This window comes from Tachyglossus aculeatus, chromosome 23, assembly GCF_015852505.1.
Source record: "Tachyglossus aculeatus isolate mTacAcu1 chromosome 23, mTacAcu1.pri, whole genome shotgun sequence".
NCBI lineage: Eukaryota > Metazoa > Chordata > Mammalia > Monotremata > Tachyglossidae > Tachyglossus > Tachyglossus aculeatus.
In genome coordinates this window covers 32893678-33182035 of record NC_052088.1, presented here as the reverse complement: position 1 = coordinate 33182035, position 288358 = coordinate 32893678, and the positions used below count along the sequence as shown (strand labels likewise).

The following is a 288358-nucleotide window of genomic DNA, read 5'->3' as shown; positions in this document are numbered from 1 at the left end:
TCTTAGATGCCCTTGCCGCCTTTGCCCTCCGGGCCCGCCGCCCCAGGATGATGTTCAAGCGCCTATTACACACGAGATTCCTCGCTTTGGTTCTGGGCGGGAGGGGAGGGGAGGAGAGGGGAGAGGACGGGACGGGGTGGGGGTGGGGATCCAGTTGTGACAGCGGCGCTCACCATTTCGCCACCACCTTCCACGGCCGCTCCGCAGCCCACCCTCCAGACCGGCAACCCCCACCCGTCCTCCTTCGGGGACACTTTCACTCATACCCAACCCTCCTCCTCCCTCCTCCTCCTCTCTCCCTCCTCCTCCTCCTCCCTCTCCCATCTTCTCCCTCCTCTTCCTCCTCCCTGTCTCACCTCCTCCCTCCTTCTCCTCCCCTTCCTTACTCCTCCCTCCTTCTCCTCCCCCTCCTTCCTCCTCCCACCTTCTCCTCTTCCTCCACCTCCACCTCCTCCACTCCCTCCTCCTCCTGCCTCGTCCTCCTCCTCCTCCCCTCCCTCCTCCTCTCACCTTCTCCTCCTCCCACCTCTTCCTCCTCTCCCCACCTCTTCCTCCTCTCCCCACCTCTTCCTCCTCTCCCCACCTCTTCCTCCTCTCATCTCCCACCTCTTCCTCCTCCTCCCCCCTTTTACTTTACTTTCTCAACTGGCCTTTTCCAGATCGCCTTTCCAAGGCCGATCGGGGGGGGGGGGGGGGCTGTAACCAGGCAGGGGGACTCGCCTTCCTGTCTGTCTGTTTTTGGTGTGTGTGTGTGTGTGTGTGTGTGTGTGTGTCTCTTTCCCTCGGCTGGAGGGAAGCGCTGGGTGGGCAGAGGGAAAGAAGGGGGAGAAGCCCTGGTCTGGAAGAGCAGTTCCATGGGAGGATAAAGGCCGGATTTTTCCCTGCCTGGGCCGGCCCTCCCTCGGACCCGGGGCTGTTAGGGGGCTGTGTTTCGTTTCTCCGGAGAGTGCTGTAGCCCTGACGATTTACGGGGAGGAGTGCTTTCAGGGAGGAATAAGAAAACAGCCAGGTAGAATCCAAAGCATAGAGAGAGCGAAAGACAGAGACAGAGAGAAAGAGGAGAGAGAGCGAGACAGGGAGAGAGAGAGCTCCACAGGTCTGTTCAACCCCTTTCCCCTTCCAGCGTGGGATGATGCTCGGATACCAGATCAGTCTAGGTTCCCCCCGTCTCTTTCGATCCCTGTAAACATTCTGTCTTATTTTATTTTCCTAGTGTTAGCGTCGGGTCAAAATATGCTTTGTGGCTGAGGGTGGGGATTGCGGGGGGGCGACAGAGAGAGAGAGATAGAAAAAGAGAAAGAGTGTGGGTCTGCGTGTGTACGTGTGTTTCCCAACACACATGCTGTACTGTCTCTTTGCATTTTCAGATGTTTCTCACACCACTGTCGGCTCCAACCCATCGAAAGTGCGAAGGGAAAACAGATGCATCGGAGATAAAAACCGATTTATGCCGCGCAGCTCCCAAATGAAGATAAGTAATAAAGGCCATATAAATGTATAATGTGCATCTGCTATTGCTGAGTACCACCAAGGCGCGTTGGGGGAGTTTTTTTTATCATTTCCATGTGTCTGGGCAACATGAAGAAATCAATGCGGAAGAGATCTATAAATCAGCCATCATGTCAAGACAAATCAAAATAATGCTTCTATTATTTCAATCAATAAACCATTTTTATACCCAACATCTGATACACTCAGGGCGTGCGTGTGTTTGTGTTTGGAGTCTGCAGCTCTGCTTTCTGAACCAAAACAAACTGTCCACCGTCGCCGGTCAATAAAATTAAATTTTTAAAGGGGAACCTGTCAGCCTGACTTGGCTGTCCTTGCATCTCCTTTCTTCCTTCTCTTTTCCGTGCCCTCCGGCTCCCGAACTCTGCAGAAACCTGTTTGTCGGTCAATCCACCGAGTTTCCCGTCTGAACTATATTCCTGAGGATTCTCCGCCAGTGGTCGTGTATCATTCCACCCTCTCCCGACTCCTAGAAAATAGCCCTCCCATCCCCCTTCCCCATCCCATCACCAACTCTGGAAAGATGTGGACCCGTTGCAGATTTAGCCAGAACCAGGCTGCAAGCAAAACTTACCTCCATGCAATGACTCTGCTCTCTTTGCCCTTCGCCCGTTTGGGGGAGGGGGACCTAACTTTACCGAAAGAGGAGAGGAACGGGGCAATTCGTGTTTCCTTGCATCAAGGGAATAGTATGACAAAGGAGGGGAAAAGTGGGGAGACCCGAGATTTGATGCTGCCTGGATCTCGATGCGTGATTTGGTGGCTTTACAACGTCCCACAACTTCCCCGACCAAAACAGCTAGACTTCGCCCTGTCCAGCTCCATCTGTGTGTGCCAAAAAAGAAATAATCCGGCTTGGTGCCATCCCTAATCCATTTTTCCAGAGGAATGGGTGGGGAGATTAATCATCTTTAGAGATGAATCCCAAACGGCCAAAGATCCGGTGGGTTGTTTTTGTTGTTGTAGTTTCCTTTTTTTTCTTAAATTAAACAGCTGTCTCTCCACTCCCAACTCCCCATCTCCTCCATCATCCCACCTCCCATCCTATCACTGAACCGAGGGGAGGAAATGACAACCCCCATGAATTTTCGTAAAGAAAAATGCATAATTTTTCAGAGTTTGGAGATTGGGGTAGTTTATCTGAGCTCAATCAATGATCAGCCCACACGACTGTCTCCCAGTGTTGTTGTTTGAAAGGGAGGGTGCATCCTGATTTCTGCTTATTCTTGTGTGGACGACAGTTAGGGGGTCTCCTTCAGCGGCTCCATCGCCCCCCACCCTGCAGTCTGTGAGCATGCTTTCTGTCATTCTCAGTGACTCCCGCTCTCCCTCTGGCTCCTGCTTTCCCTCCCTTCCACTTACCCCGTCTCCTTTTTCCCCCTCCCTCTTCTCCTTGTTTTCCCTCCCTCTTCTTGTGTCCCCTCCCTCTTCTCCTTGTTACTTTCCCACCCACTTCCCCTGTCTCCTTTTCCCCCTCCCTCTTCTCCCTCCCTCTTCTTTTTTCCCTCCCTCCCACTACCCCGTCTCCCTTTCCCCCCTCCTTCTTCTCCTTGTTTTCCCTCATTCGTCTCCTTTTTTTTCTCTCTCCCACTTCCCCTGTCTCCTTTTTCCCCCTCGTCTCCTTTTTTCCTCCCTCTCTTCTGCTGTCCCCTCGTTCCCCTCCCTCCTTCTCCTCTTCTGTCTCCTTGTCCTTCCCTCTCCATCTCGTTGTCTCCCCCCCCCCCCATGTCTCCTTAATGCCCTCCCTTCCTGTTTTTCTCCCCTCCCTCATGGCTTAGTGGCAAGAGCCCAGGCTTGGGAGTCAGAGGACATGGGTTCTAATTCCAGCTCTGCCACTTTTCTGCTTGTGTGACCTTGGGCAAGTCACTTCACTTCTCTGGGCCTCAGTTCTCTCTTCTGTAAAATGGAGATGAGGACTGTGAGCCCCACTTGGGACCACCTGATGATCTTGTATCTACCCCAGTGCTTAGAACACTGCTTGGCACATAGGAAGCACTTAGCGAGTACCATCATTATTAATCATTACTGTAATGGGCGGGTGGCAATGAGACCCAGAGAGGACACATTATTCGGGGCTCCCTGTGATCTAACTGGGTCTCAGGCACATGGGACCATTCTCAGAATTCCCATTTGGGTTGCAGAATTCCCAACCTATCCATCCGGCAGACCAGAGCCGCTTCCACCCACCCATCCCATTCGGCCTGGGGAGACTCAGAGCCTGCCTGTCCTCTTTGCTTTCCCTGGGACCCCAAATCCTCTAGGCACCATCTATAAGTGGCTCTCCCCCATTCAACAGGCAGATAGGAGGCTGGAGGTGAAGGGAGGGAAGATTCTTCCAGGTTTGGGTCCAAGGAAGGACTCCAAACCCAACCTGTCGGCAATAATAATAATAATAATAATAATAATAGTAATGGTATTTGTTAAGTGCTTACTATTTGCCAGGCACCATACTAAGTGCTGGGGTGGATACAAGCAAGTCGGGTTGGACAAGGTCCCTGTTCCACATAGGGCTCACAGTCTCAAACCCTTATTTTACAGATGAGGGAACTGAAGCCCGGAGAAGTGAAGTGACTTGCCCAAGGTCACACAGCACACAAGTGGCTGAGGCAGGATTAGAACCCATGTCCTCCTGACTCCCAGGCCCGTGCTCTATCCACTAAGCCATGCTGCTTGTGGCTATACCACAAGACACGCAGAAATAGAGCCCCCCAAAACTTTGCTTTGCCCAAGCTCAGACTGAACAGTGAATCTCGTTATTCTGAGGACCAACCATCTATGGAGAAGCAGTGTGGCTTAATGGAAAGAGTCCAACATGGAAGTCAGAAGGACCTAGGTTCTAATCCCACCTCTGCCACATGTCTGCTTTGTGACCTTGGGCAAACCTCTTCACTTCTCTGGGCTTCAGTTACCTCATCTGTCAAATGGGGAGGAAGGCTGTGAGCCCCACGTGGGACAACCTGATCACCTTGTATCTACCCCAGTGCTTAGAACAGCGCTTGGCACATAGTAAACACTCATTAAATAACATTATTATTATTATAGGATGGGAAATAATTCCACCGATGCATGTCAACCAATACCAGGGAGCTCCTGGGTATCTTGGGGACTCATACGTGTCCATCTGTCTGTCAGGATGAAGTGTGTCTCTTTACATTACAAAATTCCAAACCCAGCCCAAGTGTTGGATCATCAGTTTCCCCTCGGTCTGCCCCAGCTGTAAATAATGGCTTGGAGATTAGCTAATTAAGGTGCATTAATCACGGATAGAAAGGAAATAAATCAAAGCCCCATTCTAAATTTCCAACCCACCAGTAGAGATGTGCCTAGCAGCTATATCTGGAGCCGATAGGTGCTGTTTAAATTACGGGGCTGCAGAGTAAACCAAATCCACTTGGCTTTTAAAAAATGAATATTCTATTTATACAGACCAGTTGGGCTGTTAAAATGAAGTTTCCCCATACTCATTCGATTTCATAAACAGCCGGCAGAGACGACAGCTACTCTTCCAAAACTAGAGAAATGGTCAACTTGGCGTGGCAAGATTCTAACTGCTTTAGCCACGAAATAGAAAGATAACGTAACCCCGGTGACAGATTCATAATTTACAATAAGGACGGCTTTTTAATCAGCCATCCTCCAGTTACAGAACATTTTAAGAGGCCTGTAATATTTCAGTCATTGTTCTACGCTCCTGCATAATCCATTCAGAAACAGTCACGGTGCTGGTTCGTGCAAAGCAAATGGAAGTATTTGAGAGAGAGGAAAAAAAACAGAATAAAGCTCGACCTCAAATTGAATTTTGTGTCTCCGAGGATGCTAACTGAATCTCAGCTTATTCGGCTCCGAGCCCTGTTCTGTAGTTAGGAGTTTACATGATTCCGCCCGCTGACAAAAGCCACTGTAAATAAGCACCTTCCATCAAACAAGCCGGCCCCTTGCAAAGAAAAAATTAAAAAAAAATGCATTTTCCCCCTGCCAAGCCGGGAAAAACCGTAAACGCAGAGGAGCCAGACCCATCCTGAAAGGTTGCCCAGGGCGTGTGACAGTTCCCCTGGCTGTCGCCCACCCCTCTATTCGGTCCCCTCTGTGGGTAGGCAGAGCTGCTGCTGCCCAGGTGCCCGCCCCGCGGTGAGCTACGAGCCTTGCAGCTTCTCACCCGCCCCTAGCCCCGGGTCACTCGCCCGGAATGGCCCCAATCGGGAGCTCCTGGCACATGACTCGCCGGACTCCGTGCCGCCTCCTAGCGGCGGGGGAAGGGAGGGCGCTCCGGCTCCGGCTTCCAGCGCCAGTCGGAGGGGAGGAGTGGGGGGTCCGGGCGCGTTATGCGCACGCGCAGCCCCGGGAGGAAGGGGAGCGCGCGCCCCCTAGTGAGCCTCGGCTTCTCCCTCTCCCCTTGCCGTTCTTCGCTCGGCCGCCGTGCCAGGTGTGGGAGCGCCCCCTTGTGGGCTTGAGGCAGAAGCGACGCTGGGGGGGGGGCAGGATTTGGGGCGCAGGCGGGTTTGAGCGGTCCGTTGCTGCCCCCTAGAGGCTGCGGGGAGAAACGGACCCGAAGCTTGGCGACCTTCGCAGTTGGGCCTTGAAATCTGCATCCTGCACTGCAGCGTTTTCCTTCTTGGCGAGGTCCCAGTCGGTGGCCTGATTTTCCTTCCCGTCAGTGCCAGGTTTGCCTTTGGGCAAAGCGGAGCGAATGGTTGACGCAATCGTTTAAGTGATTAGGAAAAAAAAATACTTTAATTACCTAGGTAACGAAGGCTATTTATCCATTTATTTCCAAGACAGTGGAAAACTTCCCATTGAGGATGACTAAGGATAATGATAATGATGATGATGATGATGATAATAATGATAGCATTTGTTAAGCGCTTACTATGTGCCAAGCGCTAGGCCAGATATAATCCAATCAAATCAGACCGACCCTGTTCACAGTCTAAGGGGGGGAGTGAATTTCATTCAGTCAGTCAGTCAGTCGTATTTACTGAGCGCTTACTGTGTGCCGAGCACTGTACTAAGCGCTTGGAAAATACAATTGGGCAACAGAGACAATCCCTACCCAAAAACGGGCTCACAGGTATTTAATGCACATTTTACAGATGAGGAAATGAAGGCACGGAGAAGTTAAGTGCTCTGCCCTAGATCACACACCAGGTAAGTGGCAGAGGCAGGATTAGAACTCAGAGCTCCTGACTCCCAGTCTCTTTCCACTGGACTACACTGCTTCGTACCTCAGCACATCTGACCTCCATTTTCTTCCATTTCCCCCAGTCAGGATTACCGTACAGTTCTATAATCTATGCTTAGTCCATAATTCAATTTCCCTCTCCCCGAAACCTTCTTTCATGGCCACAGATCTGATGGCATGACACTGAGCAAATGATAATATTAATATGATACATAATAAGATTTATGATTATTCTTCCCATTTTTCCCCATTGCATTCACACTTTAGTTTTACATAAAAGCTTACGTATTTCAATTCACTTATGAAAGAGAGCATTTCTACCAACTCAGTTATATAATAATAATAATAATAATGATGGTATTTGTTAAGCACTTACTATGTGCAAAGCACTGTTCTAAGTGCTGGGCACTGTTCTAAGCGCTGGGCACTCCCAAGAGCTTAGTACAGTGCTTGGCACACAGTGTTTAATAAATGTGATTGGTGGGTTGATTGATTAATGGCACCTCTTCGGGAGAATGTATTAAAAAGAATCATCTGAAGGGATAATAGCTGCTGGTTTGCCCTCTTCCAGGAAAGACAATCATAGCAAGTCAATTTTCTAAGCAATTTAGGCAAAGGAAAGGAAACAAACCTATCCCTCCCATTGAAGAGATTCATTCAGCTGTGGAAATAGAATGATTTTGGGCTAGTGTTGGAATGTCTCTGAGAAGAGGAGGAAGGAAAGAGTCCCTTGTCTGTGGCTGAGAAGCAACCACCTTCTCAGTGTCTAGACTGAGAGCCTGTTGTTGGGCAGGGATTGCCTCTATTTGTTGCTGGATTGTATTTTCCAAGCACTTAGTACAGTGCTCTGCACACAGTAAGTGCTCAATAAATACGATTGAATGAATGAATGAACCACCTACTCAAGAAGATGGGAAGCCTCTAAGTAGAAATTAATCAGTATCCCTTCTCTCCCCATTAATAGACAAAGGGAATCATATAATAATAATAATAATAATAATAATAATAATAATAATAATAATAATAACAACATATGGTACTTCTTAAGACCTTACTATGTGCCAGGCACTGTTCTAAGTGCTGGGGTAGATACAAGTCCTTGCCCCACACAGGCTCACAGTCATAATCCTCATTTTACAGAAGAGGGGACTGAGGCCCAGAGAAGTAAAGTGACTTGCCCAAGGTCACACAGCAGACGTGGCAGAGCCAGGATTAGAACCCAGGTCCTTCTGACTCCCAAGTCCATGCTTTATCCAGTAGGCCACACTGCTTCTCATTTGTGATTATTCTTCATTTTGAAGTATTTTTTCAACTGAATCCTTTACCATTCTTTGCTGCCAGAGAACTTTGCTGCCAACTCTATTGTTTTGTACTCTCTCAAGGGCTTAGTACAGTGCTCTGCAAACAGTAAGTGATCAGTATCAATCAGTCAATTGTATTTATTGAGCCCCTACTGTGTGCAGAGCCTTGTACTAAGCACTTGGGAGAGTACAATATAAGAGTTGGTAGACAAGTTCCCTGCCCACAAAAAGTTTACATTCCCATTGATTGATTGAGACCTTCCCAAGCCTAACCATCTACCATCTTTCACTGGCCATGTTACGCTTTACTGCAATAATTTTGGAAAACTTTCCTCACAGAGTGATGTTTTTTGTTTTTTTATGGTATTTGTTAAATGCTTACTATATGTCAAGCATTGTTTTAAACTCCGGGGCAGAAACAAGTTAGTCAGGTTGGTCACAGTCCCTGCCCCTCATGGGGCTCACAGTCTAAGTAGGAGGGAGTAGAACTTAACCCCCATTTTATAGTTAAGGAAACTGAGACCCAGAGAAGTGACTTGCCCAAGGTCACACAGCTGATAAGTGCTCCTTCCACTAACATGTACTGCTTCAACTCTGGATTTGGATCGATATTTTCAGTGACCAATTTGTCTGTATTTGGGTCCTGAAAAAATACACAATCCCCTGAGCAATTTCCCTCTCCCCGAAACCTTCTTTCATGGCCACAGATCTGATGGCACAACTCTGAGTAAATGATAATATTAATATGATAAATAATAAGCTTTATGATTATTCTTCCCATTTTTCCCCACTGAATTCACACTTTAGTTTTACAAAAAAGCTTATGTATTTCAATTCACTTATGAAACAGAACATTTCTACCAACTCAGTTATATAATAATAATAATAATGATGGTTATTTGTTAAGCGCTTACTATGTGCAAAGCACTGTTCTAAGCGCTGGGTACTGTTCTAAACACTGGGCATTGTTCTAAGCGCTGGGCACTCCCAAGCTTAGTACAGTGCTCGGCACACAGTGCTCAATAAATGTGATTGGTGGATTGATTGATTAATGACACCTCTTCGGGAGAAGAGGAAAGTGGAATGGCAGTATTTGAGAATCACTGAGTATAAGAGAGGGAAAACAGCACTTGAGCAGCTGGAGATGGCGTTGGTTGGAGATGAGCTAAGTCAAGGAAAGGTAAGGCTGAGTGAAAGCCAAGCTTCTAAATAGCAACGGATTGAATGTTTTGGATGCCTACTGTGTTCAAACTCAGTCCTTGAAGTCATTATTTACAGTCATATCACTACATTCTGTGAACTCCTACTATGAAGCACTGCAACGCACGAATATCATTTTTTATCTAAAAAGATGAACATCATAAGGACTTAGGCAGTTACCGAACTCACAGTTCATACCTCATTCAGACAGGATCTTCAGAACTTGCTTATCTCTGTTTCGCTTTCTAATCTTCCACATTTTTTCCTAACACATCAGTGCCAGTTTGGCCTGTGGACTTTGAAGTCACGTTAGGATCTAGGAATTTCAGCATATCCTTGAGAACTCAAATTCAAATTTGATTTTTTTTTAATCATCTCTTAAAAACAAATTCTGAAAGCCCTTTCCAATGTAGGGCCAAATGCAACGAATGTGCCAATCTGTGGAAGGAGTGTGGCTCAGTGGAAAGAGCCCGGGCTCTGGAGTCAGGGGTCATGGGTTCAAATCCCGGCTCCACCAATTGTCTGCTGTGTGACTTTGGGCAAGTCACTTCACTTCTCTGTGCCTCAGTTCCCTCATCTGTAAAATGGGGATTAAGACTGTGAGCCCCACATGGGACAACCTGACTACCTTGTAGCCTCCCCAGCGCTTAGAACAGTGCTTTGCACATAGTAAGCACTTAATGAATGCCATTATTATTAGTATTATTAGTCCCATATGGGACAACCTGATTACCTTGTATCCCCCCACTGCGTAGAACAGTGCTTGGCACATAGTAAGCACTTAACAATTGCCATCATTATTATTTTTATTGGTAAAATTAATGCAAAGAGATAGCTGTAAGTTAGGGGAGAAGGATGGAGTTATGTTACCCATAGTGTCACTCAGTGGTATTTACAGAATGCTTACTGTCTGCACAGCACTGTATTAAATGCTCAGGAGAGAATGGTACAGTAGATTGGTAGACACTATCCCTACCTTCTAGGAGTTTCCAATCTATTATTCATCCTCTGGACCTGTGAATATTAAATTTAATTCTACTTGACTGACTGAGTTGTTTTGTTATTTATTTTGGAAAATGGCTCCCCTAAACGTATATGGTATTTGTTAAAGTGTTTTCCAAATGCTAAGCACTATACTAACTGCTGAAGTAGAAACAATCGAGTTTATATTCTAAGCAAAGCTACACCAACCAACTCGGAGTATGTTGGTCCAGTGGAAAAAGCATAGGCCTGGGACGCAGAGGACCAGGGTTCTAATCTCTTCTCCTTCACTTTCCTGCTGCATGACGTTGGGCAAATAATTTAACTTCTTTGTGCTCAGTTTCCTCATCTGTATATGGGGATTACGTTTTTTCCCTTCCTCCTTAAACTATGAGCCCCTTGTAGGACAGGGAATGTATCCAACCTAATGAAAATAATGATAACTGTGGTATTGTTAAGTGCTTATTATATGTCAAGCACTGTTCTAAGTGCTGAGGTAGATACAAGATACATGGGTTGGACACAGTCCCTGTCCCACACTGGGCTCACAGTCTAATCCTCATTTAGCAGATTAAGTCACCGAGGCGCAGAAGATAATCATTGTGGCATTTGTTTAATGCTTACTATGGGCCTGGCACTGTAATAATAATAATAATGATGGCATTTATTAAGCGCTTACTATGTGCAAAGCACTGTTCTAAGTACTGGGGGAGAGTCAAGCTAATTGGGTTGGACAAAGTTCCCATCCTACATGAGGCTCACTCTCTTCATCTCCATTTTCCAGATGAGGTACCTGAGGCCCAGAGAAGTGAAGTGGCTTGCCTCAGATCGCATACAGCAGACAAGGGGTGGAACCCAGGTCCTCCTGACGCCCTGGTCCTTGCTTTAACCAGTAGGCCACACTGCTTTTAATTCATTTAGCTACTTGGTCCAGGCCTCTCTAAAGCAGAAGATGGTGAGTTTACAGCATCTTTTGCTGCCACCTTCTGTTCAGGACACGAAAAGAGGCTCAGTAAGTTTGAGGTTCCCTGATGAACCGAATTATGCTTCCTTAAAATCAAATGTTGCTTCTCCTGAGGATCTAGAAAACAGAAATTTTCCTGCCCTCCAGCAGGCCTTTTAAAATCTGGAAGGTGGAAGATGGGAATTTTTCAAGAAAACGACACAAAATATTTTTCTATTTCTCAAATAAGGTTCTTTTATGTATTATTTTAACATTCATCTTATGCAGGATATGCAAGCTGAGTACATTCAGAGTGAGACTATAATCGTGGCATCTAAGTGCTTACTGTGTGCCAATCACTGTACTAAGTGCTGGGTGGAAAACAAGATAATCAGGGGGAGAAATAGATTGCCTAGTGGATAGAGCACAGGCCTGGGAGTCAGAAGGTAATGGGTTCAAATCCCAGCTCCACCACTTGTTTGCTGTGTGACCTTGGGCTTAGCCCCTTTTTTTCTCTCCTCCTCCCCATCCCCCCAGCCCTACCTCCTCCCCTCCCCACAGCACTTGTATATATATTTGTACAAATTTATTACTCTATTTATTTTACTTGTACATATTTACTATTCTATTTATTTTGTTAATGATGTGCATGTAGCTTTAACTCTATTTGTTCTGATGATTTTGACACCCCTCTACATGTTTTGTTTTGTTGTCTGTCTCCCGCTTCTAGACTGTGAGCCCGCTGTTGGGTAGGGACCATACTAAATGTTGTTGACTTGTAATTCCCCAGTGCTTAGTACAGTGCTCTGCACACAGTAAGCACTCAATAAATACGATTGAATGAACTTCACTTCTCTGGGCCTCAGCTACTTCATCTGGAAAATGGGGAGTGAGACTATGAGCCCCACGTTGGACAAGGACTGCACCCAATCCAATTTGTTTGTATCCCCACCCTCCAGTGCTTAATACAGTGTCTGGCACATTCAGTAAGTGCTTAACAAATACCACAATTATTATTATAATAACTCCTGCTATCATCTGCTTCTGCCCAAACTGCAGAGGGAGTCAATCAGTCCATCAATCAATGGTGTTTATTGAGCACTTACTATGTTCAAAGAACTGTTCGAAGCTCTTGAGAGAGGATGATACAAGACAATAAGCAGACATGTTTCAGTCTTACAGGTCTCTCCATCATTTATCTGTTCTGCGACTTTGGGCAAGTCACTTAACTTTTTTTATTGTTGTTTTTGTTTTGTATTTGTGGTAATAATGGTATTTGTTAAGGACTTACTCTCTGCCAGGCAGGTTAGAAGCTAATTAGGTTGGATACAGTCCCTGTCCCATGTGAGGCTCACAATCAATCCCCATTCTACAGATGAGGTAACTGGGGCACAGAAAAGTGAAGTAACTTGTCCAAGGTCACACAGCAGACCAGTGGTGGAGCTGGGATTAGAACCCAGGTCCTTCGGACTCCCAGGCCTGGGTTCTATCCACTAGGCCACATTACTTCTGTGTGCCTCAGATTCCTCATCAGAAAAATGGGGATAACATACCCATTTTTCCTCTCCCTTAGGCTGTGAGCCCCAGGGACAGGGACTCTGTCCAATCTGTATCTACCCCAATGTTTAGTGCAGTGCTTGACACGAAGTATGCCCTTAACAAATACCACCATTTTGACTATCATCAGCAAAAAATGGTATGCTCAGTCTTGGATGTCACCCAGACAAACCAAGGATTTTGAAACCATCTGAAATCCTTTAATATTCCCTGTGCCAACAACTTATTCTGTAAGACAGACATTTATCAAAAAGAAGCCAACCAAAAAGGTCAGTACTCTGAGGTTCTGAGTTGGCAGAAATCTGATGTTCTGTGATCGTTCTGTGCAACAGTTTCACATCTGATTGGTTATCACCTGGGGGAACATTTGAAAAGTAGTGGAAATGATTTTAACAACCCACAACCTTGAAGTGATTATTACAGGTGTTTGATTAACTACATATTCCTCCCTCTATTTCTCTCCAACAGATGAGTGCAGGGGAAGATTCTGGATTTCTTGTCTTTGTTTGGAACTGAATGAAGTTGTTCTTATTTTACTGCTTATCTGCTTGATGTTTTCTATCCTGATCACCAGAAAGGCTTTTTTGCTGCTTTCTCTCACAATTACAAGTTCCCTCTTTACTTCGTATATGACATCCTGTGGTTATAGCTTTAAAACAACTACCTCTTTTTCAGGCTATGGGATATTGTATTCCATTAGCTGTAGAAATTTAACTCCGCTGCTGAGCTTAAAAAGACTGAGCAATTATCAGTGACATTGGGCTCCTCTGTTTATTCTGCCAGCTCAGAGGACTTAGGCTTAGAAAATGAAGGAGCAAAGAAGTGGATCTTTTTAAGAGGAGCAGCATTGCATAGTGGATAGAGCATGGGCCTGGTAAGTCAGGTCATGGGTTCTAATCCTGCTCCTACCACTTGTCTACTATGCGACCCTGGGTAAGTCCCTTCACTTCTCTAGGCCTCAATTAGCTCATCTGTAAAATGGGGATTGAGACTGTGAGCCCCATGTGGGACAGGGACTGTGTCTAACCTGATCTGCATGTATCCACCCCAGTGCTTAGGACAGTGCTTGTCACATAGTTAAGCGCTTATCAAATACCATTGTTATTATTATTATTATTATTATTTCTCAGGACACTGGACAACTTTTCCACCAAAGATGTCAGCCTCTTGAAAGAATAAGCTCCTCTCTTAGAACAGCCCTTGGCACATAGTAAGTGCTTAACCAATAACATAATCATTATTATTACTATTATTGTGGGCAGGGAACATATCTACCTACTACATTCTATTGGACTCTTCTCCTACTCCCTTCTGCAAAGCCCTTGCACTTGGATTTGTTCCCTTTATTTCCCCCTCTTTCAGCCCCACAGCACTTACTTCTTGCCTTGACTTATGCTGTCAAGTCATCTCCGACCCATAGCGACTCCATGGACACATCTCTCCCAGAATGCCCTGCTCTCCATCTGCAGTCATTCTGGTAATGGATCCATAGAGTTTTCTTGGTAAAAATCCAGAAGTGGTTTACCATCACCTCCTTCCATGCAGTAAACTTGAGTCTCCACCCTTGACTCTCTCCCATGCTGCTGCTGCCCAGCACGGGTGAGCTGTGACTTGTAGCAGATTGCCTTCCACTCTCTATCCACTGGCCAAGCTAGGAATGGAATGGGTAGGCCTCTCCCTGACTCTCCCTCCCATAGCTTAGACTGGTAGAATACTGGAATCTGGGGCAAATAAAAGATAATCATATCAGACAGGGTCCTTGTCGCACATGAGATTGAGACAGAGGGAGAGTGGGTATTTGATCCCCTTTTTACAGGTGAGGAAATTGGGGCACAGAGCAGTTAAGCTAATTGCCTAAGGTCACACAGCAGGAAATAGTAGAGCCAGAATTAAAACTCAGGTCTCTTGACTCCCAGACCTGCGATCTTTCCACTAGGACACACTGCTTTCAATGTGGTATGACCACTACATGGGGAATCAGGATGGAGTAGATGACAGCCATATGGTTTTTACTTCTAACTGAAATAAAAGCATTGAGTCGTCAGTTGCTTTGTAGGTCTCATTCTGCCTTCTTCCCAGCCCCTTCTCCCCTCACAGACCCTAGCTTTGATGTTCTCCTCCCCCTGTTTATCGATCAATCAATGGTATCTATTGAGTGCTTACTGCATGCAGAGCACTGTACTCAGCATCTGGGAGAGTACAATATCACAGAGGTGGTAAAAACATCCCCTACCCACAAGGAACTCACAGTCTAGAAGGAGAGACTGACATTAAAATAAATTGCAGATATGTGCATAAGTGCCATGGGGCTGAGGGAGGAGTGAATGAAAGGTATAGATTTAAATGCAAAGGTAATGCAAAAGAGAGAGGGGGTAGGGGAAATGAGGGTCCCCTGTCACATATGTACCCCCAAATTCACACTATCCACTGCAGTCCTCTCTTTCAATCACCTCTTACCTCAAGTGGTCCCATTTGCCGTCTTCATTAGCTTGTTTCCCTGCTTTGGCTGACTCTTGTAGGGAAGCTGCATGACTTAGTGGCAAGAGCATGGGCTTAGGAGTCAGAGGTCATGGGTCGAATCCCGACACGGCCGCTTATCAGCTGTGTGACTTTGGGCAAACCACTTAACTTCCCTGGGCCTCAGTTCCCTCATCTGTAAAATGAGGATGAAGACTGTGAGCCCCACGTGGGGCAATCTGATTACCTTCTATCTACCCCAGCACTTAGAACAGTGCTTTGCACATAGTAAGCGCTTAACAAATACCAACATTATTATTATTATCTTGTCTAGCTTCCAGTCCCTGAATAATAATAATGATAACGGCAATAATAATAATAATGATCACAGTATTTAAGTGCTTACTATGTACCAGACACTGTACTAAGCACTGTGGTAGATACAAGATAATCAGGTTAGACAGAGTTCCTGTCCCACATCGTGCTCACAGTCTTCATCCCCATCCTGGCTCCACCACTTGTCTTCTGTGTGACCTTGGACAAGTCATTTCACTTCTCTAGGCCTCAGTTCCCTCATCTGTAAAATGGGGATTGAAATGGTGAACCCCACGTGGGACAACCTGAATATCCTATATCTACCCCAGTGCTTACAGCGGTGCTTGGCTGTATACGACTGTAAGTGCTTAACAAATACGATTATTATTATTATCATAGATGAGGGAACTGAGGTCCAGAGAAGTGAAGTGACTTGCCCATGGTCACACAGCAAGTAAGTGGCGGAGCTGGGATTAGAATCCAGGTCCTTCTGACTCCCAGGCCCGTGCTCTATCCAATAGGCCAAATGTGCTCTCTGAACCCCCAAAGCCACGGGGACCTTGGAGTAGTATGAAGGCAGGGGAGGAGGCTGGGAGTGGGCCTCTATAGCCCCCAACAATCCTCTCACAGACAGTGGGGAAGATGGAGAGAGGCAGAGTGGTGGGGAAGAGGTGGGCATTCATGTCTGGCGGCTGAGGAAATAGAGGAAAAACAGCCCCAAAAGTCAAAGTGTGGGGAGGTTCATTCATTCATTCATTCAATCGCATTTATTAAGCACTTACTGTGTGCAGAGCACTCTGCTAAGTGCTTGGGAGAGGACAATACGACAATAAACAGTCACATTCCCTTCCCGCAACAAGCTTATAGTCTAGAGGACTGTAAAGCAGAATGGCAAGTGGCAAGAAGACAATGGTAAACCACCTCCAGATTTTTACCCAGAAGACTCTATGTATACACTAACAGAATGAGTGCAGATGGAGAGTGGGGTGTTCTGGGAGAAATGTACCCATGGAGTCACTCATCAGAGACGCCTCGACAGCATAAGGCAAGAAGTTGAAGAAGACCGTACTGTCACCGAACCCTATGTTCTTCTTCTAGTTCTTAAGTATAATGATAATAGTATTACCATCACTACGACTAAGAAGCAGTGTGGCTCAGTGGAAAGAGTATGGGCTTGGGAGTCAGAGGTCATGGGTTCTAATCCTGACTCTGCCACTTGTCTACTGTGTGACTTTGGGCAAGTCACTTAACTTCTCTGGGCCTCAGTTACCTAATCTGTAAAAGGGGGATTAAGACTGTGAGCCCCACATGGGACAATCTAATTACCTTGTATCCCCCCAGCGCTTAGAACAGTGCTTCACACATAGTAAGCACTTAACAAATACCATCATTATTATTATTATTACTAAGAATAATTTGTTAGGCACTTACTATGTCCCAAGTACTGTACTAAGCATTGGGTTTCGTACAATATAAGCAGATTGGATACAGTTCCTGTCCCGTATAGGGCTCACAGTCTAAGAGGGAGAGAGAAGAGGTATTGGATCCCCATTTTACAGATGAGGATTCTGAGAAACTGAGGATTTAAATGACTCCCAAATTTATACTCCGGAGCCCCTACTGGACACTCATTAAGGCTTGTCTAAAAGATGCTTAGCAGCATCATTATTATATTAATTATAATAATAATGATAAACCTATTTGGCAAGCTTTAATGAACTTGAATAATTTAGGTTGAATAGTAATGATAATAATAATGATAATATGATGATGATGATGATGATAGTATTTTTAAAACACCTACTATGTGCCAAGGACTCTGCTAAGATCAAGAAGTGAAAGATGTGGCATTAATAATAGTTAATTATTAACATTATTATTAATTATTATTATATTATTATTGATGTTAATTATTAAGAATAATAATAATAATTGGAGTCAGAGGTCATGGGTTCAAATCCCAACTCTGCCATTTGTCAGCTGTGTGACTCTGGGCAAGTCACTTAACTTCTCTGTGCCTCAGTTACCTCATCTGTAAAATGGGGATTAAGACTGTGAGCCCCCTGTGGGAAAACCAGATCAACTTGTTACCTCCCCAGCACTTAGAGCAGTGCTTTGCACATAGTAAGTGCTTAATAAATGCCATCATCATCATCATCAATAGTGATGGTATTTGTTAAGCACTTTCAAGCACTGTTCTATGCACTGGGGTAGATACGAGGTAATCAGGCTGTCCGAGGTGAGGCTCACAGTCTTAATCCCCATTTTCTAGATGAGGTAACTGAGGCACAGAGAAGTTAAGTGGCTTGCCCAAGGTCATACAGCAGACAAGTGGCAGAGCTGGGATCAGAACCCACGTCCTCTGACTCCCAAGCCCAGTCTGTTTCCTGCTAAGCCATGCTGCTTCTCAGTATTAATGCTGAGGCTAATAGTGTTTGGAGTAATAATATCATGATTTTCCTGAGCATTAATGCCCCATCTCCCACATCTGAAATAGGTGAGATGACAGACCAATTTTTTTATTTGATCATCTGTATATTATGTGACTGGCACCATTGAAATATAGAAATGGTTTGGCCTTGCGGAAAGAGCACTGACCTGGGAGTTAGAGGACCTGAGTTCTAATATTGGCTCTGTCACTTGCCTGCTTTATGACCTTAGGCAAGTCACTTAACTCTGTGCTTCAGTTCCCTTATTTGCAAAAGGGGGATTCAGTAAATTTTCTCCCTCCTAGACTGTGAATGAATGAATGTAATAGAACATGATTATCTTAATAATGATAGTATTTGTTAAGTGCTTACTATGTGCCAAGCACTGTTCTAAGCACTGAGGTAGATACAAGGTAATCAGGTTGTTACACATGGGGCTCACAGTCTTAATCCCCATTTAACAGATAAGGTAACTGAGGCACAGAGAATTCAACTGACTTGCCCAAAGTCACACAACTGACAAGTGGCAGATCCAGGATTAGAACCCATGACCTCTGACTCCCAAGTCCGTGCTCTTTCCACTAAGCCACACTGCTTCTCCCCTGTGCTTCTTTTTTAACACATTTATATTGGATGGAGAGAAGATTGAAATAGTTGACAATTTTTCTCTTCTGGTATCGATAATAATAAAGGAACTGGTAATCAAGAAGTATGCCAAAGATTAATGTTAAGAAGATTTGCTATGAAGAGCCTGGAAAACGTCATGAAAAGTGCTGATGTAACAATTGCCATAAAAATACAAATTGTCAATTCTAGGGTGTTTTCGGTGACAGTGTGTGGATCTGAAAGCTGGACAGTGAAAAAACAGGATAGAAAGAGCATCGATTCTTTTGAAATGTGGTGTTGGAGAAGGCTTTTGTTAATACTGTAGACTGCCCAAAAAACAAGCAAATAGGTTTTGGAACAAATTAAGCCACAGTGAACTTCAGAAGGCCAAATGCCCCAGCTTAGATTATCATATTTTGGACACGTCATCAGGAGGACTGATTCTCTGGAGAAGACACTAATGCTAGGAAAAGTCCAGGGAAAAAGTGGAAGAAACAGACTGGCAGCTAGATGGATAGAGAACATCACAATGATAACAGAAGAACCATTAGAAAGGTTGCAGATTATGGCAAAAGATGGGACATTCTGGATAAAATATATCCACAGAGTTGCCATGAATCGGAAACAACTTGACCGCACTTGATAATAATAATAAAGACGAGTGCTTAGTACAGTACTCAGCACATAGTAAGCACTTAAAAATACCATAATAATAATGATAATGCTTATTATTGTTATTATTATTAGCTGTATTTTCAGCTTCAATCACACACATACCTTGGAATTTCATCAATCAATCCTATTTATTGAGCACTTACTTTGGGCAGAGCACTGTACTAAATGCTTGGGAGAGTACAATATCATAGTTGGTAGTCATGTTTCCTGCCCACAAGGAGCTTACAGTCTAGAGGGTCTAATGGTCAGTAGTGTCATTATGAAAATGAAGGATGGTTATATGCAGTTATGTGTATACACACACACATGTATGTACACATGTATCTGCCTGCACTTACATATACATATATGGGCACATATTTATAGATTAGTCTTAGAGTCATCAGACCATTTCATCAAATACAAAAACCATTAGTAAATTGAATTTTTATTTTACATTAACTTTACTTTTTTAGAGGGGGGTTACAAAAATATAACTATTACAGGAGTTCAGTATATCAGTGTGTATTACAGTATATGTAATAATTAAGAGTATGAAGAATGCATCCAATAATAAAAACACCAGGCTTCTAAAACCTACCAATTACCATATATAACTTATTAAGTGAATTAGTGAATCTCGGTTATTCCTGGGTATTTTAATATATCCGTTACTAATCTTATGTCAAATAACTCATGAGAACTTGAATGCATAAGGACAATACTTTCAAAAAATAAAGGGAAAACACACAATTTCATAGAAAATGAAAAAAATAAAATGTTGGAAAGGTTGGTAGACTCTCTCGCTCCCCTTTCCCTTCGCCGTTCTCGCACCACTAACCCACAGCCCTGGATCACTGCCACTGTCCGCCTCCTTCGCTCTTATGCTCGAGCTGCGGAACGCTGCTGGCGAAAGTCTAAACACCATGCCAACCTCGTTCACTTCAAGTTTATCCTTTCCTGCCTTAACTCAGCCCTCTCTTCTGCCAGACAAAACTATTTCTCCTCCCTTATTGACACCCATGCCCATCACCCCCGCCAGCTCTTCCGTACATTCAACTCCCTTCTCAGGCCCCCAGTTCCTCCCCCTCCTCCTTCCCTCACCCCCAACGATCTGGCCTCCTACTTCATTAACAAAATTAAATCCATCAGGTCCGACCTCCCCAAAGTCTCTTCCCCACTTTCTCCATCCCCCCGGCTCTCAACACTCTCTGCTACTCTCCCATCCTTCCCAGCGGTATCCTCAGAGGAACTCTCCTCCCTCCTCTCAAGTGCTACTCCGGCCACCTGTGCTTCTGACCCCATTCCCTCTCATCTTATGAAATCTCTCGCTCCATCCCTTCTCCCCTCCTTAACTTCCATCTTCAACTGCTCACTCTCCACTGGTTCCTTCCCCTCTGCCTTCAAACATGCCCATGTCTCTCCCATCCTAAAAAAACCCTCTCTTGACCCCACCTCACCTTCTAGTTATCGTCCCATATCCCTCCTACCATTCCTTTCCAAACTCCTTGAACGAGTTGTCTACACGCGCTGCCTAGAATTCCTCAACAACAACTCTCTCCTCGACCCCCTCCAGTCTGGCTTCCGTCCCCTTCATTCCACGGAAACTGCCCTCTCAAAGGTCACCAATGACCTCCTGCTTGCCAAATCCAACGGCTCATATTCTGTCCTAATCCTCCTCGACCTCTCAGCTGCCTTTGACACTGTGGACCACCCCCTTCTCCTCAAACACGCTATCTGACCTTGGCTTCACAGACTCCGTCCTCTCCTGGTTCTCCTCTTATCTCTCCGGTCGTTCTTTCTCAGTCTCTTTTGCAGGCTCCTCCTCCCCCTCCCATCCTCTTACTGTGGGAGTTCCCCAAGGTTCAGTGCTTGGTCCCCTTCTGTTCTCAATCTACACTCACTCCCTTGGTGACCTCATTCGCTCCCACGGCTTCAACTATCATCTCTACGCTGATGACACCCAGATCTACATCTCTGCCCCTGCTCTCTCCCCCTCCCTCCAGGCTCACATCTCCTCCTGCCTTCAGGACATCTCCATCTGGATGTCCGCCCGCCACCTAAAGCTCAACATGTCGAAGACTGAGCTCCTTGTCTTCCCTCCCAAACCTTGTCCTCTCCCTAACTTTCCCATCTCTGTTGACGGCACTACCATCCTTCCCGTCTCACAAGCCCGCAACCTTGGTGTCATCCTCAACTCCGCTCTCTCATTCACCCCTCACATCCAAGCCGTCACCAAAACCTGCCGGTCTCAGCTCCGCAACATTGCCAAGATCCACCCTTTCCTCTCCACCCAAACTGCTACCCTGCTCATTCAAGCTCTCATCCTATCCCGTCTGGACTACTGCACCAGCCTTCTCTCTGATCTCCCATCCTCGTGTCTCTCTCCACTTCAATCCATACTTCATGCTGCTGCCCGGATTATCTTTGTCCAGAAACGCTCTGGGCATATTACTCCCCTCCTCAAAAATCTCCAGTGGCTACCAATCAATCTGCGCATCAGGCAGAAACTCCTCACCCTGGGCTTCAAGGCTCTCCATCACCTCGCCCTCTCCTACCTCACCTCCCTTCTCTCCTTCTACTGCCCAGCCCGCAACCTCTGCTCCTCCACCGCTAATCTCCTCACTGTACCTTGCTCTCGCCTGTCCCGCCATTGACCCCCGGCCCACGTCATCCCCCGGGCCTGGAATGCCCCCCCTCTGCCCCTCCGCCAAGCTAGCTCTCTTCCTCCCTTCAAGGCCCTGCTGAGAGCTCACCTCCTCCAGGAGGGCTTCCCAGACTGAGCCCCTTCCTTCCTCTCCCCCTCGTCCCCCCTCGATCCCCCCATCTTACCTCCTTCCCTTCCCCACAGCACCTGTATATATGTATATATGGTTGTACATATTTATTACTCTATTTATTTATTTATTTATTTATTTTACTTGTACATTTCTATCCTACTTATTTTATTTTGTTGGTATGTTTGGTTCTGTTCTCTGTCTCCCCCTTTTAGACTGTGAGCCCACTGTTGGGTAGGGACTGTCTCTATGTGTTGCCAATTTGTACTTCCCAAGCGCTTAGTACAGTGCTCTGCACATAGTAACTGCTCAATAAATACGATTGATTGATTGATTGATTGATTGGTAGTAGCCTAGTGAGAAAAGTGTGGAATTGTGAATGAGAATACCTGGCTAATAATAATAATAATTACAATAATAATAATAATAATTGTGGCATTGTTAGGTGCCTATGTTCCATTCATTCATTCATTCAATCGTCTTTATTGAGTGCTTACTGTGTGCAGAGCACTGTACTAAGCGCTTGGGAAGTACAAGTTGGCAACATATAGAGACGGTCCCTTCTCAACAGTGGGCTCACAGCCTAGAAGGGGGAGACAGACAACAAAACAAAACATATTAACAAAGTAAAATAAATAGAATAAATATGTACAAATAAGATAAATAAATAGAGTAATAAATAGGTACAAACATATATACATATATACAGGTGCTGTGGGGAGGGGAAGGAGGTAAGGCTGTGGGGGATGAGGATAAGGAGGAAGGGGAGTTCCAGACACTGTACTAAGTGCTGATGTGGATTCAAGCAAATCTGGTAGGACACAGTCCCTGTCCCAAATGGGGCTCACAGTCTTAATCTCCATTTTACAGCTGGGGTAACTGAGGCACAGAGAAGTTAAGTGATTTGTCCAAGATCACACAACAAACAAGTGGCAAAGCAGGATTAGAACCCCAGTTCTTCTGACTCCCAGGCCCATAGTCTATCCACTAGGCCACACAGCTTTGCCGCTGAATGTTGTGTGAGACTTTGGGCAAGTCATTTACCTCTCCGTGCCTCAACTTTCCTCAACTTTAAATTGGAACAGAATCCTTGTTTTCTCTACCTTTTTAGTTGGGAGTTCTCTGGCGACAGAACTGTGTCTGATCTGAATATGTTGTATTTACCCCATGTGTGGCACAGCCAATCGGCACTCAGAGGGAGTCCCTATGTAAGTTGCATGAATAATTGTAATATTTGTTAAGCGCTTACTATGTTCCAGGCACTGTATTAAGCACTGGGGTAGATACCAGAAAATTGGGTTGGGCACAGTCCCTGCTCCAAGTGAGGCTCATGGTCTCAGTCCCCATTTTCCAGACAAGGTAACTGAGACCCACAGAAGTGAAGTAACTTCTGTTAGAGAAGCAGCATGGCTCAGTGGAAAGAGCACGGGCTTTGGAGTCAGAGGTCATGGGTTCAAATCCCATCTCTGCCAATTGTCAGCTATGTGACTTTGGGCAAGTCACTTAACTTCTCTGTGCCTCAGTTACCTCATCTGTAAAGTGGGGATTAAGACTGTGAGCCCCCCGTGGGACAACCTGATCACCTTGTAACCTCCCCAGCACTTATAACAGTGCTTTGCACATAGTAAGCACTTAATAAATGCCATAAAAAAGTAACTTGCATCATGGCCTAGTAGCAAGAGCAAGGGGTTGGGAGTCAGAGGTCATGGGTTCTAATCCCAGCTCCGGCACTTGTCTTCTGTGTGACCTTAGGCAAGTCACTTAACATTTCTCTGCCTCAGTGACTCCATCTTTAAAATGGGGATTAAGACGGTGAGCCCTGCGTAGGACAACCTGATTACCCTGTATCTACCCCAGTGCTTAGAACAGTGCTTGGCACTTAGTAAGTGCTTAACAAATACCATCGTTATTATTATTTTTATCATTGTCCAAGGTCACTCAGCAGACCAGTGGCAGAGGCAGGATTAGAACCCATGACCTCCTGACTTCCGGGCCTGTGCTCCAGCCACTATGCCGTGCTGCTTCTCTATATGATTATATGTCGGTGTATATGTGCATTTCTCTCATCTGGCTAAACTATGGCAGGCCAGAATTTCATCCAACTCTGCAAAATCTTCGCTGCGCCTTCCCCTGCCGGTCCGTGTTTCCAGCTGTGTCCCCAATCCCCACCGCCAACTCTATCTCCTTCGGCTGCTCTGTGGGTTTTTGTTTTTGGTTGGGTGTTTTTTCTTCTTCCTTTCCTATTTTCTTTCTCAGCAGGCTGGGTGTTGGCTGCCTTCCAGCTTCCACTTGGAATTCAATGGACTGACTTGGAGCTACTGAACATTTCTTTTTTTTTTTTCTTCTAAAAAGAGTAATCACCGGAGAGCGAATTTCCAGTTTGTTCATCTGAACCCCTCTGCCGCATCGTATGAGGAAGGCTTCCTCAAAGGAACCCATGCTGAACTTTACTGCAAAAGAGGAAGACTTCTTTACTCTCAAATCAGTGGGTGAAACGTGACTCCAACATTGATTTTTTTGCATTTTTAATAAACCAAGCCAAATGGATTTATTCAGACTCAAATTTTGGTCTGCATCCAAGATGTTACCGAAGAGAATCAATCAATCAATCACTCGTATTTATTGAGCACTTACTGTGTGCAGAGCACTGTACTAAGCGCTTGGGAAGAGAAGCGGCATGGCGTAGTGGATAGAATTTAGGCCTGGGAGTCAGAAAGACCTGGGTTCTAATACTGGCTCTGACACTTGTCTGTTGTGTGACCTTGACCTTGGGCAAGTCACTTCACTTCTCTGGGCCTCAGTGACATCATCTGTTAAATAGGAATTAATAATAATAATGATGGCATTTGTTAAGCACTTAGTATGTGCGAAGCACTGTGATCCCTATTTGTGACAGAGATTGTGTCCAACCTGATTAACTTGTATCAACCCCAGTGTTTAGGACAATGCTTGGCCCAAAGTAAGCACCTAAAAAGTACCATTATTATCTTTCTTAAGACAAAATCTTGTTTCTCCTTAGCAAGATAATAATAATAATAATAATTTTGGTATTTGTTAAGTGCTTACTATGTGCAAAGCACTGTTGTTGTCATCCCGCTCTCTCATTCACCCCTCACATCCAAGCCGTCACCAAAACCTGCTGGTCTCACAACCGCAACATTGCCAAGATCCGCCCTTTCCTCTCCATCCAAACCGCTACCCTGCTCATTCAAGCTCTCATCCTATCCCGTCTGGATTACTGTATCAGCCTCCTTTTGGATCTCCCATCCTCCTGTCTCTCCCCACTTCAATCCATACTTCACGACGCTCCCCAGATTGTCTTCGTCCAGAAATGCTCTGGGCATGTTACTCCCCTCCTCAAAAATCTCCAGTGGCTACCAATCAACCTATGCATCAGGCAAAAACTCCTCACCCTCGGCTTCAAGGCTCTCCATCACTGCGCCCCCTCCTACCTCACCTCCCTTCTCTCCTTCTACAGCCCAGCCCGCACCCTCCACTCCTCTGCCGCTGATCTCCTCACTATGCCTCGTTCTAGCCTATCCTGCCTTCGACCCAGCCCACAACCTCCCCTTGGCCTGGAATACCCTCCCTCCGCACATCCACCAAGCTTGCTCTCTTCCTCCCTTCAAAGCCCTACTGAGAGATCACCTCCTCCAGGAGGCCTTCCCCTCTCCTTCCTCTCCCCCTCCTCCCCCTCCCCATCCCCCTGCCTTACCTCCTTCCCCCCCCCACAGCACCTGTATATATGTATATATCTTCGTACATATTTATTACTCTTTTTATTTAGTTTATTTGTACATATTTATTCTATTTCTTTTATTTTGTTAATATGTTTTGTTTTGTTCACTGTCTCCCCCGTCTAAACTGTGAGCCCACTGTTGGGTAGGGACCATCTCTATATGTTGCAAACTTATACTTCCCAAGTGCTTAGTACAGTGCTCTGCACACGGTAAGCGCTCAATAAATATGATTGAATGAATGAATGAATACTGGAGAGGATAGAAGGTGATCAGGTGGGGCTCACAATCTTAATCCCCATTTTACAGATGAGGTAACTGAGGCACAGAGAAGTTAAGTGACTTGCCCAAAGTCACACAGCTGACAAGTGGTGGAGCTGGGATATGAACCCATGACCTCTGACTCCCAAGCCCGGGTTCTTTCCACTGAGCCACTCTGCAGCTCTTGCTCATCTAGCAAAATGTAAACCCATGGTGCCCAGAGGCATGTAGAATAAAGATCACCCTTAGAGATAAACCACTGACAGCTGAGTTGGCAACACAGCATAGTGAACATGGTCTTTGCTAAGAAATATCCATTTTTTATGGTATTTGTTAAGTGCTCACTCTGTTCCAGGCAGTATACTAAGCACTGAGATAGATAAAGCACTGAGATAGGTTGGACACAGTCCATGTCTAAATGGGGCTCACAGTCATAATCCCCATTTTACAGTTGAGGGAACTGAGGCACGGAGAAGTTAAGTGACTTGCCCGAGGTCACACAGCAGACAAGTGGCAGAGCCAGGAATAGAACCCAGTTTCTTCTAACTCCCAGGCCCTTGCTCTCTCCACTAGGCCATGCTGCCTAATTTATTTATGACCTGAATGTGCACAAGTGAACAGGTTAGCCCTGAGCCACACTAGAGATATCCATGAAGGAGCAGTAAGTCCGTTCCAGGCACACTGATATCAGCAGGTCCACCTAGTGGAGAGTTGACATTGGAGGCCTTTGACAACCCCCGCCACCACCACCAACAGATCCTGGAACACAATCCTGAAGGTCTGACGGAGAAGCAACATGTACTAGTGTAAAGAGCACGACCCTTTTAGACTGTGAGCCCACTGTTGGGTAGGGACTGTCTCTATATGTTGCCAACTTGTACTTCCCAAGCGCTTAGTACAGTGCTCTGCACACAGTAAGTGCTCAATAAATACGATTGATTGATTGATTGATTGACCCTGAAAGTCAGAGGTCCCGGGTTCTAGTCTTGGTTTTTTTACTTACCTGCTGTGTGACCTTGGGCAAATCATTAAACTTCTCTGTGCCTCAGTTTTCTCATCTGTAGAATGGGGATTTAATACCTAGTCTCCCTCTTATTAGACTGTGTCTGACCTATCTTGTATATACCCCAGAACTTGGCATATAATAAACGTTTCTTTTTCTTCCTATGGTATATGTTAAGAGCTTGCTCTGTTTTTATTGTGTGTTAAACACTGTTTTAAGCACTGGGGTAGATTCAAGTTAATTAGGTCAAACACAGTCCTTGTTCCCCTTGGGGCTCACAGTCTAAGTAGGAGGGAGAACAGTTATTTAAACCTCATCTTCCAGCTGAGGAAACTGAGGCACAGAGAAGTTAACTGACTTGCCCAAGGTCACCCAGAAAACAATTTGGCAAAGCCAAGATTAGAACCCCAATCCTCTTTCCCCTAGGCTATGCTGTTTCTCTACCAAACAACCCTTAGCAAAGATATTTATAATTTTTTTTAATCATGATTATTAGGAAGCAGTATGTGTAGTGTATAGAGCACAGGCTTGGGAGTCAGACGGTCATGGGTTCTAAACCCAGCTCCTCCACTTGTCTGCTGTGTGACATTGGGCAAGGCATTTCACTTCTCTGGGCTTCAGTTTCCTCATCTATAAAATGGGGATTGAAATTATGAGCCTCACGTGGGACAGGGACTGTGTCCAACCCCATTTGCTTGTGTCCACCCCAGAGCTTAGTACAGTGCGTGGCACACAATAAGCACTTAACAAATACCAGAATTATTATTATAAGGAAGCAGAAAACCCACTAGCACCCCTGCTAATTGGTTAGATTTGGGGGCCAATCATGAATCAGGCTTAAGTACACTTAGGTATTATTTTCTGCGTGACCTCAAACAAGAAATTTTCATTCAGCCTATGAAAGAAATCAAAGACATTAGTTGTAAATTTTCCTTTTTTTAGATTGACTATGAGGCTAAAAATACTTACATCATAAAGAAGCATATGGATTTTTTTAAAAATGGATGCTGGTTTTGCTTCATGGAGACTGCCTTTAATTCAGTTAAATATTGCACTGTTAAGCTTCCTTTTTGTGTTGTGACATTTATTTTTTTTCCTGAATCAGTATTAATAATAATAATAATAATAATGGTATTTGTTAAGTGCTCACTATGTGTCAGGCACTCTTTTATGTGCTGGGGTAAATGAAAGATAATCAGGTTGGTCACAGTCCCTGGTCCCATGTGGGGGTCACAAACTTAATCCTCATTTAACAGAAGAGAGAAATGAGGCCCAGAGAAGTGAAGTGACTTGTCCAAGGTCACACAGAAAACAAGTGGCAGAGGCAGAATTAGAACTCGTATCCTTTTGACTCCCAGACCCGTATTCTATCCATTAGATCATACATTCCCTTGTGAAGTGCAGATATGCACAGCACTGGCAACTATACTGAATTAAAATGATGCTTCTGCAATGCAACTATACCGAACCTTGAGACTGTGACTTTCATTAGAGAAGCAGTGTGACTCAGTGGAAAGAGCGCAGACTTTGGAGTCAGAGGTCATGGGTTCTAATCCCAGCTCCGCCAGTTATCAGCTGTATCACTTTGGGCAAGTCACTTCACTTCTCTGGGACTCAGTTACCTCATCAGTGCTTTGCACATAGTAAGCGCTGAATAAATGCCATTATTATTATTATTATTATTATTATTATCTGGAAAATGGGGATTAAGACTGTGAGCCCCACGTGGGACAACCTGATTAGCTTGTATATCTCCCCTAGCGCTTAGAACAGTGCTTGGCATATAGTAAGCGCTTAATAACAAAATTTTTATTATTTGAGAAGAAGCATGGCTCAGTGGAAAAGCCCGGGCTTGGGAGTCAGAGGTCATGGGTTCTTATTCTGACTCCGCCACTTGTCAGCTGTGTGACTTTGGGCAAGTCACTTAACTTCTCTGTGCCTCAGTTTCCTCATCTGTAAAATGGGGATTAAGACTGTGAGCCCCACGTGGGACAACCTGGTTTACCTTGTATCCTGCCCAGTGCTTAGAACAGTGCTTGGTATATAGTAAGCACTTAACAAATACTATTATTATTATTATTATTGCATTCATTTAATCATATTTATTGAGCACTTACTGTGTGCAGAGCACTGTACTAAGCACTTGGAAAGTACAATTCAGCAGCAAATAGAGACAATCCCTGCCCACAACGGGCTCACAGTCCAGAATTGGGGAGACAGACATCAAAACAAGTAAACAGGCATCAGTAGCATCAAAATAAATGAATAGAATTATAGATATATACACATCATAAATAAAAATAAATAGAATTATAAATACGTACATATATACACACAGGTGCTGTGGGGCGGGGAGGGGAGTAGAGAAGAGGGAGTGAGTGGGGCAATGGGGAAAAGAGGGGGAGCAGAAGAAAAGGGGGGCTTAGTCTGGGAAGGCCTCCTGGAGGAGGTGAGTTTTCAGTAGGGCTTTGAAGGGGGGTTGTGTGATAGTTTGGGTAGTTGTGCTAGTTTCAAAGATGCATCAACATCATCAGCATCTTCACCAGTTACTAAGGGTCTACTGTGTGTGTACAGCACTGAACTGGGTGCTTGGAAATAAGCAGTAAGAATAGAAAACACAGCTCCTGATCATGTTTAATAATTATGGAACTTGTTAAGTGCTTACTTTGTGCCAAGCACTGTTCTAAACTCTGGGGTAGATACAAGTTGATTGGGTTGGACAAAGTCCCTACCCGCCATGGGGCTCACACTCTGAATCACCATTTTATAGATGATGTAACTGAGGCCCAGAGAAGTGAAGTGACTTGTCTGAGTTCACGCAGCAGACTTGTGGCAGAGTCAGAATTAGAACCCAGGTCCTTCTGACTCCCAAGCCTGCACTTTATCCACTAAGCCAAGCTGGGAGGGGGCAGTCTAATGGGGGAGACCAGCAGACACAAGCTGTAGAAATGTACAATAAAAACAGGAGTAAAAAATAAAGTAGTAATAATAATAACTGTGCATTTCTTTAGCTTTACAATGTGCCAAGCATTGGAAGTAGGTACAAAATAATCAGATCAGATTTGGCCCCTATTTTCCATAGGGCTCACCATCTAAGGGAGAGGGAGAACAGGTTTTTAACACTGATTTTATAAGCGAGGAAACTGAGAATGTGAGCCACACATAGGATAGGGACAGTGCTCAACCCAATTTGCTTATATCAACCCCAACACTTAAAACAGTGCCTGGCACACAGTAAGTGCCTAACAAATACCATAATAATAATAATGTTAAGTGATTTGGATTTGCACATTTTGTTCACACGCCTCCCCCCGCCGCCAGCTCCACGGCACTTCAGTGCATATCTCTAGACTGTGAGCTCATAGTGGGCAGGGAATTTGACTGTTTGTTGTTGTATTCATTCATTCATTCACTCATTCAATCGTATTTACTGAGAGCTTACTGTATGCAGAGCACTGTACTAAGCACTTGGGAAAGTACAATACAACAGTAAACAGTGACAATCCCTTCAAGTACTCTCCCAAGCACTTAGTACAGTGTTTTGCTCACAGTAAGCCCTCAATAAATACGATTGATTGAATCAATAATTTCACTTCTTTACATTGTCTGTCCCCCTCTAGACTGTAAGTTCATTGTGGGCAGTAAGCATGTCTATCAACTGTGTCTTCCAAGCACTTAGTACGGTGGTCTGCACACAATAAGTGCTCAATAAATATGATTGAATCATCATCATCATCATCAATCGTATTTATTGAGCGCTTACTATGTGCAGAGCACTGTACTAAGTGCTTGGGAAGTACAAATTGGCAACATATAGAGACAGTCCCTACCCAACAGTGGGCTCACAGTCTAAAAGGGGGAGACAGAGAACAAAACCAAACATACTAACAAAATAAAATAAATAGAATAGATATGTACAAGTAAAATAAATAAATAAATAAATAGAGTAATAAATATGTACAAACATATATGCATGTATACAGGTGCTGTGGGGAAGGGAAGGAGGTAAGATGGGGGGGATGGAGAGGGGGATGAGGGGGGGAGGAAGGAAGGGGCTCAGTCTGGGAAGGCCTCCTGGAGGAGGTGAGCTCTCAGTAGGGCCTTGAAGAGAGGAAGAGAGCTACCTTGGCGGATGGGCAGAGGGAGGGCATTCGAGGCCCGGGGGATGACGTGGGCTGGGGGTCAATGGCGTGACAGGCGAGAACCATAATACATTAATGTCTAACCCCCTCTAGCCTGTAAGCTCACTGTGGGCAGGGACCATGTCTATCAACTCTGTTATACTTCACTCTCTCAATCACACTGCACACAGTAGGCGCTCAATAAATGATTGATTGAAAATATGATTGACTGATGGACTTACCAAAAGTCACGTACCAGAATTAAAACTTTCTTTCCTTTTTCTTTTCCCTAGGCCATGCTGCTTTTCCAGAGAAGCAACATGGCTTAGTGGAAAGACCACAGGCGTGGGAGTCAGAGGTTGTGGGTTCTAATCCCGGCTCTGCCACTTATCAGCTGCGTGGCTTTGGACCAGTCACTTAACTTCTCCATGCCTCAGTTACCTCATCCATAAAATGGGGATTAAGACTGTGAACCCCACGTGGGACAACATGTTTACCAAACATGTGACCATGACCAAAACCTGCTGGTCTCAGCTCCACAACATTGCCAAGATCCGCCCCTTCCTCTCCATCCCAACCGCTACCCTGCTCATTCAAGCTCTCATCCTATCCCGTCTGGACTACTGCATCAGCCTTCTCTCTGATCTCCCATCCTCGTGTCTCTCTCCACTTCAATCCATACTTCATGCTGTGGCCCGGATTATCTTTGTCCAGAAACACTCTGGGCATATCACTCCCCTCCTCAAAAATCTCCAGTGGCTACCAATCAATTTGCACATCAGGCAGAAACTCCTCACCCTGGGCTTCAAGGCTGTCCATCACCTCGCCCCCTCCTTCCTCACCTCCCTTCTCTCCTTAGACAGCCCAGCCCGCACCCTCCGCTCCTCCACCGCTAATCTCCTCACCGTACCTCGCTCTCGCCTGTCCCGCCATTGACCCCCGGCCCACGTCATCCCCCGGGCCTCGAATGCCCTCCCTCTGCCCATCCGCCAAGCTAGCTCTCTTCCTCCCTTCAAGGCCCTGCTGAGAGCTCACCTCCTCCAGGAGGCCTTCCCAGACTGAGCCCCTTCCTTCCTCTCCCCCTTGTCCCCCCTCCATCCCCCCCATCTTACCTCCTTCCCTTCCCCACAGCACCTGTATATATGTATATATGTTTGTACATATTTATTACTCTATTTATTTATTTATTTATTTTATTTGTACATATCTATTCTATTTATTTTACTTTGTTAGTATGTTTGGTTTTGTTCTCTGTCTCCCCCTTTTAGACTGTGAGCCCACTGTTGGGTAGGGACTGTCTCTATGTGTTGCCAATTTGTACTTCCCAAGCGCTTAGTACAGTGCTCTGCACATAGTAAGCGCTCAATAAATACGATTGATGATGATGTTTACCTTGTTTCTATTCCAGTGCTTAGAGCAGTGCTTGGCACGTAGTAAGTGCTTGACAAATACCATCATTATTATAATTATTAAACTATTAGTTGATTATATTCTACTCACTCAAGTACTTGTCACAGTGCTCTGCACACAGTAAATGCTCAATAAACATGACTGACTTATTGAAAATGTGATTAATTGAATGATTAACTTGCCCAAAGTCATATAGCTGAATGAAACCTCCCTTTCCTGTGTTCTTTTCACTAGGCCATACTACTTCTCCATAGTTGAACAAATGAATGGACTGATTAAGCTATTAGTTGGTTATAGTCTATTCTCTCATTCATTCATTCATTCATTCATTCATTCAATCGTATTTATTAAGCACTTACTGTATGCAGAGCACTAAGTGCTTGGGGAAATACAATATAATAATAGACACATTCCTTGCCCACAATGAGTTTAACAATCTCAGCACAGATAGAAATCAGTAGCCACTGGAAGCTCATTGTGGGCAGGGAACGTGTCTGTTTATTGTTCTAGCGTACACTCCCAAGTGCTTAGTACAGTGTAGACTAGTGTACACTGTACACTACAGTACAGTGTAGTAGAGAAGCAGCGTGGCTCAATAGAAAGAGCCCGGGCTTGGGAGTCAGAGGTCATGGGTTCTAATCCTGGCTCCACCACTTGTCAGCTGTGTGACTTTGGGCAAGTCACTTCACTTCTCTGGGCCTCAGTTCCCTCATCTGTAAAATGGAGATCAAGAATGTGAGCTCCCCATGGGACAACCTGATTACCTTGTATCCTCCCCAGCGCTTAGAACAGTGCTTTGCACAAAGTAAGCACTTAACAAATACCATTATTATTGTTATTATTACAGTGCTTTGGATGCAGGAAGTGCTCAATAAATACGATTGAATGAAAGGTTTCAAGGAGGGGAGTGGTGTGTTCTGAACAGCACCCAGCAAGATGATCTGAGCAGCCTTGCTTACGATAGACCGAGGAAGAGAGAGGCTGGAGGCGGGGAGACCCGTAAGAAGTTTGATCCAATAATCCAGCCCACCTGCTCACTTTTTGCCATTACCTAGTGGCGTGTGTACCGGCATGTGCCATTTACTCCATTTAATGATGGGGACTTCATGGTCGAGAGATAGGAAACATGATCAAAGCCAAACAACCAGTCGTTGGACCAGCCTAAAATAGAAGCCAGCTGCTTTGGAGCAGCTCTTAGTGGAGGAAAACACTTCCTCAAGTTTCTCTGAGAAACATATCACCAAGAAAACATCTCTCACTTCTGGAGAATTGTAATCCAGCCCAGTGACGAGGATTTGAGATGTCCCGCTGATTGCCTGGACTGAGGGGAAAAAAAAAATGAATGATGGTCATATTAGGTTCGACATTTTGGCTTTGATTTAAATATGGCAAGTATTGCTGAGTGGGGTGCACGAAGCCAGTGACCATCTGGCTTGGGAAGCAGCATGGCTCAATGGAAAGAACATGGGCTCTGGAGTCAGAGGTCATGGGTTCAAATCCTTGCTCTGCCACTTGTCAGCTGTGTGACATTGGGCAAGTCACTTAACTTCTCTGTGCCTCAGTTCCCTCATCTGTAAAGTGGGGATTGAGACTGTGAGCCCCATGTGGGACAACCTGATCACCTTGTAACCTCCCCAGTGCTTAGAACAGTGCCTTGCACATAGTAAGCACTTAATAAATGCCATCATTATCATTATTATTATTATCTGGAGCACAACAGATTATTTATACTTTCCCATTTTCTTGGAAAAGGTATTTGTATTTACTCGGGGTGTTGTGTTTTTTCACAAAGTGCTTTTAGCATTTATTAGAAACGTATCTTTTTAAAAAACAAATAACTTAAGGTATGAATAATGACAGCTAAAATAAAAATTTACAAAAATTACAAAGTTTATACTGGGCTCTTTAGACCGGCAGCTCATCCTCTAGACTTTAAGCTCATTTTGGTCAGGGAACGTCAGTTATATCATTGTGTTGTACTCTCCCAAACATTTAACACAGGGCTCAGTGCTAACTACAGAGCTCATACTGTGTGCGGAGCACTGTACTAAGCACTGGGGAGAGTTCAATACAACAATAAACAAACATACAATAGTCACGGAACACAATGTCTCTGAGACATCAACATCAGGAGAAGCCACTGGGGTCTCCCCATTAAGTAAACCATCATTCAGTGTTATTAATTAGATTGATTTACTGTGGGTTGGGGTGATCTTTTCCACATAATTGCAAAAAGAAGTGAGGAAGGCAAAACAGAAGCACAGAAAGCAGCATTGGCAACACAAAGATTAAGAGCTCAATAAATATGATTGACAAACACCCGTCCTCCCTCTCAGCTGCCCTGTGATGCATCCCCATGGGCACAGGGGATCTGGGTGAGAGAGTGTGGATGACTCAAAGAAGGCCATCACCGCTCCTGCAAAAAAATTCAAACTCCTGTTCTGTTGGTGGCAAATCATAGCCAGGTGAGCACTGCTAACTTAAAAGGCAGGAGACCAAGAAAGGTGCACAACCATTTTTGTGGACAAAGAGTGCTAGTGATTTTCTCTTAAAGACTTACACTTACTGAGGCAATTTCACCACTGTCGGATTAATCTTTGAACCGAGGGACAGCTCTATGTAGAGAAAATGTCATTTGTATTAAGACCTCTCACTTTTTATCAGTAATAAGACAATGGTTGGTACATTCAATTGATAATTTTTATTACAATCCTACTGTGCATAGGACACTGCACTAAACACTTGGGAGTTACAGTAAAGGTAGAAATCACAGCCCCCACTTGTATTTTCCCAAGAGCTTAGTACGGTGCTCTACTCTCAATTGTATTTATTGAGTGCTTACTGTGTGCAGAGCACTGTACTGAACACTTGGGAGAGTATGATATAACAATACAACAGATGCATTCCCTGCCCACAACGAGCTTACAACTTAGAGGGGGAGACAGACATTAATAATAATAATAATGATAGCATTTATTAAGCACTTACTATGTTTCAAGCACTGTTCTAAGCGTTGGAGGGGATACAAGGTAATCAGGTTGTCCCACGTGGGGCTCACAGTCTTAATCCCCATTTAACAGATGAGAGAACTGAGGCCCAGAGAAGTGAAGTGACTTGCCCAAAGTCACACAGCTGATAATTGGTGGAGCCGGGATTAGAACCCATGACCTCTGACTCTAAAACCCAGGCTCTTTCCACTGAGCCACACTGCGTCTAATAGAAATAAGGAAAAAGACAGATATGGACATAGGTGTTGTGGGGCTGGGATTGGGGGGAATGAATAAAGGGAACAAATCAGGACGACGCAGAAAGGAGTGGGAGAAGAGGAAGGGGGGCTTAGTACAGGAAAGCCTCTTGGAGGAGACGTGTCTTCGATAAGGCTTTGAAAGTGGGGAGAGTCGATGTCTGAGGGATATGAAGAGGAAGGGCATTCCAGGTCACTTCATTCATTCAATTGTATTTATTGAGTGCTTACTGTGTGTAAAGCAGTGTACTAAGCACTTGGAAAGTACAGTTCAGCTCTCCCCATTCCTCAAGAACCTCCAGTGTTTACCCATCCCGCTCCACATCAAGCAGAAACTCTTTTAAAGCCCTAGATCACCTTCCCGCTTCCTGTCTCACCTTGTCGATTTCCTACTATTCATTCATTCATTCATTCATTCATTCATTCATTCATTTATTCATTCATTCATCCAATCGTATTTATTAAGTGCTTACTATGTGCAGAGCACTGTACTAAGCGCTTGGGAAGTACAAGTCGGCAACATATAGAGACGGTCCCTACTCAACAACGGGCTCATAGTCTAGAAGGGGGAGACAGACAACAAAACAAAACATGTGGACAGGAGTCAAGCCGCCACTTGTCAGCTGTGTGACTTTGGGCAAATCACTTAACTTCTCTGTGCCTCAGTTACCTCATCTGTAAAATGGGGATTAAGACTGTGAGCCCCCCGTAGGACAACCTGATCACCTTGTAACCTCCCCAGCACTTAGAACACTGCTTTGCACATAGTAAGCGCTTAATAAATGCCATTTAAAAAACTAAAGCTAGATGCACATCATTAACAAAATAAATAGAATAGTAAATATGTACAAGTAAATATGTACTACATGCCAGCCCACTCGCTTTGCTCCTCTAATGTCAACCTACTGACTGTTCCTCCAACTCATGGATCTCTTTCCCCCTTGCCCATCCCCTCCTTCTGGCCTGGAACATCCTGTCCCTCGGTGGCTGTCAGCCCACCACTCTCCCCACCTTCAAAGCCTTATTCCTTCCTTCCTTCATTCAGTAGTATTTATTGAGCACTTACCGTGTTCAAAACACTGTACCAAGAGCTTGGGAGAGTACAATAGAACAATAAACAGACACATTACCTGCCCACTTTGAGCTCACAGTCTAGGGACAAAATCACAACTACTGAAAGAGCCCTAACCTGGCTAAGCCTCTTTTCCCCTACTCCCTCTTCCTTCTGGGTCACCTAGGCATTTGATTCTGCACTCTTTAAGCCCTTGATATTCACCCCACCCTCAGCCCCAAAGCACTTATATACATCTCTGTTCTTTGCTGTAATGTCTGTTTCCTCACTTTCCACTGTAAACTCTTTTTTTTCATAATGGCATTTGTTAAGCCCTTACTATGTGCCAGGCACTGTACTAAGCCATGGGGTAATAACAATAATAATAATAATAATAATAATAATAATAATAATAATAATAGTATTTGCAAAGCACTTACTATGTGCCAAGCACTGTTTTAAGCACTGGGGTAGATACAAGGTAATCAGGTTGTCCCACATGGGGCTCGCAGCCTTAATCCTCATTTTACAGATGAGGTAACTGAAGCCCAGAGAAGTTAAGTAATAATAATAATAATAATAATAATAATAATAATAATAATGGCATTTATTAAGCGCTTACTACATACTTATTCAATATGTCCAAGACTGAACTCCTTATCTTCCCTCCCAAACCCTGTCCCCTCCCTGACTTTCCCATCACTGTTGACAACACTACCATCCTTCCCGTCTCACAAGCCCGCAACCTTGGTATCATCCTCGATTCTGCTCTCTCGTTCACCCCTCACATCCAATCTGTCACCCAAACCTGCTGGTCTCACCTCCGCAACATCGCCAAGATCCGCCCTTTCCACTCCATCCAAACCGCTACCCTGCTTGTTCAATCTCTTATCCTATCCCGACTGGATTACTGCATCAGTCTCCTCTCTGATCTCCCATCCTCCTGTCTCTCCCCACTTTAATTTATACTTCACACTGCTGCCCGGATCATCTGTGTGCAGAAATGCTCTGGGCATGTTACTCCCCTCCTCACAAATCTCCAGTGGCTACCAGTCAACCTACGCGTCAGACAGAAACTCCTCACTCTAGGCTTTAAGGCTCTCCATCACCTCGCCCCCTCCTACCTCACCTCCCTTCTTTCCTTCTACAGCCCAGCCCACACCCTCCGCTCCTCTGCCACTAACCTCCTCAGTGTGCCTCGTTCTCCCCTGTCCCATCGACCCCCAGCCCACATAATAATAATAATAATAATAATGATGGCATTTATTAAGCACTTACTATGTGCAAAGCACTGTTTTAAGTGCTGGGGCATTTACAAGGTGATCAGGTTGTCAGATGGGGGGCTCACAGTCTTCATCCTCATTTTACAGGTGAGGTAACTGAGGCCCAGAGAAATGAAGTGACTTGCCCAAAGTTACACAGCTGACAAGTGGGGGAGCCGGGATTTAAACCAGTGACCTCTGACTCCAATGCCCATGCTCTTTACACTGAGCCACGCTGCTTCCCCCTGGCCTGGAATGCCCTCCCTCCACACATCCGCCAAGCTAGCTCTCTTCCTCCCTTCAAAGCCCTACTGAGAGCTCACCTCCTCCAGAAAGCCTTCCCAGACTGAGCCCCTCCTTCCTCTCCCCCTCCCCATCCCCCCCACACTACCTCCTTCCCCTCCCCACAGCACCTGTATATATGTTTGTACAGATTCATTACTCTATTTTACTTGTACATATTTATTATTCTATTTATTTTATTTTGTTAATACGTTTTGTTTTGTTGTCTGTCTCCCCCTTCTAGACTGTGAGCCCACTGTTGGGTAGGGACCGTCTCTATATGTTGCCAACGTGTACTTCCCAAGCGCTTAGTACAGTGCTGTGCACACAGTAAGTGCTCAATAAATACGATTGAATGAATGAATGATAGGCCCATGGTTTTCAGCAGAATCTAACCTAATCAGTATTTCTTTCTGATTAATCATGGACTTGAAAAAAGTCTTCTCCCATCCTGGAAAAATATGGGCCCTTCACTACACTGCAGTTGGTCTGCTATTTTTAGTTATGTAGGACAATGTGATTACATAATTGTCACTATTTTTCCCTGACCTTTAGAAGCATAATTAATTTAATTAACCTTGTAATCAACAATGTCTAATACAGTCATAGCAGTGTGGCTCAATGTAAAGAGCACGGGCTTGGGAGTCAGAGATCATGGGTTCAAATCCTGGCTCCTCCGCTTGTCAGCTGTGTGACTTTGGGCAAGTCACTTAATTTCTCTGGGCCTCAGTTACCTCATCTGTAAAATGGGGATTAAGACTCTGAGCCCCATGTGGGACAACCTGATCACCTTGTATCCTCCCCAGTGCTTAGAACGGTGCTTTGCACATAGTAAGAACTTAACAAATGCCATCATTATTATTATTACCACTTTCTATACACTAACTGGAAGGCATGGAAGAGAGAGAACCCAGATAAATTTCTGAATTGTCAAGTCTGAATCTGTGATCTGCACTGATGTCAGTATAAAACAATTCTATAATTAGTCTTGTATGTTGCAGTTTCCACTGGAGTTCTGGTCCTAATCTGAATGCTTAGAATTGAATCTATTTTGTTTGTTTGTTTGTTTTGTTGCTGTTGTTTTTTGGTTAAGCCCTTACTATGTGCCATGCATTGTACTAAGCACACGGGTAGATACAAGTTAATCAGGTAGGGCCCAGTCTCTGTCCCACATAGGCCTCACAGTCTCAGTTTCCTCATTTGTAAAATGGGGATTAAGACTGTGAGCCCCATGTGGGACAGGCAAGGTGTCCAAACTGACTAGCTTGCATCTACACCAGTGCGTAGAACAGTGCTCGAGACATAGTAAATGCTTAACAAATATCATCATCACCATCTTATTCACGATTTTACAGATGAGTTTACTGAGGCACAGAGAAGGTAAGTGATTTGCCGAAGGTCACGCAGCAGACAAGTGGCAGAACCACAATTGAGACATAGGTCTTTCTGACTCCCGGGCCCGTACTCTATCCACTAGGCCACACTACCTCAGTACTAATAATTGTGGAATTTGTTAAGCACTGGGGTAGATACAAGGTAATCAGGTTGGACCCAGTTCCTGACCAAACATGGGGCTCACGGTCTTAATCCCCATTTTACAGATGAGGTGATTTAGGCACAGAGAAGTGAAGTGACTTGCTCAAGGTCTCACAGCAGAGAAGAGGTGGAGCCAGCATTAGAACACAGGTCTTTCTGACTCCCAGGTATCTGCTTTAACCAATAGGCCATACAGTTTCTCTGCTTCTCTGCTTTGTTATTCCAATTTTCCCTTTCCTTCAGTAAAGCAACTTTCACTCTATGGCAAGTTCTATGAGAAGCAACATGGTCTAGTGGACAGAGCATGAGGTCTAATCCCAACTCTTCCATGTATCTGCTGTATGACCTTGGACAAGTCACTTAGCTTCTCTGGGCCTTTACTTCATCTGTAAAATAGGGATTAAGAGTGTGAACCCCATAGGGGATAGGGGCTGTGTCCAATCTGAATTACTTGTATCTACCCCAGCATATAGAACAGTGCTTGGCACATAGCAAGCGCTTAGCAAGTACTATTATTGTTATTATTAGTAAGTTCATTCTATAGTCTCACATTTTACTGGCCCCTGCCTGCCCAAGGAAATGTCATGTTGTGTGGAGTCTAAGAATAGGAAGCTTACCTCAATCACAGGGTACAGACCCTCCCCATGGTTTGCTGATTCAGATGTGTGGGTTTTAACCAGCGAGGGCATTGTTGGTAGGGACCGTCTCTATATGTTGCCGACTTGTACTTCCCAAGCATTTAGTATAGTGCTCTTTAGTATAGTGCTCTGCACACAGTAAGTGCTCAATAAATACAACTGAATGAATGAATGAATGTTCTGGTCACTCACCAAGTATCTCTATCTGGCTTCATTCTCTTCCTATTCTTAGCCGTGATTTCACTCTGGGCATCATCATGAAATAAAGCAAAGAAAAAAACCCAAAAATCTTCCAAACCATGTGTTCCAAAAGAAATATTTTTTGTGGCCTAAATTCTTCAGACAATTGAGTTGGACTAAAGGACTCTATTTTAATCAGATGAAATGCCCCTGACCGATGGAAGCAGAAGCCCTTTTTGTTTTAGCTTGCATTAGCCTTCCCCATTCTGATCCTTCTTTTTTTTATAAAACTGTGAGCCTCAACATTTCCAGGTTGTGTGCATTTTCTTTGTGAATTCGACACACTCCTCTGCAAATCATTTTGACCTCCTCTTCAGAACCAAAGACTTCTGAAATAATCAGTATTATTATACTTCCTATCACCATCTATCAGGTCACCTGGCTAGGGACCAGAAAATGAGCTAGCACTGATTCAGTAGCCTTAGAAATATTATTTATCAGCTGGAAATAGAACTGAAATTAATTGGAAATAGAACTGGAATTAATTGGAATCTCCTCAGATTTGGATACATTCACAACATTGCAAATTACTAAATTAGTAAGAAGTTGTTTACACTCCTATTGTTACCATAATTAAAATGAGCAAATCATATTTTGGGGGAATTTGCACTGCATCATGCTGGTATGATGAGCTCTGAATCTTGCTGAATTACCCTTGTTTTATTGTAGCCTTGTCATTTTATGATGTGCCATAAAATAATGCAAAAACATGGTCAAAGAGGTTACATTCTAAAAGTTTTTAAGTAATTCATATAGATGCTCCCCTTGAAAAATGTCAATTAAAGTGTATGCATGCAGGTATTTCTTACCTAATCTAGATTATTTTTATTGACTAACAATGTCTTCTTGACTTAAATCATATGATTGCCTAAAAATTTTTAAATAATGATGGGAACTTACACAGAATCATTTCTATTGGTATAAACTATGCAAATAAAGTACTTGAAATCAAAAAATAATTGAGGAGCACTGAGGCCTAGTGGAAAGAACATGGCTCTGGGGGTTGGGATAACTGGGTTCTAATCCAAGTTCTAATACATGCCTGCTATGTGATCTTGGATAAGACACTTAACTTCTTGTGCCTCCATTTCCTCCTCTGTAAAATGGGGATGCAATATCTGTTCTCCCTCCCCCTTTTGACTATGAGCTCCGTGTGGGAGAGGGATTGTGTCTGACCTGATTGTGTGGTATCTGCCTCATTGCTTAGCACAGTGTTTGGCATATAGGAAGTGTTCAACAAACACCACCATTATTATTAAATAGAAAAAAAAACTGGGTCCCCAGAAGCTGCAATTTATTCATAGCCAGTCTAATTCTCTTCCCTTCATAGGGAGATATTGAAATACAGAGATGTTAGATGACTTGTCCAAGGTCACCCAGCAGAAAGTGGCAGAGCCCAGCCAAACAGGTGGAAGGACATAGAGGTTGAAGAAAGAGCCAGCCTAAGGAGGGAAGTGTCTGTTCTCTGCTTGCTACTTGGATCTGGGTACAAATTGGGTTTCCTGTCCCCAGATAAATCAGAGGTTAGAATTCTGAATTCTTAATGAGATAAGTAGAGTGATTCATCATCATGGTACTCCTTAACTAGGGAGTTTCTTGCCAAATATGCAAAGTATACTTCTTGCGCATTCATCTCTTACTGAACTGGGCCAGTAAGAGGGCCAGAAAGACTCAGCCTTGTGGATCAAAGGTCACCACAAACGTACCCTCCTTCTAACAAGCCCTCACTACCCTGAACCACGAGGATTACTTTTAGTTCATAGCAGGAGCCTTGGCAGAGGAAAGTGAGGAGGGGGTGTGTGAGCCTGCTGGGGGCATTGATCCTCTGTGAAGATCATAATCCATCAAAGCACTGGTCTTGGATATCGATCAATAAATGGTATTTATTGAACACTGACCATGTGCAAAGCACTGTACTAAGCGCTTGGGAGAGTACAATGTAACAGAGAAGTCAGCATGCCCGAATGGATAGAGCATGGGGACTGGGAGTCAGTCAGTTAATCATATTTATTGAGTGCTTCCTGTGTGTACAGCACTGTACTAAGCTATTAGAAGAGGGTTCTAATCCCTGGCTCTGCAATTTTTCTGCTATGTGACCTTCGGCAAGTCACTGAACTTCCCTGGGCCTTCTCTGTAAAATGGGGATTAAGACTGTGAGCCCCATGTAGAACATGGACTGTGTCCAACCTGATTACTTGTGTCTGCTCCAGTGCTCAACAAAGTGCCTGGCCCGTGGTAAAGGCCTAACAAATACCATAAAAATTAGAATAAATAAATACTACTGATTGACTGACCCAAAGTAGTGAAGTTTCTCAGTCAGTGTACACTTTATAATAATAATAATAATAATAATAATGGCATTTGTTAAGTGCTTACTGTGTGCAAAGCACTGTTCTAAGCACTGGGGGGGGATACAAGGTGACAGGTTGTCCCACGTGGGGCTCACAGTCTTCATGCCCATTTTACAGATGAGGTAATTGAGGCTCAGAGAAGTTAAGTGACTTGCCCAAGGTCACAGCACAGACATGTGGCGGAGCTGGGATTAGAACCCATGACCTCTGGCTCCCAAGCCTGTGCTCTTTCCACTGAGCCATGCTGCTTTGAACAGACACCTTCAGTTATTCAGGGATGGGGTATCCATTTTGTGGATCACTTAGGGCTTAGTGATTGCCCTATTCCTTTGTCTCCTTCTGTCTTTGGGCCATTTCAAGTGAAGAATTATCAGTCCTACAAGTCTACTCAAGGACCGCTAAACTCTAGGGCAAATAGACCACCAGGGGGCATCATCTTCCAATACGAACACCCATGAACTAAAACCACAGCAGTTCCTGCAGAGCAAGGAAAGGCCCTGAGATGAAAATCCGTTCACGTTCATATGTAAAGTCCTGTTAGTAAAAGATCTTGGGGAAAGAAGACTGACATTTCTAAATATCATTTTGGCATTATTTTCAATCATTCATACTCTTCGCTTACCTTGATCTCGTCTACATCACCTCCCTGACATCTCACCCAGGTCCTGTCTTTGGCCTGAAATGCCCTCCTTCTTCACATCTGACCGACGTTACTCTACCCCCCTTCAAAGCCTCACTGAAGGCCATCTCCTTCAAGAGGCCTTCCCTGACTCTACCTTCCTTTCCTCTTCTCCCACTCCCTGCTGCAACACCCTGATTTGTTCCTTTTATTCATCTCCTCTCCCAACCCTACAGCGTTTATAATGATAATAATAATAATGGTATTTGTTAAGCGCTTACTATGTGCAAAGCACTGTTCTAAGTGCTGGGAGGCTAAAAGGTGATCAGGTTGTCCCACGTGGGGCTCATAGTCTTAATCCCTATTTTACAGATGAGGGAACTGAGGCACAGAGAAGTTAAGTGACCTGCCCAAAGTCACACAGCTGACAATTGGTGGAGTTGGGATTTGAACCTGTGACCTCTAACTCCAAAGCTCAGGCTCGTTCCACTGAGCCACGCTGCTTATTAATGTATGTCTCCACCTCTAGGCTGTAAACTCATTGTGGGCAGGGAATGTGTCTATTATATTGTACTCTCCTAAGTGCTTAGTACATTGCTCTGCACACAGTAAGCCTTCAATAAATATGATTGACTAACAGAGCACTCTACTAAACGTTAGGAAGAGTACTATAGACTAGGCTGCTGATTGTCCCCATGGGGGTGGTGATCTGTTTTAGCATGGCTCAGTGGAAAGAGCATGGGCTTGGGAGTCAGAGGTCATGGGTTCTAATCCTGGCTCCACCACTTGTCAGCTATGTGACTTTGGGCAAGTCACTTCACATCTCTGTGCTTCAGTTACCTCAACTGTAAAATGGGGATTAAGACTGTGAGCCCCATATGGGACAACCTGTTAACCTTGTATCTATCCCAGAGCTTAGAACACTGCTTGGCACATAGAAAGCCCTTAACAAATGTCCAAGACTGAACTCCTTGTCTTCCCTCCCAAACCCTGCCCTCCCCCTGACTTTCCCATCACTGTTGACGGCACTACCATCCTTCCCATCTCACAAGCCCGCAACATTGGTGTCATCCTAGATTCTGCTCTCTCATTCACCCCTCACATCCAGGCCGTCACCAAACCCTGCCAGTCTCAGGTCCGCAACATTGCCAAGATCCCCCCTTTCCTCTCCATCCAAACCGCTACCCTGCTCGCTCAAGCTCTCATCCTATCCCGTCTGGACTACTGCATCAGCCTCCTCTCTGATCTCCCATCCTCGTGTCTCTCCCCACTTCAATCCATACTTCATGCTGCTGCTGGATTGTCTTTGTCCAGAAATGCTCTGGGCATGTTACTCCCCTCCTCAAAAATCTCCAGTGGCTACCAATCAATCTGCACATCAGGCAGAAACTCCTCACCCTCGGCTTCAAGGCTCTCCATCACCTCACCCCCTCCTACCTCACCTCCCTTCTTTCCTACAGCCCAGCCCGCACCCTCCACACTGCCGCTAATCTCCTCACCGTGCCTCGTTCTCACCTGTCCCGCTGTCGACCCCCGGCCTGCGTCATCCCCCTGGCCTGGAATGCCCTCCCTCTGCCCATCCGCCAAGCTAGCTCTCTTCCTCCCTTCAAGGCCCTACTGAGAGCTCACACCTCCCCCAGGAGGCCTTCCCAGACTGAGCCCCTTCCTTCCTCTACCCCTCATTCCCCTCTCCATCCCCCCATCTTACCTCCTTCCCTTCCCCACAGCACCTGTATATATGTATATATGTTTGTACATATTTATTACTCTATTTATTTATTTATTTATTTTACTTGTACATATCTATTCTATTTATTTTATTTTGTTAATATGTTTGGTTTTGTTCTCTGTCTCCCCCTTCTAGACTGTGAGCCCACTGTTGGGTAGGGACTGTCTCTATATGTTGCCAACTTGTACTTCCCAAGCGCTTAGTACAGTGCTCTGCACACAGTAAGTGTTAAATTAATATGATTGATTGAAATACCATCATTAATTAATTAATCTACTTTTGTCTGCCTCCCCCATTTGATTATGAAACCCCAGGGAGCACTGAACATGTCACTTCCTTGCTTTATATTTTGCAAGTGCTTAATGCAGTTGGTCAGTCTATCATACTTAATAATAATAATGATGGCATTTATTAAGTGCTTACTATGTGCAAAACACTGTTCTAAGCGCTGGGGAGGTTACAAGGTGATCAGATTGTCCCACAGGGTGCTCACAATCTTAATCCCCATTTTACAGATGAGGTAACTGAGGCCCAGAGAAGTTAGGTTACTTGCCCAAAGTCACACAGCTGACAATTGGCAGAGCAGGGATTTGAACCCATGACCTCTGACTCCAAAGCCCATGCTCTTTCCACTGAGCCACGCTGTTGTGTGCAGAGCACCATACTAAGAGCTTGGGAGAGTCTTGTCTTATGCTATCGAGTCGCCCCTGACCCATAGCGGAGCCATGGACACATCTCTTCCAGAATGCCCCATCTCCATCTGCAATCCTTCTGCTAGTGGAGCCATAGAGTTTTCTTGGTAAAAATCTGGAAGTGGTTTACCATCACCTCCTTCTGTACAGTAAACTTTAGTCTCCACCCTTGACTGTCTCCCATGCCACTGCTGCTCAGCACAGGCGAGCTTTGACTTGTAGCAGATTGCCTTCCACTCCCTAACCACTGTCCAAGCTAGGACTTGAAATGCCTCCACTTGATTCTCCCTCCCTTAGTGGAGACTGGTAGAGATCTGGAAAATATCCAGGAGATACCCAGAGAGGGATGGGAGAGTACAATACAACAACAAACAGACATATTCCCTGAGTGTTCAATAAATATGACCTTCAGTGGCTGGTGTCCTACTCTCCCACTCCTGCAATCAGTGTCCAGGGTGTGTTGTCCAGGAGTGACCCCCCTCCCCATCTCTGTCCTGGCATCTAGGGGAGAGTCAACACCTTCCTTCCCTGGCCCACTGGAGCTGCTGTGCTTACTGATAATGGCAGCGGGAAGTGGGGCTGAGGATGGCTATGGAGGATACGGGAGTGGGGCTGGGGATCAACACTGAGGAGACAGAAGTGAAGCTGAGGATCACCAGCAAAGAGACAGAAGTGAGGAGAGCCCAGCTGGCTAGACGATGGTGATCCCATAGTTCCCTGGATCCAGTAGAATTCTGTCTCCCCCTCTAAATAATTAATAAAATAATTGTGGTATTGATTAAGAATTAATTAGGTGCCATTTACTGTACTAAGTAAGCTCTGGGGTGGAGAGATGCTAATCAAGTTGGACACGGTCCCTGTTCCATGTGGAGTTCAAAGTTTCAATAGACTGTAAGGTCATTGTGGGCAGGGAATATGTCTGTTATATTGTTATAACGTACTCTCTCAAGCACTTAGTACAGTTCTCTGCACACAGTAAGCACTCAATAAATACTGAGTGACTGACTGATATCCAGCCAGCTGTGGGCAAATAGAGCCACCATCTTGGCTCAACCACCTGCCCCTTTCCCTCCTCCAAAGACTGGGCCTGGCTATCCATCAATCAATCATATTTATTGAGTGCTTACTTTGTGCAGAGCACTGTACTACTTGGGAGGGAACAGTATAACAGATTTGGTAGACACATTCTCTGCCCACATAAGCTTACAGTCTAGAGGAGACAGACATTAATATATATAAATAAATTACAGATACAGTTCTGTGGGGTGGAAAGAAGGGTGAATAAAGGGATCATTCCAAGTGCAAGGGCAACAGAAGGGAGTGGGAGTAGAGGAAATAAGGGCTTATTTAGGGAAGGCTTCTGGGAGGAGTTGTGCCTTCAATAAGGCTTTGAAGGTGGGGAGAGTGATTGTTGGTTGGATAGGAAGAGGGATGGAAGAGAGAGCAGCAGCATGGCTCAGTGGAAAGAGCATGGGCTTTGGAGTCAGAGGTCATGGGTTCAAATCCCAGCTCCGCCAATTGTCAGCTGTGTGACTTTGGGCAAGTCACTTAACTTCTCTGTGCCTCAGTTACCTCATCTGTAAAGTGGGGATTAAGACTGTGAGCCCCCCATGGGACAACCTGATCACCTTGTAACCTCCCCAGCACTTAGAACAGTGCTTTGCACATAGTAAGCGCTTAATAAATGCCATTATTATTATTATTATGGCATTCCAGGCCAGAGGCAAGACATAGGTGAGAGGTCGCTGGTGAGATAGTTGAGGTCGAAGTATAAACAGTAGGTTGGACTTAGAGGAGTGATGTGTGCAGGCTGAGTTGTAGGAGAGGAGCGAGGTGAGGTACGAGGATGAGGTAGGAGCGGGTAAGGGTTTGAATGAGTGTGTTAAAGCCAGCGGAAATAAGTTCCCATTGGATGGAGAGGATAGCCATGGCTAAAGTCCTTGCCCCAGTGCCGAGTCCCTGGAATGGTCAATTATGATGGATGCACTCTGGCTTGGTCGCCCTGGGATCAGCAAGTAGGCACTGAAAAACAATACCATTTCCTCATCCATACCAAGGTTGGCATTGACATCTACTGTGCAAATCATGGTGAACTGGATGAAGGGAGGTTGTACCATCAAGAGAATAAGAAATGGGAAAGAACAACTGCAAGGTAGAGAAAGACCTGGAAATTCAGAGGTCTGCAAACACTTGCAGTTACCTTTTGTTCTCCCCTTAACATTTGCTTGTCAGGCCCACCTCGAGGGCTCCAGAGTTCATTCCTACTTACAAACCTTAGAGTGTGGAGGACATATCCTTCCAGGACTACATCCGGGAATGTTTTCTCAACTGCTCCTAGAAAAGGAACACAAGCAGCTTCCAGAAACAGCAGGGACAAGAAAAGTTGAATGGAGCAGGGGACATGGTAAGGACAAGTGTCTTGAGCTGGATTAAAAGTCCCCATTGCAGCCCCTAATGGTAAGGAAAGCAGCATGGCCTAGTTGATAGAGCACGGGTCTGGGAGTCCAAAGGACCTGAGTTCTAGTCCCAACTCTGTCACTTGTCTGCTGTGTGACACTAACTTCTCTGTTCCTCACTTACTGTATCCATAAAATGGGGATTAAGACTGCGAGCCCCATGTGGGACAGGGACTATGTCCAACCTGATTAGCTTGTATCTAACCCAGCGCTTAGAACAGTGTCTGGCACATAGTAAGTGCTTAATAAACAACATAAAAAATGCTCAGAACTATCATTTCTGAAACAGAAGTTATTTTCCCACTCAAACTCTGTCCCCCCTCTGACTTTCCCATCATTGTAGATGGCACCACCATCCTTCCTGTCTCACAAGCCCATAACCTTGATATTATCCTTGACTCCTCTCTCCCATTCAACCCACATATTTAATCCTTCGCTAAATCCTGTTGGTTCCACCTTTGCAACACCACTAAAACCCACCCTTTCCTATCCATCCAAACTACCACTATAGTACAGTCACTTATCCTCTCCCACCTGGATGACATCAGCCTCCTTGCTCCCCACTCCAGTCTATACCTCTCTGCTGCCCAAATCATTTTTTCTACAAAAACATTCAGGCCGTATTTCCCCTCTCCTCAAGAACCTCTAGTGGTTGCCCATCCACCTCTGCATCAAACAGAAACTCCTCACCACTGGCTTTAAAGGGCTCAATCATCTTCCCTTCTTCTACCTCACCTCACTTTTCCCCTAGTACAACCCAGCCTGCACACTTTGCTCCTCTAATGCTAACCTTCCCATCGTACCTCGATTGCATCTATCTCACTGCCAACCTCTCCCCCGTGTCCTGTCTCTGGTCTGGAATGGCCTCCCTCCTCAAATCCCACAGATAATGACTCTCTCCCCATTTAAAGCCTTACTGAAGGCACATCTCCTCCATGAGGCCTTCCCTGACTAAATCCTCCTTTCCTCTTCTCCCTCTCCCTTCTGTGTTGCCCTAATTAGCTCCCTTCATTTAACCCTCCTCCCAGTCCCTCAGCATGTATGTCCATATCTGTAATTTATTAATTTACATTCACGTCTGTTTCCTCCTCTAGACTGTAAGCTTATTGTGGGCAAGGAATGTGTCTGCTATGTAGTTCTACTGTACATTCCTAAAGCACTTAGTATAGTGCTCAGCTCACAGTAAGCACTCAATAAATATGATTGACTGATTGACTCACAGCTGGGGCACTTCTAGAGTTTCTGGCACCAGCCAGAGGGATCTCAGCACTAGTTCCTTGGTTAGGATTTCTAGGATTTGTAACCAACAGGTGATAACTGCACTCTCCACCTTCAAAGCCTTATTATGGGAAGGGAACATATCTGATAATTCTGTTGTATTGTACTCTCCACCAAGAGAACTCTTCTCCTCTTCTCCCATTCCCTTCACCCTTGCACTTGGATTTTCACCATTTGATTCGCCCACATCACTTATTTCTGTATCTGTAATATGTTTATATTAACGTCTGTCTCCCCCCAGACTGTAAGCTCGTTGTGGTCAGGGAATGTGTCTGTTCATTGTTATATTGTACTCTCCCAAGCACTTAATGCAGTGCTCTGCACTGAGTATGCTCTCAATATGACTGATTAATCGATTGATTGATACAACTGGGATACAGATGTTTTTAGACACTGGTAGCGACAATAGCGGTGGAGGAAAGGGAGTAGGAAAAAGGGAAGATGGAAGAGGATGGAAGAGAAGCAGCATGGCTTAGTGGAAAGAGCACAGGTTTGGGAGTTAGAGTTATGGGTTCTAATCCCAGCTCCGGCACTTGTCTGCTGTGTGACCTTAGGCAAGCCACTTAACTTCTCTGTGTCTCGATTACCTCATCTGTCAAATGGAGATTAAGACTGTGAGTCCCACGTGGGACATCCTAATTAACTCGCATCTACCCCAGTGCTTAGAACACTGCTTGGCACATAGTAAGTGCTTAACAAATGCCATCATTATTATTATTAGGAAGAAGCGAAGGATGAGGAGGAGGGGTAAGACAGAGATGAAGAAAGAGAAGGAAAATGAGGTTGAAAAGGAGGAGGAGAAATAGGAAGAAGAGGAGGAGGAGCAAAGGGAGGAGGAAGTAGAGGAGGATGAAGAGCAGCAAGGAGAAGAGGAGGAGGAAAATGAAGAGAAAGAGGATGAAGAGATGCAGGAGGAGGAAAAGGAGAAAGAGGAAGAAAGCAATGAAAAAGAGGGAGAGAAGAGGAGGTCCAGAAGAGGAGTTTAGGGGAGGAGAGGAAAACAAGGAGGAAAAGATGGAGGAGGAGGCAGAGGAGGAGGAGGAGAAGGAGGAAGAGGAGGAGGGGGAAAAGGAAGAAGATAAGAGGAGGAAGTGGCTATGAAGAGGAATGAAGATCCTGGTTAGTAAAACCAATCCATCAATACTATGAAATGTATCCATCATCATCAGTGGTATTTTTTGAGCACTTACTATGTGCAGATCACTGTACAAAGAACTTGGGAGAGTACAATAAGCCCACAATGAGCTTTCAGTCTAGTAGGGGAGACGGACATTAATATGTGGCATTGAGGGTGAGGAGAATACCCAGAGGTCACAGACTCAAGTGCATGGATGACACAGAACAGAGAGGGAGTTAGGGGAAAGAGGGCTTAAGTGGGGAAGACCTCTTGGTGAAGTGACCTTAATAATGCTCTGAAGGTGCGGAGAGTGCTGGTCTGGTGTATATAGGTGGGGAGCGAGTTCCAGGCCAGGGGAGGAAGTGGGAATCTCAAACCCTGAAGAAAATCCCCTATGGGAAAGGAAACTCTAGTTACTGTCAACAACAGAAATGAAGTACCTCAGCAGGTGGACAATTAGCTAATAAACTTAAAGTCAATAATTATCTGAAATTAGGAGACCAAAAAAGAAATTAAAAAGCTTCATACCGTTACCACTTTTCCCCCTGAAACCATTACTTTCCAGGGGTGACAGTCACAACATAGTAAAGAGAAATACTACTGAGGCTGGTGGAATAACTATAGAATAGCTTTTAGAAATGAGGATGGAATTAGAAATGCAGTCGGAGAGATATTGGGATAATTGCATTCAACCCCAGGGGAAAAAAGCAAAACAGCAAGATGCTGGAAATGATACCTTTTAATGGAGGAAATGCAAAACAAACTTCTCAGTGGAACTCATTTAATGTACCCTTGATGGATGTTAATTGGAAAAGGTAAGTGGACTGTTTATAAAGCAGAAATTAGAACCCGTTTTATACTGAGTAGTGCAGAGCTAAATCCTTAAACTGTGGCTTTTTAAAATCTCTCTTATTCCCTACTTTTAGTAAATGACCTAGATTACCAGGACTTTATGCTTGCAAGCGCTCCTTATGACAGAAAGACGAGAAACACATGGAACTTTGAATCAGAATTCGGAACAACTTTGAACAACCCATGGAATTGATGCCTAGAATTAGGAAGAAAGAAATCACATTAGTATATAACCTATGAATGTGAATTTATTAAATAACGTCAGGGAAAACTTCTACAGGGAACAGCTGAGTCAAAAATCATTCAAACACCAGAGATAAGAGATGAGAGTTATTTTGCTTCTCATGTTTGCTTCAGATTCAGAAGGTTCTTCAAGACAAAGCAGGGACTGGAAGTAGAAAACAATACTCCTGCTCATATTATTTACATATAATTGTGTAATAATACTAAAATATGTATTATAAAGTATTTATAGTCACGTCTGTCTCCCCTTCTAGACTGTAAATTCATTGTGTTTGGCTACGTCTGGCCCAGTCTGACCAAGATTTCATTGCCTTTAGTGTATGGAATATTAATTTCTCTGGGCCTCAATTGCTACATCTGTAAAATGGGGATTAAGACTGTGAGCCCCACAAGGGACATAGACTTTGTCCAATCTGATTAGCGTGTATCTACTCCAGTACTTAGTACAGTGCCTGGCACATATTAAGCACTTAACATATACCATTTTAAAAGAATATAAGCAGTTTGGCCTAGGGAGAAGAGCCCAGGCTTGGGAGTCAGGAGATGCTGGGGTCTAGTCCTGACTCTACCCCTTGCTTGCTGTGTGGCCTTGAGCCATTACTTAATGACTCTGTGCCATAACTGCCTCACTTATTCATTCATTCATTCAATCATATTTATTGAGCGCTTACTGTGTGCAGAGCACTGTACTAAGTGCTTGGGAAGTACAAGTTGGCAACATATAGAGACGGTCACTACCCAACAACGGGCTCACAGTCTAGAAGGGAGAGACAAACAACAAAACAAAGCTTATGGACAGGTGTCAAGTCATCAGAATAAATAGAAATAAAGCTAGATGCACATCATTAACAAAATAAATAGAATAGTAAATATGTACAAGTAAAATAAATAGAGTAATAAATCTGTACAAACATATATACAGGTGCTGTGGGGAGGGGAAGGAGGTAGGGCGGGGGGATGAGGAGGAGGAGAGGAAAAAGGGGGCTCAGTGTGGGAAGGCCTCCTGGAAGAGGTGAGCTCTCACTAGGGCTTTGAAGGGAGGAAGAGAGCTAGCTTGGCAGAAGTGTGGAGGGAGGACATTTCAGGCCAGGGGTAGGATATGGGCCTGGGGTTAACGGCGGGACAGGTGAGAACGAGGTACAGTGAGGAGGTTAGCAGCAGAGGAGCAGAGGGTGCGGGCTGGGCTGGAAAAGGAGAGAAGGGAGGTACTTATCAAATGAGGATTCAATAGCTGTTCCTTCTCTTTGAACAATGAGTGTGGGATAGGGTCTGTATCTAATATGCTTGTAGTGTATCTACCCCAGCGCTTAGAATAGTACTTTGCACATAGTAAGCGCTTAACAAATACCATCATTATTACAGTGCTTGGCACATAGTAAGCGTTTAACAAATATCACCATTGTTACCATCATTTAATTATATTTGTTAAACAGTTACTATGTGCCAAGCACTGTACTAAGCACTGGGATAGCTACAATGCAAACATACAGACGCTATCCCAAATTCGTTGTCCAGGGTGAAGGGAGAACAGTTATTGAATAATAATAATAATAATAATGATAATTGTTGTTATGAAAAACAGTTCAGGAAACATCAGATTTTCTACAAGCCGCAAAATTATTTGTTTAAGAAGCATTTCTGACATGGACCAGAATTTTGTAGAAAATAGCTGTCTAGTTTCTGGCCAGTTCAAAACTCTTTATGGTGCTCCCTGTTTGTCTCTTGGCACATAATCACACAAAGCCCTAAAATTCTGAGATTATTTCTCATGAAGATTGTCCCATGGCACAATAGCTAATAAGAATGAAATTAGTAAATGTAAAACCATGATGATAACATTAATAGCAATACAGCACCTGCAAGCTCTGAGGGGTGGAGAAATGCAAAATAATCAAAATTATCACCTGCAGAGAAATGCGTGCAGAAAAAATAAAGAAAAGCTTCCTCTGAGTGGATAAAAAATGTTCACTTTTTCCTTCATAAGCAAACCCCACAAGGGATAATTTGGAGAAAGGATATTTATTTTTCCTGTGGGTGTTTGCAGAGTAATAATTTAGAAGAGCAAGGCCTTTGTTTTTAGATTTTGGTGGTTTCAGGATTAGCTAGTTTGAAGAAGTTCATTCATTTCCCATTGGAATGAATCTCACTTAAAACAATTTTTCTAGTATAATGTCATTTTAAAAATTAAATCATTGCTACTCGTTTCTAGATCGGTCCAAACTGGTTTTAACATAATGTATTTTCAGATTCTCTCAAGGTGAAAAACTAGATTTTTCGGTGTCCCAACTGCACAACGGAGTCTACCACACTTGAATTGAAAGCCAATAATCTCAACTCTCCAGTTAATCCCAGTATTTGTTAGGATCCCATTGACTGGATCTACAAAGGGCAAGTTACATGTATCAACTCTTTCATTCATTCATTCATTCAATCATATTTATTGAGCGCTTACTATGTGCAGAGCACTGTACTAAGTGCTTGGGAAGTACAAGTTGGCAACAAATAGTCCCTACCCAACAACGGGCTCTTGAGGGCAGAGATGGTGCATACCAACTCTATTGCATTGTACTTTCATGAGCACTTAGTACAGTGTTCTGCACACAATAGAACGTTCAATAAATAACCCTGATTGATAGATTAACAATGATTGATTGATTTATTAGAGAAGCAGCATGGCTTAGTAGAAAGAGCACGGGTCTGGGAGTGAGAGGACCTGGGTTCTAATCCTAACTCTGCCATTTGTCTGCTGGTTGACCTTGGGCAACTCACTTCACTTCTCTGTGTCTCGGTTTCCACATCTATAAAATGGGGATTAAGACTGTGAGCCCCATGTGGTACAGGGTCTGTATGAAGTCATATTAGCTTGTATCTACCTCATTGGTTAATATAGTGCCTGGTGCATAGTATGCACTTAACAAATACCACTATCTTTATTACTGTAATTATTGTTATTATTGATTGATAGCTGCCACCACCTCCACCACTGCATTCAGCACTAGTGCCCACACTGGACCAGTATCCCATCACCTGACTCAGGGTCATCCCCCCCAAATTCCCCCACCCCAAACCGAATACTCCCCTTCTTCTCCCCTTCTTCAAATACTTATTGTAGGCACATCTCCTCCAAGAGGGCTTCCCAGACTAAACCCCTCCTTTTCTCTTCCCCCACTCCCTACTACATCACTCTGACTCAGTCCCTTTATTCATCCCCCATCCCAGCCCCACAGCACTGATGTACCTATCTGTAATTTATTTCTTTATATTAACATCTGTCTCCCCATCTAGATTATAAGCTTGTTGTGGGCAAGGACATGTCTGTTTATTGTTCTATTATACTCTCCCAAGCTCTTAGTACAGTGCTCTGCACACAGTAAGAGCTCAAGAAATATTATTGAATGAATGAATGAATACTCCCAGAATTCAATCCACCTCTTTGCTGCCATCTTTTTTATTCATCTGCTCATGTTTATCAGCTCTCCTCCCTCATGTGCTGTCTGGATTGGATACGATTCATTTGAATATGAATAACGCGAATGAGAGAAAAGGTTTTGTACCTTATGGACCCAAAGTGACAGATAATATTTCAGGCTTCTCCACCCCTGCCCTCAGATCTACCCTGTGGAGACCCAAGAGTTTGGCAAGAAGAGGAAACTGTTGGCCTATTGGCTAGAGCCCGGGCCTGGGAGTCGGAAAGATCTGAGTTCTAATTCCGGCTCTGCCACTTGTCTGCGGGGTGACCTTGGGCAAGTCACTTCACTTCTCTGTAAAAATGGGGATTAGGCACTTAACAAATGCAAAAAACAAACAAATGAACAAGGAATGTCTCAAAGTGCTTAAGGAGCTATAGTGTATACTGTGTTAACAGTACAATGACATATTAATGATCCCTCTCTATGTTTTTAAATCCCCTGTCAGTGCTTCAAAATATATACCCCACAAGGGAAAGAAAATTAATACCATACTAATACCATAAAAAGAACCCACCAGCAACTACAACAACAAAAAAAAAACAAAAAAATCCTGCTGATCTGAATGGCCAAGGACTATCAGAGCTCATCAAAGAGAGTCAGTAAGCTAATTATGGGTGGGGAATAGGTCTGTTATATTGTTAAATTGTAGTCTCCCAAGTATTTAGTACAGCCTTCTACACATAGTAAGTGCTCAATAAATACAATTGATTGATTGATTAATTGATTACTGCAGGGAGCTCAAAGGAAGAATTGACTTGATTTTGAAAATGACCCAAAGATTTCAGAGATCCTATTAATTAAATCCATAACTTTCCATCTTGGAAAATAATTTCTGTTTCTTCATCCAACAAACCCAGGCACTGATAGAGAATCTGAGGTAAAAAAAAAAAAAATGAAAATCAGATGTTGATTCTACTAGAAAGGGTATGTAGGGATTTGTAGACTGTAAGCTTGTTGTGGGCAGGGAATGTGTCTGCTTATTGTTCTATTGTAATAATAATGACAGTATTTGTTAAATGCTTACTCTGTGTCAAGCACTGTTCTAAGCACTGGGGTAGACATAAGATAATCAGGTTGGACACAGTCCCTGTCTCACATGGGGCTCACAGTCTCAGTCCCCATTTTACAGATGAGGTAACTCAGACCCAAGTGTTTAGTATAGTGCTCTGCACAGAGTAAGTGCTCAGTAAATACGACAGGAGTTCTTTCTTGTAAAAACTACCCATACCCATGAATAGAAAAGCAGTCAGTTAGTCAGTCAATTGTACTTATTGAGCACTTACTAAGCCTTTGGGAGAGTACAATACAATAACAGACAAATTCCCTGCCCTCAGTGAGCTTACAGTTTAGTGGGGGAGACAGACATTAATATAAATAAATTACTACAGATATATACATAAGTGCTGTGGAGCTGGGAGGGGAATAAATGAAGGGAGCAAGTCAGGGTGACACAGAAGGGAGTGGAAGCAGAGAAGTCACACAGACTAGTGGAAAGAGCACATGCCTGGGAAATAGAGGACCTGAGTTCTAATCTTGTGTTTGCTGCTTGCCTGCTCTGTCATCCTGGGCCTCTTTTTCCTCATCAGTAAAATGGGGATTAAATACTTGTTCCTCCCTTCCCCTTAGATCCTAAGCCCCACTGGGTAAAGGGAGTGGCATATAGTAAGCACTTAACCAGTTCCATTATTATATATACAGCCGCCACACCAAGCAACTATATCTGAAGATATATTCCCTTTGACTCTTGGCTACCTAATTATCTCAGCCTCCACCCCTTCCCCGTTGATTAATATAATAATAATGATGTTAATAATAATAATAATAAATGATCTGCCGAGGAGCGTGGCCCAATCAACAAATCTACAGCAAAGTCTTCCATTTCTCCTACTTTCCTCCCTTCTCTGTCCCTTCTCTCTATTCAATCAAACATGCTGTTGTCTTCAGTTCTTCCATTTTCCCACTTCTACCTCTGCTCCTTACTTCTGCCATTTGCGTGCTTAGACTATCTCTCTCTCCCTGGCTCTCAACTCACCTCTTTCTGCTTATTGAAACCCTCTTTAAATACCATCTCCTGTCTGTCTCCTTAGCTGAACCAGGCTGTTTCTCACAAGTGTTCTCTGAAACAACTAGCCGCCCCCAACCGGGCTTCTGTCAAAGAAACAAGGGACTCACGAAAATGGAAAAAGCTTCTTTCTATGCAGTGACACCAGGCATAGAAGGTTCTGATAGTGCAGAAATGGCACCTTCTTTTCCTCAAGAGGTCAACAAATTCAGTCCTTTGTTACCAGAGAAACAGTGTGCCTAGTGGATAAAGCGCAAGACTGGACTTAAATTATTCTTAAATAATTATTTTTATGGTATTTGTTAAGCACGTACTATGTGTCGGGCACTGTAGTAAGCATTAGGGTAGATGGCAAGATAATCAATTTGGACACAAATCATATCCCACATGGCGCTCATAGTCTTAATCTTCAATTTACAGGTGAGGGAACTGAGACCCAGAGAGGTTAAATGACATTCCCAACCTCATACAGCATACAGGGATTAGATCCCAGATCCTCTGACATCTAGGCATGTGCTTCTTCCTCTAGGTCATGCTGCTTCTCAACCTGGGATCTTTGTAGGCCTGGGATCTAATCCTGGCTTGGCCACTAGCCTGCTCTGTAACCTTAGGTGAAACACTGAACTACTCTGTGCTTCAGTTCCTCCTGAGTAAAAAGGGTATTAAAGACCTCTTGTCCCTCACCCTTAGACTGTGAAGGATGGGGACTGTGTCTGATCTAATTATCTTGTATCTATCCCAGTGCTTGGCACATAGCAAACACTTTGCAAATACCACAACCTTTATTGTTGTTCTGGGAAGGAAAGTAAATAAAATAACCCATAATAGATACATACTCTTTCAATTGCCTAGTACATTCTAAGTGCTGGTTAATCAATTGAAAATCATGTTAGGTGATTAGCACTTTCCATTCCTTGCTAGGTCTTTCAAGTATTTCAAGTATCAGAGCTCGTTACTAATCAACTTCCTTCCACTATCTTAGTGATTTGATGGAGAGGAGGAAAAATCCTCTTTGAATCCAATGAGCCCTGCTAGGTAAAGAAATCATCAGGAACTGCTTCCAGCCATTAACAATCACATAATTTCTCCACCCTCATTGCCCTCACCAGTTTTTCCTGATGTTTAACTCTCTCCTCAAACCCCCTGCCCCCCAGCCTTCCCCGTCTCTTATGCCTAATAACTTGACTGCCTACTTGATTGAGAAAATCGAAATTATTAGGCGTGATCTCCCCAATCCCTCCCTCCTCTGCCCCTTCTTTAACTCTCCCATCTTTCCCAGTAGTATGTCAAGAGATCTGCCGTCTCTCAAAATCCAGCCCCTCCACCAGCACAACCAACCCCATTCCTTCGTACTTTATCAAAACACTTTCCCCCTCCCTAACAGCCATCTTCAACTGTTTGCTCTCCAGTGGCTTCTTCCCTGCTTCTTTCAAATATGCCCATGTCTCCCCTATCCTGAAAAAAAACCCTCCCTTGACCTCACAGCTCCCTCCAGTTATTGCCCCATCTCACTCCTATCATTCCTCTCCAAATTCCTTGAGCAAGTTTTCTATGCCCACTATCTCAAGTTCCTCTCCTCCAATTCTCTCCTTGACCCCACTAGAATCTGGCTTCTGTGCCCTTCACTCCACAGAAAACTTCCTCTCCTGGTTCTCCCCCTATCTCTTTGGCCACTCATTCTCAGTTTGTTTTGTAGGTTCCTCCTCTTCCTCCCACCTCCAAACTGTGGGTGTCCCTCAAGGTTCAGTTCTGGTTCCCATTCTATTGTCCTCTACACCTACTCCCTTGGAGAACTTATTTGCTCATATGGCTTCAACTACAACTTCTATGCAGATGATTCCCAGCCCTGATCTCTCTCTCCTTCTGCAGTTTCACATCTCTTCCTGCCTTCAAGACACCCCTACTTGGATGTCCTCCCATCACCACAAGCTTAACATGTCCAAAACAGAACTCCTTATCTTCACACCCAAACCCTGCCCTTCCCCAGACTTTCCCATCACTGCAGACGGCATTATCATCCTTTCTGTCTCACAAAACAATAAACCTGATATTATCCTTGACTCCTCTCTCTCATTCAACCCATGTGTTCAATTTATCACTAAATTCTGTCGGTTCAACCTTCACAACACTGCTAAAATTCACCCTTTCCTCTCCATCCAAACTGCTACCACATTAATCCAAGCACTTATCCTCTTCCTCCTGGATTACTGCACCAGCCTCCTCGTTGATCGTCCTGACTCCTATGTTTCCCCACTCCAGTCCATACGTCATTCTGCTGCCAGGATCATTTTTCTACAAAAAGGTTCAGTCCATGTCTCCCCACTCCTCAATAACCTCCAGTGGTTGCCCATCCATCTCCTTATCAAACAGAAACTCTTTACCTTTGGCTTTTAAGCACTAAATCACCTTGCCCACACCTACCTTGCCTCACTGCTCTCCTACTACAACTCAGCCAACACACTTTTCTCCTTTCATGCTAACCTACTTTCAGTACCTCAATCCCATCTATCTCATTGCCAACCTCTTGTCCACATCCTGCTTTCCACCCGGAATGCCTTTCCTCTTCATATCTGACAGATAATTATTCTCCCCACTTTCAAAGCTTTATTGAAGGTACATCTTCTCTAAGAGGCCTTCCCTGACTAAGCCCTCTTTTCCTTTTCTTCCACTCCATTCTGCATCACCCTAACTTGCTCCCTTTATTCATCCCCATTCCAGCCCCACAGCACTTGTGTAACATATCCATAATTTATTTATTTATTTTAATGTCTGTCTCCCCCTCCAGACTCTAAGCTCGTTGAGGGCAGGGAACGTGTCTGTCATAGTATTATATTTTACTCTCCCAAGCACTTAATACAGTCCTCTACATACCTTAAAAACTCAATAAATATGATTGATTAATTGAGTGATAACAGAGAAACAGAGTTACCTAATGGATAGTCAGAGGACCTGAATTCTAATCCTGACTCTGCCACTTGTATACTGTGTGACCTTGGGCAAGTCACTACACTTCTCTGTGCCTCAGTCTCCTCATTTGCAAAATGGGGTTTTCAGATCTGTTCTCCCTCCTATTTAGCCCTTGATTCCCCTGTGGGACAGGGACTACATCAGACCTGATAACCTTATAAATAGCCCAGCACTTAGAACACTGGCATGACACTTAGCAAGCACTTGACAACTATTGTTATCATTATTATTATTAATAAAAATAATAATAACAACAATATCCTACTTGACTCAGAATTAAGAGTTAAAGGAACATTTGAGGAAAGGGAATTACTGCATCATCCTCCTCTCTGATCTCCCATCCTCCTGTCTCTCCCCACTTCAATTTATACTTCACGCTGCTGCCCGAATCATCTTTGTGCAGAAACGATATGGGCATGTTACTCCCCTTCTCAAAAATCTCCAGTGGCTACCAATCAACCTATGCATCAGGCAAAAACTCCTCACTCTCGGCTTAAAGGCTCTCCATCACTTCGCCCCCTCCTACCTCACCTCCCTTCTTTCCTTCTACAGCCCAGCCCGCACCCTCTGCTCCTCTGCCACTAACCTCCTCACTGTGCCTCATTCTCGCCTGTCCCGCCGTCGACCCCAGGCCCACGTCCTCCCCCGGCCTGGAATGCCCTCCCTCTGCACATCCGCCAAGCTAGCTCTCTTCCTCCCTTCAAGGCCCTGCTGAGAGCTCACCTCCTCCAGGAGGCCTTCCCAGACTGAGCCCCTTCCTTCCTCTCCCCCTCCCCATCCTCCCCACCCTACCTCCTTCCCCTCCCCACAGCATCTGTATATATGTTTGTACAGATTTTTTACTCAATTTATTTTACCTGTACATATTTACTATTCTATTTATTTTGTTAATATGTTTTGTTTTGTTGTCTGTCTCTCCCTTATAGACTGTGAGCCCACTGCTGGGTAGGGACCGTCTCTATATGTTGCCAACTTGTACTTCCCAAGCGCTTAGTACAGTGCTCTGCACACAGTAAGTGCTCAATAAATGATTGAATGAATGAGACACAATTGTTTAATTTTCTGCCAGAGATATGACTGATTTGATATTTTTAATTGGCAGTACTTGAAAAAATATCACGAATAGGTTCTAGAGTTTCTAATGACAAGACTCTGATAAGAAGATAAGATAGATGGATGAATTTCACTGACTAAGCCAAGTGTATGTATATTCAACCTTTTCCGGGACAGATAAGTACGAAATGCAGAGATATGTCAAATCCTCCACGTCTATGATGGATTCTTCAAAGTGTGAGTTGGCTCCTCTCTGTTAGCAGATAAGGACTTTTCCAAGTGGTCTGTGCCTTTGAGAAATAAAGTGGGTAGAGAACTTTTCTAAGTAGGACATATTTCTGATGACTAAGGTTAGTACATTATATGTACTAAAATCTTAGTCAACAATAGAATGTTCTAAGATAAATGCACACAGAAAAAGTCATTTATTGATAACTTTGAGCTGAAAAAAGTGAACTAATCCAACTCTGTGCAATTTGTTCAAAATATTAGGAAAACAAAACCCCTATTACATGTAAAGGGAATAATGTTATTTCCATCAAGATGTCGTATTCATCTGATTAATGGTGTTAGAAAGTCTAAATTATGGATCACTTATTTGTCCTTTTCCTTGTGATCCACTTCCTTTGAAAGAAAGAAATGAAAATCAATTAGAAGAGTCTAACTCTAGATTGTTGTTGATGCAAATATTAATTTTAAATTAGTGAAATTATGATTAAGCGCAGATAATTTTTAAAGTTTTTTTGATAAATTATTGTTGGCTACATTTACTCATCCAGGAAAATTTGGGCAGGAAATCAAACACTTTTTGTTCATTCATTCATTCAATTGTATTTATTGAGCGCTTACTGTGTGCAGAGCACAGTGCTAAGCGCTTGGAAAGTACAATTCAGCAACAGAGACAATACCTACCCAACAATGGGCACACTGTTTTCTAAAGGATTACAGAGTTTAGGGGTTTAAACAGCAATTTCTTCACTTGGAGAATGTGGACAAAACTTTATTTAGTATAAAAAAATATGATGGTGTTTGTCACCTCCCAGTCATCCTTCCTAGATGCTCATTCTTTTCATAAAGTTCAATCGATCAATCAATCGATCATATTTATTGAGCACTTTCTGTATGCAGACCACTGTACTAAGTGCTTGGGAGAGTACAGAGTTGGTTGACTCATTCCCTGCCACCAAGTGTTCTAGTGTACAGGGCATTGACTTGGGAGTAAGAAAGACCTGGGTTCTAATCCTGGCTCTGCTACTTATCTGTGACGCGACCTTGTGTAAGTCACTTGACTTCTCCATGTCTCAGTCACCTCACCTGGAAAATGGGGATTGAGACTGTGAGCCCCACGTGGGACAGAGATTGTGTCCAACCTGATTTGTTTGTATCCACCCCAGTGCTTAGTACAGTGCCTGGCACTTAGTAAGCACTTAACAGATACCAACATTTCTATTGTTATTATTACTTTCACAAATGCTTAGACTAGTGCTCTGCACACAGTAAGCACTCAATAAATATTACCGACCAATGGATTGCTATGCCTTTGTTGTCCACAGACAAAAACACTGATGATGTGGTTTTAGTGGCTGTGGGTAGGACTGCTTTGAAAGTTCAGTGCCACCAAATCAATCGATCAATCGATGGTGTTTTTTGAGCAATTACTTTGTGCCTTCCTCACCAGCTTAGGGAAGGACTGGTCTTTGCCAAAGAGTATTCAGCTAGTGCCCTGGCTCTCCTGGACAACCAGAGTCGAGCTGCTTTACCAGCATCAGTTACTTCAACACTTCTGTGTATCCATGTGCACCTATTGGGGAGGACTGAAACTTTGACAGCGAGCAGCCTCCAATTTTGGAAAGGCTATAGCTTAGGTGGTACTTTTATAATAATAACGATGGTGTTTGTTAAGCATTATATGTCAAGTACTGTTCTAAGCGCTGGGTAGGTACAAGCTAATCAGGTTGGACCCAGTCTGTGTCCCACGTGGGGCTTACACTCTTAATCCACATTTTCCATATGAGGTAACTGAGGCACAGAGAAGTGAAGTGACTTGCCTAAGATCCCAGCAGACAAGTGGCAGAGCCAGGATTAGAACCCAGGTCCTTCTGACTCTCAGGCCCGGGCTCTAGCCACTAGGCCACACTGCTTTGGGGCATGAGCTGCAAATATCCTGAAACTCTGCTCCCCTAATTCTTGTCTTTTATGTTGATTGCTTCTATTTTCCCTCTTTCCCTTCATCTCCATCTCTCCTTTTATTCTTAGATGTGAGTCCTTGAAGACCAAGGACCTTCTGGTGGAGTGGAGAGAGCACAGGCCTACAAGTCAGAAAGTCATGGGTTCTATTCCTGGCTCTGCCACTCCTCTGGGCCTCAGTTCCCTCATCTGTAAAATGGGGATTGAGACTGTGAGCCCATGTGGGACAGGGACTGTGTCCAACACGATTTGCTTGTATCGATCCCAGTGCTTAGTACAGTGATTGGCATATAGTAAGTGCTTAACAGGTACCACCATTTACCATTTATCACTTTAATCCTGACTCCGCCACTTGCCTGTTGCTTGACCTTGGGCTGATCATTTCCCTTTTGGTGCCTCATCTGTAAAATCAATCAGTGGCATTTATTGAGTGCTGAATTGTAAGTGCTTGGGAGAGTACAATACAACAGAATTAGCAGACACGTTCCCTGCCCATAACAAGATGAGGATTCAATAGCTTTTCTCCCTTCTGCTTAGACTGTGAACCACAGATGGGATAGGGACTATGCCAAACCCGATGGCATTGTGTCGATCCTAGGGCTCAGTACAGTTCTTGGCACATAGTGAGAGCTTAACAAATACCACACTAATTATGATTTTCTTGAAGAAGAAGAAGAAGAATGGCATTTATTAAGTGCTTACTCTGTGCAAAGCACTGTTCTAAGCGCTGGGGAGGTTACAAAGTGACCAGGTTGTCCCATGGGGGGGCTCACAATCTTCATCCCCATTTGACAGGTGAGGGAACTGAGGCACGGAGAAGTGAAGTGACTTGCCCAAAGTCACACAGCTGACTAGTGGAGGAGCCGGGATTCGAACCCATGACCTCTGACTCCCAAGCCCGGGCTCTTTCCACTGAGCCATGCTGCTTCTCTGGTGATGGTTATTCATTTTTATTGGTGGTGGGGTTGGTCTCAGTTCTTTGGAGGCCTGAGGCCCACTGACAGCATCTCACCTCTCCAAGTCAAGTATTCAACCAGGGAGCTCTTAATGGGACTGGTGGGAATATTTTTATATCAACAGTTGCCTGTATTTGAACAGTAATAATAATTGTGGTATTTGTTAAGCGCTTACTATGTTCCAGGATCTGTAGTAAGGGCTGGGGTGGATACAAACAAATCAGGGTGGACACAGTCCCTGTCCCACATGGGGCTCACAGTCTCAATCCCCATTTTACAGGGAACTGAGGCCCAGAGAAATGAAGTGACTTTCCCAAGGCCACACAGCAGACAAGTGGCAGAGCTGGGATTAGAACCCATGAACTTGTGACTCCCAGGTCTGTGCTCTCTCCAATATGCCATTCCAGCTCTCAATAATGATGGTAATTGGTATGTGCTTACTAAGTGTCCGGAACTGTACTAAGAGCTGGGGTGGATACAAGCAAATAAGGTTGGACACAATCCCTGTCCCACATTGGGCTCATAATCTTCATTTTATAGATGAGGGAACTGAGGCATAGAGAAGTGAAGTGACTTGCCTAAGGTCACACAGCAGACAAGTGGAGGAGTTGGGACTAGAATGGTGTTTAAGAATGGTGTTTACCTATGAGTTCAGGGGATGCACTGTGGCTTACTGGTTAGAGCACTGGTCTGGGAGTCAGAAGGACCTGGGTTCTAATCCCAGCTCTGCCACATCTGCTGTATGACCTTGAGCAAGTCACTTCACTTCTCTGAGCCTTGGTTACCTCACCTGTAAAATGGGGATGAAAAGTATGTGCCCATGTAGAACAGGGACTGTGTCCAACCTGATTAACTTGTATTCATTCATTCAGTCAGTCAGTCAGTCATATTTATTGAGTGCTTACTGCATGCAGAGCACTGTACTAAGCGCTTGGAAAGTACAATTCAGCATCAAATAGAGACAATCCCTGCCCACAGTGGGCTCACAGTCTAGAGGAGGGATCTATTCTTAGAGCAAGGCTTGGCACATAGTAAGTGCTTAACAAATACAATAAGTATTATCATTATTATTATTATATCATTATTATATTAGTATCATTATTATTGTGGGTGGCCAAGAAGAGCAACTTGGGACCCATAGTCTTGGTCACTTTGTACACACTGGGGAGAATACAAGCAAATCAAGTTGGACATAATCCCTGTCCCATGTGCGGCTCACAGTCTCAATCCCCATTTTACATATAAGTTAACTGAGGCCCAGAGAAGTGAAGTGCTTTACCCAAGTTCACACAGCAGACGGCCTCGCTGCTCCCGACTGTGAGCCCACTATTGGGTAGGGACCGTCTCTATATGTTACCAACTTGTACTTCCCAAGCGCTTAGTACAGTGCTCGGCACACAGTAAGCACTCAATAAATACGATTGAATGAATGAATGACTGAATGAATGGCGGAGGAGGACCAGAATCCATGACCTTTTGACTCCCAGGCCCAAGCTCTATCCACTATTCCTCTTTACTTCTCTGATCCTCAGTTTTCTCACCTGTAAAATGAGGTTTCAATGCTACTCTCCTTTCTACTTTGACTCTGAGCCCCTACTTTGACTCTGGAACAGGCATGTGTCCAGCCAGACTAACTTTTATCTACCCCAATGTCTAGAACACTGTTGGACCTTTAACAAAGGCCTTAATAAATCTAATAATAATCTTTAATTTCCCTATTTCTCCTTTAACAAATATCGGTATTGTTGAATTCATCAAGGCCAGAAAATATCCCCCAGTGAACAAAACAAAGAAAAAGAGGGGTGGGTGTGCTTTTGGAGGGCGGGGGGCCTCACACTCCTGCAATCCAACTAAAATAGGTAAACAACATAGTCACTCATGGGAATGGATGAATCTTTAGATCTTCTAAGTTATGGATTGGCTCTGAAGATGTTCTTTGTTTTCGATTCTGCTTCTCTCCTCTCAGTCCAAGTGGCTCCTTCTTCCTCAGGAAGAGCATACAGAAGGGGGATGTTTTAAACACTGGTAAGCTCCTTGGGGGGAAATGTTTCTTTGTCACTATAGATGACAGCAGAAGTATCACATCATAATCGAGATTCTTAGAGATAAGAGGCAATAGGAGAGCAGAAATGAAGATGAGAGAAGAAAGGCTCAGAAAGAAACATGAGGCCTGGAAAGAGTCATTCAGGAGAAGAGGCGCCTAACAGATGAGAAACGATGAGATCACAATTTGGGTTGAATGTGTGGGATAACTAAACTCAAGGAATCATCTTCATGGACACTTATTCTTTCTTTGTGGGGTCGGTCTATTTGAGAGGACTAATGTTCAACATCTTACATTATCTCTACATTCAAAAATGAGTTTGTGTGCTGAGATAACCCACTTCTCAATAGGCCCTGGATATTTCCTTTGTGGAGACCAAGGCTAACCCTTGAAGACCCCACCTTGAAAACATTCACATTGCAACCACAGGTCTTTAGAGATTATTCAAGAGTGCAAACAATAAATCTCCAGAGGCTGAATCTGTCCCAAATAATATCTTCTTAGCCTTGTCTAACTCACAGGGAAAATGGTGCTAAGACCTTGATTGTGTCTCTGGCTATTCAGAGCAGATCTTTGATATTCACAAGGACACATTCATTTTCTTCTGTCTCTCCGACTTGAAGAAGATATATAGGAAAAAGGCCAGACCGGTTTAGAATTCAGTTCACACGCATCTGGGTTAAAACATTCTGAACCTGATGTGATTCAACCAGGTCCCTTTTGCCAGATTTTCACAAAGTGCTCAGAACTATCCTCTGAGGAACGGACCAGGGTGGGTAACGGGAAGATGGGTAGAGGAAAACAACTACTGTAAATCTTTCCCTTGTGTGATCTCACCCCCTAGTGCTGACCAAGAGAAAAGTGAAAGGAGGCTAAGAAGAGTGGGTCAAAGATTCACTCATTCATTCAATCGTATTTATTGAACACTTACTGTGTTAGAGCACTGCAGTAAGTGCTTGAGAGGGTACAATATAACAACAGACACTTTCCCTGCCCACAATGAATTTAGGGGGTAGAGGTTATCTTCTAGGTTTCAACTGAGACGATGTGTGGTCTTATGAGTAGAGGGTTTGGAGTCTAGAGACCAGGGTTCTGATTCTTGTTCTGCCACTTTCTTAATGTGTAACCTTGGGCAAGTTACTTACCTTCTCCGTGCCCTAGTTTCCTCATATGTAAAATGGGAATTCAATACCTGTTCTGTCTTCCCCTTAGTCTCTGCGCCATACGTGGGTCAAGGATTGTGTCTGAGCTGATTGTATTTACCCCAACTCTTAGCACAATGCTTGGATCATAGTAAACAATACACACTATCAACATCATCATCATCATTATTCTTATTCAATCTTTAACTTTTTTATGGTTTAAAGGTTAGCATGATCATGACACAGCCAATCTTGTAGATGAACATGAGAAGCAGCATAACCTAGTGGATAGAGCATGGGGCTGGGAGTCAGAAGGACGTGGGTTCTAATCCCAGCTCTGCCACATGTCTGCTGTATCATCTTGGGCAAGTCATTTCATTTCAGCGTACCTTAGTTACCTCATCTGTAAAATGTCGATTAAGACTGTGAGCCCCATGTGGGACATTTGTCCAACCTGACACCTGATTATCTTGTAAATATCCCAGTGCTTAGTACAGTGCCTGCAACATAGTAAGCTCTTAAATACCATAAAAAAGAACATCAAGTAGAAAAGGAACTAATGCAATCAATAAATGGCATTTACTGAGTACTTACTGTGTGCATAGCAGTACTTACATAGTATACTAGTGCTTACTACAGCTCCTGGTACATAGTAAGTACCTAACAAATACTACAATTATTGAGGAGATTACAATCTATTTGGGATGCCAGACATTCAAATACATTACAGAGAGGGGAAGTAAAAACTATCAAATCAAGAAGTATTTTCCAGTTAGATGATGACATACTGCAGGGCATTGCTGGCCTTTTGGAACTAATGCACTAAAAGAAAGTGATTACTGTAATAATTACTGCATTTGAGAATTTCATTGTAATAAAAGGAAGTAGTGAAGCAAGATCGTGATGTGACTGGAAATGGAAGTTTACAATAGTTTTCACTTCTTATAGGTACCAAAAGCAAGTATTTTGTTGGATAATTTAATGTCGGTTTGAATTTTCCACCCAGGAATATTCATATAAATCGATCTGGGTCACAGTGGAGGTAGAGTTGAAGAGACCTCAGAGGAAGTTGACAAATCATGAAGACACAAATGAACTGTTCTGATGTCAATAGGCATAAATCACAACAAAGGCTAATGACTGCTAAGAGAATCAGTCTCCTTTCTCCAGAAAAAGGCATTTGGGCCACAAGGGGGAAATTGGTGCAAACTAATCTAATCTGGATTTATGGGATCATCATGTGCTCGTTAAAGGTCAGTTACAGGATGAGAAGTTGAAAGTTATGTTGAATAATAAGGTGTAATACATTTCTCTTAGTTCCTCAAGATCCAAAGTGAAGGAGCCCTCGTAAAAGAACACATTTCGGGTTTTTTTTTTCTTTTTTTGCCTTAACCTGTACATCCCCGCTCTGCCACTTGCCACTGCTTGGGAGTCTGAGGACATGGGTTCAATCCCAGCTCTGCCCCATGTCTGCTGTGTGACCTTGGCAAAGTCACTTCATTTCTCTTTGCCTCAGTTACCTCATCTGTAAAATTGGGATTGTGACTGTAAATCCTACATAGGACAGGGACTATGTCCAACCCAATTTGCTGGTATCCACCCCAGCACTTAGTACAGTGTCTGGCACATAGTAAGTGCTTAACAAATACCACAATTATTATTATTATTATTATTATTATTATTATTATTATTATTACACTGAGAAAAAAATACAGAACTTCAAAGATGTCCTTGTACTTATCACTTTAGAAAGGTAACAGCTGACTGAAAATATTGTACTCTACCAAGTGCTTAGTACAGTGCTCTGGGCTCAGTAAACACTTAATAAACACAATTGAATGAATGAAAACTACCAGGGTACTTCAGTATCCTCTTGTTTCCAGCAAGATGCTAACCAGATATGGCAAAATATGTGATCCAGCCCTCATTCAACTGCAATGTGGCTACAGACTGAAGAACAGCATAGCAGACATGATTTTCACCCCAGCTACCCTGGCTGAACCCAAGTACTAACAACAACAACAACAACAAAAAGATCAAATTTGTTATTGAATCATTCCTGAAAATTTGAAACCATCATCCAACAGAAAACACTAACTTTGAGGTTTACAAGGTAATATTTAACACTACGCGAGTTTCAAGACTGTCAGGTTCAAACAGATAATCTGATTACCAAAAGTAATGATCAAGTGGAAAGAGCACAGGTTTGGGAGTCTGAGAACATGGGTTCTAATCCTGGCTCTGCCCCATGTCTGCTGTGAAACCTTAAGCAAGTCATTTCACTTCTCTGTGCCTCTTTTCCCTCATCTGTAAAATGGGGATAAAAATTGTGAGCCCCATGTGGGACAGGGTCTGTGTACAACCTGACTACCTCGGATCTACCTTGTATAGCTCAGAACAGTGCTTGGCACATAGTAAACATTTAATCAATGCACAATTATTTATTATTACTATGTGACTCAGCCAGGTGGCACCTGACACCTTGCTTGAGATAATGTCTGGAAACAGGGTTCAATCTAAGATCATCCCCAAATCAACTTGCCCCAGCTCTTCTTTTACCCAGGCATACAATTTAGGTCAAGGGAAACATTTTAGTACCTGAGGGTTTCTTTTGTTTGGGCACCAGAGGAGCATGCAGGAAGACATAACACTCCTTAGCAAGGCCCAAACTTGCTGTCTTTCCTTAGTTTCATCCCCAGGAGAACTTGCCCCCATCTCAAAAGGTAGATAGGTATTCCCCAGTTTGGGCAGAGGATCCCCAATTTGGGCAGAGGAGCCAAAGCTCCTCCTAGAAAGCCCCCATGGATTCTGGGAAATGTAGGCAAAACCATGGCGTTTGAAATTCAGGCTTCCTTCCTGCAATTCTCCTGCCAAACCTCGTTTGGATTTTAAAGCACGCTGCTCCAGGTGTGGCTTTGCTCTCTACCAGAAGTGACTGGCTACAGGGCAAAGCTACCATCACAATTCTACACTTCTTGTCATGCACTGTATAATTTGGGTCTTGACTGCTCATTTTAGCCATTTTCTCCTTTCAGGTTATCTGGAATGAAACTTTCACTGCTAAGAAAACAGGGACACAATACCTGAGGTTTTTCAGATGCAAACCAACAATATAAACATTTTAATCCTTGAAAAAAGAAACACATTGAAATTCCATCCTACTTCAACATTCAGAAAAATCCACTCATCAAATATCTGATTTATTTATTTATAATAATGTCTGTCTCCCCCTCTAGGATGTAAGCTCCTTGTGGGCAGGGAATGTGTCTTTTTATTGTTATATTGTACTCTCCCAAGCACTTAGTACAGTGCTTTGTACACAATAAATGCTCAATAAATACCAATTGAATGGACAAATGTATGATTTTTCAAGATCACTCAAATGATTTCTACTAGGTGAGAGTTCACCATTTACCCTTTCTTCAGAGCAAGATTCTGATGGCAATGTGTCGGAAGTTACTTCCCCTAACTTCTTGTCCAAATTCAGAGCTTCAGGGAAGGAAGGAAAGACCTGGTCCTCACTGTAACCCTGGATAGTTTTCAGGGGTCATTCTCCCATCCCAGATGGCTTGGAAAAGGACCTTCCATCCCCTGGTTCTTCTAACAGATCTGGAAAAACAAATCAGTTCTATGAAATGTCTGCTCAATACTGGCACATCTAAGGTAAAAATGCATTTTCCTCCACATTTTTATGCATTTTATGAAGCGCATATGTGTTATTTCAAAACCCATACTTCCAAAATATCTCACCTCATATTCCTCTAGGGCCTTAGGGTACAGTTTTAGGACCAAAATGAAGACACACGTAACAGTCTTCATTTAACTTGCATCTTGTGTTTGTGTGCCATCAACTTTAAAATGCACGTAAGTCATCTGGCAGCATCCAAAATCCATAATGCTAAACAAGGTTAGAATATTCAACCTCAAGACAAATATCCATTGTAAAGCCGGTCTATAATTTATGGCCACAAAACACCAGTCTCCCTTTATCACGGCTGTGGTATAACTGTAGACACCCCCCTAGATTGAAAGCTTCTTGAGGGCAGGGAACATGTCTACCAACTCGACTGCATTCTCCCAAGCACTTAGTACAGTGCTCTGCACTAAGCACTTAATAAATACCACTGATTAATTAGCAATATATCTATTTATATATTTTTATATTAATGTCTGTCTCCGTCTCTAGGCTGTAAACTCGTTGTAGGCAGGAATGTCTGTTGTTATATTGTACTCTTCGAAGCGCTTAGTACAGTGCTTTGCACACAGTAAGCCCTCAATAACTACGATTGAATGAATGAATGAGTGAATGAAGTGCTACTACCCTCTCCTGCCTACCTGGAAGTCTGGAATAGAAAGAGGACACGTGGAATTTGGAAAGGCACAAAACCATGCGACAATTGTTAGGACATGGGAGAAGTTTGGGGCTGTTGGACTAGGGAAGGGCTTGCCAGGAAGGTGAAGAGACTGAAAATTGCTCCTTTTAGAGTCTACCAAATTTATTATATTGTATCACTCAATGGTATTTACTGAGTGCTTACTGTGGGCACAGCACTGTATCAAGCATTTGGGAAAGGACATGTCAACAGAGTTGGTAGGCAGGTTCCCTGCCCACAAGGAGTTTACTGTCTAGAGAGGGAGACAGACACTACTATAATTAAATTCCAGATATGGGAATATGTAAGTGCTATGAGGGTGATGGTGGGATAGAGAAGCAGCATGGCATAGTGGACAGAGCATGGGCTTGGGAGTAAGAAAGTCATGGGTTCTAATCCCAGCTCTGCCACTTGTATGCCACGTGACCTTGAGCAAGTTATTTCACTTCTCTGAGCCTTAGTTCCCTCATCTGTAAAATGAGGATTGAGACTGTGAGCCCCTCACGGCACAGGGACCGTATCCATCCCAGCGCTTAGTATAGTGCCCGGCACATAGGAAGTGCTTAACAAATACCTCAATCATTATTATTAGGAATACCAAGTGCTTAAAGTGTAGGGATCCAATTACTCTCTCCCCCTCCAGAGCCTTATTGAAGGCCCATCTCCTCCAAGAAGCCTTCTCTGACTAAGCCCTCCTTTCCTCTTCTCCCTCGCCTTTCTGCATCACCTCGACATGCTCCCTTCATTCATCACCTCCTGCCCCCCAGCACTTAGGTACATATCTGTATTTATTAATGTTACTATCTGTCTCCCCCTCTAGACTGTAAACTCACAGTGGGCAGGGAATGTGTCTGTTTATTCTTATTTTGTACTCTCCCAAGTGTTTAGTACAGTGCTCTGCCCACAGTAAACGCTCAATGAATCCCATTGACTGACAGTTTCCACCTTTTGTTGCTAATGTTAGTACTGTTGTCATTAATTTACTGTGTTTGGTTAAGGTTCTTTCCTTGGAGGTCTTTTAGTATCCTCTCACTCCCATCCTAGTCAGACTCCCTGTGGTTTAGAGACTGTGTCTGATTCAAACTTCATGAACCTTTCCTCAGCACTTTGGTCAGTATTTGCTAGACAGTAAGCACTCAGCAAATGCAATTAACAATGAATACTGATAATAATGAAAAAACTCACTCGCAAACACTGATCTTTTATTTCCACCTGTGCTACTGGAGAAAAGCAAGTGAAATCTTTAGCTACTGTATATAGCTACAGATTCAGCTACATATAGTTGATGGAGAAAATCAGCTATGAGAGTGTGTATTTCTGCACACAAAAAAGCTGTCCTTGTGTTTTAGAATACTCTAATTAATGTTAGTAATGACAGTTCCAGATGTAGGCTACGTTGATTCATCATAAATGTAGTCCATAGCAGCAGGCTGTGAAGGAAGTCTAACTACTCAGGAACATTCGAAACATATTCAATACTTGTTGAACAAATTCAGATTTATTGAAAGTAAACATTTACATTAGCTACAATGTTATAACTGTTACAAAGCTGGATAAAAGAGGCTTAAATAGCAATAGAAAGCAAGTTTAGTAAAAAGTGAATAGAGAAAATATTTGGCCTTAGTGATCTTTTGGCAGTATTTACATTATATACATATTGTTAAATATTTGTAATAACTCTAAGGCACCAAAGGCTAAATAGCAGGCTGCAATACTATTTTGTGCACAAAATTTAGGAAATGTATCAGGAAAGGAGACTGAATATGCAAGAAACCAAGGCGCATTTCCAAGTTTCCATAAAGGATTGGCTCCGATTTTAAAAACTCAAAAGAATCAGGAGATATGGGGTAAATTGGCAAATTACTTTTAGAATATTAGATTATGTTGAATGTCTGTTTTATAAGGTTTTTTTTACTGACTTGCTGGGACATATTTAATGTAATCTATTTTTCGAAACAGCTGTTTCATACTCTAGATATGCTTCTCTAAAAACTACTTGAAATTTTTTTGACCTACAAAAACTTACACCTAATATATGCTACTGCATACAAAACCCAATGAAAAAGCTAATGAGTAATAATATACATCACGTCTGCACAAGGGCTGACAAAATTCAGCCGAAATTAAGGGTTCAGAGGTTTAAATATTCAGTTTACACTCTAGTATAGCAGTTACTTTATTCTTTCTTAATCATATACGTAGGACATTTCTGTGGATCCAGATAGAGGTTATAAAACTGGGACACAGAATATGAATAGTCAAAGGACCAAATTCACTTGGAATCAGCAACTCGGAACCCATCCAGACTTGCTCCTCACAAGACTGTATTGTTTATTATCAGTGCACTGAAGCTTGATTACGGAATTCTTAAGGATTTCAAAGGGCAAAGTTGCTGATACTGCATTTAAGACCACAACAGATGAGGCTGAAGAATTAGTTGGTGACAGAGTTGTAATGGTGATATTTTATTTGCTCTTTACGCTGGAGACCCTAAAAAATAAGGTCTAACATCTTGAGGTAGAATTGCAATGAAGAATTTGTTAGGGTGACAAATTAACACCTCAATCTCCTTTGTAAAGTGCAGTTAGATTCTAAATGCCCAAAGCCCACTTGCCATTGGCATCATGGTTGAGTGACATTGTGTTAGGTGTCGAGGTACAAATGGATGAAAATCATCCAGATTCCTTACTGAGACCTTGAACTTTAAGCATTGCTACTTTTCCCCAAGGCCTGTGCAATCTCATCAATAATGGATTTCCATGCAGCCACATTTTAAAACAGCTACTATCCATTCTACTTCACTGATTTAAAGATGCACAAAATTTGTAATTGGGGACTGCACTTTCCAAAATCTTCAACAATCCAAAGTCAAATACATCTAATGCATAACACAGGGCCATTTGGATATTCCTGGGGAGACTGAATGCTCAAAATCAATTGGGAAGTTGGAATAGCATATGTTTTTAAGTGCCAAGATTTTAATAACCGATGTTTAATTTGATTTAGATTTTCAATAGCCTATCACAAAAATCCATCAACCGATTTTCATTGGACTCCTATAAGTAAATGAATATTGGCTTCTTCAGATAACTTTGCTCCGATTTATTCAACAATGACAACACCCCTATTAATAGTAAAATGTTTACAGATGTCCTTATGTTTGATCAATAATTAAAAAAAATCTAATTATATTTATTTTTCTCCAAAGAATGAAAATATTCCTTGGGTTCACCTTCAGTATCACTGGCTATAAAATAATGCCATTACTATATACAGCATCAGTAAACAGTTTTCATGTGATTAAGAAAAATACAAGTACAACTGGAAATATCTGGAATGATTAAACAGATCATATAATCAAACAAATTATAATACAGTGGGGTTAATTAATCCAGACACGGTGAGATTGTATAACCCCTTGAATGTTGAATCCTTGCTTGAATTTCTGAATAGTGAAAGGATGTTTTTCTGTTTAAGTGATTTGGTTTGGCCTGCCAAATAAAACCTAACTTGAGGAATAATTGATCATGGTGCCATCTTCACCATGAATTCAGTAGCTAAAGGTTTGCAGGAAAAGTTCCCAGTTACAAATTTTATAAACCGATGATTAAAATTAGCTCGGCTTTGAAACTTGGCACAGAAAAGTTCAGGGAAATATTTTTCTGGGAAAATGATCATTCTGGGCACTATCACAGTGCTGAAAGCTAATCTTGGAGGACAAATTCTGCATTCAAGTAATTTAAGTTTGTTTCAGTTTTAACATCACAAAAGAGGTATTTTATTTCATTAAAAGAACCCTACTTGATCCTTACCATTATAATTAATTATTACTTTCCGGTTTTGCAGAGGAATTTGCTTTTAGCATTAGGTTGCTATGGAAAGATCACATTGTGCTGATTTTCTTTAGGCTCTGAAGGTCACATTAAAAGTGTCCAGAACAGTGGACCCAAAAACGTATCCCTTTCAAAAGGGCAATGCAGAACCATTTCCACATCACCGAAGTTCTGACAATCGAGAATGGAACTGGCCAAAGCCAGACTGTATCACGGACTGAGGATGAGAGGGGGTTTTCAGGAGGTGGTGGGGGGAAGAAAGATAAAGGGAATTAGACCGAGGACATGACCACGCAGAAAGTATTCTTGAACTGGATGGAAATTTCCCCAATTTATCCACCTGTAGAAGGGGTATACCGGAAAGAGCACCTTTCTCTAATGACCAATCCAATCCTGAATCAATTACAACTTGAGCATGTTTCAGTACATGAAACATGCTGAGTTTAAGCAGACGTTAGCTAAAGTTGTTCAGAGTGGTGGGTGACAGATAATGCCTTGAATGAGTTTCACCACAGATACAAGGCTAGGTGTTGGATACCAAACTTGGATGCCAAAGCCTCATCGTAGGTAATTGAAGTGCTTCCTGGAAGTACCAGATTTCACAGAAGCCAGTTGGAAATACTGCCAATTTGTCTCGCTAATGAATAATGTGGAACTGGAGATACAACCAACAGAAGTAGTGAAATGATCTAGTGACTCTTTCCAGAAAACTGGCATTTGAAATGAATATTCCAATACTACAGAGTTTTCTTTCAATAGCCCTAAGGTGCCTCATTTGTCTCGAAAGGAAAATATTAAGCAGAAATGTACAATGCTTAATGTGAAATGATGCCAGTTTATAAAGTTCAAAAAGTTCTATAAAGTTTTGATTATTTTTTTTCCTTCCAAATTTTAGGAACCAAAATTACTTTTCCATTTTTAACTGAATTGACCATTACATTTAGTTCTTGTATTTGGGAGGTTGATTTTTAGTTTCTCCCATAAGTGTGAATAACTTTTACTTGACTGAATCTGAGTATGAATGACTTTATTTTGCTTTAATCTGAAACCTAGGCAATTAGAGAAATGGAATAACAACATTTTCATTGGCATATACCCTCAAGCTTGAGAAACTGTGATCAGTTTGGCTCACATCTTATTGTAAATATAGATTTACTACCTACTGAATATTCTAGCTCCTTGTAACAGAATGAGGAAAAAGAGTAATGTAATGCACCACTAATGTAGTCTTAAACCTTTATATATACATAAACATATATATATATATATATATATATATGTATATATATATATATAATATTTTAAGTTCACAAACCCAAAAGATACCTACTTTTCAGTAAGGATCCTATTCTAAATCCTAATTGTATTTGTATAAGGCAAATAGCAATTAGGATAGGTGTCAATACCTTAGACATTCCAATGGGCTATGCAATGGATATAGTACATCAGAATGTGCATTTTTCTTATTGCAAATTATCCTACTGAAAGTAGGATCTGCTATAAAATCTTCTCTTTTGATACTCCTGTTGGTTAACTTAAAATCACAATGCCGGCTACACAATACCAAAATGTCTAATTAAATAATTTGATATAAAAATATCGGCACAAAACTGCTTTTTAAATCTGTTTATTTTGAGCAACCCAAACTCTTGTTTAAGTGCTGTTGTATTTTATTATGAGATTCCATACCCCTACAATTGGCAAATTTTGTAACCTTTTAGGTATTTCAATAAGGCATTTAGAAATACTAAGAAAAAATAACTATTCAAAGGGTTTGCTTTGTTTATAGTAACAATAAATTACGTTTCACATCTTCTTCAGCTCAAAATCCAGCTTTGACACCGAGGAAGGACTTCAAATCCTGTTAATTAACTAAGTGCGGTCCTTTAACCAGTAGCCGTTTGATTACCAATGACACGAAGAATCTCCTTATGGATGCTTCCTTCTTGGGTATTAATATTTGCGTCTCCCACTTGGCCATCTTCATACCTAAAACAAAAGCCACAGAAAAATGTAAATACTTAAAAAAAACCCACCATATTTAAAAAGGCTTCATCCGTCTGTTCAATCTGAGACAGCACACTAGATCTATCTTGACTTTTAAACTATCTATGGTATCCGTATTGATAAACCTTTAAAATGAGATATACAAACTACAAAATGAGTTACTTAAACTATCTTATTACCTGCATAATGAAGAGGGTCACTATTTAATTACTAAGGATGAATAAAGAATGCAAAAGATGCAGATTAGAAGCTTCTTGTGGGCAGGAATCCTGTCTTACTCTTAGACTCCCCCTCGCACTTACTACAATGCTCACTCTGCACAGAGTAAGTGCTCAATAAATATCACTGATTTAATAAGTAACAGTTCAAATGTTGGAAAATATGGAAAACCCTTATTCCTTCAATATTTGATTTCTCTGGGGGTGATTTTTATATAATTTCTATACAAGCCAGGCCAGTCACATTTCATCTTTTCTTTGGACTCTACTTTAACTCCCCCTCCTCTTCATTAATAATAATAATAATAATGGCATTTATTAAGTGCTTACTATATGCAAAGCACTGTTCTAAGCACTGGGGAGGTTACACGGTGATCAGGTTGTCCCATGGGGGCTCACAGTCTTAATCCCCATTTTACAGATGAGGTAACTGAGGCCCAGAGAAGTGAAGTGACTTGCCCAAAGTCACACAGCTGACAATTGGCAGAGCCGAGACTTGAACCCATGACCTCTGACTCCAAAGCCCGAGCTCTTTCCACTGAGCCACACTGCTTCTCTGCTTCATTCCATCCATAACTTTGTAGGTTGGTTTTTCAATGGTGATTATGCCCATCTCAATAATAATCCATCCCCCAGATGATCCTCAGCTCTCCCACACCAGCTTAAATATGGTGTAATCTTCATAAAACAACCATTATGCATAAGAGACTAAGAAGAATATTTCATTATCCCCTTCAATCACCTACTCGGGGAATGGATATGCTTGAATACCTCACTCCCAGCAAGAATGAAGTTTAATTCTTCGGTTTTACATTACCACTTCCTAGATTTTTCCCTGATGAATGTGATCATTCTAATCTATCTCATCTTCAACCAAGTTCGTTGCCATTTCTCCAGAACTGGTTTCCTTGTTGCTCATTACTTTAACTCATCTAGCTCTCATGATCACTTCCTCTCAGTCTTGCCTCTTTACTGCCTTATATTTTCTTTTATGAGGGCAATGATTTGTCTATACGAAGCTACGTAAAAAAAAAAAAGAAAGAGAACATAATATTAAAGAGAAAACATCCTTAAATCTTTCAGACAGGCCAAATTCTATTTCAGAATACAATTTATTCAAATGAACTTTTTCTGGCAATAGGGATTGTATCAGATGTAGTTAGTCTTAATAATGCTAAGGCATTTGCTATGGCAGAGATGGTGACAATTCAATAAAAATGGCTTTGGGAACAGAAGCTGGAGGAAAACGATAAATGAACTAATCAATAGGTGCATGCCTTGTGCCTTACAGATTAATGTGGGCCCTGTCTTCTTCACACTGTAATTAAATGTCTAAAAATGAAGATGTTACTTGAAAATGCACAGACCACTGCTGAGAAAAAGGTTGGGTGAGTAAATAATGAACACCACGAGATAGAAATGTTTAAAAATGTGGATATCACCCTCAGCCCCAGAACACTTATGTGCATATCAATCAATCAATCAATCAATCAATCGTATTTATTGAGCGCTTACTGTGTGCAGAGCACTGTACTAAGCGCTTGGGAAGTACAAGTTGGCAACATATAGAAACAGTCGCTACCCAACAGTGGGCTCACAGTCTAAAAGGGGGAGACAGAGAACAAAACCAAACATACTAACAAAATAAAATAAATAGAATAGATATGTACAAGTAAAATAAATAAATAAATAAATAAATAGAGTAATAAATATGTACAAACATATATACATATATACAGGTGCTGTGGGGAAGGGAAGGAGGTAAGATGGGGGGGATGGAGAGGGGAATGAGGGGTAGAGGAAGGAAGGGGCTCAGTCTGGGAAGGCCTCCTGGGGGAGGTGTGAGCTCTCAGGAGGGCCTTGAAGGGAGGAAGAGAGCTAGCTTGGCGGATGGGCAGAGTGAGGGCCTTCCAGGCCTGGGGGATGACGTGGGCCGGGGTTCAATGGCGGGACAGGCGAGAACAAGGCACGGTGAGGAGATTAGCGGCAGAGGAGCAGAGGGTGCGGGCTGGGCTGTAGAAGGAAAGAAGGGAGGTGAGGTAGGAGGGGGTGAGGTGATAGAGAGCCTTGAAGCTGAGGGTGAGGAGTTTCTGCCTGATATCCATAATTTATTTTAACGCCTGTCTTTCCCTTTAGACTATAAGCTCCTTGTGATCAGGGAACGTTTCTACCGACTCTGTCATACTCTACTCTGCCAAGTGCTTAGCGGTCTGTGCTCTGGACACACTAAGTGCTCAATAAACCACTGAATAAACCCGCTTATCTCCCACCATTAGATTACACACTCCTTGACAGCAGGGACTTCTTTTGTTCTAGTGTGCATGTTGCCAAGCACCTAGTACAGAGCTCTGCAAATAATCAGTGTAATAGTAATAATAATGATGGCATTTGTTAAGTGCTTACTATGTGCCAAAGTGTACAATACATTCAGTTCCCACTGCCACTGTGAAATATCTATCCTGAAGATGAAATGAACAAAACATAGACTGAAACAATGCTACAAAAAGTGACATATACAGCACACACAGAAAATAGGTACAAATTCAGATTTTTGACTTATTTTTTTGCTGTCCCTAATAGGGATATTGATCATTTCACCATGTGCATTCTACAATTTTTTCTTGTTAAACAAATCTATTGACGATAAACCAAATCACCAATGCACCATGCTGTATCGGCTTTAAGAACATAATCAGAATGCACTCAAAATTTGTTTGGAAAACCCAAGGGCATAAATGATCCAAAATGTTGCTACTCACACAAAGAAGAACCTTGTACAGACATGATCAGTGTTTGGAACAACCCATATCTCCCCATGTTTGTGCAGATCTTGTGAGGTTATCACTGCAGGATGAAAGAATACTTTTTAAGACGATGAAAGCCAGGCAGTACTTTTTCTAAAAGAAATCATTAATCCAAGTTATTTCACTTTATCACTCATAAGAGCTGCTCAAAGCACCAGCTTAACAAAAAGAAAACCATCTCATTATCCTGTCAGCAAACAGGGAGTAAACCCATGATGGGGACTGCAGACTCTGAGAGTGGAGGGTGAACACAATTTGATGACCAAGTCCTCTTCTGCACACCAAGGAACTAAGATAAACTAGCTGGAGAACAACAGCAGCTAAATGGATTCATTTCAAAACCCAAGAAGTATCACCTGAATTGCAATTGCAAAGGATACAAAGAGTGAAGTAAAATGTGATTCAAAAGCTACCATACAGAACTTTGAGAGTTGCATTACTGTATTTTTACAACAATGATAATAACACTACTAATAATAATTTTGGTACTTGTTAAGTGCTTACTATGTGCCAAGCATTGTTCTAAATGCTGGATAGGTACAAGGTAATCAGGTTGTCCTACACAGGGCTCACAGTCTTAATCCCCATTTTCCAGATGAGGTAACTGAGGCACAGAGAAGTTAAGTGATTTCCCCAAAGTCACACAGCTGATAAGTGGCAGAGGCATGATTAGAATAAACGATCTCTGACTCCTAAGCCCGTGCTCTTTCCATTGAGCCACCCCGCTTCTCTAAGAGATAGAAGGGTATAATATGCTCCACTAAAATGTCTTAAAATATAAAGTTCTATGCCTACGTTAATATATATAGCTACATCTTTTCTATAAAAGGGTTGGAAGGCGAAGCTACAAACGGTGAGATTTTAACCAATGAGTGTGCTCTGTACACAGTCAGGACTCAATAAATGCCAATGATTGGTTGATTGAAGAGGGCATGTATGTAAAAATAGCTTTTGCAAAGCTGTAGCATTTTGTCTCTACAACAGCTGGTGGCATTTTCATTTCTGTCTCTTGGTATGGCCATCTTAAAAGCTTCTGCTCTTTGAGAGTCACCTCATTTCCAATTGTTTACGCCAGGTTGTCCTGCCACTAGCTACTGCTTTTCAGCGAAAGAGGTTTTGCTTCACCATTGCTCAACTATATCTTTTGTCTCCCTTGCTTAGATTCCCCCCACAACAGCTCATCACAGACCAACTGTCTGTCTCTGTTGTTTTCCATCCATGTCACAGGGCAGTAAATGTTTAATTCCAAGAGCTTTGCTTTATTTTTGTTTTCTTTTAAATGGTATTTGTTAAGTCCTTACGGTATCCCAGGCACTGTTCTAAGCACAGGGTTAGCTACAAGGTAATCAGGTTGAACACAGTCCATGTGCCGCATGGGGCTCACAGTCTTAATCCCCATTTTCCAGATGTGGTAACTAAGGCTCAGAGAAGTGAAGGAACTTGCCCAAGGTCACACAACAGATGAATGGCAGAGGCGGGACTAGAACCCAGATTCTTTGGACTCCCGGGCCCGGGCTCTATACACTAGACTTCAGTGATTTCCGTGCTGCTGGTTGCCTGACTTTGTTTCAGGACTTCATTCTCCTTGATCCTGATTTAAGATGTGATGGTCTGGGTTAGAAATCAGATGATGTGCCTGTGTTCAGCCCCGTTCTTGTGAATATAAGGAAAGGTCGGGACCCACAAATAGTCCATAAACAGGGCTGATTGGAGGATACCACCCACCCAGAGTTTGGTGGGACTGGGAAAAGTTGAGAGCCTAGGGGGATAGGATTGCTGGAAGAATGGAAGGAGGGACTTCACTTGGAGTCAGAGCACTAGGGCAGATAAAGAATCTCTGTTAGATACCAGCCCAGAAGCAATATGGCCTGGTGGATAGAGCAGGGATCTGGGAATATGAAGGATCTAATCCTAGCTCCACCACTTCTCTGCTGTGTGATCATGGGCAACTCGTTTCACTTCTCTGGGCCTCAGTTCCCTCATCTGTAAAATGGAGATTAAGGTGGTGAGTCCCATGTGGGACCCGATCTGTATCCAACCTGATTAGCTTGTATCTACCCCAGCGTTTAGTGCAGTGCCTGGCACATAATAAGTGCTCAACAAATTCCACAATTATTATTATTATCGATTCATGGGATTTCCTCAGACACCTTGGAACCTGGAACACATTGTTACTCCTTCCTTGTTTACACAATTTCCATTTGACCTAAAGCTTGCGAGCAAACCAGACTATCAACCTGCTCCTCTGCAGGATTTCTAAAGGATATGCTGGCATTTATATCTTGGGTTTCTCAGGACAGTGTTCCATACACAGTTAGCGCTCATTACATAGCATTGATTTCTACCTATTTATCTTCCTTTGGGTAATTACCATTGTGTTTAAAGCCCTCGGCTTGCCCTCTCCTATTTTACCTCGCCAATGTCCTATTACAACCCAGAACGCATGCTGAGCCCCTCCAATGCATAAGTACTCACTGCACTTCCATCTCTCCTACCTCAGTGCCGACCCCGTGCCCATGTCCTACCTCTGGCCTGGAACTCTGCTGCCTTCACAAAAGAAAGACCATTCTCTCCACCCTCAAAATCACGTTAAAATCACATCTCCAAGAGGCCTTCCCTGATTAAGGTTTCATTCCCCCACCTCCCTCTCCCTTCTTGGGTTGTCTACAAACTTGGATCTTTATTTTTAAGTCCTCGATATTCACCCCACCCTCAGCCCCAATGCACCTATTATAATAATAATAATCGTGGTATTTGTTAAGCACTGACTGTGTGCCAGGCACTGTACTAAACACTGAGGTGGACACATGGAAATCAGGTTGGACACAGTCCCTGTCCTACATAGGGCTCACACTCTTAATTCTCATTTTATAGATGAGGTAGCTAAGTCACAGAGATGGGAAGTGACTTGCTCAAAGTGACCCAGCGGATAACTAACATAGTCAGGATTAGAACCCATGTCCTTCTGACTCTCAGGACCATGCCCTATCCACTAGGCCACATGGCTTCTCACACTTAGCATAAATGCTCTGCATACAATAAGCGCTCAGTAAATACCAGAGATTGGTTGATCACCATGAAGTTTACCCTATTATACTGCACTCTCCTAAGGGCTTAGCGCACTGCTCCGTACAAAGTAAGTGTTCGATCAATACCACTGACTGATTAATTGATGAAATCCCAAGAATCAATCATCTCTGATTTGGTAACATAAGAGAGTTTCCTCACATCCTTTAATGATAAAAACTTTGGAGCCCTAGTTATCAGTAGAGGAGGCTAAAAAATATTTTTAGCTTACCTTCACATAAGGCGATGCATTTTAAGTTTCTGCTTTGCAAGAACTGAGACTGCTGTCCTTTCTTCTGTAACTAAAGTGCAAAAGGAAAATGATAATAAATATTGAGCAGTTTAAGCAAAAAGCAAAAAAACCCAGCATTGAATAGGAATTGCCAAGGAGACAAAATGGAATGTAAACTATTAAAGAGAAAGTATAACAGTCCTGGTCAGTGGACATATTCCATAACTACTCTCTGGGCAGGACTAAGAATTTAGGCATTTAAATTTGATCACTTCCGCATTACAATAAAACCAAATGGAGCAAATCTTAGGATTCAGCCACTGCCCCCATTTAATCATGGTACTGCATTGTGAATTTATATCCACACTTTATATTAAAGCAGCTTTAATAAATGCTCTATTTTTGTCATGGCAAGCTAAATAGTAATACATCTTCCTGAAACCAGCACTACAACATGGTGATTTACAATTAATCTAGATTAAGGTGGACTGCATGGGAGTTTATGCATTTGTTTTGTAGCTGTAGCTTCTTAAAAAGTTCATAGGTATCAGAGAACATTGATTTCTAGAGCCTTGTTCCAGCTGGTCTTCTTATCCCTTAAAGGGAGGTTGAATTCGCTGCATTATTCACCGAAAGGACTGTTTAGCTGCCTGACGCAGGATTCCTTGCTACAGGAAGCAGTTTAGTTACTGCCTGATTGTACACTATTTATCTGATACTGATGAATACTTAAATGAAAAGATTCCTGGCTCTACAGCCCAGGACTTGACTTCCTGCATCTAGCAAGCCCACAGACCCAATCATTCTGAACTTATTGATTAGTAATGTTACCTGTAATGCATTACCGCCTTTACTGTTTGAAGCAGGTTCATCCTTAGCTGATACCTTCTGCTGCTTCTTATTCATCCCTAAAGATATTAGCACAGCATTGATTCAAGGACACTGCTCCAAATGGCAGCATAAACACCTGCTCTGCCCTTGGCAGGAAATTCACTGGAAATGGCAGTGCATTTTTGGTTAGTTTGGTTAGTGTTGGGCTGTGCCACCGCATCTGGCCTAGTAGTGACAGCACGGGCTTGGGAGTCAGAAGGACCTGAGTTCTAATCCCAGCTCCACCACTTGTCTCCTGTGTGACCTTGGGCTAGTCATTTCACTTATCTGTGCCTCAGTTACTTTATCTGTAAAATGAGAATTAAGACTGTGAGTCCTATGTGGGACAGGGACTGTGTCCAAACTGATTACCGTGCATCTACCCTAGTGCTTAGGACAGTGCTCAGCAAATGGTAAGCACTATACAAATACTTGGAGAGGGGCTGCAGTGCTCTCTGGTTTGGGGGCTACCCATCCCTTTCAATATGGGATCTTTGGATATTTGTTATTTGCCCCAACCCCAACCCCACAGCACTTATGTACGTATCTTTAAATTACACATTATAAATTACTTATTTATTCATATTAATGTCTATCTCCCCCTCTAGGCTATAAGCTAAGTATACACAGGGAGCTTGTCTTCTCATTCTTTTGTGCCATACTCTCCCAAGCACTCAAAACAGCATCCCGCGAATAGTAAGCGCTCAATAAATGCCACTGATCGATTAACTAATTGAATTATTTTTTTTCAGTTTTACTGCTCTGTAGCTGGGGCTGACAAGTGGGCATCTCTGGTCCCTGGCTCAGTGGTAGAAATGAGCTGTGTATTTTCTTTTCACCCACCCAGTCTCCCCACCTAATAACAACAGTAATGGTATTTCTTAAGTGCTTACTATGCAACAAGCACTGTAATAAGCACTGGGGTGGCTACAAGCAAATCGGGTTCGACACCGTCCCAGCCCCAAGTGGGGCTCACAGTCTCAAGCCCTGTTTTACAGATAAGAAAAATGGGGCACAGAGAAGTGAAGTGACTTGCCCAAGGTCACACAGCAGAAGAGTGGCAGAGCTGGGATTAGAATCCATGACTCCTCAGCCCGGGCTATAACCTCTCCTGGGGCATCAACCCAGGGGCCAATCGTATTTATGGAGCGCGTACTGTGTGCAAAGCACTGTACCAAGCACTTAATTGGAACAGAACCATTTTAGTTTCAGAGAATACATTACATATTGAGAAGCAGTGTGGCTTAGTGGATAGAGCATGGGTCTGAGAGTCAGAAGGACATGGGCTCTAATCCCAAATTCACCACATGTCTGCTGTGGTACCTTAGGCATGTCATTTCACTTTTCTGAGCCTCAGTTACTTTATCTGTGAAATGGGGATTAAGAGTGTGAGCCCCATGTGAGACAGGGACTGTGTCCAACCTAATTAACTTGTATCTGTCCCAGTGCTTTAGAATAGTGCTTGGCACACAGTAAGAGCTTAATAAGTACCATAATAAAAATAATAAGAATAATTATAATTCAGAGGAAACCTTACATGTCCCTCGTGGACAGTCCATTCTCTGCACAAACAGCCCCTCCCCGATCCAAGCCCATGGTCAGCCTGAATCCCTCCCTCCAAAGGAGCTTCACAGAAAGCCCCACCTCCTCACCCCCACCTCCTATTTTTTTTTAATTGGATATATTAAGCGCTTACTATGTGCCAGGAACTGTTCTATGCATTGGGGCTGACACAAAATAATCAGATTGGACACAATCTTTGTCCTACATGAGGCTTAATACCCACTTCACATAAGACGGAACCAAGGCACAGAGAAGTTAAGTGACTCTCCCAAGGTCACACAGCCAACAAGTGTTGGAGCTGGGATCAGAACCCAGGTCCTTCTGATTCCCAGGCCCAAACTCTAGCCACTACGTCATGCTCCTTCTCGTCCACAGTGCTGCCCCTTGACAGAAGATAAGAGGACCTACTAATGTACTCCACGAAGGAGTCACTATAATCCGCTTGTTTATTGGATCATCTCGAAGAATTTCATCCAATGAACCGGAGATAACGTAAAATCTGTCAACTCAGCGAGGAATTGAACCCACTCTCCTGACCCCAAGTTCCGTGCTTTTTCCATTTGGCTACATTGGGAACATTTCATTTTGGCTACAACATTGCATGCATCTTGTCCCATCTCTGGTTTTGACATGTGGTAAACAATGCAGTCGTTCTGAGAAATGCAGGAATTCTACTTAACCAATCCACAGAGAGCTGTCACTAACACTTCAGTCACAGGGTAAAACATAGGAAACAACATTCAAGAAGCTGAAGTTTGGAGCAATTAAAACAATTACCTGAGTAACCAAATGATATGCTAGACAATGGACTAAGATATATTCCACTTCCATACATTGCACCATGGAGCTGAAAGAGAGTAGAGAAAGGGCTTCTATAAATAGCAACCATTTACTAAGGAAGAACAAATCTAGTCTTTGGAAGTTTAAATGTTACACAAAATTGTTCAGTACTCACTGCTCTAATATTTTAGCATCTCATTTTTGCCAATTTAGTCCTGATTAATGCTGCTTATGGTTCATAGGTTGTACTGGTCAAGGTCCTCTATACACTAGCTTTGTCTTCTGTGGAAAGTCCTGGTCTCACAAGTATATCGGATTTGCCTAACATCACTATTTATTTATTTTACTTATACGTATTCTATTTATTTTATTTTGTTAATATGTTTTGTTTTGTTTTCTGTCTCCCCTTTCTAGACTGTGAGCCCACTGTTGGGTAGGGACCGTCTCTATATGTTGCCAACTTGTACTTCCCAAGCACTTAGTACAGTGCTCTGCACACAGTAAGCGCTCAATAAATATGATTGAATGAATGAATGAATCACCCAGAAGACAATCGGCTGTATGGGATTTTTTTATGGTATTTGTTAAGCTCTTACTATGTGCCAGGCACCATTCTAAGCTCTGGAATAATAATAATTATGGTATTTGTTAAGCGCTTCCTATGTGCCAAGCACTTTTCAAAGCACTGGGGTATATACTAGGTACTCAAGATTGTCCCACGTGGGGCTCACAGTCTTAATCCCCATCTTACAAAGGAGGTAACTGAAGTACAGATAAGTTAAGTGACTTGCCCAAAGTCAGACAGCTGACAAGCGGCAGAGCAGGGATTAAAACTAAACCTTGCTTGAGTAACCACCTTTTATTTCAGCACAATTCATTCATTCATTCATTCATTCATTCAATCGTATTTATTGAGCGCTTACTGTGGGCCGAGGACTGTACTAAGCGCTTGGGAAGTACAAGTCGGCAACATATAGAGACGGTCCCTACCCAACAATGGGCTCACAGTCTACAAAAGGGAGACAGACAACAAAACAAAACATGTAGACAGGTGTCAAAATCGTCAGAACAAATAGAATTATACCTAAATGCACATCATTAACAAGATAAATGGAATAATAAATATGTACAAGTAAAATAAATAGAGTAATAAATCTGTACAAATATATACAAGTGCTGTGGGGAGGGGAAGGAGGTAGGGCCGGGGGGATGGGGAGGAGGAAAGGAAAAGGGGGGCTCAGTCTGGGAAGGCCTCCTGGAGGAGGTGAGCTCTCAGTAGGGCTTTGAAGGGAGGAAGAGAGCTAGCTTAGCGGAGGGAGGGCATTCCATATCTGTCATTTATTTTAATGTCTCTCCCTCTTGACTGCAAGTTCCCTGTGGGCAGGGAGCACGGCTACTAACTCTGGTATTTGTAGTGTTCCAGGTATTTAGTATAGTACTCTACACACAGTGTGTACTCAATGAATACTTTCGATTGATTTATTGATTGAGCACCTGCTGTATGTCGAGCACTGTACTAACCACTTGGGAGAGCAAACCAGACATAATCCCTCCCTCGAGAAATTTATACTCTAGCTGGGGAGCTGCTAAAATAGATAAAAGGAGGAAGTAGTAGAATACAAAGTTGTGCTCATAAGTGCTATGGTTTGTGGGAGGTGCATCCGTGTGCTTAGGTAAAGTGGTGATTAAAGGGGATATTAGGGTGAGGAGATGAGAAATAAATCAGAAAAGGCCTCCTAGAGGAGATGTGCTTTCATAAGGTCCTTGAAGATGGGGAGAACAATTTTTTTGTGTTTTTTGTTTAAATGGTATTTGTTAAGCTCGTTGTTGGCAGGGAATGTGTCTGCTATATTGTTATATCACACTTTCCCAAGTGCTTAGTACAGTGCTCCATCTACTGTAAGTGTTCAATAAATATAGTTGAGTGATTGATTGCTTACTATGTGCCAGGCACTGTACTAAGCGCTGAGGTTGATACAAGCTAATCAAGTTGGACACAGTCCCTGTGCCATATGGGGCTCACAGATTTAATCCCCATTTTACAGATCAGGTAAATGAGGCCCAGAGAAGTGAAGTGACTTGGCCAAGGTCATTCAGCAGACAAGTGGCAGAGCCAGGATTAGAACCCAGTTCCTCTGACTCCCCAGCCTGTGCTTCATCCACTAGGTCATATTGCTCTGACTGTTGTGAAGGGGAGGGAGTTTCAAAGTGACTTGGCCAAGGTCATTCAGCAGACGAGTGGCAGAGCCAGGATTAGAACCCAGTTCCTCTGACTCCCCAGCCTGTGCTTCATCCACTAGGTCATGTTGCTCTGACTGTTGTGAAGGGGAGGGAGTTTCGGCAGAATGGGAACTTTGAGAATGAAGCCACTGACAGGAGAGACAACAACGAGGCACAGCAAGTTGGCTTGAGAGGAAAAAGAATGTGAGCTGGGGTGTAGTGGGAGAAGAGCGAAGGGGAAGGGAGACCGAAGAAGGGGAAGGGAGATCTGACTGAGTGCCTTTAAGATGATGGCCAGGAGTAATTCTTTTGGAGGAGGGTGTTTTTAGGAAGGCTTTGAATGGGGGCGGGGGGGGAAGACTCTATTCTGGAAAATGCAACTTTTACCAACACCTACAAATCATGAAGAAAATTTACCTGCAGTCTTGTATTGGAAGCAACAACTAAGCCATTTCTCAGGATGGAGTGCCAGTTTTCGATGTGGGAGCCACTTCAATCAGGGAAAAAAAGCATTAAAATTGGTGATAGTTTTACGTGATAATCATAAATTCAGGCATCAGAGAATGATTTGGAACTCATTACACACTTAATATTTTACAGATACGATTTCAGAATATTAAAAGGAAAAATGCCATTTGCCCACGGTCTTAGTAAGCTCTACTCACTGAAATGCAAAGGTACTTCCAAAGAGTTTTTTCGCAGCTCTAAAATTGGATTCTTTGGCTGGTGGACTGCTGAGAAGAAGGAATTGATGGGGAGTGTGCATAAATTTCAATTGCTGTGAAATAAAATATGAGAAATTAAAATGTGTCAAAATAAATATATGGCCGGGGTGAAGGTTGTCTTGGATCACGTCCAGTCACATCAAACACTGCCTTGACCCAGATTCAACGGAAGGGATGGTCCCATTAAGGCTAATGACTGAAACTCAAACATGCTGTTCTTTTCTGCTCTGGGTAAGTGGTGGGGGGGGATGGGGAGGAGGAAACGCGTAACCCCTTGTCTTCCCCAATTATTCTCCCTTTCAGAGGAGACTGTGCAGGGAGGGAGATGGAGATGCCGGAATAGCTGGAGTTATTTCATTCAGGCTGCTGCAGTGGGTGAGAGCCTACCTGAAAATATGAACAGACTTCTTTGTCAGCTAAGCCAACCAGGATAATAATAATAATGATGACATTTATTAAGCACTTATTATGTGCAAAGCACTGTTCTAAGTGCTGGGGAGACTACAAGGTGATCAGGTTGTCCCACAGGGGGCTCACAGTCTTAATCCCCATTTTACAGATGAAGTAACTGAAGCACAGAAAAGTTAAGTGACTTGCCCAAAGTCACACAGCCGACAATTGGCGGAGCCGGCGTTTGAACCCATAACCCCTTGGATTTGGAGGGCAGAACTCTTCTGGCCATCCATGGCTGCCCTACCTAAGTGCCCTTAACGTCCGGCTAGAAATAGCTCTGCTTAGGCTTCAAGGGTGTCTTTCCTTTTGGCCAAGTGCCTTTATGTTCTCCCACGGAGAAGCAGCAGGATATAGTGGATAGAGCACGGGCTTGGGAGTCAGAAGGGCACGGGTTCTAATCCTAGCTCCGCCACTTGACTCCTGTTGTCACTTCACTTCTCTGTGCCTCAGTTACCTCATCTGTAAAATGGGGATTGAAAATGTGAGCCCCGTACGGGACAGACACTTTGCCCAACTCGATTTGCTTGTATTCACCCTAGCGCTTAATACAGTGCCTGGCACTGAGAAAGTGCTCAACAAATACCATAATTATTTTATCCCCTAAAGAAAGCTGACATCTTCCTCTAGGATGATCAATAACGTTCTCTACAATGAGACCAGAAACCAGTACAGGGTTTAAGCAATTTAAATCATGAATGGTATTACTTCAGATATGACCTTGAATCTCCATGCAAATGTGAGGTCACCTTAGTACCCAAATTATTAGATTTCAAGTTCACATTTTTGAAACATATGTTTGTGATTGTGATGGTTTCTCTACAGCAATAACCAGATTCACGGGATATGAGATTGCAACAACTCAATTCAAATAAACAATGAATGTTAAAGTAAAAATAATAGCTAGGAAATGTATCTTCTCAAACACTAGGTGGAATGTCTGAGCCTGATTTCAGTAAGAAAGCTACTCTCAACAAAATGGCAGACAGTGGACTAAACTAACACATCAGAAATGAACTAATCTAACAAAAGCTGAATTAAAATAATCACAATGAAAGCATTGCTAACACCAAAATAGTAGCAATACAAAGACAAGAAAATATAATAATAATTATGGCATTTGTTAAGCACTTACTATGTGCCAACCATTGTTCTAAGTACTGAGGTAGAGACAAGATAAACAAGTCCACATGGGGTTTCACACAGTCTATGTAGGAGGGTGAACAGGCAGTGATTCCCCATTTTGCAGGTGAAGGAACTGAGACGCAGAGAGGTTAAGTGAATTGCCCAAGGTCACAATGCAGGTAAGTGGCAGAGCTGGTATTAGAACCCAGGTGCTCTGACTTCCAGACCTGTGTTCTATCCACTAGGGGATATACAAGAATATTAACAATAATCTTTTTCAAAAGGATCCTTCTAAGTTGAAATGTAGGACGAATTCATTTCCAATGAATAAGGTGGTTCATATCCCAAGGTAGAGAAAACAATTTATCCTGGCCTTCTTATAGCCATCCATAATATTTTCATTTCACAGCATTTTCTGAAAATTCTTCCTCATTGTCTGAAATTGTATATTTCACTTTTTCTACCTCTTTCTTACATACTTCAATAGGAAAGATAGTAATAATAAGCTGATATGCAATATTGCTTGAAAAGTGTGCTATGTTCAGCTATTAACTCAAAGAACAATCTCTTAGAAAATTAACTTCAACTTTGTCTTGTGCAAAATTGAGATTGAAAACTTGGACTAATTTAGACAATGAAAACAATAGAGACTTATAAATCAATCTATGAAAATGACATGAAATAATCTCATAGACTTAAAATCATATTTAAGTTTTTCCTCTTTCAAACAAAATTCCATTTGGGCTATTAGAACAAAAGCTAAAAGGCTCCAATGTCTGCATTCTTTCTGAAATAAACAATTAACAAAGTGATTTTTTACTCTTTTTTATGGTATTTGATAAGCACTTACTATGTGCCAAGCACTGCTCTAAGCACTGCACTATAAACTTAAATTTTAGGCTACCTGTAACTAAATCTCCCAGCATAGTCACAGTATGGGAAAGTTATTCAATCATTTTTCTAACCAGGAAATTAAGGTCATGCTTTTTCTCCAAAATGAGATAGGGCAGAAAATCTTAGAGTTTCTGCTTCCTACTCCCAACCTGGTCTGTTATCTGAAAAAGATTCTTAGAGAGAACACATTCCCAGGCACATGACAATAAGGGGGTCCCAAAATGAATAGCTGTGCCTTAGCTCTGAATAACAATCATAATAATAATTATGGTATTGGTTAGGCATTTACTATATGAGAGGCACTGTACTAAGTGCTGGAAAAAATGGTAGTTGTTAAGCACTTATTACATGCCAAGCACTGTTCTAAGAGCCTGGGTAGATACAAGTCAATCAGGTTGGACACAGTCCATCCCATATATGGCTCACATTTTTAAACTCCATTTTACAGATAATATAACTGAGGCTGTGAGAAGTTAAGTGACTTGCCCCAGGTAACACAGCAGACATGTGGAGGAGCAGGATTAGAACCCAGGTCCTTCTGACTTCCAGGCCGATGCTCTATCCACTAAGCCACGCTTGTGCCTTGCTCCAAAGTTACGAGCAGGGTGACTTTCCTTCTGGCAAGGTAATCAATTCTGTCTTCCAGGTGTCATGAAACAGTTGAGTACTGTGATTTTGCCTCTCTCAGGGTCACACCTGGAGAGTTTCCAGTACTCTACCAGTCTGGACTATACAAGGGAGAGTCAAGCAGAAGCAAATCCATTCCATTCCCAGCTTGGGCAGTGGCTAGTGAGTGGAAGGCAACTGGCTACAAGTCAAAACACCCCTGTGCTGGGGAACGGTGGCAAGGGAGAGAGTCTAGGGAAGAGGCACGAGTTCACTGTGCGGAAAGGGGCAGTGGTAAACCACTTCCGTACTTTTACCAAGGAAACTCTATGGATACACTATCAGAACAATTGCAGATGGAGGTGGGGCATTCTGGGAAAGATGTGTCCATGGCATCGCTATGGGTAGGGTAGGAGATGACAGCGTAAGTCAGGACTGTGATTTTGCCCTGGTCAAGTGATTTTTAGTACTGATTTCTAACCTCATGGCAGATATCTTATTTTGGAAAGCTTCACATATATTGAACAAACAACCCCGATTTTTAAACAGGTGAATGAAATATTGCAGATCTGCATCATGATAAGGGTCTATGATGTTTTACTTAAAACCCCTTGGGATGAGTTCTGTCAATCTATAAGCCTTTCTCCAAGCTGTCTTAGTCACGTGGAAAAATCACTTACCCTGTGAACAGGGAGTTTCACAATATGCGACCTATTACTTGAAATAACCCTGAAATAAAAATGACATCAATCACTATTATGCAGAAACACTTTCTATTGAGGAAGCAAAACTTTAAGGCTTATTCTTATTGGGCCAAAGATTTTGTAGCCCTGTTATTTATTGCTTCCCAAAAGTAATTAGCTTTCATTGAGCAGGAAAGATACATATAAAACTACAAAAATCATTGAAGTCTCACAGTTAAACATGAAAACTCTGACAAATAAATATAGACTAAGTCAATGCAAATCTACAAGAATTGATACTTCCAAAGCCTTATATATCACAATTGATATTTTATTTAAACAAAGTCAAATAATTTTTCTCTCATAAAATGTTTTAACCTTAATCTCATTTGTTCCACTTTTATAAATTTTATAAATTGATATTGACAAAAGTGTCTCAATGCATTACATCCAACACATTTATGAGGATAAAGCAAAGTACAAGAAAAGTCCTTCATTTGAACGGGAAAGATCTACTTTTCCTTTATATGAAGAGAGAAAAGAATTGTGCTGAAATAAAAGGTGGTTAATCTGGCAACGTTACTCCTGCTTGAAAATTGAGTAGTCAAACTCGTACAGTAAAACAATTGTAACTAGGCAGAAGGAGGAAAGGAAACTGGTGCCTTGAAAGAAAAAAAGTGCTTAAGGAATGTGGATCACAAGTGTCCATTTAGAATATAATTTAATGAAATAGTGGTATTTTTAGAGGGCTTAACTTTGTGAGGCGCACTCAACAAAGAGCTTGGTAAAGTACAAGAATACAAGAGAATACAAACTTTGCACACAAGCGCTCAGTAAATACGATGGAATGAATACAATGTAGTTTGGTAATGGATTCAGAAAATGTTTGAAATTGAAACGAGTTGAGTATTTGTGGCATAATTTAACAAATAAAATGGCTCATCCATCCTGGACCCCACATATATGTGAGTTTAAGCAGTCGTTCCTCATTAGGCTGAGACTGATATTCAGAAAGTGTCTGACTAGAGGGCTTGGATCTGGGAAGCGTGAGCAATATGTTCATGGTGTTCTAGGGATCACCCTGCCTGTTGTTGCCTCACCTTGTGCTAAAATGGAGGGCTGAAAACATTCCTCTTTCTACCCTGTTCTGTTTGTCCCTCTTGCCTGTGTGGAAAAGGGTGTCCACTGACGTCACCCTATCCAGACCACCTTTTGGGTGGGCTTCCGTTCTCTCACACCCTTATGATGGGGCTGAAGCCTTTGGAAGGGGAGCAATGGACTGGTTTTACTCTTCCTTCCTCCCTCTAGTCTCCCAATCCAACTTGTCCATGGTATAGTTGATAGAGTACGGGCCTCAGAGTCAGAAGATCATGAGTTCTAATCCTGGCTCTGTCGCTTGTCCGCTGTGTGGCTTTAGGCAAGTGACTTCACTTCTCTGTGCCTCAGTTACCTCATCTGGAAAATGGGGATTAAAACTTTGAGCTCCATGCAGGACAGGGACTGTATCCAACCTGATTTGCTGGTATCCACCCCAGGGCTTAGTACAGTGCCTGGCACATAATAAGCCCTTAACAAAGACCACAAGGCCTGGACTGTTTATCCAGAGGATAATTCATGGTCTAATCTAGCCCACCTTCCTTCCCGCTGCCTGGACTCATCCTTCTCCTCAACACCAAGACATCTCTAAGCCCTGGAGAAACAAGTCAACCATCTACAGCTCCTTCTGGGGATTTCTTGACCTAATCTAGGTCTACCTCCCATCCGGATGTTTCCGCATTGCTGCAGTTGGGAAGAGCACTACTTGGGAACTGGGAGATCTGAGTTCCAGTTCTTCCAGGAGCTGGCTAATGTAGATGAAGACCACATGTACCGTGATTTGTGATTCACCCCTATCTGCCTAACTCACTCACTGCACTTCACACTTCAGCAGAAACATGACAGCCATCACAAACTACAAACCCTAGGACAGAGCCTTGGTCTTTTCCTCCTTATGGGAGGACTCCCCCATCACTGCTCTTCCCAACATCACAAATATGGCAGCCTTCCACTTGGGAATGGTGCTTCAATATCCTGATCTTCATTTCTACATTTCCCCCTCTTGTCTCCTGCCAACCCCTATCATTTGGGTATTACTGTGGGAAGGGAGTCTGTTGGGTAATCCAATCCACCCTTCCAATCATGTCTCCACCTGTGTCATTCACATTAGCAATGGCAGGCATTTGTGCGGGCACTTTGTGGGAAGAAAGAAGCGGGTGTGATGTCTAAGAAAATATAAGCGCTGCTGTAAGGCTGTTGGTAAGAATGCTAGGGATGTCTGAATGCGTCCATCTATGTGGGTGGACATTTATAGCCATGGAAGTGATTTAAATAATTCACATCTAGGCAATACCAAAAGTGACATTTTAAGAACGATAATGTATTAAGGCTTATGGTGGAGGAGCCAGGGAGAGACTCATGATTGATTCAACCATTCTCCAAGCATCACAGAAATCTTAGAAAGATGAATTTAGTTCAGTACTAAGACAGAGAGAAAGGGAAAGGCTCAGGCTAAACCTTCACTTCTCTAATTATGCAAATTTTAATAAGTATACATACAGGCAAACTCTCATAAATTTCCCAAGTCCTATAAAGCTTTCTTGGGCCTAGGCTCATGACTCAGTGACCATGACAGTTAGGATAGTCAGGGCTGATCTGGTCAAAGTTACCTCTTCACAAAGGGTTCCGGTCTTCCAGAAGATTCTGGGAAATGCAATCCTTCCGGGCTTTAAGGAATGTAGTTCCCGAGAGGTGTAGGATACAAAGAATGACTTTTCACTGGCTACGTTTTCAGTGAATATATTGAATAACTTCAATAAAAAAGGGTTAAAGCAGGAGTGAAAAGTTATTCCTTGTATCCTCCTCCTTTAACCCTTTTTACACAGAAGTTACATCTCTACTTGGGGTCTGAATATTTTCACAAAGTGGGAGGAAAAAGGGACTGTTTCTACCCTAATTTCCAGTGCTTAATTTGGCCCAGATTCACTGTTTCTTGTTAAGGGTTGGGAGCGTGGTATTGATATTCACTGGGCCCTTGGTTTCTATTTCATTTAAAATTAAGCCTATGACCCTATATAGTGTTTAATGGTAAAACAATTAAAACCTATGTCCAAAAACTACAAACATATTGTGACAGAAGAACTACAGTCAAATAAAATGCATAATCTTTTATTGTCGGACTCAACATGTACTGCATTCTTCTGCGAGGCATTTATTAATAAATCAATTGATCATATTTATTGATGACCTACTGTGTGCAGAGCACTTTACTAACACTTGGGAGACTACAATATAACAGACCTGGATAGACAAGTTCACTACATGAGACAATAGGAACAGCTGAAGTAGACAATTTAGCCTTCATCAAAGGACCTTTCTGGAAGACTTTTAATACTGAGGGTTAAACCATAAATAGATACGCTGCCTACTACTAATGAACACAGACTAAATCTGCAAACAACTTTATATCATGAAGAAACAGAAGCTCCATACCATTGCAATAGAGGGTGAGCAAGGGGATCCTGTTTATCCATCTGCTTCTTGATTTCCAGATATGGTGCCTAGAAAAAACAATTATTCCCTTTCATTTTTTTCCCCATTAAAAAATGCTACTATACCACTCCTTCTCTGCCACTACAAAAAAGAATCATAAATCGATCGGTGTTTCTAATTCACATTTGTACCTTAAAAATTATGATTGTGTATTAATACAGCAATTCTAATGGGATAAATTTTAACAACATAATTAGCAAAGAGAATATTTGATAACTTACAAATAGAAACCAGATTGCATTTTTACGGATATTCGGAAATTACCTGAGGAAATTAAGACAGACGTTTCTATAAGGTAAGCTCTTCCTTAAATGAACTAAAAAAAAATCACTCCGAACTTTAACTTTCAGGAAACAAAAGGAAAATGCACCATCCTTTGTCTGTGAGGCAAGAGTTGCTCTATTTTTTCAGATGAGTAAAATGAGACACAGAGAGGCAGAGGACAATAATTCCATCTTCTCCCTATCCACGCCCTTCATAATCTTGTACACATCAATCATGGTCCTCCTCAGTTGTTCCTCAGATTATATTCATATTTTTTTAAAAACCTCATATTGAGATTACTCCATCCCCCGTTCATCTTGGTTGCTCTTCTTAGTACCATGCCCTTGCTGAAATATTGTGACCAAAAAGGCAATCAATTTACCAATTAGCGTACATTTTACTTTCTACTCTCTTTCCTTCTTTCTTCCTCTAGCTCTCCCTTTTTCCCTCCCTCTCACACTATCTCCCCTTCTCTCAATTAGGTTTTGTGTAAATCATTCAAATTTACTGAGCACTTACTGTGTACAGAACACTGAGCTAAGCAGTTGGGAGAGTACGATATAACAAAGAAGACATGTTTCCTGCCTACGACAAGCCTTCCCTTAATGCAAAGGAGAAAAGAATCAACTAGGGTAGATTTAGTAAACCATAGATTATAATAATAATAAGGAGTACAGGGTTCTAGACATAATAAGCACTCAATAAATGCTGTTGATTGATTTATTAGTATTAATGGTATTTATTGAGCTCTTGTTGTGTGCTGAGTACTGAACTAAGTGCTTGGTGGGGCACAACACTCTAAAATTGGTAGAAACGTTCCCTGCCCACAATGAGTTTACAGTCTAGTGGGATTGATTGATAGGTGCCAAACACTATACTAAGAGCTGGGGTAGATACAAGTTAATCACATTGGACATCGTCTCTGCCCCACATAGGAGTAATCTACTATGACAAAATGGAAGATTACAGAAATCATGAGAAGCAATAATCGCAACCTACCTACACTTCAGTAGGTCTTTTGGCTAGCTCAGAGAACATCCTCATCGACAAACTGGAAAACACTCCTGAATATTCAGGGAGTATACAGCTACCTGGAGAATTACTCAAGGAAAAGTAGGTTACCTTTGGCTTATGTCAAACTAAGGGGGGTGCACTGAGGATATCCCCAAGGACAGCTGCTGGACAGGGTTTATTCATTATTTTTATCAATGAACTAATGAAGGAATTGAGAGCATTTATAGTGAATTTACAGGTGATACTAAATCTTATGAGCCACGGACACTTTTGGAATAGAGGAAAAGAAGTCAATTGGGCCAATCTATAATAAAGGATTAAATTCAGTAAGGTGGTGGAATGTATTTATTTAGAGAAAGAAAAAAACCACACAAATACAGGATGGGAAAAGGATCAGTTAAACACGTGCCCTGCAGAAAAGACCCAGGGCTACAGTTGATAAAAGCTGAACGAGCCAACAATGCTACAGGTTACTTAAAAAAATCAACATCGCACTGGGATGTATCATTGGGACAATAACAAGAAAGTGTCAGAAAGTAATTCTTCTGCTATTTGCTACACTGGTCTGCTTCTTGTCAGAGTACTGTATCTAGTTTGGGCTATTAGTCTTTAAAAGTATGTTAAGAAATTCAAGGATATTGGTAGGGCAGGCTGCTAACCTGTTGTTTTCCTAGTCTTCTGGAGATAATAAATTTAAATTATGTAGATGAAATTTGGGTAATTGAAGACTTCTAGAAAACTAGACTAGCCAAGGAGGTTGTAGTTGACATTCCTGGAGATCTTTGAAGGAATAATATTCACCAGTCAATCAATACTGAACACTTACTTTGTGCAGAGCATTGTATTAAGGACTTGGGAAAATACAATAGTGGATAGTTTATTCATTCACCTGCCTAGTATCCAGTGGTTCAACAAGATGATTTCTCAAGACCCTTTCTTGCAATATAATCCTGATTCTATGACAACTAACAAAAAACATTAATAGATTACAGATTACTGAAAAATGCCTTGATAAAACCAAAGGATTACTTCAACTAAGTACCTCTGACTCCATGCCTAAGCAAAACCAAAGAAATAATCTAATTAGATTAGTGGAAATCTAAAAAAAAAAAAGACAGTACTTTACAGATTTTATCTCACTAAACATATCCGAGGATAGTGAATATCAAATTTAAAAGGTTCAAAATTATCATGCATAAATTTCCCCCCCTCACTCACATGGAGGGAATGGTTATTTAAAAGAATGGTAATTCCTATGATCTGTGACAGTTTATGAATTCACAGCTGTCTGAAAGTCATTATCATCAAAGCACATTTATTGATTGTCTACTGTTTGCAAGACTCATTGTAGGCAGGGAATGTGTCTATTATATTGTTATATTGTACTCTCCAGGCATTTAGTACAATGTTCTGCACACAGTAAGTGCTCAATAAATATGACTGACTAACTGACCAAGGCATCCAATCAGAGGACAGGAGGAAGACTGCTAAGATATCATAAGAAATTAGTCTTTACTACTGAGCATTTATCTGCCATAAGACCCAAAGTTTTATATTTTCCAAAGATAATAGATCTTAATTTTAAAATATTTTGATGCAGCTAATGCGCCTGCCGTCTACAAATGATAACAGCATCACATACATCCTTCTGACTGTATCACTGAATTAAGTTCCTTAATACTAGGTTTGTTGCCCCTGTCTCTCACTAAATGGTGCCACTGTAATGCTACCTATCTTATTTTTAGTAGGAAAAATTGAGGGTGCTCATTCTCTCCCAACTGTCCTCTGACAAAACTTTACCTGGACTCACTCACCTGTGTCATTTCTCTAATGGAAGTAATACTATCCAAGGCTTTCATCACTCGGTCATAGTTCTTCTTCTGTTGAACAAAAAAGGTCACTTTAGCTGGAACCTGCAAATCTCCACAAATCAATTTTTTCTCTACAATATTCATCCCCCCAACCCTAGAGCTGATGGGATCATGAGAAGCAGCATGGCCTGGTGGATACAGGGAGGTCCTGGGAGCCAGAAGGACCTGGGTTTTAATTCCAGCTCCGCTACCTGCCTGCTGTGTGACCTTGGTAAAGTAACTTCACTTCTCGTTGCCTCAGTTGTAAAATGGGGAGAAAGACTGTGAGCCCCACATGGGACGTGGACTGTGTCCAAACTGAATACTCTGTATCTACCCTAGGGCTTAGTACAATACCTGGCACATAGTAGGCGCTTAACTAATACCATTTTTTTTAAAAAAAGGGGGGTGCTTGGTCTCAGGGTGGACAGTGAAAATGTGGCTGGATTAGTTAGGTGAGAAAGGAGAAGGGTAAAGGACATAAAACTGCTTCTATTACTATCTGCTTACTGGGATATTACAAAAAGAACAGACTGTCCAATCATGAAACCAGGATACTGATTAATTGGGCCACCACCAATCTGAGCCATACTGCTATAGGATCTGAAGAATCCACAGACAAACTAACAAAAATCTTGCGAATCCTTGACTCTTTAAACCTAGGCTCGTGAAAGGTCCATCAGGAGTCCAATTATTCAAATGGAACTATTTACTGATTCAGTAATTTGTTTCCAAATGTCCCCCTGAGGCGCCCAGCATGGACCTCTATCTACTGCTGCTGTTTCAGAAGGCAACTAGAGATTTTTTCCACAGAGCGTTTCCTTTTTCATTGACAAATGGAAAGAGTTCCATGCTGGGCCCCAAAAATGGATTTAAAGCAATGTCGATCTAAGGAATGAGACATGCTAGAAGAATTCTGCCCCGTTCAAAAGTGGCATGACTCATCACCTGTCTATCCAATTCTATCTACTGGGTTGAATGGAAGTTAAAACCCAAAAAACTGCACATGGAAGGATGCGGAAACCACTTACCCTAGGATTGAAGGCCAACATCTGGGGATCAGTAGGATCTACTACAGAGGGATATGGCTCAAAAATGACGACTTTTCTAGGAGATTCCAATGCAGACCGGCACATAGAAACTAGTAAATCCACCACCTACAAACACACGCATGAAGACCTGGTTATTCTCCTGCAGAATATAGCAAATGATTGCTCGACAAATCATTTTCGTTTCCTAAAAAGTATCTTGCTTTCTTCTTCAAGGATTTTTTTTAATTTGGATGTTTTCTTGCTACTGCAACAACAACAAAAATCTTGGAAGAAAGCAAGATTATTTTTTATGAAATAAATCCGTTTGATTCTTCCCTCAAATTGAGACTAATTATTTAATCACTTGCTGAAAGCTCTGTGAAAATGTGCCTCAGAGACCTACTGCAATCAATCTGAAGACATAACTGAGCCCCAAGAAACTGATAAAGTTTGTCCATTTTAATTTGCACATAAAGGAAATAATAAATTTGGTCCTGATAGGTGGTGATTAATGAAAAATGGTAGATTCAAGTCTGTGGGCAGAGCAGATTGGGTTTAATTTAGATAGCCATGAGAAAAAGAGTGAGTACAACAGTAAATGGAATTAACTTGAACTTCAAAAAGGGAAGAATACAGAGTAGGAAGACTTTTTTGATCTGCATCATGTTATTTAAAGAACTAAGGTCAACTTCAATTTTTATGCTATGGAGATGAATGATACACATCTCAAGAACAGGAACCACTGTGAGACACATGCATGCTCACATATAATGTACTTTTAGCTTCAGATTTCTCAAGATTTCCAGTGGAGGTTCCAAAAGTTAAATATAAGATTGAAAGCTTAGCAATATATACAACAGAGCCAGTGAGCGTAAAATGGAAAAATATCAAATTGCCCAGCCAAAATATCACTGAAAACACATTACACTAAAAAGAGTGAACACAAACTCTAAGAATTTTGTTCTTTGTGACAAACGCCTTCAGTTTTAAAAGTCTCAGTCAGTCCAAGATCCTAGAGGAAGACATGAAATAAATACTCGAATCACCATCTGTGCCTCTCTTCCTCCCAACAACCCTGCCGCCCCTCCAGATGGGATGAAACCTAAGTCAGAGTACAAATTGTTTTCGGTCTCATCAAAGATGTGAAACTACAGTAACGGTTCTGAGCTCAGGGGGATGGGATGACACACAAGTGACCATTCTCTTATAATATATTCAAACTTTACTTGCCTTCAAAAAACAGAAAATAAATGATTTATCATAACAAAACCAAAAACAGGCTATAGCAAACATCGGGATCCCTTTATTAAAATGTGGGATAGACTTGAATTTGAATGGCCCTTTTTACTTTTCCTAAACCACTTTCAAAATTAAAGTACCTTCTGTTTCAATGACATTTCTCAACCATATTTTCTCTTCCATTAGAGAACTGGATATTCTCCATTTGGATGTTCAGTATATGAATGAACAGGCTACATCTTTTGTCAGAAGAAATTAAAAGGAAAAAAATCTGGAGTAAGATTGTAACTTCTACTCACTTTTCTTCAATAATGTACATTAGAAATGGATTGCTATATTCAGAAGTGACATTTTGGAAAGACTCTTTCCTTTCACCTAATCTTCTAATTTTAAGTGATCTTGGCACCTTCATTTTTTCCCCCTTCAATCCAACATACCCAGAAACAAATGACACAATAACACAAACTCTTATGAGGAGAAACTCATTTTCAAAACACTGGATTAAATCATATACATTAAGCAACACAGGTCATAATGTGGTCTATAGGCTTCTATTATTTTCCACTGCACTGAAGCACAGAAAGAACTCCGAAAGGTATTTATAGACGAGGGAAAGAGAATCATCAATGGTTCTTATTGAGCGCTTACTGTATGCAGAGCACTGTAAATGCTAAATACTAAGAGAATGAGAATAAAGGTGCAATCTACTAAGAAGAAAGATCACAATTAGCATTATTCCAGCCCTACCTGAGCTCCAGTGGCAATCTCATCTGCAGCTTCATTCATCACTCCAAGAGTTTGGAATGCAAATACACACAGCTCCCGTTCACACACGGTAGGCTATCAAACAAACACACAAAAAAAGACATTTTTTTCCATTTCATAACTACTGAACTCTCTTTCTATGACTTCATAGAACAATGTACGGTGTAAATTCCTGTTGTGTTAGCTATTAGCCTGGGACTTATTAAACTGTCATCTGAAATGACCAGATTTTAAATAGAGTGAACTGACTCTTTGGAAGAATACTTAAACTCTAGTTTGGCTAGAAGATTAAACTTTTCGTATTGGTATTATTATTGGTGTTATTAGTAGTAATACCAATAATAACAGTAATTGTCATATTTGCTAAGTGCTTATCATGTACCATGCACTGGGGAAGATGCAAGATAAACTGGTCATTATCATCCATGGTATTTATTGAGCACTTACAGTGTGCAGAACACTGAACCAAGCACCCGGGCGAGTAGTCAATCGTATTTATCAAGCACTTACTGTGTGCAAAGCACTGTACTAAGCGCTTGGGAGAGGACAATATAACATCAGATGCTTTGCCTGCCCACAAAGAGCTCACAGTCTAGAGGGAGAGACAGACATGTCCCACATGGACTCTCAGTCTAAGGGGAGGGAAAACAGGTCTTCATTATCCATTTTACTGATGAGACAACTGAGGCACAGAGATGTTAAAAAGTCACTTAGCAGGCAAGTGGTGGATTTGGAATTAGAACCTGCGCTTCCTGATTCTCGGTTCAATCAATCAATCGTAGTTATTGAGCGCTTCATGTGTGCACAACACTGTACTAAGCACTTGGAAAGTACAATTGAGCAACAGATAGAGACAATCCCTACCCAACAATGGGCTCACATTCATTCATTCATTCATTCATTCAATCATATTTACTAAGCGCTTACTGTGCACTGTACTAAGCACTTGGAAAGTACAACTGGGCAACAGATACAGACAGTCCCTACCCAACAATGGGCCCACAATCTAGAACGGGGGAGACAGACAACACAACAAAACAAGTAGACAGGAGTCAATACCAACAGAATAAATACAGTTATAGCTATATACACCCAAGTCACCCAGCAGACAGGCAGCAGAGCCGGGCTCTGTGTTCTTTCTTCTAGGCCCCACTTCCTGATGAGAAAATGTTTCCAGATTGTTCTTGTACTTTTTACCTGAATATCTTGTATCAAAACCACAGTTAGCATGGTCCCTAATAACTATCATGATAGAGTAATAATAATAATAAATACCTAGTATGAGCCCCTTGTGGACCAGAGATGATTTCTGAACTGATTGGCACATAGGAAGTGCTTAGTAAATATCATCATTAGTATTATCATTATTGATAACGTTCTGGAAAGTTGGAGAGTACAAGAGAGTTAATAGACATGATCTTAACCTGAAAGGAATTTCCAATATGGAGGGTGGTCACTAAAGCCACTGTACAGATGGAAAGAAGGAGGAAAAAATTTGATAATACTAGTGCTAAAGTATTTAGATATGGGCAGAAATACAAGTGGTTGTGAGTGAATAAGTGTGTAGTTGGCACAGAAGCGCTGAAGTTTGGTTGGGGAGGGAGTGGATACAACTGGGGGCAAAAGGAAATTAATTGAGGAAGTCCCCTTGGAAGAGATGTGATTTCAGGTGGGCTTTGAAGAGGGAGACAACTATGGTCTGGTGGATTTGAAGAGAGGGAGTTCCACGCAGGGCAGAAGGTGGGAGCAGAGGACTTAAAGATGTGGGAAGGACAAGAACAAAGCCCAGTGAGTAAGTGAGCTTGAGGTGGCATTTAAAGACTTAATAGATCAGCGTGATGAATCCCTCTATGTTCTTCGTAAAAACTAAAGGAATCACCAAGTCTGTAGGCTCTCCAGCCAGGTCTAGGGTGAGAAAACAAATTAGTCAGAGCAAACAAGAGTGCTAATGGACTAATTGCTCCATAAATCAAATCTACAGAGTTGAATTCCACTCTGCATCAAGTAAATGCTCTGCCAATAATAAGCTCATTCATTTCCTAACCACTGAGAGATGCACTGGATTGGTTGCAAAGACTCTGACTTCAATAACCTCATGAAGTCTATAGCACTGATATACTGGCTTCACAATTACTTTGGAAGAGCTCTCATATTTCAGTCTAATACTGGTGTCACCTATTTGATTTATCTTATCTCCTACGTTCCATTGCATTAGGTAGCAGATGGAGCCTAACATGATCCAATTCACTGTGCCACTGCACCCAAGACAAAAGGCCTTTTTTATTGCTATTGCTCTTATGCTTCTTCAACTTGGAAGATGACTTAGTCACTTGCTTAAATAGGAGAGAAAATATGGGACTGATACTCTGTGCACTTCTGCATAAAGTTTCAAATTCCTGGCTTACTTTCTTCTTGTAATAATAATGATAATAATTATGATATTTTTTAAGTTCTTACTATGTGCCAGGCACTGTACTAAGCGCTGGGGTGGATACAAGCAAATTGGGTAGGGCACAGTTCCTATCACATGTGGGGTGCACTGTCTTAATCCCCACTTTTCAGATGAGGTAACTGAGGCTCCAAGAAGTGCAGTGACTGGAGGGATTTTAAGATCAATGGATTGACCATGTCTTGGAGCCCATATCATTCACCTCTGCCACCTACTCCAGAGTCTAGTACCAGTCATGTACCTCTCCCCAGGCCCCACCTCTAACTTTCTGAACCATTTCTGATCCCTTTCTCACGTTCCCTACATTGGTCCTTGGGGACTTTAATATGCATATAAATGGCCCTGATAACGCTTCTGCTGCTCACTTTCTATCACACCTCAGCTCCACTGTGTCTGTCCCTTGAATGCATAGCAGGGAAGAAGGGAAATTAAAGAGAATAAATGTTTATCAGAACCTATGTTATATAAAAGAAACACTGTCAAATGAAGGGATTTTTTTTATTACTGGATTCTCATGTTTCCATATTTTCAATGAACTTTCTTTCCTTTGGCCTTTGTTATCAATCTGCCACCAGGAGGATACTTATCTCTTTTCCCTCCCCCATGCTGGTGATATTTTCCTTATTTCTATACAGGGTTAGCAGGCAAAGTCTGCAAAGACTGTGGGGATTAAGGACTATTTAAATACCACATCCCAGGGTTAATGACAGCTTACAGTCCCAGCAACACTGAGCTCCCCCAAATAATTAACATGGAAAATATTTGGTTCCTAAATACAGTTCCCTTGAAAAGAAGCCTTCATTTTAGGATTGAATCTCATTAAAGAGGAAGGATTATTAAAAAAAAGATTTACAATATTTAAGGAGACAGCCCTTCAATCAGGACTCCAGTAATATTTTCAACTGCAATCCAATACTTGGTAGAAACTGGAAATGGGAAATTATTATAATGAATCATCAAATCCATTAGCTGGAAGACCCTGAATTTTTTTTTGCTGTAATACCTGCTCACATTTGACTAGATCAAAATGAATATCTAAAGGTTTGCTATTTCCATTATAGCATATACACTATGGCTATGACTAATCAACCTACTTAATATAAATAGTACAGTCTTCAGCAACATCTAAATTATTCTGAGAGACAGAGAGAAGTGTGAGAGAAATAGAAGTGTGAGAGAAAGAGAAGTGTGAAAGAATAGTGTGTGAGTGAGAGAAGTGAGAGAAATCGAAGTGAGAGAGAGAGAAGGGTGAAAAAAGAAAATGAGAGAAAGAAATGAGTGTATGGTGGGGGGGAGGGAAATATGAGAAAGATGTGAGGAAGCAAAAATGTGAGAGAGAAAGCAAAAACGTGAGAGACAGAGGGAAATATGAGAAAGAAAGGAAAATTTGAGAAAAAGAGGAAAATGTGAGAAAGAAAGAGGGAAACGTGAGAAAAAAACAAGGGAAATGTGATAGAGGGAGAAATGTGAAAAAGAGAAATATAAGAGAGAAAGATGTGAGAGAAAGAAAAAATGTGAGAGAAAAAATGAGGGAAAAATGAAAGGAAAAATGTGGGAAAGAAAAAATGTGAGAAAAAATGTGAGGGAGAAAGAAATGTGAGAGAAAAAGAAGAAAGGTGATGAACAGAGAAAAAGATCAATCAGTTAATTAACTGATTTACTGCGAACTTATTAAATTCAGAATACTGTACAAAGCACTTGGGAGAGTACAACAGAGTTGATAGATCAAAGTTCCTGCCCATCAAATGCTTACACTTTATGGCATTTTATTAAGCGCTTACTATGTGCAAAGCACTGTTCTAAGTGCCAGGGAGGTTACAAGGAGATCAGGTTGTCCCATGGGCGGCTCACAGTCTTAATCCCCATTTTACAGATGAGGGAACTGAGGCACAGAGAGGTGAAGTGACTTGCCCAAATTCACACAGCTGACAATTGGCAGAGCCGGGATTTGAACCCATGACCTCTGACTCCAAAGCCCGGGCTCTTTCCACTGAGCCACGCTGATTCTTTAGATGGGGAAAGAGAGTGCTAGGGAAAAAGAGAGATGAGAGAGACAATGAGAGAGTCTCATTTAAAATAAACCTTCTTCCTGAGGCAGGCTGTCTAGAAAGATGGCCATCAAACTGCTTCCCCAGTCTCTTTTAGGGCCACTATTGGAGACAGAAGACAATGCCGGTTGGGCCTAATGTGATCTTTTTATCGTTCCAGTCACCTTTGTGCCCACCTGTCCTGGAGGACATGCACCCCAACTGAGCATCCAAGTCCAGTCACCTCTTCAAATGCCTCACCTTGGGTGCAATTAGAAAGGGTACCTGCCTGACAAGTGTCACCAGGAGAGAAGTGACCTGTACCTCCATCCTCTCTGAACTGTGGTGAATTTGGCAAGGAGAAAATTGCTCTTTGGGGACATTTCTCAGGTGGCGGTTCCATGGGAAATTGCCAAGAAACAATCTTGAATCTCACTTGTCAATCTTGTCAATCTCAATCTCAAACTTGTCAATCTCAAATTTGTCAATCTCAATCTTGAATCTCCCCTCCAAAGTATAGTACCCTTGCAAGGGGAATGGAATGGAATAAAATGGGAGAAGTAGTGTGGCCTAATGGATAGAGCACAGACCTGCAAATCAAAAGGACCTGAGTTCTAATTCTGGTTCTGCCATTTTTCTGCTATGTTACCTTGGGAAAAGTCATTTATTATAATAATAATAATAATAATAATAATAATAATAATAATGATAGCATTTATTAAGCACTTACTATGTGCAAAGCACTGGGGAGGTTACAAGGTGATCAGGTTGTCCCACGGAGGGTTCAAAGTCTTCATCCCCATTTTATAGATGAGGTAACTGAGGCACAGAGGAGTAAAGTGACTTGCCCAAAGTCACACAGCCGACAACTGGCTGAGCTGGGATTTGAACCCATGATGATGATGATGATGGCATTTATTAAGCGCTTACTATGTGCAAAGCACTGTTCTAAGCGCTGGGGAGGTTACAACGTGATCAGGTTGTTCCATGGGGGGCTCACAATCTTAATCCCCATTTTACAGATGAGGTAACTGAGGCGCAGAGAAGTGAAGTGACTTGCCCAAACTCACACAGCTGACAAGTGGGGGAGCTGGGATTTGAACCCATGACCTCTGACTCCAAAGCCCGGGCTCTTTCCACTAAGCCATGCTGCTTCTCTGTGCCTCAGTTACCTCATCTATAAAATAGGGATAATATTTGTGATCCCCATGTGGGAATGTGTCCAAACTGATTAGCTTGCATCTGCCTCAGCGCTTAGTACATCCCTGGCACATAGTAAGCACTTTAAAAATACCACAAAAAAATAAATTCCACACACAATAAAGTCATGTGACAAATATCTGTGGTCCCTCCTGGCAATCTCTTGATTCAATGAATTTGTTTCTCTGAAGGTACAACTTCCTGTAACTTCTCCAAAACCTAGATCATTTAACAGTTACCCTCTCCCTTTCATCATCCAAGTTTCACTGCTTTTACTTGCTACTCCATGCATCAGCCTACTTGACTCTCTCCAAGTTGGCATCTTTCTTTACTGTTTCACACCATTTGTATCACAGTTTACATTGATCTCCCCCTGTTCAAATTCACATTCTTTAGATCACTCTCTGCCTCCCTGCTTTCCTCATGGCTTCCCAGACACTTCTGGAGAAGGTATTTCCTGGTATCCAAACACATAATAATAATAGTAGTATACAAGTGCTACGTGCTATACTGAGCACTGGTGCAGTTACGAGATAATCAGGTTGGATTATCCCGTCCTGTCCCACGTGTGGGCTCACACCTTAAGCAAGAGGGGGGAAAAGGGTATTTAATCCCCATTTACAGGTGAGCATTGAGAAATTAAGTGACCTGTCCAAGGACACACAGCACTCAAGGGGCAGAGCAAGGATTAAAACATAGGTTTCTGAGTTCCAGTCTTGTGCTCTTTCTATTAGGCCATGCTACTTCTACCTAGTGCCTAAAACCTTACACTATGACTATCTATAACTTATGATAACATCTGGTCTACAGCTAGATTGCAAACTCCTTGAGGGCACGGATCATGTCTACTGATTCCACTGTAGTCTCCTAAAAGTGAGGTATAGTGCTCTGCCCAGGTAAGAGCTCAATAAATACCACTGACTGATTGATTAGCACCTGTTAGTACTCTGAAGGGAGAAGTGTTTTGAATCATTCCTGGATAGGATAGTGTCCCTGGGAGGTTCTGGATGTGTGTACATCATGTTCTTATTTATACATCTTTTTCCCTTAGGAAATTAATTCCCCACAAATTCAGGACTGAAACTTACCCGAAGCATGGGGCCATTTTGAAACACATGAGGCTCATCACAAACGACACAATATTCATTCAAAACAGGTATCCGTTGCTCAGCAAACTCTATGGTCTGAGGGCAGAGAAAAGGAGAATAAGAAGAGCTGCTTAGAAATGAGGAAAATTCAGCTCAAAATAGAAACCATTTCTGACACACAACCCTTATCACCTCACCTGAACCAAGAATCCTCGGTCTCGGATTGGAATGCATTTTGCACCATAATTTAGCTGTTAAAGAAAAGAGGAAAATAGCTTCATTATAAGAAACTATTGAAATGCAAGATACCGAATAGGCTAAACTCAGTACTGCATTTAAGTATCTACACCAAAAATACATACTAGAATATATTTTAAGATTCAACCTTTACAACATGGCTGAAATCTGTCATTTTCCTCTCCATCCAAACTGCTACCACGTTAATCCAAACACTGTCCTATCTCGCCTTGATTATCAGCCTCCTTGCTGATCTCTGAGACTCCTCTCTCTCCCCATTCCAGTGTATACTTCACTCTGTTGCCCGGATCACTTTTCTACAAAAACATTCAGTCCATGTTTCCCACTCCTCAAGAATCTCTGGTGGTTGTCCATTCACCTCTGCACCAAACAGAAACATGAAGGCACTCGATTACGTTGCCCCCTCCTACTTCACCTCACCATTCTCCTACTACAACCCAGCCCACACATTTCACTCCTCTAATGCCAAACTACTCACTGTATCTCCATCTCGTCTATCTTGCCGCCAACCTCTCGCCCATGCCCTTCCTCTGGCCTAGAATGCCTTCCCTCTTCGTATCTAACAGAAAATTACTCTCCCCATCTTCAAAGCCTTATTGAAGGCACATCTCCTTCAGTAAGCCTTCACTGAGTCAGCCTTCATTTCCTGTTCTTCTACTCCCTTCTGCATCACCCTGACTTGCTCCTTTTATTCAACAGCCTGGCCTCCAGCCTCAAAGCACTTATGTACATATCCATATTTCATTTATATTAAGGTCTGTCTTCCCCTCTAGACTGTAAGCTCCTTGAGGGCAGGGACTGTGCATGTTAAATTGTTGTGTTATACTCTCCTGAGCGCTTTGTACAGTGCCCTGCACACAGTAAGGGCTCAGTAAATACAATTGATTGATTTTAAAATCACTATACATTTACATCATTATTTGATCAGGTAACTGTATTTGTTGTGGTTTTTAATCACTGTTTTAAAATATATTTACATTCTTTGGATCTTGGGAACCCACTAGTACACTTTACATTACCTCTATGGAAAAATAAGTCTCACTAAGTGAGGTTAAGTGAGGTTTCACTTAACACTGTATATTCATAAAGTAACTGAGAGTGCTAAAGTATCTCTCTGCCTCCCCTAACAGATTGTAAAATCCTTGAAGGCAGGAATTGTATCTACTAAGTCTATTAAACTCTTCCAACCACGTGAATACAGTACACTGCACACAACATGCACCTCATTCATTCATTCAATCATAATTATTGAGCGGTTACTGTGTGCAGAGCACTGTACTAAGCACTTGGGAGAGTACAATACAACAATAAACAGTAAACAAAAAAGCCTCTTCATGATTTCACCTTGGATTAATTTTGGGACCATAATGATAATGTCTAGCCTTTGCCTCTCTCACAAAGTATCTTTCCCTTTTTTTTTAGGTCATAGGTTCTAATCCTGACTCTGCTACATCTGCTGTGTGACCCTGGGCAAGTCACTTCACTTCTCTGTGCCTCAATTATCTCATCTGTAAAATGAGGATTGAGACTGTGAGTCCCACAAGGGACAGGGACTGTGTCCAACCTGATTTGCTTGTGTCCACCTCAGAGGTTAGTACAGTGCCTGGCACAAAGTAAGCGCTGAGCAACTACTACTATTATTATTATTATTTTGTAAAGAGCTATTCCCCTCTTTTATTCTACACATCTTCATAAACACCTATCTCAACACAGACAAATGTTCACACAATGTCACCCAAATGCCAAACATACGTGCATAAATACATGCTACTCACGCACTTGTATACACATACAAAAGTACCTATCTATGCATGTATTTACATAACTAAAAAATATACACACTAGAAGTTGTAATGGTACTTATTGGGTACACACTGGGCTGTACATGATGCATGGGTTTGATGCATTTGGGAGCATTTGCCTTCTCCACTAGAGTGAAAACTCCCTATAAGCAGGAAACTTGTAATTTCATTAATCTGTATGTCCCAAAGAGTTTAGTACAGCACATGGCGCTCAATAAACACTAAACACTACTACTGCCACCAGAGAAAGTTCTTCAGAAGCACTGAAATTCCCAGAGTTTAAACTCTTTTCTGGACCTGGATGAGTGCAGGAATCATCTTCCTTCTTCCTCTCTTTCCAACTCTTTCTCCTGATTTACACAGAACTCCTCCATATCCATAAGGAAAATGGTAAATTGGGACATGAGCTTAGCCCCAGAAGGAGGGGAATCAGACAGTTCTGCTCTGCCGCTCTCTACCTACTAGGACAGATCTGTGCTGAGCCAAGGAGACCAGACACCAAGCACTCTACTGGTTACTCAGCTGAAAGGGTTTCTACAAAAATGTTCAGGCCACGTTTCCCCACTCCAGAAACTCCAGTGGTTGCCCATCCATCTTCACTTCAAAGAAAAACTCCTCACCATTGGCTTTAAAGCCCTCAATCCCCTTGCCCCCTCCTACCTGACCTTGCTACTCTCCTACTGCAACCCAGCCCACACAGTTCGCTCCTCTAATGCTACCCTTCTCACTGTGCCTCCATCTTGTCTATCTCATCGCCAACCCCTCGCCCACATCCTGCCTCTGGCCTGGAACGCCATCCCTCCTCAAATCTGACAAATAATTACTCTCCCCCCGTTCAAAGCCTCAGTGAGGGCACATCTCTTCCAAGAGGCCTTCCCAGACTAAGCCCCGCTTTCCTCTTCTCCCACTCCCTTCTGCATCACCCTGACTCCCTTTGTTCATCCCCCACCCAGCCCCACAGCACTGATGTACATTTCTGTAATTTATTTATTTATATTTATGTCTGTTTCCACAAACTAGACTGTAAGCTCATTGTGGGCATGCAATGTGTCTGTTTATTGTTGTACTGTACTCTCCCAAATGCTTAGCACTGTGCTTTGCACACAATACGTGTTCAATAAATATGAACACTTATTGTGAGCCCCACATGGGACAACCTGATCACCTTGTATTCCCCCCCAGCGCTTAGAACAGTGCTTCGCACATAGTAGGTGCTTAACAAATGCCATCATTATTATTATTATCAACATGATTGAACGAATGAATGAAGAAAAGAGCAGGAAGAGAGAAGCAATGTGGCCTAGTGGAAAGCACAAGGACTGGGAGTCAGGAGAGCTGGGTTCTAACCCTCGCTCTACCACTTGCCTGCTGTGTGACCTTAGGCAAGCCATTTAGCCTCTCTGTGCCTCAAGAGAAGCAGCATGGTATAGTGGAAAGAGCACAGGCTTGGGAGTCAGAGGACTCATTCATTCATTCAATCGTATTTATTGAGCGCTTATTGTGTGCAGAACACTGTACTAAGCACTTGGGAAGTACAAGTTGGCAACATATAGAGACGGTCCCTACCCAACAACAGGCTCACAGTCTAGAAATGTGGGTCCTAATCCTGGCTTCGCCACTTGTCTGCTGTGTGACCTTGGGCAAGTCACTTAACTTCTCTGTGCCTCAGTTACCTCATCTGTAAAATGGGGATGAAGACCGTGAGCCCCTCGTGGGACAACCTGATTACCCTGTACCTACCCCAGGGCTTAGAACAGTGCTTGGCACATAGTAAGCATTGAACAAATACCATAATTCTTATTATTATATGTAAACGAGGGATTGACAACCCGTTCCCACTCCCCTGTAGTCTGTGAGCCCCATGCATAACCCAGACCGATCTGATGACACTGTGTTTACACTGGCATTTAGGGCTGTGATTAGCACATAGTAAGTGGTTACCAAATTCCTGTCTGAGCAAAAGGGCTGGATCCATAAGAAAGGTCTGGCTCTGGTGTGGGGTGGAGTGCAGGAGTGGGTGAAGGGTAATGAGCAAAAACAGGATGAGGGAGAAGGGGAGAGAGGGTTTGCAACAGCTGAGGTAACGGTAAGAGCTGTGGCATGATGGCAGCAGGAACAATGGATCAGAAAGGAGGCTGAGAGCCTAAGGATGGAGGAAGACTGCCCTCACTCCAGGAAGCAGGGACCCAGACACAGCCGTCCATCGCTTCTGTCAGTCAGCCGATTATATTTACTGAGTGCTTACTGTGTACAGAGCACTGTACTAAGCACTTGGGAGAGTCCAATTCAGCAATATAACAGACACAGTCCCTGCCCACAACAAGCTTACAGTCTAGAGGGGGACACAAACATGAATGGAAATAAATAAAGGGCAGATATTTACATAAGTGCTGAGAGGCTGGGACATGGGGTGAATACAGGGAGCAAGTCACGGTGACACAGAAGGAAGCTGAAGAAGGGGGAAAGAGGTCGTCTGTTGCCATTGCTGGTAGAATATCTCCTTCTAGAAGGTGGGGACTGGTCTTGCCAGCCCTGTTAAATGGCTCGACTATGTCCTTGCCTGCTCTGACCCTTTCTGGCATCAGCAGCCCTGCTCCATTCTCCCCCACACAGCTGCCTAGGTTTCTTCTGCCATTAATGCTGGCATATCTACCAAGGCCTGGGCCACCAAGTCAGACAAGGAGCACCAAGGTGGCAACAACAGCATGGTGATCCTCAAAGCTCCTTAGAATTATATATACATTAAAGAGAAACAGGAATAGAAAGCGTGCATGCAGGGGAGACAGAGAGAGAGAGATAGAGAGCATGGGAGAGAGGAAGTGTGGGAAAGAAAGAGCATGGGAAAGAGAAAGAAAGCAAGAGTGGGGGAGACAGAGATGGAGATCAGGAAGTGCAGAGTGAGACAGAGAGGAGAAAGGGAGAGAGATACAGGTGATATACTGTATAAAATTAGGACTTCAAAAATATTTCACTAATGCTACACTGTATTCATCCAAATAAATGATTGCTATTTTCAAAATACTCCAAAAAAACCTTCTCTACCATTTAATTATATATAGAAACAGCCCCACTTAAATGGGCAATCTTGGGGCTAAAATATCATCTTGAATAAAACATAAAAATGAAACAAATACCGAAAGGAAATGGTTTTGTGAATTCACTCTGTGGCTTTCCTACTAGAAACCCACATTACTCTGACAAGAATTGGGATTAAATTGGGATGGTAAGGTAAAATTACCAGGCTAGGCCTGTTCCCAAAGTAAAAACTTCGTTTTTTAGCTACAGACCCCAAACGTGTGTTGGACATGAAAGGTCTTATGGCCCACAGCGCATTGACGAGCACGCTGTCCCTAACAGGAGAAGGGGCAAAAAGAGGAAAACGGTCACTCACAGTTGTCTGAGGTGATGAGGACGACGACGGAGTTAGGATGCCAATCAGACCTGAGGTAAGGGAGAGCCTCCTGCCTTCTACAATGGCCTCTTTGAAGAGCTCTGTCTTGGACGACTTGGGAGCACTGGAATACGTCTTGCTGAGCAATTTGTGGTTCTTCAATCCGTCGAGCTCCTCCACCCTCAGATTACTCGAATAAGACCTGCTTAAGAGTTTCTGGGGTTTCAAGGTGCTGCTGTGCTCACACCGGGGGTCCCCGGAACACGATCGAGTCAATGGTTTATGCGACTTTACAGCGACGCACTCCTCCTGCTTGCCACCCGTAGCCGGGCAGGCACGACTGAGCAGCCGGTGGGGTTTCATGGCCGGGGCCGGCTCGGTCCGCGGATCACCGGACAGGGACCGGCCCAGCGCTCGGTGGGACTTGGCAACGCAGATGTCCTCGGCCTTGACCGTGCTGGAACATGTCCTCCGCAGCAACTTCTGCGTTTTGGAGATGCCATCTGGATCCGATTTTAGTTTGGGTTTGTTTTTACCGCAACCCGGAGGGGGATAACTTGGCGACCTCAGAAACAGAAAGAGGGAAGATTTTCGTTCGTTCAATCATATTTATTGAGCGCTTACTGTGTGCAGACCACTGTATTAAGCACTGGGAGAAGACTATAACAATAAGCAGACACATTCCCTGTCCACAACAAGCTTATGGTCTAGAGGGGGAGACAGACATTAATAAACAAATTACATATAGGGACATAAATTACAGATATTTCGTGACACATTCAATGTGTCCTGCCCATGAGAGAGACGCAATTTTTGCCAGCGGAGCTGGGTTCTAAGCAATGATGTTCTTTCATTTAGCTTAATTGTGTTGGAACAGTGCCTGACACATAGTAGGCATAATAATAAAGTTATATTTAGGTGTTCACTATGTGTCAAGCAATGTTCTAAGCATTGGGATAGATACAAGCCTCACAGCACTTACGTATATATCTGTAATGATATTTATTTGAATCAATGCCTATCTCCCCACCTCTAGACGGTGAACTCATCCTGGGCAGGGACTGTCGCTGTTTACTGTTGTATTGTTCTTTCCCAAGTGCTTAGGACAGTGCTCTGCACACAATAAACACTTAATAAATACAACTGAATGAATGAATGAAAGTTAATCAGGTTGGACACAATCCCTGTCCCACATGGGCTCACAGTCTTGACAGTCTCAGACACTTTACAAATACCATAATAATAGTAATTTAAGTGTTTGGGTTCATGGTAGCAAAACAGCCTGACCTAACAGATATAACACAGGACAGGGAGTCAGGATGACCTGGGTTCTAATCCCGGCTCTGCCACTTTCATTCATTCATTCATTCATTCATTCATTCAACTGTATTTATTAAGCGCTTACTGTGTGCAGAGCACTTTATTACACACTTGGGAAAGAACAATACAACAATAAACAGAGACAATCCCTGCCCACAGTGAGGTCACAGGCTAGAGGGGGGAGACAGACAGCAATACAAATAAAGAAAATTACAGATATATTTATCCGGGGGGCTAGGAGCGGGGGTGAGTAAGAGCAAAGGGAGCAAGTTAGGGCGATGCAGAAGGGATTGGGAGATGAGGAAACGTGCCAGTTGAGTGAACTTGAGCACTTCTCTATGCCTCAATTATCTCACCTGTAAAATGGGGATTAAGACCATGAGCCCTTGTGGGATATGGACTGTATCCAATCTGCTTAGCTTGTATTTACCCCAGTGCTCAGTACAGTGCCTGGTACATAGTAGGTGTTTAACAAATATTTTGTTAAAAAATTGGCCTCAGGCCATGAAAGAGACTTACAACTCCTCATATTTGCCTAAAAATACTGTTGGAATGTGTTTTGTAAAAAGCACTGCATTTGAACAAAGAGGAATAATAAATAATAATGATGGTATTTGTTAAGCGCTCACTATGTGCGAAGCACTGTTCTAAGCACTGGGGGATACAAGGTGATCAGGTTGTCCCACGTGGGGCTCACAGTCTTAATCCCTGTTTTACGGATGAAGTAACTGAGGCTCAGAGAAGTGAAGCAATCAATCAATCATACTTATTGAGCATTTACTGTGTGCAGAGCACTGTACTAAGCGCTTGGGAAGTACAAGTTGGCAACATATAGAGACAGTCCCTACCCAACAGTGGGCTCACAGTCTAAAAGGGGGAGACAGAGAACAAAACCAAACATACTAACAAAATAAAATAAATAGAATAGATATGTACAAGTAAAATAAATAGAGTAAATAAATATGTACAAACATATATACATATATACAGGTGCTGTGGGGAAGGGAAGGAGGTAAGATGGGGGGATGGAGAGGGGGACGAGGGGGAGAGGAACGAAGGGGCTCAGTCTGGGAAGGCCTCCTGGAGGAGGTGAGCTCTCAGTAGGGCCTTGAAGGGAGGAAGAGAGCTAGCTTGGCAGATGGGCAGAGGGAGGGCATTCCAGGCCCGGGGGATGACGTCGGCCAGGGATCGATGGCGGGACAGGCGAGAACGAGGCACGGTGAGGAGATTAGCGGCAGAGGAGCGGAGGGTGCAGGGTGGGCTGTAGAAGGAGAGAAGGGAGGTGAGGTAGGAGGGGGCGAGGTGATGGAGAGTCTTGAAGCCGAGGATGAGGAGTTTCTGCCTGATGCGCAGATTGATTGGTAGCCACTGGAGATTTTTGAGGAGGGGAGTAACATGCCCAGAGCGTTTCTGGACAAAGACAATCCGGGCAGCAGCATGAAGTATGGATTGAAGTGGGGAGAGACATGAGGATGGGAGATCAGAGAGAAGAATGATACAGTAGTCCTGACGGGATAGGATGAGAGCTTGAACGAGCGAAGTGACTTGCCCAAGGTCACAGAGCTGACAATTGGCAAGGCCAGGATTAGAAACCATGACCTCTGACTCCAAAGCCCATGCTCTTTCCACTGAGCCACGCCGCTTCTCATACACGCTCTCCCTTCCCCTTAGACTATAAACCCAATATGGGACAAGGACTGTGTTTTATCTGATTGTATTGTGTCCCAGTGATTGGCACATAATAAGCACTTAACAAATACCATAATTATTATTGTTCTCAGTAGCAGCAAAATGTGAAATCATTTTAAAATGGAGACCCAGGCCCATACTCTTGGAATGGAATGTACTAAGCATTTACAGTGTGCAGAACACTGTACTACGCACTTAGGAGAGTTCACTACAATAGTGTTGCTAGACATGATCCCTGTCCTCAAGGTGCTTACAGTCTGGTGAATGCAATGCCAGTAGTGTATATGTGTACATATTTATTATTCTATTTATTTTATTAATGATGTGCATATGTCTGTAATTCTATTTATTTATATTGATGCTATTGATGCCTGCCTACTTGTTTTGTTGCTGTCTTCCCCCTTCTAGACTGTGAGCCCGTTGTTGGGTAGGGATTGTCTCTACTTCTTGCCAAATTGTACCTTCCAAGCACTTAGTACAGTGCTCTGCACACATTAAGTGCTCAATAAATGAATGAATGAATGAATGAATATGAGGAAGGCACTTAACTGAGAACTACTTGAAATCACAAGTGTGAGAAAGTGCCTTGAAAGGGAAAATGAACGAAGGAAAACTCTAACAGAAACACATTTAATCTTGCTAAGCCGCTGATGTTACCTGCGCAAGGTAGAAAATATGTGCAGAGGGGATTTCACCTTCTTCTCAGACAGTTTCTTGTTGTGCAAACAATTGGATTTCTCTTTGCTCTGCTTCCACTGCTGTGTAACAAAGGTCTGCATAATTCTGGCAATGTGAAAATGATTCACTCATTATGATCCCCAAGCAATTTCAAATCAGCCTTGTACTTCCATTGTGCAGAAAAATCTCTCCATTACAAGGGAGCCTAGTTTCCTTCTCAAATTATTGTAACAATTCGGAATAAAAATTCAGAATCATTTTCCCTGGAGAAACATCAGATACTGTAGGAAAACTGCTTTCAAAAAATATCTTGATTTCTACTGTTGTAGCCATCACGGCATTCGTATCTACGAAGCTTTGAGAAATCAGGCTAATAATGATCATTCTAAAAACTTAAAGCAGAAGAAGATAACATTTTCATTGACAACAATTATTATTTGATCATTTTATTGGTGAGGGCACCAGAATTAGGATGGTTCTCACAGCTCTCAAGACCTAACTTCAAACCACTCTTATAACCTCTCTTTGCAGTACCCCAAGGTAAGAGGACTAAGAGAATCAGAGGAAGAACAAAATGTTTTAACATCTTTCAAAAATGACTAGTTTTAATGAAGTGAAATTGGCAATGCAAGTTTTCAAAAATTTCAAATTATATTTTCTAAAAGTAAAAAAGATTTTAGTTTGACATTTGACATTTCTCTTTCTAAAGACCAAATCAAGCTAATTTTAATTATATTGAATTAAATAAACAAAATTTTACCACTTTGCCAAGGTACTTCAAATCCTCCCTTTCAGTTTACTTCCTAATGGAGAAGCTTTGGCTGGTTTGAGACAAAAATAAGAAGTTTTACAAGGAACTTCTTTTCTCTATTAATATTATAAACTACACTTTCTAAACTATTAAGCACTTACAGACTTAGTCACCTTACCTACCAACATTAAAGAGAATTGGTGACTACTCAATAGAATATTAAATTTTTTCATTGATGCTTAAATGATCATACCTAAAATTATCTGGATTCAGTTACTGCATTATTCAAATGAAGTAGAACCTATTTGACGTCAATTACCATACTGCTAAGTGTTTCCTGATTCAGTGCTTTAGAATTCACGGAATCATTAACAGTAAGTTAAATTCTCACCTGGATCATTCCCTTCAGAACAAGAAGCTTCTACTGATTTCATAACAGATAAAGGAAAAAGAAAATCCTGTCTGCTTGAAATACATTTTTGTCACTTTTTTTAAACTCACTTTTTCAGCTGGTGTCCCAATCCAAATCTTTCCTTTGTGGAAATCTGAAACACGTCAACAGTGGGCACTGAAAAGCATAAGGCAAGGACTTGTAAAATGTTTGCATTAAAAAAGACTTTGTTCACAACAAGCAAAACCATTAGTTTAGTTTCATCTCTCACATGCAGGACCAGAACCCCCAAACATGTAGCCTACCTGTCCAACCTTCAGAGAATTTCTTCATACTGTATTTGTGTTGGATTTGATTTCTCCAAGCTCTCGATAATGAATGTTATAACTGGATTCTGTCACAGGGGCTACTGACTCTCCAAGCTAGAGGTTCAAAAGGGGCCCCTTCCCTTCTCCCACCCACAATCTTTCTCTGATTCAGTTCTAAATCAGAAGAGAGAAAAGGCAGAAGCTAGCACAATCTCAGGCCCCCTTGACTTCACAGGCTCTGCACTTCCTTTTGCACTGCCAATCAATCAGTGGCTCTGATGTTAACTTTCTACTGTGACTCGATCTTCACTAGCCAACCCCTAGCCCACGTCCTGCCTCTTTCCTGGAACGCCCTTCCTCCTCAAATCCTACAGATAAGTCCTCTCCCCACCATCAGAGCCTTATTGAAGGCCCATCTCCTCCAAGAGGCCTTCCCAGACTAAGCCCCTCCTTTCCTCTTCTCCCACTCCTTTCTGACTTGCTCTCTTTGTTCTTCCTCCCTCCCAGCCCCACAACACTTATTTACACAACACTTATTTATTGGGAAGCAGCGTGGCTCAGTGGAAAGAGCCCAGGCTTTGGAGTCAGAGGTCATGGGTTCAAATCCTGGCTCCGCCACTTGTCTGCTGTGTGACTTTGGACAAGTCACTTCACTTCTCTGCACCTCAGTTACCTCATCTGTAAAATGGGGGTTAAGACTGTGAGCCCCCTGTGGGACAACCTGATTACCTTGTATCCTCCCCAGCGCTTAGAACAGTGCTTTGCACATAGTAAACGCTTAATAAATGTCATCGTTATTATTATTATTACATAGCTGTAATGTATTTATTTGTATTGATGTCTGTCTCCCCTGCTCTAGACTGCAAGCTCGTTGTGGGCAGGGATCGTGTCTACCAACTCTGTTGTACTGAACTCTACCACATGCTTAATACAGTGCTCTGCACACAGTAAATGCTCAATAAATACAGTTGATTAACTTGTGAAGAACAGTGCTTAACACATAGTAAGTGCTTAACAAGTACAATGATAATAATAAAAAGAAGAATGCAATGTCTTATTACAAGGAATAGTATAAACAGATTAGTTACTCTGTATCTACATTTGGTTCATTCAAATTAAATTCAGGTAACTTCCTAGATAATAATGATAATAATAATAATTGTGGTTTTTAAGTGTTTATGTGCCAAGCACTGTAGTAAGCACTGGGGTGGATACCAGCAAATCGGGTTGGACTCAGTCCCTGTCCCACATAGGGCTCACAATCTTAATCCCCATTTTACAGATGAGGTAACTGAGGCACAGAGAAATGAAGTGACTTTGCCAAGGTCACACAGTAGACAAGTGACGGGGTCAGGATTAGAACCCAGGTCCGTTCTCTAGCTACAGCTTCGAGACTGCTAACCAAATGTTTATGAATTTCTGCTCATAAAGATGTACTGTTTAGAGTGAAGGAGGATAACTTGGCCCTGATATACTGCAGTTTCCATCAGAAAAAATATTCCTCTGTTCCTCTGGAGGAGCACAAACATTTCTCTGAACTGGCAACGAAGGTTTAAATGTTGGTTTGCAAGGCTGTATTCAAAGTACACTCAGTTCTGCCATAACTCCTTCTCGTAACAGATGATTTCTTGCAGTTTCTTCCAGCTCTATGATTCTCTGATTTGATACTTGCCAGAACACAAACAAACTTAATCCCAGGCAACAAGATGAAATCACAGCTATTCTGCATTTGACCTGTCCTTGGTTACCTTATCTTTTTGCTCACATATTCCTAAACATATTACGTAATGAAAAATACTACTAAAATTTTTCTCCTCAAAAGACAACTCAAGAGCAAAATGCAACAGCTATTGACATTGTAAAGAAAAATATAATTCTGCTGAATGGATAAGATCTTTTAAAGAAGAATACAAGGAGAGAGACTGAAAGAAATTTCTGTGATAAAACTCTACTAAAAGTTTCGGTACTTAAAAGACTACTAATTTCTACACCAAAATTAAAGTGGTGCTATAATGACGACAGCTAGACATAAACAGCTGAACACAAGTTTCCCATGACAACTGCAGACTTTTGTTTTCCTGAATATACTTGTTGTTGGCAATGCCACAGCTTTGGGGAACATAGGGATTTAGGGGGACCTGGATTCAATCATGTCACATGAAATTTAAGCAGGTTTTGGGGTAGGGAGGAGTGTAGAAATATAGAGTGTAGAAGCTGATAGCAAAATGAAAGGAAATCACTTCTAAGAACTGTTAAAAATGTATGGTTACTTCCAAGGGGTATACCTGACTGTTGAGAGTACAGAGTCAATCAATTGATGGTATTTACTGAACAACTGCTGTGTGCACTGTATTTGGGAGAGTACTACCACCTGCTCTAAGTGTGCTCACTCTCTAACACCTCTCGATTTTCCACACAACCAGAAGGCGAACAATTCCACTTTCCCCCAGAGGGCACACATTTCTGTTCAGTACATCACCAGATGGAAGATGGAGATTCTGCCACCTCCAACATTTCGGTATTTTTTTCTATAGAGTTATCAACTGATGAACTCAATAGTTATAGATCAGAATGCCACAGGAAAACACATTTTCTTCTCCCTGTAAAAGATCAGCTGCCCAAAGTAGAATGTAGGTGGAAGGGATGACACCCACCTGGTCCGTTTAAGTACTGCGTAAGTGAACAGTGCAGACGGACAATTATAGGCTCTGTACGAATCACATCCCAAGCCACGGCGATCTCCTCCTGAAATCAAAAAGTGGGAGAATCAGAAGTCATTGAGTGGAATCCTTAATGTATTTCTTACATTGCTGCTTACAACTGTTGGTTTTCAATCATTTGTTTTTTCCTTTTTTAAAAAAAGTCGTGAATTTTATACCTCCCTATTAGTGATGTCATCTCTTGGATCATAAAAGGAAGGAAAGTTAAATTTTAGATCCTGTGGACTCAATGAATAAGCATCAACCTAATGCCAAATGCATTTTAGATCACAATAAGATCATAAAAATAAAAGGTATAAAATCTACTAATTGTACAAGCCAAATAAATATTTATTTAAGGGTCACTTTAAGCAAAAGAAATGACAGAAGATTGGGGAAATCTCTATGAAAAAAGAGAAAGTGTTACAAGAAAAAAGATCATGTAACACTGAAGTGAATGGCTATGGCTAAGATCTAGCTGTGCTGAATAGGGCAACGTATGATTCCACAGCTCATTAAGTATTTTATAAATACCAGCGCTCATCATGTAAATTTTATACTCACATCAAGAAAGCTAACATCAATATGCAGGTCGATATCTACATCGTCAATAGCTCCGTATTCCCTGAAAAAAAGATTGACATGCATTTTGCAACCATGTAAAAGCTTGATTTGTTCTCAACTTTAAATATCTGTAATCAATGCCTCTGGACTCCACCCTCACTATCTCTGATGATGAAGATTTGGAAGAAAACTAACAACTAAAGTGGCTTGACTTTCTTTCTATGATCTTGGAAAACAATGGGGCTTTGTTTATTGTGTTAGTAAACAACATACATATTGATAAATGATGACAGTCACAACACTAGTCTGGGTAAGGGCTAATGTACGGTGGATAACTCTTTTTTTAATTAAAAAAATGGCACTTGTTCAGTCCTAAAGCCCACACTACAGTGTCGTGCATACAGTAATCGCTCAATAAATATGACTGAATGAATAAATGTGTCAGACACACCCTCTCAAATGAACACTTCTCTCAAATTAATTTATATTTACCTTCTAGAAATATTAATCCAAAGATTTCTCCCTGGCCCTATATTTAAAGTAAAAAATACCGATGGGTGACTTAATCATCATTCCACATCACAACTGACAGAGAAACGTACTAAGCTTAGTGTTCTTTTTGTTATATATCACAATTCACTGGGTGGCAAATTCTGATTTGCTGTGGAACTATGCATGCAATTTAAACATTCTCCTTGTATCAGAGCTGATGAACTGTGAAAACTGAGGGAATGGGGGGAAAGGAGGGAAGGTCGGGGGAGAAAGAGATAGAGAGAGAGAAAAAGAGAGAGAGGATAGAGGAGGAGAGGAGAGAGACAGGGAGTAATAATGTTGATGACGGTATTTGTCAAGTACTATTCTAGGCTCTGGGGTAGATACAAGCTAACTGAGTTGGACACAGCCCCGTCCCACACAGGTTTCACAGTTTTTATCCTCATTTTACAGATGAGGTAACTAAGGTACAGCAAAGTGAAGTGACTTGGCCAAGGTCACATAGCAGATAAGTGGAAGAGCTGGGATTAGAACCCAGGTCCTTCTGACTCACAGGCCCGTGCTCTATCCACTAGGCCATGCTGCTTCCCATGCTTCCCATAAAAATTGTGGGCATAATTAGGGAAAACCCAAGAGCTTCAGCAAACTCTGCTCCTTCCCCTCAGCTACTTCAGCAGCCCCCCATGGGCCTGGTTCCCTTGGGAACTGGGTCACTGGGGGCTCCTAGCTCCTCTGCCACTTTATCTCTGTACCAACAATAATAATAATAAGAATAATGACAGCATCTGTTAAGCGCTTACTATGTGCTGAGCACTGTTCTAAGCGCTGGGGTAGATACAAGGTAATGAGGTTGTGCCACGTGGGGCTCACAGTCTTCAACCCCATTTTACAGATGAGGGAACTGAGGCACAGAGAAGTCAAGTGACTTGCCCAAAGTCACACAGCTGATCAGTGGCGGAGCCAGGATTAGAACCCATGACTTCTGATTTCCAAGCCCGGGCTCTTTCTACTATGCCACGCTGCTTCACTTTCAAGTGATGTCCTGAAAGGAAATAAAAAGGGAAGAGCTCATGGGGATATCATTGGTTCTGAAACTTTTGGTAATTAAATCCACTCCACTGAGCCCGAAGAAATCTTCTAGTGAGCAGAAGAAGAAGCTAAGGAAGAGAAGACAAGGACCAGACTGCAGCAAGGAGGCTCTGTTTCCTCCCTCAAACCCCATAGTTTCTGACCAGGGTGGTGACTGGGACAGGGCGGATCTAGACGGCACCACTTAATAATGATAATGACGCAGCATGGCCTAGTGGATGGACTACAGGCCTGGATGTCAGAAGGACCTGGGTTCTAATCCCGGGTCTGCTAGTTGTCTGCTTTGTGACCTTGGGTAAATCACTTCAATTGTATGTGCCTCAGTTACCTCATCTGTAAAATGGGGGTTAAGACTGTAAGCCCTTTGTGGGACAGAAACTTTGTCCAACCTAGTTATATTGTATCTCTCTCAGTGCTCAGTACAGTGCCAAGCATATAATAAACACTTAAATGTTATTATTATTGTTATTATTGATGATGGTATTTGTTAAGCACTTACTATGTGTCAAGCACTATTCTAAGCACTAGAGCAGACAAAGCTAATCAGACCCCACAGCACTTATGCATATATCTTGTAATTTATTTCTTTAAAATTGATGTCTGCCTCCTTCTCTAGACTGTAAGCTCACTGTGTTCAGGGAATGTGTCTGTTTATTGTTATACTGTACTCTCCTAAGCTCTTAGTATAGTGCTCTGTACACAGTAAGTGCTTAATAAATAAGACTGACTGACAGATTGGACACAGTCCCTGTCCCATTTGGGGCTCACAGCATTAACCCAAATGACACAAGAGCTCTTAGAGCCATTTGGTCACATTTTAGAGGAGGTGGGCAAAGTCCCTGACTAAGTAGTCAGGCTCAGTTGAACGAGTACGGCTTTGGAGTCATAGGTCATGGGTTCAAATCCCGGCTCCGCCAATTGTCAGCTGTGTGACTTTGGGCAAGTCACTTAACTTCTCTAGGCCTCAGTTCCCTCATCTGTAAAATGGGAATGAAGCCTGTGAGCCCCACGTGGGACAACCTGATCACCTTGTATCCCCGCAGCGCTTAGAACAGTGCTTTGCACATAGTAAGTGCTTAACAAATACCATCATCATTATTATTATTATTAAGGGAGCCTGCCTGTTTATTGTTACATTGTATTTTCCCAAGTGCTTAGTACAGTGCTCTGCAAACAGTAAGGGCTCAATAAGTACAACTGACTGACTGATCAGAGGCTGTACGCCTGTCTCTGCCTCAATTACCTCATCTATAAAATGGTGATTGAGACTGTGAACCCCATATGAGATAGGGACTGTGTCCAATCCAATTTGTTTGTATCCATCCCAGTGCTTAGTACAGTGCCTGACACATAGTAAGCACTTAAATACCACAACTATTATTATTATTATTATTATTATTATTATTATTATTATTATTGTTATTACCACCAAAAGAGTGAACAAAGACTTGAAGGAAACAGAGGGCAGAAAGTTTCCCTTTCAGTCAGATTTTTCTTAAAAATCCCAAAAGAAGTACGAATATGAGCCTTGAAAGATTAGTTTTCTGTCTTCATGCTAAAACTGGGATAATGCATTACAAAAAGGTCCAATGACCAAGCTATACAGTTTCTCAATCATGTTCTATGTCTCTCCTTAAAAGCCACGTCAGTTATTATGGTACAACGTAACTGTCGAAGGATATTTATGACTGAAGGGAGACCCAGCACATTAATTTTTTTCACCATAACTAATTAATTTCATTTTCATGGGCAATTAAGACAATCTATAAAGAGAGTGAAATCAACCAAATGTAGATAGTCTGCCTTTGAAAGGTACTCAATAAGTATACAATTCAGTCCTCTCAAAACTTTGGAAGAGAGGTAAGAAGAGGGTTTCATTCAGCTCACTGGGAATTGCTATGTTTAGGGATGCTGGGAGAAACCTCTAACAGCTATAATATGATAATAATAATAACAATGTTTGTTAAGTGCTTACAATGTGCCAAGCTCAGTACTAAGCACTGGGGTAGATACAATACAATCAGAACGGACATATTTCCTGGCCCATGTGGGGCTCACAGTTGAATGGGAGTGAGAACAAGTGTTTAATTTCCATTTTCCAGATGAGGAGATTGAGATTCAGAGAAATGAGGTGATATATTCAAGGATACACACAGCTAACAAGGGATGGGGTCGTAATTAGAACCCAGGTCCCTTGACTCTGCACCAGGCCATGCTACTTCTAGGTTTCAAGACAAGCACACATCCATTCACACGGGTGAGTACCTGAGTGAAACTGCCTGGATCCCATAAAGCGCTCTCACCGCCATTAAATCTGCTTCCAGCTGAGGGTGCTTGTGAAGTTCTCCATCGTAGTTTACCTAGGGATGTTCATTGATTTAGAAAGGATTTACAGGATGATGCTGAGAACCAAGACAATCCCAAAGAAAAATGACCCCGATAGGCAAATCCCTTTGTGAACAAGCGTCAGATATGTCTGATTGCTGCATAAAAGCATCGCAACTTCTTCATTTAAAAATTTTAAATGGATTTGGAAGTTCCATTTAAAAAATGACATCAATGCTGAAAGTTCTTTGATCAAAAAAAAGAGAATTTGAAGAGAAATTGTCAATGAGAAAAGTCCGGATGAAAAAAATTGACACGGACCTTAAAACCAATGTGAAGAAAACATTTTCTATATTATTTCTCTATATTAAATGTATGAATCAAGATTAAAAAACAGGAATACAAACATTGTACTCTTCAAGGGAAAATAACAAAATTGAATTGAGGCAGAAAAAAGATGGAAATAATTATTTTTCTGGGCTTTCAATATCACGAGTCAAGTTTACATTATTATCTGTAGCTAATACAAGACTACAGGTCATAATCAAAACATCTAACACTGAGATACTTGCTTCAGAACTTTCCTATTGTATTGAATTTAGGAGAATGCAATGACCAATCAGGCACTAGCAATCACCTGAGTTTTGCTGGCTCACAATGTTCAGTCCAAACTCAAATTTATTAACCATCCATAAACAACCCACAAATCCCAGTCTAACAACTTGTTTTAAAACAGTATCAAAGAAGGTAGATAGCAGGTCACAAAAATATTTGGAAGGCAGCATCTAATACTCAAAACACATCCCCACAAGTCTAGAGAAGCATTTGTAGGTTTATAGTGTTTCTTATATTAGATCACATAGGCCAAACAGGCTGAAGTGTGTTTTGATTAGCATACGTAGTAAAGCATAAAAACTACTCCAGTTACTCACTTCAACAACTAGTGAAGCCTGCCTACTCACCTGCCCGCCATAATAAAATTCTTCTGAGTCATTATCTCCTTCAGAATCTTCTTCCACAGTACTATTTTGTCTTGACTCCTTTTCAAAAAGTAGAGTTATTAGAGATATCTCGGGGTTGGATTAAGGATATGCGATTACTGATATGAAAGTTTTCAGGAATATAAAAGCACAATTCCAAACACAAGGTGCTACAATATTATTCTAGAGAAGGATACATTTTACTGCACAACTTGACTCCCTAAGTTTTTGAAAGAAAAAGCAGCCAACTGAAGCAAATATCACGCTCTATTCCCAGAATTGATCATTGCTATTACCTACCAGCTCTTGCTCCCTGGCATCTTTCTTCTGTTTTAAGAAAATCAGGATTAAATGGAAGAGTCAAGAGTCAGGTACTTGTTTATGGGAAGCCTAAAGAGCAAGGTATGGTTAAATGGTTGGTTTGGGGGAATGAAAACTGCAAGCTTGGGGGGCCAGAACAGTTTGTTGGGGAAGGCAGTCCACATAAGCGCTTAGTACAGTGCTTTGGACTGTTATTATTCAATAAATACAATTGAATGAATGATGGTGAGCCAAGAAGCTGACTGTGAGGAGTTTTATTAGATGCAGAGACATGACGAGTCAGTCAGTTTCAGGTTTCTCTAGAACCAAGCAACTCTGCTTAGGTTCATAATAATAATAAGAGTATTTGTTAAGTGCTTACTATGTACCAGGCACTGAAGTAAGCGCTGGGGTGGATACAAGCAAATCAGGTTGGACACAGTCCCTGTCCCACGTGGGGTTCACAGTCTCAAACCCCATTTTACAGATGAGGGAACCAAGGCCCAGAGAAGTGAAATAACTTGTCCAAGGTCACACAACAGACAAGTGGCGGAGCCGGAATTAGAACCCAGGTCCTTTGACTCCCAGGCCAGTGCTCTACACACAATGCCATGCTGCTTCTCATCGGTGGGCAAGCTAAGTCCAGAAGGCAAAATCAATGATATACATTAGAATCAGGGCCTCCAAGTGAAAGGGTTCTTGAGTCAATGAAATTGAAGTAAAATCAATCATTTAATCATTATTTATTGAGCACTTGCTGTGTGCAGAGCACACTCACAATCTACACTCACTCCCTTGGTGACCTCATTCGCTCCCACGGCTTCAACTATCATCTCTACGCTGATGACACCCAGATCTACATCTCTGCCCCTGCTCTCTCCCCCCTCCCTCCAGTCTCGCATCTCCTCCTGCCTTCAGGACATCTCCATCTGGATGTCCGCCCGCCACCTAAAGCTCAACATGTCGAAGACTGAGCTCCTTGTCTTCCCTCCCAAACCTTGTCCTCTCCCTGACTTTCCCATCTCTGTTGACGGCACTACCATCCTTCCCGTCTCACAAGCCCGCAACCTTGGTGTCATCCTCGACTCCGCTCTCTCATTCACCCCTCACATCCAAGCCGTCACCAAAACCTGCCGGTCTCAGCTCCGCAACATTGCCAAGATCCGCCCTTTCCTCTCCATCCAAACTGCTACCCTGCTCATTCAAGCTCTCATCCTATCCCGTCTGGACTACTGCACCAGTCTTCTCTCTGATCTCCCATCCTCGTGTCTCTCTCCACTTCAATCCATACTTCATGCTGCTGCCCGGATTATCTTTGTCCAGAAACGCTCTGGGCATATTACTCCCCTCCTCAAAAATCTCCAGTGGCTACCAATCAATCTGCGCATCAGGCAGAAACTCCTCACCCTGGGCTTCAAGGCTCTCCATCACCTCGCCCCCTCCTACCTCACCTCCCTTCTCTCCTTCTACTGCCCAGCCCGCAACCTCCGCTCCTCCACCGCTAATCTCCTCACTGTACCTCGTTCTCGCCTGTCCCGCCGTCAACCCCCGGCCCACGTCATCCCCCGGGCCTGGAATGCCCTCCCTCTGCCCCTCCGCCAAGCTAGCTCTCTTCCTCCCTTCAAGGCCCTGCTGAGAGCTCACCTCCTCCAGGAGGCCTTCCCAGACTGAGCCCCTCCCTCCTCTCCCCCTCGTCCACCTCTCCATACCCCCATCTTACCTCCTTCGCTTCCCCACAGCACCTGTATATATGTATATATGGTTGTACATATTTATTACTCTATTTATTTATTTATTTATTTATTTTACTTGTACATTTCTATCCTATTTATTTTATTTTGTTGGTATGTTTGGTTCTGTTCTCTGTCTCCCCCTTTTAGACTGTGAGCCCACTGTTGGGTAGGGACTGTCTCTATGTGTTGCCAATTTGTACTTCCCAAGCGCTTAGTACAGTGCTCTGCACATAGTAAGCGCTCAATAAATACGATTGATTGATTGATTGATTGATTGCAGAGCACTGCAGTAGCACTTTGGAGAATACAATATAACAGAGTTGAAAGACATGTTCCCTACCCACAAGAAGTTTACAGAGTAGAGAACTGTAAAAATAATTAAACATTTGTTACAATGGCTGGAGAATGGGCTTCTTAAATTCAGGAATTGAATACGGACTTCCTAATTATTTTTCTTCCCTATCATGAAATCGAATCATCAGAGTTAATCACAGTGATATTTTCCCTCATCTCCACCCCATCTCATAATACTACCTACTGCCATCTGACTCTCGAAACACCGTTTTAACAATAACCACATACAATCAGCATAGAAACCCTAGTAACATTTAAAGACATTCTTTCTGGAAGTAATTTGTAAAAATAATGTACTTACTTCTCCATTTTCCTTCTGCAATTTTGATTTAATAGATAAACAACAGGTGATGTCATTTGTTTTTCTTAGTTCTAGAAGAGAGCAAAAAGAATCTGTAAAAATTTTAGCTTTCTTTTTTTTTAAGCAATTTGAGAGTAAAAAGGCTGGGGTGACTCTCTGCCTGAGACCAAAATTGAATTTTAGAAGTTGATGCAGTTCATTAGACAAACAAGGTTCTTAACATCTGAGGCTGTTTGCTCTAATGTACTATCTTTGACTTTGTTGGACTCTGTTGTATATTTTCTTTAAATTTAAAAAACTCCGCCTTTACTGCTTGCGTTATGTAACAAATAAAACTACCTGTTCCTTAACTGCACTATTCACTTGATAGTGCAAGTTGAAATTTTAAAAATGTTTTGCTATAATCTCATTCTTTTTAAAATATACTAGAAATCAATCAAAAACAAATATGGTGGAAAAGTACCTGGACTATAAATGGCAAGATAATATGATTATTTTTTTACTACTTATTATGCTTTTATCCTGTAAAGCTGCAATAGTTTCACAGTAGATTCGATCACCAATCAGTCATATTTATTGAGTACTTACTGTGTGCCTAACACTGTACTATGCGCTTGGGAGAGTACAAAGTAACAGCATTGGTAGACACATTCCCTGTCCACAACAACCTTACAATCTAGAAGGGGACAGCCATTAATACAAATAAATTACAGATATGGACATAAGTGATATAGAGAGCAAATCAGGGTGACGCAGACAGAAATAGGAGAAGGGAAATTGAGGGCTTAGGGAAGGCCTCTTGGAAGAGATGTGCTTTCAATAAGGTTTTGAAGGTGGGGAAAATAATTGTCTGCAAGATATGAAGAGGGAGGGTGTTCCACGCCAAAAGCAGGACGTGAGTGAAAGGTCAGTGATGAGACAGACAAGTTCAAGATGCAGTGAGTAGGATGACATTAGAGGAGTGACGTGTGGGCTGGACTGTAGTAGGAGAGCAGGGAGGCGAGTTAGGAGGGGGCAAGGTGACTGAGTGCTTTAAAAACTGGAAGTATATTTGGATTCCACTTTGCACAGGCTTTGCTGTATCCATAATTCATTTATCTACTGTCTGTCTCCCCCACTGTACTGTGAGCTCGCTGTGGGCAGGGAATGTGTCTGTTACATTGTACTCTCCCATGTGCTTAGTACAGATCACCTTCTTTATTAAGCTGAAATAGAAAATGTGTTAGATTCTTAATATTACCTGTTGCAATTCGATGGAAAATTACTGGAATTGGCTCTGTGGTCACTAATACATCTTCATCATTATCTGAACTGGACACATACGTATTATCTGCAAAAGAAAATGGGTAATAAGGATCAAAAATATCTTTCAAAAAGGAAATGGTGAAATTCTTTAAATGCTCCACTGAAATGATTTCAGAATCAATTAATTAATCACTCAATTTGTCAATGTCTGTCTCCCCGCCCCCAGTCTGTGAGCTCATTGTCGGCTGGAAAAGTGGCTATCACATAGTAAACACTTGACAGGTACCATAAAAAAAAAACTGTTTTATTTTTATATTGTACTCTCCCAAGTGCTTAGTATAGTCCTCTCTACACAGTGATTGCTCAATAAATACAATAGATTGATAATAATAATAATAATAATAATAATAATAATAATGGCATTTGTTAAGTGCCTACTATGTGCAAAGCACTGTTCTAAGCATTGGGTTAGACACAAGGTAATCAGGGTGTCCACACAGGACTCACAGGCTTCATTCCATTTTACAGATGAGGAAACTGAGGCCCAGAGAAGTGAAGTGATTTGCCCAAAGTCAGACAGCTGACAAGTGGCAGAAGTGGCATTAGAACCCACAACCTCTGACTCCCAAGCCCGGGCTGATTGAGCACTATACTAAGCACGTGGGAAGGAAAAGAGTGAGTAGACATGATTCCTGCCCTCAACAGCCTATAACCACCACTAAAATGGAGCCTATCATTATCACTGTTCTGTCCGTCAATCAATCAGTGGTATTTATTGAGTGATTACTGTGTGCAGAGCACTGTACTAAGGTCTAGGGAGACTACAATACAAACAGAAGTACAGAATGAATGCACCCATACCACCACCCTAATTGAGGTCTGTCTCATTCATTCATTAATCGTATTTATTGAGCACTTACTGTGTGCACAGCACTGTAGTAAGCGCTTGGGAAGTACAAGTTGGCAACATATAGAGACGGTTCCTACCCAACAACAGGCTCACAGTCTAGAAGGAGGAGACAGACAACAAAACAAAACATGTGGACAGGTGTCAAGTCATCAGAACAAATAGAATTAAAGCTAAATGTACATCATTAACAAAATAAATAGAATAGTAAATATGTACAAGTAAAATAGAGTAATAAATCTGTACAAACACATATACAGGTGCTGTGGGGAGGGGAAGGAGGTAGGGCGTGGGGGGATGGGAAGGAGGAGAGGAAAAAGATGGGGAGGAGGAGAGGAAAAAGGGGGCTCAGTCTGGGAAGGCCTCTGGGAGGAAGTGAGCTCTCAGTAGGGCTTTGAAGGGAGAAAGAGAGCTAGATTGGCAGATGTGTGGAGGGAGGGCATTCCAGGCCAAGGGGAGGACATGGGCCGGGGGTCGACAGCGGGACAGGCTAGAACGAGGGACAGTGAGTAGGTTAGCGGCAGAGGAGCGGAGGGTGCGGGTTGGGCTTTAAAAGGAGAGACGGGAGGTGAGGTAGGAGGGGGGCGAGGTGATGGAGAGCCCTGAAGCCTCTTAGACTGTAAACTCATGTGGGCAGGGAATGTCACAGTTTATTGTTGTATTGTACTTACCCAAGCACTTAGTACTGTACTCTGCATACGGTAAACGGTCAATAAATATGAATGAATGAATGAACATAACGTTGAAAGGGTGTGAATTCCATGATAGCCCGGGTAATGCTTAAGTGTACTGAGATTGGTAGCTAGAGAAGCAGTGTGCTTAAGTGTACTGAGACCGGTAGCTAGAAAAGCAGTGTGGCTAGAGAGGCAGTGTGGCTCAGTGCAGAGCATGAGCTTGGGCGTCAGAGGTCATGGATTCTAATCCTGGCTCTGCCACTTGTCAGCTGTGTGACTTTGGGCAAGTCACTTAACTTCTCTGAGCCTCAGTTACCTCATCTGTAAAATGGGGATTAAGACTGTGAGCCCTACATGGGACAACCTGATCACCTTGTATGCCCTCAGGGCTTAGAACAGTGCTTCGCACATAGTAAGCACTTAACAAATGCCATCCTTATTATAAGGTTAACAAAACCTCTGGGATGGAAATAATGGTGTGGGCAGGGCACATGTCTACTGTACTCTCCCTAGTGTTTAGAACAGTGTTCTGTACACAGTAAGTGCTCAACAAATACCATTGACTGACTCAAAGATTTCTGGATTTAAAGTTGCACAGAAAAGTGTAGAAAAAATGCGCCCATAAAATGATTCAAAATCCATCAGGGGTGTTTATTGAGTGCTGGGAAAAGTACAACAGAGTAAGCAGACACAATCCTTGCCCTCAGGATTTTACAATCAAGCAGGGCATGAGCTTGAATACATTTGCTTTGAATCATACAACGTTACCCCTCTAGACTGTAAGCTCGTTGTGAGCAGGGAATGTGTCTGTTTATTGTTACATTTTACTCTCCCAAGTGCTTAGTACAGTGCTTTGCACATAGTAAGCGCTCAATGAATATGACTGACTATTGACTGAGTGTTACTGTATGGGTTTTTTAAAAATGAAGTAAAATGAATGATATTTATTGAGCACCTACTGTGTGCACAACAATTATATTCAAAATTAAGCGTCAAGTATTAATTCTTAAATAATATGACTACTAATTATTAATCATATTTACTGCACTAAGCACTTGGGTTGGTACAATACAGAAGAGTTGGTAGACACATTCCCTGCCCACAAGGAGCTTACAGTCTTGAAGGGGAGCTTACAGATCAAGTCTTCAGTTTCAGCAAGAGCCGCAGTCATAAATTTAATTGAACCGAATAGACAATAAAAGTGCAAGTAAAATACTCCTACAGCCTTCACAATATTAAGAAACACATTTACTCATGGATTTTAATTTCAGTTTCATTTTGCACCACTTGTTACCGCTCAGGAGCTTAAAAATGTATTATTTGCCCAACAAAATGACCTTATTCTCTGTGAAGTATTGATTTCTTCTCAAGTATAATTCTAATGGAGCATAATTCTAATGGAGCTTGAAATTAATATGCCTTTGGTTTACTTTTTTTTTTACTATATTTCTATCATTATTGATGTTGGTTCATTTTTAGGAACAGTGTCTGCTGGTTAAGAAAATAGCCCTACAATCAAAAGATAATGGTTCTTAATATATATCTGTCAACACATATAGTACAGGCACTTATTCATGGGAATTCCGCAAGTAAGAAATAATAGCTCTCAAAAGAGCAGAATGTATTATTGCATTGATGCTTTAGTCTATAGATTTAAAAAAGACATTATAACAAGCAGCTTTCCATTCTATTGCTTAAAAGGTTGTGTTAGGATGGTAAGAACATGGTGGCTAATTGATATTTTTCTACGTTATATCTTTTTCTTTAAAAACTCAGTTATCTTTTTAAACCTGAAAAATGAAATCTTTCGTGGTTTAAGCTGCTCTGTCTCATTACAAATAAGACTGTATCGCCAACCCTGCCACCATTTTCCAAAACCTCCATTCTCACAATTAAAACACACTCTAATCTCTACCAGGTTTCTGAAAGTTTATTCTGATTTAATAACGTAGCTAGATATGGGTTTGCCTTGTTTACTTGGAACTGGTGTTCTGTATATTTACTGACCTGCTTAGATTCATCAGACAGAACTATAGGTCCTCTCACCAAGAAGGAGCTGAGAATGTTATCACGAACAGGGGGGAATAGGAGACTAGGTCTTTGTTGGTTTCTGAATGGGTCTACTTAATTAAAAATAAGATTAATGTTGGCATCAGGCCAAAAGAAGTACGGAACACTGGCTACCTAGCCAAATGTTGAAGGGGCTGGATATGGCTTTCACAATAATCATCATCATCATCATCATCACCAATGGTATTTACTGAGCACTTACAGGGTGTAGAGCACGGTACCAGTAACAACTGTGGAACCTGTTACACACTTACTATGTACCAAGCCCTAGGATAGCAACATGATGTAGTGGATAGAGCACAGGCCTGGGAGCCACAAGGTCATGGGTTTTAATCCCGGCTCCACCACTTGTCTGCTGTGTGATCTTGGGCAAGTCACTTCAACTCTCTGGGCCTCAGTTACCTCATCTGGAAAATGGGGATTAAGATTGTGAGCCCTACACTGGACAGGGACTGTGTCCAACGATTTGCTTGTATCCACCCCAGCGCTTGGTACAGTGCCTGGTGCAAGCTCTTAACAAATACCATAATTATTATTATACAAGATAATCAAATTGGTCACAGTCCCACAGAGGGCTCAAAGTTTATGTTTTTACAGACGATGAACCTGGGGCATGCAGAATTCATTCATTCATTCAACTGTATTTATTGATTCATTCATTCAATCGTATTTATTAAGTGGTTACTGTGTGCAGAGCACTGTACTAAGTGCTTGGAAAGTACAACTCGGCAACAAATAAAGACAATCCCTAACCAACAACGGGCACTTCCTGTATGCAAAATACTGTACTAAGCGCTTGGGAGAGTACAACACAACAATAAAACAGCCATATTCCCTGCCCACAATGAGCTTACAGTCTAGAGATCCAATACCTATTCTCCTTTCCACTTAAACTGCTGACCTCCCTGCCTCTTGTCTCTGCCCATTCCAGTCCATACTTCACATTCAGGCCATGTTACTCCTCTCCTCAAGACCCTCCAGTGGTTGCCCATCCACTTCCGCATCAAACAGAAACTCACCACTAGCTTTAAAGCAGTCAATCACTTTGTCCCCTCCTATCTCCCTACTCTCTTAGTACAACCCAGCCCACATTGCTCCTCTAATGCTAACTTCTCACTGTACCTCAATCGAGTCTGTAGCACCACCAACCTCTTACCCATGTTCTGCCTCTGGCCTGGAACCACCCTCCCCACTTAAATCCGACAATTAATCTCCCCTCCTTCAAATCCTTATTGAAGGCACATCTCCTCATCCATTCATTCATTCATTCACTCATTCATTCGTATTTATTGAACACTTACAGTGTGCAGACCACTGTACCATGCACTTGGGAGAATAAAAAATAGGAATAAACAGACACATTCCCTGCTCACAACAAGTTTACAGTCCAAGAGGCCATCCCTGAATAAACCCTCTTTTCCCTTTCTTCAATTCCATTCTGCATTGCCCTGACTTGCTCCCTTTATTCATCCCCCAGCCCAACCCCACAGCACTTACATACATATCTAATATATGCACATTACATTAAATAATAATGTAATATATAATATATGTATATATTATCATATATACATATTAGAGAAGCAGCGTGGCTCAGTGGAAAGAGTCCCGGCTTGGGAGTCAGAGGTCATGGGTTCTAATTTCGGCTCTGCCACTTGTCAGCTTTGTGACTTTGGGCAAATCACTTAACTTCTCTGGGCCTCAGTTACCTCATCTGTAAAATAGGGATTAAGACTGTGAGCCCCAAGCGGGACAACCTAATCATCTTGTATCCCCCCATTGCTTAGAACAGTGCTTTGCACATAGTAAGCGCTTAACAAATACCATCATTATTTTATTATTATTATATCTGTAATTTATTGATATTAATGTCTGCCCCTCCACCCCTACACTGTAAACTCATTGTAGACAGGGAATATGTCTGTTATACTGTTATACTGTACTCTCCCGAGTGCTTAGTACAGTGCTCTGCACACAGTAGTGCTCAATAAATACAACTGACTGACTTCTCGTTTCACCGCCAGCTGGAATGACGGTTAAAGTCTCCAAGATAATAGTCTTGGAGGGAGGACTTGACCAGGTAAAAGGATGTAGTTCAAAATCACGCTAATCCTTCCTAGAACTGTACTGTCCTCTCCCGAGCACGTAGTACCGTGCTCTACACACGGTACATGCTCAATAAGTACTACTGATTGATTGACTGATCAAGCTAACTATCCCTCTCTAGACTGTAAGCTCATTGTGGGATGGGAATGTGTCTACCAACTCAGGTATTTTGTCATATTGTACTCTCCCAAGGGTTTAAGCACTCAATAAATACGACTGATTGATTGTGCCTTGTTCTTGTCTCTCCTGCTGGCCACCTCTAAGCCTCATGCCCTTCCCACTACCTAGAAATCCTTCCCTGGCTTCAAATTTGACAAAAGCTCAGCTCTTCCCATTTTCAAAGCCCTTCTAAAATCACATATCCTCCAGGAGGTCTTTACCAGTAATTTCTAATCTCTCCTGTTTATATCCTCTCTGACCACAACTTCTGTCTCTCCAGCATTTCTGTGCCACCCAACCATTTAAACACCCTCAGCTTCCAAAAGCTTTCTGGAACATAATTTACATAATCTACTACTTAAGCACTAATTAGTACAGTGCTCTGCACATAGTAAGCGCTCAATAAATACGATTGATGATAATTCATTTAAATCTGTAATTCAGTTCCACCACTAAGATCCCAGATCCAATCCTTCCCAGTCCTTTCCAGAAGATGGTTTAGGAGGATATGATGAGATAGACTATGAGAAGAGTCAAGGCTTAGTGTATAGAACATGGGTTTGGGAGCCAGAAGGACTTGGGTTCTAATCCTGGCTCCACCCATGTCTATTGTGTGACTTTGGATGTCACTTCATTTCTCTGGGCCTCAGTTACCACATCTGTAAAATGTGTATTAAGAATGTGCACCCCACAAGGGTCAGGGACTGTGTCCAACCCGATCAACTTGTCTCTATCTCAGCTTAGAACAGTGCTTAGCACATAGTGAAGGATTTACAAGTACCATAATTATTATTAATTATTGTTATTACAGACTAAAATCAGAAAAAACGTGGTCTCTAATGGCTGAGTTGTGAATTTCTAGGATAAGCCTGCCATCTCCACCCAACCAATTCCTATGAGCCACCCCAGATAATACCAATTTAGCTATTATCAGTACCAAAAGATTGGAGCAAAATCCCAAAAGGAGCAAATGAACTTTCTAACCCAACCCTTCCCTTGGGCTATAAAAATGTTTGTTCACCTTACCCTGAATTATCTACTTTCTCTTGATTACAATTTAAATATCAGAATATCTCATATGACCTACTGATTCCAGATCAATGGATCACTTACCTCACTCCCTAAGGCATTAATCATTAGTGCTGGAAAAATAGCTATTTATTGTCATGCTGTAGTATTCCTCAAATATGCCAATTTACTCAATTAGTTTATAAGCAGTTTCCTTAGTGATATATTTTGTCCATTTCCAGAATACTTTTAAGCATCTAATATTTTGAAGTACTTTGCACTGTCCCAAAATAGTTAATAATGATGATAATAATAACACAATAATACTCATGATGATGATAATAGTATTTGTTAAGCACTTACTGTGTGCTAGGCACTGTACTAAGCGCTGGGGCATATACATGCAAATTAAGTCAGACAAAGTCCCTGTCCCACGTGGGGCTCACAGTTTCAATCCCCATTTTACTGATGAGGGAACAGGCACAGAGAAGTGAAACGACTTGCCCCAAGTCACACAGCAGACAAGCGGCGGAGCTGGGATTAGAAACCATGACCTTCTGACTCCCAGGCCCGCCCGTGCTCTATCCACTAGACTATGCTGCCTCTCTAATAAAGTACATACTGTATGTAAAGCACTGAATTAATCCCTAGGTAGATGCAAAATAATCAGGTCAGTCCCTGTCCCACCAGGAGCTGACAGTCTAAGGGGTAGACAAGACAAATAAGGAAACAGACTCAGAGAAGTGAAGTGACTTGCCCAAGGTCTCATAGCAGTCAAGTGGCAGAGTCCAAGTCTTCTGACCACCCCCGGCCCCTGCTCCTTCCACTGAGCTATGCTGGGGAACATTTCATTTTGGGTAAAGCACTGCATACATCTCACTCCATCTCTTTTTTTGTAGCATCTGGTAAGTAAGGCAGTGTGATCATTCGGGAGAAAAGAAGGAATTCGACTTTAGCAAACCTCAGAAAGACGCTCCTAACATTTTAGTCACAAGGTAAGATGCACGATGCATATATCTGTAATTCATTTATTTACTTATCTCTTTATATTAATGTCTGTCTCCCCTCTAGACTGTGAGCTCATTGTGGGCAGGAATGTGTCTGTTTGTTGTAGTATTGTACTCTCCCAAGGGCTTAGTACAGTGCTTTGCACATAGCAGGCGCTCAATGAATACGACTGAATGAATTAAATGAATGAATGAAATGGAATTTGAGAACCTGCAAATATTTTGCAAACAGGAAAACGAAGAAGTAACTCACCCAAGGGAATAGTGAGTTAATGGGTTGTTCTGTTTTGCTGTCTGTCTCCCCCTTCTAGACTGTGAGCCCATTGTTGGGTAGGAACTGTCTCTATATGTTGCCAAATTGTACTTTCCAAGCGCTTAGTACAGTGCTCTGCACACAGTAAGCGCTCAATAAATACGACTGAATGAATGAATGAATGAATGAATGAAGCACTACAATTGGGTCAAATTCAAAAGTCCCCACAGTCGGAGGTTTTCCACTGATTTGGGGTGTGTCCTATTTTGCTCACTAGGTTTCTTTCATGCAAATGAATTATTTTAAGATGTGCCTGCAGGGGCCTATCAATAACGACTACATTTTCAGGGACCGTGGAGAAAATACAGTTGGCTCCGGCTTTTCCGTCGGAATGCCAGATCCCCGCACTGGAGATTGCAACAATCGTTCTTGCTGGAGATCAAGAGAGAAGAAAACTCAAGAGCATCCTCAATTTTTCTTGTTTTTTTTTTTGGATGTGCTATTTTATTATTAATAATAATAATAGTGGTATTTATTAAGTGCTGACTATATGTCAAGCTCTGTACTACACAATGGGGTTGATACAAGATAATTAGGTCCCACAAGGGGCTCACGATCTAAGTAGAACAGCTACGGATGGAATCTTCACTCTCCGGAAGAAAGAACTAAGGCACAGAGAAGTGAAGTGACTTCCCTAAGATCACAGAGCAGGCAAGTGGCAGAATCAAGATTAGAACCCAGGTCCTCATTCCAAGGCCCAGGCTATTTCCACTAGGCCATGCTGCTTTTCTATATTCATAGATGTATCAAGAGAAGCAGCCTCGCCTAGTAGAAAGAGCAAAGCATTAGGACACAGGAGACCTGGGTACGAATCCCGGCTCTGCTGCTTGGTAAGGTATGGCATTTCACTGCTCTGTGCCGCAGTTTCCTCGTTTGTAAAATGGAAGTGAAATATGTGTTCTCCCTCTGCTTTAGAAAATGAACCCCATCTGAGTCAGGGACTGTCCCTGTTCGGATTGCACCTGCTCCATTGTTTAGCACAAAGAACTAAGCACTATCAAATATCAAAATTACTATTGGTATTATTAATCCAGCGCTTAGAACAGTACTTTGCACATAGTAAGAACTTAACAAACACTATTATTATTATTATTATTATTATTATTATTAAAATCCCCATTTTACAGATCAGGAAACCTCATATGGAAGTTGAGTGACTTGCCCAAGCTCACACAGTAGGCAACCTAGGATTAGGACTTAAGTCCCCTGACTTTGTGCTTGGATTTGCAATCTTCATTTACCGCACCTCATTAATCCTTCATTTTTACTTATATTAATGTCTGTCTTCCCATTTAAACCGTACACTTCCTGCGGGCAGGGAACATATCTCTGTTACACCATACTCTCCCAAGCACTTAGTAGAGTGCTCTACACATAGAAAGTGCTCAGGAAATACAATTGATCAATTGGCTGATCACTAATAACATCGATGCCCGATTTCTGTGTAAGTATGCTATGCTGGAGGAGGGCCATGGATTTAGACCCTAGGCATTCTGCATTGTTAGAATCCCAAACTGCCTCTGAATAAAGCATCATCAGATACAGGCTAATAGGACGATCTTTTTGGCTACTTCCCATAAAATAACTGTCTTAGAAAGGAAACTTACTGAGAGACTGTCACTCACTCTCTCCCATAAACCTCCTAATCACGTCTCTGTGCCAAATTTTAAGCCAGTCACAAAAGAAGAGGCCTTTAGAGTAGCAGGATGTTAGGATGTTGTGAGCAAGGAATGTGTCACCAAGTTTGTTATATTATTCACTCCCAAGTGTTGAATACAGTGCTCTGCACGCAGTAAGTGCTCAATAAATACAATGACTGATTGATTAGAAAAGATCCAATTTTACATGCTGTATGCTCATCTGAACTGGCCAAATTCAAAGAAACCTACTGTTGACAAAGCTGATTGTCTTTACTGTTATATATTTCTCCCAAAGAAACACAAAATGATTTGGACACTGCTCAAAAAATGGCAAACCAAAGTATCACAATTACTATTAGCATTAGTAATAGCACTATTTAAATTGGCAAAGCATCAAGAAGGAAAGGAGGACTCAAGTTTTGGAGGAAATTTTCCCACCCATCTCATTACTATGAAACATACCAAGCAGAAATAAAAGGCACTGATAATCTATTTTTGGTCATTTTGTTTCAGGTGTTGTCATAAATCATTTGGCATATTATTTGAAGAAACCTTCCTGTGCACCCATGATTCTTCCCTAGCACAGCTCTCCCTGTGTCTTTTTCCCCTCTTGTCTTGAAACTACGTACTATGAAATTAGTTTGGTCAAATAACTGCGAAAGAGAATTCACGAGCTTAAATTGTGAAACCACAAATCTGTTCCACTGTGGCTGAAATTGGGGTGACGTGGCAAATCTAGGAGGATTCGGAGGAAATTGCTGACAAATTCAAGGAAACATAAAAGGAAATATTCAGTGTACTTGGCACGTGATTCTGCGGGGGCTAAAAAGTCACTGAAATAGTATTAAACTATTTCACTCGCCATTTACCATCAAGCACACCATCATTCATTCATTCATTCATTCTTATCAATCTTACTTTGTGCAGAGCACCGTACTAAGCACTTGGAAAGTTCAGTTCGGCAACTAATAGAGACAATCCCTACCCAACAGCCTCACAGCCTACTAAATGATGATTCCACTAAACTATATAATGCTTTAATAATGTGCAGCTCATACTTGGAAAGTACTTAACCACTTGGCTGGATTCCAGCCCAGTGTTCTGAAGATCAAGTTTGAGAAGAAAAATACTGCTTTTTTTTAAATATGAATTTATCACTCAAAAGTAGTAACTTTTTTGTGTTCTCGATTTAAAATTTAAAATTTCTCCACAAAATATTCAAGGATGAGCAAGGAAATAAATCTTTTGTCTTCATTTGATCCATTATTAAAGGGGGAAAAGGCATTTCAGTAACACGGTTCAAGACGGGGGAGGAGGACTGTGGAAACGGGAGAGAGTTTGTCATCCAGTCAGTGATGCCTAAATAACAACAATAATAATAATAATAATTACTGGGGTATTTGCTAAGTGTTTACTATGTGCCAGGCACTGTACTACACGCTGGTGTGCTTCTATCAACCGTAAAAATATTTGCTAACTTCCAGGGTCACTAATGAAGTGAAAGTGGACCTAAAAGAAATCTAGCTAGGGATCTGAAAAGCAGGCAGGCTTTTCTTTTATACCTTTACCCATAGGCTGTTTTGCATGGCCAACTGGAAGTAGCACAGGCCGGGGATAAGAGAACCTGGGTCCCAGCTCCACCATTTGTCTGCTGTATGACCTTGGGCAAGTCATTTTACTTCTCCATGCCTCAGTTTCCTCAACTGTAAAATGGGGATTAAACCCTCTCCCTCCAACTTAGACTGTGAGCTCCATGTGGGATAAGGACTGTGACTGTCTTCTAGACTGTGAGCCCGCTGTTGGGTAGGGACCATCTCTATATATTGCCAACTTGTACTTCCCAAGCGCTTAGTATGGTGCTCTGCACACAGTAAGCACTCAATAAATACGATTGAATGAATGAATGTTCAACCTGATAAACTTGTATCTATCTCCATGCTTAGAATAGTGCTTGAAACATAGTAAGCACTTAAATACCATAAAACAAACGAATCTAAGCAGGGGAAGGGAAAAGAGGAGAGCTTGTTAGTATTATACTGTACGTGATAATTAGATTCTTGGGCTTTCCCCCTTGAGGTAGCTGAGAGAAGGAAGCGGTGAGTCACAGTTAAGAAAGGCAAGGAGGTCATGGGTTCTAATACCGGCTCCACCACTTATCAGTTGTGTGACTCTGGGCAAGTCACTTAACTTCTCTATGCCTCAGTTACCTCATCTGTATAATGGGGATTAAGATTGTGAGCCTCATGTGGGACAATCCAATTACCTTGTATCTACCCCAGCAGCTTACAACAGTGCTAGGCACACAGTAAGCGCTTAACAAATACCGTCATTATTAATCACTAGACTCTAGACTGTAAACGCCTTGTTGGTAGGGAATGTCTTTCAACTCTGCTGTGTTGTGCTCTCCCAATCATTTAGTACAGTGCTCTGCACATGGTAATCACTCAATAAATACCATTGACTGGATAATCACTAATCAATTGTATTTATTGAGTGCTTTATGTGTGCGGAGCCCTGTACTAATTGTTTGAGACAGAATGATATAACAGAGTTGGTAGACATGTTCCCTGCTCACAAGGATTTGAGAGCTATTGATAGCTATCCCCATGGCACTTATGCACATAGCTGTAACTGATTTATTTACCTTAATGTTTGTCACTCCCCCTAAACTGTAAGCTTGCTGTGGACAGGGAATGTGTCTACCATCACTGTTATACTGTACTCTCCCAAGTGCTTAGTACAGTGTTCTGCACATAAGTGCCCAATAAATATGATTGATCGATTAATCTCTCAAGCTGCCTTATCTCAATCCATATTTTGGTTTCAAAGATTCAACTACAATTTAAAGATATTCACTTCTGTAAAATATATTTTTCCTCTTGGAAAAATCTTTGACTCTGACTTCAAAGCAGGATAGAAAAGATGGCATTTTCCAGATATTAACTCTAAAAACAATAAGGATGGCACTTACAAATAACTTACTCGCTGCCCAGATTTGTGATAGACATAAAATATTTAGATTGGACACAATTCCTACCCCACATGGGGCTCAAAAACATAAGAATGGGGAAGAACAAGAATTTAATCCCCATTTTAAAGATCAGGAAGCCTCAAGTGGAAGTTGAGTGACTCGACCAAGGTCGCACAGTAGACAAGCTAGGATTAGAACTCAAGTCTTCTGCCTCCCAGTCATGTCCTCTTTCCACTAGGCCACACTGTCACCCAATGCTACCGGTTTGCTAGATTGACATCCCTGTATAGAATACAATGATACATTTCCAAATAACTGCATCTGAAATTCACTATCATATTTATGAAATTAATTTTGGTAACATATAAAAAAGAAGAGTGAACTCTACCTGGGTAATCCTCAGATACATGTACTGCATAGGACACACTGTAAAGAAAAAAAAGAGGAAGTCAAAACAATGCAAAGCATTGTTATATTTTAACACCACCATTTTACCCAATGATTTATTTATGTAGGTTGACATAATTGGGAAGGGAGGGAAGATAGGGAAGCGAAGGATAGGAAAGATGGGAAGAAAGGAAAGAAGTGTCAGCTGTTTCAATATTTTCCTCCAACTGATGAAGAATAGGTGCTGATTTAAAGAATTCAGAATTCTTTTTAACAGCTATAGGCAAGGTACAGGCAGAGGCTTCCATTCTCCCTAGAGGTACACATAATAATAATAACTATAAGTGCTTACTATGTGTCAAGCACTGTTCTAAATGATTGGGTAGATACAAGGTAATCAGTTTGGACACAGCCCCCTGCCCCACATAGGCTTCATAGTCTAAGTTGGAGGTAGAACAGGTAATGAATCTTCATTTTCACAGATTCAGAAACAAAGGGACAGAGAAGTTCAGTGACTTGTCCAAGGTCACCAAGCAGGCAAGTGGTGTAGCTGGGATTAAGATCCACCAGGATTTTGGACTCCCAGGCCCGTATTCTTTCCACTAGGTTAAGCTGCCTCTCTGATGGGGCTGGGGTGTTCCCACTCTCCCCTATCAAAATAGGGCTGCGTGAAACCGCTCTAACTCCCTGGGGACAAAGCAGAGCTCGCTTTGTTCCCACCGACTGCTAAAACAGAGAGCAGCATGGTCTGTTACATTGTTATTATTGTTATATGTACTCTCCCTAGTCTTTAGTACAGTGCTCTGCACACAGTAAGTGCTCAATAAATATGACTGACAGAGTCTGAGAACCCAAATACGCTGAAGGGTTTGGCCCTTACTCTGATGCACAGAACCATTTAGCATTCTTTTCCCTTTTCTGGCTTATTTCTCCATTTTCCTGGGGCAAAAGAGAGAGCGTGTTAGGATAGAGGGTGTGGGTTTCATGGCTCAGTACCAGAGAATGACAACTAGAGTGGCCATCTGTTGACAATGGTAAAATCTAGTTCTTCATTAGGGGATGGAGCTGATTCACTGAACACTCCATTGCTGAAGAGCAAGGCAGCAATACGGTGCTTGGTCAGTCAGTCAACAGCATTTATTGAGCGCTTACTGTGTGCAGAGCACTGTACTAAGTGCTTAGGAGAGTACACTATAACAATGAATACATTCCCTGCCCAGGAGCTTACAGTATGGTGGGCACTTAAGCAGCCCTGTTTAGAAATCTTGTGCCTACATTGTAAGTGCTTAAATACCACAATTACTATTACTAAAACTATTAGACGAACTCTCATGCCAAATGGAGACAAGGACTGGAAAAGGAATTCTTGAAAATGACTTCTCTCACTTCGTCCATAATATTTATTGAGTTTATTCTTATTTTGTACTCTCCTAAGTGCTTAGTACAGTTCTCTGCACACAGTATGTACCATAATTGATTTATTTATATTAATGTTCGTCTCCCCTTCTAGACAGGTAAGTTCAGTGTGTACAGGGAATATGTCTGTTATATTGTCATAGCGTACTTGCCCAAGCGCTTAGTGCAGTGCTCTGCACATAGTAAGCACTCAATACAATTGACTGACATCTTACTCCAAAGAAATAAAATCCAGTGCATTCATAGACTGTGAGCCCGTTGTTGGGTAGGGACCGTCTCTATATTTTCCCGACTTGTACTTCCCAAGCGCTTAGTACAGTGCTCTGCACACAGTAAGCACTCAATAAATACAACTGAATGAATGAATGGATTCCCTCGTACTTATTACATCTTAAAATGTCTCTTATGACATGATTCATCAGTTCCTTGAATCCCAACAGCTTCCAGTGACACTAGCTGACTAAAAATAACCAAGCCTGCAACTCTTAATTGGTTTGCCAATCTGGGGGAAACACATTGTGTGAAGCAGACAAAGGTGATTCAGCTGAAGGAGTCTCTTTGAAAAGGAAAAATACGTCTAAGTGATGGTAAAACTGCATTAAGAGCGAAAAATGAACATTTATTCCCTGGGGGTGGGGAAGGGTCGAGACAGTGTGGAAATGATACTCCTAATGAGAGGCAAAAGAAAGCGAGAATCACAGTTAGAATGAAGAAAGATTCGGACAGCCTGATACGAAAGCAGAATCTCCCAGAAGAGAATTTCTCTCCAATGCTTTGTTTCTTCCAGTTGGCTTCCCAGAAACACGTATATCTAGTGAAGCCTTAAACAATAATAGTTAAATAAATGAGACTGCATCTACTTCTTTGCCTCTGGGACCTCCTCCCACACTGCAGAGGAAAGCAATTCCAGCTATTTACATGCACTGCTGTTTCTACGAGCATATATCTATCAGAGTTCAGGCCAGAGCTTTTGACCTCTTTTGTACTGCCTGGAAGTTACTTTTCTAACCAAGATCTGCCTCTGCAGAAGCTGAGGAAAAGATCTGTGCCTCCAGAGACTAAAAATATTTGGAAAATTGTCTGGGTGCCCCTCATTCCATTCAACCCCATGACATCTTTGCTATTCCTAACTTTGTCTTTGATTCAAATTTCTTATTCCCCTCAGAGGAAGAAGGCTCATTGCAGACAGGGAATGTGACTGTTTATTGTTATATTGTGTTCTCCCAAGTGTTTAGTACAGTACTTTGCACAAAGTAAGCACTCAATTACCACAACTGAATAAATGAAAGTGGCCATAACATGTGACCACATTCTCCAAACCAATTCTTTGTATGTTCTTCTTTGCTGTACAATCAATCCAGCAATCAAACAATGGTATTTATTGAGTGCCTACTATGTGCTGAGAATAGTAATAATGTTGGTGTTTGTTAAGCGCTTACTATGTGCCAAGCACTGTTCTAAGCACTGGGGTAAATACAAGTTAACCAGGTTGTCCCACACGAGGCTCACAGTCTTCATCCCCATTTTACAGATGAGGTAACTAAGTCACAGAGAAGTGAAGTGACTTGCCCAAGGTCACATACTTGACAAGTGGCAGAGCCAGGGTTAGAACCCATGACCTCTGACTCCCAAGCCTGTGCTCTTTCCACTAAGCCACGCTTATAATATAACAGAGTTAGTAGACACACTCCCCGCCCACAATGGGTTTACAGTCTACAGTAAGCAATCAATAAAAACCATTGATTAATCCATTGATTAATGGATGGTAACAGGGGAGCCAGGATATCTTTTTGATTTCCTTTCTTCCCTAAGCCCTCTTTTCCTTTTCTTCAGCTCCCTTTGGTGTCGTTCTGACTTGCTCCTTTGATTCATCCACCCTCTCAGCCCCACAGCACTTAGGTCCGTATCTGTCATTTATTTATTTTTATTAATATCTGCCGCCTCCTCCTCTAGACTGTAAGCTCGTTGTAGATAGGGAATGTGTCTGATATACTGTTCACTGTACTCTCTCAAGCGCTTAGTACAGTGCTCTGCATATATTAAGTGCTCAATGGATACGATTGACTGACTGACTACTGCAATATAGCACGTTGGCTTTACTTTTCTAACACCAACCTCCTCACTAAACCTGGAACTCATCAATCTTGCTGCTGACTACTTGTCCATGCTTATTTCCAGCCTGGAACTCCCCCTTCATATTTTACAGATCATTCCTCCCACCTTCAAAGCATCCGTAATTTATTTTAATGTCTGTCTCACCCTTTACACTGCAAGCTCTTTGGGAGCCGGGAGCATTTCTACCAACTCTGTTATAATGTAGTCTCCAAAATACTTCATACAGTAGTCTATTTTGTTTACCTCATTACAGACCTCTTGGTCACACAATAATAATATGTGTTCAGCGCTTACTATGTGCCAAGCACTGTTCTAAGCACTGAGGTAGATACAAGCTAATCAGGTTGGACACAGTCCCTGTCCTGCATGGGGCTCACAGTCTTAATCTCCACAGTACAGATGAGGTAACTGAAGAACAGAGAAATTAAGTGACTTACCCAAGTTCACAAAGCAGACAAGTGGTGGAGCCAGCGTTAGAACCCGGGTCCTTCTGACTCTCAGGCTCATAATCTATCCACTAGGTCACGTTGCTTCCCACATTCTACCTCTGGCCTGGAATGCCCTGCCTTTTCATATCTGACAGACAATGATTCTCCCTACTTTCAAAGCCTTATCGAAGGCACATCTCCTCCAGGAGGCCTTCCCCAACTAGGCCCTCATTTCCTCTTCTCCCAGTACTTTCTGTGTCACCTTTGCACTTGGATTTGCACTCTTTATTCACCCTTCCCGCAGGCCCACAGCACTTATGTACATGCCCATAATTCATTTATCTATATTAATGTCTGTCTCCTCCTCTCGACTGTAAGCTTGTTATGGGCAGAAAACATGTCTGCTAATTCTGTTAGCACTTAGTAGTAATAATAATTATTATTGCTCTTTGTTAAGCACTTACGATGTGACAAGCACTGTTCTAAGTGCTGGGGTAGATACAAATTAATCAGGTTGGACACAGTCCCAGTACCACACTGGGCTCACACTCTTAATCCCCATTTTTTTTTTTACAGATGAAGTAACTGAGGCCCAGAGAAGTGAAGTGCCTTGCCCAAGGTCACACAGCAGACAAGTGGTGGAGCCAGGATTAGAATCCATGACCTTCTGACTCCCAGGCCAGTGTTCTATTCACTACAACACGCTGCTGTGCTCTGCACATAGCAAGCACTGAATAAATGATTGATTGACTTAATAAATGTCACTGACTGATCTGCAGTCAATGCTCAATAAATACCATCGATTAGTCTGCACACAGTAAGCACTCAATACATATGATTGATTGATGAAAAGATACCAGCCCAGAAGTGTATGGTTGTGACATTGGCATTCTGACAAATTCCAAACTCACTCTAGGTTTTGCCATTCATCAACACCTTTCATTTTCCCCTTCCCATCTAACAAAACCTGAAAATGATGACCTCCACCTGACTCCTAGATTGCCCTAACAACTGCACTGTTTCACAGAATAATAATAACGGTGACATTTGATAAGTGCTTGTTGTGTGCCAAGCACTGTAGTAACACTGGGAAAGATACAACATGAGCAGATCAGCCATAGTCCCTGTTCCACATGGGGCTCACAGACTAAGGCAGAGAGAGAACAGGCATCTTACCTCCATTTGTACGGATGAGGAAACGGAGGTAGAGATCATTTATGTGAGTTCCCTCATATCACACACAGCAGGGAAAAGGAAAAAGAGAACCGGCATGACCTAATGGTAAGGGCAAGGACTTGGGAGTCAGAGGACGTGGGTTCTAATCCTGCTTCTGCCATTTGTCTGCTGTGTGACCTTGGGGAAGCCAGATAACTTCTCTGTGCCTCAGTTACCTCCTCCGTAAAATGGGGATTAAGACTGTGAGCCCCACGTGGGACAACCTGATTACCTTGTATCTACCCCAGCTCTTAGAACAGTTCTTGGCACATAGTGAGCACTTAACAAATACCATAATTACTTATTATTTATTCTAATCCCAATTCTAATCTGGATGGCACCATTTAACTCATTTCCTGCACAAAGGAGTCTGCTTTCTGTGCCTGAACGCAGCTCATTTTTATTCATGAAAAATACTAAGTTCGCTTTGAGAGGTGAATAGATATTTGCTTCTGATTATTTACAGGATGCATTAGAATTGAGTAACGGTATGCTGAAATCCAGGCAATACTCCCCTTGAAAAAGTACTCCTGGGAACAGAGACACTGGCCTCTGCCAAGGCAATGGTTATTCGGAGAGGGAGACAATTGAAATTAACTTAACGAGGCACTAGCTCAGCATCCTGGCAGGATTTTAGGCATTAAAAGGCAGATTCTTTTCTACTTGATATCAAATACGTAGGTAAATTCTTTGGCCTTCCACCTCAGAATAACTATCATCGTTAGAATTCTGTGGCTAAACATTTATCACTTTTTGGGTCGAATTAATGGAGCAGGAGAAGCCTAGAAATATTTCACTGCTTGTGATACTAAATGGAAAGTCTGCGGGGAAAGAAAAAAAAATGAAAATAGTTGGGTTTTTGGCTTGTTTTGGGTTTTTTTTGTTTTGTTTTGTTCTTTGATTAACAACCAGAAAGTCCATCATGGTCAAGAATGGGGAAGGACAATCAGATAATTTCAGCCCCTTCCCCCTCTAGACTGCAAGCTTTTTACTGCAGGGAACTTGTCTGCTAAGCCTGTTGTACTGCACTCTCCCAAGCACTTAGTACAGTGCTCTGCACATAGTAAGCACTCAATAAATACTATTGATTGAGTGATTCAAACTGTCTTTGGAAATGCCAGTTCAAATGGGGCCCCAAACCTCCGGCTTTCAAGCTGCGCTGAGAAGCAGAAAGGGGGTAGAAAGAATCAATCATATTTATTGAATACTTATTGTGTGCAGAGCACTGTACTAAGCACTTGGAAGAGTACAACACGACAGATACATTCCCTGCCCACAACGAGCTTACAGTCTAGAGTACATTTACTCAAAATTTATCTAATTATTCATACGATTCTCTTGAAATATATTTGTCAGTTTCCTCCAGCAAACTATATGTTCCTTGGGATCAAGAAACACCACTTCTTTCTACTTTAAATTCTCAAGTGCTTAGTACAGTGACAGAGGATAGATAGATAGTACAGGATAGCAAATTCCATTACTAATACTCACTATTACTGGTGATAGTGACAACTTCAAGGTAAGGAAAACACCTATCTTCCCTCTCCCTCTCCTCCATCTCCTCTTTTCAATCAATCAGTGGTGTTTATTGAACACTATCTGCAGAGCACTGTACTAAGCACTCAGAAAGGTACAATAAAGTTGGTATACACAATACCCGCTCTAAAAGTGCTTACCATCTAGCAATATAGGAAAGTTGGCAGGTATTAAAATAAGTGAATCAGTGGTATTTACTGAGCACTTTTTTAAGGTATTTGTTAATCATTTACTATGAATCAAGCACTGTACTAAGTGCTGGGCTGGATATAAGCTTAGGTTGGACACAGTCTGTTCCACATGGGCTTCAAGTCTTATTCCCCATTTAAAAGATGAGGTAACTGAGGCACAGAGAAATGAAGTGACTTCTCCAAGGCCACACAGCAGGAAAGTGGCAGAGCTGGGTTTAGAACCCAGGTCCTTCTGACTCCCAGGCCCATGCTCTATCCACGAGGCCTAGCAGACCACTGTCCTAAGCAGTTGGGCGGGAACAATCAATCAATCAATCAATCAATCGTATTTATTGAGCGCTTACTATGTGCAGAGCACTGTACTAAGCGCTTGGGAAGTACAAATTGGCAACACATAGAGACAGTCCCTACCCAACAGTGGGCTCACAGTCTAAAAAGGGGGAGACAGAGAACAGAACCAAACATACCAACAAAATAAATAGGATAGAAATGTACAAGTAAAATAAATAAATAAATAAATAAATAAATAGAGTAATAAATATGTACAATTGAGTTGTTATACACAATACCTCAGGGAGCTTACAATCTAGCAAGGACAATAGGCATTAAACTAATCAATCATATTTACTGCACATTTACTGCGTGAAGAGCACTGTACTAAGCATTTGGGAGAGTACAATACAACGGAGTTGTTAGACAAGATCCCTGCCCTTAAGGAAGCTACTGTCTTCCTTTCCCTTTCCTCCCTCACTTCCTCATAGCTCTATTCCCTCAAGGATTTATCCTAAAATGGTTCCCAGGAGTGGAGTTCTGATTTTTTTTTTCCCATTTAGAAAAATCACATGCCAAAGGATGATTTTTTCTTATACTGTGTTTTCTACTAGTTCCACTTCTAATCTATTCTGTCCGCTGCATTTCATCGCTATCAGCCCTAAGGAAGATCTGGATACTGTGTTGCTTTGCTCAAAAAAATTGGCCAGTGTCATTGTAACCAGACATTTTATGCTTCTGGTCTGAAGTGTATCCTCCATTCCTGACCTTTGGGATAAGGTGTCTAAACTGTAAGCTTGCTGTGGACAGGAAATGTGTCTGCAAGGGCTTAGTACAATGCTCTGCAAATAGTAAGCGCTCAATAAATAAGACTGAATGAATGTCCCTTGCAGAAGAATATTGGTAAACACTTGGAATCCTCAATCTGGTTCCAAGTTCTGGTTAGAGAAGCAGCGTGGCTCAGTGGAAAGACCACGGCTTTGGAGTCAGAAGACATGGGTTCAAATCCCGGCTCCGTCAGTTGTCAGCTATGTGACTTTGGGCAAGTCACTTAACTTATCTGTGCCTCAGTTACCTCATCTGTAAAATGGGTATGAAGACTGTGAACGCCCCCGTGGGACAATCTGATCACCTTGTAACCCCCCCAGCACTTAGAACAGTGCTTTGCACATAGTAAGTGCTTAATAAATGCCATCATTATTATTATTATTATTATTATTATTATTATTATTGATGTGCACAAAGGTAGAAACCTATTCCTTTCTGGGAATTATATAGTTGTAGCTCTAACGAGGCTTCCAGTCAAATTTGACACTTTTTGGTTGTTTTTTTTTTTGTCCATTATTGCAGATACCAGTTCACCATAGAAGAGTGGAAAGTCCTCTGTGGATGCTCAATAAATACTTGTTGACTGATAGGGAATCTAATTTTAGCTTCAGGCACTCATAGGTTTATCTCCCTACTTACTCAGGGTGGTTTAAATACAGCATTTTTGTTTTTTGAAGTTTTGTCATCAAATATGCTCTATGGAAAATTTCACCAGATTCTTTTTTGGAAAAAAAAAAGAAAAAAGTACGTTCCAGTATATGGAGGTAAATTTTCCAGTTGCAACTTATTTTCTGAGCATGAGTCATATAGAGAATAACCCAACAGACTGAAGAGAAAATCTCAACATTTCCACTCAACCAAGGTGTTACTATCAGAGTTGTTTTCATTGGGCTCTCCCTTCTATAAACTCTGGATTAAGAGTTTGGCACCTTTACCAATATTTTGCTACCCACTGCGCCAAGTACTTCAGTTCTCTCATGTGTAAAATAGGGATTAAATGTCCATTCTCCCTCCCATTTAGACTGTGAGAACCATGTGGGTCAGGGATTATATCTGCCTCTCTTTTATCTCTCCTAGGACTTTAGTGCTTGGTATATAGTAAGCACTTAAATACTGTTATTCATTATTATTATATAGATATATATATAGCAAATCATCCTCCTAACCCTAACGACAGTGGTCTCTGTTCAGCACTGCCTGGGTGCCAAGCACTGTGCTAAACACTGGGGAGGACAGCACATCATTAGCTGGTCCCCCACCCCATGTGGGTGGGGGATAATATATAATTATTGTATTTATTTTATTTATGAGGTGTATATATCTCTAAAATTCTATTTATATTGATGCTATTGATGCCTGTCTTCTTGGTACTTGAGAAGCAGCATGGATCAGTGGAAAGAGCCCCTTACTGGAGCTTTTTGAGGAATGGGGGTGACATGCTCAGCGCATTTCTGTAGAAAGATAATCTGGGCAGCAGTGATTCAATGCCTGTCCTCCCTCCTAATAATAGTAATAATAATTATTACGGTATTTGTTAAGCGCTTACTGGGTTCTACCTGGATTCTAATTCCCGCTCCGTCACTTGTGTGACCTTGGGCGAGTCACTTCAGTTCTTTGGGCCTCAGTCAACTCACCTCTTAACTGTGAGCCCCATGTGGGACATGGACTGTATCCAACCTCGTATCTACCCTAGTGCTTAGTACAGTGCCTGGCATGCAGTACATGCTTAAGAGATACCACTTGAAAAAAATGTCAGCAGCAGATTCCTTGGCTCCGTTCCTTCGTGAAGGTCCAACTGCCTCATATGAACTTATCTAATTTTCACAACAACCGCCCGCTGAGTGTATAGTTGCCATATAGTTGCCATATAGGGTATAGTTGCCATATTGACCAACGTACAGTGAGATCAGTCAATCAGTGGTGTTTCCGGATTTCCGGCTGTGTGCAGAGCACTGTACTGTGTGCTTGGGAGAGTCCAGGGGAGTTTGGGGTAGGATTTGTTAAACACTTATTACGTGCCAATCACTGAACCAGGCCCTGGAGTTGATACAGAGTAATTTGGTCAACTGTCCCTCATGGGGCTCACAGTTAGTAGACAGACATGGTGTCTGCCTTCACAGAGTTTACACTCCAGCAGAGAAGATAGAGAGTAAAACACCTTCCAGATTGAAAACATGGTTGTTTTTTTCTTTTGCTTAGAATGAAGCAGTGTGGCCTACCATATCTGTACATATTTATTACTCTATTTTATTAATGATGTGTATATGATGAGTCCCTTCTAGACTGTGAGCCCACTGATGGGTAGGGACCGTCTCTATATGTTGCCAACTTCAATCAATCAATCAATCATATTTATTGAGCACTTACTGGGTGCAGAGCACTGTGCTAAGCACTTGGGAAGTACAAGTTGGCAACATATAGAGACAGTCCCTACCCAACAGTGGGTTTACAGTCTAGAAGGGGGAGACAGAGAACAAAACGAAACATATTAACAAAATAAAATAAATAGAATAGATATGTACAAGTAAAATAAATAAATTTACTTGTACTTCCCAAGCGCTTAGTACAGTGCTCTGCACACAGTAAGCACTCAATAAATATGACTGATTGATATATATCTATAATTCTATTTATCTGTTCTGATGGTATTGACGCCTGTCAACTTGTTTCGTTTGGTTGTCTCTCCCCCTTCTAGACTGTGACTCCATTGTTGGTAGGGACCGTCTCTGTATGTTGCCAATTTGTACTTTCCAAGCACTTAGTACAGTGCTCTGCACATGGTAAGCACTCAATAAATATGATTTTATTATTATTATTATGAGTATGGGACTAGGAGTCTGAATTACCTGGGTTCTAATCTCTGCTTCACCACTTGCCTGCTGTGTGACTTTGGGCACGTCAAGTAATTTTTAAACCTTAGGTTCCATATCTGCAACTTGGAGATTCTATACCTATGTTTGTTCGGGGTCTATCTCTCTGCCCTACATGGGACAGTGTCCTGAGTATCTTGTATTTATCCCAGTGTTTGATATTTAGTAAGAACTTGATAAATATCATCATTTGGGACATATAGAAACATGTCTCATCTAAAAAAGGTCTATACCATTAGTTATGCTTGGCCAAATTTTTAAAAGACCCTGAAAATCTTTACCAATGTTATATTTGCTCTGATAATTTCTGAAATGGTATTATTTTCATCCCAACTCTGCCACTGGCCTCCTGTGGGAACTTAGGCAAATCATATAACCTCTCTGGGCCTCAGTTTCCTAGTCTTTAAAATGGAGATAATATTTCCTGAGTCTCTCTAATGGTATTGAAAACAGCTGTGCTATTGGTTACGCGGTTATTGTGTGGTAAGCACTGAGGCAGATACAGTACAATCAGATTTGATGCAATCCCTGAACCACTTGACAACGTCCTATGAGGCAAAAACGAGATGTCATGTGAAAGTGCTTTGGAAAATGAAAAGTACTCTTTAAAATCTAGATATTATTATTTTTATTATCTGCTACAGTTAGATTAAACCTCATTATTCAGAGAAAGTGAAGCAATAATGGAATGATAATGATGATGATGATGATGGCATTTGCTAAGCGCTTACTATGTGCCAAGCACTGTTCTAAGTGCTAGGGGAGATACAAGGTAATCAGGTTGTCCCAAATGGGGCTGAGCGGCAGAGCCCCGGGAGGCTGGGCAGGGGAGGGGGTGAGAAGGAACGGGGGGAGGGGGGACAGTTGGTGAAACAATAGCAGGGAGTGTGGGAGGTTACTGAACAAGTAGGGAACACGGAGCCAGAGCTGGGAGCCAGGAATCCCCTGGGTTCTAGCCCTGGAGGTGTCCCTTGTGTGCTGTGTAACCCTGGCAAAGTCACTTGACCTCTCGGGGCGCCAACAAAGGCCTCAGCCATAACCCGGCTCCGCCACTTGTCAGCTGTGTGACTTTGGGCAAGTTACTTAACTCTCTGTGCCTCAGTTACCTCATCTGTAAAATGGGGATTAAGATTGTGAGCCCCGTGTGAAAACCTGATCACCCGGTATCCCCCAGCGCTCAGAATAGTGCTTTGCACTATTATTCCCTCATCTGGAAAATGGGGATTAAGACTGTGAGCCCCATGTGGGACATAGTAAGCACTTAACAAATGCCGTCATTATTATTATTATTATCCTTAAGTATATCTATTGTAAAATCCAATTATCATTGCAGAGTATTATTTGTGAACAAATTGAGTAAGACCTGCCCTATTCATGCAAATTCTTTATCGTAAGAGTCATAATGGAATTAGACTACAATGTCATTAGGGACCGTCTCTATATGTTGCCGACTTCTACTTCCCACGTGCTTATTACAGTGCTCTGCACATAGTAAGTGCTCAATAAATATGACTGAATGAATGAATGAACCCATTTTATTGAGTTTGTTTTCAAGGAAGCTATCTGTGAAGTTATACAGTGCTCTGTACACAGTAAGCGCTCAATAAATACAATTGAATGAATGAATGAATGAATATACATACAATTTTAATTGTCCTGGAACTGAAGTTAATTTATTACCTATGTAATGGATTAACCTATGTGGTTAATTTTCATCAGACTGTCAAAAGTAAACCAGATTTAAGCACGATGTTCCTGCTTTCAAAGGCAGTACAAACTCCAAGTTGAAACTTCATGTATGAATCTTACTTTTAGACAGGTAAATTTCCAGTTGAAGACATTTTCCACAGTGATGATGATAATGGCTATTTGTTAAGCATTTACTATGTGCCAGGCCCTGTACTAAGACCTGGATGCCAAAGTGTGGTCAGTTTTACGGGACCTCAGAGCTGGCTCCCCAAGGTCTATAGTCCAATAACAAGTTAATCTGTGAATACGATTTCGGCCTCTGAAATCCAATTCCTCAGACACATAGTATTGAAATGAAATCAATAGCTCTGAAAAATAAGCCAGTTTTAACCAGGGACATGGGGGGAAAGTATCTTCACAGTACACTGCTTTGTGCACAAAAACGGCAAAAGATTAAAATCAACAGATAAAGATGGGAATCCATCCGAACGGCTACACACTGATCCAAACACATCATATCCGGTCTTGACAACTGCAACAGCCTCTCCTCTGACCTCCCTGCCTCCACCCCACTCCAGTCCTCACTTCAATCTACAGCCTAGAACATCTTCCTAAAAAATCCACTCAGTCCATGTCTCCACACTCCTCAAGAACCTCCAGCGGTTGCCCATCCACCTCCAAATCAAACAGAAACTCTTTACCAGTGGTTTTACAGCAATCGATCAGCTCCCTCCTCCCTGACCTCACTGAATTCCCACTACAAACCAGCCCACACACTTGGCTCCTCAAATGTCAACCTTCTCACCGTACCTCGTTCTTGTCTATCTCGCCACCGACCACTTGCCTACATCCTTGCTCTGGCTTGGAACTCCCTTCCGCTTCATATGACTGACCATCACTCTTTGAAGCCCTATTAAAATCACATTTCCTCCAAGATGCCTTCCCCAACGAATCCCTCATTCCTCCTACTCACTCCCTTCTCTGCATAACCGAAGCACTTAGATCTGTAAGCACTTTTTTATGGCATTTATTTAGCACTTACTATGTGCAAAGCACTGTTCCAAGTGCTGGGAGGTTACAAGGTGATCAGGTTGTCCCACGGGGGCTCAGTCTTCATCCCCATTTTACAGATGACATAACTGAGGCCCAGAGAAGTTAAATGACTTGCCCAAAGTCACACAACTGACAATTGGTGGAGCTGGCACTTGAACCCATGACCTCTGACTCCAAAGCCCGGGCTCTTTCCACTGAGCCATGCAGCTTCTTGATATTAACCCTTGATATTAAGTGCTTAGTACAGTGCTCTGCACACAGTAAGTGCTCAATAAATACGATTGAATGAATGAACTGCACCCTCAGCCCCAAAGCACTTACTTTAATAAATCTGTAATTTATTTTAATCTCTGCCTCCCCCTCTAGACTGTAAACTCCTCGTGGGATGGGAACGTCATTACACTCTCAGTCAGTCAGTCAATCATATTTATTGAGTGCTTATTCTAATGATAACAGTAATAATTAATAATCATAGTATTTGTTAAACGCTTACTACGGGCCAGGCGCTGGTCTCAGCGCTGGGGTGGATACAAGCAAATCGCATTGGACACAGTCCCTGTCCCACATGGGGCTCACAGTCTCCATCCCCATTTTACAGATAAGGTAACTGAGGCACAGAGAAGTGAAGTGACTTGCCCAAGATCACACAGCAGACAAGTGGTGAGGCGGGATTAGAACCCATGACCTTCTGACTCCCAGGCCTGTGTTCTATCCACTATGCCTTGCTGCTTCTGTGTGCAGAGCACTGTAATAAGAGCTTGGGAGAGTGTAATATAATAATAAGCAGAAACACACCCTGCCCTCAATGCTCCTGCACATAGTAAGCACTCAAATTCCACTGATTAAGAGATGACAAAAGATGGGTAGGAACTTAATTCACACGAGTAGAATTACCCCTCTGCCAAAGATTACATAATATACTTATTGAGTTGGGTTCAATTTTCCCCCTTCTTATTGCATTTAGTGTTCTCTCTCTCCGATTTTTTTCAAATGTCTCTCTTTTCTAACAAGAATTTATGAATACGATATCTAACGGGACTGTAAGCTCCTAGATGGCAGGAATTCCACCTACCAGCTCTATCGGATTGTACTCTCCCAACCGCTTAGTACAGTGTTCTACACGTGGTAAATTTTCAATAAATACCATTAATTGATTGATATAACATAAAGTTATGTACATATCTTTAAATTAACATATATTATAAACCATTTATGTATATTAATGTCTGTCTATGTCTGTCTCCCCCTCTAGACTGTAAACTCATTGTGGGCAGGGAACATGTCTGCCCTTTATTTTATATATGTTGCCAACTTGTACTTCCCAAGTGCTTAGTAGAGTGGTTTGCACACAGTAAGCACTCAATAAATACAATTGAATGAATGAATATAGCAATAAAGAGACAATCCCTGCCCACAATGGGCTTACAGTACAGAGGGGCAGACAGATGTTAATCTATTCAATCATATTTATTCAGTGCTTACTGTGTGCAGAGCACTGTATTAAGCACTTGATTAATGTAAATAAATAGTTTATAATATGTTAATTTAAAGATATGTACATTAGTATATGTAATATCAATCAATCAATGGTATTTATTGAGGTTTTACTATGAGCAGAGCACTGTACTAAGCAGTTGTCACCCAAGCTCTCATTACAGTGCTCTGCATAATAAGTGCTCAGTAAATACCATTGATATGCCTTTAACACAGGATAGGCCAGCTATTAACCTGGTGGGCGATACTTGGCATGAGTAAAACAAGTTTCATACCCATTTTTAATGTCAACTATTTTTGATCATTTGTCTATAGATATAAACCAAAGTCATATGGAAACCATTGCTACTTTCATTTCCTAAACTAACTCAGGTGCTGTGTCAAACCCATGCATGCCATCTGCATTTGACTTTAAAATAAAGATTCTTCCACTCTTCCCCTATGAATTACTCCTGAACCTATTCCTGAATACATCGATTCCTAAACAGGGAAATCGCACACACCTTATGGAAAAATACCACTAGCTAAGATTATTTTCCACTATGAAACACGGAGTTCAACTTTCAGAAATATGGGCTTACGTACGCTTCTATAAATTATGTTATAAATTATTTATATTAATGTCTGTCTCCTCTTCCAGTCTAAGCTCTTTTTGAAAAAATATGGTATTAGTTAAGTGCTTACTATGTGCCAGGCACTGTGCTAAACACTGGGGTAGATATAAGCTAATCAGATGGTCACAGTCCATGTCCTACATGGAGCTCACAGTATTATTCCCCATTTTACAAATGAGTTAAGAAGCACAGATAAGTAACTTGCCCAAGGTCACGCAGTAAACAAGTAGAAGAACCAGGATTAGAACTCAGGTCCTTCTGACTCTCAGGCCCATCAGTGCTCTATTCCCTAAGCTATGCTGCTCCTAAATGTTTCTGCCATTCTCACTGCAATACTCAGTAAGCATTTAATAAATGTCACAACTACCAAACCCTTGAATGGCAGTGCACTTATGAGAGAAGTACAACATTCAGACCTATTCTTTTTTATAAGTTGTCATTTTAAATTAATTACTTAGTTGTCATGAATACTTGTTTGGTTAATGAGGTATTTCATGGTTACAAAGCAGTAGGTTGAGCACAAGACTGAAACAAACCAAAGTGCTGATGTTTAAAATCCATACCCCTGGAAATGGTTTCTCTGAAGAGTCTTGAATAGTGAAATTGCAGTGCTATATCCAAATCTTCACTAAATATTACCCTTTATGTATATCAAACCATTTCATAAAACCCAGTGTCATGAAATTAAGAGTTACTTAGACTGTGAGCCCCATGTGAGACAGGAATTGTGTGCAATCTGATTAACTTGTATCTATCACAACACTTAGAACAGTGCTTGAGGCACAGTAAATGCTTAAATGCCATTTTTAAAAAAAGGCCTTTTTCTACCTTTGGGAAAATGAGAAAGCCATCCCATGGTCCAAATCTAAATGAATGAATGCACCAATTACTAAAGGTGTTTGAAAATAATTTTACCACATCATCACTTTCCATGTTCTAATTTCAGGATGTTTTAGGTTGGGATTGCAAATAGAAAAGAGGGTTACTGAGTGCCAGGTATTGTACTGGGACTTGGGAGAATATGACAGGAACAGCACCTTCATTCTTTAACCGGTTGTAAGGACCTTACAATTGAATGAGAGGCACAATTTTTTTAATGGTATTTCTTTAGCGCTCACTATGTGCCAGGCACCATCCTAGGCGCCAGGGTGGATACAATCAAATCAGGTTGGACACAGTCCCTGCCCCAGGTTAGACTCACAGTCTCAATCCCCACTTTACATATGAGGTAACTAAGGTACAGAAAAGTGAAGTGACTTGCCCAAGGTCACACAGCAGACATGTGGCAGAGCCAGAATTAGAACCCACGACCTTCTGAATCACTCTTAACAGACAGTGCAAGCTAGAGGACAAACAAGTAGAAAGCTTGAACTGATGATTATATAAGTATGAATAAAAACACATATACACAAGTGCTGAAGATATGATCAAAGTACAGAAGCGCTAAAAATCTGAATACATATCAGAAATCTTACAGTTTCACATGAGCCTAATCTGCACAGAACAATGGATTTCTAGATTGTAAGCTCGTTGAGGGTAGGGAATGTGTCTGTTTATTGTTGTATTGTACTTTCCCAAGCACACAGTACAGTGCTCTGCACACAGTAATAATAATAACAGTATTTGTTTAACACTTACTACGTGCCAGGCACCATTCCAAGTGCTAGGGGAGATACAAGGTAATCAGGTTGTCCCACATGGGGCTCACAGTCTTAATCTTCATTTTACAGAAGAGGTAACTGAGGCACAGAGAAGTTAAGTGACTTGCCCAAGGTCACACAACTGACAAGTGGCAGAGCCGGGATTAGAACCCATGACCTCTGACTCCCAAGCCTGTGTTCGTTCCACTAAGCCACACTGCTTCTCAAGAAAGCGCTCAACAAATAGGACTGGATGAATGAATGAATGACTTTTTGGATAAAGTCCATCTGGAAATTCCTCTCATCCTACTGGGCTGAAGATTTGCGCAAAATGTAGATAAAGAAAATCTCAATTGGAATAGAACTGCCCAAAACTCCCAAACTATTTTTCTAAACAAAAATAAATATGAGGATGACTAATATTAGATTGTAAGTAAGCTCCCTCTAGACTGTAAACTCCCTGTTGGCTGGGAATGTGTCTACAGGCTCTGTAACACTGTACTCTCCTAAGCATTTGATACAGTGCTCTGTACACATTAAATGCTCCATAAATACCATAAATAGAGAAGCAGCGTGACTCAGTGGAAAGAGCATGGGCTTTGGAGTTCAAGGTCATGGGCTCAAATCTCGGCTCCGCCAATTGTCAGCTGTGTGACTTTGGGCAAGTCAATTAACTTCTCTGGGCCTCAGTTACCTCATCTGTAAAATGGGGATTAAGACTGTGAGCCCCTGTGGACAACCTGATCACTTTGTAACCTCCCCAGCGCTTAGAACAGTGCTTTGCACATAGTAAGTGCTTAATAAATGCCATCATTATTATTATTATTCTCTGCACCTCAGTTACCTCATCTGTACAATGGGGATTAAGACTGTGACCCCCCATGGGGCAACCTGATCACCTTGTAACCTCCCCAGTGCTTAGAACAGTGCTTTGTACATAGTAAGCACTTAATAAATGCCATCATTATTATTATTATTATTAAATACCAGTGACTGAGTGCTTCGTTTTTTGAAAGCAAGCTATAATTCTTGAAAGACTTTCCAGTTTCCTTAGGCCAAATGCCTGTCCTTTCTCCTTTAAAACATTTGCTGAGATTGCTTGGCAGAGCAAATTTCACACAGAAACTACACCCCAAGGGATATTCTTCCCTTTAGTAGTACAGGCATTCAAAATGGGGGAGGGGAAACAGTGTGATAGCTAAAAGGGAGATGGGCTAGAGTCCCAATTTAATTCCCAATTAAAGAATTGGGAGGCTTGTGCCATTTTTCGCCAGATGATAAATTCTCTGAGGGCAGGGATCAAGCTAATCCCCCTATAATACTCATCCAAGTTCTTAGTACACGGTTCTGCACAGTGTAAGCACTCAAATACCATACATAATAAATACTAGAGTGAGAGGCAGACGGAGGAGATGCTTCTATCAAATCAGTAATCGATGGTATTTACTGAATGCTTTCTATATGCGTAACACTATCATTCCTATGACAACATAATAGTTGGGTTCTTGAAAACCTAAGTATTAACAAAATCACAAAGTCAATGTTTCAGTGATGTTAATTAATTAATTCATTCAATCGTATGTATTAAGCACTTACTATGTGAAAGGCACTGTACTAAGCGCTTGGAAAGTACAATTCAGGAACAAGTAGAGACAATCCCTACCCGAGGCAGGCTCACAGTCTAGAAGTATAAAGGGTTTTGGAAAAGATGATTAAAGAACAGTTGAATGCTTCATGGAAGTCTTAGACACCACTGGATTTATACCTCTAAAGCTGGTTTTAGACGTCTGCATTGTGATTCTTTAATCAGAAACCCCATACCAGCTCATTATCATTTTACATTTTCCAGTAATCTTTAACCACTTAAAATTAATTTCCTCTGCAATGCCAATGAACTGATACAGTGTTTCTGATAAAGAACCACAATGAGATCTTTTTGTGCAGTCACATCACATCCTGCAATGTTACGGCACTATGTTCCCCTATTATTCTACTGCAGTCTACCGAAATCAAGTACTGAAAAATCATGACCCGAGAAGAACAACTGTACTTAAGTTAGTCTGTTTGTTTTTCCTCTGAGCCTGTATTCTCTGTCTTTCTCCATCACCCATCATTTTTCCATCATTTGGGAGTCAGAGGTCATGGGTTCTAATCCTGGCTCCACCACTTGTCAGCTGTGTGACCTCGGGCAAGTCAATTAACTTTTCTGTGCCTCAGTGACCTCATCTGTAAAATGGGGATGAAGACTGTGAGCCCCACGTGGGACAACCTGATTACCTTGTATCCCCCCCAGTGCTTAGAACAATGCTTTGCACACAGTAAGCGCTTAACAAATGCCATCATCATCACCCTTTAGACTAGAAGCCCCTTGTTAGCCAGGCACAAAGTCTAAATCAGTGCCCATATATTCTGTCAGACCCATTTTACGGTGCTTAAAAATGTTAATGTTGAGTTTTTGAAAACAATTCTGTTAGAACTAATTTCCCATCCAAATTCCCAGGAACTAGAAAGGTCTGATTCATTGTCTTCTGATTTCACTCGAAATTTCTCTCAAATACAGCAAAATGTTGGGACTGAATCTGAATACCTGAGAGGGAAGTGAGGGGACATCTGACCAGTGTTCAAGGGTCAGCCAGGCCTGACTCCCCTCCTGATGCCTGCATAGGACTTTGAGGCTTCCTTCATCCCCCACCACTAGTTCAGAAAGGACTCCTGGTATCCCTCGTCCTGAAGTTCTTGGTCCTGGAGATTGTTTAGGCCTTCCTAATTCCAAGTCTATTCGCTAAAGGCAGAGCATCCTACTTCCATCCCAAAATAAATTCCAACATTTTCCCAGAAATACCATATTTTCCTCCACCAAATTCTCACCGGCGTTTTCTGTTGTTGAACTAAATTCTGATATTTTTCCAGGAAAAATAGAATATGAAAAACTAAAAATGAAATAGCCCTACTCAAACTCTTAAATACTTTATTCATCAACCTCTAGATTTTACAAAATGGAGAAAATGAATAATATTGACAGTGATAATATCCAATATTCCCAAAGTAGAATACTACTTTCACAGAAAATACCCTGGAATGTATTATAAACACTGTTAACTAGATTGCAGCTTTGGCATGAAATAAATATTCCTTAGCCACTGAATTACTGGTTTAACAACCGGAATGCAACACAAATCTCTGATATTTCTTTTCGCTAGGGAAGGGAAGGAGAATTACTCTGATCTTTGTAATCATCCTTCTCTAACATGAACAAGAAAAAGAAGCTATTACGAGACGTGAAAAAATTCCCTTTGAAAACCTACAACGTATTTTTCGTAACAAAAATCCTACGCTAAAATTGTTTCTGTCTGGAGTTTTGCTGCTTCAGCAATATCTGCATATGCCTAAAGCTTATATTTACCCTCAGGGGTATGTTAATATACAGAAATAATAAAACTGACTATGGTGAAGTTTACTACACATCTGGCAGCCTAGAATGAGTTTCAACAGGGCACAGGTTTGGCAAGAGAGGGAAAAGAGGAGGTTAGAGTATAATATACTTTGCAAAGATGATTGAAGCTGGAGGACTCCCAAAATGCTCAAAAATTTACAAGATGGCCACTAAACATGTCCTGTGGAGCACGTCTGGTTTCCTCTAAAATATAACTTCCAAAGCTCTGGTGAGATTATGAGGGTTTCCATTTTCCTGCACATCATCAAAAGCAAGAGATACAGAAGAAACTATTTAAGAATGCGGCAGAGTGCAGCCTCAGATCATGCGGCACTTCAACTGAATGGCATTTTTGGTTTTGTATTTTTTATATTTTTTACTGGTACTTGTTAAACACTATGTGCCAGGCACTGTACTAAGGGCTGGGGTAGATATGAGACAATCAAATTAGAAATAGCGTCTGTACCGCTTGGGGCTCCCAGTCTAAGTAAAAAGGAGAACAGGTATTGATTCCACATTCTGACATAAAACATAGATGTTAGATGACTCAGTGACTTACCCAAGGTCACACAGCAGACAAAGTAATGAAGCCGGAATTAGAACCCAGGTCCTCTGACACTCATGCCCATGCTATTTCTGCTAAGCCACTAAAAGTTCGTATTTTTAAACTTCATGTCTCTGCTTGACATTAAGAACTTATATATCTGTTTATCTGTCTGATTTCATTGGGTTTTTGGCTCCTCGAATAGAGGTTTCGATTTTGATTCCCCTTGACAATTTCACTTGGTAGTGAGATGCATCATACGTGTGCAATAAATAATGGTGACTGCCTGACAGGTTAGGCTGAGACAGACCCAAGCATAATAGGAAGGAAAGAGAACTTGAAGTGGAAAGTAGACAATAAGGATAATGTTCAATTTAAAATACGAAAACACAATAAAAATCATTCCCACTGAGATATGGAATTTAAAAGGTTAAAGATTATTCTGGTCATTGTTAACGGCTATTGAGTCGATTCACCAAGTGCACTTAAAAAAGTAAAATAAGGATAACCTCCATGAAATAAAATTCACCCCAAGACAGATCTGAAATCAGTTTCAGGTGACTGTTGAACTTTCTTATCTGTCCTTTCATCTCACTCAGGGGAAACAGACAATTGTTCAGGACTCCATTATAATCTGATACACTTACTTCCCCCTACAAAAATACCATATGGTATTTGTTAAGCACTTACTATGTGCTAAGGACTGCACTAAGCACTGCGATAACCACAAGCTAGAGTGGACACAGTCCACTTCCCACATGGGGCTCACAATCTTAATCCCCATTTTACAGATGAAGTAACTGAGGCCCAGAGAAGTGATGTGACTTGCTCAAGGTCTCACGGCAGACAAGCAGCAAAGACAGGATTAGGAGCCAGGTCTTTCTGAATTCCAGGCCAGTGCTCTATCAACTAGGCAGTACTGTTTCTCTTATCTTGTGCAGATAAAATTAACAGTCTGGAGTCACACAGTGAGCAAGCGCTCGTCTCACCAACCTCACCTGAGGAAATTTCACCATGAATGTCTGACACCCTGCATTCCTGGCTTTTAAATTCTCCCATCATTTCACCTCACCTTGCTGCTGTCATGGAGAGGCGTGCCAAAGTCACGGAGTTGTCAGCAGGTTAAAAATGTCAGCCCAAATTCTTCAGAAACACCTGTCAATGGGATTGCTCCTCATCCAAGCAGGAGTCAATCTCCCTCCAATAAATCCAGTCATCTTACCTCCAACTGACGGTTGGAAACAGTTTGGGTTGGAACTTCAGAGGCCTCGTTCTCGCCTGTCCCGCCATCGACCCCCGACCCACGTCATCCCCCGGGCCTGAAATGCCCTCCCTCTGCCCATCCGCCAAGCTAGCTCTCTTCCTCCCTTCAAGGCCCTACTGAGAGCTCACCTCCTCCAGGAGGCCTTCCCAGACTGAGCCCTTTCCTTCCTCTCCCCCTCATCCCCCTCTCCAAACCCCCATCTTACCTCCTTCCCTTCCCCACAGCACCTGTATATATGTATATATGTTTGTACATATTTATTACTCTATTTATTTATTTATTTATTTTACTGGTACATACCTATTCTATTTATTTTATTTTGTTAGTATGTTTGGTTTTGTTGTCTGTCTCCCCCTTTTAGACTGTGAGCCCACTGTTGGGTAGGGACTGTCTCTATATGTTGCCAACTTGTACTTCCCAAGAGCTTAGTACAGTGCTCTGCACACAGTAAGTGCTCAATAAATATGATTGATTGATTGATTGATTGATTGATTCAGAGTTCATGATAACTTGGTTTCTAACATTTTTCTTAAACTCTGTGTCCCAGCTACCGATAGAGCGTTTTCGTCCAATATCCTTCACCTGACACCAGTTACTGAGACCAGTGATGTCACCTGTGAAATTCTGAATCAGTCAATCATATTTATTGTTTATTTACTGTTTATTGTTGCAGTATACTTTCACAGTGCTTAGTACAGGGCTCTGCACACAGTAAGCACTTAATAAATATGATTGAATGAATGAACGGGGCCTAACATATAGCATTTAGCAAATATAGTAATAATAACAATGTCAGCTTGGCATATTCTGCAATGATCACTTTCCCCAGTTCAGTCACGGTAGAGTTCAAAGATGGCTGAAATCCAGCCCAAAGGGGGATTAACTAAAGAACTGGATCAGAATCAGGGATGACCATTTGTTTGGGTTTACCAGGAAAGCCCCAGAGGTTTGTAGACTATCCTGGGAATTTCAGAAGGCTACACCAGGCGGGTGGTTTGAATCCCCCCAGAGCGGTCTGTCTTGAACCAAACCCCACCATTACTGCTCCCTATAAATGCGGGTGGCCCAGGCCTAGGCTAGGGCATGCTCACAGTATGTGCTCAATTTTCATCCCACAGCATTCTGGGATATATGCCCAAAATATTACCATCCAACTGAGCTGGGAGGAAAAGTGAGATAATCATTTCCAGTGGGTTTTGAGCTACCACTTCTGAGTGGCATAGGGATAATTCTTATCCATGTCTGTACAGATTATTTTTAATTGGATCATACTAATCAAACTAACTTGTCCATATGCTATTTCTCCAAAAGATAACATATATTACTTCTTTTTTCTACACTCCATCACATTGTGCGTCATCGAAAAGGAAAAACAAAACTGCATTTGATTAGCTACCCTATATTTTCAACTGCTTCCAATCTAAAGTTAGCTACTTGCCTTTTAATTCAGTAGGCAAATGTGATTAATTTGCACACATTCAACCCAATTTGACTATGTTGTATTTGTTTGTTGCACAAACCAGCCAATGGTTACGTATTTAAAAAGGAGAAGGAAGGGGCACAAAATGTGAACCGACAATAAGATCTCTAACAATTTCCATAGTATAGTTCTGAAGAAATAAACAACATCTCGGGGCTTGAATGGATCAAATGACTAAATTCTCAAATAAAAAAATCTCAAAGTTTCATAACATCATTTTGCATGTTTTCAGTATCCTAGAGAGATAAAAGTATGGTTGAAGAAAATAAATGGATATTATTGAGATTTTCACAAGTGGACTGTATGCAGTTCAACTTGCATCATGGTGAAGTGGGGCATGGAGTTAGACTTCAAAATGCAGTAAGATGGTATTGTAGATATTTATTACTTATTATTTATAGTATCTGTTTAGCACTTACTGTGCATTAAGCCCTGTTTAAGCACTAGCTTAGACACAACTTAATCAGGTCTGACACAAGCCCTATCCCGCATGGGACACAGTCTACGAAGGAAGCAGAACAGGACGTTCTTTTTAACATCTCTATTGTTGAATCTGGGATAGTCCGATCTTCAATGCCATTATTACTTATGTGTTAAAAGGTATTAACATTTCAAAATGTGCTGGGAAAAATAAAGCAATTCAGACAGCCACAGTTCCCCAAGGAGCTCAGAATCTAAGTAATAGTAACAAAACAAATTTGTTCTTCCCATTTTGCAGAAATTTCAAATCCGATGTATTATCTGTCAAAACAATGTGGGGCCAGCACAGTTGATTGGGGTAGGGGTGAAGGGAAAGAGAAAGATAGGAAGTCCAGGAGTGGAAAGAGGGAGGAAACAGAAAAAGGAAAGCTAAAGAGAGAAGCATGGCGCAGTGGATAGAGCACGGGCCTGGGAGTCAGAAGGTCATGGGTTCTAATCCCTGCTCTGCCACATCTGCTGTGTGGCCTTGGGCAAGTCTTTTCACTTCTCTGTGCCTCAGTTACCTCATCAGTAAAATTGGGATTGAGACTATGAGCCCTATGTGGGATATGGACTGTGTCCAACCTGATTTGCATGTTTTCACCCCAGCAGTTAGTACGGTGCCTGACACATAGCAAATGCTTAACAAACACCATAAATATTAATATCATTATAATTATTATTATTATCATTAAAGAGAAAGAAAGATAACATGAGAGAAGAAAAGGAGAGCTGGGAGGCAGGAAACAGCTAGGAAAGAATGGAGACAGAAAAGGGAAGGAGGGGAAATACAGAGAAGAGAAAAATGGGTGATGAATGAAAAGCAGCAGCTGCATGTTATTTGAAGGTCTTTCACCTGCTGTTACTTCCTTTTTTCCCTCCTAGAATTTGGCTTCCCTTGCTAAAATATTAGTTCCATAAATACAGGAACCACGCCTGACTATATTATGTTATTTGCTATGCACTTACTGTGTGCCAGGCACTGGGGTAGAAAAAAGGCAGGTAGGACACTCCCCCTACCCCATAGAGGGGCAGAGAATGGATAGAAAATCCCCACTTTACGAATGAGAAAACTGAAGCCGAGAAGTTAAGTGATTTGCCCATGAACACCAAGCAGACAGGTGGCACAACCAAGGTCAGAACCCAAGTCGCCAGACACCTAAGTCCACACTCTTTTCACTACCCACACTACCACTGAGCTTATCCAATATCTTATGCACATTTAGTACATGTTAAATAGTATTTCCCATCTTGGGGGTACTTCTGGAACAAGACTGACAAACCGTGAACACAGATGGTAATTAGTACATGAAATTCCTTATGTTTTCCATCGTGAAAAACAAATCCCCAAATTACTGAGCCAATATGTCAATCTATATAACTCCTTGTGTATTTTATGATTTGGACATATTTTATTGTACCTACTTGAATGAGGATTGATGAATGAAATGCATAATGCAATCAGACAGAATAGTTGGAAAGTCTTTATTAAGGAGGAAAAAAGCTTTGACTATTCCATTCCTCTTAAAATATGCAAACTATGAGGACAGCATATGCCTTGCAATGAAAGAAAATTCTCTCTTCATGACTCCCTAACTTCTTAAATGACTGACTCAACATCCCCACTAGACTGTAAGCTCGTTATGGGCAGGGAACATGTCTGCTAATTCTATTGTATTGTACTCTCACAAACCCTTAGTCCAGTGCTCTGCTATAGGAAGTGCTCAATAAATAGTTTTTATGGTATTTGTTAAGCACTTATTAAGTGCCAGGCACCATTCAAAGCACTAAAGTAGATATAAGGTAATCAGGTTGGACCCAGTTCCTGTCCCACATGGGGCTCAAAGTCTTATCCCCATTCTACAGATGAGGTAACTTAGGCACAGAGAAGTTAACTGACTTGCCCAAGGTCACATAGCAGACAAGTGGCGAAGCTAGGATTAGAAGCCAGGTTCATCTGGAGCCCAGATCCAGGCTCTCTCCACTAGGCCATGCTGCTTCTCCATTGAGTGATTGATTGACTGATTGAAACCGACATCTATTAAAAGAGAGCAGGTGGCTGTTTGGGAATGATAAGGCAAAGCTGCATCATAAAATCAATTAATCAATAGTACTTGAGGGCTTACTGTGTACAGAGCACTGTACTCACTTTCTGGAAGAATACAATACACCAGTGTTGGCAGACTCCCTCTGAGGAGGAAATAGACATGAAGATAAATTACAGATATAATAATAATGATGATAATAATAATAATAATAATAATAATAATAATGGTATTTGTTAAGCACTTACTATGTGCCAAGCACTGTTTTAAACACTGGGGGGGATACAAGGTAATCAAGGTAGTCCCACATGGGGCTCACAGTCTTAATCCCCATTTTACAGATGAGGTCGCTGAGGCACAGATAAATTAAGTGTCTTGCCCAAAGTCACACAGCTGACAAGTGGCAGAGCTGGGATTAGAACCCATGACTTCTGACTCCCAAGCCCGTGCTCTTTCCACTGTGCCACACTGCTTCATACATAAGAATTAGCACGCTCTAGTGGATAGAACATGGGCCTGCAACTCGGAAGGCCCTGGGTTCTAATCCCAGCTCCACCACTTGTGTGCTGTGTGACCTTGGGCAAGTCACTCACTTCTCTGTGATTTGCTTTTATCCATCCCAGCACTTAGTGCAGTGTCTGGCACATAATAAGCACTTAACAAATACCACAATTATTATTATTATTATTATTATTATTATTATCATTATCATTATTATTACAAGCCCTGGTGGGGTGAAGACTCAGAAGGGAGAGGGAGAAGGGGAAATGAGGGTTTGGGTGGGGAAAAACCCCTGGAGGGGTGATTTCTCTAGGACTTTGAAGGTAGGGAGAGGCGTGGTCTGTCACATGATGTTGATGATGATGATAGTATTTGTTAAGTGCTTACTAAGTACCAAGCCCTGTTCAAGGTAATACAGATGATCAGGATGTCCCACATGGGGCTCAAAGTCTTAATCCCCACTTTACAGATGAGGTAACTGAGATGCAAAGAAGTTAAGTGACTTGCCCGAAGTCACACAGCTGACAAGTGAATAGAACCCACTACCTCTGACTAGCAAGCCCATGCTCTTTCCAGTAAGCCACGCTGCTTCTGTCACATACGAGCAGCAGCGTGGCTCAGTGGGAAGAGCCCAGGCTTTGGAGTCAGAGGTCATGGGTTCAAATCCCAGCTCCACCACTTGTCAGCTGTGTAACTTTGGGCATGTCATTTAACTTCTCTGTGCCTCCGTTCCCTCATTTGAAAAATGGGGATGAAGACTGTGAGCCCCCTGTGGGACAAGCTGATCACCTTGTAACCTCCCCAGCGCTTAGAACAGTGCTTTGCACATAGTAAGCGCTTAATAAATGCCATCATTATTATTATTATTATTATACGCTGTCACATATGAGGGAGGGAAAGAATTCCAAGCCAGAGAGAGGGCATGGGCAAGGGGTCGGCAATGAGATGGACGAGACTGAGATACATCAGGTAGCGTTGGCGTTTGTGGATAGAGCCCAGGCCTGGGAGTCAGAAGGTCATGGGTTCTAATCCCGGCTCCTCCACTTGTCTGCTGCGTGACCTTGGGCAAATCACTTCACTTCTCTGGGCCTCAGTTACCTCATTTGTAAAATGTGGATCAAGACTGAGCCCCATGTGGGACAGGAACTGAGTCCAACCTGATGATCTTGTATCTACCCCAGTGCTAAGTATAGCACCTGGCAAATATTAAGCACTTAACAAATATCATTACTATCATTATTACTATTATTATTATTATTAGAAGGTTGGATGGTAGAGCTAATCCTTAGATCAGGGGACTAAAGAGTTTGAAACTCAAATGGGGAATTATTCATTTATTCAATCGCATTTATTGAGTACTTACTGGGAGCAGAGCACTGTACTAAGCACTTGGAAAGTACAATTCAGCAACAAACAGAGACAATCCCTACCCAACAACGGGCTTACCCATTCCTCACATCCCAAAGAAGTCAGACACCTTCACTGAGTAGGTCACTACACTTAATCTTGAATTTTATCTTTCCTACAAGGACAGTAAATGCTTTAGTATCTAAACTGTGGATTGTTTAGTTTTTCCCTCCTATTTTCTACACTGCAATAATGACAATAGAGGCATTTGTTAAGCACTTACTGTATACCAAGCACTTACTGTGTGCCAAGCACTGAACTAAATGTTGAGGTAACTACAAGACAATAGGGTCAGACGGTCCCTGGCCCACATGGGGCTCACTGTCTAAAGGGGAGGAAGAACCGGTATTGAATGTCCATTTTACAGATGAGGAAGTGGAGGCACAGAGAAGCTAAGTGGCTTGCTCACGGTCACACAGCAGGCAAATAGCAGACCTGAGAATAAATCCCAGGTCCCCTGACTCCCAGGCCTATATGTTTATATTCTTATGTTTATACTACTACTAATAATAATAATGGCTTTTGTGAAGCACTTACTATGTGCCAAACTTTGCTTTAGGTGCTGGGGTAAATACAAGATAATCAGGTTGTCCCACATGGGGCTCAATCTTAATCCCCATTTTACAGATGAGGTAACTGAGGCATAGAGAAGTTAAGTGACTTGCCCAAGGTAACACAACAGATAAGTGGCGGAGTCACAATTAAAACCCACAACTTCTGACTCCCAAGCCCCCGGCTCTTTCCATTAAGCCATGCTGCTTCTGAACTATCCTCAAGCAAAACCTTCCCAAACACTGGTGACAGAATTAAACGTGATTCCCCATTTTCTTCCTAGTGAGTGAATCAATCACTTAATCATATTTATTGATTGACTGACTGAGTGAACAAAGTGGTTCCAAAAAATATTTGGTATGCACCGAACATAGCATAGGCAGAAAAAATAATCCAGCCTGCAGGCACACAGGGTACTGGGAAACGTTCATAAATTGAAATGGGCAAGACTTAACAAAACATATCTCCCATCTGGAAATGTTTTCAAATCACATCTGATGAAAGTGGTTGCCTTGATGGTTCCAAGCCACATTATATATTATTCCAGCAAATTGACTGTAAAACAATATTGTTACCGTAGTTAATTATCTTCTGAAAAAACAACATTCAAATTGTAAGTACGTTAAAACACCTAATAAACTGGATTCCCTCAAACGTTCTGGATGACAGCATGGCCCAACCGACTAATATTTTACAGTACTGGGAAATGAGCCCCAAGGGAAACACCATCTCAGCATGGCACATAACAAAATATCTTTCTATATTAATAATTACTGCACACTGCCTTGTCAGAAACATATTTTAAAATAACAGTAATACGATCTGGGATTTGTTCCGTGACTTGACTGTCCCAAAGGACTTTTACATCAGCCATTTCATTTTATCCTCAACATTCGCCTGGCTGTAAACTCTTTAAAGGCAGGGCTTGAATTTATGAAACTACTGTACTCCCTCCAGCGCTCAGTACAGTGCTCTGCCCAGAGTAAGAAAGTGCTCGATAAATACCGCTATTGATAGATTCATTGAGTTTGGGCAGGCAGGTATTACTAGTCCGTTTTATGGATCTGAAAACTAGCTCAGAGAGGCTCAGTGACATTCCCAAAGTCACGCAGGAGCCCGGTGATAGAACTGAGACTAGAATATAGGTCTCCTGAGCCCCTCCCCCAAACATCTCCTCTCTTTCCATTAGATCTCACAGTCTTTCTAGTAGTTACAGCACTTCAGCTTCCAGTCTTGAAGAGAACTGAGAATAGCAGCATCAAGGGAAAGTGTGAATAGAAAAAGGTTTTTTTTCAAATGATTTCTAAAAATCTTACCCTGATTTTCTCCAGTTTATAGATACGACTCACACTGACCGGGATTTGTACCCAACCTTTCCAAGATCTCATTGGAACAGTCACTAATTTAACACCACATTTTCCAGAGGGTGCACACAGGAAGAAGCAAATTTGCCACTAATCCAAACACTATTTTCCGACCTTGACTACTGTTTAGTCACTTTGCTGACCTCCCTGACTCCTGTCTTTCAACTGTCCGGTTTATACTTCACACTGTTACCTGAAAATCCATTCAGTTCATACCTCCCCACTCCTCAAAAACCTCCAAGGGTTGCCCATTCATTCATTCAATCGTATTTATTGAGCACTTATTGTGTGCACAGCACTGTACTAAGTGTTTGGGAAGTACAAGTCGGCAACATATAGAGATGGTCCCTACCCAACAATGGGCTCACAGTCTAGAGGGCTCATAGTCTTTGCCTCAGTGGGCAAGGAAGGTGTAGGAAGAGTAGGGATTACCTCATATCTACTTTAGGGCTTAGAATGGTGCCTGGCATTTAATAAGAGCTAAACAAATACCATAAACAACTATTTACTGGGCACTTCCTATAGCAGAGCACTATACTAAGGGCTTGGTAGAATGGATAGAGCACAGGACCTGGGAGTCAGAAGAACCTGCATGTCAGAAGGACCACGGTTCTAATTCCTGCTCTGCAACTTGTTGGGTGTGTTGCCTTGGGTAAGTCACTTAAATTATCTGGGCCTCAGTTACCTGATCTGTAAAATGGGGATTAAGACTGTAAACCGCATGTGGGACAGAGGCTGTGTCCAATCCAATTTGCTTGTGTCCACTGCAGCTCTTGGCACACAGTAAGTGCTTAACAAATAGCACTAGTATTATTATTATTATTATTACTATTATTACAAAAGCCCACATACTCTGCTCCTCTAACACCAACCTAATCTCTGTACCTTGATTTTGTATTTATCGATCACATACTGTATGCAGAGGATTGTGTTAAATGCTTGGAAAAATACAGTATAACAGAGTTCCTAGACCTGTTCCCTGCCGATAAACAGTTTGCAGTATCTCTCGTCAATAATCCCTTATCCATGTTCTCCCTTGGGCATGGAACTCCCTGTCCCTTTACATTTAACTGTACACCGCTCTCGCCACCTTCAAAGCCCGACTAAAATCACATCTCTGACCTTTTCATTCATTCATTCATTCAATTGTATTTATTGAGTGCTTACTGTGTGCAGAGCACTGTACTAAGCATTTGGGAAGTACAAGTTGGCAACACCTAGAGACGGTCCCTACCCAACAACGGGTGCACAGTCTAGAAGGAGGAGACAGACAACAAAACAAAACATGTGGACAGGTGTCAAGTCATCAGAATAAACAGAAGTAAAGCTAGATGCACATCATTAACAAAATAAATAGAATAGTAAATATATACAACAAGTAAAATAGAGTAATTTATTCAATCGTATTTATTGAGTGCTTACTGTGAGCAGAGCACTGTTCTAAGTGCTTGGGAAGTACAAGTTGGCAACATATAGAGATGGTCCCTACCCAACAGTGGGTTCACAGTCTAGAAGGGGGAGACAGAGAACAAAACAAAGCATATTAACAAAATAAAATAAATAGAATATGTACAAGTAAAATAAATAGAGTAATAAATACGTACAAACATATATACATATATACAGGTGCTGTGGGGAAGGGAAGGAGGTAAGGCGGGGGGATGGAGAGGGTGAGGAGGGGGAGAGGAAGGAGGGGGCTCAGTCTGGGAAGGCCTCCTGGAGGAGGCCTGTACAAACATATATACAGTTGCTGTGGAGAGGGGAAGGAGGTAAGACAGGGGGTGCGGGGGATGGGGAGGAGGATTATATTGTATCTTCCCCAGGGCTTAGTACAGTTCTTGGTACACAGTGAGCACTTAAATACCATTACCATTATCATCACATCTCCTCCAGGCGGCCTTCCCTAAGCCCTCATCTCCCATATATCTGCCCACCCCTCACTGTTGATACCCTTTTGGCTCCTTAACCCTTAAGCATGTTGGAACTCACACCATCCCCATAACACTTATGTAAATATCAATCAATCAATGGCATTTATTGAGCACTTATTATGTACACAGCACTGTTCTAAGCGCTTGAGAGAGTAAGATATAAGAGAATATGCAGACACATTCCCTGCCCATAATGAGCTAACAGTTTATATTCTTATACTCTATATTTCACCTATCTGTAATTATTTTAATGTCTATCTGTCCCTGTAGCTTGCAAGCTCCTATTGGGCACAGACTGAGTCTACCAACTGTTTTGTAATCTCCCAAACATTACAGTGCTTGCACCCAATGAGCGCTCAAATACCATTGATTGATTGAGACTGCATCCACTAAATCACATTTCCACTACCAAGGATCAAAACATAATCTTCACTTAAGGGACAGGCTTGAAAAGAAGTGAATAATAATAATAATAATGTTATTTGTTAAGCACTTACTATGTGCCAAGCACTGTTCCAAGCACTAGATAGAAGTTCATGAGGTTGTCTGACGTGGGGCTCACAGTCTTAATCCCCACTTTCCAGATGAGGTCACTGAGGCACAGAGAAGTTAGTAAGTGGCTTGCCCAAGGTCACACAGCAGACAAGTGGTGGAGCCGGGATTAGAACCCACGTCCTCTGACTCCCAAGCCCGTGCTCTTGCCACTAAGCCACGCTGCTTCTCAATGTTGTAGACTATGAGCTGGAACATTAATAACAGCAACAATAATAATAATTGTAGTGTTTGTTAAGCCCTTACTATGTGCCAAGCACTATACTAAGCACTGAGGTACATAAAAGGTTAGACACAGTCCCTGTCCCACATGGGGCTCACAGTCTAAACAGGAGGAAAAACAGATTTTACAGGTGAGGAAACTGGGGCACAGAGAAGGAGCATAGCACTCAGAGCAGGATCTCATAGCAGAGGAGTCACAGACCGTGATTAGAACTCAGGTCTTCTGACTCTTAGTGGCCACACTGGGATTAACTGAGAAGTTTAATGAATCTAATGCTGCTGATCAACTTTCTTCTTAAAGTGAAAGACACATACCAATCACATTCGAAAAAAACTCTTCCAATGAACGTTACCAAGGAGTTCAACATCAAATAATTTGGGAAAGCTTCAGATGACTTCTACTGGATTTTCCCAGCACCCAGAACAGTGCTTGGCACACAGCAGGCACCCAGTAAATTCAAATAACCAGATGAATAAATCATGTTCTAGCTTCATGCAAGGTGGGACCAGACTGATTTCTCTACAGTACAGTGACGTGAAGTGCAGCATGGCCTAGCGGCTAGAGTACGGACCTAGGAGTCAGGAGGACCTGGGTTCTAATCCCAGCTCCGCCACTTGTCTGCTGTGGGACCTTCAGCAAGTCACTTAACTTCTCTGGGCCTCAGTTACCTCCTATGTAAAATGGGTATTAAGACTGTGAGTCCCATGTGGGAAAGGGAATGTGTACAACCTGATTAGCTTGGATCTACCTTAGTGCTTAGTAGAGGTGTCTGGGACATAGTAAGCACTTAACAAACACAAGAAGAAAAATCTGCAAACTAGCAACTTGGACCTGGCCAACAATGAAACATGGCTGCCACATCCAGCAAACCACTGTTCAATCACCATAATCATCATAATTGCTAAAACAATCTAAAAACTTGTTTTTGTTCATTCATTCATTCATTCATTCAATCGTATCTATTGAGTGCTTACTGTGTGCAGAGCACTGTACTAAGCGCTTGGGAAGTACAAGTTGGCAACATACAGAGATGGTCCCTACCCAACAGCGGGCTCACAGTTGCTAAGCACTTATAAGCAGTGTGGCTTACTGGAAAGAGCAAAGGCTTGGGAGTCAGAGGACATGGGTTCTAATCCCAGCTCTGCCACTTATCTGCTGTGTGACCTTGGGCAAGCCACTCAACTTCTCTGTGCCTCAGTTACCTCATCCGTAAAATGGGGGTTAAGACTGTGAGCCCCACATGGGACAACCTGATTATCTTGTATCTACCCCAGCACTTACAACAGTGTTTGGCACATAGTGAGAGCTTAACAAATACCATAATCATTATTATTATTATCATTACTATTATTATTATGCCAGGTACTGTACTACGTGGTGGGGCATAGACAAGTTAATCAGGTTGGACACAGTCCATGTCCCACATAGGGCTCATAGACTTAATCCCCATTGTACAGATGGGGTAACTGAGGCACAGAGAGTGAAGTGACTTGCCCAAGGTCTCACAGCAGATAAGTGCTGGAGCAGGGATTAGAACCCAGGTCCATTCTCTATGAATTCACAGAATATGTAATTTTAAAAATCTCCTTTCTAATACCCATTCTCCTATATACACTGATGATACACAATGCTACATCCTCATCCTGTGATTAAGCTCAGAAACAAAAAGATGAATAGAACCTCAGTTTTCTGCTTCACATCTGTGCCGAGTTACAGAACTAAGCAGAAAAGAACAGCACATTTCTCCGGTGCTCCTCCTCCTCCTCACGGCCAGACTGGATCCAGGTTAGAATCTCAGCCTTAATTTACCACTCTGAAACCCGTCATTTCCTACGTAAGAAATGATCCTCATAGGGATTATCCAAGTGTCTATCCCCTGCTGAACTTGCCCTGGACCCTTTTCAAAGGTGTGTTCCCATGACAACGCCTCAACAGGGAACATTTTACAGCTGGTTCAACACTCCAGAAAGGGCAAACTTCACCCAATTAGCCAGGTTTCCCGATGTGACGGAAGACCTATATTTTCCAAGTGTTAAATCCTGGGGGCAGATGGCAGAGTTTTACCATCATTGTAGTCAACACTGTATGAGTTTCTAGGTGTTCGATGAAAGGACTTCAAAGGTCTTTTTCATTTTTAACTTCCATTTTTACACTCTCCCTCAGCTACGCCATCCGTTTTACACACAACTTGACCTGTAAACCGGTTGTGTGAGTTAAAAAGTGTTTTGAAACCAACGTCACTTGAGAACTTCACTTCTAAAAACGAAGATTTCAAGCCCTGGTCCTTGTGTTTATATGGGGAGAGGGTGGGGGGGGGGTGAAGGGGGGGAAAGGGGTCTAATTGGCTTTAGAAGTCACATCTCCTTAGCAAATTAATATTTTTCTTTTCTTCCTTCTCAGTCCTATTGGGATGTGGCTAAGAGGAGAGCAGCAAGATAATTAGCCACTGCGGTTGCAAGTCTCCAATCAAGAGCTATACTAAATACATAGGTCCTTATCCCTTGGGATTTTCTCCAGGAATAAAGGTAATATTCACTAAAATATGCTCTGGATTGAAATTTGTAATACAAGTCTAAGACACTATTTCCAAGGATCCAATAATATCTGTATTGATTTGCTATTTCTTTGGCAAGTTTAAGCCTGTTTCATTAAGAAATGACTTTTTCCTCCTGATCTCTTGGTGTATTATGCTTTATAAGGAAATCTATTGGTAACAAACCAAGGAAGAATGAATCACGTAAACACTAAATTTGAAAGATTTTCACGTCAATTCATACTACTTGTAGGGCACTGCAAAATAGCTGCAGTTTCTCATTCTATAAGTAGATCTGGACTTTGACGTGGTAAACAAACATGTAAAATTTAAACCCATACAGCTTTCAAAGACGGTAGGTGTAGAATATTAAGTGCTTAGTACAGTGCTCTGCACACAGTAAGCGCTCAATAAATACGATTGAATGAATGAATATTACGTGTGCTGAGCTGTTTGGCGGGTTTGGGCATTTTAAAACGGACCATTTATACATCAGCCTTGAAAATGAAAAAGATCCTCTACACTGTAAGTTCATTATGGGCAGGGAAGGTGTCTGATAATTTGGTTGTACTGTACTCTCCCAGGTGCTTAGTACAGTGCTCTGCACAAAGTAAGCGCTCAGTCCACGTGATTGACTGATCTTTTCAAAGCCTGTGCTTTTAGAAAGTAACCTCCTCTACTGACTGTTATTTGGCAGCCTCGTCTCTGCTTCTGTGGTCTCTCTACAAATCATTACAATATCACATCATTGGAGACTGCTTCAGTGGATCTTTAAAATATTTATTCTCCTCTCAGCTTTTGTGGCCTCATTTCAGTTCTCCTTATAGAAAGCCCTGCCATTCATTCTCCTCACATGTTCCACCCCGTAGGACTTCACACACCTTCAGCTCCTGCACTGCAAAAATCCTCTCTGCTATGCTGCATTTAGACTGTGGGCCCCAGGTGGGTCAGAGGCTGTGTCTGGCCTGATTATAATAATAATTGTGGTATTTGTAAGTGCTTACTGTGTGCCAGGCACTGTACCACTGCTTAGAACAGTGCTTTGCACATAGTAAACACTTAATAAATGCCATCATTATTATTATTATTACTAAGCACAGGTGTGGATACAAGCAAATCAGGTTGGCCATAGTACCTGTTCCACCTGGGGCTCACAGTCTCAATCCCCATTTTACAGATGAGGTAACTGAGGCCCAGATAAGTGAACTGATTTGCCCAAGGTTTCACAGCAGACAAGTGACAGAGCCGGAATTAGAACCCATGACCTTCTGACTCCCAGGCCCGTGCTCTATCCACTATGCCATGCTGCTTCTCTTAATCTCATTATCTTGGGTCAACCCCAGCGCTTAGTACAGTGTGTGGCACATAGAAAACATGTCATTATTATTATCATTATTATTACCAATAATGAAACAATCGCATTTACTGAGCACTACTGTGTGCACAGCAGTGGACTAAGCACTTGGGAGAATACAACAGACACATTTCTAGCCCACAATGAGCTTACAGTTAAAGAGAGATAATTGTAATTGGCTGCATTGTAACAAATAGGGAACGAACAACTAGGTCTTATAAGTGTGTATTTATTTAAAGTTGTATTGTACTTCCCCAAGAGCTTAGTACAATACTCTACACATAGTAAGCACTTAATAAATATGATTGAATGAATGCACATATACAGTAGTTACAAATTTACATATAAAGGTGTAGTTGTCATTCATACTTGAAACAAAAGTGTTGGTGAAATGGGCATATGCACAGGTGTGTGTGTGTGTGTGTGTGTGTTTGAGAGAGAGAGAGAGAGAGAGAGAGAGAGAGAGAGAGAGAGAGAGAAAAGGCCACTTTTCTCATACACATACACACAAAGATTATCTCTTGTGACCTAGTTGAAAGAGTCTGGATCTGTGAATCAAGGGACCTGCATTCTAAACCCAGCTCTGCCCCTTGCCTGCTCTGAGACCCCAGGCAAGTCACTTCACTTCTCTGTGCCTCAGTTTTCTCATCTGTAAAATAGGGAATAAATATTGGTTTACACTCCTACTTGTGAAGCCCCTTGTTGGGAAAGGGGCTGTGTCTGACCCGACTATCTTGAATCTACTTCAATGCTTAGTACAGTGTTCTGTGAAGAGTAGGTGCTTAACAAATACCACAATTATTATGATCATTATTGTACTGACAAATGTTGATTCCACAAATATGCTTTCCCTTTCATCTCTGCTTCACAATTCTTAATGACTTCTGCTTGAGATGAGACACCCCTTTCTTGATGTGCCACAGGGGTCTACCTGTATCTTACAACTCTCAGTTTTCAGCTGGGGTGCAGTATTTTTTCCCTTTGATGGTATTTAATAATAATAATGATGGCATTTATTAAGCACTTATTATGCGCAAAGCACTGTTCTAAGTGCTGGGGAGGTTACAAGGTGATCAGGTTGTCCCACAGGGGGCTCACAGTCTTAATCCCCATTTTACAGATGAGATAACTGAGGCACAAAGAAGTTACGTGACTTGCCCAAAGTCAAACATCTGACAATTGGCGGAGCCAGGATTTGAACCCATGAACTCTGACTCCAAAGCCCGTGCTCTTTATTTAAGAGTTTACTATGTACCAGACACTGTACTACGTGCTGGGGTTGATACAAATCAATCAGATTGGACATAATCCATGTCCCACAGGGGCTCAGTCTTAATCCCCATTTTATTGATGAGGCAATTGACACCCAGAAGTGAAGTGCCTTGCCCAAGGTCACACAGCAGACGAGTGGCAGATCTAGTATTAGAACCCATGTCTTTCTAACTCCCAAGACCAAGATCTCTCCACTAGGCTATGCTGCTCACATTGTGTGTGACTTTGTTTTTCTGGTCTTCTTTGCTTTTCTATTTTCCAATTTGTCCTGCTGTATTCGCTTCTTGTCACCCATCAGAGTTCTCCGATGGTGAGTAGAGCTTCAATGCTAAAGCCCTGGCTTCTGTTCCAGGATTTTGTTGTTTTTGATCCTACTCAGAACCCGGGCTAGTATTTTGCCTATAATCTCTGGGTTGAATGTTGAAGTCGAGAAGCAGCGTGGCTCAGTGGAAAGAGCTCAGGCTTGGGAGTCAGAGGTCATGGGTTCTAATCCCGGTTCCGCCACTTTTCAGCTGTGTGACTTTGGGCAAGTCACTTCACTTCTCTGTGCATCAGTTACCTCATCTGTAAAATGAAGATTAAGACTGTGAGCCCCAGATGGGACAACATGATCAACTTGTATCCACCCCCAGCTCTTAGAACAGTGCTTTGCACATAGTAAGTGCTTAACAAATGCCATCATTATTAAGTCATCGTTTAGTCCATTTCTTTCACAAATATTATACCACATATACTTGTTTACCTAGGTGACAGTTAATTGGTAGCAATCATACCAATCTCAGAACTACTTTTCGGTGAAGAGAATCTCTTTCATTTCTTTTATGCTTACAGAGCGGTTTGGAGTTACTTTTGTTTTGATAGTAATTTTGCTGGCAGATTTTTGTTTTCCAAGTCGAAAACTAAACCCTTCCTTTGCAGAAGCAATTGGGCGTGCTCTGGAGCACAAGAAAGCTGCTATGCTTGCTTTTCCTGACCAAGACATGCCCAATTTGGCATGATTACCTGAACTGGCCTTTGTCTCATTTCATCTCTTCAGGAGAACATTCTACAGTATGGCAGACTGCCATACTGTACTCTCCCAAGCGCTTAGTGCAGTGCTCTGCACACGGTAAGCACTCAATAAGTGACTGAATGAATACAGTATTGACAGTAATAGCATGATCACTGCCACAAAAAGAATAAATGAACTAGCCACTTCACAGAATGGTTGAGAAGCAGCATGGCTCGGTGGAAAGAGCCAAGGCTTTGGAGTCAGAGGTCATTCATTCAAATCCCGGCTCCACCAATTGTCAGCTGTGTGACTTTTGGCAAGTCACTTAACTTCTCTGTGCCTCAGTTACTTCTTCTGTAAAATGGGGGATTAAGATTGTGAGCCCCCCGTGGGACAACTTGATCACCTTGTAACCTCCCCAGTGTTTAGAACAGTGCTTTGCACATAGTGAGTGCTTAATAAATGCTATTATTATTATTATTATTATGTTCCAAATGGCCAAACTGAAAGCTTATATGAAGTCTCTGAAAACGTTTGCGGTACATTTGCTGATCCCAATGGGTCTCCCACCTGTTAAGGTAGATCCCCAAAAGACTCAGATCTTGCAAGTCTGGGGAAAAAAAAAATCCCATATCAATGAGGAAACCCTATCTGCACTTCCTACGACTTCTAAATAACCCTCTCCAGTTGGACATTATCTGTTCTTATTCTCAGAGGTTCTGGTTTCTTAGTAGAGTGCAGGAAACGTTAACCAGAATTGGCCTGAGGCAAGAGGATATACAGATTATTCTCAGAAGCTGACTTGGAAAAAAAAAAATCTGGTGTTTTTATCTCTACTTACAAACCTTACTGGAAAGAAGACCAAATTTACTGTCCGTGATTTTTCTCACTTCCATAAATGCAGGGGTCAGAATTAGCTGTTAAGGCAATGGTGCTTTGGGTTGACTGCTGATTATTCACAGTTGGTAAACAAAATGCTACTTCAAAAATCTATTTCCTGGTCCGGTATCAGATTGGTAGCCATATGGATGTTTCTCCCTGAATTTTTTCTACAAGGAGCGACCACTTATGGGGCCCAGGGCTTTCCCAATTGTGCTTTGAAGGAAACATCGAAATAGCCAAAGCACCTGAGTTTGATACCATCCTCCAATCACGTACTTGCATCACACAATAAGGGTTTAAATTGTTTCAGGGCAAAAGAGTTCTCCGAACACAATGTTTTTAACATGAAGAAGAGGACATATGATTCATGAATTTCATGTTCTAACAGTGAACCAAAGAAATAGGTGTTAGTCAGCCCAAGTTCTTGAGTTACTAAGCGTCCATAGGGTGTGAGTTATGCAGTCTTATCATGTACATGGCCGGGAATTCCATTTAGATTTAAGAATGTGTCTGAAGACGCAGAAGTGCAGTAACATTTTATTCAAGGCTAGAGCTCTAGTCCTCAATATCCCGAGGCATCACGGGGCCACATAATTGACAATGGGATTTAGGAAGCACCTACAATGTTCCAAGCACTAGGGTAGGCTTAAGAAACATTCTAGACTTTGAGCCCGTTGTTGGGTAGGGACCGTCTCTATATGTTGCCGACTTGTACTTCCCAAGTGCTTAGTACAGTGCTCTGCACACAGTAAGCGCTCAATAAATACAATTGAATGAATGAATGAATGACACAGTCCCTGAGGTTCACAGTCTATGGAGGGAAGGAGAATAAATGCTTAATCTTCATTTTACAGATGAGGAAACTGAAGCACGGAGAAAAACAACAACAATGGATTTGTTAAGTGCTTACTATGTGTCAAGCTAATCAGGTTGGACGCAGTCCCTATCCCGCATGGGGCGTAGGGTCTTAATCCCCATTTTACAGATGAGGTAACTGAGGCCCAAAGAAGTGAAATGACTTACCCAAGATCACACAGCCAGACCAGTGGCAGGATTAGAACCCAGATCCTTCTGCCTCCCAAACCCATGCTCTATCCACTAGGGCATGCTTCTTAAGTGACTTGCCCATGTTAACACAGCAGGCAAGGGCAGGGTTGGGACTAGAAGCTGCATCACCTGACTTCCACCCCAGTGCTATTTCCACTACGTCCCACTGCTAGTCTCCCTGTTCTGCACACATTAGTCTCACAACATGGCTCCTTCACATGGTATCGTAGTCATGTTTTAAGCACCCGGGCCTGACTCCCAGAGGATGACGGGATGAGAGCTAAATTTATTCCAGGAATTCTTTCCCATTGGCAGGATTCCAATCTCTACATCTCACTTGCTTTTTTGAGTTTGGCCAGTACTGCCTATTTCCCCAAAGGCTCCAAAGGATCATCAATCTTTGGCAGAGAAATATATTAGATCTCAAAGTGGCCAAAATGATCATCTTGTATTTCCCTTAAGCCTACTTCTAACTTTCCGATGGCAATTGATAACATGACCATCTTCTTCTCCTTAGGGGACCTCCAGCCTGTTTTATACTGGACAGTCTGGTTTTGCAGTTGGTCTTTTCTTTATCTGATGATGATACAGCACCAAATAAATGTCTTTCAATCTGGGATTTTTGGTTTGTTTGTTTGCCACAACTCAGAAGCAGGGCCAGTGTTCTCAGGGAACTAGAATGGAGAATGGAATGTCACTCACAAGACTGTAAACTCTTTGAAGTCAAGGATCATGTCTACCAACTCAATTGTATTGTACCTTCCCAAGTTCTTAGTACAGTGCTCTGCTAAGTACACTGTACTAAGCACTTGGAAGAATACAAAATAAAAATAGACACATTCCCTGCCCACAACGAGTTTACAGTCTACAGGGGGAGACAGACATTAATAGAAATAAATTACAGATGTGTACATAAGTGCTGTGGGGCTGGGAGGGGGGGATGAATAAAGGAAGAGAGTCAGGGTGACGCAGAAGGGAGAAGTGCCAAAGACACAGAAGGGGTAACAGAGGAAAGGAGGGTTTAGTCAGGAAAGGCCTCTTGGAGCAGATGTACCTTCGATAAGGTTCTGAAGTGGGGGAGAGGAACTGTCTGTCGGATTTGAGGAGGAAGGGTGTTCAAGACCAGGGGCAGGATGCGGGTCAGCAGCGAGATAGATGAGATTGTGGAAAAAGCAGGCACTGCATAGATACAAATGACTGATTCATGGATTAAAGGAAGGAAAGGATCAGAGACTCATCAGCCACTACCTCTAGGATCTTCAGATTTCTGCAAAAGAGTCTATGACACAGTGCTTTTGCATATCAATCACTTTAACAACAATGTTTATTGAGAGCTTGTTGTGTGCAGAGCACTACACTAAGCACTTGGGAGAACGTAATACAACAGAGTTGGTAGTCCCGATCCTTGCCCTCAGGGAGCTTACAACATAGTAAGTACTTAGTACTAAAATTATGTTTTTTAATTGTTATTACTGCACTGTAGTCAGTGAACAACAGCAGGTGTTTCCCTAAATGAGGCTATGGAAAGTTTCTTAGATTTAAATTGCAAATATGGCACCGAAATAAAAATTATTAAATATCTGATGACTTGAATTAGCCCTCTGAATGTAGAGCAATATTTTTAAGGTCATTAGTTGTCTTCAGCGCTTCGACATTATCCTTTTCGTTATTTGGTATTTGTTAAGCATTTACTATGTGCCAGGCACTGTTATAAATGCTGCAGTATACAAGGTAATCGGATTGGACACCATCCGTGTCCCACATGGGGCTCGAGTCTTAATGACTATTTTTTAACAGATGTGGTAACTGAGGCACAGAGAAGTGAGTGGTTTGCCCAAGGTCACACAGCACACAGCAGACAAGTGGTGGAGCAGGAACTAGAACCAAGGTCCTTCTGACTCTCTGGCCCATGTTCTATCCACTAGGTCACTCTGCTTCAGCTCCATGACTGAATTTTACCTTCCCGGACCTTGACTATGGCCTATGTTTATGCCAGCGCTTAGAATGGTGCTAGGCACATAGTAAGCACTTAACAAATACCATCATTATTATATGTTTAATTTTCAAAAGCACTTGACATTGCTCGGTTGCTATCAACAACACAACACTGTGACTTGCAGCATCTTGACATGTTTACATGCGATTCAAAAAGTGAATTTTGTATTTACTTCATCAGCAAGGTGCCATTAGTCTGTGCCTTAAATCTGAGAGAGAGTCAGCAGTGGGGCCTGTCTTCCCACTTCAAATGTGATCAGTCCATCACTCATCAATGGTATCTGAGTGCTAACTGTGTGCAGAGCACTGTACTACTATACTCTCTGAGCATTTGATATTCACCCATCCTCAGTCCCTCAGCACTTAATGTAAATATCATCTCACACAGTCATTTTCCCAGTAATATGCCTCAATAATTGTCTCCTTCTCTGGATTGCATGTTTCTTGTGGACATGAGCTTGCGTCTAAGGACTCTATTGCATTTTACTTTTCCAAGTGCTTAAGTACAGTGATTTTCATAGAGTAACACTCTGTATTTTTACCAAGAAACCTATCGATCCGCTACCAGAACGACTGCAGATGGAATTGGGGCGTTCTGGGAGAGATGCATCTATGGTGTCGCTATGGGTTGGACGCGACTTGACAGCACAAAGCAACAACAATAATGTGTTCAGGAGATAACAATGATTGATTGGCTGATATGACAGACACAATCCCTGCCCTCAAGAAGCATACAACCTAACGCGGGAGAGACAAGGTGATACACAATCTACACAAATTAATTTGCCCTTTTTCTATTGTAAAAACCATATTTTCATGGAAACAATGATGAGCTGTTCAACGCCCCTGTCATTTTTTGAGTTGACAGTGAGAGTCTTAGGGTTAAATACACAAATTACATAAGAGCAGGGTATGTCCTTCAGCATTATTTCAGTGCACTTTAAGTTGTGTAGTATTAATTAGCAGCATGTGGCTTAACTAAACGATTAATAACAGCCACTGAATCAAAATATTGGCTAAAAGGCAAAGCTGTATAATTCCAGGTAAACAAATTAAAGCAGAATGAATTAGGGAATACTTTTTTTGTCTAACTGGACCTCTGCCTGCTTTTTCACATTACTGTTGGATTAGTAATTGATTGTGCCATACATAAACAGTTGCAAATTGCACAAAAAATAATGCTTTTTTAAGCAATGTGTTACTTCCAAAAAAATGTTTGAAGTCAAAAACAGAGTTGATTTACCTACCACATAATTAAGCAATAAACAAGTATTTATTAAGAATTAGACATTTGGGAATTTCCTCTTGCACTTTCACCTTTTTGTATCATTTAATAAAAAAATAAAAAATCTCAGGAGCTGACCTCTTTCCTAGGAACACAAATGACCTCGAGGTAGAGTTTCTGAGTTGCAGTTTCAGGCTTTTATTAAGTTCAGGAAGATGACAGTTCCTAGTGTTTATCTGTCTTGACAGCTGAAACTCCCTGGGGAAATGGAGAGGTTTTCTGTTGAATCGAATATGCAAATCGTAGACAAGGTGTGATTTACTGACATATTTATACTTATGTCATTCCTGAAAGGGTCCTTAAAAATAAACTTCAAAAAATCCTTTTTTGTTCATTTAGAAGTTAGTATTCCTTAATTTCATGCTCTACTTTATCTGAAAAGCAAAGAGCCCAAACAATATTGACTTGCAAATGCTAGTATGATTTTGTTCAGTCTAGCAATTAGGTGTGTGATAAGAAGCTGAACACATATCTGTTGGGAATATAAACTAGTACTCCATACAAATCTTTAAAGCACAGGTACAGAAACATGAATCTCACTGGGAAAGCCATAAGACTAAAAGCTCTGACTTTTCATCCTCTTTTTATACTAAAGGATTAGAGATCATGAATCTGCAAAACCTGGACATCTTGAAAAGGCAAAATATTTTCACAACACTATTTCTTAATTTTAATCAGTGTTATTAATCCATTTGGGACTAAGATTCAGTTCAACATGGTCATACCCAACACACCTCAAAGCTCCAGAATTTCAAACCAATGTTCTCATTCCAATGTCATAAATTAGACTACCACGTCCTCTGCCCATGTGCTTTCTCCCCTAATCCAGCACTACAAGCCTATTATGATTCCCAGAAAAGAAATAAGAAATAAGTGGTGGGGAAACATAAAAACACAGAGGAACGTAAAACATAATCACAATCCAACTTTGGACAATAGAAGGAAAATGCACTTTCTTCTGGGAACCAATCATTTGTATTTAATCTCCCAGAGTATCTGCAGAATGGAGACTTAGAATGTAAAGCTAGGGACAGAAAATGATTTTGGAAATGGGTGAGAAGAAACAAACCCACAGATGGCTTTTTTTTCCATTTCCTTTGTAAACTACTTAGACTAGAGATGAATTATATTCAGAAAATAATCCAGTTAACTAATATTTAGAGAGAAGCAGCATGGTTTAGTGGAAAGAGCACGGGCTTGGGAGTCAGAGGTCATGGGTTCTAATCCCAGCTCCGCCGTTTCTCAGCTGTGTGACCTTGGGCAAGTCACAACTTCTCTGTGCCTCAGTTCCCCCATCTGTAAAATGGGGATTAAGACTGTGAGCCCCACGTGGGACAACCTGATTACCTTGTATCCCCTCCAGTGCTTGGCACATAGTAAGCACTTAACAAATGCCATCATTATTATTATTATTATTAACCTTAGGGAACAAGTTAAAATTTCTGATTACCCAATAACAATGTGGTTTTTATCCATTAGGTAAAAGGTTAGACTCTAGACTATAAACACTTCAAGGCCAGGGATGTCTTTTACACTCAGTTATTTTAGAAATATGGTTCACCCTGAAGTTTGAAGTACTTTTTTGAGTAGAAGCCAGTTTGCTGACAATAGAAACCTAGCACCTGAGGTGAGTTGATACCACATCCTAGTAGCTGAGTGTCAAATCTCTCATTTCCTTAACTATATAAAGCTCGTAAACTATTTTGGATATATCTGAACAGTTTTCTTATCTCCAACATTTTTTTTTCCTACTAGTGAGATACCTAAGAGAAAACGTCTCCCTAGGAAGCTGATAATTTAGCAATGAAAACCTACACGGGCTAATCTACTTTGGGACACCTTTTCCAATCTAATTCACATCTTTGCCCTTTCTCTGAAACGTCGATCCATCCTTCTCTCCCAGAGTCACACCTGGATTTTTCAATCCATCAGTGGTATCTTCCGAGCACTTACTCTATGCAGAGCTCTGTTAGTTCTTGAGAGCACAGGATAAAGCAGACAAAAGCTCTGTCCTCAGTTTACAATCCTTCCCAATCACCAGCACCCAATCCTCAACTAGCCTGTTCCCCAATTTCAAGAAAATCTCATTGATCCTGTCAGCTGTCCAGGAAAGGCAGGGGTTGGGGAAATGAGAGGTGAAATATTCGGCTACTAGACTGTGTTTTCTGCTTCCATCTGTGTTGTTACCCTGTTGTGCCCCACAAGTTAAACTTAAAAATTCCACCCTTAATAATAATAATGATATTTTTAAGGATTTACTATAATAATTAATAATGATTATGGTATGTGTTAAGCACTTACTATGTGACAAGTACTATTCTAAGCACTGGGGTAGATACAAGCTAATCAGATTGGACTCAGTCCCTATCCCACATGGGATTCACAGTCTTAATTCCCATTTTACAGATGAGGTAACAGGCAAAGAAAATAATAATAACGATGATGATGGTGGTGGTGGCATTTATTAGACGCTTACTATGTGTCAAGCATTGTTCCAAGCACTGGGGAAGATTCAAGCTAATCAGGTTGGACATAGTCCCTGTCCCACATGGGGCTCAAAGTCTTATTCCCCATTTTAGGTATCAGGCAACATTCATTCATTCATTCAATCATATTTATTGAGCGCTTACTATGTGCAGAGCACTGTACTAAGCGCCTGGGAAGTATAAGTCGGCAACATATAGAGACGGTCCCTACCCAACAACGGGCTCACAGTCTAGAAGGGGGAGACAGACAACAAAACAAAACATGTAGACAGGTGCCAAAATTATCAGAACAAATAGAATTATAGCTATATGCACATCATTAACAAAATAAATAGAATAGTAAATATGTACAAGTAAATAGAGTAATAAATCTTTACAAATATATACAAGTGCTGTGGGGAGGGGAAGGAGGTAAGGCGGGGGGAATGGGGACGAGGAGAGGAAAAAGGGGGCTCAGTCTGGCAACAGGCATAGGGAAGTGAAGTGACTTGCCCAAGGTCACCCAGCAGACAAATGGCAGAGCCAAGATTAGAACCCATGTCCTTCTGACTCCCAGGCTCATGCTCTGTCCACTAGGCCAAGCTGCTTCCCTTGGCAAGGCATAGCAGAATGCACCTAGGGTGGCATAACAATTTCCTGGCAGATTGGAAAAAAATGAAAGTTCCAACTTTGGCATTACTTAGCTCCTTTCCCAATTTAGTTTCCTTCTTTTGGTGCTGGAAACTGGAACAAGCACTGCATGGAACAGGGGAATCCAAAACCAGCTGGAGAAAGAGAACTGCTAATGACATTTTAAAAAACCAGATTTTTTTTTGACACAAAGGTTCCAGTTGGCTGCCATTATTGAAATTTCTATAGACCATTTTTAAAAAAAGCAAACAATGGGAGAGGTTGGGAGATCTCAAGGTTGCGAAAGCGTTAGTGCAGAGAAATACGAAGATTCAAGAGACTGGGCACTGGTACTGAAGAAATCCTCACAAATCCATTTGCACACAAACCAAGCAAGCATCTTAGTAAGACATCAAATCCAGCTATATAAATTTCCTCAACGCAGTGATGAAGCTGCTAAGATAAGGCCAGTTCTGTACATAAATAGTTTAAGAAGAAATCTAACATAGCCTGAACTTTAAGAAGTTAGACTGGTCCATAGAATGTACCCACTAGCACACTGGGTAAATAGATTGAAAAATAAAAACTAAAAATTAAAAAAATGATGGTCTTTAGCCCTTACTATATGCAAAGCACTGTTTTAAGCACTGGGGTAGATACAAGGTAATCAGGTTGTCCCACATGGGGCTCACAGTCTTAATCCCCATTTTACAGATGAGGTTACTGAGGCACAGAGAAGTTAAGTGACTTGCCCAAAGTCACACAGCTATTTATTTTTTCAATGATGTGCATCTAGCTTTACTTCCTATTTATTCTGATGACTTGACACCTGACTACATGTTTTGTTTTGTTGTCTGTCTCCCCCTTCTAGACTGTGAGCCCCTAAGTTGTTTAGGGACCATCTCCATATGTTGCCAACTTTTACTTCCCAAGCACTTAGTACAGTCCTCTGCACACAGTAAGCGCTCAATAAATATGATTGATTGAATGAATGAATGAATGAATGAATGAATAGTGGCTAAGCCAGAATTAGAACCCATGTCCTTCACAAATATATGATTAAACTTCACAAATATGTAGTCTGGTGTTGCTTAGTACTTGGGGGAGTGAATCTTAGGACACCTTGGTGTAGTGGCTAGAGCTCAGGCTTGGGTGTTAGAAGGTCATGGGTTCTAATCCTGACACTGTCACTTGTCTGCTGTGTGACCTTGGGCAAGTCACTTCACTGGGCCTCAATTACATCATCTGCAAAATGGGGATTGAGACTGTGAGCCCCACATGGGACAGGGACTGTGTCCAACCCAATTTTCTCATATCCATCCCAGCTCTTAGTACAGTATCTGGCACATAGCGTTTAACAAATACCACAATTATTATTGACTATTATTAAGAGTAAGTTCCCTGAGGTCAGGGATCATGTCCGTTATTTCTTTGGTCAGCTCCCCAAGAGCCAAGTTGAGTACTCTAAACACAGGGATCTGCACACAATAGGTACTCAATACATTCATTCAATCGTATTTATTGAGCACTTACTGTGTGCAAAGCACTGTAGTAAGCACTTGGGAGACACAAACAGACACATTCCCAATAAATGATGTTGCTATTGAGCAAGGCCAAACGTTGGCCTTGAAACTAGCATTGTTTAAACATTTCTATGATATGAACGATAGAAATGAAAAACTTTTGCAGCTCTCTCATCTGGGGAACACTCACCTTGTTGGAGAATAGCATTAGCATTCCAAATGGTTTAGAAAATGGGAGTAGTAGCCAAAAACAAATGGAATAAAATTCAACAAGCAGCCGAATAGTAAACTCAGCAAGGGTAAGTAAGCGGCCTTACTATAAGGTGAGAAATAACTAGCTAGGTAAAGACACAAAAATCTGGAGGTTGGGATGGATTGTAAATTGAATAGGAGTAGTCAAAACTCACCTGTGCTGAGCAGCAGCAGCACGGGAGAGAGTCGAGGACAGAGACTCGTTTACTGCATGGAAGGAGGCAGTGGTAAATCACTTCCTTATTATTACCAAGAAAACTTTATGGATCCACTCCCAGAACAACTGCAGATGGAAGTGGGGTGTTCTGGGAGAGATGTGCCCATGGCGTCACTATGGGTCGAGCAAGACTCGACAGCATAAGACATCAACAAGCAATACAATAGTGCCCTTTCACTCTTTCAAACAAGTGCCAAACCAGGCTTCACTAATAATAATACTTGGGTTATTTGTTAAACACTTACTATATGCCAAGCACTGCACTAAGCATGGCAGGAGGTATAAGAAAATCAGGTTAGACACAGTCCCTGTCCCACACAGAGTTCACAGACTATGGGGGAGAGAGAAAAGTGAGTTGATCCCCATTTTACAGGTGAAGTAACTGAAGCACAGAGAAATTAAGTGATGTCCAAAGTCACACATTCACCATAGGAACCAGGAGGTAAGATCCATGCTTAGGCCTGGGCTCAACTACCAAGGGAGGCAGAGAACCTAGAAAGTCTTCAGAGGACATCCACCAAGATAATTGGAGGACTGGAAAATTCTGTTAATGAGCCAAGACTAAAGGAACTGGGTTGATTTAGCATGGGGCCTGAAAAGTACCCTAACTAAATACTTTTGTACATTTGTACATTTTGTACTTTTGTACATATTCATTCATTCAACCGTATTTATTGAGCACTGACTGTGTAAACAGCACTATACTAAGCGCTTGGGAGAGTACAATGATGAACAGTCACATTCCTTGCCCACTACGAACTCACAGTCTGAGAGCAGGGGGAGACAAACATCAGTACAAATAAATTTTAAAAAATTACAGATATGTACCTAAGTGCTATGGAGCTGGGAGACAGAAAGTAGAAAGGGAACATGTCAGGGGGACACAGAAGGGAGTGGGAGATGAGGAAAAGTTGGGCTTAGTTTGGGAAGGCCTCCTGGAGAGGTTATGGATATGCCTTCAATAAACTTTGAAGGTGGGGGAGAGTAATTGCCTGTCACATTTGAGGAGGGAGGACATTCCAGGCCAGAGGCAGGACATGGGCCAGGGCTTGGCAATGAGACAGGTGAGATGGAGGTACAGTGAGAAGGTTAGCAGTAGAGGAGCCAAGTGTGCGGGCTAGGTTGTAGAAGAGAAGCGAGGTGAGGTGGGAGGGGGCAAGGCTGTAGACTGCTTTAAAGCCTATGGTGAGGAGTTTTTGTTTGATGTGGAGGTGGATGGGCATCCACTGGAGTTCACTGAGGAGTAGTTCACCAAGGAGTAGGGTGCTATGTCCTGAACGTTTTCGTAGAAAAATAATCCAGACAGCAGAGTGAAGTACGGACTGGAGTGGGGAGAGGCAGGAGGCTGGGAGGTCAGCAAGGAGGCCAATGCAGTAATCCAGACGGGATAGGATGAGTGACTGTATTAATGAAGTAGCACTTTGGATGGAGAGGAAAGGGTGGGTTTTAGCAATGTTTTGATAGTGGGACCGACAGGATTTACTGATAGATTGAATATGTGGGTTGAATAAGAGGAGTCAAGGATAATGCCAAGGTTATGGGCTGTGAGACAGGAAGGAGAATGGTGCCATCTACAGCAATGGGAAAGTCAGTGGGAGGACAGGGTTTGGGTGGGAAAGTAAAAAGCTCCAACATTTAACAGATGACTATCAGTGATTTTTAACATTCAGGAAGACAGAATAGGAGAAAGTGAACTTTAAAACCTGAGGGGAGCAAGTTTAGACAAAAGGAAATCTGTTCCATGAGGGAACAGAGGGTGTCTACTACCATATTGTATTGTACTTTCCCAAACCCATTGATTGCTTTCCTGAGAGGAGTAATTATTTAGCTTGGGAATGAATTTCCAAAATAGGCTATATAATTTTCTTTCTTAAGGCTATTTACCAACAATTTTCATTTGGTTAGAGGCACATGACCTCCCAGGATATCTCCATTTCATTTCAATATCACCGTTTTACAGCTACTAGCTACCATGACAGCAACTATTTTGTACATGTGTGTATCTGTCTTTGTCTTGTGAGTGTTTTATTGTTTCACTTTTCCTGATATGGTATTTGTTAAGCACTTACAATGTGCTAAGCACTGTATTAGGCACTGGGTAGATACAGTTGATCAAGTTGGACATGGTCCATGTCTCAAATGGGGGGTCACAGTCTTCATCACCCTTTTATGGAGGAGATAACTGAGGTACAGAAAAATGAAGTGATTTGCTCAAGTTCACACAGCAGACAAGTGGAAGCAGAGTGACTTAGTGGATGGAGCACGGGCTTGGGATTCAGAAGGACCTGGCTAGTAATCCTGGCTTTGCCACATGTCTGCTGTGTGACCTTGGGCAAGTCACTTCACTTCTCTGTGCCTCAGTTACCCCATCTGTAAAATGGGGACAAGAGTATGAGCCCCATGTGGGACAGGGACTGTGTCAACCCTGATTAACTTGCATCTACCCCAGTTCTTAGAACAGTGCTTGACACATAGCACAAAACAAGTATCGTAATTACTATTATTACAAGTGGCAGAGTCAGGATTAGAACCCAGGTCCTTCTGACTTCCAGGCTTTGCGTTCTATCCACTACGGAACACTGCTTCTCTATCTCCAGGCCCCTCTCCCCACTAATATCCGTGACCCCCTCTAGGGACACTGTTTCTGTCTAATCCCCACGTACGTACTCTTCCCCAGGGCTTAGTACAAACCTCTATATAAGTAAGCACTCCCTACACACAAGGAGCTCACAGTTTAGAGGGGGCGACAGACATTAAAATAAATTACGGATATGTGTCAAAGTGCTGGAGGGCTGAGAGTAGGGTCAATAAAGCGTACAAACCAAAGTAGAGAAGCAACATGGCAGAGTGGATAGAGAAAAGGCCTGGGAGTCAGAAGGTCATGGGTTCTAATCCTGGCTCTGCCACTTGTCTGCTATATGACGTTGGGCGAGTCATTTCGCTTCTCCGTGCCTCAGTTCCCTTGTCTGTTAAAATGGGGACTGAGACTGTGAGCCCACATGGGACAGGGACTGTGTCCAACTCGAGTTGTTTGCATCCAACCCAGCACATAGTACAGTGCCTGGCACATAGTAAGCACTTAACAAATACCATTATTATTACTACCATTGTTTTTAAGTGCTAAGGTGACCCAGAAGGGAGGAGGAGTAGGGGAAATGGAGGCTTAGGGAAAGCCTCTTGGAGGAGACATGATTTAAATATTATATACTAATCAATGCTATATGGAACAGCTACTGTGACAATAAAAGAAAAGTCTGATCCTTTTTCAACAGTTGAACAGTAATATTGAAAGAGTGGAAAGAAGACATACAAAGAGAAAGATTCTTAAGAGCTGTTAAGGTCAATCACACAAAGACCAATTTAAATGATTCATTGTAATGGCCCATTTAAATTATTTTTAGCTCAGAAATCCATGACCCAACAAGTCAAAAAGAAGGAACAATGATACTCAAAAAGTTTAACACATTTATTTTTAAGATGGAAAGATTAGTGCTTGTAATGGAAAAATCTGCCAATAATGTTTCACTAAAACAATTTTTAGGAGGACATAAAAAGAATCTAAGAGAGCCATTCACTCAAAAAATTAAGTTAAAAAGCAACTCTCCCTTAGGCAGAAAAACAAGATTCCTAGATGGTTCAGTTGTTACGTGGAGGCTAGCCTACTGAAAATGGAGTTTGTGTCTCGGAAATGTTAAATGACTGTTTCCAATTCAAATGAATCTTTCTTAAACATATGTGCATTATGAAGTGGTAGAATTTTATGTTCAACATGCAATTACACACATATTTTACAGTATGACAAATAAAGCCCCTAAATTAGCCTTATGTGGCAGTTTATCCAAATACAAATGACTTTATTTCCATATCAATCAGTGGTATTTACTAAGTGCTTACTGTGTGCAGAGCCCTGTACTAAGCACTTGGAAAAGTACAACACAGAATTGGCAGACAAGATTCCTAACCACAAGGAGCTTATTTCCATAGTCCAGGAAATAATTTTGTGCTAATGAATGAATCGCCTTGGGATTCTGGATGCTTTAAGGACACTAATGCAGAACATTGACATTAAGCTAATTTAGTGTGGTAAGTAAGCTACAGCACATCATTTTGGGTTTTGCCCTGGATTGATGGCATGGAGCCAAATTCAGCTGTTACTGAAGTTATATCGGCAACCCTGAGGACCAGCCTTCAATCACAGCTGAATTGTTCTAGACTGTACGCGCGTCTCTAGACTGTAAGCTCATTGTGGGCTGTACCAGCTCTGTAATATCGTACTCTCCCAAGCAATTAGTATAGTACTCTGCACACAGTAAGAGCTTGATAAATACTACTGACTGACTGATTCTAAAACAGATGAATCGCGTGGTCCACATACAGCATTCCATATTCTCACAGTTGATGAAAAATGAATCTGAAACAAAGCAGCATGGCCTAATGAAAAGAGCACAGGACTGGGAGTCATGAGACATGGGTTCTAATTCTGGTTCTGCCACTTGCCTGCTGAGTGACTTTGGGCAAGTCACTTGATTTCTCTGTGCTGTAGCTTCCTCACCTGGGGATTCAACACCCATTCTCCTTCACCTTAGACTGTGAACCTCTTGTGGAAGCTCCTCTCTAGATTGTAAGCTCCTTGTTGGAAGGGAATGTCTCTGCTTATCGGTGTAGTGTACTCGCCCAATTGCTTAGTACAGTGCTCTGCACACAGTAAGCGCTCAATAAATGTGATTGAATGAATGAACAGGGCCTCTGATTGTATTGTATCTACTCCAGTGCTTAGCACTTGGCATATATTCAGCACTTAAATGCCACTATTAATGTTATTATCATCTGATCATTCACTGGAGTGACAGTTTCCAATGCAAGAACAATAAAAAGGAATGAATACTTTGAACTGAAAAGCCAAACTCTTTTCCCTGGTGCAGACCTAGCAGCAACCCATTTTAATGAGGGACTGATGACTGACTGCATCTGCAGTTATTCCCAAAGCCAATTTTAGCATGCTGCTTTGGTTTCCCACATCCTACTATCTAAGTCTCCTCCTCAAGAGATCAACTGTTTAGATACCCTTTAACTGGCAAATGAATTGTCATGAGAAGAAATTCACATCAGCTAAAGATTTGATACCTTAGTTCCAAATGAGCCTTTTCAAATTTTCTGGTTTTGTAGCAACACAGTGACTTGCCACACACTTAATATTTTCAAGGAAAGATGTTTTTATGCTTGTCTTCCACAGGCAATATGAAACATAATGTATATCTGTCTTTCTCATATGGTTTCATCTTGAAATATAAAGTCTCACACTTTTAAATCACTTTGTTACTTATAAGCTAATTTTGAGCTTTCATTTAATTTTAAAAGCTTCTGTTGATTTTAAGTGAAAGGTGAGGATTATTTATATTGCTAGCACAAAATGACTTACCAACACCCCTCTTCAACAACAGAAATTAAATTCACCAAAAGAAATGTAAGCTTTAAACAAATTTCAGATTTATTCCTTTTCCTCTAGATGCTACGCTTCTTCAATCAACCAATTGTATCTATCGAGCCCTTTGCTTTGTGTAGAGCACTGTATTAAGTGCTTGGGAGCATACAATAAATCAGAGTTGGTAGACAGGTTCCCTACCCACAAGGAGCTTACAGTCTAGAATAGAGAAGCAGCATGGCTCAATGGAAAGAGCATGGGCTTTGGAGTCAGAGGTCATGGGTTCAAATCTCAGCTCCACCAACTGTCAGCTGTGTGACTTTGGGCAAGTCACTTAACTTCTCTGTGTCTCAGTTACCTCATCTGTAAAATGGGGATTAAGACTGTGAGCCCCCCGTGGGACAACCTGATCACCCTGTAACCTATCCGGTGCTTAGAACAGTGCTTGTATATAGTAAGCGTTTAATAAATGCCATTATTATTATTATTAGAATGATCTACTCCTTATATGCAGGGAACATGTCTACCAACTCTTGTTTTATTGTACGCACCCAGGAACCTGGAACAGTGTTGTGCACATAGTAACGCACAATACACCTGACTGATTGCATACTCTGTCATAGCTTATTCACTCTGGTGGACCCATGTAATATAAGCAATATAAGTTTCTACTACATTATCAATTTCCAATGTGTCTTTCAAAAAGTTCTGGCTTCCAAACCTTCAGTAAAGAAGATTGCTAACTGAAGGTTTTTGGTGACTATGGAAGTGTGAGAGCCTTTATCAGAAACTGTTTTGTTACTATTGAATGGAAAGAGAGAGTACAAGAAACAAAATTATCTCTTTGATACAGATATGTAAGTGCTTTATCTAATTATAAGAGAAGCTTTCCATATCAAATAACATCTGCTGGGGGAACCATTTATATTAGGTAATAATAATAATAATAATGATGGTATTTGTTTAAGCGCTTACTACGTGCAAAGCACTGTTCTAAGTGCTGGGGGGACACAAGGCGATCAGGTTGTCCCTTGTGGGGCTCACAATCTTAATCCTCATTTTACAGATGAGGTAACTGAGGCACAGAGAAGTTAAGTGACTTGCCCAAGGTCACACAGCTGACAATTGGCAGCCTGGATTTGAACCCATGATCACTGACTCCAAAGCCTGTGCTCTTTCCACTGAGCCACACCTGAAGACAAACACTAAACTGACATATCTAGATTTAAAATTCTAATAAAGAACTAGCTATTCCATGTAATATATTAGTTTTTTAGGTTAATCCCAAATAAAAATAACATTAGCAGCAATGAAAAAAAATCCACATGGATAAAATCTCCATACATCCACTCACATTCTCCCATGGACATGATAATTTTTGCACCCAGGTCAAATATCACCAACTTTTAGAATGGGTGCAGGGGAATGAAAGCCCATACATTACACACATCTAACATTAACAACCTGCATTAGAAATACCAAACACCCTATTAAGATACGGCCCATTAATCTAATAGCAATGGCACCTTTAATGAAAAGATAAAGAGAAATGAATACAAATCCCAAATCCCAGATGGCTTGCTCCCAAGGATTCAACAGTTGTGATCCACTATATAGGAAAAGAATGTTGTTCATTTTCTCTAGTGCTGTTTTCCACTGAACTTTCCATTCTGAGCCTCTCTGTTAATACTACAATCCTATTAAGTCATCCCCTTAAGTGCTGTGAATATTGCAAAAACATTTAAGTAAACATTCTGGTTTCCAAGGGTGCTTTTGATGTAATGTACTAATAGTTTGGCTGGAAGGTAAAGCTAGTGAAATGGGAAATGGGAAATAAATTCCATTGATTGATATGCAGGATGCGAATCCAGAAAACTGTGAGTCCCATGTTCAATCAACCAATCGTATTTATTGAGTGCTTACTGTGTGCACTGCACTGTACTAACCACTTGGGAAAGTACGAAATACCAGAGCTGCTGGACATATTCCCTGTCCACCAGGAGCTTAGCAGAGATTGACCTCCAAATTTTTGCAGACAGTGAAGCATTTACAGCCTTGAGCCTTGTGTCCGGTCTGCTCATCTGGCATCTACCCCAACGTCTATCACAGTGCTTGGCACATAGTAAGTGCTTAACAAATACCACAATCAGCGTTTTCACTAGTACTACCTTCTAGGATCTCAGATCATCTTACTAAGTAAAGGAGGGACAGGGCTGGGTTTTTCTTTTGCTCCCTTCAAATCCCCAAAGAGTCCAATGAGACCAGTTTCCACATTTATCCATATAGAATAAAATATCTGGCTTCAGATAAACATTCTATCGTAAATCAACATGTGCCAATAATAACACAACTTGCACCAGAAGGGAAAATTAAATTACTAAAACATGAATGCTTCCATGACATTTACTTAAAAACATAAAAGCCTTCCATTTGACTCATATCTATCACTAACTTGAAAAAAACATGTCATTTTAAAAATACCCAAATGCTTCTGACAGCAAGCACTGCAACCCAATATATTTTGTCAGAATTGAAAATAACCCTAGAAACATTTTGGGGTTGGGGGGGTGCGGGGGGTGGGGGGTGGGGTTCCTGACTAAAGAATCCAACTCTGGTGGGCCAAAGTCTGTAATTCTGATGGATTTAATTTTTCTAAGAACTTTAAGTTGCCATCAGAAGGATACGAATGCTGGTGGGAGAGAGTCTGTAATTTTGAGCGATTTCACTGTCCATTTTTCAGACTTCAAGCCGCTTTCAGAAGGGAACACTGGCCTTTGCTTTTCCCAGGGGCAAAACAGCTGTCAAACTCCCTTTTGTTTTCAAATGTTCCAGTACCACTGGTTCCCTGCCATTCCCCTTGAGTAATAATAATAATAATGGTATTTATTAAGCACTTACTATGTGCAAAGCACTGTTCGAGGTGCTGGCGGGGGGAATACAAGGTAATCAGGTTGTCCCACGTGGGGCTCACAATCTCAATCCCCATTTTACAAATGAGGTAACTGAGGCACAGAGAAGTTAAGTGACTTGCCCAAAGTCTGTGTGACTGATAAGTGGCAGAGCCGGAATTTGAACCCATGACCTCTGACTCCCAAGCCCGGGCTCTTTCCATTGAGCCATGCTGGTTCTCTAAGATCTGCTGCTTTTGCTGGAAGGGAGCACTAAAAGGAGCACTGAAAAAGGAGCAGGAAAGGAGCATCAAGAGGGACAGATGGTGGGAAAGGATATGTCCGGCTCTACTCAGGTCAATATGCACACAAACACACACACACAAAACATTGAATTGCCAACACTACATTGGGCAGTGCCATCCTCCTTTGTCATAAGATGACAGTTAGAAGATTGGGAATTCCCATCAGGAGAATTTTGCCCAAAAAAGAAGAACACACCCTCCAAATCTACTGGCCTGCCATTCAAGGGCCACCTTTGAAGATCTCCTACTTGATATGCAAATTGCCAAGTATTCTGAATCTACTGCTGCTCTTAATAATTAATGTTGCTTCACCTTCGTTAGCTAATTAAGCGAATGTGTCAATATAAATCGATTTTACGATCCTAAAATACAAGCACAATTAGAGGATATATGCCTTAAATTTATTCAGCAGTGGGAGGAGTTTAAAGCTAAAACCTGAATCATTGACCCCGGATTCAAATTCAAAATTTAACACAAGTTGGGTTTCTGCCTTGTCCTACTCAACCAATCTAGGTGTTCTTCAGGAGAACAGGATAGTACTATATAGTATATGGAGTATCCAGTGTAGACTACAACTCTATATACACAGAATGTACCACAAAACAGCTTTTTACCTTGGACAGAGTAAATTGAAAAATATGAATAAGAATAAGGATGGCTCTTTTGGAACTAAGGTATTAGGAAGCCCACTACTCGATCAATCATAAATTTATCGAGTGCTTACTTCACTAGGCACTTCATTCATTCATTCATTCAATCGTATTTATTGAGTGCTTACTGTGTGCAGAGCACTGCACTAAGCACTTGAGACTAAAACAGAGTTAGTTTTTCCTGCTGTAACAACCCAAAGTTCTAGCTTGCGGCCACCAACAAAAAAACATTCAGTCTCTACAACGTGGAAGGAATGGGGCTTGTTTCTATTCTTTTTTCATCATCTCAGCCCTCCCCGAGAGAAATCATTATTAGAAATGTTTAGGACAATAATACATATGTGTACAATATGTATCAACATTTTCTCATTCAGTCAATCAATCACATCTATTGAGGGCTTACTGGGGACAGAACACTATACTAAGAGCTTGGAAGAGTACAATATAACAGAGTTGATAGATACATTCCCTGCTGACAATGAGCTTAGAGTCTAGATGACACATCAGTGTGAACTGAAGGAAATTGAAGAGGTGCATTCATTTTATTTGAATAATAGATGGTACAAACTATTCATTCATTCAATCGTATTTGAGCAATTACTTTGTGCACAGCACTGTACTAAGCGCTTGGAAAGTACAATTTGGAAACAGAGGCAATCCCTACCCAATGGACTCACAGTCTATTAAATAAGGATTCCAGTAAACTATATAATGCCTTGATAATGTGCAGCTCACGCTTGGAATGTACTTAGCTGCTTAGCTGGATACAGCCCAGTGTTCTGAAGATCAAGTTTAGGAAGAAAAATACTGCTTTTCTTTAATACGAATTTAACAATCAAAAGTTGTAACTTTTTTTGTGTTCTCAATTTAAAATGTCAATTTTCTCCATGAAATATTCAAGGACGAGCAAGGAAATTAATCTTTTGTCTTCATTTGATCCATTATTAAAGGGGGAAAGGCATTTCAGGAACACGATTTGTTCAGATTTTAATTGGGTGCAAGGAGAGGATTTTGAACTTTATAGTGATCCCATAGAGTAATGGTGAACTGAAAAGGCTTAAGTTTAAAATAAGATGTTTTATTTTCAAAATTGTTTCTCAAAATTTAAATTGAAATTACTTCAGCAGCCCACCCTAGTCTACTAACTATACCTCACAGAATTATGTTTTATTAATAATAATAACAATAATAATGATAATAATGATACTTGTAAAGCACTTACTATGTACCAAGCACTATTCTATGCACTGGAGTAATCAATCAATCAATCAATCATACTTATTGAGCGCTTACTGTGTGCACAGCACTGCACTAAGCGCTTGGGAAGTACAAGTTGGCAATATATAGAGACAGTCCCTACCCAACAGTGGGCTCACAGTCTAGAAGGGAGAGACAGAGAACAAAACCAAACATATTAACAAAATAAAATAAATAGAATAGATATGTACAAGTAAAATAAATAGATAAATAAATAGAGTAATAAATATGTACAAGCATATATACATATATACAGGTGCTGTGGGGAAGGGAAGGAGGTAAGACAGGGGGGATGGAGAGGGGGACGAGGGGGAGAGGAAGGAGGGAGCTCAGTCTGGGAAGGCCTCCTGGAGGAGGTGAGCTCTCAGTAGGGCCTTGAAGGGAGGAAGAGAGCTAGCTTGGCGGATAATAATAATAATAATAATAATGTTGGCATTTGTTAAGCGCTTACTATGTGCACAGCACTGTTCTAAGCGCTGGGGGGGATACAAAGTGATCAGGTTGTCCCTTGTGGGGCTCACAGTCTTCATCCCCATTTTACAGATGAGGTAACTGAGGCTCAGAGAAGTTAAGTGACTTGCCCAAGGTCACACAGCAGACATGTGGCAGAGCCGGGATTCGAACCCATGACCTCTGACTCCAAAGCCCGGGCTCTTTCCACTGAGCCACGCTGCTTCTCTAGCCACGCTGCTTCTCTTCTCTGCCCACGCGGATGGGCAGAGGGAGGGCATTCCAGGCCAGGGGGATGACGTGGGCCGGGGTTGACAGTGGGACAGGTGAGAACGAGGCCCGGTGAGGAGATTAGCTGCAGGAGAGGAGGGTACGGGCTGGGCTGTAGAAGGAGAGAAGGGAGGTGAGGTAGGAGGGGGCGAGGTGATGGAGAGCCTTGAAGCCCAGGGTGAGGAGTTTCTGCCTGATGCGCACATTGATTGGTAGCCACTGGAGATTTTTGAGGAGGGGAGTAACATGCCCAGAGCGTTTCTGCACAAAGACGATCTGGGCAGCAGCATGAAGTATGGACTGAAGTGGGGAGAGACAGGAGGATGGGAGATCAGAGAGAAGGCTGATGCAGTAGTCTAGACGGGATAGGATAAGAGCTTGAACGAGCAGGATAGCGGTTTGGATGGAGAGGAAAGGGTGGATCTTGGCAATGGTGCGGAGCTGAGACCAGCAGGTTTTTGGTGACGGCTTGGATGTGAGGGGTGAATGAGAGAGCGGAGTCGAGGATGACACCAAGTTTGCGGGCTTGTGAGACAGGAAGGATGGTAGTGTCGTCAACAGTGATGGGAAAGTCAGGGAGTGGGCAGGGTTTGGGAGGGAAGACAAGGAGTTCAGTCTTGGACATGTTGAGTTTTAGGTGGCGGGCAGACATCCAAATGGAGATGTCCTGAAGGCAGGAGGAGATGCGAGCCTGGACGGAGGAGGAGAGAGCAGGGGCAGAGATGTAGATTTGGGCGTCATCAGCGAAGAGATAATAGTTGAAGCCGTGGGAGCGAATGAGGTCACCAAGGGAGAGAGTGTAGATCGAGAACAGAAGGGGACCAAGAACTGAACCTTGGGGAACCCCCACAGTAAGGGGATGGGAGGGGGAGGAGGAGCCTGCAAAAGAGACTGAGAATGAACGACCAGAGAGAAAAGAGGAGAACCAGGAAAGGACGGAGTCTGTGAAGCCAAGGTCAGATAGCGTGTTGAGGAGAAGGGGGTGGTCCACAGTGTCAAAGGCAGCTGAGAGGTCGAGGAGGATTAGTATAGAGTATGAGCCGTTGGATTTGGCAAGCAGGAGGTCATTGGTGACCTTTGAGAGGGCAGTTTCCGTGGAATGTAGGGGATGGAAGCCAGACTGGAGGGGGTCGAGGAGAGAGTTGGTGTTGAGGAATTCGAGGCAGCATGTGTAGACAACTCATTCAAGGAGTTTGGAAAGGAATGGTAGGAGGGATATGGGGCAATAACTAGAAGGTGAGGTGGGGTCAAGAGAGGGTTTTTTTAGGATGGGAGATACATAGGCATGTTTGAAGGCAGAGGGGAAGGAACCAGTGGAGAGTGAGCTGTTGAAGATGGAAGTTAAGGAGGGGAGAAGGGATGGAGAGAGAGATTTCATGAGATGAGAGGGAATGGGGTCGGAACCACAGGTGGCCGGAGCAGCACTTGAGAGGAGGGAGGAGAGCTCCTCTGAGGATACTGCTGGGAAGGATGGGAGAGTAGCAGAGAGTGCTGAGAGCCGGGGGGTTGGAGAAGGTGGGGGAGTGACTTTGGGGAGGTCGGACCTGATGGATTTACTTTGTTAATGAAGTAAGAGGCCAGATCGTTGGGGGTGAGGGAAGGAGGAGGGGGAGGAACCGGGGGCCTGAGAAGGGAGTTAAATGTACAGAAGAGCTGACGGGGATGATGGGCATGGGTGTCAATCAGGGAGGAGAAATAGTTTTGTCTGGCAGAGGAGAGGGCTGAGTTAAGGCAGGAAAGGATAAACTTGAAGTAAGCGAGGTTGGCATGGTGTTTAGACTTTCGCCAGCAGCGTTCGGCAGCTCGAGGATAAGAGCGAAGGAGGCGGACAGTGGCAGTGATCCAGGGCTGTGGGTTAGTGGTACGAGAGCAGCGAAGGGAAAGGGGAGCGAGTGAGTCTAGCTGAGTAGAAAGGGTAGAGTTGAGAGCAGTAATCTGATCATCAAGACTGGGTAGAAAGGAGAGGGAGGCGAGGTGGGGTGTGAGGCGCTCAGAAAGATGGATGGGGTCAAGAGAGCGGAGATCTCTGTGAGGAGTAATATGGATTTACAGGGGAAAGGAGTGTGAGTGAGGAGGCAGGTGAGAAGATTATGATCAGAGAGAAGGATTTCAGAGTTGGTGAGGGTGGACACAGTGCAGCGGTAGGATATGATGAGGTCGAGGGTATGACCAAGTTGGCGAGTGGGTGAGGTGGGGTGGAGCAAGACGTTGGCACCGTCAAGGAGAGATAGAAGGCGGGCGGCAGAGGAGTCATCAGGTATATCCATGTGGATGTTGAAGTCTCCGAGGATCAGAGTGGGCATGGAAAGGAGAGAAGGAAGGTGAGGAAGGGGTCAAAATCATTAAAGAAGTTGGAGGTGGGGCCGGGGGGGGCGGTAGATGGGGCGGGGGGGCAGGGAGAAGTAGATACAAGTTAATCAAGTTGGACACAAGTTAATCAAGTTGTCCCACTTGGACTCTCACTCTTAATTCCCATTTTTTTTAACAGATGAGGTAACTGAGACACAGAAAAGTTAAGTGACTTGCCCAAGGTCACACAGCAAACAAGTGGTGGAGCTGGAAATAGAACCCATGACCTTCTGACTCCTAGGCCCGGGCTCTCCAGTCCACCATTATCTCCCATAAAATTTAGTGTGGCTCAGTGGAAAGAGTGCGGGCTTGGGAGTCAGGGGTCATGGGTTCGAATCCTGGCTCTGCCATTTATCAGCTGTGTGACTTTGGGAAACTCACTTACCTTCTCTGTGCCTCAGTTACCTCATCTGGAAAATGGGGATTAAGACTGTGAGCCCCGTGTGGTACAACCTGATTACCTTGTATCTCCTCCAGCGCTTAGAATGGTGCTTGGCACTTAGTAAGCTCTTAAAAAATACCAAAATTATTATGATTATTATTATTTCCGACCATCTAAGTGTAAGCTCCTTGTGGGCAGCAAACATGTCCCGTCTTTCGTTCTGCACTCCCAAAGTGTCTTAGTGCAGTGCATTGCCTCAAGGGAGTGTTCAGTAAATGTTACTAATGCTGCTGCTGCTACCACTATTCAAAGCTTTCAAAGAAATCAAAGGATGAAGCTGAATTCTGTCCCTCTGAAAACATGAGGGGAAAGTGGTTTTAATTGCAGGAGGAGGCATTTGGGTTGCCCATTAAGAACTTCCTGAATTCAGGGATATGATGTCATGAGATGCATTATCTGTTTGGGTGGGAAGACTTCTAGGTGGGCTTTTGTGGGTACATTTGCTGACATCTGCATTCTCTAATTGGAGCCAATGCTCAGTTGTGTGACTGTAGACACACAAACTGAGGTTACTCTCCAATTCTCATTTAGAACCTAACCATGTCTGGCAGAAAGCTGTCTTGAGGATAAATAATAGGAACTTTTTTTTTCTATTCTTCATTATACCTGGTATAGCTGGTTGCAATATTTATGCAGGTAACATACCCAGTGCCTTTTTAAGTATGTGTACACCTTCATCCAGAAAATTGTTTGCTCCCTTAAATATTGCATGTCAAAGACTGACTATACCACAATTAAACCAAACTAAAAAAAATTGCAAAGGGAAAAGATTTAATCTTCAATTTTCCTATTAAAATGTACATTAAATGATGACAAAACAGTCAGCATTAAAGGGGAAATGATTAAAAGCAATCAGCTCCTAGAATAAAAATCTAACAATTCTAAAAGAAACAGCTGCAATTTTAGATAGGAAAGGGCTTTGTGGCAAAGGGGTCTGGTAGACAATCTTTCTACAAGGAGCCATTGGCAACCACCTATACAGGGAAAATACTGTTCCCTATTGCCTTACTACTTCTAGTGACTAATAGTAATAATAATGATGGCATTTGCTAAACGCTTACGATGTGCAAAGCACTCTAACGCAGTGATGTTCTACTCAAGGAAGAGGAGGTGTCACTAAAGCAGTCGGGTAAAAACAAAACGTCCCCCCTGCAGAGGCCATAAGAGAAGAATTTAAGTGCTTGGGTTGAAATAAACTATCCTGTCTTAAGCTCCCCTTTTCTGAGTATCTGTGATTCTCTTTAAAACTAGCATTTTGAGCACTTTAATGCCTTTCATTATACTGTGATTTTTTTCCCCTATAATATGATGGCTATCGATTTAGCATATTGGTATTTCTACTGAAAATAAAATTATATTCTAAGTGATGTTCTCGGGAGGCAGGGTCTATTGGTGGATCAGGGGAAGATTTAATTACATCATCTGTTTATGGTCTTTATGGGGCACAGAGACCAACTTTTTACCAAGACAGGAACAGCTCCATCCAAGTCTAATGTGAATGTTGTTAAAAAGATACATTTTTTGGGGGGGTGGGGCCTCTTTCAGCCAAGATTTAGGGCTGCAACCCTCCCATCCCTCTGGAATGTCACACTCTCCTTTCTGCTTCACCTATGCATCTGGATCTGGACTGCTTGAGCATTCCGATATCCCTTTTACCCCCATCCCCACACAACTTAAGAACATATCCTTACATTCTGCTGCTTCCCTTAACTGTAATTTATTTACTATCTGTCACTTCATTAGATAGTAAGCTCCATCAGGATCTCATTTATTGTATTTTACTCTCCCATACACTTCTAGACTGTGAGCCTGCTGTTGGGTAGGGACCGTCTCTACATATTGCCAATTTGTCCTTCCCAAGCACTTAGTACAGTGCTCTGCACACAGTAAGCACTCAATAAATACAACTGAATGAATGAATAGAAGGGGGAAACAGACAAAAAAAAAACTTATGGACAGGTGTCAAGTCGTCAGAACAAATAGAATTAAAGCTAAATGCACATCAACAAAATAAATAGAATAGTAAATATGTACAAGTAAAATAAATAGAGTAATAAATCTGTACAAACATATATACAAGTGCTGTGGGAAGGGGAAGGAAGTAGGGCTGGGGGGATGGGGAGGAGGAGAGGAAAAAAGGGGCTCTGGGAAGAGTCTGGGAAGGCCTCTTGGAGGAGGTGAGCTCTCAGTAGGGCTTTGAAGGGAGGAAGAGAGCTAGTTTAGCGGATTTGTGGAGGGAGGGCATTCCAGGCCAGGGGGAGGACGTGGGTTGGGGATCGATGGCAGGACAGGCAAGAACGAGGTACGGTGAGGAGGTTAGCGGCAGAGGAGCAGAGGGTGAGGGCTGGGCTGGAGAAGGAGAGAAGGGAGGTGAGGCAGGAGAGGGCGAGGTGATGGAGAGCCTTGAAGCCGAGAGTGAGGAGTTTTTGCTTGATGTGTAGGTTGACAGGCAGCCACTGGAGATTTAGTTAGTGCTCAATACCATTGATTGGTTGATTCAATTTTATTTATTGAGCACTTACTGGGTGCAAAGCGCTGTACTATACAATTGGGAGAGTACAATACAACAGTCAATGGACCCATTCCCTGCCCTTAAGAGCTGACAGCCTAGAGGGGGAGAAAATGTGACTAAATCAATACTTACAACTATTTACACAAGTGTCTTGGGGCTTTGGAGGGGAGAGATGAATGAAGGGAGCAAGTCAGGGTGACACAGAAGTGAGTGGAAGAAGAGGAAAGGAGGGCTTAGTCAGGGAAGGCCTCTAGGAGCTGGGCCTTCGATAAAGCTTTGAAGGTGGGGAAAGTCACTGTCTCTTGGATATGAGGAGGGAGGGCACCTTCCAGGCCAGATGAATGACATCAGAGTGAGAAGGTTGGCATTAGAGGAGCGATTGAGCAAGCTGGGTTGTAATAGGAGAGTAGTGAAGTGAGGTAGGAGGGGGCAAGGTGAATGAGTGCTTTAAAGCCCACAGTGAGGAGTTTTTGTTCGATAAAGATTATTCTGATGAATAAAGAGTCAGAGCGCAATGCTTCCAAATGTTGCTGCTTGAATGATAATAAACAACATCCCAGAGGTGATTACGTCATTGATGTCAAAGAGAATATGAACATTCCCTTCAGTCTTCTTGCTGGGTACATATTCTACCTCCTAATGAGCATTCATCCTTTACCATTCCTTCCATTTTTCCCCCCAAACTTCCCCAGGCCACTCATTCCTTCAAATTTCCCATGAAAAGGTAGCCATATTATGAACAAACTAAAGCCATGAACTTCCAGCCCCACAGTGCTTATGTACATATCTGTAATTTATTTATATTAATGTCTCTCTCCCCCCCAGAGACTGTAAACTCGTTGTGGGCAGGTAATGTGTCCATTGACTGTTCTATCGTATTCTCACAAGCACTAAGTACAGCCTTCCGCACCCAGTAAATGCCCAATAAATATGACAATGAAAGTATACTGCTATTGAATCTTCAATTCCTTTGGAAGTAATCCACCTTCTATTACCAGATTTGCAAATCATCAAAGTGTACGCGATGCCATGTAGGCTTGATTCTTTGCAACCTTGAGTAGATTCTGGTAATGGGTAAGAAGAATCTTCTCAAGCATCATGGGGACCAATACTTGGACATTTCCACTTTGGGTTAAAACTAAGCAAACACTTTACATTTAAAACATATTTGGATTCTGGGAAGCCATGTTGAAACAAGGGGGCATAGGATCACCCTACACAAAAAAGGGGGCTCAATTCATAAAATGCAAAGAGGGGAGGGTTTTTTTATTTTTTATTTTTTTAATTATTCCATGCTAGCTTCTAAATCCTTACCTCTTGTGGTAAGAGAGATGAGGAATCAAGCACTTTATGATATTTTGCCAGATGCAGTTAAACAGTTAATCTTACAAAGTCACAGTACCTAAGTACCTCACTTTATGAGAAACATTCCTCAAAGCTATCATCTGAAATAAAAGTATTGTTGCCCTGTGATTTCCATATTTAAAGCCCACATTAGACAATACAGCTGTAATGAATAAATCTTCCATTATTTCTAAAACTATAACATATCAATTAAACTCTATTATTTTAAAATTCCAATCACTCTGAGATCATTAAGAAAAAACTTGGAAAATGGCATTACCCACTTTTGCAAAAACATTCCTTTCTTCTCTGATTTGGATATAATAGTAATTTAATAATGCTCAGCATGAACCTACAGTACAGTTATAAATCTTAATCAATTTCTTTCAAGGAAGCATCAGGACCTCCTGACTCTCCACTTTACCTGGAATGTCCTGATCTCCTGGATTTTAGAGACCAAAAGATGACCTATACAAAATAAAAGAGGGTCATTTTCACTCTGGCTGGGTGTGAGATCAGAATGGACAAAGCGGAGACTGTCCTCTAATGAATATGAAAAATAAACCATAAATAACTGAACAAAGCAAGGTACTCTGAGTCTCAAAATTAAGGTAAGCAGGTAGAGGATTAACCACCATCTCTACAAGGAAATCTTAGGATATCATTTTTCTTCACAGGTTTAAAGGTCAGTCTTTTCAGATGAAAAGCTGTTATGGAACAATTCCCACAGCTCAACAGACAGAATAAGGTCGCTTTCAACATTAGATACACAGGAACCGTGCACAAAAGAAAATCCTATTATCCACCTTCACTCTTAAAAGGATCATAAAGAAGCAGGAGAAAATCTTGTTCCCAATTTGGAAACCCAGTTCCCCATAAAACGGTTGTGAGCTTTTTTCCACCCCCCACCACTCTTTATTTCAGCCACATGGCATCAATAGTGGTTTCAAACCATCTTGCCAGACCTCTAAGAATCACCACATTAAAGCTCACAATACTAACACTGTGGAGTTGTCAACACTGGGCTTTTGAAATATCCCTGGCTTTTTTTCTTTTTCTTCAGGAATAGGAAGATGCAGTATCGGCGTCCTGCCCCGCTATTAACAGAGGAGGCGAAAAACCCCAGTGGATGAAAGATAAATGTCAGACATCCATCACAATACTACTCTCCTAGTGTAGGAAAAGGTAACAGGTAGAGTTTTTCCTTATAAAGTCCATCTCTCCTGTCAATCAATCAATCGTATTTATTGAGTGCTCACTGTGTGCAGAGCACTGTACTAAGCGCTTGGAAAGTACAAGTTGACAACATATAGAGACGGTCCCTACCGAACAGTGGGCTCACAGTCTAGAAGTGCATGGTTCTAGAAGTGCAGTCTAGAACTGTCATCGTTGGATCTCTAAGCTCACTTCCACAGAGGACCCTCCTCCCACTATCCCACTTTTCTCCTTCCCTTTCCCTAGTCGGTTCCACAGCCAAGCGTAGGGCAAGGAGTTAACAGCTCCAGGGAAAAGCAAGGGGAATACATATCGCATGACCCAGTCACATTCCATTAATCATGGTCAATTTGAAAGGGGACGGTCTTGTAATAAGAGACTAGGGAGGAATCAGGTGCAGCAGCTACAACTGAACTTCCTCTTCTCTACTCCATCTTTCGCAATTTCCACTTACTGAGGTGAGAGGTCCCGGAAAGTTAGTCTCGTCGGCTATCCAAAGAATATACCTGGGCCTGTGTTTTGTCAGACAACGTTGAGGTTCATCTAGAATGTAAAGCCACGACACCAACATGCAAGCAAGCCACAGTTCACGAAAGCACTTTCTAATGAGGGAGAAATATGTAGGCTGTCAGCAAGAGAAAGAAAAGCCTTTTCCCCAACATTTTCTACCTCAGATAACAGCATTCTGGGTGAAGCAGTGATGATGAGAAGCTACCAAAGCAGGCCTTGTGTCTCCACCCTCACTGCAAGTTCATCTGCTACAGCACAATGTCCGTCAGTCGACTGTACTTATCAAGCACTTACTGTGTGCAGAGCACTATACAAAATGCTTGGGAGAATATGACAAGGAACAGACCCATTCCCTGCTTCAACACGTGAGTAGCACCTGATGAGGCACAACCTCAAGTCACGGCAAATTTCCCCACAAAGGTAGCAATACATACATATATATATACACACATATATATGATCTGACAAAGGTGGGAGCAGGTCACGATTCAAAGAATTCATTCATTAATTCAATTCATTCAATCGTATTTATTGAGCGCTTACTGTGTGCAGAGCACTGTACTAAGCGCTTGGGAAGTACAAGTTGGCAACGTATAGAGACGGTCCCTACCCAACAACATGCTCACAGTCTAGAAGGGGGAAATCCACCCTTAAATCCGCCTGAGTGAAACTTTAAAATTTTACATTTTACAAGGAAAGGCAGAAAGCAATACAAAGCTCATGTTTTAAAGTGTTCCTTAAAACTTCAAACTGATAAAATAACAATTATGGTCAAGGTATTAGGAACTTCCTATGTGCCAAACACTAAGCAGCAAGGCTCAGAGAAGCAGCGTGGCTCAGTGGAAAGAGTATGGCCTTGGGATTCTGAGGTCATGGGTTCGAATTCCAGCTCGGCCACTTGTCTGCTCTGTGACTTTGGGCAAATCACTTAACTTCTCTGTATCTCGGTTACCTCATCTGGAAAATGGAGGTTAAGACTGTGAGCCCCACGTGGGGCAACCTAATCACCTTGTATCCCCCCCAGTGCTTAGAACAGTGCTTTGCACATAGTAAGTCCTTAACAAATACCATCATTATTACTATTATTATTATGCTCTGCACTCGGGTAGATGCAAGATTATGAGAATGGACATGGCCCCTGGCCCAAATGTGACTCCCCTGGAAATTCCGTAGACAAAGGTTAGTCCAACTTTCTAATATTTCTCTTAATGTAATGGTCTCATTTTAAATTGCTGGAAATGAAAATTTAAAAGGACACTGAAAAATCTGAATTAAGATAAACCTGAACATTGTTCTACTAATATGTCACCTTCCATCACTCAGAAAAGCTAACCCTTCTCCTCAACTTGTACATATGTTGTAGGAAGAAGGAAACCAAATACCTACTTGTTTTGAAATTACCAACAACTGTATTATTTCAAAGTCAGGTTTGAAGTTTCACTCGACTTTCCAAATGATCTTTCAAGAAACTTTTGAATTCTTAATCATCTTTTTATAAAATCTCATATACTCCTAACTACTGAAAGACCTAAGTCCAATTAAATTTGAAAATGAAACTCCTCTTCTGGAAACAGGAAATTGATACACTAAATGTTTTCACGAAAATTCCAATAATATGGGCAAACAGCAGTAACAAGAAATTGCGCCTCAAAATGAGAAATAAAAGTCAATCTGCTGATTACATTTTATCCATTGATTATGCCCTAATTGCACTGGTTTAATCTACCTTCCAATGTAGATTTAAATTATACACATACACACAAAAAAAAAACACCCCACATCTATATATATATCACATTTTGAGTTATGCTAGTAGCGTGTTGTGTATTATTAGATCACCTTGAATCACACAGGTTTTCCTCTAGTTATTTATAACCCAAATCAGTCCTCCAGCATAGATAAATCATAATAGCTCAAGAGCAAAATATACTCCCAGGCACCGGCAGACAGGCAGAAACTTCCTTGCACCCAGGCACAGGCAGACGGGAGAACACCTTCTTACAGACAGACAGGTGGACACCTCCCTATGGCCAGGCATGGGCACACAAATCCATACAGCCAGGCACAGGCAAACAGGCAGACACATCCAAGCATCCAGGCACAGACAGACAGGCAGACACATCCAAGCACCCAGGCACAGTAGATGGGCAGATACATCCATGCACCCAGGCACAAGCAGATGGGTGGCTACCTCCTTACAGCCAGGCACAGACAGCCGGGCAGACACACCCATACAGGCAGGCACAGGTGGACACACCCACATACAGCCAGGCACAGGCAGACACATCCATACAGCAAGGCCCAAGCAGACAGACAGTCACATTTTAGTACAGTGCTCTGCACACAGTAAGCCCTCAGTAAATACGATTGAATGAATGAGTTCAAGCACCCAAGGAGAGGCAGACACATTCACACACCCTGACACAGGCAGACATGTCCATGCACCCAGGCAGAGGCAGACACATACATACACCCATGGAGATCCAGACACATCCACGCACCCAAGGAGAGGCAGACACATCCATGCATTCCAGACACAGGCAAACACATCCATGCATCCAAGGAGAGGCAGACACATCCATGCAGCCAGGCCGAGGCAGATACATCCATTCAGCTAGGCACGGGCAGATACATCCATGCACCCAGGCTCAGGCAAACACATCCATGCACACTGGCAGAGACGGACACATCCATGCATCCCAGACACAGGCAAACATATCAATGCACCCAAGGAGAGGCAGACCCAACCATGCACGCCAGGCACAGGCAGACACAGCCATGCACACAGGCACAGGCAGACATCCATGCATCCCAGGCACAGGTAAACACATCGATGCATCCCAAACACAGGCAAACACAGCCATGCACCCAAGGAGAGGCAGACACATCCCTGCACCGGCAGACACATCCATGCATTCCAGGCACAAGCAAACACATCCATGCACCCAAGAAGAGGCAGACCCATCCGTGCCCCCAGGCACCACAAAAAAGGGACAATCATTCACCAGCCAGACGTGTAAACACACACACACCCCTCCTGTCGGTCTCACAAACCCGAACAAAGGAAACACGAAGGTGAGAAGAGGAAATGAAGCGAATTGTTTGCGCCTGTAGGCAGGTACCTTTTGGGGCCTCCGACGTAGGTGAAGGTAAAGGTGGAGTCTGAGTATCGGAAATCTGAAACAGAAAGTGGTATGAGCGCCGCCACACGCACAAGCCCCTGTTTATTTATCATTTTTCGGGAAAACTCCTGGAGTCTCCCGCGCCCCTCGGGGGTGAGGGTCGTGGGGTGAAGTCGGTGGGCATCCAAAGAGCTAGTGCAAAGGGGGCAAAAAAAAACCCTTTGCAACAAGTGCCCCGATGCCATGGCAACGGCCGGACTGTCTATTGTGGGCGAAGGGGCCAAGCGCCGACGAGCCGGGCTGTCGCCCCGCTCAACCCCAATTGCCTTTTCTTCAGTGGGAGGAGTGGAAGGGGGGAATGGAAGAGACGCCCCCCGGCCCGATCGATCCGATGGGATCCTGGGATCCGCGAGCCCCGTGGGTACCGGGGGGAGACTGTCCAGCTGGCTGCATTGACCCCACCACCGCCACTGACCCTCGGCGCCCCAGGCCCGGGGGGATTTTGGGGGTTCCGGGGGGGGGGAGGGTCCCAAGGTGGGGGTCCGGGGATGGGGGTGGGGGAGGAAGATGGTCCTGGGGTGGGGGTCCAGGGATGGGAGGAGGAGGGTCCGGGGGGGGGGGGTGATCTAGGGGTGGGGGAGGGTCCAAAGGTGGGGGTCCAGGGGTTGGGAGAGGTGATCCAGGGGTGGGGGAGGGTCCAGAGATGGGGGTCCCGGGGTGGAGATGGGGGGACGGCCCAGGGGTGGGGGAGGGTCCTGGGGTGGGGGTCTCGGAGTGGAGGAGGGGGAGGGTCCTGGGGTGAGATGGGGGTGGGGAGGCAGATGGACCTGGGGTGGGGGTCCAGGGTTGGGGAAGGGGGAGGGTCCGGGGGTTGGGGAGGTGATCCAGGGGTGGGGGAGGGTCCAGAGGCGGGGGTCCCGGGGTGGAGGAGGGGGACGGTCCTGGGGTGGGGGGTCCAGGGTTGGGGGGGGGTGATCCAGGGGTGGGGGAGGGTCCTGGGGCGGGGGTCCCGGAGTGGAGGAGGGACAGGGTCCTGGGGTGAGATGGGGGTGGGAGAGGCAGATGGTCCTAGGGTGGGGGTCTCGGGGAGGGTCCCGGGTCGGGGGTCGCGCGCGGTAAGCGTCACCTGCGAACAGGCCGTCCCTGTCCGCCTTGGACTTGTGGATCACCACGTCGACGTCCTTCTGAATCCGCTCTTGGCGCGAACACATCCCCATCGGCTAACCCCCGGGAGCCTCCCCCGGACCCCCGGACCTCCCCCCCCCCCCCCCCCAGAGACCCCCGGAGCCCCGGAGCCCCCCGGCTCCCCGGCTCGGAGGGCGCTCAGGCGGCGGCGGCGGAGCGGGAGGAGCGGCCGGGCTCTGGAATCAGGCGGAGGGAGGGCCAGGGACACAGCCGAGGGACACAGCCGAGGGGCACAGCCGAGGGACACAGCCGAGGGCCGGCGCCAGCGCCAGCCTGCAGCCCAGATGTGCCCGCACGCACCGAGCCCGCGCCCGCTCCTCCTCACTGCCCCTCTTCTTCCAGCTCCTCCTCCTCCTCCTCACTGCCCCTCCTCTCGCTGCTCCTCCTCCAGCTCCTCCTCCTCCCTGATCCTTTTCCTCCCGCTGCTCTTCTTCCTCTCGCTGCTCCTCCTCATCCTCCCGCTGCTCCCCCTCCTCCTCATCGCTCCCTCCTCCTCCCGCTGCTCCTCCTCCTCCTGCTGCTACTCCTTGCCATTGCCCCCTCCTCCTCACTACCCCCTCCTCCCCTTCCCGCTGCTGCTCCTCCTCCTCCAGCCCCCCTCCTCCTGCTCCTCTTCCTCCTCCTCCTTACTGACCCCTCCTCCTCTTCCTACTGCTCCTCCTCCTCTTCCTTCTCCTCTCCTGCTGCTGCTGCTCATCTTCCTCCTCTTCCTCCCTCACCCCCCCCCTTCTGCCCTTTCTCCTACTGCAGCTCCGAACCCCCCCCCGCATAATGATGATGATGACACCTGTCTACTTGTTTTGTTGTCCATCTCCCCGCCTTCTAGACTGTGAGCCCGTTGCTGGGTAGGTATTGTCTCTATCTGTTGCCGAATTGGACTTTCCAAGCACTTAGTGCAGTGCTGTGCACACAGTAAGTGCTCAATAAATCGACTGAATAAATGAATCATGATGGTATTTATTAAGTGCTTACTAGGTGCCAAGCACTATTCTAAGCGCTGCCCCAGACTCCCCCTGACCCCAGGGTCCTGTCTCCTCTCTCCATCAGGGCCCAGCCCACCTGCCCAGCCCACTGAACCATACTGGACCGGACCAGACCACACTACATACCCCGCCGCCCAACGCCCTGCAAACACATCTCCACCTCCTCCTCGCTCCCCTCTCATCTCGAGGCACATGTTCACACCTTAATGCAGGCACACATTTGCTATAATTCTATTTATTCTGATGGCATTGACACCTGTCTACTAGGTTTTTTTTGGCTGTCTCCCCCTTCTAGACTATGAGCCCGTTGTTGGGTAGGGACCGTCTCTATATGTTGCCGACTTGGACTTCTGAAGCGCTTAGTCCAGTGCTCTGCACACAGTAAGCGCTCAATAAATGTGATTGAATGAGTGAATGAACTTGCATCTGAATGCAGGCACACACTTGCACGTGAAAGTAGGCACACACTCCCACCTAAATGCAGGATGCTCACGCCTGTATGCATGCACACACTCACACATACACACAGTCCGCCCGATGCCGCGGTTCGACCAGGCCACAGACCCTTCCCTTCCCCAGTTGACCACCGACTGAAAACAGGGCTGGCATCTCCCATTCAGCAATCTCCCCTCCCCCACGCACACAGGCACACACACACACACACACACACACTCTCTCTCTCTCTCTCTCTCTCATCAATTCTGAATTCCCCTTCACTTTCTAAATGAATCATGAATCATCAGCCAGCCCCGGCAAAGCCCTGTTCACAATTCCTCACCAAAATTCATGCCAGGGCTTCCAAGTTCCCTCTCCCACATACAGACAGGAAATCCCCAATTCAATTGGAACACGTAAGCCCTGAAAGGCTCCTCTTTGAGGAGTGGCTACCCGGTTTTCATAATTCATCAATTGGAAGAATTCCGGCCCTTAAGCTATTCCCTTTTCTCAGCTTGGTTTCTCTTCAGCTTCAGAGTCCCCACTTCTTCTGTTATCAGCATGAGGGACGGGGACAGCCCTGAGAACGAGGGTCTCCCACTCCTAGACTTGGAGCTCATCGTGGGTAGGATTGTGTCTGTTGTTTTAGTGCACTTTCCCAAATGCTTAGTATGATGCTTTGCACGCAGTAAGCACTCAATAAATACGATTGAGTGAAAGAACGAATGAAGGGTTGAGCATGCTGCACCCTGACATCTTTGCTGATCCCTTGTCAGTCAATCAATCACTGAGCACTAACTGTGTGCAGAGCACCATGCTAAGCACTTGGGAGAGTACAGCATGCTAACAGAGTCGGTAGACACATTCCCTGACCACAACGAGTTTAAAGTCTAGAGGGGGAGACAGACATCAAGAGAAATAAAGAAACTAGGGCTTTGAAGGTGAGGAGAGTCATTATCTATCAGATGTGGAGAAGGAGGGCAATCCAGGCCAGAGGCAGGATGTGGGCGAGAGATCAGAGGTGAGATAGTCGAGATCAAGTCACAGGAGGTCTGTTGGCATTGGAGGAGCAAGGGGGAAGGCTGAGTTGTAGCTGGAAATACTACTACTACTAATAATAATGGCATTTATTAAGCGCTTACTATGTGCAAAGCACTGTTCTAAGCGCTGGGGAGTTTACAAGGTGATCAGGTTGTCCCACGGGGGGCTCACAGTCTTCATCCCCATTTGACAGATGAGGGAACTGAGGCATGGAGAAGTGAAGTGACTTGCCCAAAGTCACACAGCTGACAAGTGACGAAGCCAGACCTCTGACTCCAAAGCCTGGGCTCTTTCCACTGAGCCACGAAATCAGGGAAGCAGTATGGTTTAGTGGATAGAGCCCAGGCCTAAGAGTCTGAAGGTCATGGGTTCTAATCCTGGCTCCACCACTTGTCTGTTGTGTGACCTTGGGCAAGTCACTTCACTTCTTGGTTACCTCATCTGTAAAAAATGGGGATTAAGAGGTGAGCCCAATGTCAAACAGGGACTGTGTCCAACCTGGTTAACTTGTAAACACCCCACTCTTAGAACAGTGCTTGGCATACACTAAGTGCTTAACAAGTGCCATTACTATTATTATGGAAATCAGTCAGTGCCTCTCCTCAGATGGCAGAGACACCACAGGTCAGGGAACCTACTCAATCAATTAATCAATCGATTGTATTTATTGAATGCAGAGCATGGTACTGAGTGCTTGGGAGAGGACAATACAACAATAAACAAACACATTCCCTGCCCACAATGAGCTGACAGTCTAGAGGGGGAGACAGACATTAAAAGAAATAAATCAATGGCAGATATATACATAAGTGCTGTGGGTCTGGGAAGGGGTAATGAATAAAGGGAGCATATCAGGGGGATGCAGAAGGGAGGAGAAGAGGAAAGGAGGGGTCAGTCAGGGAAGGCCTCTTGGAGGAGATGGACCTTGAATAAGGCTTTGATGGAGGGGAGACTCACTGTCTGTGGGATAGAGAAGCAGCATGGTTCAGTGGAAAGAGTACAGACTTTGGAGTCAGAGGTCATGGGTTCAAATTCTGGCTCCGCCAATTGTCAGCTGTGTGACTTTGGGCAAGTCACTTCACTTCTCCGTGTCTCAGTTCCCTCATCTGTAAAATGGGGATGAAGACTGTGAGCCTCATGTGGTACAAGCTGATCACCTTGTAACCTCCCCAGCACTTAGAACAGTGCTTTGCACATCATAAGTGCTTAATAAATGCCATCATCATCATTATTATTATAGGAGGAGGGAGGGTGTTCCAGGCCTGAAGCAGGATGTGGGCAATCCCAACAGACACAATCCTTCTCTCACGTGGGGCTCACAATTTAAGGGTATTTTAATAATAATGGCATTTATTAAGTGCATACTATGTGCAAAGCACTGATCTAAGCACTGGGTACTGTTCTAAGCACTGGATGAGGAAACTAAGGTACAGAGATGTAAAGGGTTCTACCCAACGTCACCACCAAGGCAAGTGATAGGGCCAGGATTAGGACCCAGGTCTCCTGACTCCCAGGGTTTGCTCTTTCCAGTAGGTAATGCTGCTTCTCATGCTCTCCTTTCTCCTCCTTTCACTCTTCTCTGCAGGGAAGGAAATAATCTTCATATTAGAGTGGAAGTTCTAAGTGGGCAGGGAAACGGTCACTTCTCTCTGTGGTACTTTTAATTACACAGTGCTTGGCACATAGTAAGTATTTAACAACCACCATAAAAAAAGTGTAACAACCCAGCCGTTTGGGTCTCTTTGCAAGAGCATCTTCCTGATCCTATGTTATTGTCTATTATTATTATCATTATTATTATTATTTAGCACCTACTATGTGTCAAGCACTGTTCTAAGTCGGGGGTAGATTAATCAGGTGGGTTAAGTAAGATGTTATCACTGTCCCCCCATGAGGCTCAGAGTCAAAGTAGCAGGGAGAGCAGGTACTGAATCCCCATTGTACAGATGAGGGAACTGAAGCACAGAAGAGTTAAGTGACTTGCCCAAGGTCACTCAGCAGACCAGTGACAGAGCCGGGATTAGAACCCAGGTCTTCTGATTTCCAGACTCTGTTCTTCCTGCTAGACCATGCTCCTGCTCAGTCAATCCTTCAATCTATCGGTGGTATTTACTGAGCATTTACTGTGTACAAAACACCATACTTAAGTGGGAGAGTCAATCAGTCTGTCAATCATATTATTGAGCACTTACTGTGAGCAGAGCACTCTACCAAGCACTTAGGGGAGTACAATAGATGAGAGTACATGAGAAGCAGCGTGGCTCAGTGGAAAGAACACGGGCTTGGGAGTCAGAGGTCATGGGTTCTAAACCTGCTCCGCCACTTGTCAGCTGTGTGACTTTGGGCAAGTCACTTAACTTCTCTGGCCTCAGTTACCTCATCTGTAAAATGGGGTTAAGACTGTGAGCCCCATGTAGGACAACCTGACTACCTTGCATCTACTCCAGTGCTCAGAATAGTGCTTGGCACATAGTAAGTGCTCAACAAATACCATCTTTGTTACTATTATTATTACAGTATAATGACACATTCCCTGCCCACAACAAGTTTACAGTCTAGAGGGAGAATGAAATAAAGATGAGGTGGAAGGAATCCAACTGTCCAGAGTTTCACACCACTGTATTCACATTGAATTTCAGTCAATCAGTGCAATTTATTGAGCACTTCCCACCCCCAGGACTTCTGTCCCGGGACATTTATTCCCAGATTAAATGGGGATTAAGACTGTGAGCGCCATGTGAGATAAGCACTGTGTCCAACATGATTATCTTGCTTCTACCCCAGGGCTTAGTACAATGCTTGGCACATAGTAAGCACTTAATAATTGCCACAGTTATTATCATGAAATTCACCCTCACGCTCCACATGCCATAATGGCCCCCCCGCCCTCCAGTCTTTGTACCCTAACATTGGAACCCCCATAGAAAATCTCTGCTCTTTCATCATCCACTCGTTTAATCTTTACTTCTATTCACTCAATCGTATTTATTGAGCACTTACTGTGTGCAGAGCACTGTACTAAGTGCTTAAGCTCTAAGCTCTAGTGAACTTGAGCCCTCTCAGAAAACTGCTGCTTTAGAAACAGCCTGCTTCGCTCTCTTCTGTCTCCTCCTCAGATGCTTGAGCTCTTTCCTCGCGAAATATGGCAGGAAGTCCCCAAGCTTCTCTCCTCTAGGGAAGTGGGCAAACAAGTACCTCAGACAACCCTCTAAGGAGCTAATGGATTTTTAATTATTTACAGGTTCACTAGAGATCCCATGTAACAGGAATTATTTAATCAAAAGCAGGTTAGCTCAGCCGATAAAGGCCCCAACTAAATGAGGCAAAAAAAAGCACTGACTGGGAAAGTTGGCAGTTAGAAGAAGCTCCTTTTTTTTTTAATCCCTCCCACCACTCCAGTGAGTCCGCTGTCCCTTGGCTTCTGTTCCTTGACTTCTGTGGTTGGTCTAATGCTTGCCTTTTATTCTCACCGTTTCACGCTGCCTTCAGCTGCTTCCAGACTTTGTGGCAAAAGTGAAGCTCTCCTACGCTCAATGGGGACAAGGATTGTGTCAACCTACATATCTGCATTCTTATGTTTTGATATGAATGTCTTTCTCCATCTTTGCATCTTTAGGAAGCAGCTTGGCGTAGTGCGTCGAGCACCGGCCTGTGAGTCAGAAGATTGTGGGTTCTAATTCCAGCTCCACCACTTGTCTGCTGTGTGACATTGGGCAAGTCACTTCACTTTTCTGGGCCTCAGTTACCTCATCTGTAAAATGGGGCTCGAGACTGTGAGCCCCACATGGGACAGGGACTGTGTCAACTCGATTTACTTGTGTCCACCCCAGTGCTTAATACATTGCCTGGCACACAGTAAGTGCTTAACAAATGCCATAATAATAATAATAATTATTATTATTATTAGGCAGTTGGCTCATTGTGGTCAGGGAATCTGCCTGTTATATTGTACTTTCCCAAGCACTTAGTACAGTGCTCTACACACAGTAAGCGCTGAATAAATATAACTGACCAACTAAATACTGTACTATACCCTCCCAAGCACTTAGTATAGTGTCTAGTACCCATTAAGCACTTAGTGAATCTCCAGACATTGAACTGCTGATCTTTGGCCATTGAAAATCTGAGCCTTTCCCAGACACTATCCTTGCACCTGTTTTGCTCTAGACCCCAGAGAGGCAAACTATTAAAACTGAATGCAGAGGCATTTGACAGTTCTGATGGGAGATATGCTGTGTAGATATTGCTAGGTTTTAAGACTTTCATTTGCCCAACTCTTACCTGCCTCAGCCCAGAGTAGAATTGGTTCTGGCTCTTTGGTCATCCTGTGGAAAGACAGTCGGGAAGCAGCACAGCCTAGTGGATATAAACCCCGATCCTGGGAGTCTGAAAGACCTGGGTTCTATTTCCAGTTTCACCACTAGCCTGCTGTGTGACCTTGGGCAAGTCTCTTCACTTCTCTGTGTCTCTGTTGCCTCATCTGTAAAATGGAGATTAAGACTGTGAGCCCCATGTGTGACAGGGACTGTGTCCAACCCGATTTGCCTGGATCCACCTCACCGCTTAGTACAGTGCCTGGCACAAAGTTAGAGCTTAATAAATACCACAATTATTATTACCGATGTGACCTGGGATGGACTTCCTCCCCAGGCCTAAGTGGTACCTGGACCACCTGGTCACTTATTACCTAAGTGGACAGAGATTTTGTCCAACTCGGTTTGCTTGTATCCACCCCAGTGCTTTAGTACAGTGCCTGGCACATAGTAAATGCATAACAAATGCCATTGTCATCATCATCATCACTACCTCTGTCCCCAGCAAGCATGTCACCCCGCTCCTCAGAAAACTTCAGTGGTTGCCCATCCACATCCGCAACAAACAAAAAATCCTCACTACTGGCTTTAAAGCAGTCCACCACTTTGCCCCCTCCTACCTCACCTCACTTCTCTCCTTCTACAACCTAGCCCACACACTCCGCTCCTCTGCCGCTAACCTCCTCATTGGGACTCGTTCCCACCTGTCTTGCCGCCAACCCCTGGCCCACATCCTGCCTCTGGCCTGGAACACCCTCCCACCTCAAATCCCACAGACAATGACTCTCCCCTGGTTCAAAGCCTTACTGAAGGCACATCTCTTCCAAGAGGCCTTCCCAGACTAAACCCCAATTTTCCTCATCTCCCACTTCCTCCTGCTTCATCCTGACTTGCTCCCTTTGCTCTTCCCCCCTCCCAGTCCCACAGCATTTATGTATATATCTGTCATTTTATTTATTTGTATTGATGTCTGTCTCCCCCACTCTAGGCTGTAAGCCCATTGTGGGCAGGGAATGTGACTGTTAATTCCTTTATTGTACTCTCCCAACTCTTTGTATGGTGCTCTGCACACAGTAAGCACTCAATAAACACAATTGAATGAACAAATGAATGAATGTGAAAACTGAAACAAAAACAGTGCAGGTCCCAAAGCAGTCATATTTATAATGTGGTATTTGGTAATAATAATAATAATTGTGGTAATCAGATATTTGTTAAGCATTTACTATTTGTCAAGCACTGTTCTAAGTGCTGGGGTGGATATAAGCAAATCTGGTGGGAAACAGTCCCTTTCCCACACGGGGATCACAACCTCAATCCCCATTTTACAGATGAAGTCACCAGGGAACAGAGAAGAGAAGTGACTTGCCCAAGTTCACAGAGCAGATGAGTGGTGGAGCCAGGATTAGAATAATAATAATAGTGATGGCATTTGTTAAGCATTTACTATGTGCCAAGCCTTGTTCTCAGTGCTGGGGCGGATACAAGGTAATCAGGTTGTCCCACATGGGGCTCACAGTCTTATCCCCATTTTACAGATGAGGTAACTGATGCCAGAGAAGTTAAGTGACTTGCCTAAAGTCACACAGCTGACAAGTGATGGAGCGGGGATTAGAACCCATGACCTCTGACTCCCAAGCCCATGCTCTTTCCACTGAGCCACGCCTTCTGACTCCCGGTCCCATGCTCTATCCACTAGGTCATACTAAATGCTGGGATAGGTACAAAATAAACAGGTGTGACCTGTCCCTCTCCTTGTCCCACATGGGGCTTACAGTCTAAGAATCATAGAGTTGATGTAATCTCATGTTGACCAAGAAATGTGTCCATATATTATTATAGTGTATTCTCCCAAGCATTTAGTACAGTGCTTTCCACACAGTAAGTGCTCATAAATCTGATTGAATGAATGAATTAATACTGGAGCTAATAGGGACCTGAAGAGAGCATTTCTTTCAATCCCACTCCCATCTGGCTTGGTTCCCTGACTCATAGGAAGTAAGAGAGGAGTTATCAATAAACCAGTCAACAGGAGGATCAGAATCTGTGACCTTTGGGTATTTGATATTTGCCCCACCCTCCAGCCCATAGCACTTATGGACATATCTTTAAATGATACATTACAAATGATTTACATTAATGTATGTCTCCCCCCTAGACCGTAAGCTTGTCATGGACAGGGAAGGTGTGGCCAACTCTGCTGTATTGTACTCTCTTAAGCACTTAGTACAGTGCTCTGCACATAGTAAGCTCTCAATAAATACCTTTGTTGATGATGAGGAGGAAGAGAAGGATGAAGAGGACGAGGGTGATGCATTATGGGCATCTGCCTGTCTTACTTAGAACACGAAACTGTTAATGGATTTGCTTATTTCACCCCAAGATCCCAGGACCATCTCATCCCCTAACTTGGCTCCACTTGAACTATGAAAGTTAATTTGGGGGGCATGGGAGAAGGTGATGATTAGCAACTTCTTCAGAAATCAACCAATGGTGTTTATTGAGCACTCATTGTATGCAGAGCATTGTACTAAGTGCTTGGGAAAGTATGATACAAGAGAGTTGGTAGACACATTCCCTACTCACAAGGACTTACTGCCTAGAGAAAATAATAATAATAACAGTGGTATTTGTTAAGTGCTTACAATGTGCCAGGCACTGAGCAAAATGCTGGGGTGGATACAAGCAAATCTGGTTGGACACAGTCCCTGTCCCACTTGGGGTTCAATCCCCATTTTACAGATGAGGGAACTGAGGCACCGAGAAGTGAAGTGACTTGACCAAGGTCACACAGCAGACAATTGGCAGAGTCAGGATTAGAACCCATGACCTTCTGACTCCCAGGTCTGTGCTCTGTCCACTACATCATACTGCTTCACAGAGGGGACAAACCATCAGAACCTTATGTTTCAAAATGCCTCTGACTTAGGCTGTGGTGAATTGCTTGATGTCCTTAATCATTCAGTGGTATTTACTGAGCGCTTACTGTGCACAGAGCACAGTCCTAAGCCCTTGGGAGAGCTCAGTACAATAGTTGGTAGACACGATCCCTATTTTCAAGGAGCTGACACTTTGGTGGGAGTTTATTGAACTCTTTTAGAACTTATCAAATCCACCTAAGAAGTGCACTCTGCTTAATGATTTGTATGGCATCATTGTATAGCCTAGTTTATTACTGGCATGTCAGAATTTACAATCTTTCTTTTTCTCATGTGTCATCCACTATGACTCATTTGCAACAGGGGAATTCCATAGGCTCCTGTTTCCCTAAATAGGAGCTGTAACTCTCAAGTGGGGAGAGAAGCAGTGTTGCCTACTGGATAGAGCAGGGGCCTGGGAGTCAGAAGGACCTGGGTTCTAATCCTGGCTCCTCCACCTATCTGCCGTGTGACCTTGGGCAAGTCAATTCACTTCTCTGGGCCTCAGTTCCCTTATCTGTAAAACAGGATTAAGACTGCGAGCCCTATGTGGGATAGGGACTGTGTCCAACCTGATTAGCTTGTATCTACCGCAGCACTTAGTACAGTGCCTGGCATTCATTCATTCATTCAATCATATTTACTGAGCGCTTACTGTGTGCAAAGCACTGTACCAAGTGCTTGGGAGAGTTCAATATAACAACAAACACAGTTTCTGCCCATAGAAAACTCACATTCTAGAAGGGGAGACAGGCATCAAAATACATGTATAAATAAATAAATTAGATAGAAAGTAAGAAAGATAGACAGATGATAGAGATAGATGCTGTGGGGATGGAGGAGGATGAATGAAGGGATCAAGTCAGGGTGACAGAGAAGGGAGGAGGAGAAGAGGAAATGATGGCTTAGGGAAAGCTTCTCAGAGGAGATGGGCCTTCAGTATGGCTTTGAAGTGGGAGAGAGCAATTATCTGTCTGATATGAGGAGGAAGGGTGTTCCAAGCCAGAGAAAGGAGGTGGGTTAGAGGTCAGTGGCGAGATAAATGAGATCAAGGTGCAGTGAAAAGGTTAGCATTAGAGGAACAAAGTGTGCGGGCTTGGTCAGAGTAGGAGAGTAGGGAGGTGAGGTAGGAGGGGGCAAGGAGATTCAGGGCTTTACAACCAATAGTGAGGAGTTTTTGTTTGATGTGGCAGTGGATGGGGAACCACTGGAGTTTCTTGAGGTATGGGGAAACATGGTCTGAAAGTTTTTGAAGGAAAATGATCCAGGCAGCAGAGTGAAATACAGGCTGGATTGGGGAGTGACAGGAGGCAGTGAGGTCAGCAAGGAGGCTGATACAGTAATCAAGGAGGGATAGGATAAGGGATTACATTAATGTGGGAGCAGTTTGCATGGAGAGGAAAGGGTGAATTTTACCGATGTTGTGAAGGTAGAACTGACAAGATTTAGTGATCAATTGAATATGTGGATTGAATGAGAGGAGTCAAGGATAATGCCAAGGTTACAGGCTCGTCAGACAAGAAGGATGGTGATGCCATCAACAGTGATGGGAAAATCAGGGAGAGGAAAGGGTTTGGATGGGAAGATAAAAAGTGCAGTTTTAGCCATATTAAGTTTGAGGTGACAGGAGGACAACCAAGTAGAGATGTCTTGAAGGCAGGAGGAAATATGGGGCTGCAGAGAGGGAGAGAGATCAGAGCTGGAGATGGAGATTTGGGTGTCATCAGCATAAAGGTGGTATTTGAAGCCACGTGAGCAAATGAGTTTTCCAAGGGTGTGAGTGTAGATGAAGAAGAGAAGGGAACCCAGAACTGAACCTTGAGGGACCCCCACAGTAAGGGGATGGGAGGCAGAGGAGGAGCCCACAAAAGAGACTGAGAAAGAAACTGGCACAAAATAAGCACTTAAATACCACAGTTATTATTATTATTAGAGAAATCTAAGGAATTTCCAGAACAAGAGAGAGTAGAAGCACTGTGGCCTAGTGGGAAAAGCAGAGGTCCAGGAGTCAGAGGACCTGAGTTCTAACTCCTACTCCACCACTTGTCTGCAGTGTGAGCTTGGGCAAGTCACTTAATTTCTCTGTGCCAATTTCCTCATCTGTAAAACGGGGATTCAGTACCAGTTCTCCCTTCTACCTAGACTGTGAGCCCCATCTGGAGTAGGGGCTGGGTCCAATCTGATGAGGTAACTGAGGCACAGAGAAGTGAAGTGACTTGTCTAAGGTCATACAGCAGACAAATGGTGGAGTGGGGAATAGAAAGTGGGTCCTTCTGACTCCCGGGCCCAGGCTCTGTCCACTAGGCCACGTTGCATCTCCAATTAATTCAGGTTCACCATCTGAGGCAGAAGACTAACCCAGGGCCAGGCTAGGTCTGGTTCTTGCCCTCCAAAATGCCCAGGCCGAACCTTAATTAGCAGCTTATCGGCCACTGGCTCTGGGCCACATGCACCTTGTCTCCAATTAGCCAAAGCAGCTGCAGACGTAGCCCCAAATCCTTTAGCGCCCACACTGAGCTGATGGTGTTTCTGATTCTCTCTACTTTCCAAAGCGCATAGCACAGTGCTCTGCTCACAGTTTGCACTCAATTAATACCATTAAATGAATGACTGCTCTACCCAACTCTCTGTCTGACTCTGAGGGACAAAGACCATGTCTAATTTCCACTTGTGCATCCTTTCCCAGGACTTAGAGCAATGCTTAATAGATACTATTACTGCTACTTATAATAATAATAATAATGGCATTTATTAAGGCCTTACTGTGTGCAAAGCACTCTTGTCCAGAGTTTTCTAAGCAGCTGAGCTTCTTTGGGTTTATTTATCCCTCCTCCTCTACCTTCTATCCAAACTTTCTTTGTCTTTGTGGATTTTGTTAAGCACTTACCATATGCCAAGCACTGTATTAAGCATTGGAGTAGGTACAAGATAATCGGATTGGACATAATCCCTGTGCCACATGGGACTCACTGTCTGTTTAGAAGGAAGAACTTATAACTGATCCCCATTTTATAGTTGGGGAAAACTGAGGCCCAGAAAAATTAAGTGACTTGCCCAAGATCACACAGCAGGCAGGTGGCAGAGCTGAGATTAGAATCCAGGTCTCCTGAGTCCCAGGATCTGGCTCTTTTCACCAGGCCACGCTGCTTCCCCCTGTAGACTGTAAACTCGTTGTGGGCAGGAAACATGTTTACCAATACTATTATACTGTACTCTCCCAAGCACTTAGTACAGTGCCCTGCACACAGTAAACACTCAATAAACATGCTTGCTTGATTGACCAATTGCTTCCCGAGAATATTTAGCAGCTCTTGTTTCTCCTCTCCAGATTTCCCATCCACTACATTGGCTTCCCCTTCTCTTGAAGAGTTTCCACTGTGCTATCTCTCTCCTGTGATTGGGTAAAAGAAACTTGACTTGGGTCTGTTTTCTCCTTGGATGGTCAATAGAAAAAGGGAGTTTTATTTCATCTAACATTCAAGTGCTTGAAGGAGTCTCTGATACTGGATAGAAAATGAGAGGGGATATAAAATGACTCGTGATTACAGAACAGCAGAATAGGGAGAATGGGAAAACTTTAAACTGGGCTCTTTGCTGCCTGAAAAGGGATTTGATTTTGAACTGATTTTGGCTCTAAATCTGGGAGAAGATTGATAGCTCTTGGAAGTGCCAGGGTGAAACAAGTCTCAATGTTGGACCATATCAAGAGAAGCAGTGTGGCCTAATGGAGAGATCCCGGCCCGGGAGTCAGAGGACCTGGGTTCTAATATCCCAGCTCTGCCGCTTGCTTACTGCGTGGGCTTGAACAAGTCACTTAACTTCTCTGTGACTCAGTTCCCTCATCAGCAAAATGGGGATTCAATACCTGCTCTCCCTCCTACTTCAACTGTGAGCCCCTTGTGGGAGCTAATTATTTTGTATCTTCCCCAGCACTTAATACACTGCTTGGCTCATAGTAAGCGCTTAACAGATACCACAGTTGTTATTATTAATAGTAAGACTGAAGCTTGCCATGCAACTTCTAAGGGATTTCTTTCCTGGAAAAGAAACTCTTAGGAGAGGCATCATCAGTGTGAGAGAAAGGGTTAGTGTAGAGGAACCTGATAGAGATTATAATATGGCTTGAACTTTGGAAAAGAGAAATGGAAGATCAACATATTTTCTTGGATGAGAAGACAATATAGGAGGGGAGTGGAGAAGATGCTATTGCTCCAACAGAAATCAAGGGTGGATGGAAAATCTCAAGCCGGCTGAGGAGGGTGATAAAAAAATTTAATAAATGTCATGTAATTCAAGTAAATAACCGCATATGGTTTGGGAGTTTTGAGACACTTAGGTAGGCTGCTAATTGGACAATGAATGTTTCCTGGACTATATGTATGTCTGCCCATTACTTGGTGAATTTTTGAACCACCCACAGAAGGTTGCAAAGGCAATTTTTTTTGCCACATTCTTGTGCAATCATTCATTCATTCTTTCATTCAATCATATTTATTGAGCACTTACTGTGTGCAGAGCACTGTACTAAGTGCTTGGAATGTACAGTTCACCAATAGAGACAATTTCTTCCCACACCAGGCTTACAGTCTACAAGGGGGGAGAGAGACATCAAAACAAGTAAATAGGCATCAACACAAATAAATAGAATTATAGCTATATACACATCAAAACAAGTAAACAGGAATTAATATAAGTAAATAGAACTATAGATATGTACATATATACACAAGTGCCTTTCATTATTATTATCATGACTACTAGCAGTAGTAGTAGTAAAATTATTGACAGGGATAACAATAATGGTCATATTTGTTAAGCACTACCTTTGTCCTAGGGGAAATATAAGCTAATCAATTTTGACACAGTCCCTTACAGGGCTCACTGTCTTAAATAGGAGGGAGAACAGGGATTTAATCCACATTTTACAGAGAGGGAAACCAAGATGCAGAAAAGTTAAATGACTCGCCCAAGGTCACGCAGCAGGCAAGTGTTGGAGATGGGATTTTGTGGAGGAATAGAATGCACCTGGTTGAAAGTCAACAGCTGTACAAGAAAACAAGCTGAGGTGATTTAGATGCAGCATGGAGTACTGGAGAAATGAGAAATCCAGAGCATTATTTGTGTCAACACTTGGTTTTAATATAAATATGGGAAAAGGATTAGGCAAAGATAGTGATGCCCCAACTTAAGTGAAAGTCCTCTGGAAAGGATGGTAATAATAACTGTGGTATTTGTTAAGTGCTTACTATGTGCCAGGCACCTTACTAAGCACTGGGGTAGATAGAAACGAATCAGGTTGGACCCAATCCATGTCCCGTATCTACAGTCTTAATCCCCACTTTGCAGATGAGGAAACTGAGGCACAGAGACATGAAGTGACTTGCCCAAGCTCACACAGCAAACAGGTGATGGAGCTGGGATTAGAACCCAGGTCCTTCGGACTCTCAGGCCTGTGGCCTATCCATTAGGCCACACTGCTTTCCTCTGCCACGTTCTTCAGGGCTGAGCAAGTATCTGATGATGAGATACTAGTGGCAGAATTCAGACCGCCTCGGGAAAGCAGGATGATGGTTGGGGGAGGGGAGAGGGGGTGTCAAATTGAGAACATAAGCCCCTAGAAAGTCAAACAGTTTGCAAACAAATTCCAGGTTCCAAACTTCCACCTCGCAAACATGAGATTTAACACTGCATTTAACCAATTAGTTAGCAAAAAGCCTTTGCTTCCCTTTATACTTAGTACTGGTCTTCATTAGAAGAAACTATAAAATTTCCACCCTCCCAACAGTTGTGATTAATAATAATAGCAATAATAATAATAATGATGGTATTTGTTAAGCGTTTACCATGTGTCAAGCACTGTTCTAAGTGCTATGGTAAATATAAGATACTCAGGTTGAACGCAGTTCCTGTCTCACATGGGGCTCATGGTCTTAATCCCAATTTTACAGTGGGTAACTGAGGCACAGAGGAGTTAGGTGAGTTGGCAAAGGTCACCCAGCAGACAAGTGGTGGAGCCACGGTTAGAACCCATGTCTTCTGACTCCCAAGCCCGTGCTCTTGCCACTAGGCCATGCTACCTTCATTCAATTGTATTTATTGAGCACTTACTGTGTGCAGAGCACTGTACTAAGCGCTTAATGAGGGGAAGGAGAATCAATGTGCACAGTGACGAATCAATCAATTGATCAATGGTATTTCTTGAGCACTTAACATGTGCACAGCACTGTATTAAGTGCTTGGGAGAGTACAACAGAATTAGCAGACACGTTCCCTGCCCATAATAAGCTTACAGTCTAGAGTGGGAGACAGACATTAATATAAAGCAGTGTGGTGTAGTGGATAGACCACAGGCCTGGCAGTCAGAAGGATTTGGGTTCTAATCCCAGCACTGCCACTTGTCTGCTGTGTGACCTTGCATAGGTCATTTCACTTCTCTGTGCCTCAGTTACCTCATCTGTAAAATGGGGGTTAAAACCATGAGCCTTGTATGGGGCAGTGACTGTGTCAAACCTGATTAGCTTGCATCTACCCAGCGCTTAGAATAAGTGCTTGGCATATAATAAGCCATATAATAAAAAACATAATAAAAAATATTGATGGATTTTTCCATCAATCAGTGAAGCAATTAATGGTATTTATTGAGCAACTACTGTGTGCAGAGGACTGTACTAAGTGCACAGAGAGTGCAGCAGAAACAAAAGGCAAGGACGTTGCCTTCAAGAAGTTTACAATGAATAAATATCGATAGTACTTATTGAGAGCTCCCTGTGTGTAGTGTACTGTACTAAGCACTTAAAATACAAGATAATAGAGATGGTAGACATGATCCCTGCCCTCAGGAACCACATTATGCATTGGTAGAATATGTTTCAGCCTTGCTTTTCTTTAGGTACTTTTCAAGCCAACCACCATTTTTCTTATTACTCTAAATGCCTTCTTTCAAAACGCTTCAGCTATTTTTAATCATCTTCCAAAGGTCGCAGCAAAATATCCGGGATTGCTTCCACATCATTTTTTTTCTACAGATTCCTCATTTGCTCTGTTCTCTATCATTTGCAGTATCTCCTCCTTGACCTTTTGTGCCCTTTCCTGTCATTCGATTTTCCTTTTACCGTATTTGCCCGCCAGACTATTTCTGTTCAAACACACCACACCTAGCATTATTCCCCTGGCTGATTTCTATTTAAGACTCGATGCCAGGAAACTCTGCTGCAAACACTCTTTCCTGAAAACTGGCACTTCAGTAGTAGCTCCCAGGCTCTTTAAATTTGGTCTTCTTGGGTCAGCAGTGAGGTTCCATCTGGAAAGAAGCCTTCGGGGTATGAGCCAGCACAGAAGCAATCCAGGAAGAGTCCCGATGGGGAGACTCAAATCAAGAATATGGATAGGGCAGTTGGGAGACTGAATGAATAATAATCATCATCCTGGTACTTGTAAAGCGTTTACTGCGTGCCAGGCACCGTATTAAGCACGGGGATAGATGCAAGATAATCTGGTTAGACACAGTCCCTGCCCAACATGGGGCTCACATTCTTAAGTCCCATTTTCCAGCGGAGGTAACTGAGGCCCAGAGAAGTGAAGTGACTTGCCTTTGGTCATACAGCAGACATGTGGTGGAGCCGGGATTAGATCTAGGTCCTTCTGACTCCCAAGCCCGGGCTCTATCTACTAAGCCACGGTGAATGAAGAGACAGCAACAAAGAGAAAAGGGTGGCAATAGGTGAAGGTGGTAAGAGAGAAGGAAAAAGGAATGAGAAAAGGAGAGACAGATTATCTATGAATCTAAGGCAGTGTCTCGGGAGCCCTATGTGTGAGTTAAGCTTTCTTAGCATCTGAGATAATCAGCTTGTAGACCTCACTGTCAGGTTACAGGGTTGCCCCCACTTCTAAAGACCTCTTAAGAGTAGCTTCTCCCTCTCTTCCCCACTCCCTTTTGTATCATTATTAATATGTATTATGTATTAATGATGTGTTCTATTTATCTATTTTGATGCTACTGATGCCTGTCTACTTGCTTTGTTTTGTTGTCTGTCTCCCTCTTCTAGACTGTGAGCCCATTGTTGGGTAGGAATTGTCTCTTACAATTGCCGAATTGTACTTTCCAAGTGCTTAGCACAGTACTCTGCACACAGTAAACGCTCAATAAATACGACAATGAATGAATGAATGAATTATCCTTGTATTTGGATTTGTTCCCTTCTTTCACCCCTCCCTCAGCCCCACAGCACTTATTTACATATTCACCATTCATTTATTTATCTTAATGTCTGCCTCCCCCTTGCAACTCTAAGCCCCTTGCAGACAGGGAATATGTCTACCAACTCTGTTATACTCTCCCAAGCGCTTAGTACAGTACTCTGCATTCAGTGAATGCTCAGTAAATATGATCGATTGACTGATTGAGCTGCTGTGACTTTGGGAGCAGAAACGAACTGGGGAATCCAAAACTGGAAACCCTAACAGGGCTAGGAGCTGTTTGGATTGTCTGGGACAGAGAAAAGGAGGCACAGACTGGCGCCTTCTTCACAAAACCCTGGGAAGGCTGCGGCAGCTGCCTTTGTAGAAGTCACTGTGGTCGCGGTTGTAACTGCGGACTTGGAGCCACAAGGAGCCGGAAATTCTGCTCCTCTAGCCACAGCACCCTTCAGAGCTTTGTCTTCTGTCTTTTGTATTTTCCGTCTTAGTATTTTGTTTCATCTCTCCCTCTGTGACTTTTGCCAGTCCCCTCTCTCCCTTTTAAATTTTAAATTGTGAACTCTGCTCCCTCAGTTTCTGCTTTCGCTCTTCCCAGAATTTTTGCTTTGGCTACCAAAAGAGCAAGGGAATGAATGGAAGTCAGAAGTCCTAGGAAACTGAGAGCCGGCTGTCATGAAAAATGAGATACAAGGGAGACTCATTCATTCAATTGTATTTATTGAGTGTTCATTGTGTGCAAAACACTGTACTAAACACTTGGGAGAGTACAATACGTACCTATCTGTACTTCATTTATTTATTCATATTAATGTCTGTCTCTCTCTCTAGCCTGTAAGCTCTCAGTGGGCAGGGAATGTGTGTACTTATGGCTGTACTGTACTCTCCCAAGCTCTTTGTCCAGTGCTCTCCACACAGTAAGCGCTCAATAAATATGATTGAATGATTGAATGATTGAATGAACAATAATCAGATACAATCCCTGCCCATAACGAGCTCACAATCTGGAGGGGGAGACAGACATTAACATAAATAAATGAATTACATGGCTCAGTGGAAAGAGCATGGGCTTGGGAGCCAGAGGTCATGGGTTCTAATCCCAGCTCCACCACTTGTCAGCTGTGTGATACTGGGCAAGTCACTTAATTTATCTGGGCCTCAGTTACCTCATCTGTAAAATGGGGATTAAGACTGTGAGCCCCACATGGGACAACCTGATCACCCTGTAACCTCCCCAGCACTTAGAACAGTTTTTTGCACATAGTAAGCGTGGGGTCCCTACCCCACAACAGGCTCACAGTCTAGAAGGGGGAGACAGACAACAAAACAAAACATGTAGACAGGTGTCAAAATCGTCAGAACAAATAGAATTAAAGCTATATGCACATCATTAACAAAATAAATAGAATAGTAACTTTGTACAAGTAAAATAAATAGAGTAATAAATCTGTACAGATATATATGTAAGTGCTGTGGTGAGGGGAAGGAGGTATGGCTGGGGGATGGGTAGGAGGAGAGGAAAAAGGGAGCTCATTCTGGTAAAGCCTCCTAGAGGAGGTGAGCTCTCAGTAGGGCTTTGAAGGGAGGAAGAGAGCTAGCTTGGTGGGTGTGTGGAGGGAGGGTATTCCAGGCCAGGGGAAGGATGTGGGCCGGGGGTGATGGTGGGACAGGCGAGAATGAGGCCCAGTGAGGAGGTTAGCAGAAGAGGAGTAGAAGGTGCGGGCTGGGCTGTAGGAGAGAAGGGAGGTGAGGTAGGAGGGGGCGAAGTGATGGAGAGCTCTGAAACCAAGAGTGAGGAGTTTTTGCTTGATTTGTAGATTGACAGACAGCCACTGGAGATTTTTGAGGAGGGAAGCAACATGCCCAGAGTGTTTCTACCCATCTGCCTCCACCTCAAAAAGAGACTTCTTTCTCTTGACTTCAAGATACTCAGTCACTCTCCTCCTCCCACCTTTCGTTACAGATTTCCTTCAACAACCCAGCCCAGCCATTTGGTCCTCTAATGCCAGTCTTCTCACATATGTACCTCAACCTCATATACGTCACCAGCTCCCCCTTGGCTGGAACTCCCTCCACTTCATATAAGACAAATCACCACTCTCCCCACCTTCGAAGCCATCCTAAAATCACATCTTCTCCAAAACGCCTTGCCCAACCAAACCTTCATTTCCCCTACTCCCTCTCTCCTCTACATCACCTATGTGCTTAGATCTCTATGCCTTAAGCACTTGATATTCATCCCACCCTCCACCCGGCAGCACTTATGTATAGATCCTTATGCTTTGACATTTCCCTTATCTGTAATTTATTTTAATGTTTGTTTCCCCTTTACAGACAGTAAATTCTCATGGAAGAGACAGGGGAAAAGAGAGGGGAGAGTCAGTCAGTCAGGTAATCATATTTATTGAGTGCTAAGTGAATGTAGAGCACTGTATAAGTGCTTGGGAGAGTACAATATAACAATATAACTGACGTATTCCCTGACCACATAGAGCTTACAGCCTAGAGGTGGAGACAGACATTTATATAAATAAAAGAATTACAGATACAGACATAAGAGCTGTGGGGCTGAGGCGGGGTGGGGGGGGTGAATAAAGGGAGCAAGTCAGGGTGACGCAGAGGGAGTGGGAGAAGAGGAAAGGAGGGTTTAGTCGGGGTAAGAGGAGGAATGGAGACATTTCCTGAGCCGGCCCTAAATTCAATGTCTGAAGTTATAGAAACAGCAGTTGATTTCCTCAGGAGACCAGCCGCAACAGAGAAGCAGCATGACCAAGTGGAAAGAACACGGACCTGGGAGTCAGAAGGACCTGGGTTCTAATCCCAGCTCTGCCACTTGTCTGCTGTGTGACCCTGGGCAAGTCGCTTAACTTCTCTGGGCCTCAGATTTCCTCAACTGTAAACACGGAGATTAAATCCTCCTCCTTCCTACCTAGACTGTGAGCCCCACGCAGGACAGGGACTGTGTCCAAACTGATAATCTTGTGGATCCCCCAGTTCTCAGAACAGTGCTTAGCACGTAGTAAGCACTTAACAAATAGCATAAAACAAAAACAAAAACCAGAAGTGCCAGGTCACAAATTTATGTCCTGAGCTTGAACCCCGTGTTCCTCCATTTCAGCTTCTCCCTATCAGTAGGAACTATCCAACTGCCCTCCACCCAGTTTGATAGCCAGATGCAATAGACTCTGCGTCTCCCTTCTGCATCACCCTGACTTGCTCCTTTTATTCATCCCCCCTCCAAGCATCACAGTACTTATGTCTATGTCTGTAATTTACTGATTTCTATTAATGTCTGTCTCCCCCCTAGAGTGTAAGCTTGTTGTGGGCAGGGAATGTGTCTGTTTATTATTATTTTGTACACTCCCACAAAATAGAGCTTGTGCCTACCGACTCTATTGTAATTTATGGGTCTGTTATATTATTATATTATGCTCTCCCAAGCACTTAGTACAGTGCCCTGCACTCAGTAAGCACTCAATAAATACAACTGACTGACTGACTCACTAGCTGGCTGACAGGCCCTTAGTACAATGTAATAATAATCTTGCACACAGTAAATGTTCAATAAACGACAAAGCTCCTTGAGGTCAGGGATCATGTCTACCAATTTTATTGGATTGTACTTACTCTCCCCAGTTTTTAGTGCAGTCGGTCAGTCAGTTGTATTTATTGAGCATTTACTATGTGCCGAGCACCGTACTAAGTGCTTGGGAGAGCACAAGAGAACAATAAACAAATATATTCCCTGGCCACAACGCGCTTACAGTCTAGAAGGGGAGAGAGGCAGGCACGTTGGACACAGTAATTGTTCAGGAAATACTACCATTTGATAGATTTGATCTAATTGATTTGCTCCTTCATTCATCCTCCCTCCCAACCTCACAGCACATATGTATATATCTAGCACATATGTATATCTGTATATAGCTGTAATTTATTTCTTTATTCATTTACTCATTTATTTATATTAATGTCTGTCTCCCCCACTAGGCATCAAGCTCACTGTGGGCAGGAATGTGTCCGTTTGTTTTTCTATTGTACTCTGCCAAGCACTTAGTACGGTGCTTGGCACACAGTAAGCACTCAATATATATTAATGAATGAATGAATCAATGAATGATCTATTAATTATCCAGGACCATCTGGACAAGGTGATATAGTCTGGGTTTCCATCTTGTTAGGTAGGTCTGTCGCTTTGGATATATTAGCATCAGATCTAAACCATCTATGGGTAGGCCATCTGGGGGTTTGCCCAAAGAGACTATTTATTCCCAATTTCTTAGTTTACCACTTTCTTCCCCTCTCTCTGTAATCTCGGGAACCAAATCCTTTGATATTATTCTCAAAGTACTGGGGAAGGTGGTTATCAGAATCCTTCAATGTGAAACATCATAAAACTAATTATAAGGAAAAGTACAAAGGCACTTAATAGAAGAGGGGAAATGATAGAAAGACTGTAAGAAGTTAAAGGATGAAAGAAACTATTTAGAGAAAACACCTTTGAAATACCAATACTGCTAATGAAGAAAAAAAGTGTTTAGGCTGCTGTCACATAAAAGAACAAGGAGATATCATCAAGAAAGGATAAACAAAGAAATTAGCCGGAATTTTTAAACACAGCAATTAGTTAAATGGACTAAAGTGAGTACATAATAGCTGAAAAAAAAAGACATCAGATAATTTACAAAATAAAGAAAGAGCTATTTAGTGGAAAAACATTATAAAAACTCATAAGTATAAGAGCCAATTGTGTAAGTTGGTGTCATTACACTAAAGAACTGGAAACCATCTTAAAATACTTGAATTAACAGAGCAGAAAGCTAGCTGGGAGAGTACTGTAGAAATGGGAAGCTGGCTTCAGTTTTTATTTTTGAATAATTACAGTGATAGCAATGCTAGTGTTTATTATGTGTTTAGTATGTTCCAAGAACTGTGCTAAACACTGGGGAAGATGAGATATAATCAGATTGGTCACTACTACTCATCAGTCAATCAATCAGTGGTATTTACTGAGTGCCTACTGTGTGCAAACCATTGTTAATAGGCCCTTGGGAGAGAACAATACAATAGAATTGGTAAACATGGTCCCTGTCCTCAAGGAGCTTACAGTGTGGTAGGGACATACATTACTATAAATTACCATGAATGGAGAAGCCTAGTGGATAGACCATTGGCCTGGGAGTTAGAAGGAACTGTTCTCATTCTACTTCTGCCACTTGTCCGCTGTGTGACCTTGGGCAAGACACTTCATTTCTCTGGGCCTCAGTTATCTAATCAGGAAAATGGAGATTAAGACCGTGAGCCCCATGTGGGAAAGGGACTGTGTCCAACCTGATTAATTTGTATCTACCCCAGTTTAGAACAGTGCCTGGCGCGTAGTAAGCATTTATCTCACTCGTTCCCCTTTCCCTTCGTCGCTCTCGCATCACTAACCTACAACCCTGGATCACTGCCACTATCCACCTCCTTCTCTCTTATGCTTGAGCTGCTGGACGCTGCTGGCGAAAGTCTAAATACCAAGCCAAACTTGTTCACTTTAAATTTATCCTTTCTTGCCTTAATCTGCCCTCTCCTCTGCCAGGCAAAACTATTTTTCTTCCCTTATTGACACCCATGCCCATCACCCCCATCAGCTGTTCCGGACATTTAACTCCCTCCTCAGGCCCCCTGTTCCTCCTCCTCCTCCATCCCTCACCCCCAATGATCTGGCCACCTACTTCATTAGTAAAATTAACACCATCAAGTCTAAGGTCCCCAAAGTCACCCCTCCCCCTTCTCCATCCCCCCCACCGACCCCTCAACCCTCTCCACTACTCTCCCATCCTCCCCAGCAGTATCTTCAGATGAGATCTCCTCCCTCCTCTCAAGCGCCACCCCATCCACCTGTGCTTCTGACCCCTTTCCCTCTCATCTTATGAAAACTCTCACCCCTTCCCTCCTCCCCTCCTTAACTTCCATCTTCAAATGGTCACCCTGCACTGGTTACTTCTTCTCTGCCTTCAAACATGCCCACATCTCCCCCATCCTAAAAACCCCCTCTCTTGACCCCACTGCCCCTTCTAGTTATCACCCTATCTCCCTCCCATGCTTCCTTTCCAAACTCCTAGAACAAATCATCTACACTTGCTGCCTCGAATATCTCAACTCCAATTCTCTTCTAGACCCCCTCCAATCTGGCTTCCATCTCCTACACTCCACTGAAACTGCCCTCTCAAAGGTCGCCGATGACCTCCTTCTTGCCAAATCCAATGGCTCCTACTCAAACCTAATCCTCCTCGACCTCTTAGCTGCCTTTGACACTGTGGACCACCCCCTTCGCCTCAACACGCTATCCAACCTTGGCTTCACAGAATCTGTCCTCTCCTGGTTCTCCTCTTATCTCTCTGGCCATTCATTCTCTGTCTCCTTTGTGGGCTCCTCCTCCCCCTCCCATCCCCTTACTGTAGGGGTTACTCAAGGGTCAGTTCTTGGTCCCCTTCTGTTCTCTATCTACACTCACTCCCTTGGTGAACTCATTTGCTCCCATAGCTTCAACTATCACCTCTATGCTGATGACACCCAAATCTACATTTCCACCCCTGTTCTCCCTCCCTCCCTCCAGGCTCGTATCTCCTCCTGCCTTCAGGACATCTCCATCTGGAGATGCCCACCATCTAAAACTCAACATGTCCAAAACTGAGCTCCTTATCTTCCCTCCCAAACCCTGTCCTCTCCCCTGACTTTCCCGTCTCTGTAGATGGCACTACCATCCTTCCCATCTCACAAGCCCACAACCTTGGTTTCATCCTTGACTCTGCTCTCTCGTTCATCCCACACATCCAATCCATCACCAACACCTGCCGGTCTCACCTCCACAACAGCACCAAGATCTGCCCTTTCTTCTCCATCCAAACTGCTACCTTGTTGGTTCAATCTCTCATCCTAACCAGACTGGATTGCTGCATCAACTGCCTTTCCAATCTCCCATCCTCCTCTCTCTCCCCACTTCAGTCTATACTTCACTCTGCTTGCTGCCCGAATTATCTTTGTACAGAAATTCTCTGGGCATCTCACTCCCCTCCTCTAAAATCTCCAGTGGTTGCCTATCAACCTTCAAATCAAGCAAAAACTCCTCACTCTTGGCTTCAAAGCTCTGCATCACCTTGCCCCCTCCTACCTCACCTCCCATCTCTCCTTCTCCAGCCCAGCCCACACCCTCCGCTCCTCGGCCACTGACCTCCTCACTGGGCCTCGTTCTCGCCTGTCCCGCCGTTGTCCTCTAGCCCACATCCTACCTCTGGCCTGGAATGCCCTCCCTCCACACATCCACCAAACTAGCTCTCCTCCTCCCTTCAAAGCCCTACTATGAGCTCACCTCCTCCAGGAGGTCTTCCCAGACTGAGGCCCCCTTTTTCCTCTCCTCCTCCTTCTCCCCTCCCCATCTCCATCCCCCCTCCCCCCCGCCCTTTCCCCTTCCCCTCCCCCAGCACTTGTGTATATTTGTACATATTTATTACTCAATTTATTTTATTAATGATGTGTATATAGCTATAATTCTCTTTATTCTGTTGGTATTGACACCTATCTACTAGTTTTGTTTTTGCCCATCTCCCCCTTCTAAACAGTGAGCCCGTTGTTGGGTAGGATCCGTCTCTATATGTTGCCGATTTGTACTTCCCAAGCACTTAGTACAGTGCTCTGCATACAGTAAGTGCTCAATAAATACTATTGAATGAATGAATGAATAAAAATTACCATTAAAAATCTTAAAGACAGGGGTAAGTGGCAGAGTATCAGACAAATAATGACTATCCCCCCCTTCAAAGCCCTATTCAAGGCACAATTCCACCAAGAGACCTTCCCAGACTGAGCCCCACTTTTCCTCATTTCACTTTTCCTCACAGTCCCACACCACTTAGGCATATACCTGTAATTTTATTGATTTGTATTGATGTCTGTCTCTCCACCTCTGGACTGTAAGTTCATTGTGGGCAGGGAATATCACTGTTTATTGTGATATTGTACTTTCCCAAGTGCTTCATACAGTGCCCTGCACACAGTAAACACTTAATAAACACGACTGAATGAGTGAATGAATAAGTTCTGTGGGACTGGGAATGGGGTGAATAACCATAGGCAATGTAGACAGGAAGGTGAATAGAGTGAGGAAATGCGAGTTTAATCAGGGAAGGCTTCTTGGAAGAGATATGATTTTAATAGTATAGTAATTTAGTGATTTTAGTAATGTTGACAGGTGACATTACTCATGGGGCCCATTGGCACATTTCAACATCTTGGAGAGCATGAATAAAAGATTCAAATCAGCTCCTCCTGTAAAATGCATACACTTAAACCAGATAGAGATCTTGTTCAGAAAGAGCTTCTCGCAATCATCCTTTTGTTCTTGCAATTCAGAAATTGGAGATGGAAAGGGAAGACTAATTTTAAACCAGAAAGTTAAGTGTATGACCTAGTGGAAAGAGTACAGGACAGGAGTCAGAACACCTAGGTTCTAATCCCGACTCCACCGTGTGACCTTGGGCACTTAACCTCTCTGTGCCTCAGTTTCCTCATCTGTAAAATGGGGATTAACATGTGTTCCCCCATGTTCTGCCGCTCCCTTGGTGTGTGATCAGAAAAGGGTTTACCTTTATCTTTCCAGCAAATCTTATGTAATGCAGTTCTACCATTAAAATGCTCACTAACCTGAGCCTTGATAAGGAGTTGAAGTGTGGCTGCTACATGCTAATTCTCAGAATTTTTTCTTTATAAGTTTAACCCAACATAGTTTGAATATGTGTTTTGAGATAAAGCACAAAATGCTACAATTGGAATGAAAGGAAATGCTCAATCCTTTAAACTTCGAAGCCTCATTTATCTTCGGCAGTCCTCCTCCTGATAAAAGAGCAGTTTCTTTCTATGAATATCAGGCATTCAGGTTTTCAAGTTATCGTTTTGAAAAGTCCTTGCAAAGAACTGTATCCATTTAAATAACAAATGCTTTTGGAACAAATCAGTCTCTAGTTTCCCACTTCTAACACCAGACAATATCTGAAAGCAGGAGAGAAGAATAAAAGGTTCATTCCATGTGGGATTTCAATTTTTTTTAAGTGAAAATACTTTAGGGCTTTAATTTACTGCCTTGTGCAGTCCTACTCAGGTGGCAAAACTCAAATTAAGCAGCCAATTTACAGCAGCCTGGGCCTGGAAGTCAGAGGACCTGGTTTCTAATCCTGCCTCACCATTCACCCTGGGCAAGACATTTAACTTCTTGGGCCTCAGATTCTTCATCTTTTCTCCCTCCTACTTACACTGGGGGCCACATGTGGGAAAAGGACTGTGTCTAAGTTGATTATCTTCTACTTATTCCAGCACTTAGTACAGTGCTTGGTAAATAGTAAGTGCTTAACAGATACCATCATCATCATTATAATCAGTGGTATAGCTTTAGTGCTTACTGTGTCCAGAGCACTGTACTAAGCACTTGGAGAGTACACAGTCAGGTTGGTAGGCACATTTCCTGCCTACAGTGAGCTTACGCTTTAGACAAGGAGACATTCATACAAAGTTCCTGTCTCTCATGTAGCTCTCAGTCTAAGGTTGGGAAAGCAGGTCTTCATTACCCATTTTACTAATGAGACAACTGAGTCACAGAGAATTGAAAAGAATTGCTCAAGGTCACCTAGCAGGCCATGGTGGAGACAGAATTAGAACTCAGGGCTCCTGGCTCTTGGTTCTGTGCCCTTTCCCCTAAGTCATGCTTCCTGAGGAGAAAATGCTTCCATATGTAGTTTTTTATCTGATTATCTTGGGTCTAACCCACAGTTAGCATGGTGATAATTAATGATAACAACAATAATTATACTAATAAATACCTAGCATGAGCCCCTTTTGGACCAGGGATTTTTTCGGATCTAATGATCTCATGTGTACCCAAGTGCTTGGAACATACTAAGTGCTTAACAAATATTATTATTATTATCATTATTGAGAAGCTCTTAGGAAAAGAGCACTGGGAGAGAACAATAAAGTTAGTAGACGTGATCCTAACCTCAAAGGAATTTAAAATATGGTAGGGTAGACAGTCACTAAAGCCACTGAACAGACGAATGAAGGAGGGAAAATTGATACATATACTAATATAAGTATATATATATATATATATGTTTTAGTGCTAACATATTACAATATGCAGCAGGTGGCTGTGAGTGAATAAGTGTATACTTAGCACTAAAGTACCAAAGTTTTAGTTGGGGAAGGGTGTGGATAAAAATAATAATAATAACTGTGGCATTTGTTAAACATTATGTTCCAAGACCTGTTCTGAGTGTTAGGGTACATATGATGGAATCAAGTTAGACACATTCCTTGATCCTCACAATCTCACATTCTTGATCCTCATTTTACAGATGAGGTAACTGAGGCCAAGAGAAGTGAAGTGACTTGCCCAAGGTCACACAGCAGGCACGTGGCAGAGACAGGATTAGAATCCATGACCTCTGACCCCCAGGCCACGAGGCCATGCCACTTCTCTAAAACTGGTAGAGAAAGGGAATTAATTGAGGAAGGCCTCTTGGAAGAGATGTGATTTCAGATGGGCTTTGAAGAGGGGGACGGTTATGGTTTGGCGGATTTGAAGAGAGGAAGTTCCAGTAAGGACACAAGGTGGGAGCAAAGGACTCTGTGGAAGAAGGGACAAGAATGAGACACAGTGAGTAGGTGAACTTGGGGCAGTATTTAAAGATTAATAATTCAACTCAATCTATGCGTTCCAAGTAAAACTAAAGGAATTTACAAGTCCACAAGTTCTCAAGTCAGCCACAATTATAGGTAGTAGAATCAGTAGCATGAAAAGTCAGATTCCCTTCTCTTTTCCCTTCAGCACCTTTTCTCTTTTCTTTTCATCCAAGACTCTGCCTGAGATGGTGCTAGAGGAGTGTGATTAATTGGAGTTTGTTGGTGGGCTTCTATCTGCTTGATTTCCTGCCAGCCACTGAGTTTTAACAAGGTGCCTTACAGAGCAAATTTCGCCCTACACTCACTAAACCAAAAATTTCTGGTGCAGGAAATTTGGGTGAGGAAAGGAAGGGAAGGAGAAGTTCCACTTTACATTTGTGACTGGCAAGAATCTTTTGCTGTAATTCATTCATTCACTCGTATTTATTAAGTACTTACTGTGTGCAGAGCACTGTACTAAGTGCTTGGGAAAGTACAGTTCAACAGTAAATGTTGACATGCCCTGTCCACAGTGAGCTCACAGTCTGGAGCGGGGAGACAGACATCAGTACAAACAAATGAAATGATAGATATGTACATAGGGCTGGGCGGGGGAGGGAAGAGCAAAGGGATCAAGTCAGGGCGATGCAGAAGGGAATGGGAACTGAGAAAAATTGGGGCTTAGTCTGGGAAGGCCTCTTGGAGGAGATGTGCCTTTAAGAAGGCTTTGAAGGGGTGGGGGGAGAGGCAAGATGTGGGCTAGGGGTCAGTGTCGAGACAGGAGAGATGGGGGCACAGTGAGTTCGTTAGGATTTGAGGAGTGAAGTATGCATGCTGAATTGCAGAAGGAGGGAAGTGAGGTGAGGTAGGAGGGGGCAAGGTGGTGGACTGCTTTTAAGCCAATGGTGAGGAGTTTTCATTTGATGCGGGGGTGTATGAGCAACCACTGGAGTTCTTTGAGGAGTGGAGAAACATGTCCTGAACTTTTCTGTAGAAAAATAATCTGGGCAGCAGAATGAAGCATGGACTGGGAGAGAGAGGAGGATGAGCGGTCAGCAAGGAGGCTGATGCAGTAATACAGGCAGGATAGGATGAGTGCTTTTACTAATTCGGTAGCAATTTGGATGGAAAGGAAAGGGCAGATTTTAGTGATGTTGTGAAGGTGGGGCCGACAGGATTTAGTGACAGATTGAATATGTGGGTTGAATGAGAGAGAAGAGTTATGGATAACACTGAGGTTATGGGCTTGTGAGACAGGAAGGATGGTGGTGCTGTCCACAGTGATGAGAAAGTCACGAGGAGGGCAGGGTTTGGGTAGGAAGATAAGGAGTTTTGTTTTGGACATGTTAAGATTCAGGATGGGGAACGTATCTACCAACTCTATTGTTTTGTACTCTCCCAAGCAATCAGTACAGTGTTCTGCACACAGTAAGCGCCTCCACCACTTGTAACCTTGGGAGAGTCACTTCACTTCTCGGTGCCCCAGATACCTCATCTGCAACATGGGGATTCAATACCTGTTCTTGTGAGCCCTGATGCAATTGTATCTCTGCCAATGCTTAGTACAGTTCTTGACACATAGTAAGCACTTAACAAATACCACAATAATAATAATTATTATTACTAGGCATTTGGTAGCCTAAAAGAGAAGCAATATTGCTCAGTGGAAAGACCGTGGCCCAGGGAGTCAGGGGAACTGGATTAGAGCCCCAGCATTTCCATTTACCTGCTTTGTGACCTTGAGAAAGTCATTTAACTTCTTTTTACCTCGGTCTCATCTTATGTAAAATGGGGATTCTATACTAGTTCTCGCTTCTCCTTATACTATGAGCACCATATAGGACAGGGACTGTGTCTGATCTACCTTCCTTGTATCTACCCTGGACTTTAATACAGTGCTTGGCACACAGCAAGTGCTTAACAAATAATCAATTGCCTGTATTTATGAGCACTTACTGTGTATAGAGCAGCATACTAAGCGTTTAGGAGAATAGACTAGAACAAAATTGGTAGACACTATGGGGTGCAATGAAAGAATCGAATCGCTGTAACAGAGAACAGGGGATTTATTACTGCAATATTAATACAGATCTGTATGGGTGAGGACAGTCTGTTGCCCTTAAAACAGGCTTCATCTCATCACCGGAAGGTGGGAGAGGGAGTTAGTTGTAGTCTGTAGTGGGCGTGCTGTTTCTCACACCAACAACAGGAGCCAATCAAGTGTTTAGTTTTCTTAACCTGATTTCCTTGTATCTACCCCAGTGCTTAGTACAGTGCCTGGCACATAGTAAGTGCTTAATAAATACCATAATTATTACTAACTGATGACAGGGTGTGGCTGAAATTGACGACTGGGGAAGGGTTTGGCTGAAGCATGATTTAGGGAAACAAGCTAGATGAAATACAAAATGGAGGCTGAAAACCAATGGATTAAGGCTGGTTAGGAGTTCATTTCCACAACACATCCCATGCCCTCAACAACATTACAAATACCCTGATTATTACTGTAATTAGAAATAAAAGATATGGGAACTGCTCTTGAGAAGCTTACAGTCTAATGGTGGAGAGACATAAATTGTAATGAAAAGTGCAACTAGGAATAGCAGGCACAATAATATATTAAATCAGTGCTCTGCACACAGTAAGCACTCAATAAATACAATTGAATGAATGAATACATGAATTTTAAAATCAGAATAATTCAATGGATATATAGAAAAGGGTTAAGAATAGCTGATGGGATGGCATGACTGGGGAAAATGTAGTTATGGGAATGTCTTCTGGAGTAGGAAAATTTCAAGAGGGCTTTGGATGTGGAAGGGGGTTGTAAATTAATAATTGTAATTATTATTATTAATAATAATAATGGTGGCATTTATTAAGCACTTACTATGTGCAAAGCACTGTTCTAAGCATTGGGGAGGTTACAAGGAGATCAGGTTGTCCCCCGGGGGGCTCACAGTCTTAATCCCCATTTTACAGATGAGGGAACTGAGGCACAGAGAAGTTAAGTGACTTGCCCAAAGTCACACAGCTGAAAATTGGCAGAGCTGAGATTTGAACCCATGACCCCTGTGAGGTATTTGTTAAGCACTAACTATGTATGATGCCCTGGGGTAGGTACAAGATGAATAGGTCAGATGCAGTTCCTGTCCAACATGTCCAGGGGAGAGAGAACAGACATAATAATAATAATAATAATAATAATAATAATAATAATAATAATGATAATAATAATAATAATAATAATGGTATTTGTTAAGCGCTTACTATGAGCCAGGCACCGTCCTAAGTACCGGGATGGGTACAAGCAAATCAGGTTGGACCCAGTCCCTGACCCACGTGGGGCTCACAGTCACAATCCCCATTTTATAGATGAGTTAACTGAGGCCCATAGAAGTGAAGTGACTTGCCAAAGGTCACACAGCGGACAGTGGGTGGAGCCAGGATTAGAACCCATCATCTTCTAACTCCCAGGCCCATGCTCTATCCACTATGCCATGCTGCATCTCTAATTTAATTTAATGGATATTTAATCTCCATTTTACAGACGAGGAAACAGAGGCACAGAAAAGTTAAGTGACTTGCCCAGAGTCTCACAGCAAGCAACTAGCAGTAGTAGCCCTAGTCCTCTGGCTCCCTGGCCTTTGCTCTTTCCACTAGGCCACACTGGATTTGAAAGGGAAGGGGATTGAGAGCAAGGCACATTTAGAAAGTTAACTTGGGAGAAGTGAAGTGTATGGACTGAAATGATGGTGGGAGACTTCAATTTGCGTTCATCCCTCCTCCCTTATGTCCATATCTGTCATTTATTTATTTATATTAATGTTGGTCTACCCCTATAGACTGTAAAGTCATCGTAGGCTGGGAGTGTTATATTGTACTCTTGCAAGTGCTTAGTACAGTGCTCTGCACACAGTAAGCACTCAATAAATACAATTTATTGACTGACTGACTGGCTATAGAAATACAACCATTCTTTGGGGACACAGGTAGCCCTGATGTCACCAGTCAGCTACTCAGAACCCTATCATTGTCACTAGCATCCTTGAAAGAAAGCAACTCAAACATTTCCCCCCTCCTTCTCTGCCTCTAGGTGAGAAAATAATAATAATAATGATGGCATTTGTTAAGCGCATACTATGTGCAAAGCACTGTGCTAAGTGCTGGAGTAGATACAAGATAATCAGGTTGTCCCATGTGGGGCTCATAGTCTTAATCCCCATTTCACAGATAAGGTAACTGAGGCACAGAGAAATGAAGTGACTTGCCCAAGGACACACAGCAGACAAGTGACAGAGCCAGGATTAGAACCCACATCCTCTAACTCCCCAGCCTGTGCTCTTTCCACTAAGCCATGCTGCTTTTCAATGTCTATCTCCCCCTCTAGACTGTAAGCTCATTGTGGGCAGGGACTGTGTCTGTTAATTGTTCTATCGTACTCTCTCAAGCGTTTAGTACAGTGCTTTGTACACAGTAAGTGCTCAATAAGTACAATTGAATGAATGAATGAGAGGCTTTATATACTGCTTTAAAGGAGTTAGTGATCTCGGAAGCTCTGCAGCTTCGTGAACCATGGGAATGAAATGCAGCTGTGGAGAGTACATTTCTCATTGATTTTTGGCAACAAAATAAACATAATAAGTAATAGTTCTACTATTAGCCCAGCACCACTAAAAGTAAATCAGGCAGATATGCTTTCCGGGGTCATCCTTAATGTCTCTTTATTGTCATTTCTTGCTTATTAAGAGTGAAACTCCAAACTTGGCTTGGAAATTTAACTCATTCAAATGTTCATTGCTATCTTTAATAAGAATCTTAACAGTCATTGACTATTTCTTAGTTCATTAGAGTTCCATTTAAAGCTAATGGCGGAAAGATAACAAATCTTAAATGTATTGTTTGTTTTGAATATAATATTATTTATACAGTGAAACCTATTTACAAAAACACCCAGTGGAATTGTAACTAACCAGCCTACTTTATAAGAGGGGAACAAAAGTTTAATTTGCCAAACATAGAAAAAATAAACAAATAACACAGTGTATAGCTATCACCTCTTAGGAGAAATAAATAAGCACAATAAATTGGGTTAAAACATAAAAAGTCTCATTAGAGAAGCGGCATGGTATAATGGATAGAGCACAGTCCTGGGAGTCAGAAGGACCTAGGTTCTAATCCCTGCTCTTGTCTGCTGAGTGACCTTGGGCAAGTCACTTCACTTCTCTGTGCCTCAGTTACCTCATATGTGACACAGAGAATAGGACTGTGAGACATATGTGGGACAGCGACTATATTCAATCCAATTACCTTGTATCTACTCCAGTTCTTAGTACAGTGCCTGACACAAAGTAATTGCTTAACAAATACTACAGTTATCATTATTATTTCTTGATTCAGAACTCTCATCTCTTAAGGAATAATTTTAGTGCATGCCTTAATATTAGAAATATCCAAAAAGTAAATGTGTCATTAGTAGTGAAGTCAAATTTAATTCCCAGAAAAATAGTAACCTTGAGCTCTAAGTAGCATATGAGTTCGGAGATTTGATTTCAAGTAAACTAACCACAAGAATGAAAATAAAGGCAGGTTTACTTGGGGCACTTAGGGAATGTGAGTTCTGTACTCCTAAAGACTGGATAGTCAATACACCAATGCCATCAGAATATGAAAATGACCATTAGCAGGAAATCAACTATTGAAGCAAAATATCAAGAGCTGGTAAAGTTGAAATCATAAGTGAGAGTGAGGTTCATTTTGCCATACTCTCTGGTACTCAAAGGGTCAGCATAAGCAATACCTTGGATGATCCTACAATAACAGTCTGAGAAACAGTCAACACATAGTTGAAGTGAACGTCAAACTCTGCGGTGCGTAGAGGAGTTGTGTTGTGCTGTTGGGTAGTATTAATGGAAGGTCAGTGAATGAGCAAAGTCAATTGTTTGGTTATTGAAATATATACCACAAGGGTGGGGAAGCTGGCAGAGTCTCCAATACCAATTAGTTTATTGGAAATCAATCAATCAATTAACCAATCAATCACTGGTATTTACTAAGTGCTAACTGTGTACAGAGCACTGTACTAAGAAAAAAATTGATTAAAATGTATTTTTCAATATATAACAATAATGATAATTATGGTATTTGTTAAGTACTTACTATGTGCCAGACACTGTTCTAAGAGCTGTGGTAGAGACAAGATGGGCTGAATACAGTCCCTGTCCCACATAGGGCTCCTCACAGTCTTAATCCCCATTTTACAGATGAGGCAACTGAGGCACAGAGAAGTGAAGTGACTTGCCCAAGGTCACACAGCAGACATCGCAGAGGTGGGATTAGAACCCATGACCTTCTGATTCCCAGGCCCAGGCTCTAGTCACTATGCCATGCTGCTTCTTATACATATGTACAATGTATATGTATAATGTATATATTCACACATGTATATCTAGTCATTCATTCATTCATTCAATCGTATTTATTGAGTGCTTACTGTGTGCAGAGCACTGTACTAAGCACTTGGAAAGTACAATTCAGCAATAAAGACGACCCCTGCCCATAACAGGCTTACAGTCTTGAAGGGGGGAGACAGACAGCAAAACAAGTAAACAGGCATCATTGGCATCAATATAAATAAATAGAATTATAGAAATAGACACATCAAAGCAAGTAAACAGGTATTAATATAAATAAATAGAATTATCTATATGTACATATATACACAAGTGCTGTGGGGCAGGGAGGGGGATAGAGCAAAAGGAGAGAGTCAGGGTAGCTGAGGAAAAGGGGGGCTTAGTCTAGGAAGGCCTCCTGGAGGAGGTGAGCCTTCAGTAGGGCTTTGAAGGGGGGAAGTGTGATTGGTGGATTTGAGGTGGGAGGGCATATTGTATATATGTATATATAAATACACACACACATATATATATTTACAATCTAAAAAAACCCTGAATATACGCATATATATATATGTGTGCTTGTATGTGTGGGTCAGATCATTTTGTAGATGATTTATTACCCAGATTTTCAACACCTCTATAAGGCATCCAGCTTGGAACACAAACCTTCACTCTTCTGCTTTTTTCTGCTTGAGCAAGAAGCTATGCATTTTACCTAAAGATCAATCCATTAATATGATACTAATTGATTGCCAACTTTGGGCAGACCATGGTAGTGAATGCTTGGAAGAGTCCAGTGGAATTGGGAAGACCCCTACTTACAATCTAAATATAAAAGCAATTCACAGACAGGAGGAAGAAGGGAAAGGGGATAAGATAGGTATGTGTGTTAGTGACTAAGAAACAGGATACATAAGTCAATCCATCAGTGGTATGTATTGAGTGTTTGGGGATAAAGAAATCCTCAAGTGGCAGCTGAGGAATCTAACCTGGGGAGATTAGAGCTTAATCAAGAAAGGCCTTTTGGAAGCATGATTTCAGAAGTGCTCTGAAGATGGGGAGAGCTATGGTCGGTTGGATTTGAAGTGGGAGGAAGTCTTAGGCAAGGGGAAGGTTATGAATGAGGGCATGGAGTCTAGATGTATGATTAAGGGGGCAGAGTCTAAACAGATGAGAAGGAGGCACAGTGCATTGTTAGCTTGAGAGAAATAAAGAGTAGGAACTGGGGGATAGTGGGAGAGTAGGGAGGTGGGAGAGAAAGCTGATGGAGTGCCTTAAAGTTGATGTTTGGGAGTTTCTTCTGAGAAAGGGGTAGCCACTGAAAGTTTTTGAGGAGAGGGAAGACATACACACCTTTAATATTTCTAAGTTTTTCATGGAACCTGAAATATTCTGAATACTTTGATTGGAGAGAGGTAATTGAATTTATGTAACTCAGCAACCACTTATAGGGCTTCAGATCAGTGGCTTAAAAGTAAATCTAGGGAAGCAGCAAGGCCTAGAAAGAGCAAGGGCCTGGAAATCTGGAGTCCTGGATTTTAATATGGCATGTCACTTGCATGCTTGAAGACCTTAGACAAGTCACTTAACTGCCTCGTACCTCAGTTCCCTCATCTGCAAGATGGGCATTTGATACCTATTCTTCCTCTCCTTTAGGCTGTGAGGCCCATTTGGGACAGGGACTGGGTCCAACCTTATTATCTTGTATTCACTCCAGCGCTTAGTACAGTGTGTGGTGCATAGTAAGTACTTAACAAATACCACAATTATTGTTATTAAATTTTGATATTTTAGTACAGGTTCTAATAGAATTCCATCTCCCTCTTTTTTTAGTCCTTATTTTCCTATAAATCAATATATATGATGTAACACTACCTATACTACTAATGATAAAGATAATAATAATAATGGTATTTGTTAAGTGCTTACTATGTACCAAGCACTATACTATGCGCTGGGGTAGATATAAGATAATCAGGTCCCACTTAGGGCTCACAGTCTAAATAGAAGAGAGAACAGGCATTGTACTATATTTAATTCTATTTGTTCTGACGATTTTGACTCCTGTTTACATGTGTTGTTTTGTTGTCTGTCTCCCCCTTCTAGACCGTGAGCCCATTGTTGTGTAGGGACCGTCTCTATATGTTGCCGACTTGTACTTTCCAAGTGCTTAGTACAGTGCTCTGCACACAGTAAGCGCTCAATAAATATGATTAAATGAATTAATTAATTAATGAGTCCTATTGAAATTGGGAACCACACACACAAAACACTCCCGTAATCAGCAGCATCTCTCTCTAATCATGAAGAAAATGGATATACAAAGCGCTTACTATGTGCCAAGCACTGTACTAAGTGCTGGGGAAGTAGGAATGGGTTCATATGAGTGATTCAACCCAAATCCCTTCTTGGAACATTAGAAGCAGTGTGACCTAGTGGAAAGAGCACGGCCCTGGGTATCAGAGGACCTGGGTTCTAAGCCCGACTCTACCATTTGACTGCTGTATGACCTTGGGCTAGTCACTTAACTTTTCTGTGCCTCAGTTCCCTCATCTGCAAAGTGGGGATTCAATACATGTTCACCCTCCTCTTTGGACTGTGAGCACCATGTGGGACCTGATTATAATAATAATGATAATATTTGTTAGGCACTTACTATGTGCCACGCACTGTAATCTTGTATCTTTGTTACTGTTAACAATTACCTCTCTTTGTTATTATTATTTAGGAAGAAAAAATCTTGTTTTGATCATAACTACAGAAACAACAACAACAACGTTGCCAACTTGTACTTCCCAAGTGCTGAATACAGTGCTCTGCACACAGTAAGCGCTCAATAAATACGATTGAATGAATTAATGAACAACAATAATATTTGTGTCAATTCCTATGTGTCAAGTGCTAGAGTAAAAACAGAATCATCAGATCAGACAGCTAATTCATAGTTCATCAGGCTACAGTTTTGAGTCTCCCTTATCTGTGTTGATGATGACGGTGGTATTTGTTAAGAGCTTACTATGTGCCAAGCACTGTTCTAAGCGCTGGGGAGGGTACAAGGTGATCAGATGAGCCCACGTGGGGCTCACAGTCTTCATCTCCATTTTACAGATGAGGTAACTGAGGCATCAAGAAGTGAAGTGACTTGCTCACAGTCACACAGCTGACAAATGGTGGAGCTGGGATTTGAACCCATGACATCTGACTCCCAAATCCGTACTCTTTCCACGGAGCCACACTGCTAGGGAGATCATGGGCAAAGGTACTGAAGTCTGTTTTCTAGTTTGTCACCACTGTAGTCTAATTTATCACCCTTATTCCCTTCCACCACAAGGATATATACCATCAAGTCATCTCCGACCCATAACGGCTTCATGGACACATCTCTCCCAGAATGCCCCACCTGCATCTGCAATCATTCTGATAGTGTATCTGTAGAATTTTCTTGCTAAAAATCCGGAATTGGTTTACCATCGCCTCCTTCCACGCAGTAAACTCAAGTCTCCGCCTTCGACTCTCTCCCATGACTCTCTAGCCCAGCACAAGTGAGTTTTGACTTGTAGCAGATTGCCTTCTACTCGCAAGCCACTGCCCAAGCTAGGAATGAAATGGGTAGGCCTCTGCTTGACTCTCCCTCCCATAGCCGAGACTGGTAGAGTACTGGAAACTCTCCAGCAAGGATATATACCTGAGTCTATTTTACCCTGCAGAAAATGGAAGAATGTTACTCACTATTTGTGAGTGTGAGTATATTTGTGTGTCTGTATGTGTGAGAACATACACTTATATATACATCCTGGACACACACCCTTCTGTCTGAGATCTTCCCAGCATCATATAAACTGGCAATACAATTTCACACAGAGGTTTTACAGTTGTCACACACGGTTAGTGCTCAATAAATACAACTGACTGATTGATGGATTACAGCCAAACGAGGTCACTGATAGAGTTTGTGCTAAGGTGGAAATGAGAATCAGGACTTCTGACTCCCTGTTTGGGCTGTAACTTTAAACTGCAATACGGCCTTTTGTGATTCATTGAAAGTGACTCCCCTAGAAAAGGGTTTCATTTAATTTATGACCTAGTGTGTTTACCAGAGTGACTCACACAATACAGCTTATTCGAACCCATGCTTCATGTGCAAGTAGCATAAAACAAATTAGATTTGATTCCATTAAATCAATAACTTATCCTTAATTAAAGTTCATATTTTCCTTCCACCTTCTACGGAATCATAACTCCGGTCAAATTCCATCCATCAATCCAAACCCTTGATTAGACTATAGAAATTGCCATCTCTTCCAAAATCGATGAAGAAGAAAATGAACTCAGTGCTTCTATCTCACAGCAGATCGGTTCTTCTTTTCTTTTATGGATCTCTTGTTTTAATGAATCAGTTACAAGGACAGTGTTTTATTCGCTGTTTTGTTTGAAGATGTTCAGTCCTTTGGTTCACATTACCCATTGCAGTGCAGTAAAAAATAACATTATGTAAGAAGACGTATTTCAAACATAGTGCCTTGATGGGTTCTGTTATACTCCAAGAGCCAGTTTTAGTGCGGTAAAACGTTTTTTATTTAATTAATTTCCTTTCCTCCTGTGTAATTTTCTCGATTTTCTAAAATACATTGATAGAGGTCTTGGCACGATATTGGCAACTGTCAAGGGACTGCTTGAAGAGAAAGGCAGCTGGATAGCTTCCTAAAATACTCATGAATTGATTCATGCAGTTGGGTGTAAAGGTAACCACATTACAGCAGCTCTTTTTAACCCACTGAATATGCCTGTAATATCAGCAGCACTATAAGCTTTGAAAAAGCAATGGAGTAAATGAATCTGGTGCAGGAACTGTCAAAACACATTCAAAGTTGTTAGAGATGTAAGTGGATTTGTTTTGCTAAAACCACTTCCTTAAGTGGAACAGAACTGAATTTAGACTTCAGAGCATCCTGCATAATTTTGTTAGAAATAAAAGAACAAAGGTGCGGTTTGAATTTTACAAGCTGTAAATACAGGCAGGAAAACAAATGTTTCTTTGGACTTGATGAAGTCTTAAAATACTTCAACTTTCTATGCCATTTTCCTTTATCTTTAGCTGAGCAACGTCTGTCTAATTTTAAAAGGCAGATAACTCTATAGAATAATACAGATTTTTTTCAGGCTACTTTAATGATAATGGTATTAGAAGATTTAAGAAATATAAACAGGAGAAGCAAGATTTTCTTTTCAATCTGTTAGGTGTGGACTATATGATATGTGGCGTCCACACAATCATTCATTCATTCAGTTGTATTTACTGAGTGCTTACTGTGTGCAGAGCACTCTACTAAATGCTTGAGAGAGAGTGCAACATAACAACAGACGCATTCCCTGCCCACAAGGAGCTTGCAGTTTAGAGGGGGAGGCAGACATTAAAAGCAAAGTGGCCTAGTGAAAAAAGCACAGGCCTGGGAGTCAGAGGACCTGGTTTCTTATCTCAACTCTGCCACTTGTATGCTATGTGAACTGGGGCAAGTCATTTAACTTTTCTGTGCCTCAGTCTCTCCAACTGCAAAAATGATTCCATACCTACTCTCCCTCTTACTTAGACTGTGAGCCCCAAGTGGGACAGGAATTGTAAATAACTTTTATCTACCCCATCGCTCAGAAGAGTGGTTGACACATAGTAAGAACTGAACAAATACCATAACAGTAACAAAAAAACATGTGGTTGTTGGGGTGCTGGGAGAAGGGGAAGGGATAGTATATCCCTCACCTCCATTGTCTTATGCCTAAGTTTCCAGTCATCCTCCCTGTGTTCTGGAGACAGGCAAGGTATTTTGCAAATCTGGTTTGAGATGTGGCTTCTATCTAAGTGGTTACTTGGAATAGGTAGGAGATATAGGGTCATTTATTAAACACTCACAATGTGCCAAACACTGCGCTAAGCACTGGAGTCAGTAAAATACAGTCAGATCAAGTGGAGCCTCCAGCCTCCAAAGAGCCTACACTGTGAGGGGAGGGGAGAACAGGTATCCATTCCCCATGTGAGAAGCAGCGTGGCTCAGTGGAAAGAACCCGGGCTTTGGAGTCAGAGGTCATAGGTTCAAATCCTGACTCCACCAATTGTCAGCTGTGTGACTTTGGGCAAGTCACTTCACTTCTCTGGGACTCAGTTACCTCATGTGTAAAATGAGGATTAAGACTGTGAGCCCCCCGTGGGACAACCTGATCACCTTGTAACCTCCCCAGCGCTTAGAACAGTGCTTTGCACATAGTAAGCTCTTAATAAATGCCATCATTATTATTATTATTATTTGACAAATGAGGAAACTGAGGCACAGGCAATGTAAGTGACTTGACCAGGGTCACGCTGTGGGCAAGTGGCAGAATCAGGATTAGGACCCAGGTCTCTCAGCCCCTAGTAAGCTGTGTTTTCCACTAGGCCAATGCTCTTCGAGTCTAGAAAGGTTGTCAGAAAGAGGGGGAGAAAACAAAAGAAGAGGAAAATTTAAGGGTGGGAACAGTGGAGGGTGATTTGTGGATGGTTTTAATTCCATCCATTCATTCATTCAATCTTATTTATGGAGTGCTTACTGTGTGCAAAGCACTGTAATAAGTGCTTGGGAGTACAGTATACCAACAGACACATTTCTGCCCACAATGAGCTCACAGTCTAGAGGGGGAGACAGACATTAATATTAATAAATAAATAAATTGCAGATAAATACAGACGTATACATATATGCTCTAGGGATGGGAGGGAGGTTGAATGAAGGAGCAAGTAAGAGCGGCGCAGAAGGGAGTGGGAAAAGAGGAAAGAAGGGCTTAGTCGGGGAAGGCTTCTTGGAGGAGATGTGCCTTCAATAAGGCTTTGATGTTGGGGAGAACAATTATCTGTCTGATATGAGAAGGGAGGGCGTCCCAGACCAGAAGTAGGATGTGGGCGAGAGGTCAGAGGCAAGATAGACAAGATCGAGGTACTGTGAAAAGGTTAGCATTAGAGGAACGAAGTGTGCGGGCTGAGTTGTAGTAGGAGAGTAGCGAGGTGAGGTGGGAGGGGACAAGGTGATTAAGTGCTTTAAAGCTGGTGGTGAGGAGTTTTTGTTTGATGCTGAGGTGGATGGGCATCCACTCGAGTCTCTTGAGGAGTAGGGAAACATGGACCCATCCATGCCTATTAATCTCCACAAGGATGCATGGAATTCTATGAGGGCCAAGGGGATGGGTAATATAGAGTATACATCAGACCTTAGTTCCTGCCCTCAGTAGTTGACAATCTTAGACAAGATAATGGCAGGGACGGCATGATTTACTAGTCCTCTGATTGTCAGGCCCATGCTCTTTCCACTAGGGCACATTGATTAGGCAGTCATTTTTTTTCACATTTCAATCCCTTTCTCTATGTCAATCACCATCAGGTTTGAGGCATTGACCACACCCTGGCTAGACTACTGTAACAAACGCCTCACTCGTCTCCCTGCATCCAGTCACATTCCTCTCCAGTCCATATGTCACTCTCCTGCCAGATTGCTTTATTAAGCATCTCCCAACTCCTCAAAAAGCTCCAACGATTATCCAACCCTCTCCTCCACAAGAAGAATTCCTAAACATCGGCTTTAAGGTCCTCATTCAAACTCTCTTTCTTATTTATCAGCTGTCTTTTAACACCCTAACTTGTCTCCCTAATTAGAGTACCAGCTTCTTAGGGAAGGGGTCATGGATCATGCCTTTACCTTTACTGTACTCTCCCAACCAACCAAGTACTGTACCCTACATACACACAACTGACTCCATTAAATAGGGCTAACTGATTGATTGATTCTAAGCCAGCCATGACTGTACTATGTTCAGAGAGGCAGCATGGCTCAGTGGAAAGAGCATGGGCTTGGAAGTCAGAGGTCATGGATCGAATCCCGGCTCTGCCACTTGTCAGCTGTGTGACCTTGGGCAAGCCACTTTATTTCTCTGTGCCTCAGTTCCCTCATCTGTAAAATGGGGATGAAGACTGTGAGCCCCCTTGAGACAACCTGATCACCTTGTATCCCCCCAGCGCTTAGAACAGTGTTTTGCACATAGTAAGTGCTTAACCAATACCAACGTTATTATTATTATTATTATTATTATTATTATTATTATTATTAATGTTCAAGTCTGTATCCTGATCCTCCCAGAATTTTCCTCCCCTTGGAAAACTAGATTCAGTCAGGAAGGTCTCTCCTTGGTTTCTGCCTATATGTTCCCATCTCCATGGTACCTGAGCTATACACATTTGTGGTAGCTGCGATCTAAGTGCGAATCTATTTTTTGTGGTATTTGTTTAGCATTTACTAGGTGCCAGGCACTGTTCTGAGTGTTGGGGAAAATACAAGCTTATCAGATTTGACACAGTCCATGTCCCACATAGGGCTCACAGACTTATTTTACAGAAGAAGTAACTGAGGCCCAGAGAAGGGAAGTGATTTGCTCAAGGTCACACGGGAAACAAGTGGCAGAGCCACAATTAGAACCCAGGTCTTCTGACTCCCAGGCCTTTGCTTTATTCACTAGGCCACACTGCTTCTCACAGGCTCCTTTTCCTTAGCAGAGAAGGTTTTTCTGGCAGAAATTGGCTATGAATCCACATCAGAGGCATTTCTGATAACATATATATCCTTGCTCCTCTCCCATTACAACCCCGCCTCCACACTTCACTCTTCTAATTATGCCCTGCTCTCACATTTCTCTTTCTCCATTGACTCTTTGCTCACTGTAAGCTTCCTCTAGACTGTGGACAGGGAATGCATCTGTGTATTATTATATTGTACTCTCCCAAGTGCTTAGTACAGTGCTCTGCATACAGTAATTGCTCATCAAATATGATTGAAAGAATGAATAATCAATCTTCTTTCTGTCTGGAATGCCCTCCCTTTTTTTTTTTTTTTCAAATGGTTCCCTCTAGATTGTAAACTGGTGTGGTGGTGTATCTACCAACTCTGTTATATTGTACTCGCCCAAGTTCATTCATTCGTATTTATTGAGTGCTTACTGTGTGCAGAGCACTGTACTAAGAGCTCAAGTGCTAAGCCCAAGTGCTTAGGACAGTGCTCTGCACCCAGTAAGTGCTCAATATTTGTTTGATTGACTGACTGATTGATATTTGTTAAATGCTCATTATTTACCAGGCACTCTACTAAAAGCTGGGGTAGATCCAAGCTAATCAGGTTGGACACAATCCATGTCATTCATTCATTCAATTGTATTTATTGAGCACTTACTGTGTGCAGAGCACTGTACTAAGCTCTTGGGAAGTACAGGCTGGCAACATATAGAGACGGTCCCTACCCAACAACAGGCTCCCAGTCTAGAAGGGGGAGACAGAAAACAAAACAAAACATGTAGACAAGTGTCAAAACCATCAGAATAAATAGAATTATAGCTATATGCACATCATTAACAAAGTAGAGTAGTAAATATGTACAAGTAAAATAAATACAGTAATAAATCTGTACAAATATATACAAGTGCTGTGGGGAGGGGAAGGAAGTAGAGCACAAGGGAGGGAGGCTCAAAATCTTAATCCACATTTTACAGGAGAGGTATCTGAGGCACATGAAGTTTGTTTGTTCTTTTCATGATATTTGTGAAGTCCTTACTATGTGCCAGGCAGTGCTGTAAGTGCTGGGGTAGATACAAGGTAATCAGGTTAGACACAGTCCCACATGGGGCTCACAGTCTTAATCCCCATTTTACATCTAAAGTAACTGAGTCACAAAGTCAAGTGACTTGCCCAAGGTGACACCGCAGACAGGTGGCATATCCGGAATTAGGACCCAAATCAATCAATCAATCAATCAATCGTATTTATTCATTCATTCAATCGTATTTATTGAGCGCTTACTGTGTGCAGAGCACTGTACTAAGCGCTTGGGAAGTACTAGTTGGCAACATGTAGAGACGGTCCCTACCCAACAACGGGCTCACAGTCTAGAAGGGGGAGACAGAGAACAAAACAAAACATATTAACAAAATAAAATAAATAGAATAAATATATACAAATAAAATAAATAGAGTAATAAATACGTACAAACATATATACATATATACAGGTGCTGTAGGGAGGGGAAGGAGGTAAGGTTGGGGGATGGGACTGGGGAGGAAGGGGAGAGCAAGGACGGGGCTCCATCTGGGAAGACCCAAATCCTCTGGCTCCCAGGCCCGTGCTCTATCCATTAGTCCACACTGCTTCTCTTCATGCCTGCAGACAACTACTCCCCCCATCTGCAAAGCCCAAATGAAGTTATCGCCTCTAGACCATCCCAGATTAATTTCTCCTCTACCTAGCCTATTTCCCCTGCTATTGTCACTTTGACACTTCTGTGCCACCTATATAAATAAATCCTCACTCACTACACACTTACGTATTAATTTACACTCTGCACATTCTTTACACTCTGCACTTCCCCTTATATCTACTTTCAGCATTAGTCTCCCCACTAGATTATAAACTCCTTGAGGGTAGGGATCTGTGTCTTCTCCTAACTCTATTTTACTCATCCAAACAGCACAGTGTTCTGCACAGAGTTAGAACTCAATAAAAGCAGCGTGGCTTAATGAATAGAGCACGGACCTGAGAGTCAGAAGGACTGGGGTTCTAATCCTGGCTCTGCCTCTTGCCTGCTATGTGACCCTGGACAAGCCAATTAACTTCTCCGTACTTCAGTTACCTCATCTACAAAATGGGGATTAAGACTGTAAGCCCCATGTGGGACAGGAACCATGTCGAACCTGATTAGCTTGTATCTACCTCAGTGCTTAGAACAGTGCCTGGCACATAGTAAGCACTTAACAAATAATATATTAGAAAAAGAACACAACAAAAAACTGATTCATTGCTTGGGGTTTCTAGTTTTGGCTTTGAGAATCTGGAAATGGGTCTGTTTATTGTTATATAGTACATTCCCAAGCGTTTAGTATCATGCTTTGCACCCAGTAAGCGCTCAATAAATACGATTGAATGAATGAATGAATGAATGAATGAATGAATGAATGAATGGGAAACCAGGGTCACTTGTAATTCATTGCTGTGGAGAGACAGGACATACAGATACAATCATGGATCTTGAAGTCCATCAAGACCAATGCCCCAGTGCATTTTCAGGTTTCTCTTTACAGTTTCTTCAAAATACTTCAGCTCCTTCTTCCTCATTCGTTCATTCATTCAATCATATTTATTGAGTGCTTACTGGGTGCAGAGCACTGTACTAAGCACTTGGGAAGTACAAGATCCTGTTCCAGATGCTGTAATTATCAATATTTCCAGTTTAAGATGAAATTGCCCATCAGACACTAGCCATCTCGTAGGCCAGTAGCATTTATCAACTCTGTTGTTTTGCACTCTCCCAAGTGCTTAGCACAATGCTCTGCACATAGTAAGCACTCAATAAGTACCACTGATTGATAAATACTACTTCTACTACTACTATTTATTGAGCATCCAGATATAAAAATATTTCACAAACAGAACAATCAAAATAACCATTGCAGCACTGGCCTCCAAAACAATACCATTTGGTTGATTCGAGCAAAATACTCTCAACAGGCTGGATCCAAAAGCCCAGTTTTTTGTGGCAAATCTCATCCTGCCTTTTTTATTCCTCTCAAGCACCTATCGATTCCAGTGGGCATTTTGCCTGGGATAAACTACAGTGCTGGAGTCTAAATGAAAATGAAATCAGTTTTACTATGACCTACATTTGCTATCTACTGATTGCAATTCCCATAAAAATTTCAACTCTGAGGTTGGCAAGATGTCATTCTTGGGGATTGACTGACTTCATTTTCCAATACCGGTCGAGGAAACCCTTTAGAAGCCAAGTATTATGGTCTCATCACTCAGGGGTTTTTACATTTCGGAGGAAATCCATTTATTCACAGATTGCAGCTTCTTTCATGTCTGGTTCTGTGCAAAACTCCCACCTCCTTCTGGAGATGTCTGGCAAAAACCTCCACATGGCGTGGCAGGGATAATGACTAACAAGGACGGTTTAACTTTGTGACATTGGATCTAACGTTCATTATATTCACACCAGCTGAGATTACATCTGCCAGCCACTCCTGTTTGATAATTTCCCTTGCTCTGAGCCCATAGTTTTTAGCCAGCTGCCACTGGGAATTAGAAAATGCTTTCAAGAGTAACAGGATGGGGATAAACAAATGTTACTACAAGAACAGCATATTGAAAAAAATCACACACACACAAACCCCTGGCAAACCTAAAAGTAGCATCATCTGATGACTGATTTTGTGCACAAAAATGCAGGTGAACTGCTGACTGATGGAGGTTTTTAGTGAGCCTAAACATTTTTAAATAAGACATTCTCAAGTAAAAGGGGAAGTGCATTTTAGGACAATTTATTCTGTGAAAGAACTAGAATGAGATTTTTCAAGATTACCACTAAAAGCATTAGGGTCTAATGGAAAGAGGTTAGGCCTGGGCGTTGGGGACCTGGGTTCTAATCCTGGCCCTGCCACATGCCTGCTGTGTGACCTTGGCCAAGTCACTTAACTTCTCTGTGCATCAGTTTTCTCATCTATAAAATGGGAATTAAAAATCTGTTCTCCCTCCCTCTTAGACTCTGAGCCCCATGTGGGGCAGGAATTGTGTCCAACCTGATCATCTGGTATCTGCCATAGTGTTTGGTACATGGTACATGTTTAACAAATATCACAATTATTATCATCATCATTATGATTATTATTAATAATAATAATAATAATAATTTTGCACCTGGGGTTTAGGCTTTTATTAGTCACAAATGTCTTTGCAACAGGAGTTTCACAGACTCAGTATCCTAGTTTTGTGTACTGAGATTACAGATTCCTCCTAACCACTGGGAAAATTCAATGTTTGAGGTAAAAATCACTAATACCCAAAAAACCTAGTCCAGAATAAGCACACAGTGCTTCGGTCAGAAGTTAAAATGATTATGATTATGGATAGCTGATGAGGAATTGGAAAGTGTTTCTGTAACAACTAAAATGAAAGACATGTATTGTTTTATTAGAAAATGGCCACTAAATATGGTTGCTTTCCTTTTTTCAAAATCCTTCTGAATTTGCAACTTCAGACACAGAATTTGTCATCAAAATGACATTAAAAATTACAAAAATGAAGTGTACAATACTTCCTCCAATCTGTCAGTATTTTAAAAGATGTTATATAGCGTATACAATGGATTTGTTTTCTAGGTGATGAAAAGCAAGCCCTGCTTTTGAAAATACAGCATGAGCCTCCAGCTCAGTCAGATACAATTGGCAGCTAGGACCAAAAGCTACTGCCAATTCCGATTCTGTAGAAAGACCACACTCTGTTCTCCATTGTGGGCAAAACTGACAGAGAATAAACAGTGAAGAAAAGGATTTTAGTGTCTAATTTGCTACTTAAATGCCACTGGATGGAGGGTGAGACCAAGCAAATTATATAGTTTGATAATATACAGTGTGAAGATGGTCAAAGTTAAAGTCCACTCTACTACATTCAAAGCATCTCTTTTCTCTTGTGCTTATTTCTTCCATCTGTAAGATCTTATCACCCTCTAGAATGTAAGCTCGGTGTGGGCAGGAAATGTATCTGTTATATTGTTCTATTGTACTCTCCCAAGCGCTTAGTTCATTGCTCTGTACACGGTAAGTGCTCAATAAATACAACTGACTGATTGACTAATCTTCAACTTTGACACCTATGCCAAGATGACAGACAGTCAAATAGACAGATAGATGAGTAGATAGATGAAATCTGGGAGTCACAGGGAGTGTTCTAAGCACTGGGGTAGAAGATACAAGGTTGTCAGGTTGGACACAGTCACCTGGGGCTCACAGTCCTAATCCCCATTTTACAGGTGAGGTAACCGCGGCCCAGAGAAGTGAAGTGACTTGCCCAAGTTCACAGAGCGGACAAGAGCCGGAGGTGGGATTAGAACCTGGGTCCTCCTGACTCCCAAGCCTGTACTCCTATCCACTAGGCCCAAGGGTGCCAATGAGGCTGAGAATGCCAAGGTGAAACCTGCATCCACATTGAAAGTAACAAAACGTACCCGTTGCATTAATGGGTGAATACGTCTGTCCTGAATTTCGTCTCTACTGACTCTGCCCTACGGCACCCTAACCTTCACAGAGGCTTGGCTTCCTCGGATTTCTGACTGCCCAGATGCTCTTTCTGCTGTAGTGATCCTCTAGACTCTAAGCCCACTAATAATAATAATAATAATAATGGTAATTGTTATACATTTATTATGCACTAAGCATGGTTCTAAGCACTGGGGTAGAAACAAATGAATCAGGCTGGAAAAAATTGCTGCCCCACATGGGGCTCACACTCTTAATGCCCATTTTCCAGATGAGGTAACTGAGGCCCAGAAAAATTAAGTGATTTACCTAAGGTTACACAGCAGACACATGGTGGAGTCAGGATTAGAACCCAGATCCTTCTGACTCCTAGGCCCACCCTTTCTCTGCCAATCCTGCTGTAGGCAGGGAACGGGTCTGTCAACTCTGCAGCACTTAGTACAGTTCTCTTCACACAGTTAGCGTTTAATAAACACCACAGATGGACTAATCGATTGGTTGATCTCCCAACAGTCTCTGACATCACATTGCTCAAAACTGGAAGTCAGATCACAGACTGGGAAAGTGGCAGAGCCAGGATTAGAACTCAGGTTCTCCCTCCTGCTTAGACTCTGAGCCCCATATGAGATAAGAACTGTATCTGACTCTAAAATCTGACATAGAAACCACCATTTAAATCTTCCCTCAGCCTCCATCCTCATTGTTGCTGTCTTATGCTGACAAGTCATATCCGACCCATAGCGGCGCCATGGACACATCTCTCCCAGAACGCCCCACCTCCATCTGCAGTCGTTCTGGTAGTGGATCCATAGAGTTGGTAAAAATACAGAAACGGTTTACCATTGCCTCCTTCTGCACAGTAAACCTGAGTCTCCACCCTCAACTCTCTCCCATGCTGCTGCTGGCCAGCACAGGTGAGTTTTGACTTGTAGCAGATTGCCTTCCACTCACTAGCCACTGCCCAAGCTAGGAATGGAATGGATATGCCTCTGCTTGACTCTCCCTCCCATAGTCGAGACTGGTAGAGGACTGGAAACTCTACAGGTGCGATCCCGAGAGGGTGACAATCAGGGTACATAATAGCAATGGTAATACTAATAATGATAATGTGTTAAGATCTTATTACATGACAAAAGTGGTACTAAGCATGGGAGTAGATAGAAGATAATTAGGTCATTCACAGTCCCTGACCCACACAAAATTCACAGGCTAAGAGAAAGGAACAGCATGTGTTTTGTCCCCATTTTATAGATGAGGAAGCTGAGTTTCAGTGAGGTTAGGTGACTTTCCCAGTGTCACTCAGCAGACAGTGACAGAGTTGGGCTTAAAACCCAGGTCTGTGGACTCTCACTCCTATGCTCTGTTCACCAGGCAATGATCAATCTGCTAATCAATCATATCTAGTGAACATTTACTGTGTGTAGAGTACTATACCAGGAGCTTGTTATTATCATCAAATGCCGTCAAGTCATTTCCGAGTCATAGCAACTCTATGGATGTATTTTTCTCCAGAACGTCCTGTCTTTTGCCATAATTCATAACTTTGCTAACGGTTCTTCTGTTATTGTTATTATGGTTTCTATCCATCTAGCTGCTGGTCTGCCTCTTCCACGTTTTCCCTGGACTTTTCCTAGCATTAGTGTCTTCTCCAGAGAACCAGTCCTCCTGATGACATATCCAAAATATGCTCATCTAAGTCGTCACTTGGCCTTCCAAAGACCACATTGGCTTAATTTATTCCAACACCCTTTTGTTTGTTTTTCAGGCAGACAGTGGTATGCGCAAAAGCTGTGTACAACACCATACTTTAAAAGAATAGATGCTCTTTCTATCCTGTTTTTTCACTGTCCAGCTTTTAGATCCTCACATTGTCACTGGTAAGACCATAGAATTGACAATTTGTATTTTTACGGCAGTTATTACATCAGCACATTTCATTATTTTTTCCAGGCTCCAGGAACTTGTTAGACACTAATATAACAGATTTGGTAGACATGTTCTCTGCCCACAAGACGCTTACAGTCTAGGGGAAAGATTGATAATGATAAAGCTGCTTCCTCTGGCTTTGGCCACAAGCAGGAAATGCAGTTTAGAACCAGAAGTCCTGGTCCTGCCAAAAGATGGTGAAATCTCCTAAGGATCAATCAATCAATCAATCATATTTATTGAGAGTTTACTGTGTGCAGAGCATTGTACTAAGTGCTTGAGAGAGTACAATACAACACATTTGGTAGACACATTCCCTGTTTACAATAAATTTAAAGTCTAGAAGGGAAGCACAGACCTCAACCTTTCGCTAAAACTCTTATCTGCATTTTGGGCATATTCTTATATGCCACAAAATCACCTATCTACACGTTTTCACCCATCTACATGTTTTGTTTTGTTGTCCGTTTCCCCCCTCTAGACTGTGAGCCCTTTGTTGGGTAGGGACCATCTCTATATGTGGCCGACTTGTACTTCTCAAAAGCTTAGTACAGTGTTCTGCACACAGTAAGTGCTCAATAAATACGATTGAATGAATGAATGAATGAAATAAAAATAAGTAATAGCTTATGGTTATGGATGATAGAGGACACTATCAGCCACTTTAGAGAGATAGAGAAGCAGCATGGCCTGGGGGAAAGAGCATCGGCCTGCGAGTCAGGAGACCTGGGTTCAAATCCGAGCTCCTCCGCTGTACGACCTTGGTCAAGTCACTTAACTTCTGTGTGCATCAGTTTCCTCATTTGTAAAATGAGAAGTAAATATCTTTTCTCCCACTTAGACTGTGAGCCCCATGTGGGACAGGGTCTTTGTCCAACCTAATTATCTTATATCTACCCCACCGCTTAGAACAGTACTTGACACATAGCAAGCTCCTAACAAATCCTGTAATCATTATTATTATATCTTAAGGTAAGTGTCGCCTTCCTACTTGCTCATTTCACATTTAGAAGCACCTGACTTGGATATCTGCTCATCTAAAGCCTTGACAGTTGTCAGAGCCATAAGCTGTTATTTTCCCCTTACCAGCTTATTGCCAAATCATGATGGGATAGAAATTATACCTTTGTAATTATACCTTTGTAAACACTGGGAGGAAGGGGGGAAGGAAAAAAAAGTTAGAAAACAGGGATATAGAGAAGCATACCTAGTGGAAAGAGCATGAGTTGGGAGTCAGAGGGCCTGAGTTCTACTCTCAGTTCCACGACTTGCCTGCTGTATGACCTTGGGCAAGCCACTTAATCTTTCTCTGCCTCAGTTTCTTCATCTGCAAAATGGGAATTAAATACTCGCTCTTCCCTCTTACTTAAAAGTGAGCCCCTTATGGGACATGGAATGTGACCAAAATGATTGTCTTTTTGTTTTTTATAGTATTCATTAAGTGCTTATTATGTGTCAGGCACTGTTCTGAGCACTGGGATAGATACAAGTTAACTAGATTGGACACAGTCCCTTTACCAAACAGAGCTCAAAGTCTTAATCCTCATTTTACAGATGAGGTAACTGAGGCACAGAGAAGTGACTTGCCCAAGCCACTTTCTCGCTGTATGACCTTGGTCAAATCACTTCATTTCTCTCTGCCTCAATTCCTCCTCTGTAAAATGGGAATTCAATACCTGTTTTTCCCTCTTACTTTAACTATGAGCCCCATGTGGGACAGGAACTGTGACAGAACTGATCATCTTTGATCTTCCCCAACGTTTAGTACAGGGCTGAGTACATAGTAAATAGCAAAATTAATATTATTCTTATAGGGGCCATTTAGTAGGAAATGAAGTTTGAGGTGGAGGTGGAATCCAAAAATGTAACAAACTCTGATGGCTACAGACTCTGCATAAAGCAATGTAAACTGCTGACTGGCATAATACCTTGACAATTATAAATGTGGCTTTAAATGGTAGGTAAGCAAATTTTAACATTCTGAGGTGCTTTGCTTTCTCCAGAGAAAATGAATTAAACATCTTCAATTAAATTTGGACCCTGATCTAGGAACACTTAAAAGTTGTGTTGGAAGAGAGTTTCAACAAGAGGATTCAGCCACAGAACTGAGCATGGAAGAAACCCCATTTGGATTAGAGAGAGGCAAAACTCCAAGGAGAAGTAAAATAAGGGAATCAAGGAAGGAACCCAGTTGACCCGAGCAAACCTAGGCAACAAAATATTCAGCCAGGTGGTGCTTGCCTAATTTTGATTTCCTTTAAAAGTATTTGAGTCTAATCACAAGGAAACACCATTTGAGGTTTCGGTTGGAACCCTTAGCTGAAAAGAGGTTCTATCATTGTGCTTTTCCCAGTAGCCTTTGCTGCACTGATGTAAACTCATCTCTAGACTGTAAGCTCGTTGTGGGCAGGGAATGTGTCTGTTCATTGTTATATTTTACTCTACCAAAGTCCTTGTATAGGGCGTTGCACACAGCAAGCGCTGAATAAGTACGATGGAATGAATAAATGAATGAATGGATGGATAACTATCCTATCCTCAACCACCCAGAAAGCTAGCCATAATAATTGACCATGGGGAGGAAAAGTTACAAGGAGAACATTGCTCCATTACCTCAGACTCCTCCCCTTAGGATAGTCCCAAGCCTAATCCCAACCTATGAAACCAACTTGGCCATGAAACTTCAAAGCGCTCCAGAAAGAAGAACTCAAAGCCTACAACCCTGGTAGCTTTTTGTTCCAAGCCACAATTCAACGACTGAGCCAAGATATTACTCGACAATTCCCTGATTACTCAGAGAAGCAAATGGCCTCATGGAGTCAATCAATTATACGGAAGCCAGAGGACCTGGGTTTTTTTTTAAGGTATTTGTTAAGCACTTACTTTGTGCCAAGCACAGTTCTAAGCACTGGAGTGGATATGAATTAATCTGGTTGGACACAGTGCCTGACCCCAGGAGGCTCACACTTTTATCCCCATTTTACAGATGAGGGAACTTAGACATAGAAGAGTGATGTGGCTTGCCCAAGGTCACGCAGAAGATGTGTGGCAGAGCCAGGATTAGAACCCAAATTTTTTCTCACTCCCAGGCCCATGCTCTATCCACTAAGCCATGCTGCTTCTCATGTACAAAGTGCTGGGGTAGATGCAGGATAATCACATTGGATACAATCCCTGTCCCACGTGGGACTCAGAGTCTAGGGGGAGGGAGAAGAGATATCGAATTCCCATTTTATAGTTGAGGAAAGTGAGGCCCAGAGAAGGTATGTAACCTGTCCAAGGTCACACAGCAGTCAAGTGGCAGAGCCCGGATTAGAGCCCTGCCCTGCCTCGTCTCTGTTCACTAAGGCTGTAGGTCCTAAGCAGGGAACCAAGACTACACAGTGCTTTCCTTCCCATTCCCATTTTTCCCCATCCCATCTTGAGGAGGCTGGGGGGCCAAATGTCACAAAGACCCACAGCACTAGACTGTAAGCTTGTGGCGGGCAGGGAATGTGCCTGTTTATTCATATACTGCCACATTGCCAAGATCCGCCCTTTCCTCTCCATCCATACCGCTACCCTGCTCATTCAAGTTCTCATCCTATCCCGTCTGGACTACTGCATCAGCCTTCTCTCTGATCTCCCATCCTCGTGTCTCTCCCCACTTCAGTCCATACTTCATGTTGCTGCCCGGATTGTCTTTGTCCAGAAACGCTCTGGGCATATTACTCCCCTCCTCAAAAATCTCCAGTGGCTACCAATCAATCTGAGCATCAGGCAGAAACTCCTCACCCTCGGCTTCAAGGCTCTCCATCACCTTGCCCCCTCCTACCTCACCTCCCTTCTCTCCTTCTACAGCCCAGCCCGCACCCTCCGCTCCTCCACCGGTAATCTCCTCACTGTACCTCATTCTCACCTGTCCCGCCATCGACCCCCGGCCCACGTCATCCCTCGGGCCTGGAATGCCCTCCCTCTGCCCATCCGCCAAGCTAGCTCTCTTCCTCCCTTCAAGGCCCTACTGAGAGCTCACTTCCTCCAGGAGGCCTTCCCAGACTGAGCCCCTTCCTTCCTCTCCCCCTCGTCCCCCTCTCCATCCCCCCATCTTACCTCCTTCCCTTCCTCACAGCACCTGTATATATGTATATATGTTTGTACATATTTATTTCTCTATTTATTTATTTATTGTACTTGTACATATCTATTCTATTTATTTTATTTTGTTAGTATGTTTGGTTTTGTTCTCTGTCTCCCCCTTTTAGACTGTGAGCCCACTGTTGGGTAGGGACTGTCTCTATATGTTGCCAATTTGTACTTCCCAAGTGCTTAGTACAGTGCTCTGCACACAGTAAGCACTCAATAAATATGATTGATGATGATGATGATACTGTCTTCTCCCAAGCGCTTAGTGTAGTGCTCGGCACGCAGTAAGTGCTCAATAAATGTGATTGACTAAGTGACTGGCTGATTGAACCTTGCTGGACACACCTCCAAGATGGGATGTTGCAGCTGGTTGTCGGTGGGGACTGTGTCTCTTATATTGTCATAGTGTACTCTCCCAAGCTCTCAGTACAGTGCTCTGTACACAGTTAGTGCTCAATAAATATGATTGATTGATTGATCGACTGAATTAGAAAAACAGTGTGGTCTAAGGGAGGAGCGGTGTGGCTCAGTGAAATACAGCCCGGGCCTGGGAGTCAGAAGGATCTGGTTTCTAATCCTGGCCCCGCCACTTGTCTGCTGTGTGACGTTGGGGAAGTCACTTAATTTCTCTAGGCCTCAGTTACCTTATCTGTAAAATGGGGGTTGTGACTATGAGCCCCAAGTGGACAGGGACTGTGTCCAATCTGATTAACCTGTATATACCCCAGTGCTTAGAACAGTGCTTAGTACATAGTAAGCACTTAACAAGCACAGCATAGTGGCAAGAGCATGGGCTTGGAAGTCAGAAGGCGTGGGTTCTAATCCCCACTCCACCACTTCTCTGCTGCATGATCTTGGGCAAGCCACTTAACATCTCTGTGCCTCAGTTATCTCCTCTGTAAAATGGGGATAACGACTGTGAGCCCCAAGTGGGACAACCCGATTATCCTGTATCTACCCCAGTGCTTAGAACAGTGCTTGGCACATAGTAAGCACTGAACAAATACCATTATAGACTGTCAGCCCACTGTTGGGTAGGGACCGTCTCTATATGTTACCAACATGTACTTCCCAAGTGCTTAGTACAGTGCTCTGCACACAGTAAGCGCTCAATAAATATGATTGAATGAAATGAATGAATTATTATTATCATTATTATTATTAATAATAAATACCATTATTAGGAGAAAGAGCACTAGAAGCTGGGGGCCTGGGTCCTAATCCTGGCTTCACCACATACCTTTTGCATAATCTTGCTCAAGCCATTTCACTTCCCTGTGCCTCAGTTTATAAAACTGTAAAATGTGGATTCCAAACCAGTTCCCCCTCCCTCTTGGACTGTGACTGACCTGATTATCTTGTATCTACCTCAGTGCTTAGAATAGCGCTTGGTACATAGTAACCGCTCAACAGATACCATGATCATTGTTTCTAGAGTATTCTGCTCTCCTAGCTTTTTACAGATTCCTGTCGAATGTGAGAACAATAACAACAGTTTCATGTCATAAAGTGTTTTGACAACAGTCTGGCATAAATCATGACCTACTCGAAAGGAGATATAGAGACATGGGGAACTTGCAATGTTTGTTGGTCGTTTGGCAATGCCTTTCCCTGGTCTCAGATATTATTTGCGTGCCATATGTTTTCACTCTCCTAAGCGCTTAGTATAGTGCTTTGACCACCACGTGTACTCAATAAATGCCACTCATCAATTGATTTCTTTAGGCGTCCTTCCAAATGCTGATGCACCAAGTCACTTCAGGCTCGTCTCTCTTACCCTCTTCGTTTGCCAATTCGGTCATGGGTCCCGTGATGCTGGCAGAATGCATCTTGGGAATTTGGTTCACTCTTAAGGTCTATGACTCAGGCTTTTACATTTCCATGTACTATTCCAGCACGGAACAAAATATCAAGATAAAACTTTCACCTAATCCGTCTTAAGACTTAGCATAATCGTTTCCTATCCCTGCGATGGTAAATGTCAGAGACCAGGGTAGCTAAGAGCTTGCCCCTTAAGTCCTAAGGATGGTGCAATCTAAGACACAAAAATATTTTGTGAATTATTTTCCATTTGGTGTAAGTTTTTCCCATGCAGACATTGTCATGTCTGTGTAACTGCATTCGATAAACCTTGAGGTGATAGCAGTTAAGAAAATGTAAGCTACCTCTAGACTGTAAGCTCATTTTGGGCAGGGAATGTGTCTATTATATTGTTGTGTTGTACTCTCCCAAGAGCTTAGTACAGGGCTCTGCACACAGTAAGAGCTCAATAAATATGATTGATTGATTAATTGACAGGGCCTGTATCTGGCCTGATTATATAACTACTCCTGTGCTTATATGTCTGTTATATTGTTATGTTGCACTTTCCCAAGTGCGTATTACCATGCTCTGCATACAAAAAGTGCTCAATAAATATGACTGACTGATAGTGTTTGGCACTGTCTGTGAACCCTAGGTGGGTCGGGGACTGTGTCCAATCTGATTGCCATGAATCTGCCCTCGTGCTTAGCCCACTGCTTCGTGGAAAGAGAATGGGCCTGGGAGTTAGATGTAGGTTCTAATCCCAGCTGTGCCACGTCTGCTGTGTGACCTTGGGCAAGTCACTTCACTTCTCTGTGCCTCAGTTACCTCATCTGTAAATGGGGATTAAGACTATGAGCCCCCTATGGGACAGGGACTGTGTCCAACCTGATTTTCTTGTATTCATTCATTCATTCATTCATTCATGCATTCATTCATTCAATTGTATCCACCCCAGTGCTTAGTACAGTGCCTGGCACATAGTAAGTGCTTAACAAATACCACAATTATTATTATTATTATTATTATTCTCTGGGCCTCAGTTTTCTCAACTGTAAAATGGGGACTAAGACCATGAGCCCCTTGCAGGACAGGGACTGTGTCCAACCTGATTATCTTGTATCTACCCCCGAGCTAATCACAGTGCTCATCACATAGCAAACGCTTAACAAATACCATTATTATTATTATTATTATTACTGTTGTAAGTCAACATTTTTTATCAAACAGACATAATGACATTCCAGAGACACGTCTACTGGTTTGTGGATCCTTGACGTGCCTGGTTGGGGCCCCGGTAATCAGTAGTTTGGGTGTGCAGATCCAGACCTAAACATTGATTTTTGTTACCCAAAACTGAACTTGTGCTATGCTGATCTGTATTTATGCAGGTATTTCACGGTGTGTTATTCCCTTAAAACAGGACATTCAAACCCCATTTCCAGGACCTGTCTAGGAATTCTAAATCTCCGTCTTTTCTGAATCCAACAGTTGCACGGTCCCTAGACAAGAGGTGATGACGACAAATTCCTGAAATTGCAACAAACTCCACAGTGAGGGGGCATTCACAGCATCTTAAGAGTATCTCTACTCCCACAATGCATCACTTAACTAATTTGTCAGGAAAAGGCACCAGAAGAAACGTGAGAAAATGACATGTGAAGAGAAATGGAATTCAATTTAATTCCCACAGAAGCAGACAGTACCTGCCTGAGAATGAATCAGTTTCCTTTCCAAAGAAGAAGGAGTGGAGTTTGCTAACATTCATTATTTGTTGTGGGTTCTAAGTGTGCTGATGACACTAAACCAGACTAGAGGATGTTCTTCACTGTTAATGCTGATTTAAAATATTTAAATATTGAATTTGAAAATGGTCAAGCCTATTCACCTTAGAATAACCCCTTTGACAGTTCTGCTTTCCATGCGTTGAATTTCCCGCTAGACTGTAAGCTCATTGTGGGCAGGGAACATGTCTACCGACTCTGTTTTCTGTTCTCTCCCAAAGGCTTAGTACAAGTGCCCAATAAATACGTTTGATTGATTGATTGAGCTAGATTCCCCCTTAGATTCCCCACTGTTTTTCCTTTATTTGGGTAGCAAACACCTGTGTTGACTTAATTAGCTCTTAGGTCAAGTGCTTAGTACAGTGCTCTGCACACAGTAAGTGCTCAATAAATATGACTGAATGAATGAATTAGCTTCTGTCGGGGGTAGAATTGGGCAGATATCAGGAAACTCAAAAAGGAATGAATACCTACCTGTTCAAATAAAGTCACCACCGTATTCCAGCCTGAAAGCAAGACTAAATTTACCTATGAAACTCCGCTACCTTGAGTCTAACAGCGTACCTTTTCCTGCCCGTTCCCAAACTCGAAAAGACAAATGGCCCCCAGAATTTGTATTCTTGTAGTTCTTCAGCTATCTGTCCCTTCCCAATTTTGGAATTTGGTTCCTCTGGGGATTGTTCTGTTTACAAATGCATACATTCAAAGCCCAAAGGTGGAAGTATTTTTGGCATTCAAACGGTCCTGTTTTTTTTCCAGTAGCTTAAGCAAGAGAAACAGCCCTTGTTACTTTTTCTAAACATCTGAAACTCTATACCTAACACTGAAAGAGAACGAGTGCCACTTTCAACTTCAGCAGGACACTGTGAGGCACAGTGTTTATCAGACAAGTGATGCAACTCGCAGGCAGAAAAGGGAATTTGAAACCATGTGGTTTCCGGGGAAGTCTTGTGGGGAGCAACAAGAGCAACCTTACTAGTTCCCCATTAAGCCTTTTTCTCTGACATTTCCGTCAACTCAAGGACATTACTGGCAAGCTGCAATAGCGATAGGCATAGGGCTTTCTTGCCTCAGTGCTATCAAACAGTCAGCAACAAAGAATCATCAGCTGAGAAACAGTACAGCAAGTGGTGTGCGCAGTGCACTGTTAAACCGTAAACTTAATTTCATGTGGACGCGGAGAGTGCCATTTCAGAGTGGGAAAGGGCGGGGGCCTGGGAGTCAGATGACACAGGGAGATAGAAGCTAATCAGGTAAGACACAGTCCCTGTCCCACATTGGGCTCACGGTCTTAATCCCCATTTTACAGATGAGGGAACTGAGGCAACAGAGAAGTGATGTGACCTGCCCAAGGTCGGAGCAGACAAATGGCGGGGCTGGGATTAGAACCCAGGTCCTTCTGACTCCCAGGCCCCTATCCACTACGAGGTCTCCAACTCGGTCTCCCAGATGATATGTTTATCTTCTTAATAAAAATACAATCTTTACCACTGGAATTAAGGCATTCAATCAGCTCCCCCTCTCTCCTATCTTACCTCACTAATCTCCTCCTATTATTATTATGGCATTTGTTGAGTGCTTACTATGTGCCAAGCACTGTTCAAAGCGCTGGAGCACTGTTCTCTACCCTCACACTTTGCTTTTCCAGGGCACTTTGAAATTCATCCCTTCCCACAGCCTCCTACTCCCAGCCCTTACAGGAAGCAGCGAAGCCTAGTGGAAAGAGCATGGGCCTGGGACTCAGAGGATCTGAGTTCTAATCCTGACTCTACCACATACCTGCTGTATGACCTTGGGCAAGTCATTTTGCTTCTTTGTGCCTCGGTTCCCTCAACTGTATAATAAATATTCAATACCTATTCTCCTTCCTACTTAGATGGTGAGCCCCCCGTGGTACAACTTGATTACCTAGTATCTACCCCAGGGCTTAAACCAGTGCTCAGCACATAATAAGTGCTTAAATAATACTACAGTTATTATCATTATTATGCCTATATAATAATAATGATTATGTTGGTATTTGTTAAGCACTTACTATGTGCCAAGCACTGTTCTAAGTGCTGGGGTAGATACAAGGTAATCAAATTGTACCATGGAGGGCTCAGAGTCTTAATCCCTATTTTACAGATGAGGTAAAAGGCACAGAGAAGTTAAGTGAATTGCCCAAAGTCACACAGCTGACAAGTGGTGGAGCCGGATTAGAACCCACAACCTCTGATCCCCAAGCCCATGCTCTTTCCACTAAGCCATGAGGCTTCTCTATGCTTCTCTATATCCTTAGGCTCTGCTGCTTTCCCATATGCAATTTATTTTAATGTCTGCCTCACCCACTGGACTGTAAGCTCCTTGATGGCAGAGACTGTGCTTAGGGATTCATCCTACTGTACTCTTCCAAGTGCTTAAAACAGCATTCTCCATACAATAGGCGCTCAAGAAATACAATTGCTTGATTGACTGATTGACTGACTGGTCTTTAGCAACTCTAGAATGAATGCCTTTGATTTCCAATGTTGCTCACAGCCCCTTGATTTTAAAGAGTTTCCTGAGAAGCAATGGGGCCTAATGCATAGAGCATAAGCCTGGGAGTCAGAAGGATCTGGGTTCTAATCCTGACTCTGGAACTTGTCTGCTGCATGGCCTTGGGCAAGTCCCTTCACTTCTCTGGGCCTCAGTTACCCCATCTGTCAAATGGGGATTGAGACTGAGCCCTACTTGGGACAGGGACTGTGTCCTACCTGATTACTTTAGATCTACCCAGCACTTAGTGTCGTGCATGGCATACAGTAAGCTCTTAAATGCCACAGTTATTATTGTTACCCTCTGGTAGATTGTAAATTGTTTGCTGGGTGACCGTGGGTAAGTCACTTAGTTAACTCACCTCAGTTACCTCATCTGTCAAAAGGGGATTAAGACTGTGAGCCCCATGTGGGACAGGGACTGTATCTATCCTGATTAGCTTCTCTCCATCCCAGCATTTAGATCAGTGCTTGACACATATTATGCTCTTAACAAATACCATCATTATTTGTAAGTAACTTGAAGGCAGAGATTGTGTCTATGAGTTGCCAGGGCACAGATCTAATGAAAGTGTCAAATGCTCCGAAGTGTCTGTGAAACCGGATAGATGTTTTGGTGTTTCTTCCTGCAGTTTTTCTGTCACACTGCGAAGAATTTGTCTGCTGTGCCACACTGTGGCCTTAATTCTCATTGCAATTCTGAGAAATTGTGTGGTCAATGATGTCCTCTGGGATTTAGTTCAGGACTCTGACGTGGCTCTCTCCGGCAGCAGAGAGCACTCACCTACTGTGAGATTTGCCTCGGACTGATCTTTCAACATTTTTTTTTAAGAAGGCGATTTCATTCATTCATTCATTCATTCAATCTATTTATTGAGTGCTTATTGTGTGCAGAGCACTGTATTAAGCACTTGGAAAGTACAATTCAGCAACAAATAGAGACTATCCCTACCCAACAATGGGCTCACAGTCTAGAAGGGGGAGACAGACAACAAAACAGAACAAAACAAGTAAACAGGCATCAATAGCATCAATATAAATAAATAGAATTATACATATATATACACACACATCATTAATGACAGTGGCATCATTTAAATTCTGTTGCACCTCCTTAAGTGCTTCATATAGTTCATTCAATCATTCATTCATTCAATCGTATTTATTGAGTGCTTATCGTGTGCAGAGCACTGTACTAAGCACTTGGGAAGAAGAAGTCAGCAACATATAGAGACAGTCCTTACCCAACAACAGGCTAACAGTCTAGAAGGGGGAGACAGACAACAGAACAAAACATGTAGACAGGTGTCAGAGTGCTTACTGTGTGCAGGACACTATACTAAGTGCTTGGGAGAGTACAATGCAACAATAAACAGACACATTCCCTGCCCACAATGAGCTTACGGTCTAGAGGATGAGCATAGGTGCTTACCGTGTGGCATGCACTCTTCTAAGTGTGGTGATAGACACAAAGTTATCAGATTGGACACAGTCCTTGTCCCACATGAGGTTCACAGTCTAGGAAGGAAGGAGTAGGATTTTATCCCCATTTTACAGAACGGGTAACTGAGACCCAGAGAAGTGAAGTGACTTGCCCAAGGACCCACAGCAGACAATTGGAACCAACACTAGATAGATCTCTTTAGATAGAGAAGCAGCATGGCTTTGTGGAAAGAGCCAGGGCATGGGAGTCAGAGGTCTTAGGTTCTAATCCCAGCTCCGCCACTTGTCTGCTGTGTAACCTTGGGCAAGCCACTTAACTTCTCTGGACCTCAGTTACCTCATCTGTAAAAATGGGGGTTACGACTGTGAGCCCCATGTGGTATAACCTGATTACTTTATATCTAACCCAGCGCTTAGTACGGTGCTTGGCACATAATAAGCGCTTAACAAATACCATAACCATTATTATTACTATCTTTGTAGTTCACAGCAGGTATGCCACTGGGCCCAGGTTTGTCCAGGCTCTGGAGTGCTGATAATAATAATAATAATAATAATAATAATAATAATAATAATAATAATAATGGCATTTATTAAGCGCTTACTATGTGCAAAGCACTGTTCTAAGCACTGGGGACATTACAAGGTGATCAGGTTGTCCCTCGGAGGGCTCACAGTCTTAATCCCCATTTTACAGATGAGGTAACTGAGGCACAGAGAAGTTAAGTGACTTGCCCAAAGTCACACAGCTGACAATTGGCAGAGCTGGGATTTGAACCCCTGACCTCTGACTCCAAAGCCCGGGCTCTTTTTGCTGAGCCACGCTGATGTGACTGCCTCAATATTTTAAAGGAGCAGCATAAATATTCTGTGTTGGCAAGTTTTTTACTCCATAGACCTTTCCCTGACAGTGCTCATTCATTCATTCATATTCATTGAGGGCTTACTGTGTGCAAAGCACTCTACTAAACACTTGGTAGAGTACAATATAACAATAAATAGATATATTCCCTGCCTACAACGAGCTTATAGTCTATAGAGAGAGACAGACATTAATATAAATAATTATGGAAATGGACACAAGTGCTATGGGGCTGGGATGGGGCGGATAAAGGGAGCAAGTCACTGTGACGCAGAAGGGAGTGGGAGAAAAGGAAAGGTAGGTTTAGTCAGGAAGGCCTCTTGGAGTAGATGGGCCTTCAATAACTCTTTGAAGCATGGGAGAGTGGTTGTCCGTCAGATATGAGGAGGGAGGGCGTTCCAGGCCAGAGGCAGGATGTGGGGTGAATAATTGGAGTAGAGATAGATGAGATGGAGGGACAGTAAGTGAGAAGGTTGGCATCAGAGGAGCAAAGTGTGTGAGCTGGGTTGTAGTAGGAGAGTAGAGAAGTGAGGTGGGAGGGGGCGAGCTGATTGAATGCTTTACAGCCAATGGTGAGGAGATTTTGTTTGATGTGGAGGTGTCATCCCCCACCCTTATGCCTTCCCATGCACTTACTCTGACCCCCTAAGTACTTAAATAGACCCCCACCCCAACAACAATTGTCTAGACTTTGAGCCCCATGTGGGACAGGGACTCTGTTCAATCTAATCATCTTGTATCTACCCCAGTGCTTAGTACAGTGCCTGGCACATAGTCAGCACTTATCAAATACCATTATTATTATTATTATTATTATTATTGTTATGTGCCTATCATCTACAGTAAGTTCATTGCAGTCAGGGACCGTGTCCACCAACTCTGTTGTATTGTACTCTTCCGAGCCTTCAGTACCGAGCTTTGCACACAATAAGCACTCAATAAATACCATCGATTGATTGGTATCTTTTAGAGTTAGTTGCATCTCTTACCTGCAATTTATTTTAATATCTGTCTTCCCCATTAGACTACAAGGTCCTTGAGAGCAGGAATCTTATGTACCAGCTGTTTTATATTCTCCCAAGTGCTGATTACAGTGCTCTGCACACAGTAACCACTTGATAAATATCATTGATCAATTGATTTTTCTGGGGCTCATCGTTAATGGGAGGAGATGTGGTTGAAAGAATGTTCCACTTATCACTGTAGAATACCCTTGCTTCCATGTTGAGACTGTAAGTCACCTTCATGCTTCAGAAGTATGAGGTCATGGGTTCGAATCCTGACTCTGCCACTTGTCAGCTGTGTGACTTTGTGCAAGTCACATAACTTCTCTGGGCCTCAGTTACCTCATCTGTAAAATGGGGATGAAGACTGTTAGCCCCATGTGGGACAACCTGATCACCTTGTATACCCCCAGCGCTTAGAACAGTGCCTTGCACATAGTAAGCTCTTAATAAATGCCATTTTAAAAAAAAAGTACAGTGATAAAATTGTACTTTTCTGTTCGTGATGTGAAACCAGACAGGAAGAAAAGGACAATAAAATGACTACTTCCCATTCTGGAAGGATCAGGAATGATCAGTCTTCCTGTATGCTCGTTGTGGGCAGGGAATGTGTCTACCAGCTCTGTATTACACTCTCCAGTCCAGTCTTAGTCCAGTGCTCTGCACACTGTTAGTGCTCAATAGATACAATTGATTGGTCCCATCCACTCTCACCTTTCTTCAGATGAAGATTGGCAAAGGGAAAGGAAGTAATAATCATAATAACTATTTGTTAAGTGCTTACTATGTGCCAGGCACTGTACTAAGCGCAGGGGTGGATACAAGCAAATCAGGTTGGACACAGTCCCTGATCCACATGGGGCTCACAGTCTCAATCCCTATATTCCAGATGAGGGAATGGAGGACCAGAGAAGTGAAGTGACATGTCCAAGATCACACAGCAGACAAGTGGTGGAGCCGGAATTAGAACCCATGACCTTCTGACTCCCAGGCTTGTGCTCTATCGCATAAACCATGCTGCTCATCTTGGGACAGGCGAACTGTCATTTGGTCATGATACTGGCCTAAGGCCTAGTTTTGAGACTGAAATGCATATTTAGGAACTTGAAAGAGGTTTTTGTGCAAGACAAAAACAAGATGTCAACTGAATGCATAACTTCCTGCCACATGGAAGTGTCACTCTTCCTCTGGACTCTGAATCAGCATTCACAGAGAAGGTTAGGTAGCACGGCCTTTAACTACAAACTTTTCTCTCTATAATAGGCCCCAAACTCCTGTTGGGGAATTCAGGCTTCAGATTTAAAGACTTGCCTTAGGTCCTATTCCCTCATGTGAACTATACTGCTTGGACACAGCATAGGCTTTGTTTTCAGAAGAAGAACTGAGCTGAGTTCCCAGAGAAAAAGTCAAGGAAAATACCACGGACGTTGAGAAGAATCAGTGGATTACGTTGAAGTCAAAGTCACCGCAATTCTGCTAGCCTGATTTTAGTCTGGGATGCAGACTCTAATATTGTCCACATTCATTCATTCATTCAACCGTATTTATTGAGTGCTTACTGTGTGCAGAGCACTGTACTAAGCACTTGGGAAGTACAAGTTGGCAACATGACACATCTAGACAGATATCATGAATAAGCATAAAATATATCATATGAAATTTAAATATTATCTCCACTCCAACACCTTAATCAATATATCATATTTACTGAGTGCTTACTGGGTGCAGAGCACTGCAATAATGATAATAATTTTGGTATTCATTGAGCTCTATGTTCCAGGCACTATACTGAGCACTGTGGTGGGTACAAGGAAATTAGGTTGGACATAGTCTCTGTCCCACAGTGTTCACAGTCTTAATCCCCATTTCACAGGCAAGGGGACTGAGGCACAGAGTATTCATTCATTCATTCAATCATATTTATTGAGCGCTTACTGTGTGCAGAGCACTGTACTAAGCTCTTGGGAAGTACAAGTTGGCAACATATAGAGACGGTCCCTACCCAACAGCAGGCTCACAGTCTGGAAGGGGGAGACAGACAAAAAAACAAAACATATTAACAAAATAAAATAAATAGAATAGTAAATATGTACAAGTAAAATAAATAGAGTAATAAATATGTACAAACATATATACAGGTGCTGTGGGGAGGGGAAGGAGGTAAGGTGGGGGGGATGGGGAGGGGGATGGGAGGGAGGAGGGAAGGGGCTCAGTCTGGGAAGGCCTCCTGGAGGAGTAGTGAAGTGACTTGCCCAAGGTCACACAGCAGACTAGTGGCAGAGCTAGAATTAGACCCAGGTCCTTCTGACTCCCAGGCCATGCTCCCAAGCACTGTACTAAGATCTGTGAGTCAATTCTAGTCTGTGAGCCCACTGTTGGGTAGGGACCATCTCTATATGTTGCCAACTTGCACTTCCCAAGAGCTTAGTACAGTGCTCTGCACACAGTAAGCACTCAATAAATATGATTGAATGAATGAATGAATGAAAAGACCGGGGTTCTAATCTCAGCTCTTCCATTTGCCTGCCATGCGACTTCAGGTAAGACTTAACTTCTCTGTGACTCAGTTTCTTCATCTGTAAAATAGGGACTATATACCTGTTCTCCTTCCCCCTTCGAATGTGAGCCCCATGTAGGACAGGGACTGTGTCCCATCTGATCTGTGTCAGCATGGCTTGGTGGATAGAGCACAGGCCTGTGAATCAGGAGGTCATGAGTTCTAATTCCAGCACTGCCACTTGTCTGCTGTGTGACCTTGGGCAAGTCCCTTTACTTCTCTGTGCCTCAGTTACCTCATCTGAAAAATGGGGATTGAGATTGTGAGCCCCACGTGGGACAGGGATTGTGTCCAACCTGATTTGCTCCTATCCACCCCAGTGCTTAGTATAGTGCCTGGCACATGGTAAGTGCTTAACAAAAACATAGTAAGTGCTTAACAAAAACCATATTTATTACCAACTCTCTTATATTACATTAATTCAATCATATTTATCCAGAGCTTACTGTGTATGGAGCACTGTACTAAGCACTTAAAAAAAGAAACAGAGGGCTCATCCAGGATTGCACTCACCCAAGCGCTTAGTACAGTGTGATGTGCACAGGAAGTGCTCAATAAGTAGGACTGACTGTAAACTCTTGACGAATTCCACACAACTATTGGTAAGAAAAAATCCATTAGTCCACTACCATCTCATTCATTCATTCATCCAATCATATTTATTGAGCACTTACTGTGTGCAGGGCACTGTACTGAGCACTTGGAAAGTACAATTCAGCAACAGAGACAATTCCTGCCCACAACAGGTTCATGGTCTAGCAGAGGGGAAGACAGATATCAAAACAAGTAAACAGGGATCAGTAGCATTATTAGAAATGAATAGAATTATAGATATGTACACATCATTAATAAAAGTAAACAGAATCATAATTATAAATATGTACATATATGCACTAGTGCTGTGGGGTGGGGAGGGGGGTAGAGCAAAGGGAACAAGTCGGGGCGATGGGGAAGGGAGAGGGATTTGAGGAAAAGGGGGGCTTAGTTTGGGACGTCCTCCTGGAAGAGGTGAGCT

The 288358-nt window shown here is 42.5% G+C and overlaps 1 protein-coding gene and 1 non-coding gene across 3 annotated transcripts; both read right to left on the bottom strand.

Moving 5' to 3' along the window:
- Nucleotides 1-77415: 77415 nt before the first annotated feature.
- PARP8 (poly(ADP-ribose) polymerase family member 8) lies at nt 77416-220300 on the bottom strand. 2 transcript variants are annotated; one of them, XM_038765776.1, is made up of 26 exons: nt 220210-220300; nt 219084-219138; nt 146789-146826; nt 133541-133630; nt 132301-132371; nt 129595-129672; nt 128573-128667; nt 124727-124787; nt 124118-124208; nt 121266-121332; nt 119993-120118; nt 116327-116891; nt 111073-111126; nt 110876-110971; nt 104094-104186; nt 102108-102233; nt 101041-101106; nt 97889-97956; nt 94358-94406; nt 90543-90655; nt 90295-90367; nt 87655-87724; nt 85276-85352; nt 84445-84514; nt 81102-81186; nt 77416-78106 (listed from the first exon to the last, which is right to left on the bottom strand). In XM_038765776.1, exons 1-26 carry the CDS (start codon nt 220298-220300, stop codon nt 78004-78006), a joined length of 2571 nt encoding a protein of 856 aa, XP_038621704.1. In that variant the 3' UTR covers nt 77416-78003. The 2 variants fall into 2 exon arrangements, with proteins under 2 accessions (XP_038621704.1, XP_038621705.1); XM_038765777.1 differs by lacking the exons at nt 219084-219138; nt 220210-220300 and adding an exon at nt 169196-169314.
- Nucleotides 220301-270250: 49950 nt separating this feature from the next.
- LOC119944973 lies at nt 270251-270388 on the bottom strand. Its single transcript, XR_005456111.1, has one exon. It is a non-coding gene; the product is annotated as a small nucleolar RNA SNORA7 (small nucleolar RNA).
- Nucleotides 270389-288358: the final 17970 nt, after the last annotated feature.

Bases quoted from the DNA above. Each gene is read 5' to 3' on its own strand.
- PARP8 (XM_038765776.1), bottom strand. From the start codon at position 220,300: ATGGGGATGTGTTCGCGCCAAGAGCGGATTCAGAAGGACGTCGACGTG. The intron at 116,892-119,992 runs GTAACATCAGCG...TCTGTTTCTGAG, and splicing joins ATATTTTCTACCTTGCGCAG to GTCGCCAAGTTATCCCCCTC. The intron at 90,368-90,542 runs GTGAGTAGAGCT...CCCTGATTGAAG, and splicing joins GGAAGTACCTTTGCATTTCA to TGGCTCCCACATCGAAAACT.